This window comes from Dipodomys spectabilis, unplaced genomic scaffold, assembly GCF_019054845.1.
Source record: "Dipodomys spectabilis isolate Male_0828 unplaced genomic scaffold, ASM1905484v1 ptg000009l, whole genome shotgun sequence".
Classification (NCBI taxonomy): domain Eukaryota; kingdom Metazoa; phylum Chordata; class Mammalia; order Rodentia; family Heteromyidae; genus Dipodomys; species Dipodomys spectabilis.
In genome coordinates, this window is record NW_024870686.1 from 17337409 (window position 1) to 17624527 (window position 287119).

The 287119-nt window shown below is 40.6% G+C and overlaps 1 protein-coding gene across 4 annotated transcripts; it reads right to left on the bottom strand.

Annotated features, from left to right (window-relative positions):
- Window positions 1-34031: 34031 nt before the first annotated feature.
- On the bottom strand, window positions 34032-235768 carry Stox2 (storkhead box 2). 4 transcript variants are annotated; one of them, XM_042701704.1, is made up of 5 exons: window positions 235358-235768; window positions 53531-53683; window positions 41800-44068; window positions 41586-41636; window positions 37116-37203 (listed from the first exon to the last, which is right to left on the bottom strand). In XM_042701704.1, the coding sequence occupies exons 1-4, from the start codon at window positions 235707-235709 to the stop codon at window positions 41630-41632; spliced, it is 2781 nt and encodes a 926-aa protein (XP_042557638.1). In that variant the 5' UTR covers window positions 235710-235768; the 3' UTR covers window positions 37116-37203; window positions 41586-41629. The 4 variants fall into 4 exon arrangements, with proteins under 4 accessions (XP_042557620.1, XP_042557629.1, XP_042557647.1 ...); XM_042701686.1 differs by lacking the exon at window positions 41586-41636 and having other exon boundaries at window positions 34032-37203; XM_042701695.1 differs by lacking the exons at window positions 41586-41636; window positions 235358-235768 and adding an exon at window positions 135864-136732 and having other exon boundaries at window positions 34032-37203.
- Between the last annotated feature and the right edge of the window lie 51351 nt (window positions 235769-287119).

Genomic DNA, 287119 nt, shown 5'->3' on the forward strand with positions numbered 1-287119 from the left:
GGTGCTCAGGAATTGAACCCAGAGCCTCAGGCATGCAAGGCAAGTACTCTACCACTGAGCCACCTTCCCAGCCCCTAGATGAATTTTTATAATAGTAACAGGAGGTTTAGGGTGCTTTCTCCTGTTAAAATTATAAATGTTATCATTTCTGTCAAGCTCTTGGATTTTATTTTAGCTGCTATTAGTTGAGTGAAATCTTCAAGTTTGGGGAACATTGCATTGGTCATTTTAAAACTAAAGATTATTTGTCAGTTGTCTTTCTGTCCCCGATCAGAAGCAGTGGAGTATACCTCTAGTTGTTTGGGTTTTTTTTTAACTGTATTTTTTTGTCTTTTCTTTTTTGGTACTGGGGATCGAACCCAGGACGTTGCACTTGCTAGGCAAGCGCTTTGCCACTGAGCTACATCCCAGCCCGAGTATACCTCTAGTTAAGTCCTGAGGGACTAGGACTGCATTCTCATGGGTGTCTGCCATGGTAGCCTCTGCTGTAGTAACAAATGAAGTCCAACATCTCAAATAATTTTTTTAAATACACAATTATTTTAAGATTTCATATTGCACATCCAAAATGTGTCCATAGAGGGCTGTAGTCCACATGGTGACTGGGTACCCAGACTGATGGTGATTTTACCACCTTGTAGCCATTTTCTGAAACTGCAGCTCTCAAAGACCCCTGAAGACACAATAAGACATGGAAAAGACTGAAGAACATAGAGCAGCTTTCATGGCTAGGCCTAGAAGCAACAGTTTTATGTGTATCCATATCCCTTGGGAAAGGACTTAGTTAGGCCCAGGCAAACAGTAAAGGGCTGGGAAATGGACATAGACTATTGTTAGCAATCACTAAATGTTCTTGCCATACTTGAACTACAGATAAATTGAACAGGTAGAGAAAGACAAGACTGAAAAGCGTTTTGATAGCCAAGTTAAAGGGTTAGCATCTTATCTTATAGGTGTCAAAGGGCATGAGGAAAGCACCAACGTTAAAATGTCCTAGTTCAGAAAAATTGAAGTATGAAGACCAAGTATGAAGGCTCTACAATGAGGGAGCCCAGGAAGAGATGGAAAAACAATCTCAGCATTTGGTAATAAGATCTGCATGTGTGTAACAGGAGGAGAGTGAGATGTCGGATGAACATTAAATTTGCAGTGGAAGATTAATTACATGGAAAGTCAGGATTGGAAATCCAGATTTGAGTGGTAACATTTGAAACCATGAAAACCTGCCAAGGGAGAGAGAAGAGAGATCCACCCAAAGTGGCAAATGCAACTGATTGAGAAAGAAACCAGCCAATCACTCAAGGGAGGCCCATGTTGGGGCGACATAATTTAGATTTTTGACATTCTGTTTTTCTGAAGATTTCCTGTGTAACTTTGGAGTGAAAAATTAAAAAAACCTCAAATCAGTCAGAATGTTATTTCTGGATAAATTTGGGACTTGCTATATTTGGAATCGATTTTCTAAATCTCTTAGGCCACCTATCTCTTGTCTTCTAGGTAGCCACTTATTAAAGGCCAGTTCTGCAAAATATGAGCTGCTGGGTGTGAGTCAGGAGTAACCTATTCAGAATATGGATGAATAAGAGTTCACCTACAACTGTTTTTTGAAAAACACTGAGAATGTATGCTAAAGAGACAGAACAAAGAACTTTTGCCTTGGTGTATGAAGGGTGACTTCTTATTAAAAGCACAAAGTGTTTGACTTTATATTTGACAGCCTTGATCTGTGGGTCACTGTAGTAATCTCCCATATCAACACTGTGATAAACATAAGTCATCAAAAAAAAAAAACCTGGAGTAGCAGAGCATGGTGTTGAAAGTAACTGGCTTTGCATTTCATCAGATTAAGTTGCAGAACATGGCACTACCACCCATAAGTAACTCTGGGCATGAGGCTGAGAGTCCAGTGCCTGTTTTCTGTCCTGTGCTATGTCAGTAATGATGTTCACCATGTATGGGTGCTACACTATTGAAAGAGATAAGCAGCAAAGTACTTGTACTCTGCTGCATCTTGTCCTCCACAGGTAAAGGGCTCCCCTCACGAAACCTTCTTATGGACAAAAAGCAGTGAAGCTCAAATGTTTCTACGTTGGGCCAGGGCTCAGCACAGTCAAAAACACCTTCACACTACCTTGACGCACTGAGGCTCCTGATGCATGGAGACAGGAACAGTGCTTTGAGTGGTCACACCACACATGCAGACATTTGTGATGAAGACAATGGGAAACCGAGACAGAAAGTCAGTAGTGACACAGCCAAGTTTCCTTGAGAAAGGTCAGAAAACAATTTTCTTCTACACATGTCACTGTTGGTGCCCTGCAATGAGGCTCACCATTGTTCCCTACACCAGATCTCTACCATTTGGGGATTTTACCATTCCAAGATGTCCATTAAATAATCATCTTTCCATACTGGTTCCACTTATTCAAAGACTCTATTTGCCTTTAGTCTCCTTGCATTGCCTCTGCTGTTCTTCATGCACTATTCAGAAAGGGTTGCAAGCATTGTACTTGAGGCAATTTAGTTATAAATAGGAAAAGGTTATTTAGTTCCTGGGTCTGGGGATTCTAGTCCAAGTTTGGATGGTTTGGATGGTTCTATCATTTGGGGCCTTTTGAGAGGGTAGCACATTATGACCAGAACATGTGGTACTGCAAACCACTTACATTATTAATTAGGAAGCAAAGAGAGAAGAAAGGAAGAGATAGGACCACATAATCCCTTTCAATGACAGCTCTTCAATAACCTAAGAACCTCCCATAAGACTCTATCTCCCCATAGTAACCCCAGGGAACTAGGCATCACCAAGTGGACACTCATCCAAACAATATTACCTTCTTATACGTGTGCAAAGCACAGTTATTGGCCAAGAATTGCAGTAATATGCCTCATTTTGGTGATGACAGTGTTGGGGCGATCAATTTTTTTCTGATGCTGTGGGATCTGAAAGAAAACCTGAACTATTTAGGTCTTCATATATTCCTCTACTTAAGAACATTACTTTGGAATCGGAAATTTTCTGAAGGTGGGAGTTTTTCTGTGCTATAAAAGAGTAGTAGTTATATCATTTCATGAAATGAGCAAAATCACCTTAGGATTTTGAAAACTGTTTTCTATTCTACCAGTGTCCATTGGGCTCTATTTTCTGTGATATAGGTCCAAAAGAGACTTTTTTTTTTTTCAGTGTCAAAATATGCTACTTAAATTTTCATTCAAATCTGAGCTTAAAAACCTCTCTATTTCAACCAAACTGATAGGAGTCAAGGACTAAGACATGATTTCAGAAAGGAATGTGGGGTCAATTGTGTGGTGCCTTGATTGGAGAGTCAATAGACCTCAGCCTTGACAGGCAAGTGTTCAAGAAACGTTTTTATAAGCATGGCATGGTAAATAGGCAAGCACAGAACGCAGAGCAAGAGATAAGAGCAGATAAGTAAGCAAGGACTGGTAATATTGAGAGCAACAGCTCATGTGGATGCAAGGTTGATAGAAACAAGGCTAGAGAGACACACAGGATGCTGTATCTAGGGACAAGTGATAATCACTCCTTCACCAAGATACAACATCCCCTAACCCAGTTATCTTCTCCATGCTCTGTCTTCTTTGCTGACCAAACAATCAATTGATTGCTTATTTAAATTTTCAGGTGAAATTCCAATTGGAAGAGGGGATGGAGCGTGAGTATATTGCTTCCTGAAAAGAGAATCAGTCTGTGGAAATCACTGCAAAAGGTTGACAGAGACATTTACAGAATCAGCACTCCCTAAATCTGGTATTTCTTCACAGTTTCTTTCCACATTGCATCCAGCATCCCTATTGACTTTAAACCAACTTGGAACCTTGGGAAACAATTTGAAGGAAGATAACAACCACCAAACCTGACTCTAAGCTTCAAACTGTTCTTTCAACATTTTGTACATCTGATTTCCTTCATAGCATAATCTTTCTTTCATTTTTCTTTTTCTTTTTGGTTATTGTTGTTGTCAATCATGGGGCTTGAACTCTGGACCTGGGTGCTGACTCTGAGTTCTTCAGCTCAAGGCTAGTGCTCTACCACTTGGGCCACAGTACCACTTCTGGTTTTCTGGTGATTAATTGGAGATAAGAGTCTCATGGAAAAGAAAAAGAGTCTCATGGACTTTCCTACCTGGGTTAGCTTTGAACTGCAATCCTCAGATCTCAGCGTCCTGAGTAGCTAGGATCACAGGTGTGAGCCACTAGCACCCAGCCATAGCATAATCTTTCTTATTTCAATTTAACATCTCTGTTGCTGTTCACTGTTCAAAAATCATATGAAATAAACATTCCAGTAGATACAGCAAGATATTTGCTTAGGCTACACTGACTCTTGGTAGAATTGTTTCGTTTCTCTCCAGCTTTCTAACCACTGTAGACTTTGTGGTGGGTACCACATTAGACAAAAGCACAAGCAGAATGCAAACATTATTGTCCATGAATGTGAAGGGTAATATTAAAAAACTCACTGATGTGGCCTGCAGTGAGACAGTCATATTAATTACCTTGCTGCTAGCATAGCAAAAGACCAAAATGGCCGACACAATGAGGATGTCAAACTGTCATTTTTAAACCTGACACCTGGGCTGGAAATGCTAGGAATCTCTGACACTTACAATTAAATGCCTAAGATTATGAAACACAAGTTCAGACAGAACTAATTTAGACATTATTGTCGAGACTCATGGAGGAACAGTCATAATTTGGGAAGGAAAAAAAAGGAACTTAAAATGGCAAAAAACCAAAAAACAAAACAAAAAACCCATTGAGGGGCCTTCCTCATTTAGAAACTGAGCTAAAAGTCAAACACATTTGGTTTATTTAAATTTTCTTAAAAGACACAGAGATGAAAAGTCATGTATGATTAAGAAGTGGTTTTGCAGTTTCCATAAAAGAGTTACTATTTCTACAGAGAAGGACAAAAAGTTCAATCCTCATTTCCTTTCCCCACTTAGGTTTTGGAGAAGAACAAAGAATTTGCCTCTCACTGAAGTCATCTGTTGGTTTTGTCTTATGCCCACGTTGTCATTTTTTTCCCACACAGAATAAAGTTGAGACAGAGAAGGATGAAAGTATAGGTAGATCATGAAATTTCCAGACTAGCAGGAAAGCAAGATCAATCTGAGGACACACTCAAGAAGCATTACCAGAGATTTCTTCATCTTCACTTAAAATAGTAAAACTAAGAGAAGGTAAAATTCAGACACTGACTCCACAATATCCTACTCAGCCAATACAAAGTTCTTACCCCATTTCCAATAGATTTTCAACTACTTGAAATACTAGATTTGAAATATTAATCTTCGGATAAGGAATAGCCTCAGTACTTTAAAACAAGACTGATGTAAACAAAAGCTAAGGGAAGGAGAAGGAAGATAACTATAAGAAGATGGCCTGTGAGCATAATGAAAAACTAATGGGGGGCCAAAATCTGATAAATTTTTCGTAAAAAATACACAGGCATTAAGTCATAAAGTTGAATTTTCAGTTCAGTAGCACAAGTTTGGACTATGGCAAGTTCAGGCCCGTTAAGAACATGGGTGTGACAAAACCAAACCAAGCCAAAACAAATGCTGATGGAGAGGAGAGCGGAGCACAGATTTGTTTGGCACCTTCACACCTGCTGACACCTTCATAAAGGCGAAGGGAAACAAACAAGTTGAAGGACAGAGGGAGAGGAGAGAGGCCAACCTTGCTTTGGAAAGTTTTACCCACAAACTCCCAACAAGGAAAGAAGAGAGTTTCCACATGCTCTCAGAGAGGGCACTTCCTTTCAGAAAAGAGGAAGCCTGATTCTGGAACCCAAGGACACATACAGGTGGGAATGTTGGTAGTGAGGCTGGCTATTTGCCCACCAAAAAAACCATTATAATTGAGTTGCTCCTTGTTTTCCAAATTTCTGTGACCACTTTAAAGACATGGATGCTGGGTTTCAGTCCTCAGATTACCAGCTCAAATCTAACTGCAGAAGATGCCAGGGGCAGAACTGTAAAGCAGGCAACCTCAGTTTCTTGGGTGGCCCCATTTTTCTCTGTGCGAGAGATTTTTTTTTTGGGGGGGGGTCTGTCTAGGGCTCAACCTGGGTGCTGACCCTGAGCTTTTCAGCTCTTGAGCCACAGTGCCACTTCCGGTTTTCTGGTGGAGAGATAAGAGTCTCATGGACTTAACTGCCTGGGCTGGCTTTGAACCGCCATTCTCAGATCTCAACCTCCTGAAGAGCTAGAATTACAGATGTGAGCCAGCGATGCCCAGCTAGTGTGAGATTTTTTTTTTTAAAGGATGTTTCTTTCTTCTACCTCTGAATTTGTTGCGGTCTGTAGGTGACACGTGGAATTGTGCTTGTGATTCTCCTGAGTGTAGGAGATGCACCTCTGACACACATGATGTATCCCTAGGTGTGGAGGATAGTTGTGTGTTCGTGCTGGGTTCAGAGCTCCTCTCTGAGGGATCATTGAAGAAAGTTATTTGTGGGAGGTCAGTTATAAGGGAAGGGAGCCTATCTTTCAAATGTAGACCTGGAATCTGGAGGGGGAAGAGTCTTAGAACGGACATTCTCTAGGCCTTAACCATGATGGCTGAGTATATCTGCTAAGGACAAGCCAATAGCTGGAATGCAAGAACCAAGACAAAGTATTAAAATAAAATTTGATTTAGATAACTATGATCCCTCTGTACATCACCTTTACAATAACAATAAAAAATTTAAAAGGGAAAGAAAAGGCTGAAGAAGCCAGTTGATATAAATGGAGGAATCTAAAATAAAAAGTAAACAATCCAAATGAACAATAACAAATAACCCATGAATGGGCAAATGAGTATTTAACTCATTTATCCAATGAGAAAGTAAAATGGCCAAGTACATCTCATTGTTCCAATGGGTCAACCTGAATGCCTATTTAAGCATTTTGTTTTTTCCCTTTCCCTCCCCAAATTAGAGAATTGTATACACAAGATGCAGGCACCGACATCAAATACAGTGAAAACAGGGGTTATACTGTGGGAGAGGAACAAAGAAACAAAAAAAAATCACATGGTACATTATAAATATGTTAGAAAAAGCAAGAAAGAAAAAAAACACTTGTGTCCATATCTTGGGGTTCTAATAAATATGTGAGAGAATGTCCAACATCCTTAACCATCAAGAAAAAGAAACTCCACCATACCCCAGTCAGAAGGGCCATCATCAAGAAAACTCCAGCAAGCTAGGTGCCAGTGGCTCATACCTGCAATCCTAGCTACTCAGGCTGAGATCTGAGGATTACAGCTGAGTGACAGCCTATGCAGGAAAGTACCCATGAAACTCTATCTCCAATCAACTACTCAAAAACCAGAAGTGGAGCTGTGACTCAAAGTGGTAGAGTGCTAGCCTTGAGCAAAAAAAGAGCTTAGGGACAGTGCTTACATCCTGAATTCAAGCCCCAATGACCAACAAAAAGAAAGAAAGAAAAGGGGGGGGGGGAGAAAACAGCAGAAAGTTCTGCTGAGGATGTGAGAATGTAAATTCCTATAAGTCCAGCCACTAGAGAAATCTATATGGAAATTCCACACACCAAAAAATTTTAAAATAGCCAGACACCAGTAGCTAATATCTGTAACCCTAGCTACTCAGGAGGCTGAGAACAGAAGATCACTAATTTGAAGCCAACCTAAGCAGACAAATACACAAGATTCTTACTTAAACAACCAGTAAAAATCTGGAATTGGAGGCATTGCTCAAGTGGTAGAGCAGCAGCAGAGTGTCATGAAGTAGAAGCCAGATGATGCTAGGACCTTGGTGAACAGAGCCTATTGGATCTTCTCAACACAGAAATTCTACTTCCTAACAAATTCTATTTCCTAACTTTGACTCTGGGTTTGGGGTTCTGGTTCTCGGCTCTGGAATCGGCTTACAGTCCAAGCTCTTTCCCCCTGCCTGTTTATAAAATCTGCTCCTGGGTTTAAAAAGTCCACACCTATTGATTTAGCAAACACGTGCTAAAGGTTGGCAGGATACCAGGCTCCAGGCATATTTTGGAACTATAGGATGGAGCCCCAGAGCTGGGAATGTGGTATAGTGGTAGAATGCTTACCTAACATGCATGAGGCCCTGGGTTCAATTCCTTGGTACCACATAAACAAACAAAAATACATAAATGAAAACTTATAAAAACATTTTTAAAAGATGGAACCTTATTTGAGTCTCTGTAGAACTAGACTCTTTAGTGGCAATGTTTCTCCTTCCTACTCCTGTTCTAAGCTTGATTTCTCTTGCTCTCTGGCTGTGAATGAAAATGTGTTTTTTTCGCTTCCATTGAAGACTATCTGGTGTCACCCAGCCAATAGCTGAGAGCCGGTTCTGTGCCCTTAGATCTTCATAAAGCCATTGTGAGGTGTGGTTCCCAGCTGACCACTTTGGCTGCTATGCTGATCAGATGATGGGTCAGGCACATCATCAAGCGACTACAGCTAATTACTTGTGAGTAATTAACAGGCATAAACTTGCTGCACCTAGTGGCCAGGCTCTTTGCTGCACTGGGTTAAATCTCCTGCCAGCTGGCTTAATAGTATCATGCCCAGCAACAAATTTTACACAGACAGTAGATTTACATAGACAGATACCAAGTATATTAAATTACAAGGAGTTCCCTAGCCTTTGTAAGATAAAGATGCTGAGAAAGCCTGCCTTTGAAAGGGGTCCTGTTAAAAAGTCATGTAGGCCAGTACTATCTCTGAAAAAGCAATACCCAGACAGGAAGAAGAAAAAAAGATGGAACATGAAAACACAAAAGTATCATCATTAAAGATATACATCAAAAGACAGGATACTTCATTGTTATGTGGGGAAAGTTTAAATGTCTGAGCCTTTTGTAAGCGTCTCTCTCTCTGTGCATATCAGTGCCCTTCTAATCCTTGGGATCCATGCCCACGACTTAGCACATTTCAGTGCTTACAAACTGCAGAGAAACTCTAAAAAGCACTAGCTGCCTTTAACATTCCAAAATAAACCACATGATCACAATAAATTTGTGTTTAGTAATTATTGATAATTGATAGGGCTATCATGTAAAATACCACAGACTGGGTGACATGAAAAACAGAAGTATATTTTTTCCTTTTCCACAGCTCTGCAAGGCCAGAACTTTGGAATGAGGGTGTAGGAAAGCTTGTTTCTTCAGGAGGCCTTTCTTCTTGGCTTGGAGATGGCTGTCTTCTCCCTGTGTCTTTCCACGCTCTTCCTTTCTCTGTGTCCCCATCTCCTCTTTTTATATGGACATTGGTCCTATTGGATTAGGGACCAAGAGAGGTAAAATGACCTCATCTTACTTTAATTTTTCACAGACACAATCTTCAACTATCATCACAAGTAACCATTACAGTTCTGCCCATAACTATAAGACATAAATAAAAATATATAAAATGTATTATATCAATATGACTGTTAAACTTAAAATTAACACATATTTTATTTATCTAAAAGGGTGTGTAGACTCCTTCTCACTTTCTAAGAATTCCTAGATGCTCTCAGTGACAACTAAAACAGTTTACTCAATTGAAATTGATTATTGGCAGACACCTCTTCACAGATACAATTTATATTTGTGGCCCATGTTTTTTTTTGGTTTTGTTTTGTTTATTTTTGGGGTCATCGGGCTTGAACTCTGGGCTTGGGTGCTGTCCCTCAGCAATTCAGCTCAAGGCTAGTCCTCTACCACTTGAGCCACAACACCACTTCCAGTTTGTGAGTGGTTTATTGGAGATAAGAGTCTCACGGACTTTCCTGCCCCAGCTGGCTTTGAACCATGATCCTCAGATCTCAGCCTCCTGAGTAGCTAGAATTACAAGTGTGAGCCACCAGCACCCTGTTGGCCCATGGTTTTCTTTTAAACTCTACACTTGTGTCATCTGACTGCTTGTTTAACCTTGACTGTGTAACTTCCCTTGAACTGCAGCAGGTACGCACTTCACTCTACCTGTAACTTTTCTTCTTTTCTGACCATGGCACTATCATTCACCCAGGATAAAAATTGTAGAGCCCAAGTCTGGATCCTGTTATCTCACAACAAAATCCAATAGGTGACAAACTCCTTTTGGCTCTGTCTTTGAAATGCAGTCAGATGTGGGCACCATCACTGCATCTAGGGTACTAGTCACTATTACTTCTTACATTCAAGTCACTATTATCTCTTGCCCATTACTGCTGCTTTCTTAAGAGTCTCTCTGTTCCTGTCCTTGTCCTTTGACAGTCTAGCATCAAAATAGCAAACAGAGCAGTCCTGTTGAACGTGAACTAGACCATGCCAAATCCCATAATACTTTTCCATTTCTCTCAGAATAAAAACCAAGGCCCCACTGTTGGTGGGAATGTAGACAAATACCGGGCTGGGAAGGTGGCTCAGTGGTAGAGAGCTTGCCTTGCAATGCATGAGGCCCTGGGTTCGATTTCTCAGCACCACATAAGCAAAAAGAAAAAAGTCGGAAGTGGCGCTGTGGCTCAAGTGGTAGAGTGCTAGCCTTGAGCTGAAGAGCTGAGGGACAGCGCCCAGGCCCAGAGTTCAGGCCCCACAACCGGACTCCCCTCCCCCTCCCCCCAAAAAAGACAAATACTGTACAACCATTCTGGATAGCAGTCTGGAGTTTCCTCAAGCATAGATCTTCCCTATGACCAATCCATACCAGTCCCAGACATCTACCCAAATGATCACAAACCAGAATACCATAAAGACACTTGTACATCCATGTGCATTGCTGCATTAATCACAATAGCCAAGTTGTGGAAATAGCCCATATGGCCTAGAATGATGAATGGATCAAAAAAATATGGTACTTATTCACAATGGAATGAATTTTATATAGCTATTAGAAAGAATAATATGTTATTTGCAGAGAAATGGATGGACCTAGAACAAATCTTGTTAAGTGAGGTAAGCCAAGCTCAGAGAGACAAATGTCACATGTTTTCTCTCATATGCAGAAGCTAGATCTAAATACACCAGGACATAATAAATTACACAGGACTCTAGACATTCACACACAGTTAGACCAAAGGAAGATACTCAGAGATACTCAGGAGAAGAATGGAAAGGCACAATGCCTATATGTACCTAATCATAGAAAGTAATATTTATACCAGCACAATCATAGCATTATTTACCATAGCTAAGATAGGGAACCAACCCAGATGCCCCTCAGTAGATGAATGGATCAAGAAAATGTGTGATACACACACACACACACACACAAAATGGAATTCTATGCCTCCATCAGAAAGAATGACATTGCCTCATTTGTTAGGAAATGGAAAGACTTGGAAAAAATTATATTAAGTGAAGTAAGCCAGGCCCAAAGACACATAGTCCCGTGGCTTCCCTTATTTGCAATAACTAGTATATGTCTAGGACAAACAGAAAAGGTCAAAAGCTATGTACATATGACCATATAAGATGATGTTAAGTGAAATGAACCCCAAGGCAGGGACACAAGTGGGTTTTTTTTTCTTGCTTGCTATTGTTTTTAATTATTGTTTTTAATGTTAAAATGTACTATGTAATTGTTTTGTTTCTCTTGTATGTCCTCCCCTACACCCCTGTTTTCACTGTATTTGAAGTCAATGCCCTGCATCTTGTATATACATTTTTCTAATTAGGGGAGGGGAAGGGAAATAACAAAATGCTGAAATAAGGATACAGGTTGACTCATTGTAACAATGAGATGTACAAGACACTATGTTGAAAATGAACTTTACAACCTGGGGCTGGGGTGGGGAGGGAGGAGTTGGGGAGGTGGGGAGGGAAGCGATGGTAGGGGAAAAAAAGGAGGAGGTAACAATGCTCAAGAGGAAATGCGCTCATTACCTTACTCATGTAACTGTAACCCCTCCCTACACTAGTTTTACAATAAAAAAGTATTAAAAATTAAAAAATAAAAAAGTAATATTTATCAAAATGAACTTTAGGAAATGGAAATAAAGTTTTTTTTCTTTTCTGCTATTTTTGTATAATTTTCTTTTTGTCTTATTGGTTCATTTATCTGTCTTCGGGAGTGTAAGAGGAGGCAAGAAATCATGAGACAAAGGGCGAACAAATGCAGAGGAGATACTCACTAGACACTGTACTGAAAATGAAGTATACAACTGGCAGGTGGGGATGGGAGGGAAAAACTGGGAGAGAGCAGAGGAAGTGGTAACATTGTCCAAAAAGAAATGTACTCTTTACCTGACTTAAGTAGCTATAACCCCTCTGTGTATCCTTTATACTAACAATAAAAAAATCTTTAAAAGCAAGGCCCCAAATTGAGCCTTCATTATCCTCCCCCTCAGACTCATCTCCTGCTCTCCCCTTTGCCAAATTATATGGGACTCCTTGCTGTGCATTATGTGTTTTTCTATTTGCCCAGCATGCTCTGGCTATAGGATTCTCTTTGCTGGAAGCCCCTTTTCCCTGGATTTCAGCAAGGTTAATTTTTTGCTCTCTTTCAGCTCTCAGCTCAAATCTAAACTTGCCAGGCTGATCCTGACTATCATGTTGGACGCTGTAGTTGGTCCCTTTCCTTTCTGTAGGCATTCTCAATCTCGCTTTCCCTGGTTGGTGTTTCTCTCCTTCACAGACCACTATTATAATGCTTTATAATTATGCTCACTCTTCCTGCTGCCCCCACCCACCCTTTCCAGGCTCAGGAGAACTATCCTGAGAAAGTCATGTTTTGTTCTGTAATATATTTGCAGAGAATTGGAAGGTTGATAGTGTTAGAAGTCAGAATGCACAGTTGCTGGATATTTTCTTCCTGTGGTTTCCTATACCTGGTTCTTCCTATAAAATTTGAACACCTCAAGTGGAAAAACGAACTTTACAACTTTGGTGAGGAGGGCGGAGGATCAGGTAGGAGGGGCAGGGAGGGGTATGGGAAGGGATGGGAAGGGGAAACAAAGGAGGAGGCTACAATGCTTGATAGGAAATGTACTCATTACCTTGCCCATGTAATTGTAACCCCTCTGTACAGTATTGTCACAATAAAAAACAAACTTGTACACCTCTTAATGAACTCTCTTGTCATGTCCTAATGTTCATGCTGAACATCCCCCTTCTTCCTGTTTCCTTATCTTAACTACAACAAAGTCTTTTTCCTAAGACAACATGTCTTTTGCCTAAGACCAGGTGTTTTCTGGGCAATTTTTATAAGAAAACAACTTTTTCACAAAATCTTCCAATGGGTGCCAGGCAGCTTTCCTCATCTGCACGGTGAAGTGCTAATAGTAACAATCTCTTAGGATTTCTTGAGAATTAAAAGATTTAACTTATGCAGATTCTTTAGAAGAGTGTCTGATACATAATAAAACTTTTCCAAATGTTGGCTAATTTTATTCTCAATCTTAGAATATTATGAGAAAATTTTGCTGAACTTCAACTTATACCATACTACTTTAATTTGGTTTTAACTGGTATTGACCAACATAACCAGAAATAAAAAAAATAAAGAAATAATGAAATATGTGGACAGGCTTCCACCAAATTTGGAATAATCTGACTTAAATATAGAATCAGGGGTATGACCAAGAATCACTTTGGTAAAATCCCAAAGGAAACTTCAAAATGATGGGCAGCTAACACCTATAATAGTGGAAGCCCAAAGACTCACCAATCCCCTCACAAAGTCTCATAGAACTGAAAATTAAGGAAAGCATGGTACAAATATTCACAGGCCCTGGGTGGAGAAAATGAATTATTTTAAACATGAACCCTGAGCTGCAAGTCCCAATGTTCTATATTCCTAATTGTGAGAACCACTTACTTTTCCCATGAAAGCTCTATCTGTACAGGTTGACTGTGGTCAACCCAATGAAAGAGAAAAGGGGTTTCCTATTTAGTATTTATGTTGCATTATTTAGTTTCTCCAAAGAAACTCGAGAGAACAACATAGCCAGTAAAAATAAATTGGTATCTTCAGAGAAAAAAAAGTTAAATGATTCACTCAGATAAAGTCTTATGAGACTTGCTGAAATTTTATTAAGCATGGTCTTTTATGATATAAGGTCAACTCAGGAGTGGGAAAGATTTATAACAGACTTTTAAAATTGTAAGTGGCCTTAGAAATGATCGTTTACAGTTGAGAAAAATTAATGTTGGGAGTTCAATTCACAGTTAAAAATAAAAACATAACAGAATTTCTCTCCTTTGAGATATCACTATACTGTAAGGATAATGAAAGATTCATAATATGTATTAACCTACTGTGTCATTGAGATACAGAGTAGCCACCTGCTGATGAGTAATTTCAACAATATTCTGTAAGGCACAAAGCCAGTGAGGAGGTGGAGGCTGAAATATAGAAGGTGGAAGAGGCAGTACAGAGATCAATAAGGGGAATGAGGAACAAAGGGACAGGTGACAGGTCCTACAAGGCGCCTCAGAACCTAGAGCTGGAGAGCCGTACTTTTGGTATGCCAAAAGTACAAGACTATAACTAAGTAGATTCTTCAAAGAGAAGTAAGCTAAGCAATTCTGGCCTGTCACATAAATGCTGTTATTTAAGATTTTCAAAGGATAACTCTGAGCTTCGTTTACTGAAAATTAGATATTCACCCTCTCTACAAAGACTCCACCTTCTGAGTATTGGTGGGTTTCTGACACAACCCCTGCCTGTCCAATAGACAAAAAAATAAAACCTGATCTAAGTATACAAAGCCCCTGGTATACTTTAAAACTTTTTACTCTTGGCAAATTATGGACGTTTTAAGATACACACTCTACAATTAATTGAAGGTATGTTAATGATAACAAAAACATAAACAAAATAAATCAGGGAACAGTAGAGATTCACTCAAGGTAGGCCAAGGGACCTTCCACTGAGCAATCAACCCAGCTTAGAGAGGGCGAATGACACTTGAAGCCAAGGGTTCCCAGAAAACAAAGGCATAATAGGCTACTTGGGGTATATAATAAATGAAGGCAATATGAAATGCTAAGAATAATTATAATAAAAATTGTAAACTCCAGGATAACTATAACAATCTATATACAAAAAGCAATGTCATAATATGCTTTTTAAGTTTTGTTAGTATTTTGTTGCAAATATTTACATCTCTATTCATAATGGATAGTAGTCTGTACTTCAGTCTTCTCTTGAAATTTTTAGTTGGCTTTGATATCAAGGAAATGTTGATCTGATATAATGAGCTAAGAAGTAGCCTCTCTTTATATATTTTGGACCATTTTTGAGGATATTAGTTTTTCTTTACATATTTGTAAAGAAAGTAAAGCCACTTAATTCCAAGTATTGCTTTTGCAGAGAATTCAATTCTTTGTTTTTGATCTGTTCAGCTTTTTTAAATTGTTTGATTTACTTTTTTGTGTGTTTTCGGACATATGCCTATCTCATTTACAGTATAGTATTGTTTTATAATTTTTTAAAATAATTGCTTTATCCAAGAGAAGTAGTGATTTTGTCATTTCTTTTCTGTTTTTCACTAGTTTGAACTTGTCTTTTTTCTATTCCTAGATTAAGCAAAGATCATTAATTTTGTCCATCTTTCTATTTAAAAAAACTTGGTTTTATGGATTCTATTTTCTGTTTCATATATTTCTACTCCCATAATTATTTCCTTCTTTCTGCTAGCTTCATGGTTAATTTTCTCTTCCTTTTAGAGTTCCTTAAGATAAAAAATTAGATTATTGATTTGAGAGCTCTCAGTTTTTAATGTAGATGTACAATATTTTTGCTACACAAATTTGTAAAGCTATACCTTTTATCTTTGATTCATTGTATATATTTGTTTAATTTCAATGTGTTTACAAATTTTTTAGTTTTTCTTTTTATAAAAATCTTATTTCTGGTTTTATTCCATTGTGGTATATTTCCATTCTTCTAATATTTATTGAGAGTTGTTTCATGTCCTACACTCTACCCTAGAGAATGTTCTTTATATACTTAAGAGGAAAATAGACGCTGGGAATGTGGCGTAGTGGTAGAGTGCTTGCCTAGGATGCATGAAGCACTGGGTTCCATTCTTCAGTACCACATAAAAACAGAAAAAGCTAGAAGTAGTGCTGTGGCTCAAGTGGTAGAGCACTAGCCTTGAGCACAGAGAGCCTCAGGGATAGAGCCCAGGCCCTAAGTTCAAGTCCCAGGACCAGCAGAAGAAGAAGAACAAAAAGGAGGAGGAGGAAGAAAAGGAGGAGGACAAAGAAGAGGAGGAGCAGGAAAAGAAGGAGGAGGAGGAGGAGGAGGAAGAAGAAGAAAATAGATGCTGGTGTTGTTGGGTGTAATGTAATCCACCTATTTATGGTTCCCACATAGCAAGGATGACCAGCATCCACCACCACAACCAGCTATTGATTGAGATAGGAACTCATGTTTGTGCTTAGTCTAGCTTCCAACCATAACTCTCAGAAGCTCCTAAGAAGTTAAGATTACAGGTGTGAGACACAGGCACCTGATTAGAAAAGCTGTTTTAAGTGTGCTAGACAGAGCTCAGAGAGTGCTGTGAACATGACTTTTCTGATGAATCTATTAGAGGTTGAGCTTAATTCAACCAAAACTTGCCAGGGACATGTCTGGTAAAAGGGTTGATGTCAGCATTTCAAAATTAATGTAGATGCAATGCTAAAATAAAATAAAGTCACAGGATAACGCATACACATGTTTTGGCAAAGTGAAAATAATCCAACTAAGAAAGTATGAAACATTTTTTAAAAAGAACTAGAGTAAGACTGTTGGCGAGATAGTAAATGAGAGTTTAGAGGTATCAGGAAAAGCTATCATGTCAGGGGGTAAGAAACGGTAGGAGGATTAAAGTCCCTAAACTTGTGTCAATTAAAGGTAACTACTAGAATGAACACCCAAACCCTCCTAAAAGTCCCTCAAGTGAATAAAGATCAGATGCAATATGGATAATATAAAATTACAAGATAAAGTGACAAAATTGAGATCAAGTATCAGATATATATTAATAACATGAATTCACTTACCTTATCTATTGAAAAAAAATTTCTAATTGCTTATAGACAAAACCCAACTCCTGTTTTTTTGTTTTTTGTTTTGCTTTGGCACCATGGCTTGAATTCAGGGGCCTCATGTTTACTAGTTTGCTTGGTTTGCTTTCTTATGGCTGGTACTTAACTACTATTTGAGCTAAGCTTACAGCTATGCTGGTTAATTAACCACACTGGTTAACTGAAGATGAAGTTTCACAAACTTCCCTGCCTAGGCTGGTTTTGAATTTGTATCCTCAGGTCTTAGCCTGCAAAATAGATAGGGTTACAGGTGTGAGTCACTAGCATCCAGCTGAAGCCCACATTTAAACATATAGTTCCAAAAAAGACTAAATGATGAGAACATTGTAAGAAGGGACACATGACAAACTGAGAGAAGAATTTGAGTTAAACATCACAGTTACATTGGGGGGGGGGGGGGAAAGCATATGGAAAAATGACCAAAAGAGACAAGATTCACACATGTTTTGGCATGTATCAAAACTTCTTTGGAAGATAGAAGGATATTCTGTTACATATAGCACATTTTACTTCTCAGTTCATTTAGTAATGAATTATTGGGCTGCTTCTGCATCTTAGCTATTGTGAGTAAATGTTCTATGAACATAGATGTTTTCAAATCTTTTGAAGTTAGTGCCATTTTATCTATGCGGACACAAACAGGTACGGGTAATGATTCCAAGAATGGATCCACTATTATAGAAAGATGATATATAGAGACTGATGCCTGACAGTTTCTGAGGCATAAATAACTCACAAGAGTAGAATACTCACAAGCCCAGGAGGCTTGCCTTACACACACACACACACACACACACACACACACACACACACACACACATGCACACACATACGCCTTCAATGGCTTTATGCCATCTTCTGGAACTAGCCCTAAAAGGACTGCCTCAGTCATTATGGCCTCGCTTTGGTGTGCCCTGAACGTGAGGAAAGAAATCCTCCCATGGGGCAACGTCCAACATGCAGGGAACTGTCTATAAGAAGAGATGGGCTGAACTAAGGTCCTGTATTCATCAGAATGGCTAACTGTTGCCATATGGTCAGAGATCATGTCGTAACTAATCTATACTATGTATAAAACAGTCTGATTTTACTTAAAACTCTGCACATGTTTATTGAGTTTATCCCATCTGTGTGGACACACATGCGTACAGGTAGAGATTTCAACCAGGAACCAAATCATTATAGAAAATCCTTGTGATATACACAAGACAATGCATAAATAAGTCACAAGAATAGAATGCTGTAAAATTATCAACTTGAAAAATTGAAACTGTGCACCCATAATAGGTATTTTCCTAGGTTTTACTTTCCAGTGATTGTATATTGTTTTGATAATCGAGGGGGGGGGATGTTAAAAAGAAACTTCCTTATGGCTTGGCATCATAGAAACATGTTCAGAATGAATCTTTGGCATTTCTATTGCCAGGACGTCTGTCTCCTGAAAGCAATGTTGTAGTTTGTGGACACATTCTATTATGATCCAAGTTTCATACCAAAGACAATGGAATCATGATCTCTATGCATTAGCTATGGCTAATTCAATGAAATGTAAAATAGAGGCTTTCTGCTGATCTAGAAGGACTTGGTCGTGTCACTAGGGATAATGGCTTTGGGTGACACTGGCTGTGAGCACTACTGTGCACTAGCCATGTGGCTGTGAGAAACAAATTCCTCCAAGTCCAAACATTTGAAAAGTTGAGATGCCATCTTCCTCATGCTGCCCTTGTGGTGTGATCAAAATGACTAAAAGTGGTAATGGAAGACAGCCATCTTCCTGCGCTGAGCTCATGGCAAGAATTCCACATGCATTCCCGGCTTCTAACTTCTGGAAAGCTGATCCCTTTCCTGGGGCAAAAGAAGGGAGTGAAAAGTGTCCATTTACTTTTTGCTCCACTATAAGCCGTCCTTGATTGGGTGACATGAGGTCATCGCATAAGGTGGCTAATTAAAAGAGAGGGTCATCAGTAGTCCTCAAAGCTCCACCTTTCTCCCTCAGAGTCCTAATTCCCCTGCATGACTACCACCAAATATGGGTGAAGATGAATCTCCAGTTATGTCTAAAATTCCTTGGATGGGATCCCACAGAATTGGAAAGCAGACTTCACTGTAAGATAAAGCAAGGTTTCAGTAGCCACAGGCACCCAGGAAGAGTTCTACAGGAGCAGTGCACCTTCTCCTCTCTTTCTCCCCACCTCCATCCTTCTCTCCTTCCCTCCCCCCTTCTCTCTTTTTGGTCTCTATCTCCTCCCCTCTCCACATTCACACCCATCCCTGCTCTTCTCCCATTCCACATCACGAGGTGTCTTGGATCTGGAGGCTACAGCCAGCATGGGCTGCAGTAGCATGCAGGGTTCGGTGATAAACTGTGGAGAGTAAGAAATCAGCCATACTTATTGACAACATGCTATGGCTCATGTGCAGTAGACTAAGACAAATTTGGATCTGCAGCCTGACCTCACTATCTTCCTCGCTTTGTACCTTAAGGGCCATATGCCCTAATCCCAGGAACCCTGTCTGTGAAGTTGGGATATGAATTCATCCTACAGGACATTATCGCTAATTGATGAAAGGTGCCTAGCACAGGAATGGAGAATTGAGGCAGGTTTTTATTATTGTTAGTCATCTTCCCTGACACAGCTGGAGATTCTGGAATTTTCCAGGGAGCTCAGTTAGCCTTCTCTATAATTAAGTCAAGGAAGCTCATAGAATTATAGGAGGATTCTAGGAGAATTATAGCCATGAGGAAGGCTGGGGGTGGGGGGGGGGGGAGAGTGGACCATTGTCCCAGAGTTCTTCTCAGTCCACAGGCTTCGGTACAATCCTGTGGATACCCAAGTTTCTCTATTTCCATACAAAGAAAGTCGTTCAATCCTCAGAGCCAGTGGTAGTTACTAAAATATGGAGTGAGTTCTTCCACAAAATGAGAAAAATCACAAAAATCAATCTTCCAAGCCTCTGAATCCTTTAGAAAAGAAAGGAGAGAGGAAGAATAAAGAAGGAGGAGGGGAGGGAGGGATGCGAGGGAGGGAAAGAGGGAGAGATAGAGCCAAGAGAAGAGTGCTTAATTCCTTCTTGTTGGTCTCTCTGATGTCATCTGTTATGTCTGGGAATGACAGCCCTGCAGAAACATCAGCGATCCATCATGTGCCTTCTGCTACACCACAGCAAGGATTTTTTTTTTTTGTATTAATCGAACATGGAGGCATTCTATAAGCCTACCAAAGGGAGGCTTTTCTACTTCATTCTGCTAGATGAGATTCCTGGGCAAATTTTCCATGCAGTGTCAAGATGGGTGTCCTAAGGACTTCCCTCAACCAGATAAGCACAAGTTCCTGCTGTTGTAGGGAGGACTCCAGAAACAGAAAACAAGCCCAGCCATTGTTTGAACATGCCCTCAAACAACTAACTAACATTCAAGACCTTTTACCAGCTTATTCAGCTACACGAAGAGGGATGGTAGCATTTTTTAGACTCAATCCACACCTGAGATTCTCTTGTATAGCTACTGATTGCTAATAGTTTGACAACCGTCAGGAATAGGGAAGACTGGCATAACATTTTAACTTCTGGCAAAAAGCAGTCAGTTTAAGTAGAAAGTCAGTCTAGAACTGACATTGAACTTACTACCACGGTTTGATTGTTTTGAACCCACCTAAGTCAGAGCAGGTGTTGGAGGAAGACCTCAAAATAATTTCTGTGAAGGCCAGGGAGCTTGCAAGTTCAGCGTGTCAGTGCCATGGATAAACAGATGATGAACAGGCCAAAGTGAACTCCACATAATTACTAACAACAGTAACATTGGTTCCCAGTGTATACAGAAAAAACGATGGGTTTGTTTCAAAAAGCAGCTGCAATAGATGATCTTTATTTTTCAATAGCTGAAGAAAAAGAAATATTTATAAGATTTCTTACAAAGCCACCATTTGTTTATTGCCAGGAAATTGATTCAACTGTTATTTTAAATTAAAAGGTCTGGGGGAGGGGAGATCTTTAGCTTTAATGTGTTAAAAAAGCATAACTATTTATTGGGGGGGGGAGAGACTCAAAACTCTCATTTGATTGAAGCTGATGACATATATTCAGTATTAACCTTTAATGGTGAAAGTAGAAGATTCCTCCTAAGTTCTAGAATTCAGTGGGAATCTATACATTTTCCCCTAATATTCTTTTATTACAGACACTTTTTGGTTCAGTCCAAGTGTACTGTACTACAAGGCAATATTCAAAACAGTGGAAAGAAATATTTTTAAGCTCTGTGAGATCCTATAGAGTTTTAATTTCTGCTGACTGTTCTAATCAAAACATAGGAGGTCTTACTGGAGGGGGAAGAGCTTCTTGTGGTCTAGAGCCTCTGGTCTTCACTATTTTCATTTGTTTTTTGATAACCACATTCTCACAAAGAGCTACCACTAATAAGCTGATGCACCCTAAACAAATGGCAGGCAAATGGTCACCTCAAAAGAAAGATGTCTGCTAATCAAACACTGGCGAAATCCTAGCTACTCAGGAGGCTTTTCATAGAAGTAGAAATAATTTTGAATTTGAATATGCTGTTTCTGGTTGCAGAGGCAAAAAAAAAAGTGTGTCAGTACCAGTTACTTTCTCAAAATATTTATTTAGAGGTGCAGAAGTCAAGAAATTCTTTATCATAATATGATCATTATTAATATTTAATTGATGCGTGATGCCCTACTTGATAACCTGTAGGTAGAATAATCTTGTAAATTGCCCAAAAGAGTGCAAATTGTAAATGAATAGATAGAATTCCAAAAGTACCCAAATGAACGCAAGTTTCAAGTGAATTAGAAAACATTAACAGTTAGCAAGGGTATACCTGGACACAATAAATTACAAAGGGTGATTTGGCTACATATTTTATCTTAAACACATGTAGCATGTGTGATTTAGCAATTCTAATTCCAAGACACATTTGGATTTATTCCAGGATGTTTGTTGCAGACTAAGAATTCAACATCAGGAAAATGTTTAAAGAAAAAAAACTTACAATGAGAAACAGAAGATAAATGACTCAGGGAAGGCACCACTATGCAGCCATCTAGAGTAATGTGGAAAGAGAAGGAGTATTTCAAGGCATGAGAAATGTTTGAAAAACTGGGGGAAGGGCTGACTTCAAAGTGTTTGAATAATATGTTCCCAGTTTATTTATATATATATATGTACACACATACATACATGCATTCATATGTACACATATACATATATAAGCATACACTTATAGTCAAAACAAATATAGTTTGCTGAAATATTAATTATAATCATCTTTGGTTGATATATTGATGATTCATTCTTGTTGGCCTCTTTATACCATCCTGTAGTTTTCAGATTTCCTATAATAAACTATTTCAAATTTTAAATAACAACGTTACTATCAGCCAAGTATAAGAAATAGATCACACATTATAAGAGTTAGTTTCTCTTACCTAATGTATGTAGTTTTCAAGGCTCTAGAGTTTTAGAAGGCAGATCCACTCATGTTTGGTAACCTCAGTGGTTCACTGGGTGATGTTGGCTGCCAACTCCCATAGTTGGTGAGCTGTTGGGATAGTTCTGGACCCCGAATCTGCAGGTGCACTTTCTCATGGCATGGAGCATTGTGTACCCTGTGGCATCTCTGCTTTTCCATGCATCTCTGCTTTTCCATGCATCTCTGCTTTTCTTTTTCTTTTCTTTTTTTTTTTTTGGGTCCGGTCGTGGGGCCTGAACTCTGGGCCTGGGCGCTGTCCCTCAGCTCTTCAGCTCAAGGCTAGCGCTCTACCACTTGAGCCACAGCGCCACTTCTGGCTTTTTTTCTTTTTGCTTATATGGTGCTGAGAAATCGAACCCAGGGCCTCATGCATGCAAGGCAAGCGCTCTACCACTGAGCCACCTTCCCAGCCCCGCATCTCTGCTTTTCTATGCATGGGTTGACCTTCCCTTCTGAATCCCTGAGAAAACAATGGTCATATCTCCAATTGTGTGCCCTAGAACCTAAATAACATTGAGCAGCCAGGAGGAAAGTGCTGAACATCTGTTACTTAAAATATCCATGGTAAATTTGGGTGCTGATGGCTCATGCCAAGTAATCCCAGCTACTTAGGAGGCTGAGATCTGAGGATCACAGTTCAAAGCCAGCCTGGGCAGGAAAATCCATGAGACTCTTATCTCCTATTAACCACCAAAAAGCCAGAAGTAAAGCTGTGGTAGAGCACTAGCCTTCAGCAATAAAGCTCAGGAGCAGCACTCAGGTCCTGAGTTCAAGTCAAAGAACCAGGTTATGCACACAAAAAATATCCATTGTAATAAAATTTATATCTGCATATTACAATATGTGGAGGCATACTCATGCCTTTTCTGTAGATTTGATGGCCTTCCTCAAACAGTCATTATTAATTTCTGAATTTATTACTCAGTGCACAGGTTGAACATACCTATTCTGAAAATCCAAATTACTTGACACTTCTGATCTTAAGCATTTAGAAAAATGGATACTCAACTTGTATGCTGCATTTAAACCTCATTTCTTTAATTTTGCTAAACCTAGTCTTCTACAACAATGCTTTAAACTTTTTAAAATGTATCTCCCACAATAGGGTACCTTTTGGAGATGTTATTTTTAAAGTCTGTGATTTTGATATATTAAACAATGGTTAAGAATAAGCAGCTGGGCACTGGTGTCTCACACCTGTCATCCTAGCTACTGAGGTAGCTGAGGTCTTAGGATCATAGTTCAAAGCCAACCTAAGCAGGAAAGTCCATGACTCTTTTATCTCCAATAAATCATCAGAAAACCAGAAGTGGTACTGTGGCTCAAAGTGGCAGAGGAATAGCCTTAAGCAAAAGAGCTCAGGGACAGTGCCCAGGCCCTATGAACAACAACAACAACAAAACAACAACAACAACATAATAATAAGTATAGCTTTAACAAGCACTCACTAGATTTCTGAGTAGGCAGGAATTGTTTAAGAATCCCTTGGCTTCAGAGGGAAAATGAGTTGTGAAAATCATTTGGCAATAAATGTTTAAGTACTAAAGTAGAAAAAGAACAAGCTAGGTACCGTGTGGCATACACATGTTTTTCCACTTACTTGGGAGGCTGGGGCAGGAAGATCACTAAGCCAAAAGGCCAGCTTGGACAACATAGGGAAGCCATATATCAGAAAGAAAAAAAAAAGTCCTCAAACAGGACATGAGGTTTTACATAGGTTAGAACTGATTCATATATCTTCCTTGTACAATACATTTAACTCTGGTGCCTCAATGAAGAAATGACATTTTCTATCAGTCCTAGCTTTTTCCCTTTCTACTCTAACTCATGTTAAGAAATGCTTTCTTGTACTTTAGGAAGACCGAGAGAAGAGTTTGTTCAGGATAACAGGAAGCATATCAATATGCAACTCAGACAAATCAATAGAGCTTTCTCTATACAAGAAAGAAAAATCTGTCTGCCTTCCTTAGAGGGGAAATAATCAAGACTAATGTGGAGAAAGGAAGGAGTTAGCCAACCAGAAGTCCGTGTCACTTAAGAACAAAGAAAGATACACGTAAGCCACCATTTGTGGCTATCCTTTTATTTACTGTTTTTTTTTTTGTTTCTTAAATATTTTACTTGTCTCTAAGTGGTTTTCTGACTTTAAAATAAATGGCTTATTGCAGAAAAATTGGAGTCTACAGACAATAAAATCAAGAGGTGTGTTTTCATGGGGACACAATGTTTAAGAGGTGTAGATTTTAAAGTTCTTCATTTTTCCCATAAAGCCTCACTCCATGTGGGAATCTGACATCATAATCATTTAGTTCATTCTGATCTGCACACGAACCTCAGTGCAGTAACTACTGTCTCAATCAAATCTGGGCTACTGAGAGAAACTTCATATTAACAATCCCAAGCCCAGAATTTCAGGTAAATGGGAGCACTAACAGATTTCTCTTATGGCAGCAAGAGGCAAGTATAGGCAGAGAGGTGGCCTTTTAATTTTCTTAAGAAAACAAACCTGAGAATTTAGGGGTAATAGCAAGTAATTTATAGCTGAACGCTCTGGCAAAACTCTAAAAATAGTCTTGTGAGGACTAACAATAGTTGGAAAAACTGTCATATAAAGGCATGGGGAAAAATGGTTATCAAGAAATCAATTTCAAGGACTTGTTTGAAAAGTGTATAATGAAAGGAGAGAAATGAGAACACTAAAGTGAAAAATTAGCTGGAGGCAAAAATCTTACTGATGCAAAAAGAGAGAGAGAAAGAGCAAGAGGTTGGGGGAAGAAAGGACAAGAAACAGAAAGAAAAATGTGGCTAAGATAAGAAGAGAAACACTTAAGAGAGAAAAAATGATTTTTTGTTATACTTTTATGGTAAGTTTCATAAACATTAGTCAGCTGTCTCTAGATTTAAGATATGGTTAAAAGGAAACACATTGTGACTGTGGTCATAAGAACTCCAACTACTCTATAGAATTCCCCCACCCCCACCCACTCCCAGCTACAGTCCTGCAGAGCTCACAGACTCAGTTTCCCCACAAATGATCTACACATTCCACTGAGTAAGGCTTCAGCCTTCAGTGCCCTGCTGGTTAGGTGGGAACTTTCCCCTTCATCTCTTAATATTTGTTGTAGCATTTCAAAAACTATTGCTTCATCCCGAGTATTCTTGGTTGGTAAGAAAGACATGTAGCACATATAGCCACATGGTAGCTCACGCCTGTAATACTAGTTACTCAGGAGGCTGAGGTCTGAGGATCGAGGTTCAAAGCTGGCCTAGTCAGAGAAATTTGTGTGACTTAAAGACTCTTATCTTCAATTAACCAGCAAAAAAGCCAGAAGCGGAGATGTGGCTCAAGTGGTAAGAGTAAAATATATACTTGGTCAATAACATACCAGTACTGGTTCATTAATAGTGAATAATATGCCATCACATATCAAAAGAAACTAGGTATAAGTCACATAACAACTTTCAGTGTTGTCTTTACAATTCTATATGTCTACTACTCTAACAAAATAAAAGGTTTATTTTAAAAACTCAGTGAAAGCATTCACTCTTGAAAACTGAAAACTGCGCATGGCTGAAATCCTTAAACATATCTCTTTAAAGTACTGGTAGTTCTATCAATTGACTAGACAAGTCAATTGCAAAAGGTGTGTGAGTGTGTGTGTGTGTGTGTGTGTGTGTGTGTGTGTGTGTGTACTTGGTGCTGGTTCTTGTCCTGAACTCAGGGCTTTGGCACTCTCCTTGTGCTTTTTTGCTCACTACCAGTGTTCTACTACTGTTTGAGCCACAGCTCCATTTCTATTTGTGATTAATTGGAGATTAATCTCATGGACTTCCTCATTTGGGCTGGCTTTCAATTGTGATCTCAGCCGTGTGATTAGCTAGATTACAGGTGCAAACTACCAGCACCCAGGTATCTTTTATGAAATCATTATGTCTATTTGACCCACTTCTTATAGGGGTTTTTACATGTCCCCAAATACCCACTAAATTCCTTTGTAAAGACAGAGGGAGACACAGAAGGGCCATGGCTATGGAAGGGGTACCTTCTGTTTCCATTTCCCAGAGAACCTCAAAGCTTGCCTAGTCTCATATTGATTCGTGGCCATTCAACAAAGACATCGTCACATGAACTGTCTTCAAATCACACATGAAGAGTAAAAGAGGGAAAAGGAAAAAATACTGGTCTTCTTCAACACATGGAAGATTGGTTATTTGTTATTTATTTCACTTGTCAACCAAATGACATGAAGTTGTGTTGTGTAGAGCAAACCTACAGATGGCTTAATGTAAGGACCACTGAGCTGTTATTTAACCTTAAAGGTTAAATATATTGAGTAAAGACTGGGAGGTGCTGCATTAAAGCATGTTTAAAAGGCTGAAATAATTTCCTAAGATATATTCTCAACAGCCAGGCCTCAGTAGCTCATGCCTAGAATCCCAGCTACTCAGGAGATGAGCTCAGAGGATTGTGGTTCAAAGCCTGCCCTGGTAGACAAATCTGAGAGACTGTTATCTCCAATCAACCATCAAAAAGCTGGAGTGGAGGAATGGTACAACTGGTAGAGCATTATCCTTGAGCAAAAGTTCCTGAGTTCAAGTACTGACAAAAAGAAAAGAAAAATATATTTTCAACATATCTTTAAAGGTAGTCACAGAGAACTCAAAGAATACCCTTATGCGTGCCATCTTTTGTTCCACTCCCACTTGATGACTAAGAATGCAGAGACAAGCTTGGTTGGGAGCGGGGCGGGGGGCTCACACCTGTAATCCTACTCAGGAGGCTGAGATCTGAGTATCATCGTTCAAAGCCAGCCTGGGCAGGAAAGTCCGTGAGACTTCCATCTCCAATCAGAAAACCAGAAGTGGCGCTGTGGCTCAAGTGGTAGAGCGCTAAGTAGAGCGCTAGCCTTGAGCTGAAGAGCTGAGGGACAGCACCCAGGCCCAGAGTTCAAGCCCCACGACCGACAAAAAAATAAGAATAAAAAATGCAGGGACACAAATATGGATGAATGGGTGAAAAACAATTCCCTACTCTTGGAGAGTTAAAATGCAAATCATGTCTTGAGCAATTTCACAAAACGTGAAATGTATCTTCATTTAAAAAAAATCTTTGTTCTACTGTAATTATCCATGTATTATACCTATCTATCCATCCATCTAACTGTCTATCATGCATACCTGCAAGTTTCCTGTTATTTATCAAGTCTTTGATGACTTATAGACGTGTTGGAGACCAAAAGGCCTTTAATACAAAGGTATGTGGAAATAGGATCAGGGGAAGGTAATGATCTATGGACCCTGAGGGGTATAAGTCAATACAAAGATTTAAATACTAGTGATGGTGGGGGGGAGGTTGTGGGGAGATGGAGGAGAAAATGAGGAGGTGACACTTAAAAAAGAAATGCACACTAGCTATTGCAAATAAGGGAAACCATGGGACCTATGTTTCTTTGGGTCTGGCTTACTTCACAGTGTAATTTTTTCCAAGTCTTTCCATTTCCTAACCAAACAAGTAGAAAAGGCCAAAAGCTATCCACTTATGACCATATAAGATGGTACTAAGTGAAATGAACCCCAAGATACACCAGAGAGTTTATCTTTGTTGCTGTTGTTTTTAATGTACTTATGATGTACTATGTAATTTCTTTTGTTTCTTTTATGTGTTCTTCCCCTATGGTATAACCCCTGTTTTCACTGTAATTGATTCTGGAACCCTGAATCTTGTATATACATTTTTTCTAATTTGGGGAGGGGAAGGGAAATAACAAAATGCTGAAACAAGGATACAGGCTGACCCACTGTAACAATGAGATGTACAAGACACTATGTTAAAAAAGAACTCTAGAACTTGGTGGGGTGGGAGTTGGGGAGGAGAGGAGGGGGAAAATAAAGGAGGGGGTAACAAGGCTCAAGAGGAAATGGACTCATTACCTTACTCATGTAACTGTAACCTCTCTGTACAGTATCTTTACAATAAAAAATTTAAAAAATGTACTCATTACCTTACTTATGTAACTGTAACCCCTCTGTATAGCACCCTTATAATAAAATTTAAATTAAAAAATACTAGTAATCAATAATTGTGACCATGAATGAGTTCAAATATAGTACTAGTAAAGTAAAACAAAGCCAAGGAAAAGAGAAAAAAAATGTCTGGAACTTTACGTTAGAGAGAAGTAACCCAGGCTCAATTGTGCATGTTTGTAATCCTGGCTACTCAGGAGATGGAGGCAGAAAGATCTTGAATTGGAGGCCAGCCAGGGAAAAGTGAGTCAGATCTTTTCTCCAAAAGACATAATTCAAGTGGTAGAGTGCTGGCCTAGCATGTGCTATGTGCTGTGTTCAATCCCCTAAAAATAAAATAAAATAAGCGACCAGGGAGGAACTTACTTGATAAAATTTGGAGTGTTTAAGTAATCTATATAAATGGTCATCCAGGCAAGCCCATGTGGGTTGAGATATAGGATTTCCATCCCATTCTAACAGTAGACAACACTCCCAAGGCTGTAAATCTGATCAAAAAGGAAAGAATTTGTTCTGTATCCAATATCAGCAGCTCAGCTTTGCCCTTTGGATTTCAAACTAAGTTTTCTTTGGCCTTACTTTTCTTATTTGACCTACTGTCCCACTCACGCCTAATGGTCTCACTTCTATTCTTTGGAGAAGACTGATCATAAAACGCTACCCAGCTGAGCCTGAGCACAGGTGGCCTGATTTTCCTTAAGGTTTCCATGTGGGGCAAATGTGCTGTTTGCACCACACACTTCTTCCATGTGTTCAAGATGACCTGTGTCTGCAGCCATCAAGCCCCAAAACAGAACTGTCAGTAAATCCAAGTACTCTCACAGCAGGGCTAAGATCTTACAATTAAATAACGTATGGAAGTCAGGTGAATAACTCTTTTTATTATTCAGCAGTTCTCCATTTCACAGCTGCAAACAGAGTAGAAGGTAAATATTGAGTACTTTGCTAGGATTTTCTTTAGGAAGGGGGAAAAAATTCCACCACTCTAAACACTTAAAAATAAGTTAAAACCATACCATTTCCTTTGGAAAGAAAAGATTTTTATGAACTGTGACCATTCTCTCAAAGGAGTCAGAAACCTGCTTTCCATCCTCTGTTAAGTCACCACATTTCCTCTGGGCGTCAAGTTCACTGGATCATTCTGAAAAGAACACACAATGCCCTTCCTTTTACTGTAACAGCTGTGGTTCTACAGTAAAACTCACAATGTATTTCTTCAGACATGAAAATGGGAGCATATATCCTGATAGTTTAAAATAGGTAGACAGACTTATGCAAACAAATAAGACTTGTTCTTCAAAGGACAAGATCACTGTTTAAAATGATTTTTGGAAGTCTGTTTTGGAAATTAATTCTATAAGAAAATAAAGTTCAACTGTATAGTCCTATCGTGTGTTAAAATAAAAACTGTGGTTTCTTAAGTCTAATCAAACAGTTGACAGCAAATCACTTTGAGTTTGAAAAGACAAAGGAAGAGGATCAAGAGTGTCCAGTTGTCTCTTGGTACTTCCAAGGAATTGGTTTCACAGATACCAAAGCTTGGAGATGCTAAAATCCTTAATGTAAAACCATGTAATATTTGCATACAACTTATTCATATCTCAAGATGATACAGGTCAAATCAGCTCTAAGATTATTTATGCCAACAGCAATGTAAATGCCTGAAAATAATTATTAGACTGTTTTGTGGAGAATAAATGACAAGGAAAAATGTATACATGTTCAATGCACACTCTTTAGAAGATATTTTCAATCCACAGTTTGCTGGAGGAATTAGGGACCTGTGAGCGGAGAGGGCTGACTGTATAATAGATTCTGAAGCAGATTAAACATGGAGGTGTTCCAAATTTAGGCAAGTGTTTCACCAGAATGTGTGAGCCATCTCTGTGTTTGCCTGTAAACACACACATTCAGCTAGGGATAAAAGTTGTGATTATTACTATTTAGCCAAACTAACCATGCTACTTTATGATTTCATATAGAAAACCCAATTATATGCCTCTTGAACTCTGGTCCTGTTTCAAGTACAGTTTAAAAAATATGACTCAACATTCCTGGTATTTCAATGGTTTTGACCTGAAATTTCAATTTTTAATAGTGCTAACTCCAAAGCTCAAATAATAAAAGAATGTACAACAGAGATTTATTATGGAATCACATGAATTAAGGGAATTAACTGATCGCACGTGAAATAGTCTCAAGTAACAAAAAAAAATCCACTTAGACATATAACCAAATGTTATTTAATATCTTAAAAAGTAACACAATCCAAAATGGATATTTCACACAACACTACATAAACAACATGAACACAATATTACCATATGGAGGGACTTTCAAATATAGACTTACAAAAATCCCTGTCCTTTTTTTTTCTTTTAAGTTATTATACTAAGCATGACAAGTAATCTTCATTTACAATATGGTACACTGACACGATAAAAACCATGTTACAAATGTGCTGTTATAAATCAGTAACATTAGGGAAGACATTTCATGAACTGTAATTATTTCATATGAAATACTATACAATATAAACAGAACATCCATCTTGGATGACCTTTACAGCAACCAGAGACCAAGTAATTTATTTATTTATTTTTTCAGTGCAAACACATTTTATTCAAGGCAGTCTTGGCTGCAAAACTCCTTTCTAACATACAGTAAACCCCACTTGCACTTCTTAATTCATTTACCCTAATGCAATAGTCACATTCAGTCACTCAGAGAAAGATACCTGCAGAATTATGATCCTTTTAAACTGGACGTTTCAATTTAATTCTCTTCCAAAAAAGTATCTATGTCACTGCTCTAAGGACTTTAATTCGTAGTTATTGATACTTACATGAAAGTGATCCTAGGACAGCTCTGTTCCTAACCAGCACTGCAGAGTATTCTGCCCTTGCCATGTGGAAACTGTGGTCTAGGGATCTCATTGGGTGATGGGAAGGAAGCAGGGAGGGTGGCCTTCTGATGATAGGAAGGGGTGGGGTTGTTGAGTGCACACTAGATGATTAACTTGCTGCAAGTGCAAAGGATTGGTATCAATGGAAAGCTCAGGTCTCAGATTTGGCACCTCTTTTTGGCGGGAGCCAGGAAACAGTACCAAAATCAGCCTTTGGACTAGAAGGTAGGGAGCTGCACACAGGGCTAGCCAAACATCTACCTTCCGGGCCCATGGCTGTCTCACTTGGAAGTATTCCATTGTTGGCATGGTGTATGTGTGTTCACATATGAAGCCAGCAATTAGCTATTAAAGCCCTATAACAGATCACATACAATTGTAAGAAGGTTTAATGCCCCCTTGAGCTTTGCAGAATTCTGAATCTTGTAAATTGTCAACTGTAAGTCATAGAACAACTCTAAAAACACAGGATTGTGTGTTAGAGGAGTGGTCACTGGGGAATCTCTCTTAGGGATAGTGCTGCAAAAACAAACAAAAAAAAGAGCAAAGATTAACTCAGTCAGGGAGATTCTAATGTCTGCATGAATATTTGACAATAAAATATTTCATGTATGTTATGAAATGCTCCTAAATAAAAGTCTTGTGAGAAGACACTGAATATATCCTTAATACTCTAAAACCTTCTGTAAAAGGGATAGGGTGACAGTTTATCCTTATTTTACTTGGCAAAGTTTAGATGGATAGTAATCTCCTTCCTGCCCCTAGTTTACTAATGCAAAAAAAAAAAAAAAGACAACCACAAAACAATGTCTCCCATGGCTTTAATTTTTCCCCACGTTCTAGATTCCCAAGCTCTAGATCTATGCAGAAGAGTCTCTCACTAATGCAAGATACCAAAGACTTTGACAATGGGAAAGGTAGTGCTGGGAGATGGGAAGGGGTGAGAACCACTTGCGTTTGGCTCACTGTGCTTGGACAGAATACGCTGCTGATTGGATTTAGGCCTGACCTGTGGGAACTGATAAGATCCATGTGGAGAATCATACAGTTCCTAACTGGATCAGCTCCCTTGGAAACGTAGATCCCATAAGGTAGGGTTCAATATCGTATACGGGATTTCTATTGTGCAATGGAGCACTACTAGTGAAGAATACTTGATAAAAGTTTTGAAATTTTCTGTTTCAGCACCTTCCACTGCCTGGAGCGGTCATGTTGCTAAAGATGGGAATGTTTTATCATGGGAATTAGAGAAACCCAATATAAAGCTGTAAACAAGGGCAAATGTCTGGATTGGCCTCAGACTCCAACAGCACTGAGGTGAACTGGCTTGTCTTTCTCTTTGTAATTCAATTCTCGTAAGGTGTGCTGAGGTGCGAGTTTCCAACATACTCTGAACTTTTTGAATGAGAATGGATAAGGATGCAAAGTGGTATTTGTGTTGACTGGATTAGCACACATCAGAAAAATAGCATTGTATTTAGTGATTTCTAATGATGGTCTATCAAAGAGATAGAGAACAGGTCATTGGTAGCTGCCATTGTGTTTGGGGGTAATCTAAAAGTCACTCCTTTTGTGTTCTCCTTTCAAGTATGGGGATTACAAATATGACCTGCTGCGTTAATGGTTTGCGAATCTAGTGCTTTGAAAGCATTATTGGTTGTCAATGTCTTTTAAATCCAGATCTACCCATGTTATAAATAGTGAGGCTTTTCCAAAAGTGACCCCTATTGTATTATGAGAACTATGCCTATCATTTATATTAAAAACTTTAGTTTCAAGTACACTTTGTGGTAACAAGTGGTTTATCCTGGGTAGAATTTTGCAAAGCTGTGCTGACCTAAAAAAGGACCCATGCTTCCTTTTCTATGCAACAGGTTTCTTCTCTTGATGCTGAATGCAACCGAATTTAAATTGGCATTTTTGACATGCTGGCTGGGTTATGAAAAAGAGAGAGTTGAGAACAGCTGGTGTTCAGATCATTGTTACTCCAGATTGACTTTCAATTTATGCTTCCTGAACCTGAGCTTCCCAACATCAGAGAAGCAGGAATTTGTTATTTTTATCCAGCTAGTCCCCTTTCAGCTCCTCTATTTATTTTTTCTATTGGGTACACCCTCTTTTCATATGCTCATTAAGGTCCCCTGAGATGTGCAAAATATATCAAATGGAATCCAAATTATTTAATAGAAGTCGTGAAATGCACAGCACAGCTCTTTTCATGAAAGTGAAGTCTGGGCTTCACGGGGTAGCATGTAAGAAAGGCCAAGAGGCCCAAAGTGCTTCAGAATGAGCAGTCCAGATTTCTGGTGTGTCTTCTGTTACTGAAATACTAGCAATCCAATCAGATCTCTACAGGGGCAAATAGTTGGCCAAATTATATTCACCAATTGGCTCTCTGCCAGAGGGAACTTTGAGCAGGAATGGAGATGGGGGAAGACCAAGAATTCTTAAACTTCTGTTCATCTGTGACAAAATCAAGTGCACTTTCATGGGGAAGAGAAAAGAAGACTGAATTACAGCTCAGAGCCAAAGACAGCCATGGAAGGAAACCATAGAGGTGAAAAACTCATGAGTCCACATTGGGAGTCACTCACTCACACACACACACACACACACACACACACACACACACACACACACACACACACACACACACACACACACAGAACGCCATGGCCGAATGTTGGAGTGTGAAGTGTTGCTCTTCTGAACACACTGCTGACATCTCATCAAATTCATGGAGGTAGTTATATGTAAAAATAAAAATTACCATAAAGTAATATGCTGTATCATAATAATACATAAGTGTGCAAAATGCTGACAGATGTGTTGACCCTTTAAAGTTGAATGCCTCACAGAGATTCAACCCGATTCATTTTTGTAAACCTTACAGTGGAGAAACTCTTAAACTAGACAAGCAGTCGTGTAATACAAAGTTAGGGTTCCACTGGAGGAGAAGACAACTGGCAAAGCGAGGAGATGGCCCCACGGCTGGGGGTCCTGAGTCTCCCTATCTTGCTGTAACTCTCTTGTACATGTGCATCTCTTTCCACATGTCACATCTGTGAATGAGTAGCCTCCTGCCACCAGCTCTTCCATTGAAGAAGCCAGATTGGATTCAGATGAGAGCATTTCTACATGGAACATGTGTTTACATGGTAGAGCATCTTTAAAGCCTATCATTTCTATGCTAATGGCTGCTGCTGGTCTACAGAAGTTTTGCTTTTTTTTCTTTTAAGCCATGTATTCCACCAGCAAATTAGCATACACATTTCATTTGAATAATATATTCTGTAAACCTATTTCTTTGTGAAACATCGATAAATTCATATTTTAAAGCTTCTCTTAAAGGTAATGATGTCCTTTCCTGCTCATACAGCATTGATTGTTTCCATGGAGACTTTCAGAGGGTCAACCAGAGGCTGATGCATTGTTTTAATGGTTATATTATTTATGAACTGAGTATGATAAGAACTTGAGAGCAGGTTTTTTTGGGAAAAAATGAATTTTAGACAGAAAAAAATTTAGCAACTGTACGGTATATAGCTCCCCAAGGAAACAGAGTATGTAGTCTATTAGTCATTTCTTCTCAAATACTTAAGCAATGAGCTAAGCAATTCATTTCTGGGCAATTGAGGCACACCTTGGAGGAAATAAGGCATGCAAATGAAAGACAATTGATTTAAATCTTTAAATAATGTGACAGTTTACTAAAAATATGTGCTTAAGTTTCAATGTAATAATCACACAAAAGAAAATTTCCAATTTTGAGGAGTCTAGTTGGACCAATGTAGTATCCAAATAGCTGATAAAGCATGAGGGGGTATTCATGTTTCAAGAATATGAATATAAATATGTATATATCCATATATATATGACTGCCTCACTTAAACAGATTGCAAGTAGTTAGGCCTGATATGGAAACCCAAGTGTCTCACAAATTTTAGGTGAAAATATTTTAGAGTTTTAGATATATATGTATCTATACATATAATTTATAGCATATGGCTCCAAACAGCACATGCCACTAAACTAAATAAAAGTTTGTGTCAGATCATTTACTAGCTATTGAAGTAACTCTTTTGCAAATAGTTTCCCATTACCTACAGATGTATTCCATTATTCTGAGAGAAAAAAAAGGGAACTTTGAAATGTCTCTTTCCTGTAAGACTGACGCTTAATTGTTTTGTAATCCCTTTGCAGCTGAGCCTTCTTCCAATTCAACATGACATTGTAAACCAAAGCACGATGCGAACAAACCATTCTGAAATAACTTGGGCTAATGACTACATTAAACACCTCCTGAAATTGGTTACAAAGTATCTGTAAACATTACTCTGGCATAGTTCATGAATGCATACTTGTTATTCTGGTAAATTTTAGGGGAGTACAAATCATGGGTATACCACACTAGCAGAATGAGCACATTCTGTTATTTCATGGGCACATGTATATTTGTAATCAAAAAGTACTTTAAAAGTTTTCTCTATAGATATCTTCCCAGGAATAAAAGGCCTTAAGTTCAACTCTCCCTAAATTTGCTCTTTCCTATAACCACTAAAAATTATCTCCCTCAGCCTAATTTAGGCATTCTATTTAAAACTACATAAAATAGATTTATGTCCTTCCATTAGAAAGAATAACATCCTCAGGCCATACTCTTCATTTGTATCACAAAGAACATTTTGCTTTTAAACAAACTAATTATTGTATCTATTATAGTAAGATAGGATCATCATAAGTATCACAAGGAGGAAATGATCTTCCTTTCAATATTTGACTGATCGCTTTTAACAGACAATAGTACCTCTTCCATCACTTAGTACTGTGCCCGGCCAAATTGGGAATTTTCTCCCTTTTCCCACAACAGATTCAAAGGCCTATATTCCTGTTTGTGATTATGGAAGGTTACAAATCAAGACAAGCATCTGATATACTGGAAAACAAAATCCCCCAAACACTCCCAGTTTTTCCATCATGACCCCTTCTGACACACTTCCATGGGCGCCTGTAAAAACAGTGTCATGAAACTCACAGTGAAGAATGACTAGTGCATAAAGAAGATTTCGCACACAAAGGGGCTGGTGTGTGTGTGTGTGGGGGGGGTGTCCCTCTGGTCAGTTTGGCATTAATTTCCCTCAAGGTGAACACCTTGAACTTGGTATTTTGTAGTGGCTTTTCTTTTTTTTTTTGAAGTGGTAAGGATCAGTTCTGTGGCCCCATTTAACCACAGACTGGTAGCAACACGTATCTGTGGCATTTAAAAATGAAACTGGCAACTGCATGACATTGAAAATGCATATTCCACTTACAGTGTCTAGACTTTCCTATGTGTGCTCAGCTACAATTAGTGAAGCAAAAGTATACATATCACCCCTACTGCTATTCGGTTGCTACAGAGCCATAAATGTGAAAAGAGCAATACTCTGAAATAAAGATTTTTTTTTTTGCCCTAGCCTACTTAGCAGCACAGTTGAAGTAAACCTCCAAACTGCACTGGAGATGCTTGTCTTTCCAAAGATGTAAACATCAGCCCCAGTGTCGTAAACTTTGCTGTATTGAATGAGACAGATGATCTGAGGCAGAAGGACTATCACACACTAGTAACAGAAGCTTGCAAGCAGTTGGAAGGTTTCTGTAATTTCTCAGCTTCATTGGTTGGGGGATCTGTACTTGCACGGAAGTTGAAGGCTGGGCCAGCTCCACCATGGGCTGGGCTCAGAGCAGGATTCTGACGGCGGTTACTTTCAACGATGCTTGATGTGTTGGAAGCCAGGCTCTCCCGAGTACTAAAAGAGTAAAGAGGGTTGATTTTGTTTTGCTTTGAACATAAATAATTATATGTTGAGCCCTGGAGGAAGAGCTAATGGATTTCCTCTGTTGGTTCACCATGTCATATCAATATACATCTCCACTGATTATTTGCATATGCTCTTCCAGCTGGGGCTCCAGGTTCTTAGATGAGACATGTTACAATCCTCAATGTACTGGAAAAATAAAAGCTTTGAAACCCCCAAATGTACTTTGAAATGGTTTCCCTCCTCTTTCATGTTTAAGAAACTACTTAAAAATTTGATGTGATGGATACCTATCACACATTTCAAAATGTCTAATGATCTTATCACAAGCTAGAAATTTATGGGCATTCCTGTTTTTGAATAAACTCACTTATTTTCACCTTAATGAATGCATTTTTGTCTTTGATTACAAGATGTCTTTCCTTCCTTCCTTCCTTCTTTTTTTTTTATTTTAACTTTGGTGGGCTTGAAGCATATACCATTTGTTAATCTGCTCCCTTGATGGGAATCAAATTCTTATAAATACTTGTTTCAAATTTTAACACCTCAGCTAACATACAATTATATTTTCAGATTAAGGACCTTAGATATTTTTTCCATAGATTTACAAAGTTTACATTCATTTCTGCCTCCCCTTGGTAAAAATTCTTAAATATTTGAATGCATTTTTTTCCCTTTAAGATTAGGACCTTTGGCATTTTAAATATGTAGTAGAGCAATAGCAGAAATAAAATGCCTGAGCCTGATTGAGGGGTAAATAAATAATTCAAGTTTCATGATCAAACTCCTAAGAGTGGCTATAAGAAACTTACCAATTTACACAGACAGTGAAGAAACGAAAGTCATTCTCAAAATATCTACCCCATTGGATAGATGCAGAGTTCATAAACTATTAGGAAAGTTACAGTCTCTGTAACTGATTGAAACTAGCTAAAGGTAATCAACAGGTCAAACTACTACAATGGAAACAAGTTGTCCTTCTCGTTCATCCCCTCCCTAAGTCATAGGACTCCTGTCTAAATGCCTTGGCAGTTCTTTCCAACAAGTAATTTAATCCTGATCCCTTGGGGCCTGGATCTACTTCTTACCAAGAGGCCAGGAGTGAACTGTTTAAGAAGCAATATGTTCATTGACTACCAGGACCACTTTACTTTTCTTGAATATAGAGCATAGTTGATTTTCTCATATTTATCATGGGGACAATTCTGATGTTGATTTACTTACTCTCAGAGTGAATATGAAGAAGAAAGAAGCATCTATGAAGAATTTGTACATTAAAAGCTAAGAAATAACTTATTTCTGTTGTACATCTAGCATACAATGAATTACATAGTTTCTGTGGGTTGGGATGAGAATCTGTACATCACCAATGATGTCTTTACTATAGGAAAATGCATCTTAAAATCCAAAGGATCTGCTTTCAATCTAGTTTAATGTTTATTCAGTTACCTGCTCTCTGCAGCCAGTATAGCAATTAGAGGAAACAAAAATTATAATATATCATTGAAGTTGGGAGAAACTCTGTAGTAAAGATGTCCTTAAACATTTTTGACTGTAGCCAATATATTAATATGAATAAATTATCCTACTTTCCACAAAGAACATCTTTCATTACTGTGGTAATAATGAGTACAGCTTGTGACATTCATATTGAGGACTCTAGATACGCTGAGGAAAAAGCTAATAGAGATGGATATTTGGACAGTAAACATACTTCTTGAATTACTATTTTAAGAAAAGAGCACTAATGCAGTACAGCTATACAAATAAGATCTGGGGACTTCACAGGCAGGAGAATGAAGCAAGCAGCATCTCTGCCCATCCTTGGGTCTGGGTGTGTCCCCGGGCCCTGGATTTCTGCAGCCCATGGTCATTTCCACATTAGGCCCACCTGTTCCTGCCAGTCTTTGGCCTCTGTTGTTTTCATACTGTTGTTGCTCGACCAGTTTTTGGCCTCAATTTCTGAACAGCCATCTTTTTATGTCAAGATTTTAAACCTCTGAAATAGATCTCCTAATGCACTTTTCGTAATCTTCTCATTTCTACTCTTTCTCTCTTTTCCTATTTTAGTTCCAAAAAGAACTAAGGAATGTTGGAAATGTGGCTGATAGGAATGCCAGCCCAGTGTAGAGAAAAAAAATTACCTTTTCTATGTCATTTTGGTTGTTTAGTGAATTACTGAAAGACTGGAATAAATGGCCCACTTAAAATTTTCATGGCTTGCAGCAATGAAAAGGTTATCAGTATGCTAATGTTATTTAGCTAAAATGCTACTCAAACTAAAACTCCTAAGTTGAAACAAGTTTATCTAGCTTCTAACCAAAGGATGTAAAATATGAGAGAGGTAACATTAGGAACTGTTCCATAGATTCCCTAACTGCCTAAAATTAATTCTGTACGTATTAATTCTCTACAGATTGCTGTAGAGACAACCATTCCCCATGTTAGTGGACAGGTATGCGGCTCAGAGAGAGACCATTTCCTTACCACTTTACCTCCTACTATGACAAAGCACGCCATTCTTAAAGTTCATTATTTTAAAAATGAAAATAAACTTACTTGTATACATAATAAATTCCAGTCATAAATCCTATATCCTGCCCCTCAGGATTTGAGGTAATAAATTCTGCGAAGATTCTGGTTCAACTATCACATGAATATTTCTGTTTTACCCCTAAGCAAACAAAACTTCCCATATTATGCATTAATAGTATTTTGAGTTAGAACCCATGGAACTACTCTCAATATCTCCTTTGCAACAATCTCTGGAGTACTGGGCTCTTTATCAGTGGAAGTCCAGGAGCTGAAGAGGCAGTCAAGGATTTGAAACTATTGTATGAAAAGCATTAGGCAGTAGAGCTTATATTAATGAGAAAACCAGAATTTAAAGACACAGGCAGCAAATAAACCATCTGTCCCATAAGCAAAGGCTCTCTCTTTCAATTATACTTATCTGGTATCTTCTAGTGTTTCAGAGGAATAAAAAAAGAGAGCAGAACTGAAACAGTAAGTAGAAAAGGACAGAGAAAAATAAGCTGGGAAATAACTTAAAATTTGATTTGTAACTAAAAAATTAGCATAAAGAATTCTTTTATCTTTTTCTTTTTGGTACTAGTATTCATGTGGCTTCAACTCAGGTTCTTGTGCTCTCGCTCAGCCACACCACCATCTGACTTTTTGCTGGTTAATTGGAGCAACTGTCTGGCCATATTGTCTGCCACTGCTGGCTTTGAACTGTGATTCTCAGATCTCAATCTCCTGAATATCTAGGATTACAGGTATGAGCCGTCAGGGCCTGGCCCAAAACAATTTCTTAGGAAAATCACTAATGAGGTCAGTGGTTTTCAGATTGGGTGATATAGCTCTCTGAAGTCTCTTAGGGATCTGGAAGGGGAAGACGTGACCTGAAACTCTAATCTCCCAGCCCCTTTAACTGGAATGCCAGCTCTGAGGTTGGCTGGACATTAGAATGTCCACACCTATGCTAACTTTCAAACAAGGCTTTGTGATTACAGTAACACTGATAATTAAGAACTCGACCTTGAAGAAATTTAGAAAAAGCCTGATATGGGACAAACTGGTGAATGATTCCCAATTCTGACTTTGGGATGTTCTGTCCCCACAGTATCCAGAAATCAATTTTAATTCTTCATGATTAACATACATATATGAAGTACATTATCCTACTGGATAAGTATTAGAAGAGCTTGGAAATCTTGGCAGATGAGGACTGTCACTCAGTAGTATTTCTGCATCTTAGAGTCACCAATCTGGAATAGAACTGAGGAGATTTAGGACCCAAGTTGTTCTTAAAAGAAAGGAAAGAACTTAAGAGGAGGAAAAAAAGGAAATGTAGAGGCAGATGGCTTGCTTCTATAACTCTGAAACAAATTCCATGCTTTGCCATTGGCCATCAGGCTGTACACTCTTAATTTTCAACTCTGCAGTGGTACCAAATGTGTGAAATTAAAGAGGGTATAATGACAGTGTCTAAATGGGCTGTGTCAATTCTGCAGGAGAAGAAACAGAAATGATGATCTCACAGAGCAGAAGCTACTAACTAGCTTCCATTTCTGTATAGAGACATGAGTGAAAAGAGCAAGGTGTTAGAACAAATAGGCAGGCCAACCCAAAGTAGGAATAATAAGGGTAGCAACCTTCCAGAGTCTCTGAAGAGATTTTAAGATCTGCTATCACATTCCCAGTAGAAGGATTCTTGGCTTCACATCCATTTATTTACCCTCTAACCTTATTCTTCTAAAAAAAAGTTGCATCCTAGTGGCAATATATGTTTATAAATAAAAAGGTACTGGGAGGTGGTGATCTTAGTTAGACTGGGCAGAGGCAAGTTTGAGGGACAGGCGCCAACCCACCAGTCCAGATTGGTGATCTCTACAGCTGCAGAAACATTTTTTTTTCAATTCCTGAAAAAGAAGTCAGAAACAAGCTGTTAACAATATAACTCACACAACTCTTAACCCTCCTTCACAGAACCCAGACTGTGAAGCCAGAAACTCTACAAGCTATGTGCATAAAGCCCCAGGCCCTGGTAGGTGTATGCATGTGCAGAGAGACATCTCTCCCTACCGTGGGGAGTTGAATCCACTGTCTACAGTGATGCTGCTGCTGTCCATGCTGTCAAGCCTGGCGGAATGGGTGGCTCTCTGGTTGCTGCTACTGTCTGTTTCTTTTGGAGTGAGGAGGGTAAGGTTCTTCTCAAATTTCCTCTGCAAGTCTCGCTCCTTTTCTCTCTCCAGGAGCCACTGCATAGTGCCCACATCATCTCTATTTTTCTCCTCCTCTGGGTTTTTGTTGGCCCCTTCCTCAGAGTCGTCATCATCGGAGACATTGTAATAGTCAAAAGAGGCTTCCTGGTTCCCTCCAGACTCCTGCTGGCGCTGGGAAGTGGGCATGGCTTGTGCTGCCGACGTCCCAAGGGAAGGGTCCAGTTTGTCGCATCGGCCTGGCAGTGTGTCAGCAGGTGTTTTGGGGTGAGATTTGAGGAGGGACAGACTGGATTTGTGATAGCTGTTTACAGACAAGGTGCTGTGAAGAGGTTTGAACAGGGTGTCCTTGCTGAATATCTCTTTCCTCTTGTCTAGGCTGCTGGGCTCAGCGCTGTGGTGTTGGATGAGGCGTCCGTTGGCAATTCCTTCAGCCACTCCACCTGAAGCAGCAGGGCCTCCACCGGGCCCTTTGGGTGACTCTTCCTTGTTGTGCCCGGGAGGCTCCCTGGAGGAGTGAGGGACTTGCCTCTCAGATGGAGACAGCTTTTTCACCCCTTCTGTCAAGGTTAGTGTGTCATGGTCCTCCTGATTCTTCCCCAAAGGCGAGGGTGCCGTGAGCACCGTCTCACTGGAGGTGTTACACTGGAAATAGTCGTCGGTAGCTGTTTTTGTTGGACAAGAGTTGAGTTCACCATAGGAAGGCAAACTCTCAGGGGGTTTGCCTGGCTCCAAAAGGCTACATGCGCTAGAAGGTTCCTTGCTGCTACTGACTATTTCTGGAATGCACACTTCTTTATAGCTCGTAGATGAGATGTGAGCCCTTTGATGACCAATAGTCTGGGTAGGCCTTAAAGTACTGTCGTCGATGTAGGATTGGCTGGGGGTCTGGTCATCTTGGCTACACCCTTCAGCCAGGTCATCAGGCGTCCCGAGAGAAGAAGCACCCAGGGGACCTTTGGAGTTATCCATGGATCTGGACCTCTCCTTGGCTTTGTTGGATCTCTCATTCCTGGACCTTCGGTCCTGGGTATGGCTGTGGCTTCGGTGCACTTTTGAGTGGGAGCTTCCCCTGGAAGGTTCAGGAAAAGGCATCTCAGTTCTCCTTTTGGCCAATTCACCAGATACATCCCATTCTGGTGTCATGGGGAAGTGGGATTCGATCACGTTTGTGTTGCTGTGCATAATGAAGTTGTCTCCTTTGTGTTCGATGATGAAGCAGCCCTCCCTTGGGGCCCTGGTTAGGGGATCACAAAAGTCATACTCTCTTTCTCCAGGGATATCCAGATGGGAGCCATCCGAAGGGTCTCCTTTAGACACCCGTGTCTTACTATGGGACCGAGACTTCCCATGAGACTTTCGGTGAGTCCTACTCTTTTTACTCCTCCCACTGTGGTGGGCCGAAGATCCCGCTTTGCTCCTGTGAGCTTTTTCTTCTTCAAGTTTCTTCATTAGTGCAGTGTGTCTCATGACATTTTCCACGGTCAAGTCCGGGTTAATCCGCCGAATGATTTCCATCTCTACTTCCCGAGGGATAGTGGTTGGCGTGTCTTCATCACGCAGGGGCCATTCTTCAGGAGGGAATTGGGCGGAAAAATTGGCCAACTGTTTAGTCTTATCTTTCTTAAAACTTAGCCGGAATAACTTGAGCCCGAATTTTTTGGACTGCTTTTCACTATCTTTCGGTTTGGAGAGAGTTTCTGTCTTGTAGGAAAAATTGACAGTACTTTTGCTTTTTTCAGTGGGTGGCACCTGGCAGAGCGAAGGCGGGCAGTAGGGGTCTTTGCAGTCCTTGGTGGCTTTCCTCTGCAGAGTGGAGGCGTGCATGCTATGCATGTCTTCCCGGCAGCAGTGGCAAGAGTCGCAGTGGTTTCTGGGCAATGTCCTTTCCCTGACACAGCCTGAGGCAGAGGGCGTTATGGTTCCAGGTTGTGGAGAGGTACACTGAGACCGGTCAGGTATCCTCTCATCCAAATGGTACCATTTACTATTAGTTCTTATGAGGGACGGGGTTATGAAATAGGTCTGTGGGGTCACAATGAAGTAACCATCTGGAGTTGGGTAGATTTTCCTCTCCCGTACCAGTGTGTTCAGGGTATGCCGCAGAATTTCTTGGCTTGGGGTTGGTACACCTACAACAAACAGAGGAGACACCATGAAAGCCAGGCAGGCATATGCTATTCCCAATTTGCAAAATCCTATCAATGGCTGGGTGAGTCTAAAGGTTGAGGTTCAAAGCCAGCTAGGTCAGGAAAATCCATGAGACTCATTATTAAGTACCAAAAAGCCAAAAGTGGAGCTGCATGTGATTCAAGTGGTTGAGTACCAGCCTTAAGAAAAATATCTAAGGAATAGTGGCCGGACCCTGAGTTCAAGTCCAGGACTGGTGTGTACACACACACACACACACACACACACACACACACACACACACACACACACACACACACACACACACACACACACACACACCCTACTAATATGACTAAGCTTCACCTCATGGCATGTAAGCAAGACCCAGATAAAGGTTTTCGTTAACTTTCCTCTGAATCATATATTCTGATGACACCACCCACAGAATAAAAAAACAGACAAGCAGGCAGAGGGTGGGCTACAGAGCTCATGGGAAGGCACTTGCCTAGCACGTGTGAGGTTTTTCCCCCAGCACCAAAAGGGAATAAGCTGGAAGAGAGAAATAGGAGTTACATAGAGCTGATGAATTAATTCACAAAGCAGAGTAAAGTTAAATCATGAAAAATGAAATCAGGAACAGTGAGAAAAATTTCAAGTTTTATATAATATGATATTAATTTAGAGAAAAGTCTTCAATAAAAATAAGAGAAGCAAGGCTGAATAATAATAAATACATGCTAATATTAGTATTCAATAAAAATAACTAGAGAAGTGATTTTCCATATTGAATAAAGTGTCCAGTATATGTAGAGATTGCCTTATTATAGCTACTCTATGGACTTTTTTAAGTACTGGTATTCAGAACTCAGGACTTCACACTTAACTTGCTTGCTTGTTTGGCTGATGATCTACCGCTTGAGCCACACCTCCAGCTCTGCTTGTTGTTGGTTATTTTGGGGATGAATCTAGTGAACTTTTCTGCCTGGGCTGGCTTCAAACCTTCATCCTTTTAAGAACTCAGCCTCCTGAGTAGGTAGGGTTGATTACAGGTGTGACCCAATGGCAGCCAGCTCTGTGCTAATATTTTTTGTTGGTTGTGGGGCTTGAACTAGGGACCCAGGGGCTGTCCCTGAGCTCTTTTGCTTAAGGCTAGCATTCTATTACTTAAAAGCCACAACACCACTTCCAGTTTCCTGGTCATTAATTGAAGACAAAGAGGCTCATGGACTTTTCTGCCCTGGTTTGTTTTGATCAGTGATTATCAGATCTCAGTATCCTACTGAGTAACTATGACTACAGGCATGAGCCACCAGTGCCTGGCCACTTTTTTTCCTTAAGATGAAGTTTACTTAAATTTACAAGTTATGTAAAAGAGCAACTAGACTTGGCCTTTATTTATGTCATACTCTCTTATTTTGAGCTCATCCTCACTTTCAATTTTCAATCTATGTCACTGGTAAAAATCAGGTAAGGACATTTTCCTTTTCAGCATAAGTCAGCAGGAGAGGTGGTTTGACTGTTGTCTAACCACTGAGCCCTAATAAACATACTAGCAAGAAGCTTAAACAATCTGTATTGGTTTGATCACTAAGTCTAAAACACCTACACTTGCTAGAATAGAAATGCCAGGACAGATTAATAGATGCTTCTTCACACAATGACTTACATTGTTTTCAATAGGGCTTGTGGGAGGGTTTATGTCTTTACCTTAACAGCAGAATAGGATATAAATTTCTTAACAGAGTACAATTCTCCAGGTATAGTATATTTGCTTTATTTTGGGGTAATCTGCATTCCTCAGTGCTGAAAAGTGCACACACTTGTCCGATGATATCATTTGGGAATAATTCAGGTTGAATCATACATATTACCAATACACAACTATGACCCACAGAGAGGGCAACTTCACATGACTCATCCCAGTACAGTTAAAGCAGTGTCATGTAGAGATGGAAAACTTGGGCTCTGGACTATTAAGATTGGAATTCCAGCTCTGTGAACTGGTGTCACTGGTTGAATTATGTACTACCTCCATTATAATTTGGGCCTGGAATGCCCCTCAAAGACCTATGTATTAAAAGTTTGATCCCTAGGTTGGTACTTGGGAGTAGTTACTGAGACCTTGATGAGGTGGAGCCTACGGAGAGGCTTTTAGGTCACTGGGAACGTGTCCTTAAAGGGTATTCTCTTCCCTCAGGCTCTTCCCTCCCTTTTTGCTTTCTGGCCACGAGGTAAGGAAGTTTGGTCAATTCTATGTTCTTATCATTATGGGATACCTCATCACAAGCCTCATCATGAGTGGAAACCTCGAAAATGATGAACTAAAATTAACCTTTACGCTTTCTGATGTTTTATGTATTTATTTATTTTGGGGAGTACGAGAGTTTGAACTCAAGGTTTTGTGCTTGTTAGACAGGAGCTCTACCTCTTAAGCCATACCTCAGACCTTTATACCTTACTTATTTTTTTAGCCCAGGTGTTCCTCTTTTATCTAGGGTCAGTCCTACACTTGATCCTCCTAACTTCTGCCTCTGGTGTGTCTGGATTTCAGGCATGACCTCCCAGGCCTAGCTTGATTTCATTAGCCTTAAACCACGATCCTCCTGCCTCTGCTTCCTAATTGTCTGGAATTATAGACATGAGCCTCCATGTGTGGTGACTTTTTCCATTTATAAGTTGAACTATCTCAGGTATTTGTTACAGTAGCAGGAAGTTAATACCTCCTGGCTATATTCAGGCTCCCCCAACCTAGCAAAGACAACAGAAATGGCCTGGAATGCTCAAGGAAAGAAAGTCTGTGACTATAATATAGCATAATACCCTTCACCATCTCTACAAAGCATCCCAAGAGATGTAGAAAAGGTTTATAGATACTGTCTTTTTTTAAGAGCTAATACTGGGTTTGAATTCAGAGGCAAAGAGCTCTCCATTAGCTTTTTCACTCAAGGTTCGTTCTCTATGACTTGAGCCACTCTTTTTTTTTTTTTTGCTGATTAATAGTCTCACAGATTTTTGCATCCAGGTTGGCTTTGTACCACATTCTTTATATCTCAGCCTCCTGAGTAGCTAAGGTTATAGGTGTGAGCCACTGGCAACTGGAAATAGTGTCTTAATTAATGTACTTAATTTTTGAGTTTCACAGTGGCCTGTTAATCTAATGCTCTGCTGTTAGTAGGTGAACATTAGTTTTTTTGTATAAGTGATTTTAAGACTGGCATAATAAAATTGGTTTTTAATTTTGTGATAGTTTCCTACAAGACAAATGTACTTAATGGAATTAGTGGTCTAACCCAAACTAGACACATACCGTCCTTGAACACTATCATAAAACAAAAAGTGGTTACACATAAGATAAACAACTTATAAGAGCTGCTATGCTCTAGTACAATCAGGGCTTTTTGCTAAAGGACAGAAGATACCATTCACAAAGAAGAGAACAGAATCCAAGACAATACACTATCTGCTTTATAGTACACGATGATCCACTTGTTGGCACAGCAAACAAGATAACAAACCCATATTTATCACTGACTATATTTAAAATGGTAAGGTGGGTTTACAAGAACTCATAATTTATCATGGTTTCTAGATAAGAATAGTCATTACTTTCAAACGAAAATTGAATTGTATTATAGAATTGTATTATAGAACTGTAGGCCTACCTACCAATGATTTCACAACTCAAGGATCTATAAAAAAAAAAAAAACCATGACTACAATGGAATACTCTTTCTTTTCTGCTAAGAATGACTTCTCTGCTTGTTCCCAATGAAGAGACAGGAAAGAATTTCTGTAGAGAATTTACACCAAAGCTTCCTCCCCTCCCCCTCCAATAATAAGGACTTGAACTCATGGTAACAAGCTATCACTTGGCTTATTTGCTCACAGCTGGTGCTCTACCACTTGAGCCATGCCTCCAGCCTAGCTTTTTCTGGTTAATTGGAGATGAGTCTTTTGGACTTTTTTTGCCTGGGCTAGCTTTAAATGGAGATCTCCAGGTCTCAGCCTCCTGAGTTGCTAAGATTATAGAGATGAGCTACCAGTACCTGGCCTGCACTCAGGATTTTTAGATATTCAGGTATATCAATCAAATAAAGTTTAATTTGAGAGAAAAACACATAGACGCATTGTTTTAGTATATTTTTTGGAGGTGTGTGAACTCAAGGCTTTGCACTGGCTAAACAGATGCTCTATCCTTTAAGACATCCTTTAACCTTTATGCTTTAGTCATTTTCTGAATAGGGACTTGTATTATTCCTGGTTGGCCTAGATCATGATATCCCTAATTACACTTCCCATATAGCTGGGACTACAGATGTGCCTCACCACGCCAACCAGCTTTTTATTGGCTGAGACTGGGGTCCTGTTAACTTTTCTATTCAGGCTAGTCACAAGTCACAATTCTTGATTTCCACCTGATCTCCTCCTTCCAAACAGCTAGGATTGTGACCCAAAAACTGTGACCCAAAGCATCTTAAACAACAGAGACATGTTCTACATTTTAACAGGGAAGAGACCTGATCTCTCTCTTTTCTACACTTTTAATGCCTGGCTGGAAATAATCTTTACTTTCTGTCCAATGTACTTTTCACACTTCTACCTGTGAATTTTTGGAAATTTATCTGAAAGTTGTTGATTATTTATTATAATTAGTCTGAACAACTGATATTTTCTATTGTCTCTAAACTACAGGGTACCTTCAGAAATCTGTAGGGTTCACTTGAGGAAGAGAGGTTTGTATATTCTGTTTCTATGTGTCAGATGTGTGTATATTCTGGCACTTCCAAATCTTCCTCCTGAAGCTCATCATGAATAACATTGTGACCCAAACATGTTAAATGACAGGATATACTTCATATTCTAATAAGGCAGAGACCTGGCCTCTCTCCCTTTCCACACCTTTACATCTTGTAAAACAAAACTAGACATTTAAAATCACAGCAGGACAATGTGCTCTTATTTAAACCCACATACTGCTTTAATCCTGCAAATCTGCCAAGTGTCGGAACAGAGAACACATGTACATATTCTAAATGTTAAAACATTTTAGATGAAACAGTTTTGTTTTGGTTTTTAGGCAGTTTCACTATACTTCCCAGACATGTCTGGAATTCGTGGGCTCAAACAATTCCCCTATCTCAGCCTCCTGAGTGGTATAGACATATGCTACCATACTTGGCTTTGTATCAAAAATGTTTGGTGGATTTCTTGTGTGTGTGTGTGTGTGTGTGTGTGTGTGAACAGTAGCTGAAGGAGAATTCAATAAGATGAATGGGGTACAGTAGAGTGTAGATATACTAATACTTCGCAGAAAACTAAAGCCAACTTCAACCCCATATCTAGCCTCACAGGTTTAACTCAAGTCTTCTGAATGTTAGTCAGTCTTCCTCCAGAGAAGATCCAATCCTAACATCTTAACCAGTACTAGCCTGATTTAAACGGTCATTCATTTATCGTTGCATTCATGATTATCCATTCCCTCTAGTGGAACGGGTGAGTAGTTGTTCCAGAAGTATAAGATGCAAACATTACATTCTTTCTAAACTTTAGAACAATTCTTGATTCTATGATGAAGCTGATAAATACAATGAATGGATTCACTTTCAAAAATTCAACCTGTATAAACGGTGATTGTTTCAATGATTTTTCCAAAAACTATCTTTAAAAAACTCTTTAAATATGGATGTCCAAAAAGAGAAACAGAAGTCAAATTCTAGTTAATTAATTAATTATGCTGTGCTAATCCTGGTACTTGAACTCAGGGCCTGGGTACTGTCCCTAAGCTTTTGCACTCAAGACTAGCAATCTACCACTATAGTCATAGTGCCACATCAAGCTTTTTGGTAGTTAATTGAAGATAAGAGTCTCAAAGACTTTTCTGCCTGGCCTAGCTCCAACTACAATCCTCAGCTCTCAGCCCCCTGAATAGTTTAGGATTACAGATAGGAACCATCAATGCCCAGATTATTATATACAATAAATATATAATATATAATAAATTTATATACAAATATAAAATTATATATACAATATAAAATTATATATAAATTAAAATTATACATAAATTTTTTTTTTTGGGTCCGGTCGTGGGGCCTGAACTCTGGGCCTGGGCACTGTCCCTCAGCTCTTCAGCTCAAGGCTAGCACTCTACCACTTGAGCCACAGCGTCACTTCCGGCTTTTTTTTTCTTTTTGCTTATGTGGTGCTGAGGAATCGAACCCAGGGCCTCAGGCATGCAAGGCAAGCGGTTTACCACTGAGCCAACTTCCCAGCCCCCTATACATAAATTTTTTTTAGTTACTTATTTTTATTTACTTATTTTGATGCTGGTCCTGGGGCTTGAACTCAGATTCTGAGAACCCTCCCTTTTTTGCTCAAGGCTAGCACTCTGCCACTTTTGCCACAGTTCTACTTCCAGCACTTTTTTTTTTTTTTTTTTTTAGCAAGGGTACTTTTTCCTTTTTTATGTGTGTGCTTTGGTGCTTAATGGATATATGAGTCTTACAGACTGTCCTGCTTGGGCTGGCTTTGAACTGTGATCCTCATATCTCAGCCTGTTCAGTAGTTTAGGCTTATAGATGAGAGCTAACAGTGCCCAGCCTATTCTTTTTATTTAATTTTAAAAATTATCTTCAAATAGTTGTACAAAGTGATTTTTACCTCCTCAATCAATGATCCTTTTTATTGATAAGAATGGGCATTAAGTATGAGTATCTAAACACTTTTATAACACTTAATTTTAGTAAGATATACAAGAAGTAAAATCTCTTACCTTTTAAATAGTTACCACCATGCCCTAGTCGTGGGGGTGGCAAACTTTTTCTGTGAAGGGTCAAACAGTAAATATTTTAGTCTCTGTGAGTCATATGATTTCAACTGGAACTCTACCATTTGACAACTACAGCTTAAGGAGCTGAAAATAACACATATACCAACAGGCCTGGTTATGTTCTCATAAGACTTTTTGACAACAACAGGTGGTAGGCCATATCAAGCCTGTAGGCCACAGTTACAAAGCACTGTCTCCACTCCAGTTTGGGCAGAGTTTGCAAACTTCTGGGGCTGGCCAATAAATCACCATGTCATACAGATGAACCAGGTTTAGTTAGCTCCTCCCAGTCCCTCTGAAGATCAAGGCCTTGGGATTAAAGTTCATTTACCCTGAAAGTAAGTTAAACAGTTATTCTTTTAAGTAGGAATATTTGTTTCTCTAAAATTATTCCAATCTAGTGATACCATTACTGGCTTCTTGGCAAGGACATAAACTGCTCCTTCTTACACACAGCTTTGTGTTCTTTACATTTTTTTTTTTTTCATTTTCTACACCAGCAATGGGAGGCATGTAACCAATTCTGAAAAAGCTGTGCAATCTCTCATGAGCCTATATAAAAATATAAGGCTTTTAAAAGCTGCTGGATTGTTCGATGTCAGCAGCAGCTACTCAGCTATAAGGCAGGAAGGGTTGTGTTTCACCAGATTACAGTGTCTTCCAAGAGTGTCTGCGCCCCGCACCCCCTTACCCAGCTCTCCCAGGGTTCTGCTTATCTGATAAATAGTGAAGAATATGCAGAGATAAAATGTTACAAAACTTAAGATAATTTGTAAGTTTCAAAGGTGGGTTCATGGTGGAACATATTGACTAAAAAAAAGAAAAAGAAGACAAAATCACTGAAAGAGAAAAATAAAGTTTCTTTGGGACAAAAAGAAAGGCTGGAGATGCAAGAAGGTGAATGAATTAAATTATGACTTAGCTTCAAGTTGGTTCTTCTGTCCTTTCCCTGTACGTGGGGTATGCCTCCCTACACCTGACCTTGGGTTTGGACATGTTTGCTTTGCCCAATGCAATGTATATAGAGGGGATCTGACTGAGATGTTGAAAAGCTCTTGTGCCATGAGCCTTATTCCCGAACTTCTGCCATCGCCTGGAGCAGGGGTCTCCACCTGCTCCCTTATCCAAAGAGGATGGGATACAGGTGTTCTTCTAGGCCCTGATTATATCAGCTGACTTCTAGGGAACTCAACACAGGACCTAAATAAATGCTTGCTGTTGATGCTCCTCCCGGTCTGTGGTTGTTTCTTACCCAGCATTTTTTGTAGCAAAAGCTGATATAGCTAACAGCTTCTACTAATTAAGATCACTGCTAAGCTGAGTGAACAGTACATCAAGCATTCATTTTTATATGTTTTTATATATTAATTCAATCTAGAAAGACGTTCAGTCCTTACCAAGCTGGTAGCCTCATATTGTATCATATTTGATTAGCTGACCTGCAGGGGTTGCTGGTATATACAGGATAAAATGTGCATGCGTGTGCATGTGTGCACGCACACGCACACACAATTGTCAGTATTTAAAGAAATTTAGAGATTGCACATAAAACTGAATTTCTACATTCTCTTGAATTTTTTTCCTGCAACTCTAAAAGGAAATGACATTTTGGTAGGAAGAGGGTGTGACAAGACATTGGAACTGAGGGTTGGGGTCCTTCTCTTGAAATAGGGTTTGCATTGTTTAGTTTATCAGCACTCCTGACATCTTCTAGCACTGGACTTGTCAAATGTCATTCATAGAGTAGCTGGGCTATTGTCTTTGTTTTACAGTACTTAAGAGAAAAGTAATGCATTTACCTTTTATTTTCAAATGAAATCTTCAAACAACATTCCTTTTTTTCCCTATTTCTTGGGGGGAGGGGGAAACATTGTGGTTTGGACTCAAAGCCTCCGACTTGTTTGGCAAATGCTCTATTACTTCAGCCATGTCCTCAAGCCCCTTCTGCTTTAGTTATTTTTTTTAAATAAGTGTTACTTTTTGTCCAGGCTGGTCTGAAGGCACAGTCCTCTCATTTATGCTTCCTGAGTAACTGGGATATCAGCCATGCAACCACTATGCCCAGCCTTTTATTGAATGAGAAAGAGTCACCAGAATTTCTTGCTCCAGCTGGTCTCAAATTATAATCCTCCTGATCTCAGCCTTTCATGGTGCCTAGGATTACAGATTTGAGCCATCAAACCTAGAACAAATAATGTTTTCTTAAAGCTCACCACGCCAGAACACAAACATGGAAGATAAACTTAATTTTGACATGACTCTTGCTGCCATTAAACTCTTACGATGAAACATTTCCATGAACACTATTTCTGTGTTCATGTATTTAGGGAAGATTAGATTGCAAAGGCTGAATGGAATTCTGGTCATTTTTGCTAGAGTTTCTATCGATTCTTTTGCTCAGTACCAAATAAAAGAATATTAAACCTGGAGCAATAGAATTTTTTTTAAATGTAACATGGGTGCTTTGATTTTTTTTTTTTTTTTTTACTTACAGAAGAAAGACAAGTTTCTGGTCTCTTTGAGTGAAGACTTTTTCTGTTATGTTTAAACTTGGGAAGAACAGTCCATTTGAAGTCCTAGAGCCACCAGAGTGCACATCCATTTGAAAAGTGCTCCTTTCTTTTCTCATTACCTGGGAAACACGTGGTCAGGTGTTCCATCAGTGCTTCTTGGGTGACAGGTTTTCTCGCTGAGTTCATTGCTGAGATGGCCAAGCAAAGGATTTCCCCGAGTGGAATAAACTGAGACTGACTGATGGGAGACATACTGATTGGTGATACATCACCTGCAGAAAGACAATTTTCAAGTGAGTGGTTCATTAGGACACCTGGTCATTTGTCACCCACACACACCTTCACACATCCACACCTCTCCCAACTCTCCCCTATCCTCTGGATTATGGATTCAATCAACTCTGAACACTGAAATTGGTTCTGGCCGTGGCCAGTACCACACAGGCAGAAAGAGGCCGACACACAGGGGAATGCTTTTGTGGTCTCAACAAATACAACGTTCCTTTAAAACCCGAGGCCTCATTTGAATAGGAAGAGTACAAGCCTTGCAACCATGAAGCTTTGAACGATAATTCTGATTTTATTAACGGGGAGCTGATTTATTTAACAACTGCCATTCACAAGTCAACAAAAGCATTTGTGGTAAGGATGAGTCATTCTTTGAAATGTTGAGTGCCTTTACGTGTTGGGCACCTATGGGTGGTGGTGGGGGGGGGGGGTGAGCTATAGACAGAAAGTGAGTCAGCTCCCTCCAGCAAATATCTCAGTCCTCAAAGCATTTTTATTGGAGTAGAGGAGTCAGACAAACAAGGTCATTGTGTCATGTGACAGGTGCAAAGAAGATTAGGCAAGCTCAGAACAGAGCAAACAGGGTCATATATCCTACCTGGGGTCTACAAAGGCTGGAAGCTGTAGGGTTTTCCCAGGCTTTGCAATCCGAATCTGGTGCTAAGGACTGGGAGGTACCTGGTGGCTAGGAGGTAAGCTTGGTATCAGGAGTCAGAGGACCTTCAAGTAGGTAGTACAGGGGCACTGCTAAGTATGGACAGCCATGGGAAGTGTTAGATGTCCAAGGCCTTCATCCCATGGAGAACAGTGAGCCATGGAGGGAATTTCAAGACTGACAATGACAGATAAGAGAGGTTTAGGCAGGTAACATGGTGGCTACATGTGCGATGGCCTGCAAAGAGTCAGAGAGGACAGACAGACTACAGTACACCTAGGAGACTGCGACCTCTTTCACATGCTTGCCCATTAGAAGGGAAAATGGAAGCAGAGGAAACTGAACACCTGGCATTTAAGGGGTAATAGATGTTGACTCCTGAAAAGGTGCCAAGGTATAATGAAAATAGTTCTCTACTTCTGAAATCCTAGTTGTACTGGAAGAATCTCTAGAATTCCCTGGAGATTTCTGTGGCGTCTGACCCCACCGAAGAAAGAGCCACTGAGAGCAGGGAAAGTCTGTTCCTAATACTCAAGTCCCCCCTGTTTTGTACTCCTGTGATTCTGTAAGACTGTGCTTAAAAAGACATGACACTACTGGCAGAGTAACTGGAGCTCTCAATCCTATTTCTTGCATGCACTTGTCTAGTCTCTTCGCTTTTGCTCCTTAAGCATGATTGCTCATGTGATAAGCTACCATGGCTGGCTGGAGCTGAGACATGGCACTGATCAACACTTTCTCCCGAAGATGTCTGCATGCTCATGGGTGGACCAGCCTCATCCCTGTCAGAGTACTTAAAGCTGAGCCCAGCCACAATTCTAAACTTTGCAGACTACAAAGTTCTTTGGCAAAGAACTTGAACCCCTGCTTTGAAGGACTAGAAGAGAAATGCTGTGTAGATGAAACCAGGCAACAGGACTAGAAATCACCATACGTGGGGATAGGGCTAGAAGATGCATCCAACAGTGACAGGACTCCAGTGGTCAAGGCTAAGGTCTGGTCTCCATTCCTAGCCCAGCTCAGCAGAGGGCTCCCCTCTCTCTACACCTCAGAGGGCTCCACCAGTCCTCTTGTAACCCTGCTCTGCAAGATAGAGATAGGAGTCAGCCATTGTCCTCATGGCCAGAGGGAGCAGGAAGTATCAAACCCAGGAAAGGAGAAGGACCAAGGAGATTAACAAAAAATCAGTAGACCTCAGGAACTCATCTAGCCTAGAACCCATAAACTTCTGGAGCCCCTGGAGATAGAAGTAAGAGGAGCCCTCTGAAAAAAAAATTACACACAATATTTGGTGGGGTAGCAGCAGGTAGAACTTCAACACATGAAATTTGGGAGAATGAGTGGGGAAAGTGAATTTTGTTCATTAACTAGAGAAACTCAATTCTTATTGAAGATTCAAGAATGGTAGAATTATCTGGGCTGGGGCTATCTGACTAGAAAAGGTAGCTACTGCCCAGCTAACTTATATTTACACTTTTAAAAAGAACTAGTGCATTCCTCATTCATACAAAATCTTGCTTGAAAGCCAGGTGTATAACAAATGACCTAGTGCCAGTTGGTGGGCTGCAGCAGAGATGGGGGCTGGGGGGGCTATACCTGTTCAATCCTCTCTTCCCATAAGAGCCCTGAACCCAGCCAAAGACTCCATCTGTCATAACTAAGAACTTCACAGAAGACTAAGACACAAAATACTAAATACGGTCCTAAAAATCAAGTCAAAGGATTTCCTGATTTTTGTATAGGCTATGAGAGGAAATGTCTCGATGAAAAAGAAAATGACACTTCACAAAATCAACTATTTTAGGTCACGCTTGTCTTTTGTGCTTTTAGCTGAAATGATTTGTTCAGTTTCATTGCTATCTGCTTAGTTAATTTCTTTTCATTCATTCACTGCAGCAACTGTCAGAGGCAGCATGCTTTCAGTGTGTATGAGCCGCATGTGCTTTGAAAAGGCTGAAGTTTCACTACCGTAATGAACATGTGCAGTGACTTAACCCAAGATAAAGAGTACAAATGGAATTTGGATGCTCTAAATAACGAATCCCATGCTATTTCATTTTTATGCTGTGCTAAGAGAAATTATTTCCCACTCTCTTCCATCCCCAATTCCACCATCAATCTTGTTTACATCCAAATGCTTCCTGCATCCATTCCCTCAACTCTATCTGCAGTATCCTACTCACAACCCCACTGCACACTGCCAGCATCTCTCACCTGGCCCATTATAATGGCCTACTAATGCCTTTCTTCCTTTCCTTTATCTCTCTCTCCCTTCTTCTCTCCCTCCCTCTCTTCCTTTTTCCCCCTCTCTTCTCCACAGAGAAACCAAGGCACTCTTAAGAAAACATAAGCACTTGATGTGGCAGAAAGCCTGTCTAATAAGTGAAAAACCATGAGTTCAAACCCAAGTTTTGCCAAAAGAAGGAAGAAAAGGAAACATAAAACATGCATAAAGTTCTATGGCAATGTCTACTGCACTTAGAGGGAAATCTGACTCCTTTCTTGGTCTGCAGGTTTTGCACCTACCCACTCACCTCCGAGACCAATCCTGTCTATCTGCTACCCCGGCTTCTATTCCATGCTCACAACCTCCTCTATTCTTTGAACATGTCAGGCTTTGTCTGAACTCAGGCAGGTTTTTGTGTTTCTGTTCTGCCCTTGGCATGGATGTTCCTGGGGTGGACCTTTTTAGGACTGACTCCTTCTCATCCTTTAAGTCACAAGTGAAACAATGTGTGCACATGTGCTGTGTTTCCTAGTTTACTGTCTGTCACACCCTCTATATGCACTAAATACAAGCTCCATGACCGAGGGAATGCAAACACCACAATCCCAGTCTCTACACGCAGTGCTCACACCAGCTGCCTAATATCTGTCTGTTGAATGACTATCCATGCATAACATTATAATCCAAGGAGTTTTGTAGGGTATTTTAAAGGTATTTTTATTCATATGTTTTGCTAAACAAATGCAAAATGATCAAAAGAAAATATTCTTAGCCACATAATTTAAAAAATTCCCTCTGACTAATTTCATGAGCAATACTCCCTCTAAATATACTAGTTACCATAGAAACATTAATACTACATTAAGTGAGGTTTAGACGGTTTACTTCAGACCTCGTAAAGGAATCATAGATGCCTTTCAACACCACATTATTCTGGTTTATCAAGATTTTCCTTTCAACACCACATTATTCTGGTTTATCAAGATTTTCTATAGATTTTATATCAACCTGCTTAATGAGCCAACCAGCCATTCTTTACATATGCTACTAGAAAATTCTTCAACCAACTATACTAAAGAAGAAAATGAGAAAATGTAAACATTGCTAAGATACTGAGGGGTTACTATTCACCTATACCACTTACAGATACTACCACATTTTGCATAAATTATAAATCATAACCTATTGTGTATAATTGACGGGATGAAATTTTCTACATCAGAATGAGTTCTACACACATCTATAAAGGTAACTCTTCTATAACCTCAAAGCTATTTTCTGAACTTATGAGTTCTTAGTTGTCGTTCTTTCCTATTGCAAGAAAAAAGGACTAACTAGGTTTCATTTCAGTTTTTTTTTTTTAAACAAACACCCATGTAAGTTCAGTGCTCACAGGATTCTGGTCAAATTTAGGAGAATTCAGATAATAACAACCACAATGACTTGGACAAGGTAAGGATTCAATAAATTTCTCCTAAATGAATTTAAATGTGAAGACATGCAAATCTCTTCATAGTTAATTATAGTAAGCCAGTTTTAAGAGTATTTAACATTTAAAGCAGGTCAGTGACTGTCTCGATGTTGTTTTCATATAAAGCACTTTTCTTGTCAGCATGAGGAGAAAGATAAATGAACAGGATCAATGAGGCAAGTAGTCAAAGATGGACCCCCACAGCAGGAGAGAGAGCTGGTGTAGAACATCAAGCAGCATCCCTAGTCTGGGTAAGCATAGGCCTGGGCTCAGCTGAAGCAGGCTCAGGTAAAATGGAAAGAAGAGCTGAGTCCCGGTCGTGGTAGACCAGGAGGCTTAAATCTTATTCTCAATGATCAGGGGACACTGCCCCATGTTTTTATACCTCATCTCATGATGTATTTGTGTTAGAGAAATCATTATACAGTCATCCCATGATGTATTTGTGTTAGAGAAATCACTTGTTAGAACTATGGAGAATGAGCTGGTGACAATGACAATGGTTCACATGACAAGGAAAGCCTGATGCTGCAGGTGGAAATCCTGCAGAGGTAAACTTGCTGGGTCTCACAGTCTTAGCTTCTTCTCACAGTCCCTAACTTCTCTCTCTGGAGCTGTCATTATTATGCACATACATTTTTACTATTTAAGCCAGTTACTTCAGTTGGAATTATTTCCAAAAGCATTCTCTCTCATATAACTCATCCTTCCAAAATAAAGGAAAAGAAAAACATCTAAATAGCTATTTCGTGTCAAACACCCTTTTAGGAACTCAAGTTCAAAAGCTGTTCCTATCCTAGTCCCCTTTTTGAGACATTTTCATTATTTCCTGTACTTTAGGTAGGACAAGAGAACTTATAAGAGGTGACTTTATAACTTACAATCATACCCTCCAAGATGATAACTATAGCTTTCTAACAGCTAGTACCAAAAAGGCAAACACAGGCTTACTTCAGTTCATCTTACAGCACCTCTCCCTATACAACTGTGAAAGAAAAGGAAATCCATAATTTCCCAAGTGAATCCATCCTAATAAATGGCAACCTTAAAAGTATCCCGATATTCATTTTCTATAAGCCTCCATTAAAACCTGTTCCCACCTGAAAGCTTGCATTCAGTATTAATTCTCTTGTTTTCCCATTTACTTTTAAGCACTAGTTTGTTTGATTTTTTTCCCCCACTGTCTACGTTAACTTAAAATTTAAAAAAGTGATCTTTGACCTTTCGTGAAGTTCATTTAACAAAAAAAGCCTGGTTACAAAGGCAATTCTGAAACGATCCTATTTTATAGGTGGGAAGTTCCCACTGTAAGGAAGCTTTCAAGAGATATGTTAATGAAAATACAGTCTCTTAAGAAAAAAAAAATACAATTACCTGCTGTGTGCCTGTTTCCCCATCTGTAAAATGAGGATTTGGGTGAAATTATTTCAAGGATTCCTCCAGGCTCCTGTGTTCCGTGATACTCTATGATTGCAGCAGAATGTTGGCAGAAAATCCTAACACAGGTATTCAGCTCTATTTCCATGTGACAGGAAAACTATGTTAATGGCTCATCAGATCTGAAGGAGTTGGCTTAAATTTTTAAAATAATGACTAAGTATATTGGCTATTAAATATTTCCCACACAATAAAGGCTTTATAATTTACAATTTTTCTTGCAAAGTCTACTCAGCTTTGTTCCTTGGGACTAATGTGTACCTCTCTTTTGGTCTGTGCACTGCCAAAATTAACACTCAACTTAAAATTATGAATGCCAATAAAATTACCACATGGAGCAGAGACTGTGACTCCTCATAAAAATAGTGAATGAAATATGTCTGTAAAATGCTCAGTGGCTACAGGGACAATGCAACTGTTTTCCTTCCAACCAACTATCCAGCCAATGCCTCACTTGCCAAGATTTATCTCAGATGCCCTTGGGTTTGGGAAAATAAGCAGCTCTCCGAAGTTATAGTTAAATCAACTACTTCTCTGATGCACCGCATCACACAAATCTTGGGTTTTACAATTTAATTCAATTTATTAACCCCAATTTTAGGTATAAATGCTGTTTGCTTCTTTTAACAAAAGGTCTACTACAATATTTTAAAGAAATACTATGATAGAAAAGCACATACTCTTTTCTTATATGCTTTTTTGAAGACCACAACCCCCTTAGGTGCAGGACTGAGCATATGGCTCCCATTAGCTCCCATGCTGCTGAGTTTCCTTTGAAACCAGATTACTGTACTTGACTTTCAAATGTTTGTATTTGAAATCTGAAAGAAAACCCGACATTGGAGAAGGCACTTTCACCAGTTTACTGTATGTTTGTTTTAAATGCCACTGATTTTGAAACATTAAGGCTGGTCTCTTATTGCAATAGGCAATGGAAGGAAACATCATTTATTTATTCTCTTTTACAAAAAAGGACTTTTTAGAATATTGAGAAATTCTAGGTAGGCTTTTCTAAGGTTCCTTAATGCTTTTACTTCTACACTTGATAGTTCTCTTATGTAAAGTCCAACTCCTAAGCTCTTGTTTCAGTGGCTTCAGTAAGTTGTTTTTTTGGGGGGGAATCTGGTCGGGGGTGGGGGAGGGTCTGTCCTAGGGCTTGAACTCACAACCTGGATACTGTCCCTGAGCTTCTGTGGCTCAAAGCTACTGCTCAACCACTTGAGCCACAAAGCCACGTCTGGCCTTTTCTGAGTAGTTTATTGAAGAGTCTCAAGGACTTTCCTGCCCCAGCTGGCTTCAAACCTCAATCCTCAGATCTCAGCCTCCTGAATAGCTAGGATTACAGGTACGAGCCATCAGCACCGGGCTAGTAAGTTATTTTAATTCCAAAGAAAACATGAACAGGAGGTTTCTATTAAGAATACTGAAGTTAATAGTATCCATTGGCCATGACTTGCTAAGAAACTTTAATGAGAGCTAAGAGTAATCATGGTAGCTTTTGGCACACACAGCCAAGTAAATCAATGTCTCCAGTATCACCTGAATCTTTCTGCTTATCAGTCTGTGGAGTTACAACTAAGATGAAAGGACAAGTCAACCAGAACATTGGTTTATAGTAGAAACCCACCATCTTCTCAGTCCAGGAGCTTTTCTAGTCATACTGGCCATCACTGTGGTACAGATTTGACTATTGATGAGAACTTACCATAGAATAAGAGGGAGACAAGTCAGAAAGGGTAAAGAAGCAGGCAAAGAAAAACCACCAATACAGAGATGGAGGGAATTTCCTAGAGAGGGATTTTGCGCTCAACACCACCAGGTATGCTACTGACATCTCTCTGATCGTAACATTGAATACTTTTGAATCAGTTGGCTATCTGCAGTAGATCGGCAGCTGAAGAGTTAGGAAACAGGAGCCATCAGACCCATTATATGCTTCCGTAACTTCAAATGTGTGCTAAGGCACCACATACTAACCCAACAACCAGTACAAGGGTGGTGTTGGTGAGGCATTATGGAATAAAACCTAGCCAAGTGTGATTTGCATAGCAGGCACTCAAATGTGGGATTGCATAAAAAGGTCTTACACAGAAAGACAAGATGAGGGGAAGCCCTGCTGTCTGCCAAGATGTTTTGAACACCAGCTGCTACCTGGCTTGCTAGTCCCTCCAATCACAATTAAGTCAAAGCCCCTTAGCACCTGGGATAGAAGTCATGATAAAATACCAATGCTAGCTGACAACCATTAGTAAGATCTCTCAGATATCACGCAATTCCATAAGGCACCTTGCTAACAAGAATTCCCATAGAAGATGTAGTCTTCTTTTTCTTGATAGTAAATGCCTCAAGGAGAACAGAATCTAAACTTCTATTTTAAACCATCACGCTCTTCTTTTCCATCTTCATAACAGAGCAGAACCCAGCCTAACACTGATGCTCCAATTGCCACTGACAATGTTTCTCAACTATAATTTAATAGAGCAGTCCAACATCTCCAGGGCCATTGCTTTCCCCTTATTCAGTGTCAGAATTCCCATAGCTGTTTCTGTTTTCTCAGACTTTGTATTCTTGCTTCATCTGTTTAGATATCACGACTGAACTGTGACTGATTTCTGTGAATTACAATTGCAATTGGATAACAAGGCCTAATTAAATACATTTCAAATACGTACAGATGGGCAGTCCTCAAATTACAATGAAGTTCTACTGAATGACTGCTATATCCTCCAGTATCTGAATACCCACACCCCTTCCAACTGGTACGGAGGTTGTTATTAAACAGTTATAAAATTTGAAGGAATGAAATAAAGCTGGTCAGACTAGACACACAGAGAAAAATTTCAATTCATGATGACAAACTATTTAGCAAGCTGATTTGTGTCTATTCTCTTTAAAAATGAACTTAGTCTAACTTTTAAATTGATGAGTAATATTAATATATACTTATGGGATATGTTATAATAACCTAATACAAATATTCACAGTGTATAATGCTCAAGCCAAGGTGATCAACAGTTCTGTCTCCCCAAACTAAGTGTTGTAAAATCTTGGACTCGTTATTTTTAACAATAGCATTGACTACAGACTATAGCTACTCAACTGTGCTATAGGATTCCAGAATTAATTTTCCCCATATGAACTGTGTTTTGGTGCCCACTGTCTAAACTCTCTCCATTCTTCTTTCCCTCTCCCCTTTACAGTCTCTGAGGGGAACACTACTCTACCTTCTTCTATGAAACAGAGGATTTTTTTTGTTTTTTGTTTTTAAAGCTGACAAATAAGTGAAAACACACACTATCTATCTTTTGGTAATTGGCTTATTTCACTTAACAAGGTGTCCACTAGGTCATTCTATACCTCTGCGACAAATTAATGTTTTTCCACTGCCTTCCTTCCTAATCAGCTATTTTTCTGAAACATTTCTACACATGATGTACCAGTAAGAGAAGTAAACAGAAGCAAAAGGCATAAATTTAAACTCCTACTTTCAATGAGCTTATGACTTAGATAAGGAAATGAGACAGAAATACCTGAAAGTGTAAGCAATTAAAAATATTCACATTAGTGGTCAAAACATCCTTTGAAAAAAGTACACAAAGAAAATACAGGAATGGCAAGCCAATTGATTCTATAATGGAACCTCAAAGACAAAAAAATTACCTTCTGTTTAGGGGTAATTTCTCTTATTGGGAGAATTTATGTAGGAGAAAGATTTTTTAATAGGGTCTTTAAGTCTTTAATGAGTAGAAGTAAAGTGTGTGGAGCTAGAACAGTCATATTCTCAACACACAAGGCCTGAATTTCTCCTAACCAAATATCCTCTAAACATTCCACATCCTCAACTTTGCTCATCCTCAACTTTTCTTTAAAAATAACAAAGACAGTGAAGAAACATAATTGCTTTTCTTCCATGGAAGATGAGTTATGGGATGAAAGTGAGTACAAAGAGGAGATATTGAAGAGGCCTAGAGTTTGCATTATTTTTAAATATTCCAATTATTCTTACAAATTACACAAAGGATGTAATACCCTGCAATATCTTGAGTATAGTGCTGAAACTATACATTTGAGGAGGTGGTAAAGCCATTTTCAATATGGCATGTTTCCCTTGGGCAATATGGCATGGAATTTACTGTGTGTGAGTGTGTGTGCACATGCATGAAATGTACTGTGTGTGTGTGTGCACACAAGTGTGTGTACACTGGTACTAGGGCTGGAATTCAGAGCTTTTTGATCTTTTTTTTTTTTTTTTGTCAGTCATGGGGCCTGAACTGTGGGTCTGGGTGCTGTTCCTCAGCTCTTCATCTCAAGGTTAGTGCTCTACCACTGAGCCACCGCACCACTTCCAGCTTTTTCTGCTTATGTAGTGAAGAGGAATCGAACCCAGGGCCTCATGCATGCAAGGAAAGCTCGCTACCACTGAGCCACCTTCCCAGCCTGGCCTTTTGATCCTGACTTTTTGCTCAAGGCTAATACTCTACCATTTGAACTATACCTCCACTTTCAGCAGGTTAACTGGTAATACAGTCTTAGGGATTTGCCTAACCAGGCTATTTTGAACCAAGATCCTCAGATCTCAGTCTCCTGAGTAGGTGTAAGCCACCAGAACCTAGCTTCAAATGTATTTTTGAGGGCTAACATGTATATCTTATCCTAAAAGAAGGAGGAAAAAGAGGAGAAGAAAGAGGAGGAGGAGGAGGAGGAAAAGGAGGAGAAGCAATAACTTGTGTGTGAAAATCCCATGGATGCTGTAAGAAAATCACTCTCTCATAATCAGAATCCTAAAGCAGACTCTAATGAAATATGCTCACTTCCTTAGGAGTCCACAGCAGACTCAATATGATGTTAGTCTTGGAAATGGTTCCTGAACTTATAAATCAGACTTTCCTGGATTTTTGGTGTATTACATGTAGGATCACAGGCCAAATAACACATGAAATTTCAGGGACTATATATTAATTGAGAAGAAAAAAGTTGCAATAATATTTGCTGAAAGCCTGCCTCCCTTGGAGGAGTGAGATACACAGCTGGTAGAAACAGGATGCACTTGAAATATTTCCCACAGCTGTTGACAGTGTCTCATGCTGGCAGAGTCCCATGTGGTGGGGCAGCCTCCACGGAGGACTGAACAGTGAGACCACTTTTCAGGGGCCCGGTGATCCTCACCACAGGTGTGGCAGACATTCCCATATTTCTTTGCACACAACAACTCTTGAAATAAAAGCAGGGGAAACCTACCTGGTCCTTTCTGGACTGGCTCCATTCCCCACATAGCTTTGATGCTAAAGCCTGGTACATGCTAGGGGGTTGCATCCAAGCATAAGAAGGAGCCAGTAACAGAAACGGACATCTTACAATCTGCACTAAGAAGAGTAAGGTTTCCAGTAACAGTATCCTAAATGAGCACCAGGCATCTAGTATTTTACCTTGATGAATCTACTTTTTTGTGTGTTTCTGGGCACTGTCTGAGTTTTTCCATTCAAGGCTGGCACTGTACCAGCTGAGCCACACTTCCAGTTTCAGCTTTTTGGTGGCTAATTGGAGATAAGAGTCTCACAATCCTGCCCAGGCAGGCTTAGATCTCAGCCTCCTGAGTAGCTAGGATTACAGGCAGGAGCCACGGTGCCTAGCCTCCATCTACTTTAAAAAAAAAGTCTTTGGAACTCACAGCTCTTCTTGTAATTCAGGGCTTGAGATACTAGCACGAATTCAGTTCAAAACCTAACAAAGCAGCCCCTTAAAAGGCTTTGTGAATATACTCTGCTGGTAATGATATCAGGAAGAAAAAAAATACCAAACACACAAGGAATCCTCCTTTAGCTTTCATCCTATTTGCATGGAACAGCTAGAATCCTGATCCATGCCTAGCTCATCTATCAAAGCCAGCATCCACTGCAATGCCTCGGGAATCTGCAGTGTCACTCCTCTTCCGCTTATTCTCTGCAAAGTGAAGTCACAGGGAAGGATCAGCCAACCTGACTTCTCACTACCCTGCCCAGAATCCTTTGTGAGCTGAAATGAGTCATCGCTCCAAGAAAAGCTACAGCCTGTGCGTGGCTCTGCGGCTCCTTTGTCTAGGCAGTGCGGAGACTTGGAGAGACTCAGGGTCTGGACAGAGCTCAGGGTCTGGGTTGTAAGAGGCACATGCTCCTCTCTGAGGGGGGGGGGGGAAGGGGGGGCTTCAGACACACGCACATGTCTTCACCCTAATTCATGGCTGTGTTTTTTTTTCAAAACAGTAACAAGGACACATTCCTCGAGATGTTTGAAGAAAGAAATACACACACATTAAAAGTGACCTGACAGCACATATACTTACCAGTCCATCATTTTCCTGTGTGTGTGTGTGTGTGTTTGTGTGTGTGTGTGTGTGTGTGTGTGTGTGTGTGTGTGTGTGTGTGTGTGTATGTTTGCAGCCAGCAGGCAACCAGTGCAGTTGCCAATAAAGGCAGCATTGGGAATGAGGTCACTATCCGGAGCTGGCTCTTAGCTTAAGGTTCTTCTGAGCTTACAAGTAGTAGTAGTCATAGAATATTTTTTTATGTTGCTGTTCCATCTGTCTAAGAATATCTTTAGATCAGTAAGGCAATAAATAAATAAATAAAAATAAATCAAGCATATAGAGGTATAAAAATATCCTTTTCAATTCACTGTCTGTATCATGCTCATTATAAATCTACACTGAACACATCATGCACATACATGTGTGTGAGACCATGTCCCCTCACCCCCACAGAAACACAGATGGCAACACACGACCAGATGGCTGCATACGTACAGAGAAAACATCCCACCTTTTGTTTATACTAGAAGAAGTAACACAGATATTTCAAGTGGGAAAAGGAGTGGCAGGAGTATCAACATCTCATAAAAGTCAGAGAAAAATGGAGTCAGGGAGGAAAAGAATAATTAAGAGAGAAGTGAATTCTACGGTATTTATAATGTTCAAATGCTTCCAAATTAAAAAATCATTAAAAGAGGCCTCTTACTATGTCACCTTGGGAGGTGAATACACACCCATCAATTATCCCAAACTCAGCAGCTAGAGGGGTCTGGGCAATAGCTGATGTTTGTACAGCAAAGTCGACAACATCCTCATGCAAACAGCGGCATGGCTATCATGAGCACAAAAGGGGAGGGACAACTAAAGCCGGAAGTGTGCAAGTACAAACACGTACTGAAACTCTCGCCATAAGGCTCTTCCAAATCTCCCAGCTAGAGGTCCCCAACGGGGCCCCCAAGCTCAAATCCCATCAGGTTCCCACCCTTTCATAGCCTCTCATGATTCCCACAACTCAGCCTGTTCTCCAGCACCTCCAACCATGGAGCTCAGGCCCAGTGCATCGCAGGCTCACCCTCAGTGAGTCCCAACTGACCTCTCGCCTCATCCCTTAGGATCTCATTCTGCCCTCAGGAAACTGCAAAAATCTTTACTCCTCTTCTCACTGTTGATGCATCTGACAGACACAAACAATAACATGGTCTCCAAACTGTGTGTTGTCTCTCCTCTGGCTGCCTATGGTTTGGCATGCCTAGTACACATGCAGAATATATTCATTTACTGCTAGGTTGGAACATTTGATTGGAATATTAGGAAACTAAAGCTCTTTAGCACTTTCTACCCTCTGATACTTTTCAAATCCTCTGCTAGCTCCCTCCTTTCTTGATCTGAGTGATCAAGTTCTATCTTGCTACATGTGGACTGCAGCTGGACTTTCCCTGTCAGCCTTGTTCTGGATTCCCCTTCATGCACCTGAGAAAACCCTCATCACCTGAACCTCTTATGCTTTCTCACAAATGATTTGGACATGATGTTTCCATTGCAGTGTATTATTTTCTCTGACCATGGGATATGTTACACTTTTGTCCTCTGAGCCTGTGGCCCAGCACCTGGCCTCAGTTCAAAGTTCATCAACTCTCCTTGAGTTTGGCTGGGTTCTTAATTATAAATACAACCTAAATCTACTGAAATCAGTCCACTCTTGTCAGGTATAGTCTGAGCAGTGTAAGGTCAGAAAATGTTACCTAACAAGCATCTCAAGAATGTAGTGATATAACTGTATAATAAAGGTATTAAAATAAAAATCTAAAGAGGACTAGATCTAATACCTAGTCCTGGCAATTTAAGGTCCTCTGGGTTAGCTCTGGGTCATGGAACTCCCTCTCCACAGTTAAAGACTCAAATTTCTTCTGTGGCATATGAAAGGTTAAACAAGGTGGACTAAGAAAAAAGAGACCAGTGGGGGGCCTGGTGGTGCACACCTGTAATTCTAGTTACTTCCAACATGAGATCTGAGGATCACAGTTTGAAATCAGCCTGAGCAGCTAAGTCCTTGAGACTCTTATCTCCAATTAACCAGCAAAAAAGCCAGAAGTGAAGGTATGGCTTAAATGGTAGAACACTAGCCTTGAGCAAAAAAAAAAAAAATGCCATATGAGAGTGTGAGATCCTGAGTTTAAGCCCTGCATTGGCCTCTCTCTCCATGCCCCCCAAAAGTGAAAGATAAAAGAAGAAACTGAATACTCAAAGAAAAAGGGAGGTATATTACAAATACAAATGTATTCAAATTAATCTTCAACATGTCTTTTCATCTGTATATGGACCTAAAATTTAGCTCACAGGTAGAAACATTTAGTTTCAAAACGATCCTGGAAGGTAAGTATTGCTATGACTGCTCTTTTTTCAAAAAGTGATTAATTACCCTCCTCAAGGCTCCAATGCTGGTAAGTGTGAAGCATGGTAGGTAAGTTAAGGATGGGTAAGGTGGGATGGGTAAGTAAAAGTAGAAAAAGAGAAAACAGAGATGTCTTTCCAGGAAGTGAAGCAAAATGAATAGACAGCAATGTAACTGAAAATGCTTTGGGAATGGCTGGTGCTCTACCTAGCTTGGATTGGATGAAAGAGATTGGCAAAGATAAAGCCTAAGAGCTAGGTCAGGATATGCTTTCAGAGAACATTAAATAGGTAGCGTAGATGTTACAAATTTTCACAGAGTGATGATACTGATTCTGAATGTTTAGGTTTTTCTGGCAACAGAATATAGCATGCCTAAGCTGAGTGCTGGTGGCTCATACCTATAATCTGAACTCAGGAGACAGATCTGAAGATCACAGGCTTGAAGCCCATGTAGAGAAATTCCAACACTCTTACTACCGATTAACCGGCATAAAACAAAAAGGAGGGGTGTGGCTTAGGGGTAGAGCACCAACTGTGAACAAAAACGCTGAGCTAGAGTACAAATCCCTGAGTTCAAGCAGGAACCAGCAAAAAGAAAAAACAGAAGATGGGATGTCCCTAAAGAGAGAAAATAATTAAGACAAGGTAAAAACCTATTGTGAAAAACAATATAAGATGTACAATGCTTAATTAAATCAGAGAAGAGAGAAGCAGAGGGATGTGAGAGAAAATTTTCACAAGAGCATTATCCCAAATGCTCAGCATAAAATATTAGAGGACCAACCAAAATACATTCCTAGCTGGGATGGAAACCTAGTGGAAGGGCACTACTGCCTAGCATGCCTGAGACCCTGGGTTAAATGCCCAAACTTAGGGAAAAGGGAAAAAGGAAGGAAAGCAAATCAAAGGAAAGGAAGAGAGAAATAAAGGAGGAGGAGAGAGGAGAGAGGACAAGGGGAAAAAGGGAAGGAGAGGGAAGAGAAGGGGGAAAGTCGGGGTGAGGGGCGGGAGAAGGTAAGGAAGAATATCCTTGCCCAGAATCCATCCAATAGACCATGCTGTAAACGTTGCCTGATATTTGCCATAGTAGTGCCCAGGGAAGAATATTTGTTCAAACTGAGGAATTTTCAAAAAGAGCGGACATCCTCTAAACAGAAGTTCCCGAGCACCAGCAACAGATCAGATTTTCCTGATTGCACAAAATCTGACAAATAGACACAAATTAAAAATTCAACAAAAGCAGTTTCAAGAACAATTCTGAAGTTTCCAGGGCCATTCGCTATAGCTCAGGGTTTACTGAATTAAGTGCATTTGGGTAATAGGAGAAGAAACAATGACAGTTAAAGGTGGATTAGAAACAACACAGTGCAGCCAATGAAATCAAATATTTAAAGAGCATCCTTGCAAGTATCAGGGAACATCGGTATGAACAAAGAATCTCACAGTTCTGCTTCCTAAAATCTCCAAGAGTCCTTTGACTCTGTCAGTTCATAGGAGAGACTGAGAAGATGAATGATAAAATTTTAGAGCTCAGGGAGATACCAAAGTCATCTCATTTACTGGCATTTCATAGTAGATAATGGAGAGCTCAGATGGGGAAGTTGAGTAGCCCAAAGGGATGAGTTTGTAACAAAGCCAGAATTAACACTCAAATCTCTTTATTCTCATTATGGACACCTTCCTGTCACTCTACAGCACCTGGTAAAATATATCCAAAGAAAGCTGTTTCAGGGTTTCTCCAGAAGTACTTTAGATAACAAATTACAAATGCAGTCACTCAGTTTTCCAAACTGCAATATGGTGTACATTTTTCTCTGTCTTGACTGCCTTTAATCAAAGTCCAAAGAAGACAAGGAAGAAAAAGATGACAGTAAACTAAGAAAAACTGAGAACCTGTAGACTTTCCAGTTAAAAGGAGCACATTCTTGATTTGCTTTTATGCTAAACGTTTTTTTTTAAGTCCTATGGGAAACCTGAGAAACATCCCTCTTTTCCACTGTAATTTTACTACACTAATATTGGGATTTGTGGATGATTTCTTTCCAATTTTCTGAAGTCTGGGTGCCAGTGGCTCATGCCTGAAATCCTAGCTACTCAAGAGGCACAGATTGAAAAGAGTCTTGGTACAGAGCCAGCCTGATCAAAAAGTTACTGAGATCTCATCTCAATCAACAGCTGGACATGGCAGAGCATGCCTGTTATCCCAGCTATGGTGGGAAGCATTAACAGGAGGATCACCTTTCAGACTGTTCCAGGCCAAAAGCAAGATGCTATCACAAAAATAACAAGAACAAAGAGACTGGAAATGTGGCTCCAATGGTATCATACTGACCTACCAATCATAAAACTGTGAGTTCAAACTTCAGTCCACAAACACACACATGACAACAACAATACCCTGAATATATCTCAGATATTTCTACACAGTATTTCTAGTGGCAAAGGAAAGTGATGCCATGCCTGAGATGCCTGGAATGGCAGGAGAAAAATAAAATCCCACTCAAAAGACTATCTCTGAAAGTCAGATAAAATATACATTCTAATCTGCAGTAATTTGCTGATTGTTAGAATAGGAAAAAAAGAGCTAAATTAACTTACATTCAACACAATTCAACATTACTTCCCCAAGTTACAGATGAATTGACCCCTTGGGGACATTGTCCAGGATATTTATATTGAGGCCACATAATAAAGTAACCTGTGCATGGTTCCAATCCCTTGGGGCAAGTATGCCCCCAATTTGAGAAGCAACAACTATACCTGAATATGTTATTTTCTAATTAGTTTTCAAAACCATCACCAGCATATCAGTTCCTTTCAAGATATACCATTATTGAGTCATAGAGCTCTTTTAGCTGAAATTACTTACCAGGTCAAAGGGCTAAGAAACTGAATTACTTTATCATTGGCTTATTTAATTATGGCCAAGTTATTCTCTCTTATGGGCTGCATTCCTCCTGGGTAAGATGAAATCTGGGGGGAATCTGAAGACTGCAATGGCTGGCATGTGTGTGTGTGTGTGTGTGTGTGTGTGTGTGTGTGTGTGTGTGTGTGTGTGTGTGTGTGTGTGTGTGTGTGTGTGTGTGTGTATAAGACTTAGCTATGTAACTAATCTCTGTCCCCAAGGTGCTTCCAATTAACTGAGGAATGAAAAGTAAACACCCATATAAAGACGGTACCATAACACTTCCCAAAACAGCTATGAATAAGAGAGGGGAAATTACTGCAAAGTAAGTCCAGACTGTGTGATCATTTTCACAATAAACTTGAACTTCGCATGCCCTGGCTGAACTTGAACTATGTGTAGCTCTAAACAGAACCTTCAGACAGAGGAAGCTACAATCAGACACATGCTTTGGGAGGTGCCATCAGCATGCTGCTTTGCTCATATCTTAACACAGCCTGCACATGGGATCTCATGTCTATGTTATCTTTCTTCCTACAAGCTAGAATGAGAGCAAGTTCAGACTGCTGCGTTCCACTGCTGTATTTTCAGCAACCAAACCAGTGGCTCCTCTCTTTATCCACAAGTTCATTTTCAGAGGTTTTAGTTATCACAATTTCAAAATATCAGCCGCCATCTCAAAAGATTAAATGGAAATTCCAGAAACCAACAATATATGTGTTTTGCATTGCATAGTTTTGGACCTGACATGATGATATATTCAATCTTACTCCATTCTACCTGGGATATGAATTCTGTGCAGTATATCCACAGTTTACACTCCCTAGTCACTAATTTCATATCTGTGTCTATTTTGATATCCTGTGTTCAAGTAGCCCTAGTTTCACTTGATGATGGCTCCAAAAACAAGAGTTGTGAGGCTGACAGTGGAGATTCCTCAAAGACAAGCTCTAAGTGCTTCTTGTAAGCGGAAAAGCCAAAGTACAGTAAGATTTTTTGTTTGCTCATTTGTCATTAGCACAGGTGGGCTATACAAGGTGGGGGTTTCATTGTGACATTTCCATGCACGTGTACAATGTACTCTGGACAATCACCACCATCTGTCATTCTCCTTATTCCCCTTTTACCTTCCTAAACAATTTCAAGAAGTCTCATTGGTCTCTTTCCATCCTTGACAACAATCTATTTTGGCCATACGCATCATTTCAATAAGGTCTTTTTACCTTAACTTACCATAACTTACTTGTTACCATAACTTTTGCCGCAGCATGTTGTTATAATTTATTATTAGCTTTTATTCATAACCTATTACTGGGTCAAACTCAGAAGTGAAACCTTATCAGAGTATAGGAAAAAGTACAGTCCATAGTTGGTTTGTTCTGACACCCACCAGGGGTCCCCCAAAGATAAAGAAGGTCTACTGCATTTGTTGAATTAAAAATACTTATTGGGCTGCTAACCCATCTACTTGTCAAATATGTGTAATTTACATTAGGTTACTTTTCTATGTTGCCCTCATATATCAACCATGGAAGTTAGAACACATCTTTAATAATGAAGTGTTTACAAAACTAGAAAAGGTCTATTGAATATGTAAACCTAATAGAATTTCAGGTTAGGAATATAGCTCAATGGTATAGTGACTTGACTAGCACATACAAGACTCTGGATCTGATTCCCAGTACAGTAAATGAATAGAAATAATAATAATGATGATGGGGAAAAAAAAGGTAGGTATAGTGCTGTACACCTGTAATTCAAGCACTCACTCCTGAGACTATGTGGTCTTGCAGGTTGAAGTCCAGTTTAGACTATCCAGCAAGATTCTGTCTCAAATTAAAAAAAAAAAAAAAATGAAAGTTTTCTTCTACTCCTAGATTGTTTAGAAGTTTTTACCAAGACTATATGCTAAAAAAAAGAATATATGCTAATCTTGTCAATTGCTTTTTCTGAATCAATTGTTCTGTGATTTTTTTTCTTAAGTCTAATAATGTGATAGATTACACTGATTGATTTCCAAATGCTGAATTAGCCTCCATCCTAAGGCTTTGCACATTTGGTTAGGATTTAACATTCTTTTTAGAAACTGCAGGATAAAACTTGCTAATGTTTAAAGAGGATGTTTCATGCCTGTGTTCATGAAGAACACTGACTGTAGAGTTCTATGGTACTTTGCTCTGAGTATGAGATATGCCGACTTCATAAAATGGGTTGAAAAGTGTTGCTCGCTCTTCTATTTTTGAAAGTAATGATGCAGAATTCCCATTATTTCTTCTACAAATGTTTGGTAGAATTCTCCAGTGAAATCATCTGAACCTAGAATACTTTGATTTTTGAACTTTTTGGAAAGTATAAGCTAAATTTATTGAAAAGACATTGTATTATTTGGGTGATATATTTCTTTTAGGGCATAAATAAAAATTTATTTTAGAAAGCAAGGAACAGTAGTAAGGACAAATAACTTCTTGTGACAAACAGTTATAATTTCAGAAATAGGAAGAGTAGTGTTGTATCATATTTTAACAGATTTCTCTAATATGTGAATTTATTGAAAACACATTGATCTTTTCCTTCTTGATGAGGTGGGGATTTTTTAAATTGTTTTTTTTAATTTTTGTGCCAGACTTGGGATTTGAACTCAGGGCCTAAGGCTACTGACTCTACCATTTGAGCCACAGCTCTATTTTCAGCTATTTTTTGGTGGTTAATTGGATGTTTAAAAGCCCAATTATGGCTTTGAACCATAACCCTCAGTCTCAGGCCTCTGAGTAACTAGGATTACAGGCAGTGGCTTCTTGATGAGTTTTCATAGTTTCTTTTTTCTAGGGTTTAACCCATAATGTTGAGTTTATGTGAAGAAAGCTATTTGTAGTATTTACTTAATACACTTTTAATGTCTGTGGGGACTATAGTATTTTATCTTCTTCTATTCTGTACCTTGGTAATTTCCTATCAATCTGGCTAGAGCTTTAGTAATCTGAATGATAATTTTAAAGAGTTAGCTTTTCAGTTTCACTGGTTTCCTATATTATTTTTGTTTTTTCTAATTTGTTGATTTGGATGGTTATCTTACTATCTACTTTGGATTTATTTTCTACAACTTCCTCCCTTGTACTGCTTCTTTTAGGTAAAAGCTTAGATTGCTCATTGTATGTCTTTTCGTGTTCTTTTCCAGTGTGTGCACTCAAATTCAATGTTTCCCTCCAGCCTTACTTTAGCTGTTTCATATGAACAATGACATACTTTCATTTTTGTTCAAAGTAGTTAAAAAACATTTAGTTTCCCTGGTATTTCTTCTTTGCTCCATGGATTACTTAAAAGAAGTAGACTCTTGGCTATTTACCAGCTATCAGTTATTGAGCTCTAGATAAATTCCATTATGGTAAAAGAATCACTTTGGATCATTATAATTCTTTCAATTGTTTTTAGATTCCAGTCTCAAGCCATCTTCAGGTGCTATGTTACCTTGATGAATGAACATTCTCTGAGAATGTGAAGGACTGTGCATTCTGGTATGTGGAGAAGGAATGTTTTAGAAAAAAATCATTAAGATCAAGTTGCTTGATAGCAATGTCAATTTTTCTGTGTTCTTACTGGTTTTCTAGATACTTGTTTTCAAAATTACTGAGGTGATTATGTTAAACAACTCAAATATATGTATTTTTCCTTTATTTTGTATGTACTTGGAAAATCTGTTTTTAGAAACATATGCTTCATGCTTCCTATACCATCTTAGTAAATTTAAATATTTTTTTCCTTATATAATGCCCATCTTATTCTTGGCAATATATTTTACCAGAATTTTTTTTTTTTTTTTGGTTGGTCATGGGGTTTGAATTCTGGGCCTGAGCGCTGTTCCTCAGCTCTTCAGCTCAAGGTGAGCGCTCTACCACTTGAGCTACAGCGCCACTTCCGGTATCCTGGTGGTTTATTGGACATAAGAATTTCACAGACTTTCCTGTGGGCTGGCTTTGAACCGGGATCCTCAGATCTCAGCCTGAGTAGCTAGGATTACAGGCATGAGCCACCGGCGCCCGGCTCTTTACCAGAAGTCTTTTACTGACATTTACTCTAGCTTCCATTGCATATTGCTTTTAAAATATTTCCCTTTCTGAAGAAAGGGGTGACATGGTCAAAAAACAATGTACTCATTCCATGACTTACAAAATGATAACCCCTCTATACAACATCTTAATAATAACAATAAAACTATATCAAAATACTTTGCTTTTAGCCTACTCTTGAGTTATTTAAAAACCTATCTTCATAATTTCTGTTATTTGCTATGTTTAGACCCTATGTAATCATTTATGTGTTGGTGCTCAGGCATCATTTATTAATGTTTCTTCTCTGATTTTGTTCCTGTTTTTACTTTCCCTACTTTCATTTTAATTATTTTAATATTAGTCCTATTTACATTTATCTATTAAGCTCTTACTGTACTTTTGTGTAATATTTTAGTTCCTGTACTAGATTCTTCAAGACGTATACATAATTTTTCATAGCACACAGGATACTTTACTATTTTGAGTAATAAATTTTACCACCAAACTTGTCACTTGTCCTTCTTTTATGTAAGAATGCTATGTATTACATCTATATGCATGGAAAACTTCATCAATGCAACAATAATTTGCTTTCCATCATTAGTCACATTTAAAAGAATTTAAGAATAATTAACTATATTTGCGACGAAATTTTGCTTCAGTACTTTCCCTTTATTATTGATGGTCCAAGTTTTCCAGTGCTATAATTATCTCCCTTTTCTTTTAGAGTAAGACTGCAGCAGTCAACTATTTGTTTTTTTTTAATTGGAGAATATAGTGAATTCACTTTACTATCTGGAGGATATATTCATTGGATATTTCAAAAACATTGTTCTACTGTCTTTCTGGTCATGACAAGGTTGCTTGTATTTGTTTGTTTTGTTTTTGGCAATATGAGGGTGTTCAATTCAGAGCTTCATATTCTAACAAATACTATAGTATAGTACTTGGGTCATATCCTTAGCCATTTTTGTTTAGTTAGAATAAAAATTGAACACTGTTTCGAGGAATTGGTCTTATGCCCTGATCCTCTAACCACAACCCCTAGGGTAACTAGAATTACAGACAGACACCATCAAGCCCAGCTTGTTTGTTGAGATGGGAGTCTTTTTTTCCCCCCCTCAAACTAGCTTAGAACTGCCCCTTCCCATTCTCCATCTCTCAGGTAAGCTGGAATTACAGATACATGTCACCCTGTCTGTAGTGGCTTTGGTGGCTTCTAGTGATAAATGTGCAGCCACTCAATGTGTTATCAAGTTGTAATTAGATACTGCATATCGTTTTTCTTTAGTTATTAGATTTTTCTTTTTTTATTTTCAGCAGTTTATGATGGTTCTAATCTGGAATTTCCTTGAGTTTATTCTGTTGAGAGTCAGTCATCTTTATGTTTTATTTATCTTGAATACCAAATTTAGTTTCTGGCCATTGTTTCTTTAAGGAACTTTGGTGACACAATGTGAAACACTTTTGTTAACCGTTCCACCCATCTCTGATAATGCATTTATGTATCTTGCCAATCTTCTTTTTTTTTTTCTTTCTGTTGGTTCTGAAGCTTTAACTCAAGGCCTGTGCACTGTCTTTTAGGGTATTTTTTTTTTTCTACAAAGCAGGCACTCTACTGCTTGAGCTACATACAGCTCCACTTCTGGTTTTTGGATGGTTAGTTGAAGAGAAGAATCTCAGGGATTTCCTTCCTGGGTTGGCTTCAAACCAGGATCCTGAGATCTCAGGTTTACAGACATGAACTGCTGGTGCCCGAGCCATTCCAGTCTTCGTATCTCTGTTCACACTGGATGGTTTCTATTGATCTGCCTTCACATTCACCAATTCTCCTGTTGCCTCCACTCAGTCATTGAGGCCCTTCATAAATTTTTAATTTTGGTTATTACATATTTCAGTTCTGAAATCTTCATTTGGTCCTGAAACGTATGTTCTATTCCCATCTTCTGGGATTTCTGGGACCTCTGGGACCATGATTGTAATGGTTCCTTTACAGTCATGGCTGAAAATTCCATCATCTGTGACATCTCAGTATTCATAATTGCTAACTCCTTTTTACAGAACTTGAAATGAATTTAATTTTTCATACACTGAGAAATTTTGAGTAATGTTACTGAATTATGAGACTGAGTCTTGGGATCCTAAGGACAATGTTGAACATTAATTTAATTTATTCATGTGTGTGTGTGAAGATCCTGGGCCTTGAACTCAGGGCCTGGACACTGTCCTTGAGCTTTTTGTGCTCAAGGCTTCCACTCTGCCACTGGAGCCACAACTCTACTTCCAACTGTGTTGTGTGTGTGTGTGTGTGCAAGTCTTGGGGCTTGAATTCAGGGTCTAGACATTATCCCTGAGTTTTTGTGGGCGACAGTGCTCTTCCACTTAAGCACAGCTCCACTTCTGTTTTTTGGGTGATTGGTTGGAGAAAAGAGTCTCATAGACTTTCCAGTTCCACTCCCAGATTTTTGCTGGTTAACTGGAGATAAAAGTGTCATAGGCTTTGCTGCCTGTGCTAGCTTTGAACTATGATTTAAGCCTCTTGAGTAGCAAGGATTACAGGTATGAACCACTGATGCCTGGCTAAGTATATATTTTTTATAAGCAGGTGACCAACAGTTAGGTTCAGGCTGCAGATTCAAAGCAGTTGCACCAGGCTGAGTATCATGGCAGGTCTCTGCTCAGAGCCTTCATGCCGCTGCCCACATGTATGGCACAGTGGTCAGCCGGGGTTCTGTGCTGGGCTAGCTCTGCTTTCAGCTCTCCAGGTGCTTGGAATGCTGCTTATGATCTGATCCAATCATATACAGCTCCTGAGAAGTTAGCCCAGGCATTCAGACAATATGTTATGCAATATTCTTAACCCCTCTGTATATCAACTCTACAATAAATAAATATAATTGAAACAATAAAAAAGTAAGTAAATATTTTTAAAGAAAAAAAAACACACGATTCTTTCTGCGATCTCCCTGACACTTTTGAGTTCCAGGCCCCTTTTCATGGTCTTTCTCCCAGGAGGCTGGGACTTCAGTCACCTTGCTCAGCTACCACATTATATTCCCGGCAACTGAGTCTCAGTCTGATGCAATGGCAATGTGTTTCCCATTGGGACTACTGTTCCCAATGAACTCCTAATCAGGATGATGGCTTGCTCCCTTTCACAGTTTTAGGTGCCTACCCTCTCCACTCTGCTGCTGGACTCCACAGGACAGATAGAGAAGGAGAGAACAAAAGATGAAAATAGCTGAGTTCCGGCGGCTCAAGCCTATAATCCTAGCTACTCAGGAGCCTGAGATCTGAGGATCACAGTTCAAAGCCAGCCCGGGCTGGAATGTCTGTGGGACTCTTATCTCCAATTACCCAGCCCACACTGCAAGTGGAGCTGTGGCTTAAAGTGGTAGAGCACTAACCTTGAGCAAAAATGCTCAGGGACAGGCCCTGAGTTCATGACTACCATGACTACAGGCCATGACTACCACCACCACCACCACCACCACCTCTCCCCACCCCCTAAAATAAAGAAGAAAAGAAAAGAAAGTGACTTGAGTTTCCTTTCCTGAAAATGATGGTTTCTCTTGAAGGTTTTTCTGACCACCCCGGGATGCCAACTGGGCTTGGGATGGCCTTTAAGCTTATTCCAGGTGGACAAACAGGTATGCAAAAACCTGTATTTTGGTTGGGGATCTCCTTTCCCATGTTCCTGCACCATGTGTTTTCAGAGTCCTCCATAGCTACAGCCAGCATCCAGGTTTGGGGCTGAGTAGGAAAGGGATGCTTGCCTGCTCCATCATGGAAGAAGCAAGATGGAGTGTAATTTGTATTTTATTGTTTTAAACAGCATGATTCATAGGAGCAGCAAGTTATGTTCATTTTGGTCTCTGTTTCCCTTTTATGAAGACAACTTTTATTTTAGGACTGTTGAAGCTACGTTTCTTTCATTGTTGTTGTTTATATTTTACTTCTGCCTCAAAAAAGATTCCATCTCAATGCCCACACGTCCCACATCTCCCACGTGCCAGACATTTCTTTCCCATCTCTGTGAGGGTGGTGGATGGATGGGGGTATATGAAAGTTACCTCCTTGATTGTGATTTTGCCCTCTTTGGCACAATATGTTCTTTCAAGTTACTAATGAGTAGCTAAAGCGATTGACAGTAGTGCCGACCTCTTTTCCCTGAGTCCACCCTCTGGCACAAACACTAATGAGCTTTGTCATCAGTGTTCGATGGATCAGGAGAACTGAGGCACCCACGCTAGCCACAAACCAGATCATTAGCGTCACATGTAATTATGGATTTCATTGCTTCCCTTTTTGACCCTCTCTCTTTTATCTATAGCACCGAGAGGAGTGATGAGGCTCTCACAGAATCCCTCCTGGCCCAGCCCGTTACAACTTGTAGGAGAATAAGAAATGGCCTAGACTTTCCCCTAAGAATGTTCAGTCCTCCTTTCTCTTGTACTTCAAGTTGCTATTTGTAATCCAGAAGAATGTCTTCATCCATGTACACTCAGTATATGAGTCTGACTGGATGCTACACTACATGTACCAACTGAAAATATTCCATCCAAACCATTCATCTCAACCATGGAAAGGCTATGCATAAATAACCTAAACCCCAAGTTCTAATGTTTTTTAAACTGGGGCATAGAACCAGGTAGCTATCTTTAAAGATCTTCATGAAGACAATGTGATAATGTTGATTACATATGCTGGAGAAGGCTGTTCATAGTTTAACAGGGAAATGTCTGTTAAGAGAAATCTTTTGTGGGGCAGTAGTTAAAATTCTACTCTATCTAGAAATACAGTGAGGAGAAAGAGAGAGGAGAGAGACAGAGAGAGAGACAGAGAGAGAGAGAGAGAGACTGAAAATTATACACTCAGCAGGAGTGGATTTGCGTTCTAGGCTTATGTATAATAGATGAATTTTCCTAATCAAGCCAAATGAGCATTTTCATTCTGGTTACTGGTACCAACACTTTGCGGAGACAGCAAAGTGTTGTGAGACAGTGGAAAGACAGTGTAGGGCAAAGAAAGGTGGCCTCCCAGCTCTAGCCACTCCACACAGATGCTTCTGCTATCTGCCTGTCCCCACGCTATTGTGCACGGGTGGTAACCACCTTTCCTTCAAAGTGGTTCCCTATGACACATGAGGGGCCACTTACACATGGGTCTCATGAGGAGAGTTAGGTGTGGCCTGGGGGAGGAAACAGGGTTCCTCGGAGCTCTTCAGTAGTGGCAATCTGTATGTGGTTCATCCAACGCAAAGGTGAGAGCTGAGGAGCACCCCTCCCCAAGTGAGCACAGTGTTCACTGACTGCCTCGTGGCTCAGGAACCATTTCAACTGAATTATCTACCAGTGAGTCTGTCACTGATACGTATTCAGAGAACAATGGTTATTGATGGGATCTGACAGATCATACTTACCATTGTTCAAGAAAAACATGGGAAATCAGAAAATAAGCCAAAGCCAGGCACAGGTCACTCATACCTATAATTCTAGCTACTCAGGAAACTGAGATCTGAGGACTGCAGTTCAAAACCAGCAGATAAATCTATGAGACTCTTTTCTCTAATTAACTATCAAAAATCTAGAAGTGGAGGTGTGGCTCAAGTGGTAGAGCTCTAGCCTTGAGTGAAAAACCCAAGGGAGAGCCTGAGTCCTTGAATTCAAGCTCTAGTATGCCACAAAAAAACAAAACAACAACAACAACAACCAAGCAAAAGAACATTTCCAACTCCAACTCAACTCAGGTGAACACATGCACACACAAACAGATATACACATACAGATTTCAGTCAGTTATAGACTGAAATTGAGGACTGACAACAAAGTAATAGGAAGTATTTTCTCATCTCTGGACCAAGAAATTGTTAACAATTTATTTCAAGAGGTTGAGTGATTGATCAGCTCTTTCATACTTTAACTTGACCAAAATTGTGGTCTTAGATCAATAGTTTCTCCAATACCAGATACACATTTGACATCTAAGACCTACAAACAGTGTAAATTTTAAGACTAGAGTTTATATATTGAGTACAAAAACAGCTTATTTTTAAAGCAAATGATTCTGAAGATTAGGCCATTCTAAACTTTCTTAAAATAAATCATGATGCATTTTCCTCTCTTACATTTCCCCTTTTATATCTTTTCTTAGTCAGTCACTGTAATTCCAAGGTTGTAATTTTTTTTTCGCGTTGATGGAGGTGATTACACACTCAGTGATCTGTTCAGATTGGTAAACTTTTCTGTTACCTTTCCCGAGTCAGTGTGTCTGCCACGTTCCTATTTTTCTAATACCAGAGTCAGTTCTCATGAGAATAGCACAACTGGCCCTTTTAAAGTTCCACACCTCATAAAAAAGGGCTTAAGAACAAATGGCTGATGAAGAAAGATACTATCCCCAGCATGTTGCTGGATCCTATTACTGCATGTTAGAATTGAAAACATTCCAGCTTGCATAGCTTCAAGTTCTACGCACTTTAAAATTTTACTTTGTGTTACACTATTTACCTTTTATCCTTACTACCACCCCCACTCCATCCTTCCCCCCTCCCCCCTGCAACTCAACCACCTCTCTAAAAAAGAAGGAGGAAAAAAAATCTCCTGGCCACAAAGATCCTTTTGACAAATTGGCTTGGGATCTGAAAGGAGGATTGGAGTTTTTTTTTTTTCTTTTCTTTTTGTACGTTTTTTATTGTCAAAAATCTGTACAGAGGAGTTACAGTTACATGAGCGTGGTAATGAGTACATTTCCTATTCAGCATTGTTGCCTCCTCCTTTGTTTTCCCCCTACCATCCCTTCCTCCCCCACCTCCTCAACTAACCCTGCCCCTGCCCGCCGAAGATGTAAAGTTCATTTTCAACATAGTGTTTTGTACATCTCATTGTTACGATGGGTCAACCTGTATCCTTATTCAAGCATTTTGTTTTTTCCCTTCCCCACCCCAGATTAGAGAAGTGTATATACAAGATGCAGGACACCGATATCAAATACAGTGAAAACAGGGGCTATTCTGTGGGGAGGAACATACAAATAAACAAAAAAAATCACATGGTACATGATAAATACATTAGAAACAATAGCAAGAAAGAAAAAAGATATTTGTGTCCCTAACTTGGGGTTCATTTCACTTAACATCATCTTATATGGTCATATGTACATAGTTTTTGGCCTTTTCTGCTTGTCCTACACATGTACTAGTTATTGCAAATAAGGGAAACCATGGGACCCATGTTTCTTTGCGCCTGGCTTACTTCACTTAATATGATTTTTCCAAGTCTTTCCATTTCCTAACAAATGGGGCAATGTCAATCTTTTTGAAGGAGGCATAGAATTCCATTGTATGTATATACCACATTTTCTTAATCTATTCATCTACTGAAGGGCATCTGGGTTGGTTCCATATCTTAGCTATGGTAAATAATGCTGCGATAAAACATAGTTAAGCTGGTAGCCTTAGTGTGGTCTTGTTTGTGATCATTTGGGTAAACATCAAAAGGGGGATTGCTGGGTCATAGGGGAGCTCTATGTAGAGTCTTTTGAGGAACCTCCATACTTCTTTCCAAAGTGATTGAACAAGTTTACACTCCCACCAACAATGCAGTAGGGTTCCCTTCTGTCCACATCCCCTCCAGCATCTGTTGTTATTAGTGTTCTTGATTATAGCCATTCTAACTGTTGTGAGGTGAAATCTCAATGTTATTTTGATTTGCATTTCTTTTTCTTTTTTTTTTGGGTCCGGTCGTGAGGCCTGAACTCTGGGCCTGGGCGCTGTCCCTCAGCTCTTCAGCTCAAGGCTAGCGCTCCACCACTTGAGCCACAGCACCACTTCCAGCTTTTTTCCTTTTGCTTTTGTGGTGCTGAGGAATCGAACCCAGGGCCTCAGGCATGCAAGGCAAGCGCTTCTACCACTGAGCCAACTTCCCAGCCCCTTGCATTTCTTTTATGGCTAGAGAGACTGAGTATTTCTTCATGTGTCTATTGGCCATTCTTATGTCCACTTCAGAGAAGTTTCTATTTGTCTTTAGCCCATATTTATTGGGCAGTTGTTTCTTTGAGGATTTGTTGTTGGGGGATTTAGTGTTTTTAGTTCCAAGTATATTTTAGATATGAGAACCTTATCCGTTATATGGCTAGTGAATATCTTCTCCCAATCCGTGGGCTTTCTATTGATCTTGAACACACCAAATGAAAGAAAGGTTGGACAAATGGGATTGCATGAAGCTGCAGAGCTTCTGCATGGCAAAGGATTGGAGTTTTCAATGCTGACTTGGTAATCATGAAGGCAGTAGGATTTCTGTCTCCAGAGCTGTCCTGAGCTGGTCACGTTAGCACATAGCAGCACTTTCCAAATTCGAGTGGGTAGGTCTACATTTGTGTGTCTAATGATTACACTGATCTACATAAAAAGAAGAAAAAAAGAATAACTCAAGTCTTCATAAAAAGTAACTCACTTTGGTTTCAAAATGGGATTTCAATGTGTGAGAGAGAAATGTTTTGTCGTTTAAAGCAAAAATGGTGCTAATAGATGACAAGTTTTTAAGTCTTTCATTTCAGGAACTAAAAGATGGCAAATTTACATTGAATAACACAAATCCATTATTGAAGCTCTCTTGGTGTATGAAGTTCAAGTCTGAGAACTCTTGGATAAGATTTCAGACAAGAGAGGAAAGGTTCTTTTTAGTTAGTTAATTCTTTAAGATCTAATTCATATTCTCACTCCATTTATCATGTCCAGAGTTTTGAAGTTCAAGTGTTACACTTTTAATATCTTTTGATTAACAAAAGCATTAACACTTGCTCCCCTATTCATGTCAGTTTTCAGCTATTTTAATGTATATCAGTTGATTATTTTTCAAATAAATCTCCCATTATTCTTTGCATCCCTTTTATCTTTTCCTGCATTAAAAATGCATGATTCATCTTCCAAACTTAGCATTACTACATCATCAATTTTTGTTTTTAATTTTCAACATTTTAGCACTATACTTTTTATCATCTAAAAACTAATTATCTTTCAAGTCCAGTTTTTTACTACTTTCATTTTTAGTATCACCATTTTTACTATATTCTGTAATCATAACTATTTCTGAGTTCACAAAGCTAAAATTAAGCAAAGAAGACAATTGGAACATCTGGCACTGAACAAATGATCTAAGTTAGACATATCTTGGGCCCTACATAACCAACTACCAGGTGTAAACACCACCCTTAATGACCAGTATATGTTCCAGTGTCTGCATGCCCAACCTTGCTTTACAAACATTATCACATTATCTTGCTGTCTTTGTGGGGAGAGGAGCTGGGGCTTGAACTCAGGCACTGAGCTCGGTCTCTTAGTTTTTCACTCAAGGCTGGCACTCTTATTACTTGAGCCACTGTTCACTTCCAGCTTTTTGTGGTTAACTGTAGATAAGAGTCTCATGGACTACCTGGACTCGCTTCAAACTGCAGTTCTCAAATCGCAGCCTTCTGAGGAGCTAGGATTACAGGCATGAGCTACCAGTACCCAGCCATCCCTCCCTATCTCAAAACCCTATCCTCTACCTCTAATGCCTAGCTAGGGACCCACTGTATCTCTCCCTTCCTCTTATGACTAATAATCCTGTTCTCTATTCAGTGTCCTTGTAAACTATGTATTTTCCAAGGAGCATCACAAACACTGGGCTATTTATTTCTCAAAATCTTATGAAATGGTTACTATCATATCTATGGTGCAGATGAAATCTAGGTAAGTTAGGTAACTTGCCCAAGGTGATAGTAATTAAAGGTTTCATGGAAGGTAACCATAATAGTTATGACACTGATGGTTGAATCAAGTGAAAGAAAATTTTGAAGCAAAATCTGACAAAGAGAAGAATAATCGGCTTGTATTAATAGTTCTCAAAAAGAATGTGGAATGCCAGCAGTTGGTGACTTGAGCCTGTAATCCTAGCTACTCAGGAGGTTGAGATCTTAGGATGGCATTTGGGAAGCTAGCCAGGGCAGGAAAGACTGAGATTCTCGTCTCCAATTGATCACCAGAAAGCTAGAAGTGGAGCTGTGGATCAAATGGTAGAGCACTAGCCTTGAGCAAAAAGCTCAGGGACAGCATTCCGGCCTCAGCACTTCAAGTCCGAGAATCAGCATGCACATACATGCACATGCATACACACACACACACACACACACACAGAGGAACATGGAAGACAAGTCACAGTTTCTATGTGTCCTAGGTCATGTTTTATCTAATTATATTAAACATGGTGTGGAAGAATAAAAACTATCTTTAGCTCCAAGTTTCTGAATGTTCAGAGTATCTACTTCCCACAGGCATCTGCACTGCTTGGAACTGATATAGGGTTGGAGTACTTGTTCTCTGGTGTTTGTGTGGGTTCACACCATGAGAAGGATGTTTGGAGAATCTGCTGCTGGGGGAGGTGAGGGGAATAGACTGCCATGGAGAAGCTTTGGGGAACTCAGGAGATCAAGCAGCCTGCCAATCAAATGGAAAAGAAGCAAGGTGGTTCTTCCCAGTTTCAGCTTTTCGGGTTCCAAATAGCTGACTTACTCATTTCTTTGGAGAAATTCATCATGTATAATTTATTAGAAGGAAATCTAGATTCTAAATTCACATCTTGGGTCTCTGTAACTTTCCTTGGCTGGTTCTACTCAACATGTCCCAAATCAACTTTCTCTTTGCCATGAATCTTACTTCCTCTTGCACATCCTAGTTTTCACCTTTGGACTACTACACACTTAAGGTGATCACTGGATTCCTGTCTCATGTTCCTCCTATGCCTTCCCACCCCAGCATCAGTACAGATGGTCTACTGGTTATCAGGTGTCTCTTTCTGCTTTACTATCAGCCAGACCAGTAGCTACCCCTTAGGTTTCTCCCTGGTCTCTATGTTAGTCTCCTCCATGCACCCCAAATGTAATTGCCAGAATGATTTTCCCATCAAGGCTCAGTTCTCTGCTGGCTTTCTACTATCAAACTTTTAATGCTATAATGATGTGGATAGCACTTGCATCTATGTTGTTTTACAATGATAAAAACCAAAGATATTACAAAGGTGTAGCTGATAAAATTGTATCAGAAAGACAGAAAAACTTACCAGACTTGAAAAAAAAATACTGTTTCTCCTGTCATCTGGGAAGGTATGCCATTACAGTTGAAAATACTTGGACATTTTATCAATTAAATGCAGACAGATATTAAGTTTATTAAGCAACTACTATACATATTATATGCAGCCATTTAAGTTAGAATAGCCCTAGAATATGGGGTTACTCTCTATTTAAAGTATTTACTCTGCAACAATCAGAGTCTAGCAAGAAGATTTTGAGGACAGCCTGGGCCACACAGAGATATTCTAGTGCTGCAAGCCTGGGCTACACAGCAAAACCCTGTCTAAATAGATACAAGGAAGATTCAGATTCATTTGCTCTGTATTTCTGCAACTAAATGACACATCCAGGATCTAAATGAGGTTCTGCTTAATATACTTAATGGGTGCTTTGTCACCATTCCATACCCCTTCTTACCCCAAACATGCTGGACGTAGTTAAAAGGTTAAAAGGGTCATATATAGTGTACAAATGCTTTGATTTAAATCTGACCAAAACAATGCCTTTTCTATTTAAACTTCAAGACTACAAATTTTTATGTCAATCAAAAGAGAGGCTGGGTAAAGAGAACACTATTCAGTGATAAGAAAATTAAAGGTAAGGCTGGGGCATGGCTCAAGTGGCATTTGGGTAGCAGGCATTAACTCCTGGAGTTCAAATCCCCATAGTAATAACCATTAATAATAATAGTAATGGAAAGAAATAGAAAAAGAGATAAAGAGAAAAGTCAACAGAAAACATGTCTAAGGTTTCAATTTCCTCTGAGATCAGAAATAATTTTCCATAACTTTTCTACATAAAAACCAAGGAAAATTATATAATGAAATAAGAATCTATTTTGATTATTTATCTATTTATTTTAGTATTGGTTTATATTCAACTGCACAGTGGGAAGGAGTTGTCATTGTTATATTTCCACACATTTACACTGGATTCTGATCCATTTCATCCCTTCTGTCATATTTGCTGCACCCTTTTCCAAGCATCTATTTTGCACTTAAAACTGTGCTTGGTATTTCAGGACAAAAGAAAAGAGGAACACAATACTGTCTACCTGTAAATAACAAATTTCCAATTTGGGAAACCCAAGTAGAGAAGCATAACTTATACAGACCACATCTGCCCTACCAGTACCGTATTTCCCACACTATACAACTTTACCAAGTCTCTAACCTAAATAATACTAGCTGGGGCCAAGCAGAGACAGGCACATGAATGAAAGAAGAAAGAGGGGAGAATGAAGTCAAGAATTCTTTGTATATATCACAAAATTAAGAAAAGTAATGGAGGGGTGGGTAGAAGAGGGGTGACACTGATCAAGGCATATTGTGCTCATAAGCTGTCTTGTTAAATGGCACCTCCTTTGTACACCTGCTTAGAGATAATAAAAAAAATAAAAAACCAATAATACCAGCTCCAACTATGAAAGGATACATTTAAAGGATATGAATAAATAAAGTATGCCATATTAATGGCTCAGTGGCAGAGCACTTGCCTTGCAATGCATGAGGCCATGGGTTCAATTCCCCAGCACCACATAAGCAAAAAGAAAAAAGCCGGAAGTGGCGCTGTGGCTCAAGTGGTAGAGTGCTAGCCTTGAGCTGAAGAGCTGAGGGACAGCGCCCAGGCCCAGAGTTCAGGCCCCACAACTGGACCCAAAAAAAAAAAAAAATTCTAGGGCTGGGATGTAGCTCAGTGGCAAAGTGCTCGCCTAGCAGGTGCAACACTCCAGGTCTGGTCCCCAGTACCAGAAAACAAACAAAAAGAAAAATAAAGAAGAAAAGAATTCTAAGTCACAAAGATGTGAAAATCAAAACTGAGCACCGGTGGCTCGCACCTGTAATCCTAGCTGCTCAGGAGGCTGAGCTCTGAGGATCTCAGTTCAAAGTCAGCCTGAGTAGGAAAGTCTGTGAGACTCATCTCCAATTAACCATCAGAAAACCGGAAATGGTGCTGTGGTTCAAGTGGTAGACCACTTGCCTTCAGCTGAAGAGCTCCAGCACCTAGACCCAGAGTTCAAGCCCCACGACTGACAGAAAAAAAAGAAAAAATAAAGAAAAGAAGAGATATAAATGTCAGTCGTATCCAAATATAGCATTTGAATATTTAGCTACCCATCTGAAGAGCCACGGTGACTTGCCATGTATATTCTCTCCAGCAGATCCTCATGCTCATGTGCTTTCTAGTGCCATTACTTCAATGGAAAATCCTTCCTATGTGGAACAAAGATACATTTCACAGTAGCCCATTTTCAATAAATACAATACTGAATTAGCACCCTAGAAAGTTTTGTTTTATCCTAGTAGAAACAGTCTAACATTCTGTTAGAGTAATGGTCCACAATGGCAATCCCAGTTGAAAAGCCAAGTAGGAGGATCTCAAGTTCAAGGCCAGCCCATACAAAGATTAACTCTAGATCCTATCTCAAAAACAACGTCCAAACTGAAGTCTTAGAGGCATGGCTTAAGTGGTAGCTCATATGGATGTTCAAACCCCTGTATTGGGTGGGGGGGAGGGTGAAAAAAAGAATATAACATTTTAATATGGAATTAATCCATATTAGCATTGACTTTCCACTTCCACAACAGTTTTTGAGACAGGGTCTTCCTAGGTAGCCCAGACCAGCCTTAAACTCAGGATTTCCCTGCCTTTGCCTCTCAAGAGCTAGGATTACAGCTATGCGACCAGGCCTAGTGTGAGAGTCTTTTTCATTTTTTTAAAAAATTATCTTTAAGTAGTTGTATAAGGGGATGACTTTTAACAAAACAGTTTATGAATACAATGCATCTTGATCAGTGATGAGTTTCTTACTATAATAATTAGTGTTGCTTAAAAATTATTTCAGCCAAGTATGGTGGTACATGTCTGTAAGAGTACTCAAGGGGTGGAGGCAGCAGGATTCTGAATCCAAGGCCAGACTCAGCTACCTACTGAGACTCTATCTCAAAAAAAAAAAAAACCCACACACAAAGAAACAAAACAAAAAATAAATTCTTCAGTGGCATTTTGTGAATGAAGCTGAGTGAGTGTTTTTGATAGCATAAGAAAAGTCCACTTTATAGAGCCCATGATCTCCTTAGTGGGATCATATTTTTTCTGTTCATCTGAAGGAATTTTCTCAGTTTATAAGTGTGGTGTGAACATCCATCCACTCCTCTCCTCCATACCTCAGATAGTGACCAGCAGATGTGGGGAAAGTATCCACTTAAAAAGAATTAAGTCCACAGTATCACCCTTGTTTTTGCTGTATTTGTTGTTGATATAATTTGGAGAGGGGAAGGGAAAAAACAAATTGTTTAATTAGGGATACAGGTGGACCCATTGCAACAATGAGATGTATAAGATGTTATGTTGAAAAATGAACAAGGGGCAGGAGGATGGGGGGAACAGGGGGAGGGGGGTGAGGGGAAGATGGGAAGGGATGGGAAGGAAAAACAAAGGAGGAGGCAACAATGCTTGATAAGAAATATACTCATTACCTTGCTCATGTAATTGTAACCCCTCTATACAGTATTTTCACAATTAAAAAAAAAGAATTAAGTGATCAAAATTACACTAAAGAATTACAGAACAATTAAGATTCATCTCACGCAAAGCCTTAAAACTCTTGATATTCTGCCTTTCAGAATCTCTACATTTCTGTTTTGCTTTCTCTTTTAAGGTTCAGCTTTCCCCACACAAATTCTTTATACTCTTACTGCCCAATAAACTGTCCTTGCAAACATAGAAGGCAGGAAGATGTACATTTCTTTAATTTTTAAATTTCTTGAACTACTAGAATTATCTCCAAGTAGAGGGTTTTTCCTCTAGATTTCCCTGCAGGGTCACATTTCTGGAAACTTTACAGACCAGCAGGATTACCAAGCACACTTTACCTCTAGACACAGCCCTTTGCTAAGCTACTGCACTATTTATTTGATACCATTAGTGATGAAAGAGGCACACTACAGTACTCCATTTGCGATTTATCTGTGGACTTCAGGCTTTGCATCGATCACAAGTCATTTATTGTGGAACCTGCCACAGGACATAATGACTCACACCAGTTTGGAACTTGCAATTGCTTTTTGAGAGGGTTTTTGAAATAGCTCAAAGCTTGTAAAACTCAGTCTATCAAACAGAACTTTTCTTTACCTATCATTTATCTTAATCTTGAACATGTCAATTTTGCATGTGTTAAATACTCTCAGAGGGCTAGATAATGAAGATTTCATCACGTCAAATCTGATCCAATGAGACATGCTAAACCACATGACCATACAAGATTAGAATTTTGCTGCCTGATTAAGGAAAACATCTTAGTATACAAGACAGAAAACACAGACACATGGGTATGGTGCTAAGTAAAGATGAATTCAAGTTAAAGCAAGGAAACCTGTATAGTCTGTGAGGTAATCTAAGAAACTAATTTTGCCTATAATAACTGGACTGTCTTAGACAGAATCCAATCTTATGTAAACTCCGAATCATTAATGAACCTAAAAATTGTTTAAATTAGCAAAGCTTGCTTGAGATTTGAAATGACACAATTATTCTCTCCCCAGAGAAAGGAAGAGGACATTACAAAGTGCCTGTCTTATCAACAGGTGGATTTTTCTTCATGAGGTCACTGCATCCTGTTGTATGTTAGACAAAGGACTGCAGTCCGCCTACTTCGAGGGCTTCTCCACTTGAGGTCTAAGTATAGGTGGTTAGACATTAGTGCCATAGACAGAATCAACATGTTGGTGAATGTTCCAATGCAAGAGCCTATTCTTGCTGCTTAACTACTTAAAACCTAGATATACTTTCCTACTGATTTATCTTTGGTAAAGTCTTTCATTACAAAGGTATATAAACAAAAGCCATACAGATGACTATAAATCTTACACTCTTTAAATGAGTAAAGAAAGTGTGGTACTCAGCTACCAGCTCCTGACTGCCACAGAGCTTGAACTTCATAAATGGTGACTGATGGTCAAGCTAGATAATCAACCAGATTCAAGGTTGTGCCTATGGCCTGACCTCATAGCAGGCAAGGCAGCTGGCAGAGTTCACTGTATCCTGCCCCAGTAGCAGAAGCCATTCCTTGTTGTCAGAGGTGTCTTTTGTTCTTTGGTTTAAACATTTAAAAGCTTTTTTTTTTTTTTTACAAACTGTTTGTGAGGTAAATACAGCAGGATGGCAAGATATGACGGCTCCATGAACTCAGTCCAAACTCATGTTCACATGCTTCCAATCTGTGGCTGGATGCATATGACCAGCCAATACAGTTTCCCTACCAGTTATGCATACCACAGATGCAGATAAAACCCTCACCTTTCCAGGGCACTAGGTTACTATTGATGAATGTCATAAAATACTCTCTAACCACCCGAAAAATCCTGGAGGGGATCCAAGTCACTATGTGTGTCACAGAGAACCAGCCTTACAGTTTAGGGGCTTGGTTCATTGTCCCTGTAACATCAGCACCTTGATATATTTGTTTCACCAGCCGCTCATCAACATGTCCAGTTCTCTATATTTATAAACATAGCTTCCTTTCACAAGGCATTATTCACCAGATAACTTTGAAGCAATCAGATTCTGTTCAAAGGATCATAAATGAGCTAAACCTACTGACCAAGCCAAGAGGACCCTTTTTACAACCCCCCTTTTTTATGTCTATTATAAACACTAATCACATAAAAGATTTAAGAAAGTAATCCGTGCCAAAATATTCTCTAGAAAGGAATGAGTTTGCTTACCCAACACAACTGCACTTTAACATAACATTTATCCATCAAGAGGCATTGTCACTGATGCCAGAAATCAAATGAAATGTTGGCTCTCTGCAGAATGACTAATATGGAGGGTTATCTCTCTCTTTTTTTAAGAATACGCCTGAGATCCACGCACACACGTGTTACCTATAATACACACATGCACACAGACAAGAATGAATAAAGGCAGCTGTAAAACTTCCTCAGATGTTCGAGCCAGTAATTAACCCAAATAGGAATGAAAACACTCTAGACTGCAGTCTTTTGGAGGCAGGAGCTCATAATCCCCAAAGATTCAGAAGCATTACCTCATTGCAGCCTTGAGACAAGCTGAGCATTCACTCTAGGTCTTACCCAGCATCCACCGGTTCACACAAAGACAACAGAGGCGTGACCAATCACATTGTGGCTAGCAGGCACTGTTTCAAAGCCCTCTCCCAATATTACCCATTGACATGCTCGCTGGCAGCCTGCTGAACTTGTCGTCATGGCAACACATCCCAGCTGCTCACCCAGGCTTGTTATATCACTTTTCCTTTTCACCACTCACTTAGCTAATTAAAAATTTAGAACTATGTTTTGCATGTTGGATGCAAATTGAAACAATGCAGGGTCCTTTTTTTTTTTTTCCCTTCTCTTCTGGCTCTCCCTCTCTCTCTTCAATGAGCTTTAAAAAATGCTGGGAAAAGCGATTTGAAGGACACTCCCCTGAAGTCCCAATATAACCAATCAATAGAGAGACTGCATGTAGCTGTAGCCAGATGGAATTTGTCGCTAAACCTAATCTGCAGCAAAGCAAAAAAAAAAAAAAAAAGCCAGAAACATCTCTAAAGATGCTCTTCCTGTTTTGAAATCTCTAAGCCAATTCAGCCTAGATTATTTACATGGCAAGATTTGCATTATTCTTGGTCAAATGTTCTTTTTAAATCATTTTATTTACCATGGTTCTGATTTAAAGCAGCTTTACCCATAATTCCACAGTGCAAGCAGAGTAAATAAATAAATAAAGCACAGAAAGAAGCTTCAATATAGCAAGTGCTTAAAGAGATTTTGGGGTTAAAAAAAAAAAAAAGCGTGTCTGTGAACCTGCTATATGTTTTAGATTTGACCATCCAAAATGTACCTGAGCCAGAGACAGAAACAACAGCCTTGTCGTTGGAGATACTATGGAAAGAAGATGCCAGCTTTTGTTTACTGAAGCACAGAGAAAGAAATTAAAACATTTAAATGAATGATGGCTACTGGCTACCTAATCTGTTGTTAGTTACTGCTATCCCTCAGTGATTCCACCTTTTGGTATCTTAAAATTAAAAGGTAAAATTTCCCATTATTTCATCTTCTTACTTAATATATTTAATAGAGGGAAAAAGAAAACTATAACCTGAAACTATGTTCATTACTAATAACCAAAGATAACACACATCCATGATTTGAAAGCCAATGGGAAAAGTCTGCACTAATTTCAATTTAGTGAGAAAAGCAAGATTATCAGAAACAGGCTCTGTGTGTGTGTGTGTGTGTGTGTGTGTGTGTGTGTGTAGTGGTTTTTCTATTAATTTTGTCTACTAATTTTTCTTGGGGTGAAATAATCTAGAGCTGCCTGATTGTAGTATTCACTCTTCAAGCACAAAATAAAAACATAATGAAACAGGCTGATTATATTCTCTCCAGTGAAACCCACATCCCTGCATTTTCAGGTCTACTTCCAAATACAACTGAAAAGAAGTCCCAGCCACTGAGTTTGTTAGCTTCTTTTTTTTTTTTTTTCTTATGTGGTGCTGAGGAATCGAACCCAGGGCCTCAGGCATGCAAGGCAAGCGCTCTACCACTGAGCCACCTTCCCAGCCCCCACTGAGTTTGTTAGAAACAGAAACTTCAAGGGCACTATCTGGGGCTCTTCATTGTCTGTGAAGGCCACGGGAGGGATGCAGGCTAGGGGAAATGAAGAGGAGATGATGGGCAGTTACCTGGCATCAGTTACTCAAATAACCAACACATGGAACATCCTCATGAGTTCCCATGAGGAACTACAGCATGCAAACAGTACCTACAAACTCCTACTAAAATGACAGTAAGGGGAAAGAAAATGGGAGGGAAGATGGAAACAGAGGAAATTATCAAATAATTCTGTAAGTCAGAAAGGCAGATGGATGAGAAGTAGCTGAAATAAGAATGAAGGAAGTTTAAAGATACATACAAGATGAATCACCAACCATGGATGGTGCTATAGCAATTCTAAAATAATTTTGTATGCATAGCAAGATGGATACAGTTAGTAAATACTCTGTAGGAGAAGGAGAATAGAAATACAGATTAGAAGTCTGGCATTTATACAGCTAAAATCTGTAGTCACAGCTACTCAGGAGGCTGATCTCTGAGGAACACAGTTTGAGGTCAGCCAAAGCAAGAAAAGTCCGAATGACACTTATTCCAATTAACCACAAAGAAAAGCAAAAAAAAAAAAAAAAAATGGAAATAGAGCTGTGGCTCAAGTGGTAGAGTGCTAGCTTTGAGCACAAAAGCTCAAGGACAGCATCCAGGTCCTGAGTTCAAGCCAAACGAATGGCATTAAAAAAGGAAGAGGAAGACCATATGAAATCTAGATTTAAGTACAAATATATATTCTAGGGGAGAGAGAAAGAGAGAGGGGGGAAAGGAGAGAGAGAGAGAAAGAGAGAGAGAGAGAGAGAGAGAGAGAGAAAGAGAGAGAGAGAGAATATGTATGCATGCATATGTATTGCCAGCTCTGTCTACTGAGTTCTAAAAACCAATACTACCCCCATAGTAAGAAGTATACAACATTCATGATCTTATGAACCAAATACCATTCCTCAATAAAAGAAACAGCAGTTTGAGGAGTAATTGCTTCTCAGTGATACACAGGTATAAGGCAGGAAAAAGTGTAACTGAACCTAGAATTTTTGTGTGTAAGAAAGCAAAAAAGCTCAGAATCTGATAGCACGCTTCAAAAGACATAAGGTGCAGATTGAAAGAGTTTCTGGCAAAACTGGGAATGATGTTGAACATAAAACAGCATGTCCACAGAAGACAAAAGCTACTGAAATTAAAGAACCCATGAATCTACTGTGATGTAAAACTAAATAAAAAGTACTGGATGTGCAGGTGCAAAGCACATAAATAACGATCCATGCTTTTAGATAAAACTGTAAATTAGAATATTGTATGGCTTTAACCACCATTACAATAAATGATTAAAGCTGGGATTACTGATTCACGATGAAAGTATAAGGTAAAAGGTTAGAGAACACACTATTCATAAGGCTCATAACATCAAGAAACAGAATAGTTTTTAATTTCAAAAGGATAAAAACAAGGGAGATACCTAGACAATAGCACCATCATCAAAAGATCAAACTTAGGTCTTCACCAATGAAACAAAGAGCCACACCCATGCCTCCTAGCACTGGATTCTGAAATAAATACAACCCAGTCTATTTAGTATTCTTATAGAAGTCTTATAGAATAGAATGCTGTATGCTTGGATTTAGTAAGTATTATTGCAGAAAGCTTAGTCTAGGCCAAAACATAAAGAAATAACCATACAAGTTCAAGTTAAAGAATAGACTGCAGAAATTCTGCCATCCAACAATTTTCACAAAGGTCATTGTCTCTAAAGTGAAAAGGGGCTAAAACAGTTCAACTTTAAAAGAAAGTATAAAAATAACATTTAATTCACACATCTTGAAGTTACGAAATAAGAATGATAAAACTCAGAGTTTACTATTGGGATAACAGGAAAAATCTAAAGATGAACTGTACCTAGGATCATAATATAGATCAATGTTCACTTTCTGAATCTGATCATCCTAATTTCACTGTGTAAGATAATGACCCTGTTACTTCTAAATGTACCAGTCAAACAATTAATGGTGAATTATCATGATACTTACCACTACAGTACCATCAAATTATTAGATAATTGACAGACAACAGATAGACAGACTGACAGACAGATATATAGCTAGATATAGACAGAGCCAATCAATTTGACAAAATGTTGACAATAAATTGAAGCATATTCTCATGTTCTATTTACCTTTGTTCTGTAACTTTTGTGTTGCAAGAAATATAAACAAAAGGAAGGAAAGAATGCTGGTATCTAGAATTCAGGTTTTATTAAACATAGAGGATGGAGAGGACTGATCATTTCAGGATCATTGCCTGAAAATCTTTACAGGAAGTATTTAAACCCCCAGCGCTCTTTCTCCCACACAACTACTTCTCAACCTGGGTAAATGACAGACATCTTACATTCTCAAAGACGGCCAGTTAGGTTAACTTAGGGATGGCAAGCATATCTGAAGAGGAAGTCAGGCACTCTGTAAAATGGAATTATGTGGAAAGAGACTGAGTTGCTGGAATGATGGCAGCCAGTCTGGAAACTGGGAGACTTTTCTGGGGGAAATGATTGACCCAAGAGAAATAATTTAATTATAAACCTTAAAGTTCACCCTACCTAACAGGAGACAAGTTCTGCTTCCCACAGACCTTCCAATAGCACTTTAATATCTTTAGAGATCAAAACAAGACACAAACTAGAAAACAACTTTGAGGGGAAAAAAATAAAGACAAGATGCACAGCAGAACTCTCCCAAACTCCTGAAATTAATTATAATTTTTAATTATAATAATTAAAAACAATTATCCTAGGAAACTACTAGAGATATAACCCAGAAAAATAAGTAAACCAAATACAGAAGACCCCACAATAAGAAAACTGGCTTTAACTAAGTTATGGTACAAAGAAAACACCTATGTAATAGTGGTGAGCCAGCCAAGAAAGCAATTGACCCAAGTCAAAGGAGGAGGAAAAATCCTGCAAGAAAAAAGAGAAGATACTAGAGTATTGGAAGGAATTAGATATTTAAAACATATGTAATTTAGAAAGAAAGGCAGCCATTAACTCTAGGCAAAACAAATAGTTAAAGAAGTAACTAAAATGTATTCATAGTACAATAACTGCTCATTTAAAAAATAAAAGTGACAGAGGCCATATAATATAAACATTGTTTAATGATTTAACTTTAAGTATTTATATAGCCATATTGAGAAGATGAGGGGAAGAAAGTATATTAGAAGTCTACATTTCAGTCAGGCACCCATGGCTCATACCTAAAATTCTAGCTACTCAGGAAGCTAAGATCTGAGGATCATGGTTCAAAGCCAGCCTGGGCAGAAAAGTCTGTAGACTGATATCTCCAATTAACAAACAAAAAGCTGGAAGTGAAGGTGCGACTCAAATGGAAGAGTGCCAGAAATGAGTGACAAAGCTAAAGAAGACATACTTTCACAGCCTCTGCTTTTCTTTTTTGAAGTAAGCTCTTACTCTGACCTGAACTGTGATCCTCCTATTTATGCTTTCAACATAGCTGAGATGAAAAGAGTGAATCACCACACCCAGTTTGGTTTTTTCTGTTATGAGATCTCATGGACCTTTTGCCTGGGCTGCAATAAACCCAAAATCCTCCAGATCTCAGCTTCCTGAGCACCTAGGATTACAGTTGTGGGCCACTGTGCATTGCTCTATTACATGACTTCTTACACTATGTACATAATCATTTTGTTAAAAAAATTATTAAAAGCCAAACTAATGAATAAGGCTCTAGATACCAATCCACTAGTCAGACTATCATTGATTCCTTCCCTCAGGTATGCACTCTGAGAAGCAGCACTTCTTAGTGCTGTGGTGGACATTCTTTCTTCTACCACATCCTTCTGAGTTCCTATTTCTTCATGTTATTAAAAAAAGTAATTATAAAAGTGATTTTCCCATCAAGAACCACTGAAATGTTTACTTTAATGGTGATGAATTAGATATTTGTCATTATGAAACTACTTTCAAAGACCTCTCAGGAAAATAAAGAGATCCGGAGTTCTAGTTGTATAAGAGTCTAACAAACTTCAGTCATTCATTTGGCAAACATTTATTGAGAACTACTCTTCTAGCTACCTCATTACCAGGCTGTGTGACTTTAGGCAACTTTCAATCTGATAGTGGCTTCAAGTTTTCTCATTGGCAAAATGAGAATGAGAATGACATGCTTCATAAATAACATGGAGCGCAGAGAAAATGCTCCATCGAGTTGACCCTTACTGATATTATGATGGATGGAACCATGTGCTTGCCACGGAGGTACAACATACACAAGAGGCAGTTCTTGCTCTCCAGGGCTTCTGGTGGAGGTTGGGGGCAAAAACAATACAAAGGCATAAAGGAGAAATGTTCTCAATAGCTCACCTCTCCTCCCCTTATCCTTGCCTGAAAGATTAGCATTTCTAAAGTAAACCCAACAAAACATTAGTCAAGAAACACAGTAAAGCAAACGGCTTAATTTGATTTAATCCAACATTTCCCAAACCAATGTGACCATGGATACACACACACACACACACACACACACACACACACACACACACACACACATTTTTTTCATTCAAGAGGCCTAAGTATCACAAAGTCTGGGAGCACTGACATGGGTTTTTAATAGTGTGAAGATGGAGACATTTTACTGCTTACACTTCATAATATTTTAAGTTCCTTTTTGTCTTACTCTTATTATTTTGAATGGTTTTTTTTAATCTTCAATTTTTCTTTTCGTGCTACTGGGGTTTGAAATCAAGACCTCACTCTGGTACTCTACCATTTGAGCCATACCTCTGGCCCTTTTGCTTTCATTATTTTTCTAATAGGATCTCACTTTTAACCTAACCTAACCTACCCTAACTTCCAAGGTAGGTATGGATTGTCATCCAGAATGAGTCATCCACGTCATCCATGAAGGAGTCTGAAGACTTTTTTGCCTGGGCTGGCCTTGAACTGTAATCCTCCTTATCTCAGGCAGCTGGATTAGAGTCATTAATTTAGTTCCCATCTTCATAAGACCTCCAAAGTTTTCCAATGAAAGCAGCAACTGATCAAAACCTTCATCAACTAAATTATTTTGGTGAAAAGAAACCTACCATACATCAATGAGATCTATACACAACTTGGAAAATGATCATAGTTGGTTCAGAAAACAAAAGTTTAAAAGCTCTAAAGATTTTTCAGAACAAATGCAACATCACTAACAGACTCTCCACTTTTATTCAAAAAATATTGTGAACAAATCCTCAAAGAAACAACTGCCCAATAAATAAGTGGGCGAAAGACTTAAAGAGAAACTTCTCTGAAGAAGAAAGAAGGATGGCTAATAGACACATGAAGAAATGTTCAACATCCCTAGCCATAAAAGAAATGCAAATCAAAACAACATTGAGATATCACCTCACTCCAGTTAGAACAGCAAAAATCAAGAACTCTAACAACAACAGATGCTGGAGGGGATATGGACAGAAAGGAGCCTTACTTCATTGTTGGTGGGAATGTAAACGTGTTCAACCACTTTGGAAAGCAGTATGGAGGTTCCTCAAAAGACTTCACATAGAGCTCCCCTATGACCCAGCAATCCCACTTTTGGGCATTTACCCAAATGTTTACAAACAAGACCACACTAAAGCTACCAGCACAACTATGTTTATTGCAGCATTATTTACCATAGCTAAGATATGGAACCAACCCAGATGCCCCTCAGTAGATGAATGGATCAAGAAAATGTGGTATATATACACAATGGAATTCTATGCCTCCATCAGAAAGAATGACATTGCCCCATTTGTTAGGAAATGGAAAAACTTGGAAAAAATTATATTAAGTGAAGTAAGCCAGGCCCAAAGAAACGTAGGTCCCATGGTTTCCCTTATTTGTAATATCTAGTATATGTATGAGTCAAGCGGAAAAGGTCAGATAAGGTGATGTCAGGAAAATGAACCCTTAGATGTGTATTTTAATGTTTTTTTCTTTCATGCATGTGTTTCTAACACATTTATAAGATTATCTCTTTGTTGCTTTGTATGTCCCTCCCCCACAGTATAACCCCTGCTTTCACTATATTTGATGTCAGTATAACTTGTGGAGGAGATGGGGAAAAACCAGTTGTTTAAGGATACAGGTGGACCTGTTGCAACAATGAGAAGTACAAGTTGTCATGTCCAAAACGAGCTTTACAACGTTGGTGGGGGGGGGGGGGCTGGGGGGGGGGGAGGAAGGAGAAGGATTGGGATTAGGGGGGGAGGGGGGAGGCTGGGAAGGGAGGTGAAGGGTAAACAAAGGAGGAGGCTGCAATGCTTGGTAAGAAATGTATGCATTATCCTGCCCATGTAACTGTAACTCCTCTGTACAGTATGTTCACAAATAAAATTAAATTAAATTTTAAAAAAAAATGAACTCTACAACTTGTGGGGGGAGGAGTTGGGGAGGTGAGGAGGGAAGGGATGGCTGGGGAAAAACAAAGGAGCCAGTAACAATGCTCAATAGGAAATGTACTCATTCCCTTACTCATGTAACTGTAACCCCTCTGTACAGTATCTTTACACTAAATATAAATAAATATCTTCTATTCTTCAGAAAAAAAAATATTGTGAATCATGGATAACTGGTACAATACACTTTATATTAAAAAAAACTCTCTATTAGAACATCTTTTTTGTTGTTGTTGTTGGTTGTAGGGCTTGAACTCTGGGCCTGGGCACTGTCCCTCAGCTCTTCAGCTCAAGGCTGGCGCTCTACCACTGGAGCCATAGCATCACTTGCGGCTTTTTCTATTTATGTGGTGTTGAGGAATCAAACCCAGGGTCTCATGCATGTGAGGCAAGCACTCTATCACTGAGCCACATTCCCAGCCCCTGTTAGAACATCTTTTCAAAACCAGTAGCATGTAGGTTTTATAGTATTTGTCCTGTTTTGAAATATGCATAGATTATTTCACATTCACTTGCCTTTTGAGAAAACTCCTAAGTACATCCTTTCTATACTAGAGTTTCTCAAAGTCTGGAAGCCCAGTGTTGTTTATCTCACAAAAAACCAAACTCCTTTAATGTGTGAAAACTAAAAAGAGCTCTAGGAAAGCACTGAATGGTGAAGACAGTTGCTCACCTACTTTTAAAACATTGAAAAAGAGACAGTTCTTCCTCCAAATCATAACTATGATTATCTACAAGGAGGTAACAATGGCAGCTCCCTTTTTCTGGCCTGTTCCTCTTCCTTCGAAGTCACCACAATTCTTGGCCTGCCCTGCACGTAACATGAGTTTCTAATGGTGTGCTTTCAGCTACACTATTCTGCCTTTTGGGAAACCAATACCTTGCAACATGGGTTGGAGGACTTTGTGCAATGACCCAGCTACCATTTTCCAAGTGCATGGCTGCCAGCCCTTCCTACACTCTGCCCCAAAGAGCTCTGACCCCAGTCCTGAACTTGCTACAGGCTGCACTCTGCTGAAGCATTAAGGATGGCCTATGTGTTGTTGGGGTCCCCAGCACACCTAGTTTCTGAGGTACCAAATCTCATGTCCAACCGTTTAGCTGCATGCCATCCCACATCACTATACAGTGATGTACACCCACTCAGCCTACTCACGTCACCTGCCATATTAGGATTTTTACAGATCTCCTGTGGCACTAAAGAGTAGACTTGTTCCACAACTCCCCAGAACCCAGACCCACTCTGCCACTCTTGTCTAGCCTAGGTCACACACTCTTCTGAATTTGGTATCAATCTGTTGCATTTCCTTCATGCTTGAATTGGTCCCTCCTCTCCTACTCACTCAGCGTCATGAAGAAAGTCACCATTTCAACCTTGCTACTAGAAGGAATCTTCAAGTAACCTCAACAATCAAACCACAACAGTCTTGAAATTAAAGACAACGGGGAAGAGAAAAGAACAAAACCTTTCATTTCAATGTCTAAAGAATTAAAATTATAACTGATCTAAAATCTGCCTGTGTGTTTGTTTTGTGACTTGGTTCTTAGTTTTTGTGACTTGAGCTCATTTTGGAGGGAGGAGAGGGGAGAAGGGAAAGCTATGTATTAGACTAAGGATGAATAATGAATGTTTGACCTCAAAATATTCTATTGACTTCTCCTTTTCTAAAAGACTCCATATATTGCCACACATCTCTCACTATTTACTCTTGAATGAGTTTGTTACAATGGAACCGTGTTGTAGTACAGCCAAGAATCTAGTCCAAAGCCATATGATGGTAATACCATAGGCCAACTGCAATAATATTTCTATGTGCAAACTGTACTGGAACAGAGTGGGGAATATTATACTCAGCTCAAAAAAATGGAAACAGAGCAGAGAAGGTGATGAGGAAAAAGGCCTCAAGAAGGAGTAAGGGGAATGGGGGAGGCTTTACAAAGAAATCAGCAGAAACATACACACACACACATACACACACACACACACACACACACACACACACACATCCCAAATATTTACTAGGTATTAAACAACAATAACAGCTGTTATTTTATTTAATACTCACAATCCTTCTATTGATAAGAAATAGGAACATAAATCAAATAATGCATACAGCTAGTAAAAATGTAAAGTTCTATGCAGCACCAGTGAGCCTAATCAGGGCCTGTCTGGGGTTGAGGGTTATATGAGAGGCAAAAATCAGACCTTGCTGGGTACCAATGGCTCACGCCTGTAATCCTAGTTACTCAGAAGGCTGAGATCTGAGGATAGTAATTCAAAGCTAGTCCGGGCATGAAAGTCCACAAGTCTCTTATCTCCAATTATCCACCAAAAAGCTAGAAATGGAACTATAGCTTTGAGTGGGAAAAAGTCAAAGGACAGTGTTGTAGCCCTGTGTTCAAGCCCTAATACTGGTACAAAAAAGGAAAAGATAAAGAAAGGGAGAAGGGGAGGGGGAGAGAGAAGAGGAGGGTGAGAGGGAGGGAGGGAGAGAAAGTCAGGCCTTGTTTCCTAACTACACAATTCATGTAGCAGTAAATACCATGGCCGACAATAAGTATTACTTATTATTGAATTCTTCCATGTGTTTGGCATTCTTCATATTCATCATCTCATTCGATATTCTCCTCACTTTAAAAATAATCCCAGATAGAGTTATTATTACAATAACCATTTACAAACCCAGAAATCAAGGCTAAGTAAAGACATGAGGTCACACAGTAAATAAATGCTGCATTCAGAACCTGAAATCAAGTCAGTCTAGAATTTTACCTACCATGCTATAGTGCCATTTTATTAAATATTGAGAAGTCATCTGGGAATATTAGAAAGTGTTTGTTATCTTGTATCCTACTCATCTTGGATTTACTTGTTTTAGAATAAGGCCAGTTATACCTATAAAATAGTACAGTATTCATTCCAAAATCATTTACCTTAACACTCATTTACATAGAAAATATTTTAAACTGTACCATTATAAAAAAAACAAAACCTGTGGTCCTAAGGGAGCTATGCAGCTATATTCAAAATGGTTTTATTCAGATTGAGAACATTAAGAATTTCATGATGGGGTTTTTTTAAACAGCTTAAAGAAATCTATTCTTGGGGAAGATAGGAAGACTGCAGTTCTTAGCAAGGAGAAAGGAAACAATTTGTCCTACCAAAGCAAACTAAACAGGGACAGCCAACACTTTCAAACCTAAATTACAAGTGCTGCTTAGTGTCATTAAAATGGTATGCTTTGATTTCAGGGATGTAAAACAACTTTACTATGTACTAAGTTAAATGGATTTCTTCAACCTGGTGCCACATTCATAATATCCCAAGAAAACAGAATCCTCTTTGCTTCCCCAAGAACTTTTTCTCCAGAAAAACTTTACAGCTTGTATTTTCTAATGCAGCACATAGGCCTTCATAGAAAGTTGGATCCAGCAACCTCAACCTGAGCACCTACCAAATGTTGCTCCAGTATAGAAAGCAATGTGGGGAGGGGATGGTAGGGGGAAAACAATGGAGGGGGTAACAATGTTCAAGAGGAAGTGTACTCATTACCTCACTCATGTAACTGTAACCCTCTGTATAGTAGCTTTACAATAAAAAAATAAAAATAAAAAAAAAAGAAAGCAATGTGAAAATGACCTAAGAATCTAAAGGACTTATTTATTGGTATAAAACCAACTAAACAAACTATTTCTAATTGCCAAACAATCACTATGTCTCTTTTCTTTCTCACCAGTGGATGGATATGTCACCCTATCTCCCTCCTTAGCATGACCCCCTACTAAAATAACAAATGTCTGTGTCTCCTCTACTTCCACCAACCCAGATTCTACAACTGGGAAACTCATTTTTTTCACCATCACTTTCACTGTTGTTTTTGGATTTTGGTGAAGAATTTCTTTAAATATTAAAGAATTACATATAAGCACACAACATTGCAATCTTGTATACATACATGTAACAAATGTCTGCCCATCTATCATCCCAAAGTAATGCTTGAAAGTTTTCTATAATCTTCTCCATAGAAGAAATGAAACTTTTTTGGGGGGGGTGGGGGGGAAGATGATAGATTCATCATTCTATATCCAGAGGCAATCACTCTCCTGAACTTGACCTCAATCCTTCCAATACTTTAAAAAACATTCTGACATGTGTAAATGTATATACAAACAATGCTTGGTATTTTAGGTGTATAATCTTAGTCTCAAATAAATGGCATTTTATTATATATCATTCTGTAACTGTGTCTGCACTCTGTGTTCATGTGGTATTGAGTATAAGTCCTGGACATGGTAGATATTAAGATAAATATTTGTTGAATGAATAAAAGATAGGTTTATAATAGGGAAGTTCTATAATTTGCTGAATAAATATATTCTTCCAAATATTCTTTACTATTTGGCATCCTGAGGTACTCAAATGCAAATAGAGAATCTCTACCTAAATGACTTTTTCATCTGTGTGTTTTAAATGTGTACTCAATAAATACCCAATGACTAATGATATACTCTTAAAGTAGTATTTCAGTATATTACTCACTAGAGTTGAGAGGACTCAAAGAGCAATAGTTGCTGGGTACCAGTGGTTCACACCTGTCATCCTAGCTTCTTAGGAGGTCTGAGATGTAGGGATCCTGATTTGAAGCCAGTCTGAGCAGACAAATAGAGACACTCTTATCTCCAATTAACCAGCAAAAAGCCAGAAGTGGAGGTGGGGCTCAAGAGATAGAGCACCAGCCTTGAGCAGAAAAAGCCAAGTGAAAGCTCAAGATTCTAAGTCAAAGCCCCAGTTCTGACACAAAACAGAACAGAAGAAATATCAGTAGCCCATGAACTAGTCCAGATAAGCAGTGGTATTCAAAGAAAGGTATGTTTTTCCAGGACATGGAAAGGCCATTCTGCACAACTTGGTCAAGATACTGGCTTAACAGTAAGACAAATCACTACAATGAATAACTACAACTGTACCCTGACTTAGTGCTGTCAACCATTCTGTGAAATATTCCCCAACTTCTTAGATTTAGTTCTTACTTCTTTCCATATTGACTCAAGAGGAATATTCATGAAACAGTAATGCCTATTTTTTAACTTACATGTTAATCTTCTGTGTATCAACCCATGGATTTCTCAAGAAGGACTGATTTTTTTTAGACACTTGGGAATCTATAGCACCATCTCTGGAAAGGCTTCCCCTGGACAGATGTTTTTAAAATCGTAAATCTCAAGGATGATTCTGAACTTCAATTCTCATCATATGTCTGAAATTCTTCATCTCTTTGTTCTTTTTTATACTTAAAAAAACATTTGAACATGGGACATTTCAAACACATTCAAAAGCTGGCAGAATCATATCATTGACCCTAAGATGCTTATCGTGCTTCAATAATTAATTCACCATAAACCCTCCTTATAGAAACTAAACTAGAAATCATAGTTGATACTTAGCAGATTTGACTTATTCCAGAAAAATTATACAAACATATTCCAAAGACAATCCTTGGCTCTACATCAAAAAGCTGGTTTCTGTTAAGATGAAATACCTGAAATACTTCTAAAAAAATATTCCTTGCCTTAGTTAAGTTTATCAACTGAACAACTCACTTGTGGTCCTGTTCATGAAGAAGTTTGTAATTGTCATATAGCAATCTATACTAACAATTAATGCTAGCCAAATAGATAAATACATTTACTAATGAAACATCAGTGCTCTTTCAGCATCAGCTTTCTCTGGATTAATAAACCTTAGTAAATTTGGAATCTCATGATTTTTATCAATCTAAAACTTGACTGCATCAAACTTGAAGTCATTGAACTTGACTGTTCAAACTCACTGCTGCTACAACTGGGAATTCAAGGACCCATTAAATTGATCAACTAACAAATAGCACTTAGCATGGCAATGCAAAGCACATACGCCTATTTCTTTATGAAATGAAAATATTTGGCTAGGAAAGTAAGAAAGATTTATTACTTTAGGTCCATAAAAATTGATTTCAAACTATTAAGAAAGATATTTTAAACATGATAAAGAAATCTTTGCATGTAGGCTCTCATTTCTCTTTTCTGTGAAAACTGGTCATGTAGTTCTACAAAGGTCTTGGCTGTCATTTGTTTCCTCAAACTGAAACAGAAGTCTGGCCCAAATTCACAACTAATACTATATAATCTCATTTTAGAGTGTCAAAAGTCATTGTACAAATGTAAATCATATAATATGGAATGACTGTTTCTTTTGAAAAGAAGGGAGCTTGAGGATTAGAGACTTCTTGTCTATAGGTTATTAAGATGGAAAGAAAAAAAATACTTCTTAGTGATTCTTTGGTACCACAAGAAATTCAAGATCTGATCATCAGAGGTCGGCTCTGACAGGGTAAATCATGAGAGTTAAATTAAAAAGAAATAGTCATTGTTTTTCAAAACAAGAAACTCTGCACAAGTGTATAGTACACATGTAAGATAAATGTTTCACAAGTGTCTAAACCAAAAGGAAATTAGCTGGTTCATCCATCAATAGTAAATTAGATTGGGCCTTTGTTGACATGTCTGCGCTTGGTGTCAAAGTTTATTTGACTCTTGGCTGCTGATCTCAAAGCTGTTAACATTAAAATTACATTGATTGAGCCAAAATCAAAGACCCCTGTGCTGCTTACACACTAGGCAGGAAGGCTAATTACTTACTAATCCTTGAGGGTATTAAACACATTTGATGCACTAAATACCCCTAAGGACCAGACATAGTTTTAATGGGTTGAGGACAGACCCTTCAACACATGTGAAGTCTAATAGCTGAAGAGTCAGAATAGGTTGGCAGGCACGATGATTTGACAAATGTCAACAGAATAGTCACTTGTCATAAAGAAATCTCACTTCCCTCCTCTAGTCAAAGTATACAGTAAAAAAAAAAATCACAATCTTTTGTTTAAAATTTCACCTATGGAGCTGGGCACAAGTGGCTCACACCTGTAATCCTAGCTACTCAGAAGGCTGAGATGTGACAATCATGGTTCAAAGCCAGCTGGAGCAGGAAAGTCCATGAGACTCTTATCTCCAATAAACCACTAGAAAACTAGGAGTGTCACTGTGGCTCAAGTGGTAGAGCACTACCTTGAGTTGAAGAGCTGAGGGACAGCACCCAGGCCCAGAGTTCAAGCCCTGCAACCAACAAAAATAAAATAAAATAAAATAAAAAATTCACCTGTTTTCCTTCTGGTAGAGCATTTGGCATACAGTACAGGTACCTAGTAATATTCATACTAATTTCACCTACCATGTGCTGTTGACTTAACACATGCCAGGCACCATACTAAGTGCTTTAAGGTCATATGCAAGTATGCTTACCATACTTCAGTTATCACCATACACCCAATGTATTTAGTGCAAAGCTTGTACAAATACACTGAGGTGTCTGAGAATTTTTTTTTTTTTTTTTTTTTTGTCGGTCATGGGCCTGAACTCTGGGCCTGGGCACTGCCCCTCAGCTCTTCAGCTCAAGGCTAGTAGTGCTCTACCACTTGAGCCACAGTGCCACTTCTGGCTTTTTCTGTTTATGTGGTGCTGAGGAATGGAACCCAGTGCCTCATGCTTGCAAGGCAAATTCTCTACCTCTGAGCCACCTTCCCAGCCCTGAGAAATGCTTTTGAATAAATGACAAAGCTTCAGATTAGAAAGAAAACCAGAAGAAAAGTAAAATTGACTATTATAACATGTTTATTGCCTACAGACTCCATCAGCACTTGGAATTTATAATTCCATCTCATCTTCTAATAGCAAATTACTTGTTTCATAAAGAGATGAATTAAAGAATGAATTTTTTAACTCATCTTTCTTTACTTTGGTCCATGTAAAAGATACTAAATTGCCAGGTGCCGGTGGCTCACGCCTGTAATCCTAGCTACTCAGGAGGCTGAGATCTGAAGATTGTAGTTCAAAGCTAGCCCAGGCAGGAAAGTCTGTGAGACTCTTATCTCCAATTAATCACAAAAAAAGCCAGAAGTGGGGCTGTGGCTCAAGTGGTAGAATGCTATCCTTGAGCAAAAGATAGCACCCAGGCCCAGAGTTCAAGCCTCAGGATCAGCAGTTTAAAAAAAAAGAAAAAGAAGGATATTAAATTAAGTTTGTTTCATACAAGCAGCTGGTTAGCCATAACAAACCTGAATAAAACAAAACAGGACAAAAAATATATATACACAAAATAACAACAAAACAGAAAAGACACATAGCAAGTTTTTGTCTCCTGAGTATATCATCTCTGTACCAAATTGAGTAAAATGTGGATGGCTTGCTAGTATTTCCATTAAAAAGTACTTATTGGAAAATTATATATGGATTATAAAATAACATTTTTAAATATTCAAATAAATGGAATTGGCAAGTGTAGAGATAGCAGTAGACTTCAAATAAAAACTAACATGCAAAATATTCACTCTAATGAGGACCTGGAAATTTATTAAGAAAAAGGAAATAAGACTTTCCAACATCACTGGGAAGTAAATTCAGTAGGACCAAATTAGAAAGAAATGATACTTGACATTTTTTGGACATCATGGAAACAGTCATCTTTGATTATCTTAGCATTCCAAATTAGACCATGCTATATTTCTTTGGATGACAACATGTTGGTGAAGCTGGCTTTTGGTTACTGTGATAAAAATCTATACTATGAAAAAATCAGTATGCAATGGGAATAAGGAGGGATATGTCCTATATCAGGTTTAGAAGTATTACAATGCTCAGGGTAGGCACAGTCCCTCAGCAAGTAACTAGATGTATGTAACAATAAAATAAAAGACTTGCCAAGTGCCCATGGTGCAAGCCTATAATCCTAGCTACTCAGGAGGCTGAGATTTGAGGATCACAGTTTGAAGCCAGCAGGACAGAAAAGTCCCCATGAGACTCTTTATCTCTAATTAACCCCCAGAAAGCCAGAAATGGATCTGTGGCTCAAAGTGGTAGTCCACCAGCCTCAAGCAAAAAAGCTCAGGACACTATCCAGGTCCTGCTTTCAAGCTTCATGACTGAAAAAGAGAAAATAATAAAAGACTTTTCAAATTGACTCTGAGCTAGTAGTTCTTCTATACTGACTTGCCCAGTCAGGTATCTCTGGTGAGTTAACAGAACAGGTAATTATTTCTCTTGCCATGTCAATGCCTTGACAAAGTTACGAAGGCACAGAAGACTACCATGAATCCATGAAGTAAGAGAACCAGGGGTAGATTTTGATGTGAAGCTTCACTTCAAATGTGGTAGAACATGAATGGTATGGCATTCTGTAACTATGGCCCCTTCTGCTGATTAATCACCACTGTTTAGAATTCTTGGGAATACTACATCTCCTTACCATGTCATTTGGCACATGAACAAACTGAAATGCAAAGAAGTTAAGAAACACTTCCAGGTCACAGAACACTTGAGTCCACCCCAAGTGCACCCTACAAGCAAGCTAAATGAAAGCACAAGGCCCTGAGTTCAAAGCAGGGTACCAACACTCTCTCTCTCTCTCTCTCTCTCTCTCTCTCTCTCTCTCTCTCTCTCTCTCTCTCTCTCTCTCTCTTTCTCTCCCCCTCTCTCTCTTTCTCTCTCTAAATAATAAATAGTCTTCCAAATACATGATATTATCATTTTAACTACAACATTCAAAATTGAAATCATATTACTGTACTTGGTTTGGGCACTACTTTATATCATATAACTTCCATGGTGTTTTATATACATTTTATTTTTGTGCAGACACTTGCAAAAGATTTAGGCATGCTTAAAAATAGCCATTCTCAATAAATTCTTTGGCTAAGCCTTAATCAGAATCATTTAAGACATATTGGGATAGGTACGACATTCGTATCTGTCTACAAACTCAAATAAATATTGGATGTAAACCAGGCAATCTGCTTCAAAAATTTTCCATGAGCTTAGAAGAAAGTTTTCTATTGATGTACATTAAAATGTAAGCATGAGGCTAATAGAAACATTAATCTATAAAACAGAAAGCGGTGTCACATTCCTATATTTATTTCCCATTGTCATTTAGAATGCAAATCTACCTCTAGCCAACTTCTTATGTATTATTCTAAGGATATGTGGGAAAATAGAACTACTAAGAATAAGTGGGCTATAAACACAAGGTATTTTGAAGTGCTAGTCCGTGAGAAGCTATAAATGCGGGTCAGATGAGGAACCTTGTGTAGGATGCTTCTTGGGTCCCGAAGCAGTGGATGCTCGCCATTGCTTCTTTGGCTCTGATAAGTAGCTGGGAAACTCTGTTGCTGTGGAAGTGGAATTCACTCTGTCACCTGGATTTAAGCTGCTTCAAGAAGAGCAGTCACACTACTTTTCACCAAGCTCAAAACAGTAACCAATTATTCAAGACTAACATGAGCTCTTCAGTGAATCATGGCAAATCTATGTGCTCAAGATCTTTATAAGGATTAAAAACCACAAGCAACAATGTTGGGATGTGTAGGCAGCTTTTCAGATTAACACACAAAGGAAAAAAGTCCATCCGGTATCTCTACCTTAGGATATGCACAAGTACCTCCAACTCAGCATATCCATGGATATTCTGTACCCCAAATGGGTCCTGTGCCCCAAACTGCTCCTACTCAGACACCTCAGTAAATTCACGTCTCTCATTTACTCACCTCTGACCCCCCACTTCCTGTCCACCTGCCATATCCTGTCACTCGCCATCCTCTGTCAGCTGGTTCTCGGAAGTATGTCTCCATCCTGACCTCCGCTAGCACTATCTGCCCTCCATGAGTACCAAGTGCTCCAGACTGTCATCTTTTCATACCTGTATCCCCAAGCACCCCTTATGTGATTTCCAAGAGTCCTCTCTTGTTCTCCCAATCCATCTCTGTCTTCTACAATGCCATTCTTTATTGCATCACTCTGTAGCTTTAGTGCCTTCTATGGTTTCTTGCTTGTCATCTTTTGAACAAGATGCCAAGTCCTTACATCTGCAGGTAGAGCCACCATGGGTCTTACCCAGTCTGGGACATGCTCCAGATTGTGCTTTCTCTTCTGTTGCTGCTATACAGTGACTGCATTTACCCGTCTAGGTGTTCTCGTTTACAAGGTCACCTATCTACAAGGCCTCCTGACTCACCTTCCTCTCCAGTCTCAGCTCCAGTTCCTCCTTGCCAAGCACTCCTTGCAGGCACCACAAATTCCTTTTCATCACTTATTTCCCTCTATTGTGTCTATACCCTGTAAAATCAGGGAACTTAAGTCTGTCCCTGTCCTGAATGTCTGCTTGTAGACACAAGAACAGCATTGAAGCAATCAATGGAAGGGAATATCAAAAATGTAGCTAGCTGGGTGCCAGTGGCTCACTCCTATAATCCTAGCTACTCAGGAGGCTGAGATCTGAGGATCCAGGTTCAAAGCCAGCCCAGGCAGGAAAGTCCATGAGACTCATCTCCAATTAGCCACCAGAAAACCAGAAGTGGGGCTGTGGCTCAAGTGGTAGAGTGCTAGTCTTGAGCTGAAGAGCTCAGAGGCAGCACCCAGGCCTAGAGTTCAAGCCCCACAACCAACAAAAAAATAATAAAAAGTAAATATTGTAACTCCATTACAAATCCCTTATAGTGGATGGTAAGCAATGATGTTTTGAGAAATTAAAAGAAAATCTACAATCACTCTACCAAAAACTCTATAGTTCCTAGATGAGTATTTCTGTAAAGGCATATTCTGATATTAACAAAGCCACTTTTATTATCCTCCCCCATAGAAATTCCTATTCTTACTGTCATGACTTACATTCAGTCTCTTTGATTTGAGGGTATTAACAGAAGTTGCATATGGTTCTGGGGATACCATAAAAGAAAACACTGTACATCTGAGCAGTGTTGGAACGAGATATTCAAAAGTCCTTCCCAGTAGCTGGGTACTGGTGGCTCATGCCTGTAATCTTAGCTATTCAGGAGACTGAGATCTGAGAATCATGGTTCAAAGCCAGACCAGGGAGGAAAGTCAGTATGATGCTTATTTCCAATAAACTACCCCACCCCCAAAGAAAAACAGAAATGGAGCTGTGGATCAAGTGGTAGAGCACTAGCCTTGAGGAAATGAAGCTCAGGGACAGTGCCCAGGCCCTGAGTTTATGTCCCAGGACAGGCTAAATAAACAAATAAGTACTTCCTAGAAGGTGTGAAATAGAGGCAGGAGAATTGTGAGTTTGATGCCAGCCAAGGCTACATAGCCAGAAAAATGGAAGAGGTGACGTTGATCAAGATGCGTTGTGCTCATAATCTGACTTGTAGAGACGAAACACCTTTGTGTTTCATCAACACAGACTTTTTGAATCCAAAAAAAATATGACTTCCTCCCCCCACAAGAGGGAAACACAGCATCATATTGTTCTCGGAAGCTTTAAAACTCAATATTGAAGACTCATTTTCTTTTCTTCTTCTTTTTCTGTGCTGGAGTTTGAACTCAGGGCTTTGCACTTTCCAGGCAGGTACTGGATCACTCAACCTACACTTTTTTTTTGTCTGAGCTGGGACTCAAACTCAGTGTCTGACACTTACTTTCACTTATTGACTGGTCTCTGTGATCTGAGCTATGCCTCCACCTCATACACCTTTTTTTTAAAGTTATTTTTCAGACAGGGTTTCATGTTTATGCCTGGGCTGGCTTGAACCAATATTCTCCTACTTAGGCCTCCCATAAAGCTGGGTTGATGGGTATATACCTCCATGCCCAACTATCAATGGTTGAGATGGCATCTTGCTAACATTTTTCCCAGAATGGTCTCAAACCATGATTCTGGCTTCATTGACTTCTTTAAAACAAGTTATATAGGATAACTTGGATAAATAGTTGCAACATTTCCTAACTGTGCAAAAAAAAATCAGAGAACAGTGAACATAATACCAGAAAAATGCTGAGCCTCAGACTCGTTTAAGGGAAAGGCCCACCATGCTGTAGTGTTGTGGCCTTTGCTGAATAAAGCTGCTATCTGATCTTCTGTTGGCTCTTGTATGGATGAGAGTTAGGAATCCTTACTAAGAACCTCCTTGCACATCAGGTTTTAATGTTTACAAAAGTATCAGGAGAACTTGGTGAGAACTTTGGCTAGAGATTCAATTTATCTTTGTCTCACTTAAAATTCTTGAATTATACCCAACAATTAATTGGTTCTTGATAAACATGATCCGTCCCAGTACATCTACGTATGGCAATCTCCTTACTACACTTCTGTAGTATTAAGAGAAAATGCCTACTTCTTCCAAAATCACCAGACCAAGACTATTTTTTTACCCTGAATTTCCAAAACATTCATCTAGTTCTGCATAGGCTTACTCAAGGGAAAGCAAATACCATCACAAAAACAACAAAGAATGTATAATATATCTGATTGAATTACAGTTCTGAACTTGATGTGCAGGGCACAGCCCTGAGCTCTCTTTCAGCTGGTATGTTGCACAAAGGAAAGTAGTTATTTAAAACACAGAGGTTCCAAGATCTGCTAAACATCCAGACTTTTTGAATATGACTATATCCTATGCACTTTTCTCACAACTAAAAAGTTACCTCTAGGGCTGGGAAGGTGGCTCAGTGGTAGAGTGCTTGCCTTGCCGGCATGAGGCCCTGGGTTCAATTCCTCAGCATCACATAAGCAGAAAAAGACAGAGGTGGTGCTGTGGCTCATGTGGTAGAGCACTAGCCTTGAGCTGAAGAGCTGAGAGACAGTGCCCAGGCCTAGAGTTCAGGCCCTACAACCGACCAAAAAAAAAAAAGCTACCTCTACATACTGAGTTATATATCTGAAATTTAGGATGGTAAATAAATGTACTGATGTTAAAAAACAAACAACAACAAAAAAAAGAGTTACCTTTTCCTGGTAATCCAAACCACAGCCAAATTTTGATTCACCTACTTTATCCAATGCTTCTTTCTTCTGGATAAGAAATATGACTTTCTCAGAATTCTTCACAGTCTCTCAGCCTCTACCACCAGGTGCAACGGTCAGTATCTTCTTTCAAGACCAAGTCAAGTTTTTCAAATCCTCCTGTCTCCAAAACTTCTGAGAACAGGCCCACAGAGCCACACAGGGTTGGGCACTGAGAGGCTGTGAGTCACTGGAGCTCACGGTGACAGGACAGAGGATTATACTGTTTGTATTTTAGCTAAACTGCAAGTGCATCCTAGACCTCTTTCCCCATCACCCATGTACAAATGAAGTCTCATAAATCTCTGAATAGCCCCAGTATTCTCCAACTGGAAGATGGATTTCTCAAGACTCTCAAGGGGACCAAATCCCACCTCCTGCAGACACAGAAGCAACCTTAGGTGTATGAGCTGGTTGTGTTTGGTTTTAAATACCTGGGTCCAGGTATCTTCTGGACCACTCTAAGAAGATGCAGAAATGAACAGGAGGACCACATCAGATACAAAAGAATGTATCACCAATAGAGCAGTTCCTTTTCCTAACAAGTGCACTAAAGACAGGTGACCTGAACTGAAAACCAATCTAGGGACTAGGGGTGGGGTGGGGGAGGTTCCACAAAGCCAATAAGCCCTTTGGAAAGCAGAATGCCCTGGGAGGGCAACATGGCACTGCTATCCAACTGGAAACTCACAAGATCTGCAAGACAATCTGCAAGGAGAGTTACTGAACCAAGTTCATTTCCAGGCAACTTAGTGGGAAAATCCAGGCCTTGCTGAGGGGGTTTGCTCACTTACCTGCAAATAGAAAATAGGATATTTCCTAAGGAGAAAGAGAGAGCAGACTGATAGTAGTTCCTCACAGATATGGAACCCTGGGTTAAGTCCCAGAAAGGACAAAACAGGCAATAATTAAGATGTTACATCAGCACACATGTACACTCCTACCTATCCAAAAAAAAAAATCAGTTGGCAACCTCATGACTATTAGTCTTAATTGCTACTTCTAGATCAGAAACACGTGCATCAAAAGAGTCCTACATCTATCCTGTAAAGCCAATCTATTTTAAACTTACTCTTTCAAATCGCTCCTATAGGTCAGGGGGGCCACTGTAATTACAGGCAGTTAAATCTCTCTACCTCCTCATGAAAGGAAAAAATTCTCACAAACTAGTGACCCCTTTTTAGAGACTTGAAGCTGCTTATTGCCAACCCCAGACTGCGGGTGTATGAATAATAATAATTGCATGCCAGTTACTATCTTTAAGATTTTACAGTGAATCTTCAGAACAATCTCATGAAATATGGGTGCTGCTGTGGTCCCTTGTACATAGGTGGTTGTGGGCAGAACCTGCACCCCAACTTAAGCAGCCTTCTTCCACAACCATCTTAAACCACTATCCAGTAATTGGCTGCACTTTCAAAAAACTAATGGAAAGGCCAGCAAAGAATCAGAAAGGCAAGCTGAGCCAATGAATAACACTCTACTGGGATGTGCTGCCTGGTCCCCAGGGAACGCTGATGTTTCTGCTCTATCTCCATTCCTGTCTTTTTGTTTATTTCTGGTTGATTCTTAGAGGCCCACTCTCTATCTTTGAGTTCTCTTACTGATCGGTTTCACTGTTAGTTCTGAGGGTCAGCCTAAGAAAAGGGTTAGCCTAAGAAAATTTGACAGGTCTGGATTCTGGTCCTACCTCTGCCATTTATTAGCTGTGATTAATATTCAATCAGGGAGTCTTAACCAGCAAATTGATATAAACACAGTCACAACTGTATGAAACTGGCTGTATTAAATGAAAGAAGTAACTATAGTCCTAGCAAGTAAGGAGGCTGAGATCTCAGAAGCAGATAAATAAATCCAATTAACTAGAACTGAAGGTGAGACTCAAGTGGTACAGCACCAGTCATAAGCAAATAAAAAAACAAATGAACGCACAAGTCTCAGTACCAGCACCAAAAATAAATAAATAAATAAATAAATAAAGGGAAAAACAAGGAGGGTGGAAAAAGGAAGGTTATAGCTGGCAACTAATAGATACTCAGCAAAACAGGCTTATTATTTGTTATTATCGATTCTTGGAGGCAGAGTCTCACTAACTTTTGGCACACATCTCAAACTTATCTTTACCTCCTGAGTACTTGAAATTAAAGGTGTGTACCACTATGCCCAGCTACTTATTTATCTTCAATATTTGTAGATGAATTCATCTTGAATTTTTAAAAGATCATCTGTTCACATGCAGATGTATGGCTTCTTATGTCCAACATGTACATTTTCCTCCCATGTAACAACATTTCATTTTAATTTCAAATCTTCCCATTTAGAGTTGAAGAATTTTGAGACATGGCCAGGTTTAAAGTCACTTTTACTTTATTCACTACAGGTAAGTTGTATGAATAACATTTCACGGTACTATGTCAATTGCTGAAGATTAAAAATATAACCTGTTTTTAAATACCAGAGGAGCAAACTCTTATAAGGCAACAACTGATATGATAATTATAAATAATTTATCCATTCATTAGATTGCCCAAGGACATGAAAGTAATAAAGCTCTATTTCATTAAGCATTGTATAAGATTTAAATCTTCTACTTAGGTCTTTCTCCCAATTATCACAAATTAGAGCAATTCTAGTCCTGCTTATATTTATTACATTGTCTTCTGGAACATTTTATATATAGTAAGTCACATCTGACAAAAACTGAGATGGTCAATTTTTCTTCACCATAGCTTAGGAAAAAACACCCATTGTCCGTCCTTAAGAAATAACTCTTAATGATGATATAGACAGATTTGAATTATTCTTAAAGCAACTTGAAAAGTGATTTCTGTATGACTTAGTCATTCAAAATTCATATGACAAATTTTTACCTACTGCATTTCCTTCTCATGTACAGCCCCATTGAATTATCCAGAAAAGAATGTGGAATCAATAGATCACTTCCTTATCCACCTGCACCTTGATATTCTGTATTCTTCCATCAAGAGCAAGACCCAAAGTAGACATCCCACCAGCTCTGGCTTCCTGAGAAGACCACATCATGCGGAGAGAAACAAGCCTTAGCTTCCTTATGGTTCTCAGTCCTTCTGCTTGTCAAAGCATCGACCCTAGAAAAATGCAAACATCTAGTTTTTCTCACCTTTGTGTTTAGATCACAAAACATTATTTAGGAAAATGACTCAAGCACAAGAATTGGGTGCCACCAAAAATTCATGGTATCCTCTTCAGCTGGGCTTGAGGCTGCTCCTTAATCTGTTTATGCATCCCTCTTGATGGATATTTGGACTCCTATTTTGCCACCTTACTCATCCTCTGTTCCATGTTTCCTAGGAAACATGCTCCAAGAAGGAGAAAGACACCATTGGGTTTAGAATTCCCCCAACAGTTTGGTCCCTGTTACTCTCACAAGCATATCTATATCCACTTTCTACCTATCCACCTCTTCATCTAAGCAACTCAATCTATTTTCCAATCTGAGCCAGGGTAAGTTCTCTAATGCACATTCTTATTTAAAAATACTTCGGGGTGGAATGGGAAGGTGGCAGAGTGCTTACCTTGCAAGCATGAGGCCCTGGTTTCGATTCCTCAGCACCACCTAAGCAGAAAAGGCCAGAAGTGGTGCTGTGGCTCAAGTGGTAGAGCGCTAGCCTTGAGCTGAAGAGCTGAGGGACAGTGCCCAGGCCCAGAGTTCAGGCCCCAAGACCATCAAAAAACAAAATTCTTGGAGGTGGCACTGTCCAAAAAGAAATGTATTCTTTACATGACTTGGGTAACCATAAACCCTCTGAACATCACCTATATAATGACAATGAAAGAATATTTCCAAAAGGGTTACTCTGATACTCAGAATAAAATTACTGCTCCTCAGCTTGAAATATAATGTCTTTCTAGATCCTGGCTTCTCCTCTCTTGTGTCTTTCTCTCTCAAAATATCTATCTGGCCTCCAAAGGGACAGAACTGTCCATGTTACACTCCCACTTGCAGCCTCTTTTCCTCAACCTTATGTCCTTCTCCAAGGCTTATTCCCACTGAAACTTTAAGGGTGACTCCAGGCACTCTGCACCCCTCCTTTCACCTCAGTTTCTGTTGAGTACTCTCGCTCTGTGGTGTCCTTGAACTTCCTATTCAGATCCAGTGTTACTGTCATCCCATTGCCTGGCAATAGTTTGCCTGGGGATCATACCTTCAGCCAGAACAGCCCTTAACTCTCTAAAATAATCATGTCAACACCCTCACATGGGCTCTCTCTCCATACTGATTTTTTGGATGTGTGAAGAAGAGAATGCAAATGAATCAATGAATGGAGAAGCTCACTGTCCTAGACAATGACAAACAAGTGGCTAGTAACCCTGACTGTACATCAAAATCACCTAGAGTGTTTTTGAAAACTTAAAAGTACTGGGCCTCATCCCAAGTCTGCAAAAACTTGGGGAATGAAGCCAAGATGTGAGGTTGCTTAACAGCTCCCTAGATGATTCTGACAAAGGATCCGACTCAATGCTGGGCCACAGATGGTGTCTAGGAGCTCCAGTCTCCACAGAATATTCCTGTCTTGCCTACCTCCTGCACAGTGTATCTAGAATGGAAGGACAGGAAAAACTCAATGCTGATCCTGTCAACAATTTCATGTTGCCCCTACCATACAGTCCCTGAGTCAGGACTTGTGACTTTGTACAAACACAACACTTGCCCCTCTGCTGCTCAGCTCCAAAAATAGTCTACACTCTTAGCTATGTCTTAAGTGATTTGAGCCCTTGGGTCTAAGGGCTCCTGACGGTACATCCTACAGCACGACCTCATGGGAGGTATGCAAAACAAGGATAAAATTTGAGTAATTAGAAGTTGATTTTGTTCATATTTCTATGTTTTCTCATTTGGAAAAAAATGATGTGACGAAAACTATTCAAAAAAAGTACAAGAAACTAGGAACCCATTTGTGGTGTGTTCACCCATGACCTTGCACTGTGGGTATCACCTGGTAAGTATAGCCAGACTTCTAAGAAAAGTCTCCAAGTTTTCTTTATGTGGGATGTTTCTCTATGTGGGAAACAACAGGATATGGCAAGGAATATCTGCTCTCCTGATGGTTTCATCTTCTTTAAGAGTCAGCATTGTCAAAAAAAAAAAAAAAAAATCCAGACAACAGTGTTGTCAGGTACATATAAGGAAATATACAAATGTTCAATTGTACAGAATTACCCAAGAAGCCATTTCTAGAAACACACCCAAGAGCCTCAGAACCAATAACTCAACAGATTATCTGTTCACTCATGTGCATGTAAGTATTAATTACAAGACACAAAAGATAAGAACCCAAATGTCTACTGACAGATAAATGAAATGTATATTTACACTGGAATATTATGTGGCCCTAAGAAAAAAAGAAAACTCTGACATGTTGTAACAGATGAATCTTGATAATGATAACATCATTGAGAATAAGTTAAGTGGAACAAGCAAGTCACATATACAAGGAATCTACATTAGTCAAATTCACTGAGACAAAATGGTAGTTGCTAATGCCTAGGAGCAAGGAAAAATGGAAATCATTGTTAAAAAGAAAAAAATAAGAGTAGGTCTACAGAATTAAACACACTTGTAACTAAGAAATGAACATTTTCTCAAAGGACTAAGGGATAATAAATTTATGAAAGTCTTCTATGCTAAGATGAATATAATTTCTATACATTTAATTTACTATAGGTGGTTCAACTTTTTTCTTTAAAAAAGAAATTTACTAATCAAAACTGTACCTCCAAATTATTAAAGAAGCAAACAGGAAGCTTGAACTATAGAGATGCAGATAATTTAAATTTTTAACCTCAGAATTTGAGCCTTTACATTTTGTGAGCTTACCTATTTTGGTTTCTTGATTCTAAAGTTAAGAATGCAGAAAAACTATATCACCTTCTTTTTTTGATGCTGTCCTGGGCTTGAACTCAGGACGTTGACACTATCCCTGAGCTTCATTTGCTCAAGGCTAGCTCTCTAACATTTGAGCAGCAGCTTTACCTCTACCTCTGCCTTTCTTTCCTTTCTTTCTTTCCTTCTTTCCTTTCTTTCTTTCCTTCCTTCTTTCTCTCTCTCTCTCTTTCTTTCTTTCTTTCTTTTTTTCTTTCTTTCTTTCTTTCTTTCTTTCTTTCTTTCATTCTTTTGCAATAAGAGTCTCACAGACTTTCCTGCTAGGGCTGGCTTCAAACTGTGATCCTCAGATCTCAACTTCCTCTGTGTAGTTAGGATTACAGGCATGAGCAACCAGCACCCAATTTATGTCACTTTTTTTATAGTTAGGAATTGTTAATTTCATGTTATATCTCAAGTATTTTTGCTCTCACATACACAGAATTTAAAAGTGAGCCACATAACAGGGCAGGGTTAATAAGAAACAATCTTTAACTATTAAATATTATTTAAAAGCAATTTGGGGTTTGGGGAAAATATACTACATACCATAAAGCTTTATGACTTCCTATATGTTCGAATGAGCAGGTGTTTGCTGTATTTGTATAGCCTGACCCCTTAACTGCAGGGATTATGGAGGTGCTAGACTTTGAAAGAGTGACTAGCAGAACTAAATGAAGATTATGCTTTCAAATTATTCCCACAATGGCTACTCAACTTACCCTTCCTGACCACCAGAAGGCTGGAGGGAACCATGGAGGATTTGCTCAAATGAAGTGACCCTCCCATGGGAGTCACAGGGACCACTTTCCTTCCCACATGTATTTACTGTAATGCATTCTAGCCCATTTAGCTGATTCTTATTAAAGACATCATTAATTTATCCATTTTAGCCACCTCTACTTTTCACTATCACATTCATCAGAACTCCCAGTTTATTCATTTCCTGCTGACTTTGAATTTAACTTAATCTTACTCCGAGTTCCATATAACTCTTTCTCCCCTCTCAACTCCTACAATGCTATTTTTTTGTTGTTATTACAATAGTGATTACAGAGGGGTTACCATTTTATAAGTCAAGTAATGAGTACCACAATGCCATTTTTAAGTGATCACACTAGGTCTGGTTACTTGTACAATTATTTGGATCCTGGCCTATCGTCTTGTTTGGAAAATAAATGCTTTTTTGGTGGTGGTGTTGGTGGTGGTGGTGATCATAGGGCTTGAACTCAGGACCTGGGTGTTGTTCCTGAGCTTTTTTGCTCAAGGCTAGCACTCTATCACTTTGAGACACAGCACCAGTTTCAGTTTCTGAGTGGTTAACTGGAGATAAGAGTCTTACAGGGACTTTTCTGCCCATGCTGATTTCAAACAGCAATCCTTAGATGTCAGCCTCCTGAGTAGCTAGGATTATAGCATGAGCCACTGTCACCCTGATAGAAAAGAAATTCTAACATCCTCAATTCTAACAATAGCAGACTGCGTGAAACCAAATATTTCTTCAGCAATTATTCCATAACCAAAAAAAGTCAAGATGAACACAAGAAGAAAAGAATCGTTGGCAAATGAATGAAACTGTGTGTTTTTAGGTGGGACCTCTTTCTGTTTGAAGTGTACACTTTGCCAGACACCTTGGTAGTAACAAGTTAAGACCTAGAACTTGCACAGTGGCCAACTATCATCTCCTCCAAGATTCAGGGATGTTCCTGCATGACTGATAGCTTATGAAAATGTCAGGCCAATTAAGAATGCAGAGAAGCCCATCAAAATAAACACTAGGAAATGGGCACTCAAAATGGGAGGGTGGACTCATGGGAAGGCGGGGAGGTGAATGAAGAGAGGAAAGAGGGGAGAACACAGTCATAAAATTCAATACATATTCTAAAAAAATTAAGAAAATTGAGGGAGAGGGTGGAGTTGAGAGGAATGGGGAGGCTGAAGAAAGAGATGACATATAATATATATTATAGATATATAGAATTATATAAAATATATAACATATTAAATATATAAAATACAATAGATCAAGCTACATTGTATTTATAAACTGCTTTATTGAATGACAACTACTTAAAGGTTACATATATATATATATATAAAACCAAACAATTATATCTACAAATTTTCACTACCAAAAAAAAAATATGCAGAGAAGCTCAGCAGACCAGAAGACACCTAGCCTCCAGTGACAAGAAGAAGGACAAGATAAAGCCTTAGGGAACACTGTAGTGATTCCCACCCCCAACCTTGTTCTTTGGGGAAAACCAAGTAATCCTTAGAAGAACTTCAACTGCCTGAGATTATTTCTAAATAACATCACACATATTTAAGGTGAGACTCTTTAGGAATATGCAGAGGAAGTTTGAAATCTCCCGTGTTTCAACCCAAGCTTCTCAAGTAGGGTTCCCCTGGCTCAAGATAAGGCAGAAATATCACCGGGAGAATGAATGAAAACAGTCAATATTTTACTTAAAAAAAGTTAATTTTTACTAATCTTTAACAGTCAAGCACGTAGTGACTGTAAGTATGTGCGGGAGACTCTGTGTGTCTGCATGTGCACGTGTGCATACAAAATCTCAGTTCTTGTCATTTATGCTGCTTAAAATATGAATTATTGGCTGCTTTGAGGGGTTTAACATGTGCAAGACAAGATCTGAATCCCCCAGAAATTCTGTTTTCGCTGACATAAGCTGAGACTGGGGTGCCATATGTATAGTTGGCCTGGAAGTTTAAATCATTGGCACTAAACCCAGGAAGTATATTACTTATACCTCTTAGGTTTTCCTTCATCATTTTCCCCTTGATTTGGGGTGGAACAACATGTTGAAAATGTCTAAGCAAAAGGAAAACTCGAATGGTTTCAGTTCAGTGGCTCTGAGCTCCCAAACCTTGGCTGGATCGGGATTATGTGAGTTGGCAAGTATGAATCCTCCTCAGCTCAGCTGTCAGCTCAGAGCCTAACTTGGGTACCACCATCTATCACCAGGAAAGTAACTGAAATATTAAACCCTATGACAAGTGGACCATAAACTGAAGCATACAAGGCTTAAGTCTTACACAGCTCTGAGGTTCCACTGTACTAGGTACTATGTCCTGGTACTAGGGCTAGAACTCAGGGCCTTGTACTCTCACTTGGCTTTTTCATTGAAGGCTAGTGCTCTACCACATGAGCCACAGCTCCACTCTGGCTTTTTGCTAGTTAAATGGGGACAAAAGTTTCTTGGATTAATTATCCCAGGGTTGGCTTTGAACATCTTCAGATTTCAGCCTCCTGAGTAGATAGGATTACAAGCATGAGTCACTGGTGCCCAACTTTCTCTACTGTTTCAGTCCCATCAGAGAAGAAGAAATGTTCTTGGTTTAGAGAAGAGATTCCACTATGTTTTACTTTGAAAACTGGCACTGAACGACACAGCTTAATTTCACGTCTTTCTTTTCTTACATGGAGTTTTGTAAGATCCATCTTTCATGCATGCGCAAACATATACACACAGCCAACTCCCTATTCTGAAGAAAAACTTTGTCCTTCCCTTTACCTTCAACTGAAAAATCAAAATAAGCATCTCAAATGGATCTGTGTCTGGTTACATGGGGCACAATTCCCCTATTTTAAAGTGAAGCCAAACTGTCTTAAGATTTATATTTCATAGGAATATTGAATGCACAAAGATTCTCTACCATTTTCCTAAGTTGGAAACTCAACCCAAGGTGAGCCCACTTAGATAAATGAATTATAATTCTGTAGGTTTTCGTAGAAGATCACACACCAAAATCAATAAGAAATGGAATATTTGATTTCTGATTGAATGAGTATCAAGTATGAGACCAACCAGAATCCAACTTAGAGTTTCTTTTAACTCAATCTGATCCTCCTTGGAAGGTTGCCTGTGGTCACCCTCCTTTTGTATCTATGGTTGTAAACTACCTAAGAATGCCCAATCCTGCATTGTAATATAATAATAATGATAAGAATACCAATCTAGCAAAGAAATAATAACATAATAGTAAAGATGTATTAAGTTCTTACCACATGCAATCATTGTGCTAGTTATTTCACATACATTTAGTCATTAATTTCACATGAAGACCATAATTTAGATACAGAGGACAGATTGATAAAACTGCCAGTTGTATCATGGCTAGCAAGAGGACACCAACATATGACTGTCCAAGGCCTAAGTCACAGGACCTTCACTACTACAAATGTGGACAAATCTTTCTAACATCATTACTACCTTCATTATTCTGCTCCTCTGGGCTTGTTTACTCTCTGGCAGACTATAAACATTTTTAAATGTTTATCAACATAGGCCTTTGTCTACATTATTTACAACCAGTTAAGAAATGTAAATATATATCTATAAACACACGTATATTTATATACATATACATTATATGTGTATATATGCATGTATATTTATATGTATGTATATATAATACTTCTCTCAATTACTTGACAACCAATAGAAATAAAAAAATCAAATGTATCCACTAGGAAACTCCATTGTAACTACAAGTACTAGCATTGAATCTAGAAGTATGTTTAATTTTAGACAGTTCAAAAGAGTCAAATAGTTGTACAATTTTTCCAAGGATCCATGCTGGAATTCTTTAAATGCCTAAGATAGAAGCACAGATCTATACAACCCAAAAGATACCCAAACTACCCTAGTTCACCAGCTTGCTCCTCCACTCAGATTGAGTTCAGCTAGATTACTAATTCCCCACAATTAGCCAGCAGCCTCTACACAACATTCCAGGACACCAACTATACTAATGGTTAAAGAAGAAAGTGAAATCCAGAGACCCCAATGTAATGACTGGGAGTGTCCAAAGGACCCTGTGTTCCCACAGGCATACAGTTAGTCTCTTGACCATCTGCTAGACAAGGAGAACACAAAGCTAAAGCAGACATGAGTTTCTGGTCTTAGAGGAGAGTCAGACAAGATGATGACAGACATGTCATTCATCTTAGAGATGCGCAAAGGATAGTTTGGGAACACAGAGAAGGAACAACTCAAATGCACTCAACCAGGCTTCCTGGTGTTTTTAACCCTATTTGGAACTAGAATGCAAAGTAGAGGGGAGCAGGAGATTACTGAACAAGTCTGGGTGGGGGAAGAAGCACTGGAACCTCTCTTAAGAATGAAGGCAACATAGTTGCAAACCAAAACTGAGCTAGACCTGTTGGTAAAGTTTATTTCAATTCATTCTTTGTGGCAATGCTTTAAAGTAACAACTGTTGAGATCCTGTTGCCAATCTATGTCTGCTGGGATTCTCAGTCAACAGAAACTAATTCTGGCTAAAACTGGCTATTTAAATAACACTGATAACAAATAATACTGATATAATACCTCCAATGTACCCAGCTTAGCTTTAAATGCTTTATGCAAATTAATTGACACAACTCATCCAATCCCTAAAGGGGTAGTAGATACCTTAGGTATTATTCCTGTTTTATGGGTCTAAAACATGGGGTCTTGGGAAAATGGGTAAAGTATATAGTTTATCCAGCTAAGGATGGAAAGGCTAGGTTAGAGAAACTAGGCCATCAGGTATGTCTCTTGGTTCTAATTCACTATGTTACAATATTAATGAGTAACTCGCAAGAGTCTAGAAAGGGTGGAGACCCAGACTAGGAACTGTGCTGCTAGAGCTGCTTCGAGGAAGACCCCTTGAGAGCCACAGGTGGGCCTAAACCTGCAGCTGGCACCACTGGCACTGCTACTTAGGGCATCACCTGTTGCTGCCATTACTGCCTGCACACTGCCATCTTGTTGCACCACTTCCATCTCCAGGAACTGTGTCTCACTACTTCACCAGACTCAGCAAGGTCGAAGTCAGGAAGTATGTAATCATCAAAACCAGGTCACTGGCTGCTGCTTCCACAAAAGAAATCTAGGCCAGGCGCTGGTGGCTCACACCTGTAATCCTAGCTACTCAGGAGGATCTCGGTTCAAAGCCAGCCCAGGCAGGAAAGGATGTGAAACTCTTATCTCCGATAAAAACACCAGAAAACCCGAAGTGACACTGTGGCTCAAGTGGTAGAGTGCTTGCCTTGAGAGAGCTCAGGGGCAGCGCCAATGCCCAGATTCCAAGCCCCCCAACAGACAAAAAAAAAAAAGGTCTGGAAAAGTAATCATGCAGCAAATTTGAATGTCCACATGAAAAAGTTCGGGATCTGCCTCTCACAAGGTCCCGAAAATAGATCTATTTAGGTCCTACAGGTGCTGTAACAAGTAACACCAAGTGAGTGGCTCAATCTCCAGTACTGCAGGTTGAACTCAGAGCCTCAGGCCAGTCAAGAACTCTGCCACATGAGCTACACACACAGTCCTAGTTTTGTTTTTCAGATAGGGTCTCTCGCTTTTGCTCTACACTAGCTGGCCTGGAACAAAGATTTCCCATCTCCACTCCCCACTTCTGGAGGCCAAAAGCGGGAAGTGTCAGAGTCTGCAGAACTTGTTCGTTCTGAGGTATCCATGGGAAAAATGTATTCTATGCCCCTCTCTAGCTTCTGGCCTTTCTCTGCCTCTCTGGTCACACAGCGCTTTTCTTGTATCTTCGTTTCTTTTCTTCTAGCTTAAAGAACATGAACCCTATAACATTTAAGAGCAACCCTATCTTTGTATATTTGCACCATATAGTTATATCAGCAAAGACCTTATTTCCAAATAAGGTCATATTCATAGGTACCAAGCATTGGAGTTTGAATGGATCTTTTGGGGGTAAAACTACACCAACAAAAAAAGTTTCACATTCCAGGAACCTTAAAAAAGAAGAAGAAAAAAAAGACAAATATCTAATGTGTCTCATATCGCTATGGGGGCCTTCACTTTAATAATGAAATTATTTCACAGCAAAAGAGGGATATGCCTAAAAGCCATAAAAAGTCTATTAGCTCTCATAGGGGGACCAACCAGACAGGAATTTGCAGTAGGGGTGAGGTGGGGGTGTTAATTGCAAAGCTAGATGGTCCCTCCCTCAAAAAACGTGTGGCCATCAGAAGCCTAAGCCCAGGCATACATCCTGCTACCCTTAATGCCATGGGCATCTGCCAAATTTCTCTCTTTTATCTTCAAAAAGAGAAAACTTGGCCTGGAGGGGCCATCATGGATTAAAGTGGGAAGATAAATGAAGATTTTAACTGTGAGCATGAATTACCTAAGCCATAATTTTCTCACTGAATAGGTATATGACAGATGTTTGAAATATACATTACTTACATAGCTAGCTGGTCTCGTCTTTTGTGCAATTTCTTGCATAGCTCTAACTCTTTTCAAGCCTGACTGCAGTTACCAAAAGCATATTCCTGTTACCAACAAAACAACGTAACATCTTTGAAACCAATGCAAACATGAATAAAACAAATCTAAAAAAATTAAGCCACACTTTGTTCTTAGGAAGAGAAGAGCAATCTCTAAGCAATCGTAACTGCTGTTCTCTGGGTATTTCAAAACCTAAGAACTCAGAGTCAGTGGAATGCAATTGACCCTCCATCTGCTGGAAATAAAAATAACCTAAGTCATCTGTTCTCCTCTAAGTAGTGGAACATAGAGTACAAAAAGCAAAGCTATTCTCATGTTCTTAACAGGCAAGCGTGCATGGATGAGTGACCTTTAACCTAAACCTCTAACCTTTACCATGCATGTATGCCTAATAGTCTCCCTACCTCCCTGCTCAGACAACATATCTGTTAATCCAAAATAGAACTCATCATCAGCTCTACTTTCCCCAGTTTCCTGGTCATTTATTTTGTTTTTCTAACATCTTCTCTTTCCCCTGCATGTGTGTACAGTGTGTCTGTGTATGTATACGCGCACACACAAACATGTGCTTGAGCAGTACTAAGGATTGAGAACAGACAACTAGACAACTGCTCTACCTCTTAGTGCCATGTTTCCAAGTCCTTTTGCTGTTAGTTTTTCATATTGGGTCTCTCAATTTTGCTTTGGGCTGGCTGGTCTGGGACCAACATCTTCCTGTTCCATCTTCCAAGCTCCTGAGATTATAGGCATGATCCACCAGGTCCAGGCCTCTTTCACCTCTTAAATCCAATTAATGACCAAAAACAAAACAAAACAAAAAAAACAAACCTACAACTTCCTTCTTTTATTCCTCCTTCCCATCACACCCTCCTTGTCCTCCACTATGTGGTTCCACTCAGCTCCAAGGATTCATTTTAGGAGGTTAACTGGTTATGTATCTGTAACTGAGTTTTATGTTAATTTTAGTGGGGATTAGGGAAAAAAATCAATTTTATCAAGTGAAACCCACAATTTCACAAAAAAGGAATTCTCCCCCCTCCCCCTTTTTTTTTCTTGCCAGTCCTGGAGCTTGATCTCAGGGTCTGGGCACTGTCCCTGGGCCTCTTTGTACTCAAGGAAAACCCTCTACCACTTGAGCCACAGTACCACTTCTGGCTTTTTCTGAGTAGTTTATTGGAGATACGAGTCTCATAGACTTTTTTCCTCTGGCTGGCTTCGAATTGGATCCTCCTGAGTAGTTAGGATTATAGGCAAGAGCTACCTGCACCCAGAGAGAATTTCCTTTTTAATTCATTTAAATAAGGAAGTAGGTCAAACGTTAAGGAAATAACAGTACAGGTGCACAGGAGTACAGATACTATAGTTTGGGTGAGGTTTGTTCTCCAAAGGTTCATGTACTAGATGGAAGCTTGGTCCCCCATCACAGTACTTAAAGACAGTGGATCTTTAAGAGATGATTCGATCATGAGGTGACTGCTCCTGGAAAGGGATTAATGCCCATCTAGTGGGAGTGGGTTAGGTTTTACGAGACTGGTTGCTAAAAAGAAAGGCCATCCTTTGTGCCTGTTTCCTTCTGCACTCAGCCAGTTCCTTTTAGGCATGTTGTAAGACAGTGTGGCAGGAAAAAAGTAGGTAGGGTTGGTGACCCCAGGACATGCACCACGCTGTTCAAATCTTCCTGACACAAGAATCCTGAGCCAGGGCCAAGAATGTGGCTTAGTGGTAGAGTGCTTGCATAGCATGCATGAAGACCTGAGTTCTGTTCCTTAGTACCACATAAACAGAAAAAGCAGGAAGTGGTGCTGTGGCTCAAATGGTACAATGCTAGCCTTGAGCAAAAGCAGCTCAGGGACAGCGCCCAGGCCCGGAGTTCAAGCCCCACAAATGACAAAAAGAAAAAGAAAAAAAGAAAAGAATCCTGAGCCAAATAAACTATTTTGCAAATTACTCAGCCCAGATATTTTGTTATAGCAGCACAAAACAGTCTAAGACAAGGAGGTATGTAGGGATGGTTTAAAAATAATCTCTTGGGTATCGTGTTAATGCCTAATACTGTTGAGAAACTTAGTTCTATAATGGTCTTTCATCAATACCCAGGATGGCTCCTACCCTGTACGCCACAGCTCCCTTCCCTTTCATCGTGTCAATCCCAAAGTCTCACAAATCTGTTACTCCCTCATAATTCCTGATTACACCCAAATTCCAAGATCCCGCCACATGTAGATATACATTATTTCTGGTTACATCTCCAAGTTGCAGTGTAAGGACTTTCACATACACATATTTATTTCTAGCTTCATGCCTTAGGTCATACTACTTCCATAGTCCTCTTCTAATTCTTTTTTCCATCTCTCCAAATCCTACCCACTCTTTCACAGCCTTAGAAATCCTCCTCCAAGTCACCTCTCCTAAGTGGCATCCTTGTCTTCTCTGAGCTTTATTCCACTTACACCAACTCTATCCAGCTCCCTTCTTGACTCATGACTTATTCCTGTTAGTTCTTGCTTTCCCAGACAGGCAGTCCAATCTACCAATCACAGAATGAGATCCTCCAAGGGAAGGATTTTAAGAGAGAGATCTATTAACTTCCACAGTTATAAAAAAGATGACTCACATTAAGACTTCAAGACATCTCTGCATCCAAGTTTTTTAAAGAGAAGTCATTCATCAAATAAACATTTATTGAGTCTTTATACATGCCAACTTTTGTGGTTGCTGGCAAAATGGACCAGTGACTACAACAGGTACTGTTAAGGAAGAGCCCTCTGTCCATGCAGGAGGTGTACAGGTAAACTGGTAATGCAATACAATGTGACTGTGTTGCTATAACATCCATACAAAACAAGTCTTATAGGAGTGATTCACTCAGAAAGGACCTGAAGGAAGGCTAAAAGGGTAAGCTGGGCCTGGTGGTACACACCTGTAATCCCAGTTGCTAGGGAGGCTGAGACAGAAGAATGACAAAGTCAAAGGTGGCTGGAGAAACACAGCAAGACCCCAAGGAGAGAGAGAGAGAGACAGACAGACACACACACACACACACACACACACACACACACACACACAGATAGAAAGACAGAGACAGAGAGAGTTATCCGTTGTCTGAAATGCTTAATGGGATGCTTTAAGACTTGGAGATGTGGGAAACATTCCAAGTAATGGCACATAAAATGACAAGTGCAACAGACAGAGCCAAAGGTACAGAGCTCCCAGAGCCTGGTACACAGGGGGTTAAGGGACAGGACACCAGCAGAGGAAGAACCAATGGGCAAGTGATACCTCAAAGACTTTCATGGTCAACAATCTATGTAGGACTTCATTTGTGTCCATGAGAAACATTTTAAAAGGAAGCAACACATCCAATGTTGCTTTAGAACCACACAAAATCTCTGGGGCCAAGAGGGTTGGGCGGGGACACCTAGAAGATGGATGAGGCTGGAGTAGTGATTCCTTTGGAAGAACAGAAGACTCAAACTGCTGGGATGAAGAGATGTTTAGATGGTAGAAATCAATAGGATTTTCTGGCCAACTGGTACACATTCCAATGTCAAATAAAAATAGTCTAGGGATTTACTACTTAAGGGAAAGTTTATTACCTACTTTAAAAATCATCCATGTCATTGAGTTCATGTGGTATGTAGCTAGAGTTAATTTACAGTTGACTACAATCTGTATTCTCACATGCCATAAGACACTCAACTGTATACCCTAAAGAATAGCTATTTCACAGTCTCTATGATTGATCTACAGAAGTTTTATTAAGTTCAGAAGTCGGTTATCTCACTGGCAAGCATCTAACCAGATTTTGCTCCTTGGTTACATGAACATTCCATTATCTGAATTGTTCCAAGCCTGTGGGGTGAGGGAAGTTAAGGCCAAAATCACTTGGAGGGTGTTAAAAACTCTTAGGTTCTCATGCAGTATGTTCATATTACTTTTATCCCTCACTTCCAAATAAAAACATTCACAAAGTGTGTAACAGATCTTGAAATACCAAGAGAGGTGACCTTTACTAAACACCTTCCAGTTCTCTTGGGAAATAAATGAAGAAGAAAGTTATTCACCACCAAGGGTAATATTCCTCTTTTCCATTTTGCCTGAAAGAAGTCAACAAAGGTAGTTTCAAATTAAAACTCAGTTGGAGCAGCTAAGCTGAAAATGGATCTCTGGGAAGAGGGCAAAGGAGGGGACAGGATGTTGTTCATGAAAACTGGCATTTAATTTTAACCTGTAAGACCTTAATCTATCATTTTCCCCCTCATTGCTCCGGTTACCAGGGCAAACCCTGAGATGCAAACTCATAATGTACGATTTGAGGATGACAGAAAACAGGATTTCACTGCACCGAGCACTATTCCTACACACAGAAGCCTGTGACTCCAGTAAGTTTGAAAAGGGAAAAGGGCTTTTCAAGCAATTTATATACTAGCATTCAGAAGTCACTACACAGCCACCATGGAGCCCAAATGTAGATCCACCTCCAGGGAGATGGCAGGTTTGTGGAAGGCCCACATTAGAAGCTTGTGTTCATCTTCCACACCCAGAAAAACTCTTAAATCTCCTTAAAATAAGAGAACATGGGGAACACAGTCAAATGTGGCCCCAGATTTGTTTCTATGAAATGAAAACTAATAAGCCAATCAAGTGGTATTCTGGTCATCTCTCTCCACTGATAATCTTCATTAAAGCCGCAGACAAAACTGATCTTTAAAAAGAAAAACTGACATTCTTAAGTCAGAGACTTTTGTTTTTTCTTTTCAAATTCTTTAAAGCCACAGTACTTTTTTTAAAAAAAATCTGCTTTATTCCTTAAAAAGACACTATTGAAAATGACATGTACCAAACTCAAACTGCTGGGGACTTTGCTTGCTGGTTCATAAGCAAAGCCTTTTAGAAACATGTTCTATAAAACCTGCAGACTGGAAAAAATAACTTTCAATCTTGATCAATAAGAAGGCCCCTATGACTCTAGTGGTATTATACATGAAAAACAGCCCCGGTTCTGCTGGAGGAACTATGAAGGAAGAAGTTAGCATCGTTTGAATGAATGATTGTTCGCACAGTACCAGAGCAAGTTCTAATGGCTTCATCCACTTGAGGCCTTGGAAATCATGTCACAGAGGTATACCAGTAGGCTGGCATCTACAAAGTACTAAGCATTAACACAGCTTTCCTTTTTACTTTTTCCAGTTTTACTTTAGTCTCCCATTAATATCTCTTTTGTTTTTCTGGTTTAAAAAAATGTGGAAGAATAACCCTATATACACTGGATCCAATCCTTTTTTCTTCTTCAGATAATGCCATGCATGGATTTATTATTCATCTTAATTTAGACAAAAGGCAAGATTTCCCTCCCCACCTCCCCCAACCTTCTGCCCAGAAACTACCATTGGGAAATTAATATGCCAGAGGAACAATGGACTCCTCTCCTGCTCTTTACACCTCCTGGTTGCTAGGAGGCTGGTGGACTCTTAGGATTACTTTAGATTTGGTAGCATGGATAGGGAGTAAAAAGCGGACACAGAAATCGTGGGCCTGCAGATGGAAACTTTCCTAATTTTCCATCTACCCATCCTTTTGCAAGACCTCATCAGTCTTCTTGTTGTCTGATCCAACATCTTGAGCTTAAGGCCAAAGGTCAAACCCACAGCTATAAATCACATTTCACACTGGCAATTACTTATTACTAGGTAGAAATGGTGTTGTTTCATTATCAAGCTATCACACATGCTTACAATCCTGCTTAAGGCACCTACTGTGTGTTACATAGGTATACCAAGTCTAAGGGTGTCTTTTTCTAAAAGTTCCTTGTAATTTCTCATTTACCAGGCCTTTTTTTTAATGCTTATTCTTCTTAATGATCAGGGATATTTGCTATGGGAATTCTAGAAATAACTTTAGCTGAAGTTTCTTTAGGCTCAGTTGAAGTTTCTTCAGATTTTGGCTTATCTTGTTTTATGAACACAAATACATTTACCCACAGCAAAAGAAAGATGATAACATGAGTAATCACTAAACCAAATGACTGGACAAAGAGAAAGGAAAAAATATTAAAAGTTGCTTCTTTTCTATTTTATATGCCAAAGGTTCTGCTCGTACCCATAGTGACTAATTTGATACATTTTAATCTCCTAAGGGGAAGAGAACTTATAAATGATCTCCAACTGTTTCAATACAGCATTGACTTCTATTAACTCTCCTATGTTGAAAAGATCCTTATTTGAAAAGAAAATAGATTAGATACTCATCCTGCCATGCTACATTTCCCCAAAACTTGCATATAAGAAAGATTCCATCTACTCTTTTCAATGTTGATCGTTGGTGTTTGTCTTCATATTTACTGTTTCTTTCCATTAACACCAACACCTGCTTTTTATTCCATGTACTAGCTGACATCTAACATAAAGGAAAAATAATATCTCTCCCTCCCTATATAAAACTCATATATTCTATCCAATCCAGTGACCCCATAAGGATGTAGAACAAAGTGCTTTACCCTGAGTGGGCACCTCATAAAATGCTGAATGAATGACACAGCTCTTCAGGGGTTCTTGTATTCTCAGCAGTAACCTAACATGGAATCTGCATGAACAGCCACCCACCTGAAACAGGTTAACTTTCAGGATCACCAAAAGACCAACTCACCACACACAGATCTAGAGCTGAAACCAGAGAATCATATAAAATTAAAAGCATCTTCCTTAAGCCCTGGAAAAATGTCTTGCAACACCAGAAACAGCAGAGAGTTCTTCTACAAAGATGGAAAATGTAATCATAATGAAGCAATGTCAAGAGAGATAAAAATAGGCTCCATGGGAATGTGCCTGAAATTATTAGAGTCTTGCAGGTTTGTTGAAGAAATGGTGGGCACTGCCCCCCAATTGCTTTATGCTTACTTTTGGCACTGTTTATTTAAGAGGGACAGAAAAGGGGGGGGCAAAATGGAATGAAGACATTCAACCCCTAAGCATGTGAAGCCTGGATTCACTCAGTACAGACATGGATCTATGTACATATGTATTTTGTGGTTAGATTTGGATCTAGGTATATTTTAGAATTTACTGACACAAGTCTGAAGAATACAGTAACCACAGCAGGGTCTTAAATTACTGAAGTATAAACTGCAGTTGTCACTTCCTTTACAAATTTGGCTTTTCATGAAAGAGAAAAATCAAGGAAGCCTTATTGCCAAAATAGTAGAACATCCTTCTGTCGCCTGATTTTGCAATTTTTAAAAAAGAAAGATAAGTTATTATACTTAGGCTTTGTATGCATGGAAATGTGGTCACAAGACATTGTTAAAGCATGAGATAGTGACCCCAGTTTAAAAGGACTTGCTGCTTTAGGAGGAAGACAGTAAAGCTTGCCTGTAAGAACCAATCACCAGCTTAAAACCATCTTTTCCAGTTAAGACAGGACTTAGAATGATTTGGTATGTGATTTAAAATAAAAACCTTGTTTCTTCCATTACACTGGATCTTAGAAGCAAACCAATGATTTTCACAATGAAAAACAAATAATAAAAAAAAACAACCCTGATGTCTTCCATATCATTACAGACAAGTGGTAAGCAAGAAGGAAGGGCTGGGAAAGCAATAAAAGATTTCTGGGATTTTCCTCCTCCAGCATCTCTGGGTTCCCCCATCGCAAACCAAAGCCACTCTGTCGTTATTTCCACAGGGAACGGGGCCCATTCAGAAAGGCTTTTCAGGGCACACTGCATTTTTAAGACGAAATCTATGTTGAGGCCTCCACTTCCACTGACCGTTTTGTTTGTCCTTCCTGTCTGACATGCAGATTCACGACACAGCCTCCATTCTTTTCCAAGCAACCGAATCCAAAGCCACATAGGTTCAATCCACGCACAATCAGGCGGAGTCTTCAATCCACACCATTAACCCCACAGAATGCCTTCCATGAGCTCCAGCCTAGTTCCTTGCGTGCAAACCGGACGAGCCTGAGATATCTGCGTGCACCCCTCTTCCCCTGACTCGAACCCAGAAGGGCGCGTGGAACCTGCTCCCATTTTTTTTTATTTTTTTAAAGGCCGATGAGAGGATTGTGTAAATGACCACTAAGGTGGACCTGGCCACACTGCAGGAGCCTGGGAGCCGGGTGCTGCGGGAGACCCCGAACTCGGGCTCTCGCACAAAGCTCAAGGAGGCTGCTGCGTTGGGGGGGCTTGCGGTCATTGATCCCCCTGCAGCCCCCAAACGCCTGGCTCGTCTCCCCCTCCCCCACCGCCTCCACCCGCCCGCAACCCCCGATTTCACCTAACTAATAGCACTCCAACCTCATAGGAAGAGGGCCTGCTGTGGATCTTGCAGAGGTACAAAATGGTGGATGTGAGCTAATTTTTCCCCTGCTTTCCCTATAACTTAGCGCATCCATCACCGCGGGTCCTCGGCTCCAAGCAACCCCCCCTCCCGCTTCCCCCCCCCTCCCCGCCGCCCAGCCGCCGCCGCGCACCGAGCACGCCCCGCAGACCCGGCCCCGAGGCACCGCCGCCGTGACCAACCTGATGTCATGTAGCCCCGCGAAGCCTGGGGCGCGAAGGCCGCGGGGAAGCGCTTGTGCAGACGGTAGTCCTTCTCGCTGCGGGACCTCATGCGGTCCGAGGCCCGGTCTGAGAAATCCGAGCTAGGCCAGGCTCGCCGCAAGGTTGTGCTCCGGGTCTTCTTCATGGTGTGGAGGGCGACCTGCTGCCCCCGATCGTGGGGCCTCAGCGCCGGGGCGCAGCGCGCTGCTTCATCCGTCTACGGCGGGCACGACCCGGGCGGACTCTGCGCACATTTTCCCAGCCCCTCCTCGTCGTCGTCGGCGTCTACACCGCCAGCAGCGGGTCCGGCCCTCCCCACGCCCCCCCACACCCCCACGGCGAAGGCTCCGATTTTACACACGTCCCACAATGCATTACACTTCATTTGCAATCCGCTCGGCTTATAGCTTCCAGATTCCTGGGGGGGAGGCGAAAGGCACGTTTTGGAGGCTCCGCGGCCAGGAGGAGGCGGGGAGGGGGCGGGCGGGGTGGGGGCGCCGAGACTTACAGCGTGAAAGCAATGGGAGCGCAGACAATGGCCCGATTCAGCGGCCGGAGTGCTTAGCCAACTGTGTGAGCCACGGCACAAAAGACCCAAACAAATGAGGAAACCGAGGCCTCCGGGGCTGACCCGGGATCCGACACCCGGGAAGCCGGAGGGGCGGCGGCGGCGGCGGCAGCCCCACTGCGCCAGGAGGCTTTCAGCGCCCGGGCGTGGGGATGACAGTGTCCAAGCCGTGTCCCTCCGGGCCTAGCAGCCGCGCGGCCCGCAGCACGCCCGGGCGTCCACCGGCTCTGCCCTCCCCTGCAGTCCCAAGGCGGCCGATCTTCCTTTCCCGAGGCTCGGATGGGGCGGAGGGGTGGGGTGGGGAGCGCAGGGAAGCTCGGGGATCCGGCCCGGCTCCGCAGACGGCAGCTGCAGCCAGGCGAGGCGAGGCTCCCGGCGGAATCCAGGAAGAGCCCGAGTCGTGCAGGCGACTGCTGTGGCCCGTCAATCTCCTTGCTCCCGAGGCTCGGGGCGGTGCGCGCGGGGGAGTGGGTGGCGGGCTGCGCCCACACGCACGTGCGCCCCCCTCCACCTCCACAGGCACGCTCCTACTTACTGACCCCGGCGGCGACGGGAGCCATGGCCGCCGACCGCCCCCCGCGCGGCAGCCCCGCGCACCGCTCCGCGCCGAGAGCGCCCCAGAAGCGCTGCGGAAGGGCTTCAGGAAGCAGGAGGGCCGCCCCGGCTCCGGCTCATCACCCCTCCGCCGGCCGCGGCAGCACCGATCCGGTCAGGCTTCTCATTTGCATGGAAAACACCCTGCAGCCGGCGAGGACCCCGGGACCCGGGCTGGCGCCCCAGCTTGGAGAGAGCGCTTGGGTAATTTACATATTTTAGGGTGGCCCCTCCCTCTCGCGGAGAAAGCGAGTCTCCGTGGGAACGGGCAGACCGGCCGCGTCCAGCCCGGCCCACCTGCCACGACCCCGCGGGGAGCCGCGGGCCGAGGGCGGGGCTCCTCCGACCCGACCGCCCCGTTCGGGGGGCGCCCGCGGCACCCCCGCCTGGAACGCGCCTCCGCGGTTCCCCCTCGGTCCCCACGAGCGATCGCCACTGCCAGCGGGCCAGGCGGCGTGCAGGTCCCAGTTCCTGAGCCCCGCTCCGCTCCGCACAGCTGTCTCTGGTCCCGCAACCAATCGCCAGAAGACAACACTGCTGCGCGCGCCGGGCGCGATGGAGGGGGCGAGCGGGGCGCCCGCCGCCCCGGCCAGGCGCTGGGCCCGGGGCGCCGAGGTCACGCCGAGTTAAAGGCGCCGGGCCACACGGCTGTGAACCCCAACCAAGCTCCGCCACTGCTATTCCGCCCCTCCCCGCCCCCCTTCCTGCCTCCCCCCTTTCCAACTGCTTATCTCTTCCATTGGGGTTTCCAAAAATGCTTGCGAGCTAGAAACAAGGAAAGAGACATCTGATTTCCTTTTTCGATGCTGTATTTTATTTCACCTTGGAGCATCTTCTCCACACACACCCCCCCTTCACCACCCCCTCGGAGAGGGAGGGGATCTGTGACAACGCAAGCTTCACACTCATTTTTATACTGTTTCCTACAGACGGATTCCGAGATGCAGAGACAGGGGTATTAAGCCTTGGTAGAGACATATCTTTAGGCAGAGATCGTTTATGAATTTTAAAAGCCAGAGGATTCTAAATGGTTAAGATTCGGAAGGATTTAGTACAATCTGATGCTATTCTAAGGACTGAATTAGGGGAGAAGGGCAAAGAGGTTCCCTGGGGGACCTCGGAGAGGGGTGGGGCATAGAATCTAGAACTAGAACTTGGTCATTTAGTTTCTCAGTCTCCCCTCTGTAACCTGCAGTCAGAATATTCTTATCGCTAAAGATACTGGGGTAAATTAATACATAGCCACTCAGTCTCACAGAAAACTTTTAGTTACACCAATCAATATGGATTAGTAATTGTAAAGCAATTGACTAATGTTCAATACTGTTTTTCTAAAGTTAGAATAGTTCCCCCAAAAGGCACATTTTGTGCACATAGCTCCTTTAAGAGAAATGCCAAGAACAGAAAAAGTACAGTTTGAGAACTATACTAGAGCAAATTTGGAAAGAACCTTAAAGGTGATTTTTTTTTAAAAATTGTATTAATGAGGGCAGAGGATATTGACATTTAGATAGCTCCAACAATTACTCAGAACTTCCCGTCAGAACTTCACATGCGCCGCAGTGGTTATACCACGGATAATAGTTATGCTGCTACAGCTACTGGTGATAGGTGTAGCAACTGTGATATTCATTTGGCAGGTAATTATCAATACCCAGCAAACAGAACACCATAACTAGCCCTCTGCGGCTAATGATCTGTGGAGATGGGACAGAGTAAGCAACTAAGTGCAGAGACTATGCTAAATTCAATGAAGAAAACGCACTATGGGAAATAGACGGGCAGAGTAAGGAGGTCTACCCAAGCAAAGATTGGGGAGATGGGATTCCAGTACATGGGACTAGCCTGTACAAAGGACTGAGATTAGAAAGAGTTTGGCTTCTTCAGAAGAAAGGGGGGGGCGGGGAGGGAAGGGCCAGTGTAGCTGGAATAAGAGTAAGGTCCATGATGAGGTCACAGAGAAAAGAGAGAGCCAAATCATGCAAGGACTTGCAGGCCAAGCTAAAGGCTTTATATTCCATTCCAAGTGCAGTGTGCGTGGTATGAATCACTACATCATTAGAAGCAAAGAAAAAGTGATAGTTTTAGAATTTCTATTCAGAAGGGGGCTTAGAGACATGAGTCTGTCCGAACGGAAGGGTCAACTGGGAAAATCCTAGGAAATATGTTTGAATCTGTGTGTGTGTGTGTGTGTGTGTGTGTGTGTGTGTGTGTATTGGGGCTTGAACTCGGGGCTTCAGGCTCTCACATAGCTTTTTTACTCAAGGCTGGCACTCTACCACTTGAGCTATACCTCCTCTTCATGCTTTTTACAGACTAATTGGACATAAGAATCTCGGACTTGTCTGCCTGTCAAACTAGGATCCTTAGATCTCAGCCTCTTGAACACCTTGCATTACAAGTCTGAGGCCCTGTATCCATATGTTTGGATCACTCTTGACTTAAAATTGAGAAAAAACAAAACAAAACAATTGTTTTGGACACTTTAGAGAGGACAACTACAGCCGTGCTCAGCCAATTCTGAAAATAGACCTTACAGAAGAATTGGATCAAAAAAAGTAACTAAAATGAATTCGCTGAATCAGAGCAGATGATAAAGATGATAAAATAAAGCAGGAGAGGTAGGGACAGTCAAGAAATGTATTCATCCAAATCGGTAACAGTGCTGTATGTGGTTATGAAGGGTGACATCTAGCAGACAGCATATTGTGAAGCCAGTGCTATTGGAATCCAGTGGATGGGAACCGGACCTGACTCAGAGTATCCACCTTTGGCATGAAAATATTCACTGCAGTCCAAGGAAATGAAACCTTGTCCCTACTCCTCATTTGAGGCCTCACAGGGAACCTGAGACTATCATATGTATCAAATGCAGGTCATAAACTATCCATCAGGTAATCTCAGTCTTGGACTCTAGTATCCAATACTGGGAAAGCTTACTTACTATCGAAGAAATCAGTGTTTTACTATTAATGTTTTTAAATCAGGGTTAAGAACACTTCACATATGTAAAATTTATGTATCAGATTAAAGGTGCTATTGAGGCAGATTTACTTTGAAAATCGAATTCAATTGTGTAACTGAGTTAAGATTTGTGATCTTCAATTGGAAGGTATAAGAAATTTGTCTTTGAATCGCCCCATTTGTTAGGAAACGGAAAGACTTGGAAAAAATTATATTAAGTGAAGTAGCCAGGCCCAAAAACACATAGGTCCTATGATTTCCCTTATTTGCAATAACTAGTATATATCTGGGACAAGGAGAAAAGTCAAAAGCTATGACCAGATAAGACGATGTTAAGTGAAATGAACCCCAAGATAGGGGCACAAGTGGTTTTTTCTTTCTTGCTATTGTTTCTAATGTATTCTAATGTTTCTAATGTAATGTTTCTAATGTATCACAATGTACCATGTGATTTTTTTTTTGTTGCTTTGTATGTTCCTCCCCCATGGTATAACCCCTGTTCACTGTATTTGATGTCAGCATAATTTGGGGAGGGGAAGGGAAAAAACAAAATCTTTAAACAGGGATACAGGTTGACCCATTATATCAATGAGATATACAAGACACTATTTAGGCCGGGAGTAGGGGGTGGGGTGTACTTGAGGAAGTGGGGGGGAAGGGATGTAGGGAAAAAAGCAAAGAAGGAGGCAACAATGCTTGATAAGAAATGTACTCACTACTTTGCTCATATAACTGTAGTCCCTCTGTACAGTATTTTTACAATAAAAAACTTATTTTAAAAAAGAAATTTGTCTTTGAAACTCTCTTCATTTAAGACTTTATAGGAGTTTTAGTGATTAAATGAGTTTGTTACAAAAACATGAATATCACAGGGCGAGGGACACTTTGTCCTATTTATGGTTGCTCATTGTCCTTACAGTTGTCACAGCTACAACTTCATTTTTTTGGGGGGGGTCCGGTCGTGGGGCCTGAACTCTGGGCCTGGGCGCTGTCCCTCAGCTCTTCAGCTCAAGGCTAGCACTCTACCACTTGAGCCACAGTGCCACTTCTGGCTTTTTTCTTTTTGCTTATGTGGTGCTGAGGAATGGAACCCAGGGCTTCATGCATGCAAGGCAAGCGCTCTACCACTGAGCCACCTTCCCAGCCCACAGCTACAACTTCTTTAAAGATGATATACAAATGGCCAACAAGCACATGAGAATCTCCAGTATTACTACACACCAAGGTGACCATTACTAAAAAGAAAAGAATATAGCAAGTGTTAGTAGTAACTGCACTGTTGGGCAGGAATGCACAATGGAATACTATCCAGTCTTCAGTAGGAAAGATCTGATTGCAACAAGAGACATAAACCTTGTGCTTTAGCACAAAAAGATACTGTGTGACCCCATTTACATGCAATTATCAAGAACAGTCAAAATCATAGAGACCAAGTATGGTGGTTGCCTAGGGCTGGTGTGGGAAAAGGAGAGACATTGTTTAATTGGTAAAGAGATTGATTATTACCAGATAAAGATGGACCTTAATGCATGCTCTTCTGAATGTATTCCATTTCAATGAACCATAAGCTATTCTGAATGCATTCAATTTCAATGAACCATAAGCCTAAAAATTGTTAAGACTGGAAAATTTCTTCTATATATCTACTTTAAGAAAAAAAATTAAATTAAATACATCAGATTTACAAGTACAATTGAAGTGCTTAAAAGAATACATTTAACCATATATCTAAATAGGTATAATGGTTGAGTCAAGAGAATTTAGTCTTCAGTTTGAGTTATTCAAATGCTTTGCAAAGACCTCCCAAGAGTTATGGTTCTTATTTTTCATTTAAAAAATATCAACCTTACAACTAGAATAAGCTGAGTATAAAAAGCTAAGGAAACTGGTATCTTTTCCCAATACAGTTGGATTGGCAGTATGTGTTAAAGGTTTGGTGTGCAACTTAGCTCTTGGGGAGCAATGGAAAATTCAAGAAGTCTCTTCAGCATCCTCCTTTTAAATTCCAATGCAGTATTATGTACTATGTACTTAATTCAGTTTAGAAGCAAAAATAAATTGACATATTTATTATTAAAATTTAATCGATTTGAAAGACCTAAATCAAATTTTCCTCCCCATTTGGTCAAACACCATTTATGTGTTTGCAGATAGGGCCATGTGTCATTTGTGCTAATCTAATCTACTACCTGCAACATTTCCAGATGGATAAAGGTAACTGTAGGAACGTCCTGCTCTATGCTCTGTGTCCTATGACCTGCTCAGCCTAGAGTCTTCCATGTGTTCAAAGCTTAACTCCTGGTGCAGGCACCGCAGAGTAGAAGTATGCTGTCAAATGGGACAAGTCTCTAAATCTCTGTGTAAGGGTAAGGAAGTCTCTCACCTTATCTGCAGAGGTGACACTCATTTCCCTATACCAGGACGTGGTATAGAAAAGTACACAGGGGTACAGTGAGGGCAGCAGTATCTGTGATACTTCACAAAATGTTTATTCCTTTCTGGATGGAAATGGAATTGAGGCTGCCTTGGGATTCTTATCTCTTTTTTGTTGTTGACGATCTAGTGAGCAATATTCTTTGTTTTTTCTTGCTGCTGCTGCTGCTTTCTTCCTCCATCTTCCCTCTCCTTCTTCTTCCTTCTTCCTCTTCCTCCTCTTTCTCCTCCTTTTCTTCTCCTTCAATTAACTTCAATTCCTTGTACAAAGATGTTTCAGTTTAACATGTGCATTTGTGGATACAATGTATCTCAATCCAGTTACCTCTTCCATCCTTTCCTCCTGCCTCCTTTCCCTCTTGCCAGTCCAATTGACTTTCCTTGTTCCATCTGCACACCCTTCCCCCTGTGTTTGCCTACCCCTGACCACTAGTACCCACAACCAGGGATTCATGCAACCAGAGATTCATGTGTGCTAATGGGATATCTTCTCCCAACTGCCCTCTGGGATCTCACTTGGTAACATAGGATGTTCAGCAGGCCACAGTCTGTCCTCTGACCTATGTCCTCCTCACTATCAGGAGGTAAGAATTATTTTGTTTTGTTTGCTTTTGGTTGTTTTTTTTTAAATGTTTTTGTTGTTGGTATTGTTTTTTATAACCAAACTAGCCTTTTTATCTCTTAATGGCTTCTAAATCATTGAGTCACTGTTTTACCACATTATTCTTTCTCAGGTGGAAGTCACTGGTTGGGACCCCCAATTCAGAAGCAAACAGGGCAGACGGAATACTACACACAGAAGAGATATAACTGGACATGCATTCAAAAATTTCATCCAGTGGGAGCCAGCAACACACAGGCACAATGAAACCTTCTAAAACCGAACTGGACTGAGAGATGCACAATTGTAGAAATGTATTGAAACAGATCAAACTGTGATGGATGAATAGATGAATTTCATGGTGTTAACATTATAGTTATGATTCAACAGGAGTGTTTGAGAAAAAAAAATTACCAAGCCACAATGGAGAAGATCACCTAGGGAGCAAGATGGTGATACAGGCCTGAATGTGAATTCCAGCCAAAAGAATGGAGACAAGGGGACCAAAAGCATTGGTAGGTTAGAACCTGGAGACCTCTGACATCATCCTACCTGGGGCCAGAGGAGGGTGGATAAAAGACACACACACACACAGACACACACACACGCACACACACACACACACACACACGAGACAGCCCATCTTATGGACAGGTGATTCCATATACACAGAAGAAATTGAGAAGCCAATTAAATTTTGGTCCCTCCTTATCTTGAACTTTGTAATAGCTATTATTTATGCTACTTACTTAAGGCCCTGGTTTTACATACTATTTTTCAGTATTAAGAAATCCCTTTTTGTATTGCTTGCTAGGTCTTTTTTTAATATTAAGTAAATACAACTGAAAAATGCCAAGGAAGTAAGGAAAAATTACTGCTAATAAAAAAAAATCAAGCATCTAGAAAAAAAACAAGAAATCCTTAATTACACAGTTTTTTTTTTCCTTCTAGCTAATGAAAATGACAATCTCTCCACTGCTGTATCCATTCAGGATTTCTATCCTCATGTGATTTCTTGCTTGATACTGAAGCAACTTGCTCTCTCCTCTTAAAATGTTTCCTGCCCCCCCAACCCCCCAGTACTAGGATTTGAACTCTGAGCCTTAAGCTTGCTATACAGGCACTCTGCCATTTAAGGTATGCTTCCAGACATTCTTATTAATTTTTTTAGTTACTGTTTGCATTCTTCACTGTAATATAATAATGTAATATAATAATATACTAATTTTCACTCTTTAGAGTAAATTCGTTTTATTATATTCATGGTTATGGATTTAAAACATTCTGTTAATCTCTGTTCTTTAATTCATTTAGTTTAGTCCATTTACACTTAAAATAATGATAATAAAGGATGCTGTTTTCTTCTTGGAAGAAAACAGTTTCTCAATTCTCAGTACTATCCCTTTTTATATTTATTTGACTTTTGTAGTATACATCTCTCTTCCTTTTTCTGTATATTTTTCAGTGTTTCTTATTGATTTCTTATAGACTTACATTAAAGATATCATACTAATAACCAGCTATTTTGAATTTATTTTAAAACAACAGTAAAAGAAAAAAAAAAAAAACAAGTTCTATTACTCTATTACTAGGCAACAGTAGATCGCGTCTGTAATCCTAGCTACTTAGGAGGCTGAAATCTAAGGATTGCGGTTCAAAGCCAGTGAGTCTTCTTTCCAATTAACTAAGAAAGGATGGACTCAAGCAGTGGCCTTGAGCAGAAAAGTTCAGGGACAGCACCTAGGCTCTGAGTTCAAGCCCCAGAACTGACACACAAAAAAAAAAAAGGGAAAAAAATATGTCTCCCTTCTCCATTCCTTACGTTGTTAATGTCAAAGATCATACTTTCACATATTGTGCCAGCTAATACAGATTCACTATTATTTGTGCATTTTTGCTGAAAATACGTTAGGGGTAAAGAGTAGGACTACAACTGAAAGAACAGTGACACAGATTCCTATACTTATCTACTCAGTTAACTTGTGTTAGTGGTTTTTATCTTTCCTATAACTTTCAGTTAATGTGTAGTGTTCTTTCATTTTTTTTTTCCCTGAAGGATTCCCTTAAGCCCTCCAGCCATTCTTGCTCTGGTTATTTTGAAAATAGAATCTTACTCTTTGCCTGGCCTAACCTGGAAGTAAACACTGAAATGTTTTCTTTCTGTGTCCTATTTAATGCATATGTATTTAATCATATCTATATCTTCTTCCTTGAGAAAATATCCATAAGCCCCTTTTTACTAAACTTCCAAGTCTCTCTCCAAATGATTAAAATGTTTTCTGTTACATCAGAAAAGTTTATCATCAGGCTGTTAATGCAAGTCAAAGAAAACAATCCACTTTGACCTGTGTGTGTAGCTCAAGTGTCCAGCAGTGAATCATCTTCCCAGTCTGTTTCGTTCTGAAATATTCTCCTTGCAAATAACGCATGCTCTAGCTATACCTGTTCATTTACAGAACCTAAAGTTACCTTCGCCAGCTTCAAGTATATCTGATCATTTACAATGCCAGGATGAACCAAAGACTAACACAGAACACAGGCTTCCTCTAGAAGGATCCAGTGTTCATCTGAAATGCAAGTAGACAGATAACAGACTTCCTCTCTTGAAATCCAATATGCCTATTCAAATGAAACAAAATCTGACAGGTAATCAAACTTCTTCACAAGTGTTGGGGTAAAGGAGGAATTTGGATGCCTGATTTACATGCTGGACAATTTTAAGGATTAAAGTTTTTTAAAAAAAAAATATGTACATTTTAGGGTTACATTGTGGAAAAGAAGGTGATCACCATCTACTGCCAAGCTTCAGGAGGTGGAAGAAGACTTCCACCAAACTATTTTCCTGATGTTTCTTCCTGAGCTGCTTCACTTAACTCACTCAATTAACCCCCCAAAACGAGCCATCGCCAAAATATTGTTTTCTCAGATGACTGTAACTAGAAGTAGTCAGAAAAGGTGAACAAAAATGTAACTCTCATTCTTTTATAGGAAAAACACATTCTTTAGCTTAACATTGAACAAGTCATTAAATATTTAACTAAAACACAACCAGTGGACTTTTTGTACAGCAGAAAACACTTTACAGTTACTTCCTCTCTCACCGCAAAATCAAGAGGATCATGGGAGCTTTGAGTCTACTTAATGACCACAGATAAACCCCAAGCAGTGCAGGGTCACACAGAAGTGGCCACCACCAGGAGGTACTCCTACATATACATATAGAATAGAACATACTGCCACTAAACCCACCCAGCCAGCATGGGTCCTGGTGTTAACTTTTAAGACTTCATTTCTTCTAGACATTGAAAAGAGCACTAAAAATATAGGTACCCCCAATACATTGCAGGTATTTCTATATACACAGGTTCCCCAATAAGTCACAATGGGTACTTTGTTGTCATGTTTACAAGGAACAGAAATATGGTCATCCCCAATAGTGTCATTTCCCATCTCAAGCTTTCTGGAGAGCTGCCAGGTTTTCTTAGGCTATCTATAGCATCCTTGGCTCCCTGGAGAACTCCCATGAATCCTCTAAGACTCTAGTGATGCTCAGTTCTCTGAGAGACCTCACATCTCACATTGGCCCTCCATCTCCCTATAGTTACAAGCCAGTCTTCTGTTTCTATACTAATAGAAGCTCTGTTATAGCTCTCATCTGATTGTCAGACAAGGCAATGCCTAACAAAAATGTCTGCTTGCTTTCCTAGTTGGGTGTTCCTTCAACAACTGTTTGCTGAACAAACATTCACTGGGTACTTGTTATGCACTAATAATGGTTATAGGTACCAGGATACAAAGTTTTTAAAAGAAAACAAGAGAACAACCACAGTAACAAAATCTTCTGTTAGAAAGAATCTCTGTCCTAATAGGAGAGGACAATACTAAGCAATAATAAACACACAACTTAGCAAATTATATGGAACATGAAAGAGACAGATGTAATGGGAAAAAAAATCAATGCCCTCTTGTGAGACTGAAAATAATGACTTTTTGGAAACAGGAGGTTTGCAATTAAAACGTTGTCAAGGAGGCCTGGTGTATTGGTTCCAGCCTCTAATCCCCATTACTTGGGAGGCAGAAATAGGAGGATTGTGGTTTGAGGCCAGTCTGAGCAAAAATGGTAAGACTCTACATGAAAAAGAACCAAAAATAGAAAGGGCTAAAGGGCTAAAGGGCTAAAGTGATAGACCCTAATCTAGCAAGTCGAGAGCTCTGAGTTCAAAACCTAGTACTACTAAAACAAACAACTAAAAAGGGGGCAAGTAGTCAGGGAAGGTTTCACTTTCAATTATGCCTATTGTCTTCCAAAAAGTAGACCTTCAATAAACATACTTCAATGTGTTAATGTTAAGCCTTCTTTACTATTGTATTCCCAGCAGAGGTACACCAAATACCCTTGGACTTCAGATGATGAAGGAACAAATATGTCTATTTCATTTTTCTCACAGCCTGCAATCTTAAGGGAAAAAATTCTTGTGCTTGCATAGGGTATTCTAGAGCTTAGATCTGAAATGTCCCCTAAAAGTCTACATTGTAGAGGTTTGTCTCCAGGGAGGTGTTTTTGAGAGGTGATGAAACTTTTAATATGTGGGGCCTGGTAGGAGGTTTTCAGGCCTGAGACCCAAAGGGGATTGTGGGACCCTGACCTTTTCCTTTCTCCCTCTGCTTCCAGGAGGCAGATGTTTTGCCCATGGGCCCCTGCCATGATGTGTGCCTCACTACAGGCCCAAAACAGGGCCAGGCAATTATGAACTGGCACTTCCAAACAATGAGCCAAAAGATATCTGTCATCTTTATAACCTCGTTAGCTCAGGCATTTGTCATAGTGGCTGAGAGCTGATAATACAAGATTCTGTAATTTACTAAGCCTGAGCAAAGGCAGGGGTTGTTACCATAATCAAAGATGAAGAAACTGAAGCTCAGAGACAGCAAGCCATTTGTCCCGTTACAGAGAGAGTGAAGAACTAGAATTCCATTCTTAGGATTCCTAATACGGATTTTTTTTTCTTGTCCTATCTCAACCACTTTTTTGATGTCTGATATGAGTAGTCAGATCTCAGGCTCTTCATGCTCATCATCATTTGTTTAAGATGAAGTTCTTTGTATTGCTGGAATATTCTCCGAATGTTTGCTGCCTTATTAGTAAGTTAGTACCCTATAAGATATACTTATTCAGATGATGGATATGATTTCCTCTGCTCTTTTACCTAGATGGTACATGCCATTTGGAGAGTTAAATCCACACGTTTCCCTCAAACTAGTCAGTCTTGAAAGTTTTCTTTTCTGCACTCTCTTTGCAGGTCACCACTGTACTGTTTCCCAAGCCCTGAGAAATCATACTACAACACAGATGGATTTTAAATGATGCCTCTTTTATCCAACATGCAGCTTCCTGCAACCTAGGGAAATGTTATATAAGAACAATTAAAGACACATTATCATAAAAGAAGCAAAGAACAAATATTTCCTGTCTTATTAAATTATAATCATTGTTTAAAAAAGCTGCAAGTATTTAGCACAGAGGTACTATTATTTAATAACTTCTGCTAAGGCCATTTAAAAATTTTGTTTCACTATTTAGCAGTTTAAGTAATTAGCCTTATGGGTAACAACCTTAAATCTTCCTATTATTAATCATATGATATATGAAAGGTACAGCTGAAATTCTATTTCTGTTCTAATACAGAAGGCTAGTTCACAGGAGCTTTTATTACAATTGCTCTATTACATATTATATATATTCAACTAGGATGCTTTTTTAAAAATATGATGTTCATGACTAGAACAAAATGCTTAAGACAGTATCTTCCTGGGCAAACCAAAACTTACTATCACCCTACTTAAAATAAGAAAAAGCCAGTTTGAAAATCTGTTTTGTTTATAAGTAAAACAAGTCAAGAAAGAGAATGAAGAACAAAGAAAGAAAGAAAGAAAGAAAGAAAGAAAGAAAGAAAGAAAGAAAGAAAGAAAGAAAGAAAGAAAGAAAGAAAGAAAGAAAGAAAGAAAGAAAGAAAGAGAGAGAGAGAGAGAGAGAAAGGAAGGGAGGGAGGGAGGGAGGGAGGGAGGGAGGGAGGGAGGGAGGGAAGGAAGGAAGGAATGAAGGGAAGGAAGGAAGGAAGGAAGGGAAGGAAGGAAAGAAAGGAAGGAAAGGAAGGAAGGAAAGGAAGGAAGGAAGGAAGATCAATCCAAGTAGGGAAACAAGGGTAATTCCAAGTTAGATTTTTTTTTTAATTTTATTTTATTTTATTTGAGAACATACTGTACAGAGGGGTTACAATTACATGGGCAGGATAATGCATACATTTCTTACCAAGCATTGCAGCCTCCTCCTTTGTTTACCCTTCACCTCCCTTCCCAGCCTCCCCCTTCCCCCCCACCCAATCATACCCCCCCTCCCCCCCCACACCGACATTGTAAAGCTCATTTTTGACATGACATTTTGTACTCCTCATTGTTGCAACAGGTAGATATGATGTTTTTAATTTGTAAGATTAGTTGTTTAGGAGTGACTCCATCTGCTCTTCTCTTGCCCAAGTAGAAAGAACAGAATTTCAAAGATCTACAGCAACTGGTTAATTGTAGGTACCACAGTACTACTTATGTTTTTGGTGTAAGGGAATCTATCCATGGTTAGTCTACCAAGGAAGTAAAGTTCCAAGAGGACCACTAACTTCCTTCAGGCCACCAAGGTGCAGCCCCCAGAAGCAGAGGAAATGGGCAAGAGTTCAGTCTTCTCATATAAACATTCTTTCCAACACATTCTAGATGAGCTCTTCAGCTCATCCTAGTCTCAGCCCAAGAATGAGTTTCCTCCAGGAGGATGACACAGAACTAGAAGGAGTCAGGGAAAACATACAACAGCGGGACCCATCAGCTGCACTGGACATTGATCAAAATGAACTAAGCAACTCAATGGCAGCAATGGGAGGGAGGGAACAAGTGGCAAAGAGGAAACAGCTGATGCTATGCAAAACAAAAGAAATGTACGTATCACCCATTGTGGAAGAAATAACTGTATTGCAAAGCTCATAGAACTTTATAGACCATGATAGACAATTTGCCCGTGAAAGTTAGAATGTGTTTGTGACTTTGAGCCATCACTATCCCACAATACTGTGAAATTTGGGAAATTATGTAACCACTTAATCACAATAAAGAATTTGAAAAAAAAAAAAAAAAAAAGCATGGGTTTCCATGAAAGCCCTCTTCTGCACCAGCAAGGAAACTATCTGTGCTTCTGTTTAGAATGGAAGGAGAATGGCCTATAAGTCGGATAAGGCCTAGTTCAAATTTGAGCCTATGACAAAGAGACACAAGGCAATAACAAACGGAGAAAGGTGAGCCTGGAGATTCAATAGGGCACAGTTTTGTCTCAGAATCTCAGATAGTTATTTTCAGAAAATTTCTGTTCTGGCTTCCTGGCTCCTCAGACTCTGTTCACACATTTCCAGTTCACTGGAGCAAGTTTCCCAAAGATTTTTCAAGTCATCATGCAATCATAGACTATTTAAGTGTTAGGTGTAAAGGAATCTATCCATGGTTGGTTTTGACAAACTAATATATTCATGGAGTCACCATATATATGCTGGTGAGGAGGCCATAATTATATGTGTAGTATCACAAAGTTAGATCCCTCAACAAGGGAAAGACAATGGCCTTGGAGGGTAAGTATCTCCTACGTATGAAAAGAAATCCAAAACACTTTAATGTGTTATTACAGTATACTGTTCCACATAGCCACCTCCTCAGTGACTAAAATGTGGAAGTTTACCCCAAAAAATAAACCCTCAAAGAAACAACTGCCCAATAAATAATGGCTAAAGACAAAGAGAAACTTCTCTGAAGAGGAAATAAGAATGGCCAATAGACACATGAAGAAATGCTCAACTTCTCTAGCCACAAAAGAAATATAAATCAAAACAACATTGAGATTCCATCTCGCCCCATTGGAATGGCCATTAACCAAGAAAACTAACAATAACAAATGCTGGAGGGAAGTGGCCAAAAGGGAATGCTACTACACTGTTGGTACAAGTATAAACTTGTTCGACCACCGTGGAAAGCAGTATGGAGATTTCTCAAAAGACACGTAGAGTTTCCCTATGACCCAGCAATTCCACTCCTTGGCATTTATCCAATAGAACACAAAAAAAGCTACCAGCACAACCATGCTCATTGCAGCATTGTTTCCTATAGACAAGATATGGAATCAGCCCAGATGCCCCTCCATGGACAAACTGATCAAGAACATGAGGTATATATATACACAATGGAATTATACACTTCCTTAAGAAGTGTACCATTTGTAAGGAAATGGAAAGACTTGGAAAAAATTGTAAGTGAAGTTACCCATACCCAAATAAGCATAGGTTGCATGGTTTATCTCATGTGTGGTAACTAGCATGTGCCTATGAATCTACAAGTAAACACACTGGATGATAAAAACAAAAAAAATACAGTTGGACATGAGAAATTATAAGGACTTTAGACATTCACACAGTGGGCCTAAAAGAGGATATGCTTAGGAAAGAATCACAAAGACTCCATAGCTATGTGATCATATAAAATGATGTTTATTGATGTGAACTCTAAGAAATGGAAAGAAGGTTCTTTCATTATTAGGGTTTTTAATTTCTCCTTTGTCACAGTTGTTTCTTCTGTACCCTTTGTCATGCATGTACATGAATCTGTTTGGAGGAGGGCAAGGGAGGAGCACAGAAATGGTGAGGCAAAGGGTGAACAAATGTAGCAGTGAACTATACAACTTGTGGGAGGGAAGGGGTTGTGAGGGAAAAATGGGGAGAAAGAAAGGGAAGGGGTGACACTCTTCAAAAAGAAATGCACTCATTACCTGACTTATGTAACTGTAACCCCTCTGTCTAATACCTTTACAATAACAATAAAAACAAAATAACATAAATTGTGGAAGTTTAACTTCACATGTACATGCATTGGAGTTCTCATTCTACACTGTTCTTCACTGTTCTCAGGAAGGAGAACAGTGGATCCTGTGAGGTCACGAGGGCCCAGCTCTGATGCTGTATAGTGCACCCAGTTCCTAATGCTCACAGAGGAGAGGGAATGGCAGCCTTGACAACTCCTTCAGAATTTTCTTTCCTAAGGCAAGGATTTCCCTGCAAGATTTTGCTAAAGTATTATAGCTTTGAGGCTAAAGAGAATGTTCTGGAATATCCCTGTTGGCTTCTGTACCTCAATATCTCTGCCACTCAGCTAGGTGACCTTGGGCACATCCTGTTCCCCTTTCCCTCCCCCTTCCCTCCCTCCCTCACTCCTTCCTCTACAGCAGACAGAAGAAAGAAGCATCCCCACCCTCTGATTAGTCTCAGGATTAAGTGAGATACTCACTTATAAAGAGCTTACAGTAGGTGATTGGTAATTAGTTAATACTCTACATATGCTAAATTGTTTTCAAGTTAAAATACTATGTCTGATCCAGGGCTGGGCGCACACCTTCTGACTTTCAGGTCAGGTGGTTAACCAACAGAAAGCTTCAATTGTTTAGTCATATTGAGTAATTTAAGCACTCACTCTCTCTCTCTCACTCTCTCTCTCTCTCCTTATTTTTTTCAATGACTGTCTTATAAGCATTCATAACCTTATAAAAACTAATTAATCACCATCGCTACCATCATTCAAGCAATACAAAAACTTTGGAATGATTCAACTCTACACACACACACACACACACACACACACACACACACACACACACACAGATTGAAGCTGCCAGGACTTTATTTCCCTCCCTTCTCTTCTATCTCCTCTGATTTTTCTTCCCTTTCCTATCATTCTCCTTTTCCTCCCTCCCTCCCTCTCTTCCTTCCAGTGCTGCTTTATGTATATGTATGTATGTAGGTATATATCCCCCACCCTCTTGTGGTACTGGGGTTTGAACTGAGGTCTCATATTTGTTAGGCAAATTATCTACCACTTGAGTCATATCCTCAGTCCTTTTCACTTTAGTTATTTTCAGATAGGATATCACAATATTTTTTCCCTAGGGATGACCTTAAACTTCAGTTCTACCTATGCCTTCTATGTAGCCAAAAGTGACAGTACCATGACACCATATCTAGCTTGTTTGTTGAAATGGAGCCTTGCTAATTTTTGCCTTGGTTAGCTCCAAACCCTGATCTCCTTGAGTAACTGAGATGTTCTGTCTCCTGGGTAGCTGAGATTACAGGTGTCAGCCACAGCACTCTTTAATCTAACATTTATTTACATTTACTGAAGTTTACAAGTTCCTTTGTTCAGCATAAACAGGCCAGTTCCCTTGGGTCTAAGTCACCAGATTTATGGTATTGAAAGGCAGACAAACCTGTATTTGTATGCTGTGATACAGAAGAACCCAAAAATGCCACCATTTAATGTTTCACTGGGAAGTCATCTAGTGTTTTTATTTATTTTTTTAATCTGGGGAAAACAGAAGCAGATAGGCTACCTTTTCTTTTATGTTCTGTAGGAATATTCCCATAATTATTATAAAAAACCATTTTTTCATATACACAAAAAATTATCTTCACATGGCGTAATACTTTGTTGCTTACTTGTGTCCAAGTGGCCCCTTTTAAAAGGGCATCAGTCTTATAAGATCAGGACCACCATACTCCAGTATGACTCAACTAATTAGACCTGCAATGATCCTAATTCCACATAAGGTCAGACTCAGAACCGCCTGTGTTCAGGACTTGAATTTGTGAAGCATCTAGTTCAAACCATGGCATCAATGTAGAATATCCTTCAGCTTTTCCAGACTCCTATATAAAAGCTAGATTCATTAGGAAAATAAACTAAAACAAGCCAAAAACAGCCCAATAATGTACCAACTATTTATTTCCCAAGTTTATAAGAGTAAAACTTCCCTTTTAGTAAAGCTACACTTACATGGAAGAAACCAACTTGATTTCGGTGCTGAGGGAAAAGAAAGAATTTGCCCTCTTTCCTTACACAAAGCCAAGCAAATCCAAAGGACCAAGCGGTAGAGCAGCTCTGCCTATGGCCACCAACATCTCAGTGTGGTCTGAACTCTGTCCAAAAAGATAGAGCGGGGAAGGGTGGGGAAGAGCAGCCCTCGAGACGTTTAACGCTCATTAACAGGAGCAAGAGTCTGTCTCATTCCTGTGCAGCCATGTGAACCTCCCGCTCTTACTTGCCAAGCCCCAGGGCCCAGAAACAAGCAAGTCAGAATAAGAAGTAACCACGGGATTGGCAAGGAACACGTAAGAGAATGCATTCCGACCCCAATTAAGCTTCCCTGAATCAGTGCTGCCAGGCAGAACTCACCAGGCCCCTTCCTCGGGGCTCCTTCCAGGCCTGAAGACAGTGCACAATAGCACGTATGGAGCGCATAGTGGGGGAATACAGGCAGTGTCAGGAAGGTAGTGGGGGAAGAATTGGGACCTAGCCTGCCAGGTCAGCTGTATTGGGCCACTAAGTAGATCTGAGATCATCCCTGGGACTCAATTTCCTCCAATATGACATGGAGGTAACAGTAGAGGTCGAAGGGATGCTAGGAAAGCTCAAGTACGCAAGTTATCGTGTGTGAACTGCTTAACACTGAGAAAAGATAAAACGCTATAAACGTGAGCTATTCCAAAGGGCTATCCCTAACTTGAAAGTCAAAAATGTTCCAAAATCCACATCTTCCTGAGGGCCAGCAAAGCCTCCAGAAATAGAAAACTCCACACTATGAAACGTGCCTCGTTCATACTTGCCTAGCTCCCTCCCGGATCTCCTTCATTCTACACCTTGGACAAGTCATAGTAATGCCAAGAGCCACACACATACCTACTCTAACAAAGGCCCACGGTAAAAGTCTAGTCACGCAGGCTGGATTTATTGTCAAAATCCAAGTCATTCCCCCAAAAGAAACATTTAATTTACAAAGCAGGTAAAAGATCCATCCCCAAGGATACTGCCCATCCCTTCTGTTTTGCAAGAACAGCCTTGCTGTGCCTTCTCTTGTGTCTCTCCCCACCATCTAAATCATTTCAAAGCCTCCCATGGGGTCTCTCACCTCCTCATCCACCCTCCCAGTGCATCCTGCTCCTTAGTCCCTGTTCCCAGCGGATTCTATCCCTGGGACACATGGATTGGAGCTAGGAAGATTCCCTCCTTCTGGCCAGCATTTCAGAGGACTCTTAGAGACACTTGTTGAGCTGTAACCCTGAAAGCATTTTTCCTGTAAACACAATTGAAGGGGGCCCTTGTGAAGGGTCTCCAATGGTTTTAGGCATTTGCCCACTGGCCCACTATAATGAATTTAAAACACAAAGATAGTTTAAAGGAGTTTCTGTGACTCTCATAGTCAGAGCACCGGCCTAACAGCAGCAGAGGTATAGAGCAGATACGAGGATAAATGAACTCTCAGCAAAGGGAGATACAGAAATCAGTCTCATCCATCAGGCTGAATGTCCACATTGTTTAGCTTCCAGAAGCTCAGTCATTTCCTCTCCCTTCCCCAGCACCTCTGACAAAGCAAATGTGCACAGCTTGCCCCATAGCAGCCCTTGGAGGCAAGAGCTTCATTTGTCTCCCTACCAGGAGCCTGTATCTCCATAACTCAACATGGCAAAGGGCCACAAAATGCAGGCCAGCCTGCCATGTGTGGGCTCCGTCCTAGTCACAAAACTGCTAGACCAGCTGTGTGTTAGATTTATTGGCCATGCCATTTTCTTCCTCTCCCTTCCGCTCCCCTTTCTTCTCCACTCTTCTCGTTCTCTTCTGTTTCTTGTTCTCAAGGACCTAACTTTTATCTATGGAAGAACATTCCTGGTGAACATTTCTGATCTTAAACAGTTTGACAAAATATGTAGTTTTCACATTAAGTAGACCAGTGATGAATAAGGTTATTATTTGTTTTGGGGTTTTTTCTTTTACTGTCTTCTTAATCTTTCAGTACCAATTTTTTTATTGTAAAAATACCATACAGAGGGGTTACAATTACATGGACAAGGTAATGAGTACATTTCTTATCAAGCATTGTTGCCTCCTCCTTTGTTTCCCCTTCCCATCCCTTCCCATCTCCCCCTGCCAAAATTGTAAAGTTCGTTTTTTGACATAACGTCTTGTACATCTCATTGTTGCAATGGGTCCACCTGTATCCCTATCTAAACGATTTGTTTTTTCCCTTCCCCTCCACAAATTATACCAACATCAAATACAGTGAAAGCAGGGGTTATTATTTGTTTCTTTTCTTTTTTCTTTTCTTTTTTTTGGTAGTACTAGGGCTCTGAACTCAGGGCCTCACACTTGCTAGGCATGGGCTTGCTCTACCACTTGAGCCATGCCTCTATTTTTGCTTGAGTTTATTTTTCAGTAGGGTCTTGCTCTTTTGCCAGGGTTAAGTCTTGAACTGTAATCCTCCTATGTCTACCTCCTGTGTAGTTTGGGTTACTGTTGTATGCCAGGACAGCCTCAGGAGGTACTGTGCTGCTCCCTCTATAGTCAGAAACACAAAACTCCATACTTGCAATTACTAATGACATGTGATACTCATTTGCATCTACTCTTGGCTTATAAGAAGAAACTAAAAGGAAGCTAAAGTAATAAGAAACACATGGGAGCCATGTCCCCTCACAAAGATCAGTCTCCCTTACAATGCTTCTAGGAATATAGTTTGTACATGAATGAACATGGCTCTAAACTTAAAGTACATTATCTATCATGCAAAGCACAAGGAAGGTATCCACATCACACATCAGCTCATTGCAAGGACAAGTCAGTTAAGGACCTGCCACTAGAAGTAAGCCTGACTTTCCCCTTTTCTGGGGTGAGTTTAACAACTCAAAGAAAAGCAAGACAAGTAACTACAGTATCTAAGCCAAATATCAATATTAAAAGTTACTAGTTTAGGGAGAAATAATTACAACACTCCAAAAAGTTTATATGCAACAAATTCCTTGACAATTTTTAAAGTCATGATTCATTCTATTAGTGATATTGATGAGCTTTTACAGAGCCTGCCTCTTTCCATTGACCTAAAATATTCACTATTCTTAACAGAGTTTGACTTTCCTTTGAGAGGAAAAACATATTTTAAAATAGAGTGGCTACAAAATATTCATAATAGATCAAACAGAATAACTTTAAGTTGCTTAATAGCATAATGAACTTGCTACTAATTTATTTGGGTTATTAGGTTAACCATACTGTAGTTATTTTTAGGTGTCTGTTTTTTGGAGATGCATACTAAAATATTTAGGAATCAAATAATATGATATCTGGGTTCACTTGAAAATAATTGAGGGAAGTGGGGAGTAGATGGAAATACAGATGAAATCAGATGGGCCATAAATTGAAAATAGTTGAAGTTGGCTATTGGGTTTGTTTTTCTATTCTCTCTACTTTTATGTATGTTAGAAATTGAACATAATCAAAAGAAAAAAGTCATAGCAAGACAACAAAATGATCCAAATGTTAAATTTCTAATAATAACATGTACGGCTTAGAAATTTTTCCACTAAAAATATGAACAGAGGTAAAAGACATCAACCAGATCCTATTTAGAAATAATTTCCTCAAACTCCTAAAGCAGAAGTTAGAAAGCGGAGGTTCTTGGCCCAGCTTTGCCATGTATTAGCATGTCTCTTAACTTTTGTGGGTTTCATTGCTTCATTCATATAAAATGAGTTGTCCCAGATCTCTTCCAGTGATAAGATTCAATGAAATATGAAGCCTGCTTGAAAATAAACAGCAGAATAGGTCAGACAAGCAGTTTAAAGTGCAATTCAGACACAGTAAATCCTAACAGCTGCAAAAACTCTATGGTGCATTTGTTCAACTACAAAAACTAAACTTTACACCTAAATATTGGAGGAACAATTGTATCTGACATTGACCAAATTCTCATCTTTCTTTCTCTTTATGTAGTCATAACTATACTCCAGAATCAAAGCAGAATGAGGTCATAGGATTTAACTGCATTAGGTGTCACTGAATTCTTAACAGTATCCCCAAGATGAACTGATTCACTGGGAAATGAGAGACTGTTTTATGTCTGGAAAGTGCTCTGTTTTCTCTTTTATATCTGCTTCAGAAAGTGGGATCCCAACACTCAGGAACCCATAAAGATCAATAGGTATTCTAAGTCAGAGTTGAATTAATAGAAAGTCCACAAATAGGAAAATAGGAGGAAAGGGGCTAACTAATTAGATCACGGTATGGCATTTCGTTTCAAGGATTCAGATTCCCAAATTCTATTTGGGTAACTCTCATTTAAAAACAAAAACAAAAACAAAAACAACCAAGCGAAAATGTGTTGTAGGAAAAAACATTTCCACTGTCAATTTTCAGCACAGTTTGTAGTATGGCACAGTTATACACATTAGACCTAAAGAATTAATGGCTGTCACCCAAACTCCTCACACCGCCCCATTGGCCATGAAACATATTACAGAATGATACTTTAGATGAGACCCTCATTACATGTAATAATTCAGTTCTAGGTCAGTTCAAGTGCAAAGTAGTCAAAATAGGTTATTTTTCAAGTTGTCAGGTCAAATTAAGAATCAGTCCTAGAATAATGCTCAACTATGTCTTGATCTATAATAATTCTTTGCATTTTCTCTTGGTGTCCTGTAGCCGCCACAGAGATGATGGATCAAATGCCACAAGAATGATTCAATCAGATGAGATATTTAAACTCATGGTATGAAGCAGGCTGGAATGAGGGTGAGAATCACATAACTGAACATAAGAACGCCATTGTTCCTGGGCACGTCTGTCTAACATCTTTTTTCTTTTTCCAGTACTGGACTTGAACTCAAGTCTTCATTCATGCTTTTGCTTAGCTTTTTATATTCAAGGCTGGTGCGATATCACTTGAGTCTCTCTTCCATTTCAGTCTTTTTGCTGGTTAATTGAAGATAAGAGTCTCACTAACTTTTCTGCCCAGGCTGGTTTCAAATCACAATCCTCAGATCTCAGCCTCCTGAGCATGTAGTATTACAAGCATGAGACACCAGAACCCAGCTGAAACACCATCTAAAATTTTTGACATTTTTACAAAGTTTTCAATGTTCCCTTGGTAGTAACCATGCTGAATTCTATCTTTCACATTTAAAATAACCCATTTAATCATTTAGCAAGTACTTAAGAGCCTAAGCTGTGTCATAGAATTCCCTTTCTATTCACTGCCCAAGCTTCTTCCTGTTCTCTATGATTAGGCCTAAGATTTTCTCAGCATCCTCATGTTGAATTTGTACTTCTCTCCTGGACAATCTTAGAGTTTAGGGGGAGTTTCATCAGCCCCAGGAGCTCAGAAAAGACAATTCCCTTTAGTTTCGTTGAAGGCAGAAAAGGATCTTGTGGTGATGTGGACCACATCTTGTTTGTTGTACTTGGAAAATGTTTCCAGCTTTATCCGTTCACTTGATGACCAAAATACGAATAGCCCAACCAAGGAGACACAGTTAACAGCTGCACACAAAGATCTATATTTTAAATCTCCAATCATAATATGTATTCCTTGTGGGCAGTAGGGGGAAACCTCCTTTTCAAGGTTTATACACAGGTAGAAAAAAAATCCACTAAACCCTATTCAAAAGTTAACTGTCAGTCAAAACTATTACCCTCGTGATGTTCTTACTCTAGCTAAAGTTCTCTGCTCTGTCTCATGCTACAATTTAACATACTGGTGGTTCAGATTTCAGAGCTTTTTTCAAAACTTAATTTTAAAAAAGACTAACAGAAATACTATCCCATCTTTCTGCTTTTTCACAATATTTTTAATCCACCGTTCTCTTTAATCCATGTCTTATTTCCATACATTTCTAATGTATGTCCCACCAAATATTCAGTGCTAAATTAATTCTAATCTACACATTTCAGTCCTATCTTTTCCATTTTCTGGCAACTGAAAACATTGACCCAAATGAACCGTTCTTTCTCGGGTATCCTGTCACAGGGATGAAGAAATGACTAACGCAATTACCACTGTTTACATTTATATTGCATTAGGTAATATTAGTGACATGGAAATAACCTAAAGTGTAACAAGAGAATGTGATTCGCAAATACTATGCCATTTTTGACACAAGAGAGTCTTCAGACTTCGGTGTCTGCAGGGGTGGTGGAACCCCTTTGCTGTAGATAGCAAGGGACACCTGGACTAACTACATGGCAATCCAATAGCAATCTGAACTCCTGCCGGATGTCCAAGTAGTTGCAAAGCCACCCACTGAGAGATTTCTGCAGGTTCCTCCACAGTAATGAGAGAGTACAGAGACATTAGAGGCCACTAGGGAGTGCCTGTTCTGTGGGACATGGCAGGAAATCATGCACATGGGATGCATTTGGCTGAGAAGAGGCAGCTAGCTGCATGAGAGGTTGTATGTAGGATCCACGGAGGTGGGGAAGGATGAAGTGGTAAGAAAGAATAAAAAATGACTATTCCAGAAAGATTATTTGGCAAAGCAAGGACAGCCTGAGGTGGCCTGAGGTCATTTCAGCCAACTTATACCAACCCCTAAAACCCCTGGAATATTTCTAGACTTAAATATTAAAATAGACACATCACACGAGAGCTATGTGCTCTTTATCTTTTATGGAAACAGTCTGTGAGTGCATGAAGTTGAGCTATAAGTCTGTATCTTCTACAGCTACTTCTTTTTAAATGACAAGACACCATTGTGCAGATTTCATCTCAAAATTAAAAAAAAAATCTATCAATAAGTAAAGAACAAATCCAGCAAGAAAAGCTTTCATTGAAAGAAAAACAAAACAAAACAGGGAGAAAAAAAATGAAGCCTTCAGCTTACCCCTTGTGGCTGTCCTTTATGCTCCTAATCTCAATACAAAGGTTAGGATTAAAAGCATTGGCATTAAAATAACCCACAGTTTCTGCTTTGAAGTCTAATGATGACAATAACTAAAATCTGGAGTGGCTTTTGAGAAAGCAGAGTCCTTCAAAATCCTTTGAAATGTTAAATACTAAAGTGAAGAGGTCCCTACAGAGGACTATTTTTCCTAAAAAGTGCACAATGAGCATGCTTTTTAAATTCACACTCATTCAGTTTCCTTTCAACACTGAGACTGCGTTGCATGTATGTTCCCAATTTGCTATCCACTGAAATGCTAATTCAAAATCAAAATCAGAAACCAACTTTCTGGATTAAATGCAGGAAACAACTACTAAAATAGAATAATTGGTCCTTATGAAGTAACAAATATTTCCGATTTTATAGTTGCTCTCACTTTATATTCGATAAATCCACTACTGAAGACATAAGAAAAGGCTCTTCCAAAAACTAACCAAAAGAATAAAACAAAATGAACAAACTTAGAGGAGCAGTATAAGGCCTGTAGATTAGTTTTCTCATTCTTGAAAATTCTACAAATGGCATTTTTTCCTGGCAGATTCAAATAAACCTACAAATGTTCCCTCAGCAAAGCCTTATCAGAGCAGCATTTAGCAAATGCAGCATGAACTGGACAGTTCTGAGATTTCTCTCTCTTAGAGGGAAAAAAAAAATCAGTCTTTTCCTCCTAGCAAGTGGCCTTGGATGGTTATTGAACTTTTCTATAAATCAGTTTCCTCATCCAAAAAAAGAAAATCAGCTGAAAATTCTTCCAACAGCCTATGGCTGCCAGAATTTGAGATAAATTACATGAAAATGTGCTGTTGGGTAGGTGCTTAAAATTATTAGTAAGGTTAATGACTTTCAACTACAAGCTCAAAGATTGTTGGCCACCTACTCTGCCATGAAGAGAATGTAAACAACATTGCAATCAAGCCTAAGACCTGATTATCTTCGTCAAAATTAATCTTCACACTCAGGGCACTGCTGTCTTATGCATTATAATCCTAGCTACTCAGGAGGCTGAGACCTAAGGATTATGGTTTGAAACCAGCCCAGGCAGGAAAGTTCATGAAAGTCTTATCTCCAATTAACCACCAGAAAATCAGAAGTAGAGCTGTGGCACAAGGTCTTAAGTTCAAGTGCTCAGGTCTTAAGTTTAAGCTCCAGGACTGTCCAAAAATAATCCTCATATATTCTTTTTTTTTTTTTTTGCCTGTCATGGGACTTGAACTCTGGGCCGGGGTGCTGTCCCTCAGCTCTTCAGATAAAGGCTAGCACTCTACCACTTGAGCCACAGCACCACTTCTGGCTTTTTCTGCTAGTGTGGTGCTGAGGAATCGAACCCAGGGCCACATGACTGCAAGGCAAGCTCTCTACCACTGAGCCACCTTCCCAGCCCAATCTTCATATATTCTAACCTGTTCATTCTTTTGGTCAGCGAATTAAACTGAAGATTGGATACATGCTAATATGCCAATGGTTCCCCAAATTCAGAACATTCTAGCAGGATCTTTCCTGAAATGTGTAGGATTCATGTTAAAATGAAGAGGAAGTTGGGGTGGGATCTAAAGATTCTTTATTTCTCTCAGGGTTGCAGGAGATGCTGAGTTGGCGGGCCACAGACCACACTTGGAGTGGATATCCTAGTTCAGGAGGTTACAGGAAGCAGAAACTTCCTAAACTTTAAACAAAATTGCCAAGATGATTTTGATCCCCAAGACAGAAAATTGGTCAAATTCTGGTCATATATAAGTTTTTAATATTTGCTCTTCATAGTATGTCTACAAGTTGGGAAGTTTGGGGCTGGGAAGGTGGCTCAGTAGTAGAGTGTTTGCCTTGAAGGCATGAGGCCCTGGATTTGATTCCTCAGCACCACATAGCAGAAAAAGCTGGAAGTGGCACTGTGGCTCAAGTGGTAGAGCGCTAGCCTTGAGCTGAAGTGCTGAGAGACAGCGCCCAGCCCCAGAATTCAAGCCCCAGGATGGAACCAAAAGAAAAAAAAAAGTTGGGAAGTTTTTACACATACAATGACATGGGAGCTGTTTTTCCCCTGAATGGCCAGTGGAGGATGATGTTAGGTAGTGGCTTTACAGAGGGACTACACATTCTCCAACACCCTTTTGTCTCAGTTAGCATTTTGGTCACTGTGACAGAAAATCTGATAGGAATAACTTAAAAGGAGAAAAGATTTAGAGTATTCAGTCCTAATAGGGGAGCAGAGATGTTAGTATCACTATGGCCAGGAAGGAGAGAGAGAGAGAGAGATAGGATACTGCTAAGACAAGTTATAGCTCTAAGGACACACCTCCCCAACTACTTGTTCCAGCTATGCCCCACCCCCAATGGCTTCTAGAACTTTCCCCAAATAATGTTACCAACTAGGTGGGGGTCAAGGCTTCAACACATCAGCTGACATTGCATCAACCCCCAACTCTCCCCCACACAAAAGCTATGTGGAGGTGGCCATGTATCAAAATTTTATGCTGCTGCAAACTTTTTTTCACCCTAGAAATACACTCCCCAGTTCCCATGTCACCATGGTACTCATCGGGCCACACTAACAGCAGAAAAACAGCCTACCTAGGCAAAAAGAACAAAGCTCCCCTCCCGTGATGTAGAAGTTCTACATCTTTCACTAGGGCCTTACACAGTCCTATAGTCAGGTCCCTAGACAGCACATCACCAGGGCCTTGAGCAGTCACACATCTGGTCCCCTAAGCATCACATCAAGACTTATTGTTCCCAGAAGACTTACACATAAACGGCAGACTGACTGTGTGCAAGAAAAGGCACCTCATCAGAAGGGCTAAACAATGTATGAAGAGGTTAGGCAAGTTCCTATGGAGCTTCTGATTGGGTCTTGTGACTGCTGGGGCCCACAAGTGATCTTGAGGGTCCCATGGCTCTCTCCTAAAGATTATTATTAAAACCCTGTGCACAACTGCACCCTGGCTGGTGTCCTCTCTTGGAACCCCTCCCCCCTAGCAGGAGGCTCTCCTTCTCTTTTTCTTTAATACATCTTTGTTGTTGTACTTCTCCCTCTGTGGCTATGGACTCATTCTTCAGGACCATAGAGAGATAAAGGCCCTGACCCAGGAGCGGTAGTTTTTCAGTCTCAACATGTTTCAAGAAACTAGTAGAAAGGAATGTCCTCGGGACCCACTTCACCAGTTTAAATTACCTGTCGGCCAATCCCTGCTCTGCCCTCCTCGTTCAGTAGGCACATGGAGGCACAGCGGTGAAGCGTCATGGCTCAGGCCAGAGCAGAGCACAGGGAAGGCTCAGGGCCACAACCATCACACACAGCTCAGACTTGGCAATTTCTCTCAGCTTAACGTGACCACTTTCACTCAAAAAAAAAAATATCTCTCTAGTGGAGTTCCATTTCTGGTCATTAATACTATAAACAAGAAATAGCAAGAAGCCTATTAGTCATCTACTTACCAGTCTAAGCCAACCAGGATGCTAGGCCAGAGATGGCATTTACCCCAAAGGAAACGAGGCCCAGACTTCCCAAGCCCGCTGTACACATAGCTCTCAGGCTGGTTTGGGAGGTTGCCAAGAGCTTGTAGCTGCCACAAAATGGGGGAGGGGGTGGTGCACCCACCTGCTTGGTAGGCTTCCCTTCAAGTTCAAATGACAGACAACACTCTATCAAAAACAATCTATGCCAGAGGCTGGGTCCAGCCAGAAATAGAACTTGGGTATCAAGAGATCTGCACCTCTTGGGAAACTCGTGGAGTTTAAGGTTAGCATCAGCAAAATGCTCTGACATCTTTGCTGATGTCAGGACTCTGAGCAAGAGGATTGAAAGTATTCCAGTAAGAATAAAATAAGCAAAACCCCAGCCTTCTCAAAAGCCTAGCTTTAAGTTCATCCAACAATTCAACACCCACCCCACCCACCCCCGCCCCCCCCCCAGCTTGTTTTTTCTGGAAAGACAGTGTAGGGCTAGATTTATCAGAGTGCTTTGCAAATAAGGAATCAACCACCCTATTGCAAAGAGGATGGGGGAAAGCACTCCAGAGGCCAGAGGCTGGCTTCACAAGGCCTGCGCCTCCCAGACAGGTGATAGAGAGCCCTCTAGGTGCCAGAGCTGCCTATGGCAAGCTCTGCTCTTCAAAGGCAGACTTGTCCTGGGACAAATGCAGAGGTACCCTAGCAAAACCATGCAGCCTCTGGGAAAGTGGACAAGAAAGAAGAGGAAACAGAACTATAATGGCCTCTTTCCTTCTGCCCTAGCCTCTGAAACCTTGTGCGTGTATTCACCACTATCTAATGCTAAATTCTAGAGAAGAAAGTAAGGGAAGGAGGGAAGGAGAGAGGAAGGAAGGACTATGCATGTTTTTGTTTTATTTTTCCATGTTTGTTTTTAAAGGAGGGTAAGAAGAATTGGAGCTCAGTTTCCCCACAATCCTTATCCTCTCCAGCCCCTACCATTTGACTTTGCTGGTGACTGAGGCACAATGTTGGCTAGGAAAAGAGACAGTAGAGATCCACTAAGTCTCAGGCCAGTGAAGAATAGGCATTCTTCAAAACTACAGCAGAGGGGCCCATCAGTTGCACTGGACACTGATAAAAGTAAGCTAAGCAACTCAAGGGCAGTGATGGGAGGGAGGGAATGAGAGGGAAAGAGGGAACAGCTGACGCTAAGCAAAAGGAAAGAAATGAACATATCACCCAATTTGGAGAAAGTACTTGTTTTGTCAAAGTTTGTAGAGTTTATAAGCTTTATAGACCATGATAATGACAATTCACCCTGTGAAGGTAAAAATGTGTTTGTGGGTTTAGCTAATTTTCACTATCCCACAATACTATGAAATTTATGTAATCATTTAATCTCTATAAAGAAATTTAAAAAAGAATAGGCATTCTTCAAAAGCGTGTGCTCTGTTCTTGAGAAAGCACAGAAACCAAAGGCATCCCATAACATACAAACTGAATTTCTTACAGTAAAATTGCAGGACAAACCTAGAGAAAGACATATATACAGTGTCTGCACAAAGATGGTCACAGTTCTACAAATCATGAAAAAAAAAAAGTTATTGGAAAGAGTTCTATACAACTGCTTAGAATAATGCATACATTGTAAAATAGTTACCAAAGTGACAAAAGCTCATTCATTATCTTTAGTCCTCTGGAGATTCTCTAAGCTTCCAGGAGACAACTGATTGCAGCTGCTTAGAGAGAATTCTATAAATCCAAACTCTGGCCACATGCCTGTCTGCCCTCTCTGAGACACAGTAAACACGAAAAGACGTTTTAATTCAGTTTTGACTGCAGGGAGGCTGGGGTTGAAGAAAATTGTACAACACTGCGGTACAGACAAAGAAAAATGACTCACAAAGGGGTCATGTTTAAAGGGAGATGAAGACTTTCCCATAATGTCACTAGAAGAAAATGTCACAACTAGGTCCAACATAGGTTGGGCAACTTGTCTTAGTGTATCTTTTTGCTGCTATAACAAAATACATTTCTACGGTTGTGGTTACCTGGAGGCAAACATTTTTCTAAATGAAGAAACTTCAGAAATGAAAAAGTTATGCAGGCAATGAAATTATGCAGCATTCTGAGAGGTGTGATGGAATCTCATACTTTCCACTCCATCCTGCCTGAGATCCGAATCATCCCTTTGTATCTACATTATATATGCTATGCACCCATTAGTCACTAACAGCCAACTAGGTTATCAGATCAACTGTTGCAGTACCACAGTGCTTGTGTTCAAGTTAGAGGTCGACAGTAATACTATTCACATTATTTATGTCATTTGCCTCGCATCATCTCCTCATGTAGGCATGGCATCATGTCACATTATCAGAAGGAAGGTGAATCTGGTATGAATAAGGTATTGAAAGAGAAAAAGAGAGACACACAGACAGGAAGATACAGAGAGAGAGACAGAGAGACAGAGAGACAGGCAGATAGATGATAGACAGGACATTCACATAACTTTATATTATAAGAATTATTCTTTTTATCATTAGTATTGTTAATTTCTACTATGCTTAGTTTATAAAGTAAGTGATATTATGGGTGTATATGTACAGGAAGTTGCATAGCATATAGGGTTTTGTGCAATTTGTAATTTCAAGGGTTGACTAGTTCTTGGAATATCCCATTGGAAAAGAGGATTTTGTGAACCTGTCAACACATAGCATTGGTACATGATCAAGGCCTTCATGTAATAGTATCCCAGAGTAGAAGGCAGGACAGACAGAGAGACCAAAGAGAGAGAGAGAGACAGAGAAACAAATAGACAGAGCTAAAATTCCCTTTTAGAACAGCCCATATAGACACTAGTGTACTCATGAAGGTGAAGGCTGAATGGCTTAGTCACCTCCTCACAGCCCTGTTTCTTCATCCCTTCACAATGGCAATGAAATTGCATGAGTTCTAGAAGTGCCACTCAGACCACAGCACATATCCATGTCGATTTTCATCCTCCAAGTCTCTGTGATCTGTTTGTTGTTGTTGTTGTTGCCATCTGCTGGGATAGTGGCACAACCATGTCTGGGTCAAAATCCCTTTCTCTTATTAAGATAGAATGACCATCCATCTATTTAGCTTTTACTTTATGGTGACCATCACACTACCTTCTCACATATGCCAAACTCCCATAAGGCATAGATAGATGACCCCTTCTAAAATTCAGGTCCAAGTACATGGGCAAAGGGACAGCAGGTCTGGACAAAAGTCCACCATGCTCTCCCACTTGAGGAGATGTCACTGAAAACCTATGACAGAGCACTAGAGTGTCACTTCTGGGAAAACAATAGTTGGCATGTCAAGCGGCCCAGGAAACCTTACATGTGTACAAGTACAACATGGCCTCATGGTGGAGCCTCCCTAAGCAATTTGCAGAAGCGCAAATAATAGTGGTGATGTAACTAACCAATCACATGCCTCCTTCTAAAGAATACCAGGATGCTCACATACACCATCTTGCTTTTCCCTTCAGCATATGCAAGACACTGAGGGGTGGCACCACTAATACATAGTATCTGCGCCACAGTCCCTGGGCCAGGGATGCAGTTCAGCAGGGGAGCACTTGCCTAGAGTTTGATCCTCAACACTGCAAAACTCAACAATAAAATAAAATCCCCAAGTATCAATCTTCCAGGAGAAAGGATGCATGTTGCATACATTACCAGCACAGCCACCATTTAAAAGCTGTCAAGGCCATCTTCATCATCCTTCAAAACCCTGAAACAGAATGCTCATAAATCAACCAAGGGGGAGGGGGGGTGCTGGGAAGGTGGCTCAGTGGTAGGTAGAGCACTTGCCCTGCATGCCTGAGGCCCTGGGTTCGATTCCTCAGCACCACATAAGCAAAAAAGAAAAAAGCCAGAAGTGACGCTGTGGCTCAAGTGGTAGAGCGCTAGCCTTGAGCTGAAGAGCTGAGGGACAGTGCCTAGGCCCAGAGTTCAGGCCCTACAACTGGACCCCCCCACACAAAAAAAAAATCAACCAACCTCCTACATTCATCTATAGGCATGATACAAAAAAAAGTAAGAAAGAAAGAAAAAAAAAACCTCTCAGGCAGATCTAAACAGTCTTAACAGGATGTAACATTCAGGATAAAGACATAAAACTAACTCTATATTAAAATAAAGAGATCACTTCTGGAAAAAATAAATAACACTTTAAAAATCTGAGAAGTAATGTTCACAGCTTACACACAAGTCACAGAACGTGACTTTCAGGGAAGTGTGCTGACTTATCACTGATTCCATGGTTTTTGTGGTTTTTTTCCAACCTTCACTGAAAAGCAAATCACAGAGCCACAAAGACAACTGACTAATCTCATTATAGCAGACCTGAATTCCAAAGTGTCAGATACATAAGATACCATGGGGTGAGAAAACTTGAGATTGAAAAAAAAAAATCACAGAAAGCAGATGGTCAGTGAGTTACAAGCACCCAAGCCATGCATTTACGTGGGTTTCTCTTGTTTACTCGGTTATTGGCATAGACCAGCACTTACCCTAGCAACAGCTATCTCATATGCTTCTTGGGTTGCAACATACCCAGTTTCTAATTTTAAAAGCCACCACTTCACAATCTGCAAGAAGCTATGGAGGTTATCAGTGTTAAATAGGCTATTTCAAGTCTTTGATACTGAGTCTTTTTAATTCTCTCTTATACTTGAATTTTCAAAGACAATTGTACATGCACAAAGTCTGCACAATTCTAAGATCTGACTGTAATTTCCTTTAGAGTTTATGTGAGAGTCAATCCTGAATGCAAAGTATTTCTAACATATAAGGCAACTTGAAAAAAGTCCTTTCAAGTGGCTTTGAGATGGTATGCTATCTTGGGACAAGTTAGTCTGTCTGTTCTGAGAGGTTTGGTTAGTTGGTTGGTTTTCAAACTACTATACCTCATCCGAGATTATTACTTTAGCATAGAAGGCACAAATTTTCATCCTTACAAAAAGGAATTACTAGGATACCTAAGATCCAGTATTTCTCTCTATTATAAACACTTATTTCTGTAGTGAATTATAGCTGTACTTTTTGTTTATCATATTGAATATTTCATAAGAAGAGCTCATGGTCTGAGAAAATTTCCAAGCTATAACTTATTACATAAGGAATTCATTTTTCTCCTAAAAAAGAACTGGGCCTGAGGTGGTAGTTACAAGGCAGAATAATCACATGCAGATGTAAAAATACTCATACCAAGTAGAAAGAAATAATAATAAAATAAACCTTGTATGTTTTTCTTTAAAAAAAAAATGTCAGATACAGCCAGCAGTAACTTGGCCCCTGACTGTCACTAATTGCCATTATTATGAGCTGCTGATGGCTCCTAATGGCACTATTTTTTCTGAGCAATGGTTTTATATTATTTTTCTGGCACAAAAGCTCATTCAGAAATACCACAATGTTCTCATACCAAAACTAAAGTGACTAAGAGATTAAAAGCAATTAGTATAATTTTACTCATTGGCATTAATATTGAAAGCAGATCAGGATATTACATGTTCCAAAGTTCAAAAAAATTTTTTTAAGTTTTGTAAGGTTTGAAAACAGAACAGAAAATGCCTATCCAAGGCAAGAAGACATGTCTTCTGAAGAGTGGCCAAGTGGAGCATAAAATCAGCTGATGACAAAATCCTGGAGCAACAGTTACAACCCCAAGCAATATAGACTGTGGGTCCCCTACAAGATGACCATGCTTCTTAAGCACACCCCGACCCACCAAAACAGAGGAGGGAATTCAAGAAATACAAAGGTCATCAATAACTTCAGGCAACATATAACTAAGATCTACATGATTTTTTCGGATAGATTCACAGACGATTTCATGCAAGAACATTTTTTTAAGATACAGTACCTCCATGAAACGTAGATTCACCAAACTGAGGAGCAGGGGGAAAAAACAACATCCTCTTTGAAAGTACACTCGTGTGCTTTTAGGAACACAGTTCTATCAACAGAGTTCTATTAATGAGCACTTCATATTCAATGGGGTAATAATTGGATTCTTATCACCTGGGGCAGCGTGACACCTGAAATTTGGAGCTGTGACTTGAACCATACAAAGATGGAAATGCTATGAGAATCATCTGAAGATAGCTTTAAATAAGAAGTGTTTTTTAGTACTAACATATTTTCTTCTCATTTTTTTATTAACGTTTGGATGAGTATCCTTTAGCAGCCCATGAGTTATATAGCCTTGGTCACCAGATTTCTGGCACGGTTGGCAGGTAGTGGAAGTCTAGGGGGATGAAGTTAGAGGACGCAAGGAGGATGCTCTTGAAAGAAATATGGGGAATCTAGCCACTTCCCCCCTCTCTTTTTAAATATATTTTTTATTGTAAAGATACTGGACAGAGGGGTTCCAGTTACATAATCAAGGTAATGAGTCCATTTCCTATCGAGCATTATTACCCCTTCCTTTGTTTTTTCCCCTATTCCTCCCCATCTCCCCAATTCCTCCCTCCTCCTCCCTCCCCCTACCCTCCAACCCCCGCAAAGTTGTAAAGTTCATTTTCCACATAGTGTCTTGTATAGCTCATTGTTATAATGGGTCATCCTGTATCCTCTCTCTCTCTCTCTGTCTCTCTTGTCTCTCTGTCTCTGTCTCTGTCTTCTCTCTCTCTCTCTGTGTCTCTCTTTGCTTCCTGGCCACCATGAGCAGATCCTACCCACCACACTACCCACCACAACACCAAGTGTCAACACAGGCCCAAGGCAGGGGCCAAACTAGCATGAAGGAAACCTTACCAAAATAAATCTTTCCTCCCTTAACATGGATTTTCCCAGGTTGTCACAAGGAGGAAAATCCAACCAACTCAATTTTATCCTTTAAATAGGTACAGAGGATCCCTTAGAATTAAAATGTATAAACCGCAACCATTTAAAGAATACATGGTCCCAGGAAAGGATTATTACAAGTGGCAATTTGTGTCATAGTCCAGAATACAAAAAGCCAACAAAATCCTTGATGCAGGTGGAATTACTAAAATGGCAAGGGTATTAATAGCATGTAAAATGGTGTAAACTATAGTTGATGACTAGAAGTAAATGGCCTTAGAGTTCAATAATGCTTTTAGATACTCTAACAGTTATTTATTCACAGATGACCTCTTAGAATACAATTAGTTTGTAATCATAATAGACTGACATGAAGAGTTAAAGTTATCATGCAAATGGTAGAGCCTGCCCACCAAAGCCACAGTCATCACTCTATGACTACAGTATGTTAGCACAAGTAGACAGTACAATACACTCTACTTTGGTAATGTTAGCATCACAGCTGTATGAAGAATAAAATAAATTTTGTAGTTTAGTCTAAATTATTACTCATTGTTTAACACTGATATTTTTACCCTATGATATAATGAATTCTGAGAAGAAACAAATCTTGGGGGAACCCACATATTACATTAAAACAACTGATTATCAGAACACCATCCCGCATCCTGACATCATAAAGCTTGCATAAAGTCTGACGCCTGTAATCCTAGCTACTCAGAAGGCTGAGATCTGAGGATCATGGTTCAAAGCCAGCCCAGGCAGCAAAGTCTGTGAGACTCTTATCTCCAAGAAACCACTAGAAAACCAGAAGTGGCACTGTGGCTCAAGCAGTAGAGCACTTGCTTTGAGCTGAAGAGCTGAGGGACAGCAGCCCAAGCCCAGAGTTCAAGCCCCAAGACCGGAAAAAAAAAAAAAAGTTCCCAAAAGCAACAGCCAAAAGCAAGCTATCTCTAGGATTCTACATCTTGGCTGAAAAAAACAATGATTTTTTAAAATAGCTTATCAGTATTTTCAAGTATATGGGAACTTCCAAAGAAAATTCCCTTATATACCTTTAAATAGTTACTGATTGTATTTATACAATCTAATGAGTCTTTCAATAATTTCCCAAAGTAAACCTAGTTCAACTTCTATCTAGGTAATCTCAAAATTTACATTGAGGCCAAGATTAATAAAGGTAAATTCTTACTTGACAAGCTAATCATGTGATAAATGACTATTCAAAGTCTTCTGACAGGAGTAATTTCACCTTTATTGATTTAATCCAAGGAATGAAAACAGTTTCTCATGTTCCAGGCTGTGTAATCATGGGTCTATAGATACAGTAATACAAATAACTTCCACTGATGGAAACATAGTTTAGCAAGTTACAAAGGTGATATATTATAACCTTTTATGGGGTTCCTACAATTACAGACAAAAGGGGCAGAGAAATATCATAGAACAGCCTCCAATAGCCATCATTTCCCAGTGGAGCCTTGAAAAAGAGATGGATTCTGAATAACTTTCAGTGATAGTCCATTGCTAACTCCATTGCAACTCTCCGTGGCCTTATTAAGTAGTGGCTTATATTTCCTTTCTCATCTATTTCCTTTCTTTTTGGTGGCAAAATTTTGTTCTGAAATAGCACGAGTTGTTTTCTTGTGTTTGTCATCATGTGTAACAAAAACAGCCTATATCCTACAGTTCTGGGAAGCTTTAATTTCACTAACCAGAACCTTCACACGGCATAAATATATAATCCATGTTTATTTTGTTGTTTAAAGTTACAGAAAATAATCTGCATCTCCTTGAGCTATGCTGTCAAACATTTTACCATGAGAATTAACACAAAGTCGAATGAACCTGGGGAAATACTCAAAACAACAAATAAACCACGAATTCAAGGGTATATTTGCTGCAACATATTAAAGACATATTTTCATGAACAAGAGCAGGGAAAAGGGAAGAGGGTGTCTTACTCCTTTTCTTTTTCAGAGAAAGAGTTTTGTGTTAGCCAAAAAAAATTATTTACTTTTAATGCATGAAAAATTCAATTAATTCAGTGGAATTAATCCACTTATTTGGAGTTTTGCTGTGAGCACTGCTACATTCAGGAGAAATACTGAGCCTCAAAGTCTCTCTCAGCAATCAGAGTCACAGTGCTAGGCATCAGGTTTCTCTCTAGATAAACTAGTAGTTCCTCATTCCCCTGGGTTTTCCAACTGATCTAAGCAACTGTCACCTAAACCAAGATCATCTTTTTCTATTTATTTATTTACTTTTCTGATGCCAGCTTCTACCACTTGAGCCATACCTCTAATTCTGTCTTTTTGGTATTTAACTGGACATCAAAGTCTCAAGGATGTTCCTGCCTCCGCTGGCTGCTAACCAAGATCCTTGGATCTCAGCCTCCTGACTAGCTAGGATTACAAACTAGGATTACCCATGATCATCTTGGAAGGAGATTCTGTCTGCCACCTTATTGGCCTGTCCAGTGCCTAAATAGGAACTAAGTCACTTCTATTACCCCAATCTTTGGTTTATTAACAAATCAAAGATAGGAACTACCATTCTAGTGTTCTCTAAAAGAGTGATGGTATTTATTAGCAAAATACTCTGTGACTTCTTGACCTGATGTCTAAATGTTTTCCAGACATTTTCCTCCAGATACCACTGAAAAGCCTCAGCTTTCAGAGCAATTACCCGAATCCAGATCTAGAAAACATTGCCATATTTGGAGGGCTCAGGTTGACAGAGTATATAATACATTGTTTCCTCATCATGTATAAACTGGAGTGCTAACCCTCTCAAGCACATAGCTCCTATGTGTCCCAGTTCCCAGTGAAAACTACACTAACACCTGGCACTTTGTGCTTTGTCCCCATCTGCTTTCCCCATAAAGCTAGATCTTCGGAGCTGTTTTTGGAGAAGAAGCTATGCTTCTTTGTGTCTCCTGAGCCCACACAGAGCCTGGACCACAAATGGTCCAGTAAGACTGTTTACAAACTTTATAACAGTGATTGCACAAGTCAAGAGCTAAGAGTACGAGAGAAAAGCTGGTATGGGAAATGAATGCTGAGTTACTAAAAGGACCACAGAATATAAAAGAACTAATGCATGTTTCTGGTCCCAAGTCGTACCACAGAGCAAGATCTTGGTTGGGGATGTGAGCACTGCTATGCTATGAGAGACTATAACATTTTTATATGTTTTTAATAAATGAAGTAGCAAAGAAAAAGTGAAATTTTGTATGCACTGAAAGTTCCTCTGGCTCTATTCCCATCAGTAGTCCTGTCCAGGAAGCCTCCTTGGGCTCCTGGCTTTATAAATTAATATCCTTTCAGCTTTCTGTGTCATATTTTTTTTTGTTTCATCCCTTAGTTAACAGTAAGTTTAACATTAATCTGGAAAGTTCAAGGTCAATGAGATTTTAGGGAAATTGCCTGGTGTTGTCAGCAAAGGCAAGTAAAGATCTGTAGGGAAAAAAAGTTTCCTAAACTTTCACAGCACATGAACATGTGAAAATGCACTGATGCTGAACACATACCCAGCCTGATCTAAATCTATAAACGTGTTTAACGGCAGTCCTAGCTGAAACACAGTGAGGAAAAGTCTATCCACTAATCCTTTGACAGGGCAAAAAGAAAAAGCTATAAACAAAGATAGTCCTTTTCTTCTAATGTGCCCCAGAGAATCAAGTATAAGGGCAAAACTCTTTTAGTCATGTCGATTTACAAAATAAAATACACTGTTCATTTCACATACTAAGGCCAATGCTTTGCTTACTTCATCTCTTCCATGTTCTAATATCTAATCGACAATAGAAAAGAGGTTTAATTTACAACTGTAAAACGGAAATAAATTTGGCCTAACGCTGTCTCTGTACCTGGGTAACAAAGTTTGGCCCAATACAACCTCCCTACATAGGAAACTGCAACCTAGCTGGATATGGAAACAAATTGTAACCTATCTTAAGAGTAGACTCTTGTAACCAAGCAACTGAGTTTCAGCCAATCACAGCAAGGAAATTTCTCCCAATCACCAGCTATCAACTAATCATACCATGCTACCAGGAGCCAATTAGGTTGTTTCTTTATGTTATTTCCTTTTTCTCTGGCTATAAATATAACCTGTATATGTGTGTGGGTCGGGGAAAGAAGGGTAGGAGGGCAAAGAACTCTGAGCCATCTTTGGTCTGGAATGGAGCCAGGTCCTAGAGCCTATTTCATGCTTCAGGAAATTTTGTTAAATTTAACTGGCCTCCATGTTTCTTTTAACACAACCGAATTGGCAGTCTATACCTGTCAAAAAATAAAAACACATTTCAAAGCTTTCTACTACTGGCAAACAAGGCCCAGGTGATTAAATGTTTTAGACATGCCTAAAATGTACCCTATTCCTAGACTTTTAAAAGAATATTAAAGAAAAGTTAATGTGACACTTGACAGTATGACATTTTCAAAGAAGATACAGAATGCTATACAATAGAACATGCATCTTTGCCATGAAAATGATGGACCAGATTCCCACTTCCTTTCAGTAGTGTGCTAGATTAGCAAAGACAAAAGAGAAATATTACAGACTAGATGCAACATTAAGAGAGTAACTACTGATTTAAATACCATTAGCATAAAACTAATAAGGTCGTGTGAAGGAGCGAGACTTAAGTTCAATCTGATTTATTCACTCAAAAAAAAAAAAACTGAAAAAAAAGAGATGAAGACAATGCAAACTCCATAACCTTTGTTCCCCTGACTGCGATGATTATGCTTGTGCCAACAAGAAAACAGTGACAAAATTCCAGATGACAGTAATTTATAATCTGGGAGAGAAAAGGAACTCACATAATTCTATGTAAATAACATGTCCAAAGCAAGCTTCCCCCCCCCCCCTCCCCAAAGAAAAACACAGCAGTGAATCTTTTCAAGCTGAAAGAGATGTTTCTTTGGAGCCTCTTCAGCCCTGCTCCTTCGCTCCATCCACACCTTCCAGCAAACTTGTGTAGCTCCGAATTCTACATCTCTCCTACACTCAATGCAAACCCTTTCTTTCCACTGTTATATGTTCCAGGGTCAAGGGACTTTAAAGCTGATATTGTTTTATGTCTGAGGAATAGATTCAGAAAACCTAAGTAACTAGTAGGAAGCCACAAAGATTGCCCAAGTCCCTGCAAATACTGAAACTTGTTGGGAATGGCTGGGTACACCTAGAATGCCAGTGACTCGGGAGGCTGAGACAAGATGATCTTGATTTCAAAACCAGCCCAGGTAAAATTAGGTAGACCCTATCTCAAAATCAACACAACAATAAAAAGGACGAGAAGCATAACTCAAGTGGCAGAGCACTTGCCTAGCATGCACAGGACACTGGCTGAATTCCAAGTATTAAAAATATAGAGATTAATTTTTTCTGTCAGAAAAAAAACACTGACCTTGACAATATCTTTTTTGCCCTGAAGCAAACGTCAGTTGTATCAGAAGAAAGGCAATGTGATGGAATGTTTTGTGCACAGATTGGGAACAGAGACAGCCTGGGTTCAAACAGCAGGTGTGCCATTCCTTGTATCATTACAAGACAAGCATCCCTCATCTGAAAATTCAAAATGCTCCAAATTCCAAAAGTTTCTGAGTGCTGATGCTATATCACAAGTGGAATCGTCCTCTTCTGACCTCATGCGGGGAATAAAAGCAAAAAATAAAAGAACATAGACACGCTAAAAATACTTCACCAAATCACCTTCAGCCTAGGGATAGATGGTGTGAAGTAGAAATGAATTTCATGTTAGGCTTGGGCCCTGTCCCCAACATGTCTCATTTGTAAATGCAAATACTGCAAAATCTGAAGTTGGGAACACTTCCAATACCAAGTATTTTAGGCCCTTTTCTCTACTGAAGCTTCCTAACCTATATTAGGGTGGTAATAACAAGACCTACGCCAGTGGCTTACAGGAAGGGTTCATTTTTCATATGTCTGAGATGTAGAACAATTCCTGGAACATACTAAGTACTACAAAGCTGTGAACAATTTTTATCAGGTAGAGAAGTGGTACGTGCAGAAAGAGTGTAAGGCTGGGTGCAGTGGCTCACAACTATAATACCAGCAGAGAGAGGAGGATTAGAGAAGACACCCTCTCAAAAGACAAACTGGGCATGGGGTGCAAGCCTGTAATCCCAGCTAATGGGGGAACCTTGCATAGGAGAACCCCACACGCAGGCCAGTCTTCACAAAAGGGGCACGACCTGAAAAATAACTAAAGCAAAAGGATGGAGGGTCTGGCTCAAACTGTAAAGCATTTGCCTAGCAAATGCAAGGCCTGGATCAAGATCAAAGCCCAGTACTGGAGAAAAATATATATAAGCAAAAGATCCACCAATTTCCATGTTTAAAAAAAAAGTTTTGGAAGTTCCAAAAATAAAAATGGTTAACGCTTTAAAAACACTAATGAGGGGCTTCAGCTTGGAAACTTTAAGCTGAAAAGCAATGAAAGGAAAACAACAATAACATCAACTAATACAAACATGTCAGGGCCCGGGCCTCGGGCACTTGTGCACTCATTCTCTCTAATTAGGAGACTCCAGTACAGTTTCTACCCACCCTCCCCACCATTTTCCTCTTCTTCATAAATCAGTAAAAGGCCTGATGAAAACAGATGGCTCTGAAATCAGATACCCTGAAGCTCAGCAGACTGATAGCCCCTCCTCACAACGCCAGGGAAACAGGATCTTCAGGGTGTCAAGACAGGTTCTCATTGGAAAACATTCTTTCCTCATTCTTTCTAATAGACTGCCTTGAGGCACCTCTAGGACAGACAGCCCACAACCAACTTTGTAGAGCCCAACCACAAGCCAGCTCAGGTGAGTTGATCTTGCTCAGCATGTTACCTGAAGGTAGGGCAAGTTGTGGTCACTTGGAGAGGAGACCACAAGAGCTTAAGACACCCACATTTCTGCTTCACCCCATGAACAGCCACTTGGAAAGAGAGAGGTCACCACCTGTGCATCTGAATTGCTTCAATCTTCCTTCCTGAAGCCTACAGAACCTTCAATTAACCAGGCTTGTCTCTGTCATGGCCTTTATTATACTGAATTATAATATTTATCTCCGCAAACCTACGAGGTGCTCATTGAGGGAAAGTAAAAACACTTCGCATTCACAGCCCACATCCTGTACATGAGTAACATGCTTGCTTGTTGCAATTTCTACAAGTAACTGCTCTTTTGGTCTGGATGACTTCTGTCTAGCTCGTGGACTGGCCATTAGGAAAAGCCACGAGCTTGCCCACCCCAGTCACTTGTCAAATCTAGCATCCAGGAAGAGAGAGAATTTTAAAAAAATCATCACTCTTCAACCTCGAATACAAACTGTTCTTTTCACTCAGTAGAGTTTCTGTCCTGTGCAAAGCTCAACTAAGGATTAAATACACACACGTGCATGCTTTGGAACCAAGGAACAGAGACAGCATAGATGTGATAGAGCAAAAGGTGGCTAATGCTCAAAATCCTAGCTAAGTTTTGGTGCAGGTACCAGCCCTGCTATTTTCCTGTGTTTCGGTGCTCAGGAAGGTCTGCCTGGTGGGCTGGAATCTGAAGAACTGTGATTTTTGCATGCAATAACACAGGAAAGACAAGCATTCTAAGTCTGCTAGGAAAGGTAGAAGAAGAGGGGGCTGGGGCTGTGGTCCAAGTGGTTGGTAGAGTTCAAACCACTCTGGTCCTGCCCAAAAAGAAGGAAGGAAAGAAGGAAAGGAAGAAGGAAGGGGGGAGGGAGGAAGAGAGGGAGGGAGGGAGGAAAGAAGGGAGGGAGAAGGGAGAAAGAGGGAGGGAAGAAGGGGGAAGGGAGGAAGGGAGAGAGGGGGAAGGAAAGGAAAGAAGGAGGGAGAGAAGAAGAGGGAAGGGAAGGGAAGGGAAGGGAAGAACTGAGTATATTTGGAAGAGATGAAAGTTAGGGAAAGGCCAAGTATCTTAGAAGGATTATAAACCAAGTCATTTTTCTGGGATAGTCTAGAAGGTGATGAGATATATTACATCTTACATAGAGGAGTAAAGACATTCAGATAGATAGGCTTGGGTCAGATCTTACAACAGCATTATCCAACGAGAGATATGCTTGACAGCCTTCCTGCACCTTGTGTGGGGACTGGTAAACATTAAGAGATAACCATACTGGGTGATTGTGGCTCATGACTGTGGAGGTGGAGATCTGAGAATGGAACTTCTAAGTCAGCCAGGGCAGGAAAGTCCATGAGACTCTTATCTCCAATTAACCATCAAAAACCCAGAGGTGGAGCTGTAGCTCATGTAGTAGAGTGTCAACCTTCAGCAATAAAGCTAAGAAAGAACACTCAGTCCCTGAGTTCAAGTCCCAGCGCTCCCCACCCCACCCCTGAAAAAGTAACTATACATATTAGAATAATAAAGGCCCCAATAAGTCATGCAGTAATGAACATTTACTTCTGCTTCTTTACATTCCAAACCTTGTTGTTTACATTCCAAAACTTGTTTTGAAAAATTGGCAAAATATGAAACATGCAAAGCTCCAACAATAGAGAATATTAAAATAAAGTAATATTCACATCTTAGCATCATATCATTAGCTTCTCAGACATCTCAGATCTGAGGATCCAGGTTCAAAGCCAGCCTGAGCAGAAAAAAGTCCATGAAACTCTTATCTCCAGTAAACTACCAAAAAAATCTTGAAGTGGCGCTGTGCCTCAAGTATTAGAATGCTAGTCTTGAGCAGAAAAGCTCAGGGACAGCACCTAAGCCTTAGGAGTGGCACACACACACACACACACACAAACACACCATGAAGCCTAGGGTTAATGAAATGAAGAAAGTATCTGACACACACACACACACACACACACACACACACACACACACACCATAAAGCCCAGGGTTAATGAAATGAAGAAACTATCCGAGATGGAGCTAGGGCTTGGAACTGGAAAAAGATAAAAGGGAAACAAGAGGGGAAAATTGGTAAAGAAATGAGAAAGTGGAAGTTCGAAGTGGAACTTGCAATTTGTACAAGCTTATCCAGTTCAGTGGGGTTTCTACAAACAACGTTTCCTGCAAGTTCAGATCTAGTTGTGTAAATCCCTCAATAAAAAGTAAGGGAAAAAAATGTTTAAGAGCAATCTGCATGGAAACAGTTTCAGGGATTATATGAAAATCTATATTAAAAAAATCTCTTTTCTATGTAAATTCAAATCCTGGTAGAAAATACTCCCAAATCAAAGCCATATAAGATTTAGAAAATATAGCTTCTAAATGTGCTCATTATCTTGCCCATGTAATTATAACCCTTCTGTACAGTATTTTCACAATAAAAAAAAAAAGAAAATATAGCTTCTAAAACTAGGTAAGATCGGTTCTGGCTTTGAGATCCTAAAATCCAGAAGTGTAAATTAAACACTGCGAAATACTAATGGGAAGGGCAAAGTAATTCACATAAGTGTTCAAAACAGGAGGGGCTTTATGACTTTCAACACTTGGAATCTGCATTCATCCAGATTCTCCATTCTATTCTAAACATGTGGAAGCACTTTACCAATGCTGTTTCTAATCCGTTCACACACAGGAGAGTTTCAGACTCAAAAGAAAAAAAGAAAAACCTCCAACTCTTCCAAAAGACCATTTAGTAAACACAATATAGTGGTCCGCTGAGCTGTGGGGTCCCAAAACCCATTTCCAGAACTTGCCTTCCTGAAAAGGTTACTAAAAGTAACAAGTAGACAAGTGGGTTCTATAACTTGGTGTCAGAAATAACAGGGTTGATCTGTTTCTTCCCTGCATGGCTTCTCAGCATTTTACATTGAAATTCTGCAGAACGAGGAGATGTACATACTTGTATTCAACGAATCTGACTGACTGCATTAGTCCATTTTTTTTTAAATTTTATTTTATTTTATTTGAGTCCATTTTTTTTTTTTTATTGCTACAACAAAATACCCAACGCTGGGAAGTTTACATAGGAAAGAGGTTTATTTAGCTGACACTTCGGGAGGCTAAAAGTCTAAATCTCATGTCACCAACTCTAGCAAGGGTCTCCTGGCTATCTCACACCATGGTCCATGGTATTATGTAAGGAACACATGGTATTCACATGATGAGAAGAAAGCCAGAGTCCAGAGAGGAGCCAGTCCTGCTCTTCGGATCTAACTCGTCCCTTCAGAAGGGACCACTCCCAGTGACCCAAAGCCCTGCCTCTTAAGGATTCCAACCAATTAATGAGGATCAGAGTTCCAATCCATGAATCTTTAGTGGACCAACCACATCCCTGATATTCTATTGTATGGTTTGATCTGAGCTGTTCCCCAAAAGCTCATATGTTGCAGGCCTGGCACCCAGTGCAGCAGTGTTCCCAGAGGAGGTCTTTAAAAGAGGCAATTGGCTCCTCAGAGGGTTAATCCACTGGAGATTAGGGTCTCCAAGACTTTTTTCTTTCTAGGCTGGCTCCAAACCCTAATTCTCTAAATCTCAACCTCCTAAATAGCTAGGATTATAGGCATGAGCCACCAGTGCCTATTTCGCATGGATTTTCCATGTCTGCTTTCAGAATATAAACTCTGGAGGGAGAAAATCCCATTGTCTTGTCTTCTGCAGTGTGAGGTGTGGAGCCTAGGAAACCTTTACTAAATAAAGCCTTTGGATGCTAGGAGCTGTTGAAATGGCTAACTTTCACAAGAAGGTTAGGTACTCCTGAGCATGGGAAGGGGAAAGGAAGATTCTGTGGTACTGGGAATGTTCTAGTTTTTACCTGGATAGGAACTATGTAAGAAGGTATACTTGATCATCATTTACAGTGCAGTAAGTTAACTTAAGCTTTCTTCAGGATTCTGATTCAAACTAAAATGATTTCTGGTAAATTCATATTCATATAGCCATAAAAAGAGAAATAACAAGGGCCGACAGTACCCTTCACTCTGCTAGGCACTTGAGATGAGGTATCACATGGCAACTTTGGAACATCCCAGCAAGGAGTCCCTGTTACCTATTTTACAGATGAAGAAAACTCAGGTCTGCAGGAAATGGTACCTCACTCTTCATTAGACACCTGGAAAGCAAAACGGGGATCCCAAGTCAGCTAAACCCACCAGTTCTACTATTCCCTATTAAAAACAAAACAAAACAAAAGAAACACTTCCAGCCAGGTGCTGGTGGCTCACACCTTTAGTACTCAAGAGTCTGAGATCTGAGGATCACAGTTCAAAGCCAGCCCAGGCAGGAAGGTCCATGAGAATCCAATTAACTATTCAGAAAAAGTCAGAAGTGACATTGTGGTTCAAATGGTAGTGCACTCACCTTGAGCAAAAGAAGCTCAGTGACAGCAACCAGGCCCTAAGTTCAAGCCCCCAGACTAAATAGATAACTAAATGCCACTTCCAAAGTCACAACTACTCCTTTTGCAGGGTCATCTCCCACCACACCCTTTTCTACCTAGTGGCTGACACAGGCTAAGTGTCCATCCTCAGCCAGGGTCTTCACACTATGGGCGCTATGAAATACTAATCTTCATCTGGGAGCAAAATATACCAGCACTGATGTAGCCTCCCACTAACAAGGACAGTGGGTGGACAGCAATGGCAGTATGTACCTCTATTACCTGAATTCTTCAGCTCTGATCTGGTGGTAGGTGGGGTAGGAAGTGGTCCCTGCTTGCTCCTGGATTTGAAATTTGACCCAGTTCTAGTGACTTTCCCCATGCCATTCAAAAATCTTTGGAAGAAAGAACACTACAAGTTGAGGGGGAAGGCATAAGGAGAGAGCCGTAGTAAGGAGAAAAAATTCTTTGATTTTCTTTCCCTTTCCCCCGCCCCTCAAATAACTGTGTGCAGGGTGTATTACTGCACCATAACAATTACAGGATTTGTTTCTCCAAACAGAAGGTCACCTTGGAGTGATTAGCATGGCTGCAAAAATAGGATCCTTTCGCCAAGGACTAATGGTGGCCAGACAAGTTTGCACAGGAAGAAGTTTGGCAGGCAGTAAGTTCTACAGGAAAGGCCTATGGAGGGAAACTTGGTGGAAATTGAACCATTTGCCTTTCTCTCCATGTGTCTGACAGATTCCCCAGTGTCTTTGGGGTTTATTATAAAGGTGTCAGACCCTATCAGAAATCTGATGGCAGCCGCACATTATCAAATAAATAAAGAGAACACTCTTTTGTCCTACCTTTGAAGTTTCCTCAAGTTACTCTGAATAGCATTTCCCTCTGCCAAGTTTTCTGGCTTCTCGAATAATGAGATACTTTCTAATTAGCATATCACAAATATTCCTGGTCTCTTTTTACAAATACAGCAACATTTTAAAGTGTTTCTTATACAATACAGCAGGATTTTTCACACTCTATAAAGAGATAGAAGAACTAAAGCCATGTGTCAACTCAAATCTTCCTTTTTTGCACTTTTTTTGTCTTTTTCTTGTTTTTGCTTTTATTTTCTGTTTGCTTCTTTCCTCCTTCCCGCCTCCCCCCTCCTCCCACTCTCTTGTCTCTTTTCCTTTCTTTCTTTCAAACAAGTAGGCTGCCAGATCTGAAAGCCAGAAGTCTCAGATTTGGGTTTTGGCTGAACTACTAATTAGCCATGTCATTTTAGGCAAATTGCTTCACCTTTTGAGGGTGTCTGCCTTGTTGCCTATATGATCACAAGTGTGGGCCAAATGGAAAGTCCCTCAAGGTTTCAAACTAAGATTCTATTTGTGAAGCTTGAGTAATTCCCTGTCTCCTTATTCAAAAACTAGAGCAAGTTATTGTCTTTAATTTTAAAATGCACAGTGAATGACATCCAAAATAACTACAGGCATCATTAGAAAGGAATATGACTTTAAATGGGCAAAAATATCTAACAGCAAAATTAAACATTACTTGTAAACATTAAAAAGAAGTAGAAGAAGGCTTTCCATAAGCACTGTTGCTCAGGCCTGAAAAAACTAGCTAGTCAGAAAGCTGAGATATGAGTATCACAGTTTGAAGCCAGCCAAGGCAGAAAAGTCTATGACACTGTTATCTCCAATTAACCAGCAAAAAGCTGGAGGTGAAGGTGTGGCTCAAACAGTAGAGCATCAAGCAAAAGAAAAAAAACTCTGAGTTCAAGCTCTAGTACTCGGACCAAGAAAGAAAGAAAGAAAGAAAGAGAGAGAGAGAGAGAGAGGGAGGGAGAGAAAGAGATAAAGAAAGAGAGGGAGAGGGAGGTAGGGAGGAAGGAAGGAAGGAAGGAAGGAAGGAAGGAAGGAAGGAAGGAAGGAAGGAAGGAAGGAAGGAAGGAAGGAAGGAAGGAAGGAAATTGCTTTGCTTTTATCATTATATATTAATATATTACATTTCACTTGAAAAGAAATTTTCTTTAAAAAAAAAGAATTTGAAACTATTCCCAGATAGATATATAATTTTGACTAACTTTAATACATTGATGCATATGTAAATGCACATGTGTGCTCACCTACAAACACACACATTCGAAATTGCTTAGGATAGTGAATACAACTAACATAAATTAATCCTAATAAAGGAATACATGCCAGAGGCTGGTGGCTCATGCTTGTAATCCTAAATCCTCAGACAGACTGAGATCTGAAAATCATGATTCAAACACACCTGGGGCTTTTGAAAGTCCATGACACTGATACCCAATTAACCATCAATACCCCCAAAACTGTAAGTCTAGCACACAAGCCCCAAGTTCAAGTACTGGTGCATATACGCATGTATACACACACACACACACACACACACACACACACACACACACACACACACACACACACACACACACACACACACACACACACACACACCAGTACACCAGTGTTACAAGGAAAATGAAGTCTATGCCTTTAGCACCTGCCATAGCTGAGAATGGAGGAGAAAGAGCTGGAAAAAAGTTTACTGATTGCAAGGCTGCCCACGTTCCAGAGGAGAAAAACTTCAGGAGAGTGGGAACAACAGCTTTATTGCTAAAAATAAAAGGTAAGAATATAAAGCAAAGTGAAATCATCTTTTAGATTGGTTGTAGAGTGAAGAGGTAAAATAGGGGAACTCAAGGAGAAGCTGAACCAGGATGTATATTATGTGGTTTCCATTGCTATGACAAAATACCTGAAACAACAGAAGAAAGCAAGCTCTATTTTGACTTAGCGTTTCAGAGGTTTCAATGCATAATTGGTTGGTGCATTGTTTGGGGACCTTTGGCAAGGCAGAACATCCCAACAGAATGAACACGTTGGAACAAAGCTGTTCACCTCATAAAGACCAGGCAGCAAAGAAAAAGAGATTAGAGGGAAGACTAGGATACCAATAACCCTTTTCAAGGTCAGGCCCTGAATGACCTAACTTACCTTCCACAAGGCTCCCCCTCTTAAAGGTTCTACCACAAACTGGTGACTGAACCTTTACAGCTTTAGGCAACATTCATTTAAGAGCCAAACCATAAGAGGGTAGGACTCCACGTTCAAGGAGGACCTGAACATCTTTTATTTCAGGAAGAGTCGAGGCTGCAGGGCCAGCTGGCCTATACCAAGCAACCAGTCACAGGAGGACAAGTAATACCCAGCAGGAAGGAGGGAGAGGCCTGTCTGATTTCTCCTTCTTAACCCCCAGAGGTGCTCTCAGCCTAACCACACAGTTTAGCTCTAATTACACCCTCATGCCATCCACGGATGTTTTATATGTCTGCTGTCCTCCCTCAAATGACACAGACCACATCTCAGGACTTTCTACAGTAGGTTCTGGATGAGCCTGGGTAGTGGACTGTTCAAATCAGTGCCACAGAGAATAATACTATGGACAGATGGCAACTTTGAAGTCCATACTACTACAAATAGAAACTTGGTGCTCTAAATAAGCATCTTGACGTCATCTTTCTCTTTTATTCTAACAGGATGCAAGCCAGTCAACTGAGAAGCCAGGCTCACCTGGCCCACCCTACTATTAGCCCAGAGTCAGCTAGGGCCCGGAGGCTGGGAGCGCTTCCAGACACCTACAGGCAGATATCTGGACCACTGTTCACTGGCAATGGAGACTAGTCTGCTGAAGACCTCAGGGTATGCCTTTAGGATGTTCCTGCAGCACAACTGCAGCCTGAAGCCTGTGAGAGATCCTCCAACAAGGACAGGAACAAACCCCTGGACAAGAGGTAGACTGAGATGAGACTTGTCAAGGCAGCCCACCTCAGCCAAGCTGCTCGGCTCCTGACACAACTGAGGATAGACTATTGCAGAATATAGGACAGTTTCTACCAAAGTAGGGCCACTTGGCAGCTACAAATGCCAATGTAACACTTCAATAAGAAGGCAAGATGGAAGTGAAGACCAGCATTTGTCCCTCATCCACTCACTTCCAGACAGATCGTTAACATTCCAGAACAACTCATTCCAACCATACTTCCTCTGAATGAAACCTCCATGCCTGCTTGTGTTTATTTTGTAATCAGGAAAATCAACCAGGCCCCACTCAGCACTTTTTTTCTTAGGCTTTAAGATAGTTGCATGTATGTTTTAAAGTATATATAACATATCTATAAACATATTCAAAGAAAGTTTGAAAGCACCCTCCCAGTCCAGCTAAGACATTTTCAGGATGATGTCAAACATATGGTCATTAATTTTCTTTCAATAATGAGCTTAGATTTCCAAGCTACTCGCTATAAGTGAACATGTGGAAATGGTATAAATAGTTTCAGGACACAGGGATCCATTTAATGTATGGAAGCAATAATTTATCCAACAGGACCCAAGTGTCCAGAAACCCTGGAACTCACTTGTACATGTATGTGTCTGTCTACATGCCTCCCTCAAGTACGAATTAATAGAATCTGCATCATCCATTAAAGAAATGGAAGGCAGTAGCAGTAGCGCCCCCTGTGGTAGAACAAACTCAAATACAGTACTTAATTGTTAAGTAGACATTTAGGATAAGTCATTTCAAAATCAACTGCTTAAATGAATATGTATAATCCGACTTACTTGCCAACCTAGTATCCCATGAACATGGGAATTGTGTTATTTTTACTGTTCCTCATTTTAATTTGGACATATCCCCTATATTGGATCAGACTGTGAAATCTGAGTTACAAAAAAAAACCATTTGGTAAGAAGACCTTCTTGAATTTTATTCTTGCTATTGGTGTTTTGTTTTGTGCTGGTCCTGAGTTTGAACTAAGTACTTGGGTGCTGTTTAAAGTGAGCGCTCTACCACTTGAACCACAGCTCTATTTCCAGCTCTCTATTTTTTTAGTTCATTGGAGATAACAGTCTCATGGACTTTCCTGCCCTGGCAGGCTTTTAGACACAATTCTCAGATCTCAACCTCCACAGAAGCTAGGATTACAGCATTAATCACTAGTACCCTGCTGACCTTTTTTAAACATTAACATCACAAGGCTGGGCATGCCTGTAATCCTAGCTACTCAGGAGGCTGAGATCTGAGGCTCGCAGCTCAAAGCCAGCCAGTTAATTGGAGACTCTTATCTCCAATTAACCACCAGAAAACCAGAAGTGGCACTGTGGCTCAAGTGGTAGAGTGCTAGCCTTGAGCTGAAGAGCGCAGGGATAGTCCCCTGGCCCAGAGTTCAAGCCCATGACCAAGAACAAAACAAAACAATAATAACAAAAAAATTAACATCACAGGACTTGGGACATTTCCTATCCAAAAGACCAACTAGTCCACGTACCAAAGATCTCAGATTTTAATGGTACCCAAGAACTGCCAAGTTTTATACTACATTCATATGCTTATCAAAAACACCACTTCCTGTTTATAAGCAACTTTCCATATGTGTTGGATAAGTGACAATTAATTGGCTGACTCATGCAATTTGCCACTGATTTGCTGTTTTTATGTTAAAGTGATTCCATTCAATCTTATTTTCAGAGTTCTATAACAAACTCCTATCTAAGAAAGTTATTTCCCACTGAGATATCAAAGAGTTTTCCTAATGGCTCCACTAACATAGGATTTTACTCTGTTTTCATATAAACATTTTTTATAAATGAGCCTCTCTTATTTACTATTTTTTTAAAAATGCATATTCATGTATTTAAAAAACTAATAAACTCATTGTCTTGCCCTACCCTCAATGTCTTCAACCGTAAATCTAGCTTTTCAAGAGCTATATAAATTCAGATGTAATATCTCTAAGCAAATATAAACACACACACACACATACACACACACACACAAGTTTTATGTTTAGTCTCTTTCTATGGTCTCAACCGTAGAAAATCTAATTATTGGTCCGAGTTATAATGTCAGATAAGCAAACATATGGCCAAAAAAAACCCCTGCACCTAATGATGTTTAAGGTGGGTTCATCCACTAGAACCTTCTCTTGAACAAGCAGAAAGTCTGAGCTAAGGGGTACATGGCATTGACACACCAATTCATTTTTCAGAACACTTAAACATGTTTTCATGATTTCCCTTGCCACAAGTTTCTGGAAAGAACACACAAACACACCATCTGAGGACAATCTAAATTTGGAGAACAAATTTCCAATTAATTCTACACTGACAGAGGAATCGTGGAAGTAGGAAAGCCCAGTTCATAAAAGTTTCTAACACTGATTTATCCCATCCGAGCCCCACAAATCACACCTCCCGATGTTCCACATTTTAGACAAATGAACTATAACTGCCATTGTCCCCAGGGTGGGAAGAATTGTCAGATTTTATGAAGTATTCTCTTTAAAACTGCAGACCAGTTTCTCCCATGTAACAACACACCCCAGAGCTCAATATACTCACGGCAGTCTGGGGCCTGGGTTTCTGGCTGTTGCATGTGGTCTGTAAATGTACAGCTGGTAATAATCTGTGGCTTACTTCAAATCCTGACGACTGTTGCTTTTATTCTCTTGATTTCCTTTGGTGCCAAACATGTCGTTGTATTCCAGAGTTACCGCATGTTGGGTAAAATCCTGTCAACATTTTATTACATTCAGCACGTCGTGCTTTCCTGATGGCTGACTCAAACATTAAGGAGAGCTGAGCTTGGTCTCATTTGCAATCCACTGTGTTCTTTTTCTCTCCAAGGAAAGGTGTGGGGCTCTCCTTAAGCAGTCGAGAGATTTCAAGTTGTACTTTTCCAGACTGAACTAAACTCAATCCAAATGTAATTCCCTTATCCATTCAGATACTTTGCCTCCTCCGGTTGCTTGAGTAGTGCTCATGTTCCCACACTCATATAATGGTGAGTGGCTTGTCTGGGCAAGTATGATAACACTCGGCCAGGAGATTAAAAAACCACATTGAAGTCATTAAAGACCTACAGGGCTGGGCCCTGAATCCACTTGGCCCACTTGCCATACACTGTCAACCCTGACCTGAAAAGCAACCGGAAAGGCCTAACAACGAAGGTAATCTCATTTGGCATTTCCAGAACCTGGAACCACCTGTATTTTATATAACAAAACTGTTTTTCTACTTAGTCACCAGATCAGGAGGCAATTCCTTACTTTCCCTTTATTTTATCTTGAACCCATGTGAACTGTGACTCACTATTGAGGATGAGAAGCCATGTGACAGAGGTGCTATTTTGTCCAGAAAAACTCTAGTGCTGCCTTTCCTTCTCAGTAGTGACCTGACGTCAATATGTTACTTCACTAGCTATTGCTTTCACCTAAGTTCTGGAAAGTTCTTTATACTTTCTACATGTATTTAAGAAAAATATATCTGACATGTGTACCCCCCAAACATCAGGTTCCAATAATGATTTAGCCATTCTGCCTGCCAAGAACCTACAGCCTCCTCCTATCTACCCATACCAATTTATAAATCATTCATTTTATTCTATAGGCTTTAATTAACTTCCTTGTCTTTGTTAATATAACATCTCACCTCTAAATACAGAAGAAGAAAAAGCAGGAGGGGGGAGGAGGGGAGTGGAGGAGGGGAAGAGGAGGAGAAGGAAGAAGAAGAGGAGGAGAAGGAAAATAAAAGAAGAATATACCATAGCTTAAAGGATTGTTCCATCCAATGAACATGGTGTGGTTGCATTAATCAACCTAGTGTAATTGTGATTGGATCTAAGATAGCATTTCTCTTTCTCCCCTTATTGAGTGATGAAAGGAAGAATGTTCTGCACAATACTGGTAGATGGGCTAGGGGCGTGGCTCAGCAGTGGAGCACTTGCCAAGCCTATGCAAAACTGTGTCAATCCTCGCACTTCCAAAAGAATAATAACAACAGTGGATTATCCAAGAGTAGCAATTACTATGAATGGAAATTATAAACAATAATAAGCACAAATTCTTGTCTTGACGATAGAGGATGGCACTCTTCCTTAAAAAAAAAAAAAAAAAAAAAAACCTTGAAGAATCTAAATAAGCCTTTGAAGCCCAAGAAAATGAAGATACTTCAGAGGAAATCACATCTCTCTGAAAAGCAGTAGGCACAATGATGCAAACAGAAAGCAGAGGCACCTGGAAAAACAATTCATGGGCAAATCACTTGGGTTGGAAACAAGTACAACCATTTGAAGAAATGCTTTCTCCTCTGGGGTGCATAAGCCAGTGCTGACCCCTCTCAGAGCCCTCTCCCTGCTCTTAGGAATACAGCCAGACTTTATTTCTAGCTGTCTTCTATTTCAAGTCCCTGTCTCATGGAACCAACAAATCACCAACACCTCCACCTAAGTGTTGGTGCACAACTCAAGAGACATTTTAGCTTCAAAAATTACAGTTGCTACAATATTCGTGGGCCTCTTTTTTTTTTTTTTTTTTTAGGATCACACTACATAGTTCAAGTTGGCCTCTAATTTATGATACTCCTACCTCGGCCTCCAGAGCACTGGGATTACACATTTTGTGCCACCATACCTCACTGATAGGCTATTTTTTTTTTGTTTTTTTTTTATAAGGCCTAACCACCTAGCCTTGAAAACCAACATTTTCTTCTTCTGCCAAGTCCTATAAAGGCTATCTCCAAAACATTTCTTCTTTCTATTCCTGGTGAAGTTGTATCTTCACCTCTACCTCCCCAAGTGGATCTTTTTCCTGCCTCCTGCCTCATCATCCTTCTAACTATCAATCTCATTCTTTTAAAGGAAGCCTTTAACCAGGCCAGCCACACCCTGGGGTCAGGCCACACTGGCTGTGAATCCGTCTTTACCTTTCCAACCTTAATCAAAGAGCTCCTAGTCCCCTAAGGCCAGTCTTCCGCCAACCTTCAAATAACAGGGCTTCACCTCTAAGCTGCGTTCCCCAGCTCCTGTTTTGGTAACTGCCCAGTAAGTCTGGCTCCTCTTGGGCCTGGGACTCTTGCCAATTTCCCAACTTGGAACTGAAAGGCTCTTCTAATGCCTGCAAGCTGCAAGCCCCTGCAACCCTGCAAACTAGTTGGACAACTAGGGCCTGGAGAAACCGCGCCTGCTTCAGGCAGCCGGCCAGCTCTAAGTGTAACTAACCTACACTCCCGCTCGGCAACAACCCGAGCCAAAAACCAGGCACTGGACTGTGCTGGACTGTGGCTCATACTTCAGCAACCAGCGCTGCACAGGCTTTGGCTGACTTTGGCTTCTAGTTGATGCTTCTGGTTTTACCCCAATTATATGACTGTTTGGACATTTTGTATTTTTGATCCCCATTCCTAATCCCCTACTTCCCCCAATAAAGATGCAGCTTGCTCCAATTTTGATATGGTTAGGACAAACCAGACAGCTGTTACCCATCCAAGCAGCTGCCCGCTCCCTTCTGATCAGCCATAAATGATGATTTCTGCCTATCGCCACCAATGTCCAGTCCCTGCCTATTCAGTTATCTCTATTCTTTCTTCCTGGCTTACACAATCCTGGTCTTTTGATCTTATGGAGAAAAAAAATTATAAACTTATCAGTAATCTCTTTTCTTTCAGGCGGTGATTGATAGAGGAGTGACAGGTGGCTTATTTATGGCTAATGAAAGATTAAAAAGTCTTCTGAGGGTACTGTATGCTCCAGCTTTTTTTTTTTTTTTTTTTTAAATCACCAAGAAAAGTTCTTTGGCAAATCCTCTGCCCTGAATTCAGAGCTGATACCAGGGACTCCAGCAGCCATTCTGAGATCAAGAAGCAACAACTTAGGGCTGTAGGAGGCAATAGTGTAATGATAGGGAATGAGACTGATAGGACCTGAGTTCTTGACACATATTCTGTCAAGAATGTTTCTCCAGCAACTATCTGTCATTCCCAGGTTTCTTGCTGTGTAACTCAAATAAACTTGTATTTTGTGTGAGCCAGAGTAAATCAAGGTTTCTGTTACATGCAGCCAAACACTGCCCCTCTCTAAGTAGAATAGATAACCAGAACTTTCTAGGAATATCTTTATGTTTTTATGCCTTGATGCTGGGTCGGTCAATAGCCATCTGCTTCCTATTCCCTTCTCATTCAATCTCTCTCCTCTCCAATCCAAAACAGTAGCATTTTGTATACAAGTCACACATACATTTTCTTTGATGTACACACAGTGTTTTTAAGTATTCGTTGTATGATGAAGTTTTGTTGCAATATTTCTACACACATATATATAATGTACTTTGATCATGTCACCCCCCCACCCCTGTCCCTACAAACACAGCCCTTTTAGAGACCATAAGCATCAAGGAACATAAGGGAAAATCACAGAGCAGGAAATTCCAATAAATAGTTGATCAATGAGCAAAATCTATCAGAATCAACTTCAATGAAACTCTAGAACTAGTCCCAGGTTACAACAACCAGACAAATACAAAAAAAAAGGAACCTAGAAGGGGTCTCAGAATAGAGATTTATGGATTTTAACCTGTGCCCACCCTCTGTGTTTCCCCATGCTCTACAGTGGTCTTGAAGATAGCATCCCACTTTCCTGCAAGAGTTCCAGATGCTGGAAGACACAGATTGCACCCTGTCCTCAAACAATTGTGATTACATGGTTTAATCCCTAAAGGTCTGGTGCAAAGAGCTTAGGTTTATTTAATCTAATTCAGAATTCACCCCGGATGGACAAGTGACTACCCATGAATCATTTGTCTGAGTATTGAAAAGCACCTAGTGAGCCAGCGAGAGTGACTCACACCTATAATCCTAGCCAACTGGGAGGCTGAGATCTGAGGATTGTGATTCAAAGTAAGCCCAGGCAGGAAAGTCCATGAGACTCAATCTCCAAATTAACCACCAAAAAGAAGTCGAGCTATGACTCAATGGGTAGAGTGCTCACCTTAAGCAAAAAAAAAAAAAAGCTCAGGGACAGCACCCATGCTGTGCATTCAAGCCCTCCTTGGGATGGAGCACAAAGGAAAAGCACATGGTGACAGGTTGGTGGTAAGGAGCACCACTGGGAGCACCCACAAGACCAAAAAGTTGGGTCTAAAGGCTGGAGCGTGAGAGAGATACTGCTCCTCCAAGTCAGGACTTTAACAGACTCTTTCACTTTCCTGGGAATAGAGAAGCCCAGTCACATACTAGAGGTAGGAAACACATTCAGAAGACTGGAGCTGGCCCAAAGTCCTCTCTTTGCGCTGCCTTGTATGCAGCACACAGCAGGAAGTGAAGGCCTAGGCAGAGCTGTAAACTAATGACTGTCTGCTGAAGGCATGGCTCCCTGATCGGTGACCTTTTCTCTCTCTCCCTCTTTTTCTATTCTTTTCTTCCTTCCTTCCTTCCATTCTCTTTCTTCCCTTCCTTCTTTTCTCTCTCCTTCCTTCTTTTGTCTGGTCTCAGATATTTAAGGAAATCTGCCATAGCAAAACTATACCTCTTTTAAAAAAAATTAACTACAGATCATCATGTAAGTGAGACCAGTTATTTTACAGTCAAATAAAGGAACTGCTTGTTTCTGTTCACCTATAATTGTCAAGAAACCTAAAAATGAAAATGAACTCACTGGTTTGCTTTTCTAGAAGATCAACTGTCATGTTCCTGAAGACTTTTCTTATTTCCAAAATATTCTACTGAACTACAGGAATTCTCTCACACAGTTTCAATAGTCAGAGAAAAGAAATACTGTTATTCTAATAACTACTCGTGATGGTGTGGCCCCTATCAGCAGTCATTTGTGTCCCAAAACAACAAACATAACTTTACCATATTGAACAATGACTTTATTTTCTAAAAAGGGGGATCAGACTATTTTTACATTGAGTAAAAGATACATTTACATTTTTACATTGAGTCAGAGTAAGAGAACACAGGTTACAGATAAGATTTCCTCACAGAATATTATTCCTATACAGTACAAAATATGATTATACATAAATAAGTTAACTCAGTAAAAGCAAAAGTACAGAGCTACAGGTTACTTGTAATTACAATTATTTTAAAAAAATGCTTGGCATGTGAAGAAAAAAATGAAATCAATGGATTATGGAACTGATGGTAAGACTTTTTTATTTTTGAAACATTCATTGTCTCTTTAATGATCTTTAGCATACCCAACACTCAAACTTTAAAAAACAAAAAAAACTAAAATTTTTTTTTGCCAAAGCAAGAAAAACACTATGAAGCACTTGAGCTAGTGAACACTATGAAGCACTTGAGCTAGCTAGGTTGCTAATCTGGGATACAAATAACTTGAGTCTATGTGTTGGGGACCTTTAGAAAAAATTATTTTTTCTTGCTCACATTATAAACAGCACCTACAGTTTATTTTCACTGGTTTTCTCTAAACTGTCTCTAAAATTTAAATTTAACAAGTGTGAAAAAACACTGACAAATCATGTCCTGTATTTTTCTAATTTGGAACAGGAAAAAAAATATTTTAGCACCAAGTTGGGAAACAACCAAGAATTCTTAGATTTGTACTAAAATGCCAAATAAAACATTGAGTAATTAATCTTGCCTTTGTCTTTTTTAATATTAGTACTTTTATATTTGAAAAAAATTATGAGGACATTTTCTTCTAAAATTAATCTAAAAAGTATTTTTTTATAAATGCAAGGGAAACTGTGTGCTAATTATTTTCTCATGTTTATTTAGTTTTCAGGCCAACAATCGCAATTAGATGCAGTATGCCCTTCCCTTATTTATCCCTCATTTGTTTTTCTTTTCCCTCACTGTCCTCCTTAAGTCCAGAAAAGTAGGATTATTTTCTCTGCCTGGCCACATGTTAAAGCCTGATAGTATATCTACACATCACTTGATTCTTAATACCTTCAGGTATTTCCTTATTCTAACAGCAAACAATAAAACAAATGGCAGAGTGTTCACAGATAACATGTTCTGAAACCTGAAAGTCATCCAGGACCCTACAGTCTGTTTTCTTCCACGAATTCACACAGGTGACATTTATATACTTTGACAAGTTGTATACTTGGCTTTGGCTGCTGGCTGCCAAATTCTATTATATTTTACATGAAACAAACCATTTAAAATATCTGCTAATGTTCTGAAAGAATCCTTGGATATTAAGACCGAGACAGTTCTACGGTGTTACTAAACAGTGGACATTGATGAGTTGAATTAGAATTACTTTGTTTTGGGTTTTTTGTTATTGTTTCGAGATACTTCCCTCCTCCTCCCTTGCTCAACCAGGACTCAAACGCAATATCTGATCCTTGTGCTCATTGGCTGGCACTCTGTCACTTGAGCCATACCTCCTCTCCCCAAGAATTCACTTAATAATTTTTAACTTCCCCAAATTGTGCTCTGAAAATCTACCTTTACTTCCATCAAATGAACTGCATGTACTGTCATATGCTGGTTCCTTTGTCGTTTGGGGTTTGTTTGTGTTGTTTGTTTCTACAATGCTGGGATTGACGTCAGGGCCTTTTGTATGGAAACAAACACTGTACCATGGAACCTTTCCCTGTGAGCTGTAGATAAAATATTGGTTACTGCACAAAGATGTAATTAATGGGGCAGAAACTTTTTCTTTTTCTTTTTTTGCCAGTCCTGGGTCTTGAACTCAGGGCCTGGGCTCCGTCTATATGCTCAAGCCTAGCACTCTACCACTTGAGCCACATGCATGAGAGCCACAGTGCTACTTCAGGTTTTTGGGTTTGTTTGTTTGTTTTTCTGAGTAGTTTATTAGAAATAAGAGTCTCATGGACTTGCTGGCCCAACTGGCTTTGAACAGGGATCCTCAGATCTCAGCCTCCTGGGTAGCTAGGATTACAGGCGTGAGCTGCTGGTGCCCTTATCTCCAGGTCACAGGTAGTTCCTGGTATACAGCTGGCAGTCAATAAATGTTTACCTTCTAGTCACTAATTTTGTAGATCTTAAGAGCTCCAACATAGTAATAATCATGAAGAGAAATTCTGCTGTCAGCCACAAGAAGAATCTGTGTGTGTGCACGCTGTGTGCAGAGGGCACACCCATGCTCACACCAGTCCTATGGCTGGATCTCAGGGCCTGAGCACCGTTTTTGAGCTTTATCACTCAAGGCTAGAGCTCTACGTGAGCCACACTTCCAGGTGTTTTTGTTGTTGTTGTTTGTTTGTTTGTTTGTTTGTTGTGGTTAAATGGAGATAAGAGTCTCACAGATTTCTTGTCTGAGCTGGCTACGAACCACAATCATCAGATCTCAGCCTCCTGAGTAGGAAGGATTACAGCCTCCAGTACCAAACACCATCCTTTTCCAGATTGCTTTCTTGATTACTTTTTTCTTGATTACTTTCTGAATTCAAATCTTTTTACTCTCTGGGACATTTTTCTAGAACCACGTGGAACATCATCTTACCCAGCGTAGGACAGCTCACCTTCCTGAAATATGAAAGATGTTTCCAAGTACAGTTCTAAGTAGTAGCCCTTTATTCAATTGTCACCATCCACTTACTGACAACCAACTCGCCTGTGGCTGTGGATGCCTCTCATACCCAGCCTCCTGAGTCTCTGCTTAGTCTAGCCTAGTCAAGGCAATCACCAACCTACACCAGAAACGTACCTCAGTGACTTGACACTCCACACCTTTTCTTCACAATGCTGTACCAGTTCATGAGAGCCAAGGGGACCCACATTTCACTGTCTCTCCACAGCAAACTGAGCTATCGGTAACCAACCACCAACCCAGGTGCACACTCCTCTATTCCAAGCCTGATGAAATTAACACACCAGCTGGAAGGAAACATCTCCACATACGTGATCCCCACACTCCCAACACCAGGAGAAGCTACAACCTGGAAATGCAACTTTATTTTATACCTATGAAGAGATTCTTGAAGTGCTTGAGAGAGAAGAAAATATGTGTTCTGAATTTTACTACCCTTAGCCAATGACTTCCTCTCTTCTTGCTTTCTTGTTTCTATTGTCAATTCGCTATTTTGCTTCTTACTCTCTTGCACAAGTTTCTGCCTCCAACAGCATTTGATTTTTTTTTTCTCCAGTCCTAGGGTTTAAACTCTGAGCCTGGGCACTGTCCCTAGGCTCCTTTTGCTCAAAGCTAGTGCTTCTACTGCTTGAGCCACAGCGCCACTTCTGGCTCTTTCTGTGATTAATTGGAGATAAGAATCTCATGAACTTTCCTGCCTGGGCTGGATTTGAGCCATGATCCACAGTTTTCAGCCTCCTGAGTAGCTAGGATTACAGGCGTGAGCCACTGGCACCTGTCTTCCAACAGCATTTGAAAAAGCAAAATAGACATTTTAGACATAGTTGGCCAAAGCATGGAAGAATTGGGGTGAATTTCCTAAGCTCTGACATCTCAGAGAATTTAGCCTAAAGTGATGGTGACAGAAAGGTGACAGTTCTCTAGAAAAGGGAACAGGAGTTTAGCCCCCCTCCTGCCTCACCCCCACCACTGTTTCCAAAACACTGACACTGAGACACAAAATAGTAAGAAGGTCAAATAATGTAAGGGCTGGCCCCGAGCAAGGAGCAGAAACAGGAAACGTGTTATCAAGCCTGGAAGCTAAGGTTTACCTAGGAGGTTTTCACCACCAAGGAGGCTGACCAGAAGTGTGAAATGACCCAGACCTTCAGCCTCAGGCCTGGCTCTCCAACTCCACACACTTCTGGTCTTGATCTCTTAAGTAGAGTCACCCCATAATGACAATGGTCTACTAACTTGCCAGAGTTGCTGCACAGAGCAAAAAATATAGCAGTCTCTCTCTCCCTCTCTCTCTCTCCCCCTTCCTCTCCCCCTCTCTCCTTGCTCTCTCTCTCTCTCTCTCTCTCACACACACACACACACACACACACACACACACACACACACACACACACATACAATGCAACTTCTAAAAGACGTTAGTTAGCATAGTGGGAACATAGCATGGTGCTAGAAGTGACCCAGTGACTGGAACATATGCCAGGTCATAAGACGCAGAATTCTGTATTCATATTTATGATCAGAGAAGTACATTTCAGGCTATCCATAGAATATCAATTACATATCAGTAGGTGAGTTCTCCTTAGTTAAAGGAGATATTTCTAAAATGTACATTGTGCTCTTCCATGTCTCCTCCTTTACAGTTCCCTTCCTCTGTTTACAACCTACAGCTCAGCAAGTAGAGCTGATCCCCACCTATAATCCTAGCACTTGGGAGGCTAAGGGTAGAGGATCTTGAGTTTGAAGCTAGCCTGGACTCCAGAGGCATATCAATTCAATTCTAACATTTTGCTGACAACAATAAGAGCAAATGCAGGAATCTCAAAACCCTGAGGATATTAATTTCAGTTTACTTTTCTTATGAGGATGAAAATTTTAAAAATTGGAAAGTGTTACTACTGATTATTTGTATATCCCAAAATTCACATGGGAGCCTTGACCCCCAACATGATGGCATAGGAGGTGAGGCTTTGGGAGATGACTGGGTTTAGGCGCAGTCATGAGGCTGAGATTCTCATAATGGGATTTGAGTTTCTATAAGAACCGGACAGAGCTCCTTTTCAACCTGAACCTAAAGACACAGGAAGCCAGGGCCGGGTGATAAGGAGCTTCCTGAAGCTCTGAATCAGCCAATGTCTCGATCTTGGACTTTCTATCCTCCAGGACTGCAAAAAGTAAACTTCTGTTGTTTAAGCCACAAAGTCTATGGCATTTTGTTACAGTGCCTTGAACAGGCTAAGAAGACAGAAATGATGCGGTATTACAATAGCAATGAGAATGGGTTTTCTTTTCTTTTCGTTGGTTGTGGGAGCTGTTCCTGAGCTCTTCAGCTCAAGGCTAGCGCTCTACCACTTGAGCCACAGCACCACTTCCGGTTTTCTGGTAGTTCATTGGAGATAAGAGTCTCACAGTCTTTCCTGCCTGGGATGGCTTTGAACCATGATCCTCAGATCTCAGCCTCCTGAGTAGCTAGGATTACAGGCATGAGCTACCACCACCCACCTGAGAATAGGTTTTCTTCATCTTTACAGCAGCTGCTGTGTCCAGGGAAAATGGAACAGATGAGTCGGCATGGCTGGGGTAGCTCCTGACACACTGTGACACTCACTGAGCATTTTGGGTCAGGCAGGAGAGGTCTCCTGTAGTCCCCAGAACTATTCCATGCAGCACTGTTCTTTTTCACACAGAACTGAGAAAGCAGTGAATTCCATGCAGTACTCCCTGGCACACCAAAGTCAAGGTCAAAGTCAGAAGTTCACCTCCACCTGGAGGATAAGGCAAGGCACTGGATGCCTGAGCAAGTTCTTACAATGGAGACGATTTCAGTAGGGGTTGTGTTTACCGCTTAGGCTCTCTCGTAAACTACGGAGCCTCTGCTTTACTACTTTTCTAACTGGTCTGCACTGTGTGTAAAATGAATGGGTAGGTGGGCAGAAAAAGCCACAGGGATCAAAGTCCCCCTCCCATTAGAAAATGGCCCCTTGAAAAGAAGCATAAGATACTGGGGAGAAATCAAATATTCAATCTCAAGTCACAGCTTTGTAATTTCATACACTAGTCTGGCCAAGGTCAATGCTTATCAGCCTAGGCTATATTTAACTTTTTCTTAGTGTTGTTTACTTAAGAGAACATTTGTTCCAGAATGTAGCCTCTGACACCCAAAGCAGACACATACAGCAATTCCGGACAAGCCTCAGGGAAGCAAAGAAATAGTCAGAGATTCTTTATAGACACATGAATTTGTGATTCCACAAACACATTTCTTTTTCCTTCTCTAGTGACTATAAGCGGGAATCAGCAAACCACAGCTCCCAGATCAAATTCAACCCATGAAGTAAGAATTGTCTGTTCATCTTTTAAATAGCTGTGAAAAAATCAAGGCGACAAATCATCAACTTTTGCTATCTATAAATAGTTTTATTGTGACACACTCATCTTTGTTCAGTCGGATTGATTGTCTGTGGTTCTTTCATTCCACAACGGCACCGCTAAGCGATTGGGAGTGAGATTTTCTGGACTACAAAGCTGAAATTCCTTCCTATCTGGTCCTATAGAAGGAAAGTTTGTTGACCCCTGACCTAAATTCAGTTCCCATGAAACTACACACGTTCCTGTATACAGATATGTCTAGACAAATATAAAAATAGAAATATGTAGCACATAAAAACAAAAATGAAAGCTGGACACTGGTGGCTCACACCTGTAATCCTAGCTACTCACCAGCTAAGATCTGAGGATCATGGTTCAAAGTCAACCCAGGCAGAAAAGTCCAATAGACTCTTAAACCAGAAACCAAGAAAAAGCTGGAAGGAAAGTGGTAGAATGCCAGGCTTAAAAGGGGAAGAAGGGGGAAGCAAAAGTTTGATCTTGAGTTCAAGCCCCAGTTCAACACACACACACACACACACACACACACAGAGTGTTTCAGTGTTTTCCATGCCGAGTTCTGTGGAGCCCATAGGTCAGGCTAGAGTTCATGTGAGAAGCAGCTAGAAGCATTTGACATTCCCACCCCCTTTCCCAGGAAGAACTGCTTTGCAGTAGGCATTGGTGCCTCACACCTGTAACTTTACCCACGTAGAGGCTGAAATCTGAGGATCCTGGTTCAAATCCAAAAGACTCAACTCTAGTTAACTAGCAAAATAAGCTGAGGCAGAAGTGTGGCTCAAGTGGTAGAATGCCAGCCTTGAGCAAAAAAGCCAAGCACACTTGGTTTTTATATTTATCGAATGGGATATCAAGTGGAATAGCACTTAAAAAGGAATTTTCTTGATTTAAAAAAAAAAGCTTCCAAACTCACAGTCACCTATTTTATCTTAAGCAAGTTGCAAAGAGCATCAATGAAAACAAACCATCAAGTCTATAATATAAAACAACATTAAGAACTAGTCAATCAGCCTTGCTGGCCAAGCATAAATGCACCACAGGACACAGACAGCCACAGAGTCTGCTAGGAGACATGATTTCTGTCCTAAAGCTGGGTCAGCCCAACCCTATTTGCACACAGTCCCACCGTGCCTTTATTAAAGGCATAAAATCACAAGCAATTGGCTTCACATTCCTTCATTATTGCCACACCTCCCTTTGCCTGATGGTAATCAAATCAAAAACTTTGGTGGGGGGAACTACCAACAGGGTTACAAGGTACCTCTAATTTATTTTTATAACTAATGAGTCATTAGCAGGTACTTTGGGAGGCAATTAAAGAGAAATTGATAGGAGTTGAGTGGAAAGCTTGAAGTTTTCATGTTTGCTTTTTTAGGAAAGCAATAGCTTGCTATACTCCACTCAGAGCATCTGAAAAATTAGTTCAGTCATGTTGTATGAGACTAGTAAACTGATACAGGCTGGGCTCCAACGAAAAGCAGCCGCTGTCATGAATGCGCACAAAGACTACGTTGCCTGGGGCAGCCAATAACCAGACTGGTTTCCTAAATACTCAAATCAATAAAGGTGGTAAGAACTGCCGGGGAAATGGGAATTACCTGCGTGTTATGTTTTAATGAGTCTAGGTTGTAATGAGCAATGAAAGGATCAAGTGGCTTCATTATCCATCTCTTTCTAACAGGGATTATACAAGGAAATTAATCACAGGAGCCAATACTGGCAAGAGCCAAGGCAGTATTGAGGATTCCGGTCCAACCTTTTCCCATGTACACAACTCAAAACTGCATGGCTTCATGGGAAAATCAAATCCGCAGCTCAGTATTTATCTTCCTCATGTTTTATCAGCATTTCAACTAATGCAAGAGTGGCTCCATTTGTTTTCATGGTCCATCCTGAACAACGTTTCTCTACTATCATCTGCTACATAGCTCAGAATGCCTTCACTAGTCCTTTCTTTTCTTTTTTATTTATTTCTTCTTTTCTTTTTTTTATTTCTTCATGTCAGCATTGGGGCTTGAACTCAGGACCTTGTGCTCCTACTCAGCTTTTTTGCTAAGGCTGGTGCTCTACACTTAAGCCACACCTCCACTTCCGTATGCCCTATTTTCCAACGCAGGCACCCTACAAAAATCCTAGGACATCACCTCCCAGCTATGAAGAGAATGCATGTAAGAAACATAAATAAATTTTGTGTTTAAAGTTGTGTCTTATCCACAGATAGACCATTATGTTTATGCAAATATTCCAAAATCTAAAACTGAAAACTTTTCATCCCACATGCATTTTGGGTAATGGACAGCCAACTCATATTTCAGTGACACCTCCTTCCTCCCCCCCCCCATATCTATGAAATACGAAGGCTCAAAACACACTAACCACACCGACACATGTATTCGCAGTCAGTCAGACTGACAGATTAGGACCAAATCTCCAATCTTTGAAGGGGGATCATGTTAAGTTCAAGTTCCAGGTCCACAAATTGGATCATTCCATACTATTTGTTTTTCCATTGAATCTGCTACTTGTGTTCTAATCATTTTTTATAGAATTTCTAAGCAGTTTTATGTAGTCAAAACACATCACACACACACACACACACACACACACACACACACACACACATACACATGAGTCACACACAAACACATCCACTCATGAAGTTTTCGTGTGTACAGTGTGTGAGGCTGTTTCCGCTTTTCTTTGCTTGCCCCCTGGTGGGGAGACTAAACCTCAGCCAAGCAGACAGGCTCTTTGGACACTGAGGGCCACATGTAAAATAAGAAGACTCAAAGAAAAGATTGTTCCAGACCAGATTAGAAATCTTTATTTTAAATCATCTACCCACTCTCAAAAGGTTCAGCCCTTCATGCACACTGACTATCTGCAACAATAAGGTATTCGAACATTCCAATTGAGATACAACAGACTTGATTTCCAAGGCAAAAGGATGATATTCTTTGCATCTTCCCTTCCCTGAAAACTACCCACCAACCAATGAACCAACTCACATACACACATACACATAACAGACACATACAAACACACTCCCAAACCACGAAAAAGAATATTTGCACCCTGAGTATTCATGTGTCATAAGCTCCCTTGTATAACCTGAGGATCATCTTACAAAAAGAAAACAAAACATTTAGAGTATTCACCAAAACTGCAGACACAATATCCACAAAATCTGGGCGTCCAGGGCTGGACTCTGAGGTTCACGCCTAAAATCCCATCTACATAGAAGGCAGAGATCAGAGAGGACCACTATCTAAGACTTGCTCAAGCAAAATCCCAAGAAAAAGACAACAAAAAAGTTGAGGTGTGTCTCAAGTGGCACAGCATCTGCCTAACAAGCATTATGGCCTGAGTTTAAACTCCAGTACCATCAAAATTATGATAACAACAACAACAATAATAATAATTGGGATATCCTGAAAGTTTAACATTTCATAACCTGTGTCTAACAGTTTTATGGATTCTTTACTTAAAATTTGCATAATATGTAACTATTACTTCAATCCTATGCAGTTTATAACTCTGAAACAACTCATCTATTTCTAATTATTTCTACTAAATTATTGAGATAAATTACCACCATTGCACCTAAAATGGAAAGAACATGAAATACAAAGTCAAAAGGACACAGGTCTAGCTCCAACCTCCCTGTCATTAATTTACTCTGTAACCTGGTGAAGATCTTTCACAAAGTGACAGTCTCAAATGTAGAATGAGGGGCTGGAATGGAGAAAGCCCCTCTCGTTTCTTCCCATCCCGTTGTTTTTATTGGCCACAGCTTCCATTTCCTATGTTTATAGTGTCCTCTAGTGGCTCCAAGAAAAATTACATTCTATGCAGAAGAACGAAGTCTTCACCTTTTCCATCAGGGTGATGGTATTTGTAATGTGTCAATGTGGCTAGGCGGCCATAGTACTCAGATATTTGATTGAACATTCACTTAGATGTTGTCTGTATGTTTTTGTTTTCTTGGAGTTTTCTGTTTTGTCTGATTTGGGGGAGGTATTTATTGCTATGGGATTTGAACTCAGAGCCCTGAATTTGTTCAGCTTGTCTGTTCTGCTGGCACTCTATGGCTGAGCCACACTTTTCATCTGGATTTTTGTGGGTTATTGGAGATAAGTCTTAGATGAATCTTGTGGATTTATTTTTCCACACTGGCCTCAAATTGTAATCTTCTAGCTTTTAGCCTCCTGAGTAGGTAGTATTACATATGTAAGCCACCTAATGCCAGTTTGCTTTGTTTTGCTTCTTTTTCCCCCCAGTATTGGGGTTTGAATTCAGGGCCTGGTGCTTTCCAGGTAAGCATTCTATCACTTCAGCCACATCCCTTGGCCTTTTTGCTCAGTTACTTGTCAGATAAGGACTTAAGCTTTTTGTCTGGGCCAGACGTAGACCATCGATCCTATGATCTCTGCCCCCACTACACCTAACCTCTATGGGTTTTAGATCACCTTCCCTCACTCAATCAACTGAAGGCATGAAGAGGGAAAACATTCTCCAAGGAAGAGACAATTCACTAGCAGATTGTATTCAGAACCCATCTACTATTCTAACCCATGCCAAGGTCTCCACTTTGGTGCCCTCTCTCTCTCTCTCTCTCTCTCCCTCTGTGTGTGTGTGTGTGTGTGTGTGTGTGTGTGTGTGTGTGTGTGTGTGTGTGTGTCCTATTGGTTCTGCTTCTCTGACTAAGAAAATCAGTGATTTTTAAGTCTGTCTCAGAAAATGCTCACAAAATGAAGACTGATAGGAAAGAGACAGGCTAAGAATGAGTAGGTGTGGCAGGCCTGAGGGAGGAGAGGCAGATGGAAGGGGCGGAGCCTACCCTGTACTCGCCATAGGCGGCCATTCATCCACCACAGGCTGTCCTGGGTGAAGGCAGTGGGACAAGAGACCTAGACGTCTGAAATGAGTGAGGCACCATTCAGCCGCAGCAGGGGAAACTTGAACAAAGCAGTCTGCCACTTGTGATCAGCACCTGCAAAACTCATACCTTGGATGCCATATGAATACATATCTCATTTATCAACAAAGATTTATATGCAATATAATTTGTAATGAGTCTTCAAAATTATCTAAAATAGCAATGATTCAGTAAATTAGATGCATTCTTAAGTTTATAACTATTAAAAATGTTTCAAATAATTCTAACGATCAAGAAACAACGTGAACAAAAGGGCACACATTCTCATGTTTTTTAATGTAACAATTGTCTATGAATGTAAAAAGTGGTTACCTCTTATTTTAAGTTTAATTTTCGGGATTCTATAATGAATATATGGTATCTCATGATGTAACATAAAATGGTCTTTTAGAAATGCAACCACTGGGGCTGGGAAGGTGGCTCAGTGGTAGAGCGCCTGCCTTGCATGCATGAGGCCATGGGTTCAATTCGTCAGCACCACATAAGCAAAAAGAAAAAAAGCCGGAAGTGATGCTGTGGCTCAAGTGGTAGAGCGCTAGCCTTGAGCTGAAGAGCTGAAGGACAGCAGAGTTCAAGCCCCATGACCAGACCAAAAAAAAAAAAAGAAAGAAATGCAACCACACACTAGTGGCTCCCATCTACAATCTTAGCTACTCAGGAGGCTGAGATCTGAAGATCATGGTTTAAAGCCAGCCCAAGGAGGAAAGTCCATGAGACTTTCCTCTCCAATTAACCACCAAAAAGCCAAAAGTAGAGCTGTAGTTCCAGTGGCAGAGCACTAGCTTTGAGCAAAAAAAATCTCAGAGACATCACCTAGGCCCTGAGTTCAAGCCCCAGAACCAATACACACACACACACACACACACACACACACACACACACACACACGCATGCACACACGCACGCACACAAAGAATGCACTCAGCCTTCCACATATTGTTTATATCCGAATTTTTGGCACTGGACAATTGGAGGAAACAACACAAGTAAGTGTCCGTCACCACATGACTGGATGACAAAATGAAGTAGAAGCACACTATGAGTGTGACCACACAATAGGGTGTGGTCACACAGCAGTTTAGCCACACAACAATGTGACAATGTAATATAGTAGCACTGCACATAGCCACACAACAAAGTATTTCTCCAGTCACAAAATGGAATGAACCACATGGACAGACTCTGAAAACATTACACACTTAGGGAAATCAGTCAGGCACCAAAGGACAAATACTGCACGATTCTACCTGCATAAGGGACAGAGAATAGATAAACCACAGAGATAGCAGAACAGAGGAGAGAAGGGTATGATGTTTTTATTGGGGATTTTTTTTTTCAGTTGTGGGGCTTGAACTCAGGGACTAGGCGCTGTCTCTGCACTCTTTTGCTCAAGGCTTGTGTTCTACCACTTTGAGCCATGGTGCCACTTCCAGTTTTCTGGTGGTTAACGGGAGGTAAGAGTCTCATAGTTGTTCCTGCCTGTACTAGCTTTGAACTGGTGTGGACCACCCATATCCGGTGGAGCTGAATTTTTTTTTTAAGTTCTGGTATAGACGGTGTGATGATTACATGAAGCTGTATTCACTGAGCTGTGCAATTACGGATGATCATAATGGTATTATGTATAGTTACCATGATCTAATAAAAGAAAGTGCCCTGACACGTTTTCCACTTTCCAACTGAAGCAACTGGGAGAGTCCCTGCCCTCTCCTCTCCAAGGCCTTTCTTCTTGCTGCTAAAGCACAAGCATGATTGCTAGTCTGTGCATTTGTCTCTTCTGTGTACTGTGAGTCATGACAGAGATGATTAATCCTGCATCCATCCCCAGAACCTAGTACATACTCCAAAAAAAAAAAGAGTCTTCTAGGATTGATCATCTAGAAAAGATAGAAAAGATATGGCCCAGTGCAGAGGTTCATGCTTGCAATCCCAACGACTTAGTAGACAGACATGGGCAGACTGTGGATCAAGGCAAGTCAGGCAAAAAGTGAAGCGTGGTCCTGTCTCCACAAGTCAGGCATAGTAGTGCATGCCTGTAAGCAGTCAGGAGACATTACAAGTTTGCAACTGGCTCGAGTTCTATAGCAAAACCCTCTCTAAAAAGCTAATAATAGAATACAATTTAAAAGGTGGATAATAACAAGTGCTGGAGAAACAGGCAGAATCAAAGTGCTTAAGCATTTACTTGTGAGATTGTAAAAAACAATGCAGCCACTTGCAAAATGGCCTGGCAGTTCTTCAACAGGTGAAAAACCCACACGACCCAGGAATTGCACTTTCGGGTACACACCCAAGAGAAATGAAGACACACGTCCACACAAAGACCTGTGTGTGGATGTGTGGGCCATTATTACTCACAGGCACACAACAGGTAGAAACAACCCATTTCAGATCTCAGCTCTCACGTAGCAACTCCCAGAGGTCTGTGAGTCACATGTCAGCATCACAGAGCTGGGACCACACATGAAGGATATTTCTGTGCTCTCTCTACTGCAATAATTGGCCTCCAGGAAGGATATGAAGAACGGTACAAGGAAAGGAGAACAGATGGACACTAATTAATTGATATATCTAAAAATCTATTAGTTGCCAAGCACTTTGCCATGATTTGGCCAGAGGGCCACTTGTATCTTCCTTATCCATTTTCAGTTTAAAAAATAAATAATTTGGGCCAGCCTCACATCTGTAAGCCCAGCTGTGAAGGAAGGGAACCTTAATGCCAGCCTGAGCAAAAGCACGATACCCATCTGAAAAATAAAGGGCTAGGGTAGTTAAAATGAAGCCATACCATTGTTAGAGAAGGTACTGGAATCCATACAGGTTTCCTTTCCTCATCTATATTCCCTCTTTAGTTTCATCCTTTAGTGTTTCATCTAACACGGAAGTTCATGCTGCTTTGCACCCCTGATGATCCACCCAAGCCCTAACATCAGAAGCTCTGTGCTTCACCTGCCAGCTCAAGAGGCTTCCTGTCTGCACCTCCAGTCTCTCTAACCCTGGATTATAGAAGCCATAGGTCTCTTTCACTATAAAGCTAAAATTTCCCAATAAGGACCTACTCCCCAGTGCCTGACACAGACTAAGTAATAACTATGGATTGTTGAATGAAAGAATGTATGAATATCTCAAACCAGAATCCAAAACAAGCAGTAAATACCTAAGAGACCTTGGGCTCCCTGGCTTTATATTAACACTGGATTATCCTGACCATGGAGGCAACGTAAGGAATTCTGCAGGCACTAGGCTTCACTCCTTTCCATGAGATGTAGATGTATGCTAACTCACCTGCCGGGACACAGTGTGGGAGGCAATGCCAGCCCCACTGGCCCTCTCGGCTCCTCACTGCCCACCTGTGGACCTGTCAACATCTCACCCCAAAGATGGCCAGGTCTCGGGCTGATGCAGGCCGCCCTAGCCCAGAGGTGGTAACCACACACAAGAGCTGCCTCACAGCTCTCCTGTAAGCAACCTGAGAGATCAAAACGGCCCCAGGAAACATCTTAAGTATTGGGAAGCCCACTAATCCAAAACACACTGATGACAATATTTCGTTAATCATATGAGGTGGTGACAGGAAACTAAACAAGGTTTGTCTCTATGAAGCACATGACACTGCTGTGTCTGTCTAAAGGAGGGAGAAGAGAGCTGAGATTTGAGACAATCCAATGGCTGCCCCAAGGAGGCTCAGATGATCCTCAGTCAGGGAAGAACCTTTGGGTCAGGATCCTGGGATAACATACTCTACCTTCTTTCTGTCTGCTTCGTTCAAATGAAAAAAAAATCATGCAGAAAAACAGCACCAAGCATGGTGGTGCATTCTGTAATCCCAGCTACATGGGAAGCAGTGATAGGAAGGCTAGGGTTCAAAGCCATCTCTCTGCAAAAAGGATTGTGGGTCAAGTGGAAGATGTCTGGCTAGCAAGCGTAGGGCCCTGAGTTTAAACTCTAGTACTGCTTACAAAAATCTTCATTAGCTCTAATTCCAGTGACTTTCTGTTGTGGCAAGCTGGAACAATTGTCTGGTGCATCTCTGTCTGCATGTGGCTTCTTTCTTTCGGGAAGAGAAGAATGACATCGCCCCATTTGTTAGGAAATGGAAAGACTTGGAAAAAAATTATATTAAGTGAGGTAAGCCAGGCCCAAAGAAACATAGGTCCCATGGTTTCCCTTATTTGCAATAACTAGTATAAGTCTAGGACAAGCAGAAAAGGTCAACAGCTACGTACCTATGACCATATAAGATAAGGTTAAGTGAAATGAACCCCAAGATAGGGACACAAGTGGATTTTTTTTGCTTGCTATTGTTTTTAATGTATTTAAAATGTACTATGTAATTTTTTTGTTTCTCTTGTATGCTCCTCCCCCATGGTATAACCCCTGTTTTTACTGTATTTGAAGTCAGTGCCCTGCATCTTGTATATACATTTTTCTAATTTGGGGAAGGGAAGGGAAATAACAAAATGCTGAAATAAGGATACAGGTTGAACCATTGTAACAATGAGATGCACAAGACACTATGTTGAAAACGAACTTTACACTGGGTGCCAGTGGCTCACTCCTGTAATCTTAGCTACTCAGGAGGTTGAGATCTGAGGATCCTGGTTCAAAGCCAGCCCAGGCAGGAAAGTCTGTGAAACTCTTATCTCTAATAAACACTCAAAAAACCAGAAGTGGCGCTGTAGCTCAAGTGGTAGAGTGCTAGCCTTGAGCTGAAGAGCTGATGGATAGTGCTCAGGCCCAGAGTTCAAGCCCCATAACTGACAAAAAAAGATAAGAAAAGAAAGAAAATGAACTTTACAGCCTGGGGGTTGGGGAGAAAGGAGTTGGGGAGGTGGGAGGGAAGGGATGGTAGGGGCAAAACAAAGGAGGAGGTAACAATGATGGGTAGGAAATGTACTCATTACCTTACTCATGTAACTATAACCCCTCTGTATAGTATTTTTACAATTAAAAAATATTTTAAAAATCGGGAAGAGGTTCTGGGCCTTTCAGATGGACTTGCCTTTATGTAGTACTGGGGATCAAACCAGAGTCTTGTGAGTGCTAAGCAAGCCCCTGATCATTGAGCTACATCCCTAGCTTCTGATTTTAGCATACAGGGTCTTTCTGGGTAAGCCAGGCCAGCCTGGAATTATCAGTCCTCCCATTTCTGTCTCCTGAGGATGGGGATTTCAGGTGCGTATACCAACACACACAGCTTGGACTAGACCTCTGGTAGACAGGCATTAGAACAGAAAAAATACACTGGGGCATGATGTATTATACAAGTCTCTAGACGGTCACACAACGAAACCAAAGAAGAACATTCATAGTAGCAGGTCACCAAGGCTCAAGAGCTATGTGCATATGATCATATAAAATAAAATGAACTCTACAAAATGGAAACAAGAGGGTTTCGTTGTTGCTGCTGTTTTTGTTGTCTTTTCCTTTTGTCTTGTTTGTTAGTTTACTTGTCTTTGGGAAGGTAAGGGGGAACACAGAGGTGGGACAAAGGATAAACAAATGTAACAGTGGTACTCACTAGACATTATGTGGAAAATGAACTATATACAGTTTGTGGGTGGGAACAGGAGGGAAAAATGGAGACAGCAAGGGAAGGGTGACATGGTTTGAAAAGAAATGTGCTCACTGGGCTGGGAAGGTGGCTCAGGGGTAGAGCGCTTGCCTTGCATGCCTGAGGCCCTGGGTTCGATTCCTCAGTACCACATAAGCAAAAAGAAAAAAGCCAGAAGTGGCGCTGTGGCTCAAGTGGTAGAGCGCTAGCCTTGAACTGAAGAGCTGAGGGACAGCGCCCAGGCCCAGAGTTCAGGCCCCACAACTGGACCCAAAAAAAAAAAAAGAAATGTGCTCATTACCTGAATTATATAACTGCAACCTCTCAGTACAACGACAATAAATTTTTAAAAAGATAGTAGCTAAATCTAGAAAGATGACTAAGAACTAAACTATCAGAATTTTTAAAATACTTTTTATAAAAAGAAACATACTGAGTCATTTTGTTTCGGGTAGAAATTTTAAGTCATCACCGTGGATAATTAAATTTAGCAAAATATTACCACACTATTCTTAATAGCCAACGGATCTTCTGGTGTCTTTTTTAAAAGACACAAAGCTGAGTGCTGGTGGTTTACATCTGTAATCCTAGTTACTCAGGAGGCTGAGATCTGAGGATCGCAGTTCAAAGCCAGCCTGGGCAGGAAAGTCCGTCAGACTCTTATCTCCAATAAAATACTAGAAAACTGGAAGTGATGCTGTGGCTTAAGAGGTACAGTGCTAGCCTTGAGTTTAAGAGCTGAAGGAAAGCTCCCAGGCCCAGAGTTCAAGCCCCATGATTGACAAAAAAAAAAAAAAGACACAGTGCCATCGCAGGGTTGTTTTGAGGGCTGGGGGGAGGGGCCTCTTTCTGCCAGTACCAGAGCTTGAACTTGGCGCCTTGTGCTCTCACTCAGCTTTTATGCTCATGGCTGGCACTCTATCACTTAAACCATGCCTCCACTTCCATTTTTTTTGCTGGTTAATTGGGGATAATAGTCTCACAGACTTGCCAAAATGATAAGGTTTCAAGGCCACCAGCTTCAAAACAAACCCAAATTAATGAACTTGGGAAGTGCAGGGGAAGATTCCAGAAGGAGACAGGAAAGTGAGGAAATTTTAGTCGGATTCCCATATTTCTACATTTTCCACCAGGGTTTTCAAAAACAAATTTGCACGATCCATACAAGTATTTGTTTCCTGACTGGAGGTGTAACCTGGCAACACTAGCCAGGAAAGAGTCCAAGTTCAAGGCAAAATTAGGATCAAAATGAAGAGACAAAAAAAAATCCAGCTTCTTTCCTGCCAAACTTTCCCACAATTTTGTGTGCATGCGATTTTTCACAGGATGATCTTTTTTAACCTTCAATATCCTACCTTTCAAATTCTTCCCTTTCCTCTGGTCCCCCAGCTGGCAACAAGTGCTGAAATTCCCAGAAAAGCCATTGCTCTCCCTCCAGCTTTTCCACCTGAAGTTCAGCCTCCTCCTTGAACTTCTCCACGGCAACCCAGAACATTCTCCCAAGGCTGTACTAGAAAGAATCCCAAACAGAAGGTCCAAGTTTGAAACTAAAAACTATGTAAACACATGCAACTAACAACAACAAAACTGCACAGGGCTCGTGCAACCTCGGCAAATACACATTCTGTGGTCTAGCGTGCAATATTCAGACAGCCCTATTACTGTGACCTTCTCAAAGGAATGAACTACTGGCGGATCAAATGACACAGAAACCATAACAAATTTCCTATTCTTACTAGGATTCTTTTTAGTTAAGGGCCAAGTGACTAATTTCTTTTCAAAGAGCCACTGGCCTGTGAGGAAAAATACATTTTCCACCCCAGCTACTTTCAACTAACAGACATACCCACTATGACCCCCAGCTCCCCGATTCTAACCTCTACACAAAGGCTAGTGGTCAGGCCAGGCCACACCAGCCCCACTCACATCAAGAGAAGCCAGGCCCTAATCAGGGCACCAAGACATTCAAATTCATGGCCCCAACTTTGGCCCTAAAACTGCATTGGACAAAGAAGGATACAAGGATAGCTACCTCTTATGGTCCTTGAGAATATGGCAAACAATAGCACCCAGATCATGATCTCTCCATGTGTCTGGAATGGAGCTTAAAAGCCCCATCTGCTTTTCTTTGACCAGTGAGAAGTATAAAAACTGATCATGCTACATGGAATCATTCTTGCCATACTCAATTACAGTAGAGCTAAGGGACTAAGGAGTAAACCACTCGGATCAGGAATCCTTGCTGCTAATAGGCTCTCCCAAGTCCAATCCATAACCACAATGGCATGCTATGACTTTAAGACAAGCTTTACTTTGTATGTGCTACCACTCTCCAGTCAGAAATCATCAGCTCCCATGAGACACTGCGGCACAATGGTCTTCCTTCAACACTATAAATTTCAGCCTGTCCCTTTATTCATCCGACACACTGGAAGCCACCCTGATCGCTATATGTGTGCTGAATTTCAATTTCAATTTTTTATGTTATTCCATAGAGTACAACCCTTTGCTTGGACATTCATCTCTATACACCTTTAATTGATGATGACTTTTAATTATAATTAGAAGATGACATCTTTTCGTTACAGTTTTAGAATGTAAGACCACACTGGTGGCTTCCTGAACTTGGACAGGTTTGCAAGCATTTGAAAAATGCAATCAAATAATAAACAAAACTTTACATAAAAAGGAAAGAAACTGAGTTCTCTTTTTTTCCTCTACTACTACTGAAATTCACAATGCCACCCCAGAATTCAATATAATGATGAATATTTCTAATTTTTCAAAAATAAGAACCTGGATTCTGAAGCTACATTTCAAAGTACAGCAGATTAAGTAAATATCTCACCAAAAAAAATCTAGGTGCTTCATGATCCAGTTTTGAAAATAACTTATAATTGAGCATGAAAGATAATGGAGACATAACCCTCTCTGTGTCAATATAATTTCTGTAACCAAAGGAAAAGATGGTAGATCAAGGAGAAGGGGGAATGAAATACTAGTGAAACATTTATTTCTTAAATCTCTTGTTTCTTAATGTTAGTTGGCAAGATAACTGTGGAGAAAATTAGTCAACCTTATAAAGGATCTTATAAAACAGCTGAATAAGCAAATTGCTAGTCTAATCCCTGGTTGGCACCAAAGTTAACAGGCACCATGCCTGTTAAAACCTCGTATGTGCTTGATGAAACACATATGTCTTTAGCAGCAGGTTTGGTTTCAGGGGCAGATTTTTCTAACCTCTCCATGATTCTCTGTCTTATTTTAAAGAGTGACCTTGGCTAAATAACAGCAAAGAATTCCAGCAAGCTCAAGGTAAATCACAATGCTTTACTTTGAAGTTAGCAAAGGTCCCCAAAAGAAAGAGATGCATAATTGCAAAGCAAACAAGAATATTTCACACAATTTTATCCTTCCACTTACTCTGCATGCTTGCTTATTTAACAAGATGGCTTGCAGTAGTATACAGAGCCAGACTAAAAAACAAATGCTTAGGTGTAAAAACTGAAACCTGTCACCAGGGGATTATGCTCTAAATGCATGGATCGCTCCAAATATGTTTGTTTACTTTACTCATAGACACTGCCATCTATCAAATTTCTATCTTTTTAAGAAAGGAGGAGGATATCAAGACTTTCTACATGCCATTGAAAGGAGAAATAAGTGGACAGGCCGAGAGACAGATGTGCATGACAGAAGATAAACAAGGATTCTAAACTCATATCCAAGACATACCCAGCAAGTCTTCCTTCCATCTTTCTCATTTAGAGCTCTAGTCTATGTCACTCATCCAAGCTCTCATAACTGTGGGGGCAAAATGAGCCAAAATAAGGTATTTTTCTGAGTCCAATCAGTCAGCATGACCGGTGACAGCTTCTTGAAAATACCTTTCACCGTCCTCTAGCTGCGTGCCTCTACAGACATAACTATTTGCCAAATGAAGTGTGACAGACAAACAAAACTTTCAAATGTTCTGCCTTCAAGTCATTACCAAAACCTAAACTGTTTCTTGAATCCCAATTTGATCAAATGAGCTGGGAAAAAAACGTTTATGCAAGCATCAGAAATATTTAGACACAAATGGATAGTTAATATTAAGAAAGGATTAACCCGAGATCGTTTTAAATGTGTCTAAAGAAAAAATAAAATAAACCAATGTCTTTTAGATATAGTTACAAAGCATTAACAACAAGATGACATGATACATGAAATTTGCTTCAAAGTAATCCAAAATGGTGGCAGAGGAAGTAGTTGTACAGGTGGAAAGATGAGCCTAGTGTTGACATCTAGAAGGCAACTAAATAACAGTTTTTACATCATTCCTTCTATTTCTGTACATGGCCTATACTTTTCATCACAGTAAAATATGCTTTTTCTTTTTGGGGTTATGAGTACAAAGACTGGACTCCTAGATCCCCCCCAGGAGTGGGATCTAGGAGTCTATTATCTTAACCAGCTCTAGGTCAGTCTGGGATGCACTGACGACACAGAACTTCTAGTTTAGACAAGCAGGAAGGAACAAGTGAAGTCCGATGGCCAAGGATTCAAGGATGGGCTGCTTCTGCCTTCATTGCCACTCACTGACATATTCCTTACCGGATGAATGTTCCAGAACATAGCTTTTGTCACACCCACCTCTGCTCAGGAGCCTAAGCTGCTTTTCAATTACTGCATCCAGTCTAACTCCCTTTCTGGTTGCTTTCATTCCAAACCACCACCTATTTCCCACCCTGTTGACCCTCTACTTGACTGAGGCCACTTACTACAACAAGAGTTCAGGACCTTACAGCAAACCCTGGAGAGAAAGGAAGAAGTGGAGGAAGCAAGTGGCAACCTGTACTATCAGAGCACAGACGTTCTTATATATACATGGATAGAATACAAGTAGCCACCTAGCATTAGCTCCCTGAGAGGCTGAGTCCAGACCTTCAGCCAAGTCCCTCTCCATTTGACCAAAGGCTGCCTGATGTCCAGTGTATGCGTATGTCACTGGTTTGGAATACTAGGCTATACAACGATCTCTCCACTGCCATTCCCAGCAGGAATGCAGCCCAACCAAGGAAAGGGCCAGCTCTTATCTGGCCCCAGATCTGCCACTTTTCTCCTGGATGCCTTAGTGACTTTATCCAAGCTGAAGCTCCTTCCTCAGGCCGCCTCCTTTCTTACTCTTTCACAGCCTCTCTACCTCCTCCATGAATAGAAAGTTTAAGAACATCAAATAAAGCCTGGTGTGTGAGCCAGGTGCCTTTGGCTCATGCCTGTAATCTAGGCACTCAGGAGGCTGAGTGATCTGAGGATCACGGTTCAGAGCCAGCCCAGGCAGAAAACACTGTGAGTCTCTTATCTATAATAAAACTACTCAAAAAATAATAAGCCAGAAGTAGCACTGTGGCCCAAGTGCTAGAGTACTTGCCTTGAGCAAAAGAAGCCCAGGAACAGCACCCAGGCCCAGTGTTAAAGCCCTGGGACTGGCAATTTTTTTAAAAAAGCCTGGTGTGGTAGAACATAGCTGTAATCCCTGCACTTGAGAGGTACAGTCTGGAGCATTGAGGGCTAGATGTCAGCTTGGGCTACACAGTAACACAGTGCCTCAAAAAAGAAAAAAAAAAATTCTCAAGTAAAAATGGCCCAACTGTGTCCAACTGTCCACTAATGGACCTGTTGATACTGTGGCGAGATTGTGACCCTCAGCGCTACCTTCTCCTCTTCTTAGCAAGTACCTTTGATGTGCAGCTTCTTTAGTTCCTAAAAGCCAAGGGTAATCTACCATGTTTCTTCTGTCTCCAAGCCCAAGGCCATGTGAACAGAGAGGAGACATGAAAACATCCTAGAGTTATAGATCAGGAAGACAGCCAATTTGTGTCCCACCCTGATTATCTAGCCTAGCTGTAGTGTTCTAGTGTTCCACATCCTTCCACATGGACTTTGTGTGATGCTATCGTTTGGATCTGGAGTCCCCCACAGACTCATGTGTAAAAGGGTTAGTCCCCAGCTGATCGTGCTATTGGAAAGTGGTAGAACCCGGAGGGGCAGGCCCTAATTGGAAGAAGTAGATCACTGGGGAGGTGCCTTTGAAGAGATACTGGGACCTTACCCCTTCCTCTTTCTTTACTTCCTGGCTGTGATGAGGTGAGCAGCTCTCCTCTACCCAATACTTTACCTCATGCTGGTCTGCCTCATCACAAGCCCAAAACATGGAAACTAAGTGAGCATAAACTAAAACCCCTCAAACTTCTGTGCCAGATCCTCCTCATTTTCCAGGCTGTGAAACTAAAGCAGGTAATGGCCTGGTGGGAAAAAAAAAGTTTTTTACTACATACAAGCTGCCATGGACAACCTACTTCCAGACAGCCATGGCCTCCAAACTATAGAATTTGTTTAAAAAAGAAGGAAGGCCTACACACTGTTGGCCGAAAATAAGTCTTTCCTACTTGTAAACTGTTCACTTCAGGTAATTTGCCACAGTAATGGGAAGCTAGCATCTCATTTTGGCACTTAGCCAACTTGCCACGGCATACTGTCTCTTGCGCATGCCAGTGAAGCCAACAGCCCCTGGGGGCTGAGGATAATATGCATAGTATCGTCTGTGTCTGTCTGCCTGGAATCTGGGCGTCATATAACATGCACTACAATGCTCAGCTAGCTCAAATACTTGTTGTTTACATAAAATGCTTTCCTATTTACATAAATTACACACTTCTCTCTTTGCTTCCCTGTGGAACTTATCTCATAAGGCCAATCAACATAAATTTTTGCGACCAGTTTGTCAAGAAGAAACATTTTCCCCCTACCATCTCACAATAATATTTTGGAGTTATTTATTTGAGATGTTCTTGAAAGTTTATCAATATGGGCAATTATTCTATTTTTACTTTCTGTATGCCTTTTTCAGATTACATGTAACTGAAACTTACCTATGGCACTTACCCAAGATCCATGGCTTAGTATAATAAAATAAGATTTAGAGGTTTAATGTAGGTAAAAAAAATAGTTTATGTTAAAATATGATGAGCACTGAGAGGTGGTAAGACTATTTTATTAGCTTTATGACCCAGAAAAAAAAAGAAATGTAAAGTTTATTAGGAGAGGATCTGTTTTTCTCCTGTTCTGTCCAGTCTGAATTTAGTAGCAGATTGTTTTAATCTCAAAATCCTCTTCCAATAGGTGACCATCTATAAAATGAAACCCAGCAAAACCATTACATAAACGTGCAATAACATAGCAAAATGTGTCTTGTAAAACCTTTCTCACGAAAGCTCTCCTGGGTTTTACAAGGTACATGGCCACACACGTCTACGTATCAGGAGAAAAGATCACCACCTGGGACTGCATTTGATGGGCAAGGTTGTACTCTTTTAATGTCAGTATCCACCACCACCCCATACTACTGTCACAACGTGCCAAAGGACCAAATCCTTGCCCTAGAGCACTTGCAGTCTCTAGGAGCAAATGATAGAGCCTCAGAAAAGCCTGAAAAGAAATCCTGGAAGTCACCACAATGGAAACTCTTGCTAATCAGAAGGATTTCACATCTGCTGCAGCTGTCTGCCAGATGCCCTCTTTGGGACTCTCTCCAGGACTGCCGTTGCCCCTCTGAGAACTCTAGACTCACACTTTGCTCTAACTTCAAGTAGCCAAACTTCTGGTGACTCAACAGAAGCACTGACTTGGCAAGAGAACAGAGTAGCAGAATTCCAGATCTCCTTGTTTTCCGGGTTGTGAGACTAAACCACGAGATGGACCAGTGGAAAGGAAGTCTTACACTGCACAATCTGCCTTAGATAGCCTACAGACAGTCTTCCAGACAGCCATGGCCTCTAGACTACGGAGTTTTAAAAAAACAGAGGGACCATTGTAAGACCCATTTGTCTTCAAAGGCAAAATCAACTGAATGAGTTTAAAGAGCAACTGATAGTTGTCAGGAAAGCCAGTGCAGGTGATGGGAACACAGGTCTGTCTGTGAGAAGACCTGGGCCAGGCTGAGGCCCTGTGGGGAAGGCTTAGGCTATGGAGCTGGCTGGATCTGGATGAGTCTCAGCTAGACCACTGTGTCCTCAGCTCACCTCAGAGTAGATACTTAACCTCTCTTAATTTCATCCTCTTATCAATTAAAAGAAAAAGAAAAGAAGACTCTCACAGAGTTTCTGCAAAGATTAACTACAAAACATAGAGGCATGCGTGGCTTATTAATAGAGCCACATTCTGAGAATGCACCACTAGCCAGCTTTGGTATTTAGCACGCATCACAGAGTGTATTTACACAAGCTATACACTAAACACCTACACTGTATGGGACAGTGATCCCATATAGTCAACCACTGAGTTCACTGGATTCAGAGACTCCATTATTTAGCACAGCACTCCAGAGAAACATGCTATCTCAATGCTGTGTGTGGTAGACATGTAGGAAATGAAGCCTAGCTTTTTTTTTTAATTGCAAAATCCTAGCTACTCAGGAGACTGTGTTCTGTAAGATCAAGGTTGGATGCCAGCCCAGGAAGAAAGTTTCACCAGACTCCATCTCCAAAATAATCAGCAAAAATATCCAAGACTGAGTTAGGCCTGAGAAGTAGTACAGGACCAGTCTAGAAAGCTATGCACACATGTATGTGTGTATATACATATATACATGTATGTATATCTAATGTATATGGAGAGAGAGAATAAGGAAGAATTAACAGGAGAAATGGGGAGGATTAAAAGAGTAATAGAAGGATAAATGATCAGAGTAGATTGTAATGCCTCATGATATTATCACAATGAAACCCCTCACATGGTACTATATGGACTGATAAAATACAGATAAATAAATAGTAAATTAAATGGGTCACTTCAGAAGTCAAGATACACAAGTATCCAGTAATTAGTAGCTTTTAAAAGCTTAGTCTTAAGCATCAGCGCAAACTGACACCTCTGAAGGGCACAGGGCTCCCTCCCAGGCCAGCAGTTTAAGGGGGTTTCACTCTCCTTGTCCTGCATTGGGAAAACACCATAGTCGCTGAAAAGCTGCCTCACACAGGGAAGAAAAGAAGTCTCTGGAGGGTAAGGCCCAGACTCCTGAGCTGCACTCAGTCAGCCTGGCTGGGAAAAGCCTCCTCAAGTCCTGTCCCAGTGAAGAACAGGGTGAGGTACTGAGCCTGAGGTCGACTCCCATTTTAGGAGTAAGCTCCTGGGCTAGAATCGATACGCTAGTCTTCCCATGCACTGACCTCCTGAAGCAATGGTCAGCATTTAGCCTGGCAAGAACCCAGATGGAGGCTTTGCTGAAGCAGAGGTGCAGACCGCCAAAAAGAACAGGGCACCTCCCTTTTCCTAGAGAGAGCACTCACTGAAGAGAAGGGACTGCCAGCCTCCCTATCCCAGCATCCCTAAGTGGCCCAGGCTCAACCCCTGGGACACTACCACACTTTTGTGTGGTGGAGTTGTGAGCTATGACCTTCATGGCAAGGTCAGGGCCAGGTGAAAACATCCAACAAGGAGTTGAAAGGGATTTTCTGGACAGTCTGGCCATGCTTTGGCATGAAGACCACCATGTAATACTTTCGCTTGGGCTTTATAAAAGATCTACTCATACAGGTTTCCACCCTATTAACCCAGGGAGGAAACTGAAGCCATTCGCTCTGCATTGTGCCAGGCGCCATATGGTTCCACGTGGGCATCCAGCCAAGGGAGGGTCCCAACCAGCCTCTGGGTACAATTAAAGAGCAAATACCGTCGTTACGCTATGCTGGATTAGCATTGGGAAACAAGGGCTAGGAATCAACAGAACCATGAGCAGAAAAAATGCAAGTGACCCTGTGTTTTTGCACTTTTGGCATCAGGATTATCTTGGGTGCTTAAACACCCACAAGTAAAATTTCCAAAGTAAGTAGGAAATGTCAGTCCTTCACAAAACACAAAAACTAGTCATTTATGATAAGAATGTGCTGCTCTGTATAAGTAAGCAGGCCAAAACAAACAAAACCCAAAGCATCCTGCTTTATATATTCAAGATCCATAGCTTTAAGAAGATAGTGAATACATGGCTCCTTTTGTAATTTTTAACTTAACCTTCCAAGTCTACAGAGCTAGTCAGGGGTGGACCAGGGATGAGAACAGAAGATCACATCTGGAGCTCCCAATTTCCCCCTGACAAACACACCAATGAAAGAGACGGCTGCAGGTGTCACAGAAACAAAGTGACTGCTGAGGACACCCAGAGCCTCTGCTCAAGGCCGACAGAGGTGCTTGGATAATCCACGGGGCCCATCTCCTCACTATCAGGAACTCTTGAAGGTGTTGGGAAATCGGCAATTTTTAATAAAAGAAATTATCCAAAAGTGTACGGGTATAGGTATACAAGCATAACTTCAAGCTGGCTTTCAGCCCTTGAACTGTGCATTTCTGTGTATTCTAAGTTTCAAATCATTCTACCACATACACAACGCTCCACTGAGATTTTTTTTTCCCAAGTTGCAAAGGAGTTGGTTTTTTTCTAGAGTTCCACAAGATCTACGCCTCCAATAGCTGTAATTACAGGCATGAGTTACCATGCCTGGCCATACATATTACCAAGATGCAATGTGTATCTTTTTTTTTCAGTGTACAGTATCACTAGAAATCCACTGAGGAATCAAACATATTTCACTGTTCCCTACACTAAATATCTTCCCCAATATTAAAATCATAATTTAAAAATTACTACGGGCAAGTGATTAATACTAATTAACTTACAAACCAACTGAGGCTACTTGGATAAATCCACATGACATAGAGAATTGTACTAGAAAACTTGAGCTAAAGTTTGTAGTCTTCATCTTCAAAGGAATTACAATCTAAAGAGAAAGACACATTCTAAATGGCCTGCTGATATAAGCAAGTAGAAGAGAGGTGCTAATTATGCTTCAGAATAGTTGATCATAGGAAATGGGAATCACTTACAACTTTTATGACTTGAGAAGGCAACATCATAATTGAAATGCCCAGATGATCTTTCTGCATCAGGGCAAAGTGGATCTCATCCCCTACCTCTCTGGGAAATGAAGTACATTCACAGTATGACAAAGGTCCCCCTTCATTCGTCGGAGTTCATATGTTCAGCACTTTGAGTGCAGAGTCAGAGGTTAGAGAAAACATTCACACTCTCGCCTTAAAAACAAAAGCATTTTTGAGTAGATCACACTCTTGACCTTCAGATTGTTGAGTACAGATTCACATTCTAACAGATGCCAGTGAGTTGCGTGAAGTCACTAATTCATATCCAACTCTTCCTGAGAAATCAGTTCTTCTACTAACAATTTTTCAAATTTTAATAACAAGAAAAAAATTATTTAAAATATAGTATTTGACCCAGAAAATGGAAACCCAGAAGGTTTTTTTTCTTTTTTTTTATTGTGAAAATACTGTACAGAGGGGTTACAATTACATGGGCAAGATAATGAGTACATTTCTTATCAAGTATTGTAGCCTCCTGCTTTGTTTCCCCTTCCCATCCCTTCCCATCCTCCCCTCTCCCCCCTACCCAATACTCCTCCCCCCACCAAAGTTGTAAAGTTCGTTTTCGACAAAATGCCTTGTACATCTCATTGTTGCAATGGGTCCACCTGTAACCCTATTTAAACGATTTGTTTTTTCCCTTCCCCTCCACAAATTATACCTACATCAAATACAGTGAAAGCAGGGGTTATACCATGGGGGAGGGACATACAAAGCAACAAAGAAATAATCTTATAAATGTGTTAGAAACAATCGCATGAAAGAAAAAACATTTGAATACATATCTTAGGGTTCATTTCCTTAATATCAACTTATCTGACCTTTTCTGCTTGACTCAGACATATACTAGTTATTGCAAATAAGGGAAACCATGGGACCTATGTTTCTTTGGGCCTGGCTTACTTCACTGAATATAATTTTTTCCAAGTCTTTCCATTTCCTAACAAATGGGGCAATGTCATTCTTTCTGATGGAGGCACAGAATTCCATTGTGTATATATACCACATTTTCTTAATCCATTCATCTACTGAGGGGCATATGGGTCGGTTCCATATCTTAGCTATGGTAAATAATGCTGCAGTAAACATAGTTGTGCTGGTAGCTTTAGTGTGGTCTTGTTTGTGAACATTTGGGTAAATGCTCAAAAGTGGGATTGCTGGGTCATAGGGGAGCTCTATGTGGAGTCTTTTGAGGAACCTCCATACTGCTTTCCAAAGTGGTTGAACAAGTTTACACTCCCACCAACAATGCAGTAAGGTTCCCTTCTGTCCACAACCCCTCCAGCATCTGTTGTTATTAGAGTTCTTGATTATAGCCATTCTAACTGGGGTGAGGTGGTATCTCAATGTTGTTTTGATTTGCATTTCTTCATGTGTCTATTGGCCACCAGAGGTTTTTTTCTTTGTTGCTGTTTTTATTTTCTTTTGGGAGGAGCACACAGAAATGGAGGGATAAAGGCTGAACATGCAGCAGTGGTACTCACTAGACACTATGCTGAAACATAAAAGTTGTGGGTGAGGATGAGAGGAAAACTGGAAGAGAGCTAGGGAAGGGATGAAATTGTCCAAAAAGAAAGGTTCTCTTTACCTGACTTACATAACTGTACTCCTTTGTATATCACCTTCATAATAACAATTTAATTTTTTTTTGTCTGTTATGGGGTTTGAACTCTGGGCCTGGGTGCTGTCCCTCAGCTCTTCAGCTCAAGGCTAGGGCTCTACCACTTGGGCCACAGCGCCACTTCCAGTTTTCTGGTGGTTTACTGATGATAAGCGTCTCACAGACTTTCCTGCCTAGGCTGGTTTTGAACTGTGATCCTCAGATCTCAGCCTCCTGAATAGCTAGGATTACAGGCGTGAGCCACTAGCACCCAACTACAATTTAAATTTTTTTAAAAAAAGAAGAAAGAGGAAAACAATTCATTGATTACAATCTTTTTAAAAGAACCACTTTTCTAGTTCAGCCTATATGGCTAAGTGAGCAATCTCAATTTCCATACAATTTTATCTGGGATTTCTTAAAAACAGAATTTGCCTATTACAAGCAACTTGTATTCTCTTCTCTATATTTTCTGACCCCCCCACCAATTTGGTGATACAGAGGTCTGAACTTAGAGCCTTGTACTTGCCAGGCAGACACTCTATCATTTTGAGACACGCCCCAGATGAGATGTGGTAGAGTGTCTGGCCATGCACTGTATGCTTTCTGCCAAGAGCTGGCCCTGCAAGTCCCTCCAACCCCATGGTGCCCGCTATAGATTCTAAGCACTGCTGCCTATCTGGCTTTACTTTGCCCAGTAGAAGTGGCATACAGTTTTAAAATGGTCCAAGTCAAATTGCTAGGTTGAAATACAGATTATTTGCTCATGCAAGGTTAGGTTTTGAACCCCAGTCTCTTCTTCCATAAAGAATATCTGAGACAATGTATATAAAGTGCTTAGAACAATCCCCCAACCAAAATAAACACGGATAACAGTGTATCCTTCCTCCTTTCCGTCTTCCTCCTCTCCCCTCCTGAAGCAGGGCTAGCAGATATCTAAGAAAATAAGGGAGCCTATGACATAAAGACTGTCAACTAGAGTGTTCCTTTTCAATACAAGAGGAAGTGCTGAAGATAAAATTAAAAATACAACAAGAATGAAGCATCTCTACCACTCCCTGGAAGCAGACATCGGTTCTTCTGTGTTAGCACTTCACAGGCTACTATCAAAGACTTTTTTCAAACAAACTTTAAAAAGAAAAACAACACAAATTAATAACCAGGCTCCAAGGAAAGGAAATCAACCTACACAAATTATTCTGGCCACAAAGTTTCCAGTAACAATAAAAGAATTCAGTGCCCTAAGGTTCTGTATTAACTGCAAAGTTGGCAGCTTTTCCAAGGCTAGCGAGGTCACCACAGAGTGGCTAAAACAGAATGAACCAGGGGAGAAATGACCCATCATGGGATCCCAGAGGGAAAGATGTTATTGCCTTGGATAGGAAAAGATTTGAAGATCTAGAGGAATGTTGGAGATAAAGATCTAGGACACTCACTGCCTGACTTACATAACTATAACCCCTTTGTACATCATCTTTATAGTAAAATATTTTTTAAAAATCTAGGACAGGTGTGATTGTAACCCATGATAAAAGAAATAAGGTCTTTCTGGCAGCATGGCAGTGGCCTGAACTGTATCACCCTTTCCTTCCAAAAGCAGAGTCACAAAATATCTGGGTTTGTTCAGAAGGCAACAGACATGAAAAGAAAAAAGCCAAAGTGAATGCTCCAGAATGGACATTCCCCCCTCCCTCTCCTCTTTCTTCCTTCCCTCTCTCCCTCTCTCCCCCTTTCCGTGTGTGTGTGTGTGTGTGTGTGTGTGTGTGTGTGTGTGTGTGTGTGTGTGCCACAGCCTTTTGCTGGTTATTTTCTGCCAAGCTGGTCCTTGGATCGCAGCCATCTGAGTAGCTAGGGCTCTAGGTATATACCTAGAGTCGCTGGTCACTGACACCCAGCTGAATGGGACAGCTCTTAACAACACGTTTATCATCCACAGTTCCACTCAACTTGGGGCTTTTCACAGGCTACAATACAGGGTAATAATTATATACAGAGCATGTGAATTGCATTATAGGTCACCTAGACATGATTTCAATTCTACGGAACAATGTGAGCAGAGTCTATGCGTTACACAATGAGCATGCTACACAATGGATCTGAACATCCGTGGACTGATCTCCGCAAGGGATCTGGGACCACATCTCACTTGGATCACTAAATCTCTCCCTCACCTTGGTAACATGGGGCTGAGAACTCTACATTCTCTCAGCAGAGTTCCCTGCCCCACCCTGTCAAACAGGTCGATAGAACTTGCAAGAAAGAGATCTGACTCAGGACAAGATTTCTCAACCAGAAGTCATCCTGCAACCTCACATAGCCACACAGCTCTCCAGGGCTGACATTCACCTCTGTTCCTTCCTCCTCCTCCTCTAATACCTCAGGCTTGCCATTTTTCAGCCCTCACTCCTGTTTTGTCCCCTCTCTCGCCCTGTGACCCTCTCTCTGCTCCAAAAGCATCTTGGATCTCCCCTGCCCACACACTTCCCCAAGCCCAGCCATGCCCAGCCCCACCCTCCCACCGAGGCCCGAGGAGCAAGCAGGAAGTACTGAGGAACTGCGTGGAAGCTGAGCAGGTCTGACTGCATAAAGCCTGACTGTCACCGCTGAACGGTGTCCAAGACCAAATCCAAACCAGGGCTAGGAGTGGAAGTGGCCTGACCCTCTGGGGCAGGCTTGCTGGCAGCGCTGGCTGGCAGAGGGCTGAAGAAATCTGCAGGTCCTTCCCAAGGGGACAAGGCATGCTAAAGAGGTAATAGCCCAGGGCTGGGCGATTGTTGTATCCAGGTGATTTTTCATTTTGAAAATGGCAGCAACGGCCCTGTCTTTCCTGGCAACACAGACACAAAGATGTCACAAAGCCATCTTGGATTCCTGAAGGCAACCTCCAGGCTACTTCTAAGCATGCTGAGGCAGCCAGAACTCTCTGAGGGTTATTTTCCTTTGAAGAGTGAGTGCAGGGACCTTTTGTCCTGGGAATGGACCCAGAAACAGACCTTCTGTTTCCATAAGGAAAGACTGTCAGGGGGGATGGGGTAAAAAAACAAAACAACAACAACTTGACTTGGAAGTAAAAAGAATAAACGGAGCATGGTGGCTCACACCTCTAATCCTAGCTGCTTGGGAGGCTGAGACTGGGAGGATTATGGTTGGAGGCTAGCTTAGGCAGAAAAGTTGAGTGCAGCGGCAGGCACTTGTCACCGCAAGCTACAGAGGAGGCTGAAACTAGATCTGGGTTTCAGGTGAGTCCAGGTAAGAAAGTCCCAAAGACTCCATGCCCATGGCCCAAAGCTGGATGCAATAGTGTGTGCCTGTGACCCCCATCCATCATGGCTCAGACATGTGCCTGGACAGGAAGGGAGACCCTAGATTAAAAATAACCAGCAAAAAAAAAAAAAACAGAGCTAGAAACATGGTTCATATGGTAGCTACAGCACCAGCCTAACAAGTACAAGGCCTTAAAATCAAGTCAAAGTCCTGCCAACACAATTTTTTTAAGTAGAAAAAAAAAATGTTGCACCACAGGTTTTCACCACCATTCCCAGCCCAATTCTGTTGCAATCACTTAAAATGACAAATTATTCAAACCCTAGACAGGGAGTGGACAAGAAAGCATCCTTGACCAGCACAGGAGGAAGCTAGCAGAGAGACTAAGCAAATGTTAACAGATAGCAAAATCCCTGGGGAATATTCAAACAGACTGGACACATTCATTGCCACGCCGCCAGATGGCATCTCTCAGCACTGGGTGGATCAGGAAGACTGGACTGTAGCAATCTTGGGTGATATGGAAAGTGGGGTACCTCCAGACAGGTCCCCCACCCCTCCATGATACCAGTAGGCCTTCAGCAGACCCCATGAAGCCCCAGACTCATGAGAAGAGGGTTACTTTGGTCTAACTACTCACCACCAACCAGCATCCAAGCCCTGCATACAGAAAAGGGGTACCAGGTACCCAGCACATCCGTGGACTCAGCAAGAGGGAGAATGCTGGCCACGGAGACCAGTCATTTCACAGGAACCGATGGATTCTCCTTTTAGATAATTCTATTACTGGGCCTTCACAATGAATTAAGAAAACTGGGGGATTTTATTGTGCTTTCCTTGTGTCTTGAGTAAAATCTCCAGCATGGAGGCCTATTGATAATATCAAGAGATCATCTTAAGCTGGAGGTCTGCTGGGCATGGTGTCTGCCGCCATCCTCTGGGCTTGCTCTCTAACTGGGTCTGCAGGTCTAGCAGGAATTGCTGTCATTTAGAACACCCCCAAGATACGGTGAATATTCTTTATCATTTATACCATTTATCAAATTCTTCAAAAATGGAACACTCAGTCTGACTCTCAATAGTTGTCAAAAGAGACTGACTGATATCTTCAAGCTCTTTTAAAATAGTTCCTCTGGTAACAGCGTGATTAAAGTTTAATTAAGAGCTCCTGGCTCTGCACAGTGTTACATGCCTGTAATCATGGCTATTTAGGAAGTGGAGATTGGGGAAGAGTGAGCTTTGTGGTAAGCCTGTGCGAAAGAAAGAAAGAGAGAAAGGAAGGAAAGGAAAGGAAAGGAAAGGGAAGGAAGGAAGGAAGGAAGGAAGGAAGGAAGGAAGGAAGGAAGGAAGGAAGGAAGGAAGGAAGGAAGGAAGGAAAAAGAAAAAAGTTCTAAAGATTCATCTCAATCAATAGCTGGATGTAGTGGTGCATCCTATCATATCAGCTATGCCTGAAGAGTAAATAGGAAGATCAAGGTCCAGACTATTTCCAGCAAAAAGAAAGATGCTATTCAAAAAGTAACTAAAACCATATAGTGGTACAGAACCTAAGTAGCAAGTACAAGGCCCCACTCCAGTATTGCAAAATTAATTAATTAATTAATTAATTAAAAGGTCTTAATATAAAACCCTCTTTAAAATACAGATATAGATATTATCATAGGATATTATCCATTAATAGACTAGATTCACAGTTTGTACCTTATCTACAGCTCTTTCATTCAGCACAATATACACAGACATCCTTTCCATTTTATGCACCCAACTAAAAGAACTTTGGGTTAGCCAGGAAATTTACTTCCTGATGCAATCTCTTCCCCAAATTCAAACAAAGTAAACCCATGCTCAAGACCATAATTAAGCTAGAAAGCAATGAAATTTATAACTCTTCTCAAAACCTCTCAGTTATTGTTAGGCAAAACCTACAGTCTCAGTAGTTCATTGTCAGGGCTTTATTATATTTAAACAGACACACCTTTGCTTAAAGTATCATTGAGCCAGGGTGAGGTAATTCATAAAAAATGTTTTTATGACTAGCTGGAGGTTCATAAAACCTTAAATTTATCGTTGCTCCCTATTTAGATTTAATCTCAAGATTTTCATATGAGAAGTTAACATTCTTAAGAATGAAGCCTATGCCTAAAAAGTTTCTGGATTTTCAGCAGGTCTCCCCCAACCCGGCATTCTACACTCATTAGATATTCGTTCTTTCTCACTGTAGAGTACAAGCATACAAGTCCCCACTGGATCTGGCCTTGGCCAGTCCCTCTGACTTTCTTTTCTATTCCTTCAGCCTTCCACATTGACTTTCATCTGCTATTCTGCCATTGTTGGCAGAATGAGCCTGGCTCATTCTTCAAATGATAGCATACCTTAGTTTTCAAAACAAGAGTTCTAGCCAGTAGCTGTCATTTACTACTTAGGTGTCCCTAGAGAAATACTTTCTTAATCCATTCCATTACTATAACAGAATACCTGAGACTGAGTAATTTACAAAGAAGCTTATCTGGCTTATGCTTTTGGTGACTGGAGAATCTCAAGAGCATAGCTATGGTATATAGGGGAGTTGTCATAACATAGCAGAAGATGGAAGGTTTAAGTGGAAGCAAAGGAAAGGGTGACATTTGACCTGCAGGCTCACTTGGTAACAAACATGCCTGGAGGTAACCAACAACAACATAGGAAGACTCATGAAAAAGGCATCATTCCCTTTTACTGATCTAGTAAGATTTCATCTCCTACACTGACAGCAGTGGCAGTCAAATGTCAATAAGTTTCAGAGGGACAAACCATCATCAAACCATAGATAGCACTTATCTTCCCGGTCTCCAATGGATAAAATAATTATACTTACATATTGCAAGTATCTTAAAGGTTAGCTAATAGAAGTAAAGCTCTTAAAATAGTGATCAATAATTGTTAGCTATTATATCATTTCTTTCTCTCTCTCCCTCCCCTGCTCTCGTTTTGAGCCAGTAACAGGGCTCAAACTCAGGGCCTTGAACTCTTGTTCAACTCTTGCTCATGGCTAGTATACCACTACTTGAGACACATCTCCAGTCTGTCATTTTTTGTCAGTTGTAGGGCTTGAACTCAGGGCCTGGACACCATCACTGAGCTCTTTTTGCTCAAAGCTAGTGGCTCTACCACTTTGAATGATAGTTCCACTTCTGATTTTCTGTGGTTAACTGGAGTCATATGAGAGTTTCATGGATTTTCCTGACTGGGTTGGCTTTGAACCACAATGCTCAGAACTCAGCCTCCTGAGTAGCTATGTTTACAGGCACGAGCCACCAACGCCCAGCCAGTCTGGCATTTAGCTGGGTAACTGGAGATAAAGTCTCATGGACTTTTCTGTCCAAGCTGGCTTCCAACTAAGATGCTCCAGATCTCCTGAGAAGCTAGGATTGCAGGAGTGAGCCACCAATGCCTAGCAATTTATTCTCATTGCTGTCTATTCTACTCCCTGCTGAATTTTCTTTTCTTTTTCTGGTTCTGGGGCTAGAACTCAGGGCGTGGGCACTATACCCAAGCCTCTTTGTACTAAAGGGTAGTGTTCTACCACTTGAGCCACAGTGCACTTCCTCACTGCTGAATTTTTATGACCCATAACTATCTCACTTCTTTCTTTAGTTTTCTTATGCATATTACCCAACTAAAATGGAACTTCCAAAAGGGCTGTGTCTTTCTCTCCACTTTAGTGCCTAGAAAATGTAAGTGTTCCAGTTGCAGAATGGATGCATATCTATAATTCAAAAAGCTTAAAGCAATCATTAAGTAATTCAAACCACTAATCTAAAAATACTGTTCAACTTTACGTTGAGGTAAACAAACTCTACCTTTTTAGCACACAAATGATTTTGGAATGCAGAATTATTTTAAATAAATATGTCTTGAAATTTCACTTCTTTGAAAACCACTTTGATAGAAAGCAATTCTTCAGTGGGGATGTGATTCAAGTGATAGAGCAACTGTCTAGTGTGTGAGTTCAAACCCCAAGCCCCTCCAAAAAAGAAAAAAAATGAAAGAGAGGAAAAGTTTGATGCCTAAATATTATCAACAATTTTCTGATATAAAATGCAAGTTCTAAGTTACAGTCCAAAAAGCATAGTTAAGTCTAAAAAATGCATTTGATCCTATTTGAATAGCCAAGAATCAAAGGGAAAGTATAAAGAGCCATTGGAGCAGGAGAGCAGAGACACCCACCCACAACTCCTAACAGGTGAAGATAGGGGAACCCATAGAGATGGACAGGTGGGAAAAAACACAGAATCCTGAGTGAGGAGAAGCATGTAGCTCCACACAGAGGCCTAAGAGTGTGGGGATGGGGTTGGAAGGTCCTCTGAACTCAATCAGATCATGGGCTCCTCCAAAGAGTAATAATGTAGAGAGTGTGTATGGTTTACTGTAAGGGACAATTCTAATGTAGGACTCAGTATTCCTGTTTCTATTGCCCTCCCCATCCCATCTTCCCCCTTCACTGGCCTTTGAAATCTCACTTCACAACTCAAATCACATCACTCCCCTCCCTGCCTAGGAGCCCCTATTGGCTTCTAAATCTTCACCTCTGGGCCACCATTTTCCCAAGCATGGCAGAAAGTCTCCAGTCCTTAGCAACCTCTCCATTTCCTGCTCTGAGTGATCCCTCGCCAACCTCTCACACCACACTCACAAGGACTTGCTCCTTTCATCCATGTGAAACCACACTTTCCCGCTCACAAGGTGGAAGTCATTCCTCCTTGCCCTCTCAAAACACAAAACAAAAGCCACCCAAACCCTCAGCATGCCAAAACCCTCCCAAAACTTCCAGGTGTTGGTGGCTCACACCTGCTACCAGAAGGCTGCGATCTCAAAATAGCTGAGCCTGCCTATGCAGAAAAGTCCATGAGACTTAATCTCCAATAAATCAGCAAAAAGCCAGAAGTAGAGGTATGGCTCAAGTGGTAGAGCAGCAGCCTTGGGTGAAAAAGCCAAGCAAGAGTGAAAGGCCTGAGTTCAAGCCCAAGCATCAGGATATTAATTAATTAGCTCCCTCCCCCAAAAAATTGCATGACTCACCAGACTTTGTACTCTCCGGGAATGACAAGAGACAAACACTGGTAGGCCCTCAATAAGCATGTATAGGATTTGATTTGCTAGGATGTACGCATCAAATGTACTGCATAACTGTATAACATCACTTGTTTTGTGTATATGCATATGCATCTCCTCTGAGGGAGTCTTAGAAATTGAAAGTGTCATCGTTTGTTCTATATGGCCACTGTAAGTTATTTCTAAGAAAGAACATGAATATACCAGCAGACAACTTCTATGCAATGGGTTTAAATATGCCAACTCAAAACTACTTCACTCTGAGTTGTGTAATTCCTTGTGTTTTGTAAATGGTATAATCACTACCTTGCTGTCCAACCCTTACCTGAAGTTTATGGTGGGTGAAGACCATACATTTTAGAATTACAGGCTTCCCGAATGCTAACATTTTCCAACATGGATATTTCAAGTTACCAAATAAAATACTGACTCATGAGCTCACCTCAACTGTATCATAAGGCAACTAGAAGCTATGTGCAGGCAGCTCATGCCTGTAATCCTAGCTACACAGGAGGTTGAGATTTGAGGGTAGCAATTTTTAAGATAGCCTGGATATTAATGTCTATGAGACTCTTATCTCCAATAAATTACCCCCCCCCCAAAAAAAAAAGCCAGAAGTGGAGCTATACTTCAAGTGACAGAGGGGTAACCTTGAGCAAAAGAAGCTCAGGGCCAGCACCTAGGCCCTGAGTTCAAGTCCCAAGACCAGCACCAAGAAGGGAAGAAGAGGGGAGGAGAGGAGAAGGAAGCAAGCAGCATTTTTTTTTCCTTTCTCTGATCTCCTAGGTAGTCTTCCTGCAGACACAGCCAGATACACAGATTCCACAGTGGAATCTGAGCCATTTTATAAATAATGGCTATATACCACAAGAATAACAAAACATGGGCCTGCACATGACCTGCAGTTATAAAGATGCCTCTTGGTAACTGCTGGGTCTAATTCGAGTTCAGCAAGTGGGAATGGTGTATTCTACATTGCTCGTTGGTGTGGCTGCTTGCTCTGGCTGATTCATATCCATCAACTAATAAGCTAAGATCACAGAATGACAAAAATATCTGATGATGTACTTAGTAAAGACTAGCAGATCCACGGAAAGAAATGGATTATTAACTATCAATGACAGTGATTGCCTCCTGCTTTTATATATAAAGTAGTTAAGATTCTAGGGCATTCTGACCACAATGTCGATGACTCTTTTCAGAAGAGAGTTTTAGCTAGGTTTCTCTTGGACATCCTTCTGTGGATTTTTTTTTTCTTTTTTGCCTTTGAACTTGTCATCACTAGCATTGTGGCTCAGAACTCAGAATACAAGTCTGAAAGCCTGTCATCAATGGATCTCAAGAGTTTGGTATTTCCAAGCCCAACAAAGGATCTGGCAGAAAAACAGGAGGAGACCCAGTGCAGACATTGAATAGATTCTGCAACAGAATTTTTTAGTTAAAATCTTGCAAACAATTCAGCATTGTACCTACATTAGTGAAGCAAAATTAGAATTCCAGCAGAGATTTTTTTCACCCCCTAAGGCAGTTCAAAAGAAAGTTATCACTTGGATATCAGCAGGAAAAGAGCAGGTTCACCCCTGCTCTTTCATCTGATGACTCCTCTTTAAGAGGAAGTCCCTTGGCTTCCTATAGTGACACTAAGCTAAGGGCTAAGCCCCTTGAAAAGGAACAGTAACCCTACCAGGCTCCAGTCAGGAACACTCAGCTTAAGGCAGCTTTGGCCACCAACCTAGGTCAGGGCAACAGTCAATCAACTGCAGCAGCTTGGAACCTTTAAAAATCACCAAAGTATTTCTCACTTGACAGTATGAATGACCACTAACCCCTCCCTATATGCTTATAAATTCTGCTGAAATGCAATATATGTGTGTGTTTGTGTGTCTCTCTGTGTGTATGTACAGTGCAATTGAAATTCTCTGCGATTTTGGAATAGCAGAGACAAGGGGTATAGGAGATGTGGGCCAAGACACTGAGAAATTTTGAAGTTATTACAATGAATTCAGTGCACTACTTTTACACTCTACTACTTTTCTCTGTCTGTGAAATTACCCAAGATTAAAAGCAAAAATTAAGCTTGAAGTCATGTTTCAAGAAGAACTATTAAAATACTGTAGAAAATCCATACAGTGAACACAGTTTTATGTATATGTGTGTGTGTGTGTGTGTGTGTGTGTGTGTGTGTGTGTGTATTTCCCTAACTTGCAAGTCCTGAAGAACAAAAGAAAATCAAGTCTCAGAGGCATTTAAAAAGGGCCTCTTTACTAAGACAGCTTAATTACAGGGACTCAATCGGAGAAGGCGGGAGCGGGGAGGGAAGGACGGGGAGAGGGAAGAAGGAAAGGGAGAGATGGAGATTCTTCCGAGATAAAACAGGTTACAAAATCAACCATTACTAGCTTTTTATCTACTCAAGAAAAACTTGGTTAAAAAAAAAATCTCTACTTGGCAAAATGGACAAAACACAACCAAATGTAAGAACCACCAATGTGACCACGCATAGAGCCATGTTAGCAGGGAAAAGCTAATCCTTCTTAGGATGCTTCATGGCACCAGCTATGCAGGGTAACGAAAAAGACAAAAAAAAAAAAAAAAAAAGACAGCTTTACAATCTTTCCAAGTCTGAACTTTTGACCTCCTCCCAAAATGTCAAGAAAGAATTTCTGAAACCCTGGAACTAGAAAAGCATGCTTTCTTCCTTGAAACCGTTTCACAAAGCATTTACTATTGACTATATTCGGCTTTTAGCCACCGGGCTCGACACCAAACAGCGTATTCTAAAAGCGATGCAAACTGGATTAAGACCCCCCCCCCCCAAAAAAAAACAATGTTAAGTAGTTCAATTTGAAGAAAGCAAGTCAAGGCAATCCTGGGAACGCGGCCGCGACGATCACCTCTCGGGCTCCCAGCCTCTTGATACTTTTTCTTTAACAACGGCAGATCAGACCCCCCCACCCCATCCCCGACCCCCCAATTCCTCTCGGTCGTCCATTCCTTCAACCATGCAAAGCGACTTTCATACGAAATCTACCGTTCCGGGGTACACGATGCGGAAATCTGGGACACCTGGGCCGGTCGACCCGTCCCCGACACCCGCCTCCCCCGTCCCCGAGGGCGCCATCCCGGGAGAGGACCACCAGGGAAGTTGGGAGGTGGGGGGTGTCTGCACCTGAACTGTCGGCGGCCGGGGCTCCCTGCATCTGCCTTCTCGGTCTCCGCAGAGATCGCGCGCACTCCAGAGGCCCGGGCGGGGGGAGGGCAGAAATGGTGAGACTCACTCCAGGACCAGGACCCCGGATTCCCGGACCCACGGACAGCGCCCCCCTTCCCTCCCCCGCCGCGGACCCGCCGCCGCTCTCCGCCGAGCTCCCGCGCCCCCGCCGCCGCCGCGCCGCCTACCTGGCCAGCCCCAGGCACCGCCCAGCCGGGGCGCGTCGCCCGCCCGGGAGCCTTCGCGGGCCGGCGGGGCCGGCGGGTGGGGAAAGGCGCAGCGCCCTCTTCTAGATGCCAGGAAGCGCCCCACTCCCGCGCTCGCGGAGGCCGCTCGCTCCTCCCGCGGCCCGGGCGCCCGCGCGGAGCCCGAGGCGGGGCGCCCCGGGGAGCCGGGTCTGCGCGCGGGTCCGGGGCCACCCGTCCCCATCGCGTGCCGGGAGCCAGCCGGCCGGCCGGCCGGTCGGGGACGGGCCGGGGACCGGCGCCGACGCGCGGCGTCCGCGCTCACTCACCCAGGCAGCGGATGTGGAAGCCCGAGGGGGGCCGCAGCGCCCGGCGCGTCCAGCCCTCGCGCAGCGCCTCCAGGTGCTCCTCCTTGCCCTGGATCAGCAGGACCTGCTCGTCGATCCAGCCCAGGAAGAAGGTCTCGGCCACCGCCGCCGTCACCTTCTTGTTCCAGAAGTGCTGCATGTTCTCCGCTTTGAAATCGGCGAAGATCTCGTAGCCGATGTGGTGTCGGGCGAGCTGCCGGGGCTGAGCCGGGGTCACCGGCTGGGCAGCCTGAGGTCTTTCCCTCTCCGAGCCGTCGGCCGGGCCCAGGACGATGGCCAGAGAGTGAGGCGCGATCTGCAGAAACTTCTCCATCTCTTCCCGGAGCCCGGACTCCGATCACCGCGCCCGGGGGACAGCCGCGGGAGCGTGGTGGCTGCGGGACAAACGGGGACCGTCAGTGCCCCCCCACCCCCGGATCCGGCAGGCCGCGCCCCCCCCTCCGCCCACTACGACCTCCCCCCCTCTCGGCTCCCCCGACGCCCCGCAGTCCCCGGGGCGCAGCCCGTGGGCGGGCGCGGCGAGCGCCGAGCGGGGCCGGGGTGGGGGTGCGGAGTCCGCCCCGGCACCCAAGTCTGGCACGCGTTACCTGCAGCTCCGGGCCACCCTGCGGCCACCGTTCATTTTCCAGCGGCGGCACCTCGCCTCCCCTGCCTGGCACCCGGCCGCCCCGGCGGGGGCGGAGACCGGGAGGAGGGTGCCCGCGGGGCGGGCCGTGCGCACCCAGCCCGCCCCGGGAATCCCCGCGGCTGGACCCAGGGATTCCAAGAGGTGGTAGCGGCGGCGGCGTGGAGGGGGCCAGCGCCGGTGGGTGTAGGCGGCGGGGCTCGGGGTGCAGCGGGGGACGTCGGGGGTCACGAAGGGGAGAGCGCAGCGACTCGGCCGAGGCACGGATTCCGAGCTGCGAGCGTCGCCCCGCCCCGCGCTCCTCCCCGGCCCCCCCCCCCCGCCCACCTCCTGCGGGAACAAGTGGATTCTCTGACTGGTCAAGGGACCCTTGGAAGTGGCTTTAAAACAAAGCAAAACAAAACAACAACCGAGTCAACCACGAAAAATCCTCATCAGCCCCTCCTCCCGAACGGTTGTGGAATTCTGTGTCTTCCGCAAGCGCCGTGGGCCTACTCATGAAGAAATGAGCGACAATTAATGAGCTGCACGCTCCTCGGTTTATAAACAGGTTACAGAGATTAACCAGGGAGGTAATGATTACACTTTGTTATGTTATTTTTTTAGAGCCCAGTGCCAGTGGCTCACGCCTGTAATCCTTAGCTACTCAGGGGACAGAGATCTGAGGATAGTGGTTCAAAGCCCATCCCGGGGAGGAAGGTCTGTGAAACTCATCTCAAATTAACCATCAAAAAGCAGGTAGGGCAACTGTGGTTCAAGTGGTAAAGCGCTAGGGTTGGGAGGGGGAATAAAAAGCTTCAGGGACAGCACGCACCCAGGCTCTGAGTTCAAGTCCTAGGACTGTTGTTTAAAAAACAAAAAACAAAAAACTTTTTTATGCTTGTTTCTATTTAAAGTTCTGGTTTGCAGTCGTATCTAAGTAGGTAATACTAGTTCTAATGAAGTTAAAGGCAAAGCTATATTTACATGAAGCAATGGCTCCCCAGCCTGTATGCATTAGAATCACCCGAATCACTTGTATCTGGGTCTCACAATTCAAGTACCTGTCTAAGGAGGTCTGGGAAGGAGCCTTAATTTTTATCTATCTATCTATCTATCTATCTATCTATCTATCTATCTATCTATCTATCTATCTATCTATCTATCTGTGTCTGTCTACTTATTATTTGTGTTCCAATCCTGGGGTTGGAACTCAGAGCCTGGGCACTGTCCTTGCCCTTTTTGCTGAACACTAACCCTAGACCACTTGAGTCACAACTCCATTTCTGGTTTGGGGGTGGTTGGTTGGAGATAAGCGTCTTATGGACTTTCCTGCCCAGGCTGGCTTTGAACTGAGATCCTCAGACCCCCTGCTTCCTAAGTAGCTAGGATTGCAGACATGAGCCACAGGCACCAGCTGACTATTTTTTTAATTTTTAACACATTCTTAGGTACTGCTCCCATTGGTCCTAGACCACCCTTTGAAACATTCTAAAGTGGAAAGAAATGTTGTCCCGCCTGTTCTCTGCAGGCTGAAAGGAATCACTGAATGGTTGCAACTTTAATATGAGAAAGTCAGTCAAGGGAGATCTTACAAGCCTAGCTTATAATCTTACTGGAGGGCTTGAGCCACAGCATCTCTATCTGTAAAAGAGAGTTATTCCATCCTGCTCTGCCCCTATTCCTAGGCTAGGGGAAGAATGAAGCAAGGATGTGCTCTGAAGTCACCTTCCATTGTTAAATTTGCATTCGTGTTGAAGCTGTTATTGCCAGTCATAGGCCTCAGAAAGGCCAGGTCTGGGCTTCACAAGAGGAAGGCAGCTTCTTAGCATTTCCCAGCCACCACTGTGTGGAGAGACCTGTTATTTTCTTGCCTGACTTTTCCCACTTTGCTCTAAGCCTCAATTTGGTATTTGTTGAAATGCCACATACTTCACCGCCTTTCTCTGTTCCTGAGCCTCAAGAAGAGAGAAGTGTTGGGGGGTGAAAAATGAAAGAAAGATATTATACGTGTGGCTTACTATCAAAGTAAGGAGGTCAGGTCTGGCCGGTGCCATACTGGCCACATGGTAGATGGTAGGATCTGGCATCTTGTCTTCATGCTGGGGGAAGGAAACACACCTGTCCATCACCTGCCTTCCAGGTGACCAGTGTGCCCAGATCCCTGGAGGCAGGGGAGAGCCCTCAGCTGATAGGTTACCGAATCTGTCAGTCCAGTGCCTTGGACTGGGAATTTCCTGAGAATCTGCCCCCTGCACGGACCTATGTAGGCCTGGACCAGCCTAGCTGCCAAGACCATGCCACTTATGTCTGTGTCTCGGTGATCGTGTCCTGTGTCCTGTCTCCTGGCTCATCTCCAGTCATCATGGCATCCCAGTTCAGCTCTCCATTAGAGCTGAATTGGCTTGTTGATATTGTTTTTGTTTTTTCTTTTCTCTTTATCATGTTTCCTAGCTGTATTTTGTGTATTTGTGTGCTGCAGGCCTTTGTAACCACTGGCAGCCTGCAGCCTGTTAACTGTATAATAAAGACTCCAATATTCTATATTTTAAAAATGTGGCTTCTTCTTCTTTTGAGAAATGTTGGCTCTATATAAATAGCATGCATTACTCCTCTCACTTTTCCCTGTTGGCTGTAGTGATCATTGATTCTAGCCTGATTTGATTATTGCAATGGTAGCTAAATTCTAATACTTGTACTTATTACTTGACATTCTACTGTGTAGAAGAGCATTCTATTCTCCATTTGCCATCTGTATCAAGAGAGAGAATACATTTCTACTTTGTTCAATGTATTATAATCCTTAACTATCATATATTTAAATGTTTATATGATCCCCAAATCAGCCAATAGAACCTTTAGAGATGGTTCTTTTTTTTCTCCTTTTGAACTCATTGTATCATTTGCTGAGTATTTTCTTACTCTCTCTTACTCTCTCTAACACTTCAAGATGTTCTAGGCTCATTTGTTCCAGCTCAGGAATCAGCCATTTTTCCAACAAATGGTATTTAGAAACCAACATCTAGGTACTAGCTGCGCTCATTGCAGTTGACTGACATTTGTTTTTGGTTAGTTTACTTATTTATGAACATCATCCCTCCCTCAGGATACTTAATGCCTGCCCCCTCCCCATTTAAAATATAAATGCCTTCAGACACCTTTTCTGTTAATATTAGACAACGTGGCATAATTTTAAAAAGTGGCTTCCAAACAGGACCAGTCTATGTAGACATAGACATGGTACCTCTGTGAATCTTGTTTCTCATCTCTGAAAAGGAGAATTGTTATGCGAAACAAAATAGTAAGTGTAAAGTGCCTAGCACCTGGCAGGCAGCTAATAAAATGAGTTCTTCCTTCCTAAGTCCTTCACCTGTGCTTTCATCTGTAGAAATGCATTCTCTCCTTAGTATGCACATGCACAGACACACATGTTCTGCTTCTCCTGCTCTAATTAGTGCTTTTCATTTTGCTATTTCTATTGCTTGCAGCAAAAAAAAATGTCCTATCTTGCTTTCTGGAAAAGCATATAATCATAAGAATGAAGGGACATTAAAGGTCACCTGGATAAATTGTGCTCTTGATAACTGAATCCCTTCTACCACACATAGGTGCACGCGCGCACGCACGCGCGCGCGCACACACACACGCACACACACACACACACAGGGCCTGTTAGCTTTTCCCCTCAAGACTGGACCTCTGCCATTTGAGCCACACTGCTACTTCTGGCTTTTTGGTGAGTAATTGAAGATAACAATCTCACAGACTTATTTGACTAGATTTACTTCAAACCTCAATCCTCAGATCTCAGCCTCCTAAGAAGCTAGGATTACAGGTGTGAGCTCCAGGTTCCCTGATTGGATCGCTTCTATTACGGTCCCTTATAATCCAGCCTTTTCCATGCCCACAAGAGTACTTCTAAACTCAGAAACTGCAGCCTCTCCTTCTCTTTGCTCATAAAGATCCTCAGCAGCTCCTCCCAATCTTCCCCAAACTCGGGTGCTAAAAGCAAAGTATGTTCGGTGATGTAGACCTTCCAAAAAGCAGTCTGCTGGCATCCAGAATGTCACCAACGAAACCTTCTTCCTTTCCCACCAATGATTCTTAAGAAGAAATTACCAAAAATACCACATGAACAAGCAACCATTTGCAAGTGTGACATACGTTTTTACCTAGGAAGATATGCACTGCTACCTTCAACCTATACCACCTCTGACATTCTCTCAAACAGATATTTTGAACCCTATCGCAAACATCCCCTGTCCAAATATGTGCTCTATTACACATTTGATAATGAAATAACCTGTCTGAATTATTTTCCCAAAATAAGGAACCCATCCCAGAATACTCAAAGGAAGATTTTTTTTGTGGGGGGGGAGTCCAGTTGTGGGGTCTAAACTCTGGGCCTGGGCGCTGTCCCTCAGCTCTTCAGCTCAAGGCTAACACTCTACCACCTGAGCCACAGCACCACTTCCGGCTTTTGTTTTTTTCTGCTCATGTGGTGCTGAGGAATCGAACCCAGGGCCTATGCATGCAAGGCAAACACTCTACCACTGAGCCACCTTCCCAGCCCCTGGAAGAGGATTTTTAAGTAGTTACTTCTTGAAATGTGGCTTGGAGCTGTGAAAAAAAATAGTTCTTTTGTACACCCTCTAACCTGGCTCAAAGAATCCTAAAGCCAACATTTAATCAAGCCTGAGGCTGGAAGTTTCCTTCTTTTATCCCTGGATCTGCAAAGAGCAAGCCTCGTTTCCAAAACACATGGCTTAGAGGCTCAGGTCCAAGATGTCTGGACAAGTTTTACCCACATAGTCTTTCCACAACCAGATCAAGGGGGCTACTCTGGTCCTTAGGCAGCAATTCTTCCTGATAGTAACAGTGGGATGAATTTCCTTCGACCCCTCTTGGAACAGCAGATATTATTACCATGTCCATTCTTGTATGGATTAAAAAAATGAACTAAGGCATCAGAATGAAAGTAACTTGTCTTGTATTCCCAACAATGAAATGTAGAACTAGAATCTCTATCTGGGCAGTTTGCTATAAAGCTCATCCTTCATGCATTAACCTAGACACATTTATCTCAAAAGGTATTTCAACAATTTCTCTTGAATAAGAACACTATATTCATTATCTCTTATATTAGTTATTACTTGCTGTGTAACAAATTACAGTAAAATTTTAGCAGCATAAGTTGTCTTGGGGTGTGTGTGTGTGTGTTGCTTGAACTCAGGACCTGGGCACTATTCCTGAGCTTTGTGCTTAAGGCTAGTACTCTACCACTTTGAGTCACAGCACCATTTCCATGAACAGCTTAAAACAACTGATATTTGTTCTGTTTCTTTGGTTAGAGGTCCAGTCCCAGTCCACTGGATGCCTGTAAGGGAAGGTCTCTCAGGAAGTTGTAATCAAGCCAGGGCTGTGATTTTTACCTGAGAGATCAACTGGATGTGAAGCTCTGTCTCCTGGGCCATTCACATGGTTGCCGGCAGGATTGTTGAACTGAGGTTCCTTACTGTCTCGATGTCCACTCTTTCTTGCGTCATAAACTTCTCCATAAGGTAGCTTTCAACGACCAGTTAGCTTCCCTCATATCGCCTAAGACAGAAAGAAATCAATCTAAACTTGAATCTAAACTTGGAAATGGCACTCTATCACTTCCACTGCAACAAAAGATTCCTCTATTCTAACTTATAATAACGTAACAAAAGAGCAACTTGTAGGAAAAATGTTCTCCGTATTATACATTGCAATACTTCACACACACGCACACGCAAACATGCGTGAACGTGTACGCACGTGCATGGGTGTCTTTCAAACAAAACAGAGGAAATACCATTAGAACTCAATGGAATTAATATTTAAAATCATCTCTTTAACATAGGTCACTTCCTAATTCTCAGGTATCTATCAAAGCATTCGTAAGCAGTAGCAAATATGGGCTCTGCTCTATATTTGATAACTAAATAACACGTTGGGATGATTTTCCCAACACAAAAGACACTGTTGGTTCACAGACTACTTCACTGGTTCTTTGTACTGTCATCATCTGCATTATTACAGACCTCATTAACATCACCATTGTGATTTAATGATCACTCATTATATGCCTGGTAATGTAAACTTTTTGTATGTACATTTATTTCTGTGGGGTTTATCAGAGGATAAATGTAACAGTGATCATATTTGAAGATAAGTAACCCCGTGTGTTTTCATGTCCAGTAATCCTCAGTTCCCAGTCATCGTGCAGAATTCTGAATGTATGCTCTCAATTATTCCTGCTCCGTGTCAGTTCATCAAAATTGGCTCCTGAATATAGATTCCTTTTTTTTCTGTCTTCTCTTGTTTTTGCCTACCCCAACATCTCCAGTCTGTCCTCTCTCAACTCACAACTCCAGCTGCTGAAATAGCAGGGAGCCAGGACAAAGATAAATTGAGCATTCCTTCAAATGCTGTTACAAAGACAAAATAAACACCAGTCAGGGGAAAAGGGCTTAGGGGAAGCAATAACTACAGAAACAACTTGAAGTATAATTACAGCATGTCACACAGGTGAAATGGAAAAACAGGGAGGCCTTACACTTCATAGAACAATGAGGGAAGCTTCCCAGAAGATGGGGGCATTTATTCCAGCCCAAGGTTAAAAAGGAGCCCAACTTAATCAAGATTTCACTGTTCACACTGTTGAGCTTACGAGATATACTGGGACTGTCCTCGTACCCCCTTAGAGGAGCATTTATATATATCATCACAAAGGAACAGGAAAATATTACTTGGCAAGGAATGATTTCCTCCCCTAGATTCAGTATCTAAGACCTTTCTATTGATCCTACTAGTGCTAAGATTTCCTGTTTTTTTTTTTCCAGTGGAAAATATTTGACACATATCAAATGCCTCATTCTTAGAAAATTTATATTCCCCATTAAAATAATTGGCTCTTTTCCTACCTCATATCAAATCCAATCTACATTTCCTGCTAGCTCATTTGCATTTGAATAACAATTCCATCACCCAAAACAAATTATTCAAGTGTTTTACAAGCTTTAATTCAGAGTGACCTGAACTTACAGAATCTTGTTCCCACTTATCAACAATTACTTATTAACAACTATTGCATTCTAAGCAATGTGCCAAGTATTAGGCACAGATAAACATGGTATGGCAGATTGGGGGTAAAGCTTACAGTTTGTAAAAGATGGACAAATAATATCCCCAAAATGAGATGATGGCTATTGCTGCAAAGATAGAAGCAAAAAAAAAAAAAAAAAAAAAGAGGGAAACTTGGCATAATGGTTTGCGCCTGTAATCCAGCTACATGGCAGAAACATGAGGATTTCAGGTTTAAAATCCAGCCCAGGCAAAGTTAACAAGTCCCTATCACAAACAAAAAGGCAGAATTCTTGCCTAGTCAAGTACAAAATACTAGGTTCAATCTGCAATACAAAAAATAAAATAAAAGGAGGAAGGAAGAAGAAAGGAAGGAAAGAAGGGAGGGAAGGAAGAAGGAAAGGAGAGAAAAAAGATAGGAAGAGAAAGATGGAAATAAAAGACAGCACTAGTTCATCCTATTATCTGTGATGTTAGGAATGTAATATTTGGTAATATTTCGGCTAACATTTTGAAGATAGGTATTTATTGTATGTCCTAAAAATAAGGCCTTATTGATGATGTTGATGTATTAGACACTGCTCTTTCCAACCTAAGGGTTTTGATTTATCATTAGAAAACATGTCATAAGAAAATGGATATTAAACTAAACCATCACTTGGGCATTGATTTCTTTTTAATAGGGTGGACTTGAAATACCTCCAGTAAAAATTTTACTCTCATTTCTTTACATATTGATAGATTTTCTTAGGTAAGAAAGAAAGGGTGACTGACAGCCACTTGGGCACAATTTGTACATTTCACAGGTGAGCCATAGTGCTATGCTCTTCATGTAAATGGCATCCTCTGTGAGAACTGTAATGGGGAAAGAAGTGAGCACCTACCACTGTAATAAACACATAGTACATAGTCATTATTTCCTGTGTAGATAGGCATGGATAATATGGGCTAATAATAATGGGCTAATGAGAGGGCAATAGTTAATATCAGAGCCACATGGCAAAATAAATGCAACTTTTATATAGTTTCTTCTACTCACTGCAATAGCAGCAGTTCATTATGTATTCCTTTCTTAAAAGTGTAATTGCCCAAGTGCTATCCTTGATTGTGACTTCTCACAAATAAGAAGTGAATAGTCAGTGTCTGAGGTCCCCAACAGGGGAAATTATAACCTGCCAGGACCTTGCCATCTTTCCTGAAGCACATATTCCCCAATAAACAAGAATTTGTTCCTCCGAGAGCACTACAGATGGCAGATTTCCAAAGAAAGGGGCCAGCTAAAAATAGAGTTTTAGGAAAATTCTGTGGTTAATCAGATAACTGTTATCTGAAACATACAGATAACAAAACATTTAAAAGGCAGAAACATTCTTATTCCTAAGAGAAAGTGTAATGGTCTAATTCATGTTGATTTACTACAAAGCACAACCTCAAGATCATTTGTATTCAACATTTAATAATAAAAGGCACTACAATCTTGTTTTATATTTAGTGACTTTAGATATGACTAACCAAAAAGTTTAGAAGAATATACAAAATTGGATTTTCCTGATGTTTGAAGATAAGTCATTAGCTTCCACACAATTTATTCTAAATAAGAAGTATATGTGCTCATTTAAAAATAGACATAGTTTTTGTTTTGTTGTTTTTTGCGGGGGGCGGGGGCAGTCCTAGGGCTTGAACTCAGGGCCTGGGTGCTGTCCCTGAGCTTTTATTGCTCAAGACTAGCATTCTACCACTTGAGCCACAGCTATACTTTCAGCTTTTTGGTAGTTAACTGGAGAGAAAAGTCTTTCCTGCCTGGCTGGCTTTGAACTGTGATCCTCAGAACTCAGCCTACTAGATGTAATTACTAGATGTAATTTTATTTGTAATTTTTTCATTATGGGCATTGCCTTTCTAATCAGAAGTGGAAAACAAATGGCACATGTAGGACTATGTACCACCTGTGGCTATACTAAACAGTTGTTATCCTAGAATTATTACCAGTGACAATAGTGAACTAAGTTTATATTCATCCAATCAAAACCATAGTGCTAATTTAATAATCATAATCTCTGTGTGAAAGGCTAAAACATGGTCCAGCCTAATTACAACTACCTGTGAATATGTTACATTATATGGAAAAAAGTCTTTGAAGGTATAATTAAGGTTATTAAACAGTTGACCTGCAAATAGATTACCTGAGTGGATTACCTGAGTGGATCCAATGTAATCACATAAGTCTTATATGGAGAGCCTTCTTCTAGAGGAAGTATGAAAGATTTCAAGAACGAGAAGGGTTTGATGCATCATTGCTAGCTCCAACATGTAAAGCCTATGTTCAAGATCAGAAAGGGAACGTTGGTGGTTCCAGCTGACAGGCAGCAAAGAAAAAGCATATTTATCCTGACTGAGAGCTGTGGCATCTGAATGTGTCCATGGGAGGCTTCAAACTCTATGAGCCTAGGAGAAGCTAGGAGTTGGAAAAGCAGGGAACATCAGGCTGAGAGTAATGAGTTGCCTTTCAATGTTCTCTGCCAAATTCTAAGCCAGAATTCCAAATTGCAATCTGAACTGCCAGGGTTTATAACAATATATTTGTCAAAATTAAAAGATAGGTCGTAGAAATCATGGTAGTGACTAACACAGAGACATGCCTACATCAATGGGGAATTGCAAGCCCAGATATGAGTGCCAATCCCTATGGCCAACTGATTTTTTTAAATTAAATGCCAACAAAATATAGTAAGAAAGAAGTAGTCTTTTCAACAAATAGTACTGGTACAGCTGGATATTTACAAGCAAAATTGCCTTACAGTGTGTACAAAGATGAATTCAAAATTGATCATAGACCCAAATATAAGAGCTAAAGTCTTTAAAAAAAAAAAAAACTTAGAAGAATTAACAGTAAATCTCCACAATCTTCAGTTAGGCAGTGGTTTCTTGGATACAGCCCAACAAACACCTACAGTCAGAGAACAACTGTTCAAAAAAACTGAAAATTTTAAAAAAAACTTTTAGCATGTCAAAAAACACATAAAGCCAAGCATGATATGTGCCTGTAATCCCAGCACTTAGGAGGCTGAGTGAGTGGGATCACAAATTCAAGGCTAGCCTGGTCCATATACCAAATCACATATACCTACATACTGAGTCTCCATCTCCAAAAAGAAGAAAAATGGAGACATCATCAAGAAGTAAAAATACCAAGAACAGATTGGAAAATATTATTTTTAATCATCTATCTGATGACACTTATATCCAACTTTTATCTTTAAAAACTCTCGAAAATCAATGGTTAAAAAAACAAGTAGTTTAATTGTAAAATTGGCACATGGCATTTCCCTGATATCACACATATCAATCACATACATGAAAAGATGTTCCACACCACACTCGGGGAAATGACCATCAAAATCACAATGAGGTACCTTCACATACCATAATACATCTATGAGAATGACTAAAACAAAAAGAAGTAAAGAGAGAAAATGTTGGCAAGGATGCAGAGGAACTAGATCACATCACATTGCTGGGAGAAATGCAAAATAGACAGCCACTCCAGTAAGAGTTTTGTATGTTTACATTTTATAAAACATGCTTTAGCAGTTTTGTTTAAAACTAAATTGAAAATACAAAAAGAAAATTGTATACTTTGGTGTTTATTTTGGAGAAATAAAACTCTCCTCACACATGGAAGCTTGTAAAAGTTGTTGTTTGTTTTTCCTGTCCTAGGGCTTGAACTCCAGGTCTGAATGCTGTCCCTGAGGTACTCTACCACTTGAGCAACAGCTTCACTTCTGATTTTGGTGGTTAATTGGAGGTCAGAGTCTCACAGACTTCCCTGCTTGGGCTGGGCTTTGAATTGTGATTCTCAGATCTCAGCCTCCTGAGTAGCTAGGGTTACCAGCATGAGCAACAAGCACCCAGGCTTAGACGTATTATTCACTCAGTCAAAACCTAGAAATAGCTCATATCTTACCAATTCAGTGGACCTTCAAAGAGTGAATGGTTATGAAGTAACATGAAATCCTACTACTTCCCAATAAAGGGAACTGAACTATTGATACATAAAACAACTTGGATAAATTTCAAAGTATTATGATGAGTGAAAAAGTCAGCTTCCAATTATTTCTTCCAATTCTTCTTATAATGATGTTCTTGAAATGATGAAGTCCTAGAAATGGAAAGCATAGTTGCCAGAGAGTATAAACAATGAGTATGGATGGAAAGAATGGGAGAGTGTAGATTTCCAATTAGAAAAGGCATCATGTAAGACAGAGAGATTCTTGTTTACCTACGGCTGAAGGAGGAAATAGGGAGTGATTGTTAATGGGTGAGAGGGTCAGGCTCTGAAGTTAGATTGAAGTGACAATTGTGCAATTCTGTAAATATAATTCTTTGAATTGTATGCTTTACAGAGGTAAATACTACACTATGTAAATTATAGCTGAATAAAAATGAAGACAAAATAGAGACTATATAGTATGTTTGCAGAACAGTTACTGGCATGGTTAAAACCTATTGATGATCTAGACATGTGCCATGTGGCTCTGTGTTTGCATTGTGACTAGAGAGACCATGGCATAGTACCATGCTCATGAAGGAGCTGAGCACAGAGAAGCAGTTGATTGGCTTGAGGGATAGACCAGAGAGCGTGGAGAAAATGCATCAGGGTTTTAACAGTTTTCATGATGCTGATGAGGCTTCTCTGCCTTGCTACTGCAAAATGGTCAGGGTTATCTATTCCTCAGGGTTAGGATAGTCATTACCCAACTCACAGTATCAACGCTAAAAGTTATAATATATTATAATTAATTTACTTCCACATTGTTCTAATTACTGTCTTGAATCCTCTTCAAAACCAGTTCTCCAAAATGCAGGTGTTGAAATATAATGGCCACTGGGATGATATTGGAGTTGGGACCTTTAAGAGATGAATGAGACCTGAGGCTCCTCCTTTGTGAATGAGATTGGATGTTCCAGTGGAAGAGCTCTTTAGAGAAGATTCATCCCTTTGCCCTTCCCTTCTTAGAGTTCCTCCTGTCCATCAGGGCACCATCTTGGAAGCAGGAATCAGACCTTCACCAGACAATGAAGTAGACAGTGACTTAGCATTTCGTTTCCACTCTCCAGAAGTGTAGCAAAGAAATTTCTGTTCTTTATGAATTACCCATGTTATGTTGTGATGTTTTCTTATGGCAAGATATCACAGTATGGGCAATTCAAAACACAGACTACTGTCCTCTGATTCCAATTTACCTTCTTCAAAGGATTGCAAAGCAATGTGTTACTATAGTTACAGCTAGAACTGATGTTTCCTATGAAAATTCATTTCCTCTGTTAGTGCAACAATTCCTAGAACTCAATCATAAAGATCGGTAGCTCATTTTGCAAATCATTGGTCCTGCAAGTCTATCCTAATTGGCAAATTAGGATTCCACTGGCAAAATTCAGGAATGGTGCATTAAAGATTTTAAACAAACAAACAAAGAACTCTCAAACTTAGTAGGTCATACTATTGGTATAGTTCAGCATGTATGACCAAAGAGTTTGGAATATAAGCAATTATAGTCAGAGGTTTCCAAATTCCTATACTAATGTTACAACATGGTACAAGTAGAGGAAGGAATTACAGCTGAAAAAATATGGTTAGAACAGTCTAAGCATTGTATTTCCAGAAAGGGAAAATGCCACTGGGTTTTTATCATGCATTAATTAAGAGCTGAGTCTTCTTTCATAAAACTCTGCTGTGTGGCTGCAGGATCGAAATGGTTACCACCTGGATTTGATGAGTCAGGCCCTAAATATTAAAAATGTCCCCAACAACACACATCAGTTGCTCAGACAAGCCATATTGGAACCATTTACACTGACTGCAAGCTTTTTTTAAGGGACAAAGGGATCTCTCTGCCCTAAGAAGAACGCTAGAGAAGACACAAACAGCATGAAATCTGGGGAGATGTGATCAGATACCAGAGTATCCAAAGCTGTGAGTAAGCTGCCTGGTTGGATTTCCTCCATTTCGCCTCTCAGCTTCCTTTTCCTGCTCCCCATCATGGTGAACTGCCATGGACTGCACAAATATTCTGCTTGCCCTATGACGTCTGGTTGTATCTGCCTGATGGGAGAACCTGACAAGATGGGAGATGAGGGAGGTGAGAAGGACAGAATAGAATAGAGCAGGATTGATTCTCCTAGCAATTTCTGGTCAGGTGCCCATTTTGGAGTAGTTGTGCTCCTCCACCTGAGATCATGGCCTGTTTAGGGCTTCTTAGAAGGCTGGCCTTGCTGGGCTGTTGACCCCTCCCTTCCTTGGCTCCTTCTGATTGAGAGAGCAATAAAGGAGTGGCTGCCTATCCCTCGAGATCATTACCCCTTGTGAGTTTCTCTTCACCCTGTCCACTCTTTAATAAATAAGTCACTTCATAAAACTTCCTTCTGTAGCCTGTTTTGTGCATGTAAGCTGTTGCCTGCCAAGACCTAAGTCCTGACCAGGAGTGACCATCAGTGGGTAACTGAGGAGCATTGTTAAAGGGCTTAACACATTGTTTTATTTTAATATTTGAAATTACTAGGTTATCCAACATAACTCACTCTCACGCTCCAAAAAACAAGTACTCTTAAAAAAGGAACAGAGTGCTTGCCCACCGTTCAGGCCCCAGAACTAACCCCACCCAAATGAATAAATTTTAAAAAAAAAAAAAAAAAAAACAAAGAAAATGAAAACAGTGGGGAGGGGACAGAAACTACTCTAAATTTGGAAAGTAATCAGGGCCAGGCTTCGTGACACTCTAGCTACACAGGTGGAAAAGGCAAAAGGCGGTGGATTTCAATCTAAGGCTTAATCTTGACAAAAGCAAGAAATTCTCCGGGAAACATAGAACTAGCATAGAAAGGGTTGAAGTGTCTGGCTCATGTGGTAGAGCACCTTCCTAGCAAGCACAAGGCTCTGAATTCAAACACCATTATTATGATGATGATGATGCTAATAATGATAATAATATTATAGTTGGCTGAACACATCTCCCCCAAACTCAACTAAAACTACAGTAAAAAAAGAATAAGTATTCCTTTATCAGTGAGTAGTTGTTATTGCTATTGTTCATTTTAACCGAGAGTCCTCCGTTATCACTCCCTAAACAAATGTTTAATAAGAGTCCAGCTGGTGTTCAGATAGGTAGGAAATGGTAGTGTACAGTGTAGGTGGAAGACAGGGGGAATAAAACAATAGACCTGAAACAAGAACAAAAATTAAAGGTGACAGGATGGCTTGCCTTAATTATGCAGAAGCTATGATTGGTTTTTCAGCAGGAAAGAGAGAGGGAGAGAGAGAAAGGACTGAAAGAAAGTTTCCATGGTGAAGAGAGGCACTTACTGGGCACTGTGGTCTGATGCTGGTGAGACCCAAACTTCAAACCTGGTCCCTAAGTGGATGGTATGAGGGGGAATGGCTTTCAGAAGGTGGTGTGGCCATGAAAGGAGAACCCGCACAAATGGAATTAGTGCCTTTATGGAACAAGGCCTCAGAGAGAAGCCTCACAGCTGAGGCCATTTGAGGACAGAGCTAGCAAACAGCTATCTACAAAGAAGGAAGAAGATGTCAGCAAACACAGAATCTACCCTGACTTGATCCTGGATCTCCAGCCAAGAACAGTGAAAAATAAAATCCTAGTGTTTACCAGCTACTCAGCCCATGGTATTTTGTTATAGAAGCTCATACAAATGAAGTCACTGAGTCCTAAGGGATAGGGGTCACAGGATGGAAAGGGGAGAGGTGTCTCTCATGAAGGAAATGCAGACAGTAGGAACATGGCTTATAGGTAAGTAGAGGAGATGAGCTCATAGTGTTGGGCAGCAGGTACCCCAGCATGCATCTTTATAGTCTGTGTAACCACCCACCAGCCTACCAACACCTGGCAATTTACAGGTCTTAGCTAATGTTCTCTGAATGAAACTCAAGCCAAGAATTACATATGGCGGTCTATGATAGAGGCGTTAGGCAGCCAGGTAGAAGAATCTGGAACTGATTTTAGAATCTGGAGCTAATTCATCCATGGGACTAAATGGTGTTTGGTATCAACAAAACAGTCTTTAGGATACAATATTTCCACAAGACAGAAAGGGACAGGTCCATGCCATTCTGAAAGGAACTTGTTCTCAGGAGATGTCTACTCAATTATGCACAAGCCCACTCTTGACTGTGGCTACCCAGGCTAAAACAAAAATTATCAAAACCATGTTTATCAAGACCATGTTTCTTACAAGAATGAGCAGAAACAACTTGCTGTTTGTGTCCAAGAAATTACCAACACATTCCCTTAATATGCATTTCCCTTTGCAAGAAGAGGCTGGTTATTTTTAAATTTTAAAGATCTTCATTTATTACAGAAATATTCTACTTTTTTATCATTCAGATGCAGAAATTATTGACTACAGCACCGGTGTTTGCTGTACTCGTCAGCTTTACATCACCAGAATGAAATAGTGAACACAGGCTATTTATGAAGTAAAGGAAGGTTTATTTTGGCTCACCATTCTCAAGATTCAAGACCAACATGTAGTGACTCTATTTCTTTAGGCCTCTGGCAAGAGTGACACACCAAGGCAGGCATGAGTTAGAGTGAATGTTTATATCTCAAGCCAGGAAAAAGAGGGAGAGAATAGCCAAGAACATACAGCTCAGATACAATTCTCATTCCAGGAACAGATTATCTAATTGATGGAGCAAAAAAATGTTCTGAGCATTTAAAATGTCTATTTCTTAGAAAAAAATTTCTTGCACACTAGCATGCATAAGAAAGGTCACTTTGCAGCCTGGCACTCCTAGCTACTCAGGAGACTGAGATCTGAAGTTCGAGGTTCAAAGCCAGCTCAGGCAGCAAAGTCTCCAATTAACCACTTAAAAAAACAGAAGCGGTTCTGTGGCTCAAATTGGGAGATAGCCTTGAGTAAAAGAGTTCAGGGATAGCACCCAGGCCCCAGGACCAACAAAAGAAAAAGAGAGAGAGAAAGAGAGGAAGGAAGGAAGGAAGGAAGGAAGGAAGGAAGGAAGGAAGGAAGGAAGGAAGGAAGGAAGGAAGGAAGGAAGGAAGGAAGGGAGAGATGTCAGGCTGTTTGTCCTTAACTTGCTTATTTTATATTTCTAGCCACCATGACACCAGAAGTATACCCCCCCCCCACCAGTGATCTAAGGACATCTCACTAGCTGTGACCTCTTAAAGATCCATGACAACTCCCAATGCTGCCACTCTTGGAGCCATGCCTTTAAGAGACAACACTCATACAACCACAGCATACACCAATTCACCTGCTCATACTGGAATCATTGTAACTGTGGAACATGAAATTTTAATCCAAATTCATTGTGTTTCTACCCCTCCCTGTCTTTTTTTTTTTAATTTAATTTTTTTATTTGAGAACATACTGTACAGAGGGGTTACAATTACATGGGCAGGATAATGCGTACATTTCTTACCAAGCATTGCAGCCTCCTCCTTTGTTTACCCTTCACCTCCCTTCCCAGCCTCCCCCCTCCTCCCCACCCAATCATACTCCCCCTCCCCCCCACCACACCGACATTGTAAAGCTGGTTTTTTTTTTTTTTTTTAATTTTATTTTATTTTATTTGAGAACATACTGTACAGAGGGGTTACAATTACATGGGCAGGATAATGCATACATTTCTTACAAAGCATTGCATCCTCCTCCTTTGTTTACCCTTCACCTCCCTTCCCAGCCTCCCCCCTCCCTCCCACCCAATCATACCCCCCCTCCCCCCCCCCCCACCGACATTGTAAAGCTGGTTTTGACATGACATTTTGTACTTCTCATTGTTGCAACAGGTCCACCTGAATCCTTAAACGACTTGTTTGTCCCCGTCTCCTCCACATGTTATACTGACATCAAATATAGTGAAAGCGGGGGTTACACTGTGGGGGAGGGACATACAAAACAACAAAGAAATAATCTTATAAATGCGTTAGAAACACATGCATGAAATAAACAAAAACATTAAAACACATATTTGAGGGTTCGTTTTCCTAACATCACATTATCTGACTTTTTCCGCTTGACTCATACCTATACTAGATATTGCAAATAAGGGAAACCATGGGACCTATGTTTCTTTGGGCCTGGCTTACTTCACTTAATATAATTTTTTCCAAGCCTTTCCATTTCCTAACAAATGGGGAAATGTCATTCTTTCTGATGGAGGCATAGAATTCCATTGTGTATATATACCACACTTTCTTGATTCATTCATCTCCTGAGAGGCATCTGGATTGGTTCCATATCTTAGCTATGGTAAATAATGCTGCAATAAACATAGTTGTGCTGGTAGCTTTAGTGTGGTCTTTTTTGTAAACATTAGGGTAAATGCCCAAAAGTGGGATTGCTGGGTCATAGGGGAGTTCTATGTGGTCTTTTGAGGAACCTCCATACTGCTTTCCAAAGTGGTTGAACAAGCTTACATTCCCACCAACAATGAAGTAAGGTTCCTTTCTGTCCACATCCCCTCCAGCATCTGTTGTTGTTAGAGTTCTTGATTTTTGCTGTTCTAACTGGAGTGAGGTGATATCTCAATGTTGTTTTGATTTGCATTTCTTTTATGGCTAGGGATGTTCAACATTTCTTCATGTGTCTATTGGCCATCCTTCTTTCTTCTTCAGAGAAGCTTCTCTTTAAGTCTTTCACCCACTTACTTATTGGGCAGTTGTTTCTTTGAGGATTTGTTGTTGGGGGGTTTAATTTTTTGAGTCCAAGTATATTTTAGATATGAGACCCTTGTCCGTTGTATGGCTAGTAAAGATCTTCTCCCAGTCCGTGGGCTTTCTATTGATCTTGCTAGCTATGTCATTTGCCCTGCAGAAGCTCTGCAACCTTATGCAATCCCATTTGTCCAACCTTTCTTTGATTTGTTGTGTTTCCGGGTCTCTATTCAGAAAATTTCGGCCTGAGCCAAGGAGACCCAGGGTTTCTCCTATTCCATCCTGTAATGTTTTCAGAGTGTCTGCTTTGAGTTCAAGGTCTTTGATCCATTTGGAGTTGATTCTGGTGCAGGGTGATATATAAGGATCTAGCTTTAGTTTTCTACATGTAGTTAACCAGTTTTGCCAGCACCATTTACTGAAGAGGCTGTCTGTCTTCCATTCTATTGTTTTAGCTCCCTTATCGAAGATTAGATGGCTATAGGTCTGTAGGTTCATTTCTGGGTTTTCAATTCTATTCCATTGGTCCTGAGGTCTGTTCTTATGCCAATACCAAGCTGTTTTGATTACTATGGCTTTATAGTAGAGTTTGAAATTTGGTATTGATATTCCTCCAGCAGTGTTCTTTCTGTTGAGGAGCGTTTTTGCTATTCGGGGTCTTTTATTGTTCCATATGAATTTTTGGATTGCCTCTTCTATTTCCTTGAAGAATGAGGGTGGAATTTTGATAGGTATTGCGTTGAATTTGTAGATAGCCTTAGGAAGTATTGCCATTTTCACGATGTTAATCTTTCCAATCCAGGAGCATCTCCCTGTCTATTTTTATACAGTTTCCACTGCAGAGAATATGCATCTAGAAAACTTCTTTTGTAATACATTCACCACTTGACACATTTGCTGAACCATCAGAATATGTTCTGAGTTAGTCAAAGGTGGAGTGAGACTATGAAAGTTGGTAGCACCTTTCCTTTCCAGATCCTACAAGTCCTCACCAGCATCTCTTTGCCCCCCAGGAGATTAGAATAAGAACCTCGAGGGTGCTCCTTCCCCATTATGCTTATTGCTCCGGCACCTGTCTGATACAAGGCTCCTTGTCAGTCAAAGACCTAATTACAAGTCCCCCTGACATAGCAATTTTACACAGTGCTCTTTTAAAACATGAGTGAACAAGTGGAGGATCTTGTGTATTGTAAATAGTTTCCCCCTAAAGCACACAGTCCTCACCCACTTAAGGGTTCCAAACATGGAAAATTGCTTTATGTCTTTATGTGTTCTTATTTAAAGCATGAAGAACATGCAATTCATGCATTAGCCAACAGCACAAGAATAAACCAACTTTCAGACCTTAGACTTCAGCTAAAAGCTGAACTTGAATCTATTGTTAAGTCTGTTGCTACTCCACTGGATCTGAAGACTTGTTTATGAAATATATTTAATTCTGCAAGGCTTAGACTCCTTCCATGTGCTTAGTTGTGGACAGTCTGGGCTGCTCTAATGGCCCAGTACACGTAAGCCAGACTGTTCCTTCATTCTACTTGCCCAAAGGGTGGCCATTCCATCTGCAATCTCCTCCAACCTTACCAGTATCTTCCTGTTTTCTCTACTTTTTCTTTATGTTCTACTCTCTGTGTTCAGTTCTTCCTTAATGAAAATACTCTTTGCCCAACTTCTGTGTAGAGATTAGACATACAGCTCCAAAATTAGACTGAAGAAGATATCGTGGATCAAATCTAGCATTAGAAATAGTGAATGTTTTTCCAAATCAAGTCAATCCTTCATGTGTCACAGCTATAACACACACACACAGACACACACACACCACCCATGTACAAAACAATGTAAAGCAGATACAATCCTCAAATCCTCATCCCGGGAACCTATGATTTCATTAAAGAGAGCAAACATAAAACGATCCAAGCATCGTCTATGGCTTAGTAAACGTTTTCTTGAACACTGGAATACCTAGGACACTTTGTTTTTCTTTAACTCATTTGTTTTTTGTTCTAGCCACCATGACACCATTGCCAATGCATCCGAGTGGTGCAAACAAAATCCCATTTGTGGAAATGGGAAGATGGACAAGCCAAAGTTTGCAAAAATAACCAAAAAGTCCCAGGCCTCCGCTGCCCTGTTCACACAGGCATCTCCTAAGCATGTGCCGACCTGCCTGCCCTTGGACTTCAGCACAGGGATCATTCTCTTGTAATTAACTTGCTCCTTCAAGTTTTGATGTGGCCACAATGTCCATGGGACAATGGAGGACCAGAATTTGTCACATTCATAAGCCTGGATTTGTTCCCTTGGCACAAAAGGAAAATGAATATACCTGATCAAGTTGGGTAACCCTTGCCCAATATTAAAAGGACATTGGTTAAAACTTCCAGAAACTTGAGACTAGGCGTGGCTTAGTGGTACAGCCTTTGCCTAACATGCAATGAGATTCTTGGTTAAATCCCTAGCATTACAGCTTTTCTAGAAACCTAAATCACTTCTTTGGTGTCCTGGAAGAAAACTTGCTCAGGCTATGATCAGTTTCTGCTTCCTGTTGCTTCCTGGGCAGTGCTGTGTCTAAGCCATATTCTTCTCTGGCCTCCAGTCTTTCCACTTCTTTTCTTTTCTTTTCTTTTCTTTTTGGGTCCAGTCGTGGGGCCTGAACTCTGGGCCTGGGCGCTGTCCCTCAGCTCTTCAGCTCAAGGCTAGTGATCTACCACTTGAGCCACAGTGCCACTTCCGGCTTTTTTCTTATGTGGTGCTGAGGAATTGAACCCAGGGCCTCAGGCATGCAAGGCAAGGGCTCTACCACTGAGCCACCTTCCTAGCCCCCCCTTTTTTTTCCTTCCCACCCCCCGCCCCACTTGTTTTCTTGTACCTTCCTTCCATGCTGACTAGGACACAAGGCTCAATCAATTCTGTTTGGAAAAGCCCTATAGTCTCTATCCCCAAGACTGGGTCATTACTTCTGCAAATAGTCCCTTGGGCTACCTTCCAACCTCCTTACAGCTTTGTCTTAACTGCACTGAAGTCTGTTTCCTCTCTGTCTCAATACTTGCCAGATCTCCCACTTGCCTCTCAATTTTGGAAAGCAAACATCAAAATGAAAATAAACAAGCCCTGCTCCGCTTTATTTCATGTGCATTTAAAACTTTACAAGTGAACATGCAAATCTTTTAAATGTATGCTTTCTTAACCAATATTATTCTTTGCGTATTTATGGTGGCAGGGACTGAGCTTAATTAGTGCTTAGACTATGAAAAGCTATTAGGACACATTTTGCTCACGGAAACGTCTGTGATCCAGGAGGGAAATGAATAAGCAAGCAGGAAATCAAAACCCAGAGTGGACAGGGTCACCTCAGAATGACTCCTAGAATGGGGAACAGAAACTGGAGGTACCCAACCCGGTTGGAAAGATGAGAAGAATATTCCAGAAACAGGGCAGTAGTATAGAAGCCTGGATCCTAGGGAGGTGGTGGGGGAAAGAAAGGGAAGCAGGTCAGTGTTTTCTAACCCTGCAGATGAGGAGCGAGAACAGGAAAAGTGGCTGCTGACAGCAATGTGTCACAGATTTCCAGGAAGTTCTGGGGCTCTTCCTGAGATGTCAAGTTCTGCATGAGGAAAACAAGCTCTTCAGCTCTCTGGAAACATTCTGCCTTCCAGTTGTCTCTCCTTCCCTGCTCTTGTTCTCCTCTTTCCTTAAGACTAGATGGAATGACAGTGAAATTGTATGACTGTGTCAAAGCACCTTAGACACGTTGGAAAATTGGATTGTTTTTGTTTAATGGTGGGGGCACAGCATCAGGGCTAATAAGATTTGCTGCCCCCAGTGAAAAGAACTGAGTCTAAGATCCCCGATGTCTTGGGGCTGTGATCTGTCACTCCCCACTTCTCAGGGCACCCTTCCAAGTCTCGGCAATTTCATGCCACTCCTTCCTCCAACATAGAAACTTGTTCAAAATGGATAGTTAAAGGATAAGGGGGAGGCACAGAATGGAGGGACAGAGGGAGAAGAAAGACAGCAGTGATACTCACTAGACACTATGTTGACAATGAGCTACACAGCTTGTAGGTGGGGCTGGGAGAGAAAAACTGAGAAAGTGAAGGAAGGAGTAGCATTGTCGACAAAGAAATGCACTCATTACTTGACTTACATAACTGTAACCTCCTGGTACATCACCTTTGTAGGAACAATTTAAAAAATTAAATTTAAAATTAAAAAAGGATAGTTACCAGTCATCACATATCTATGACTCCTTCTTACTTTCCTAAGAACCTTTTTTTTCTGGATGTGGGGCTTGAACTCAGGGCTTTAGAGCTGTTCCTAAGCTTTTCTGGTCAAGGACTAGTGCTCTGCCACTTTGAACCACAGCTCCAGTTCAGTTTTCTGGTGATGAATTGGAGATACAAGTCCCCTGAACTTTCCTGCCTGGGAAAGATCTGAGGATTGAATCATGATCCTCACATCTCAGCCTCCTGAGTAGCTAGGAGTTCAGGCATAAGCCACCAGCACCTAGCCCATTTGTTTTTGTTTTGATTTTCTAACTGTGGCATAAAGGTTTCCTAGAAATGAACTTCAAATGAGATAAAGGGACTAAGTAAGGAATATCTTTTTTTTTGGTCGGTCGTGGGGCTTGAACTCTGGGCCTGGGCGCTGTCCCTCAGCTCTTCAGCTCAAGGCGAGCGCTCTACCACTTGAGCTACAGCGCCACTTCCGGTTTTCTGGTGGTTTATTGGAGATAGGAGTCTCACGGTCTCTCCTGCCCGGGCTGGCTTTGAACCGCGATCCTCAGATCTCAGCCTCCTGAGTAGCTAGGATTACAGGCGTGAGCCACCAGGGCCCGGCAGGAATATCTTTTTTAAGCCTCTGAAAGAAAGACTATCAGAAAAGTGGTCTCCTCTGTCACTACTTACATTGGACAGTGGAGGGTCCTTTAAATCAAATGGGTTCTGCTTTACATTGGCTGCTGATAAGACTTCTATTACCTCTATAGTCCCATGACTGCTCATTTGTGTAATGAGGCACAGAGCATTCTGGGTACTGGACCAGGACACTGGGGCAGCATAGTAAGGCTGTAATTCTTGGATCTCATTTTTAATACCCAGATCAACAACATACGAAACAGGCTGGGTCCCCTCCAGGGTTTCTATTACTTTGAGTTCTAGGCCAGAGGCACAACTTCAGGAGTTCCACATGTCAGGTCCAGCCATGCAACCCAGTGTGCCATATAAAGAGACGTGTAGTGGTCAAGCCCGAGAAAAGAGGTCATGTGGCATAAGCATGCCATGGGAAATGGCTAAGTGAGCCCTTCAGCCCAGCTTCTGGGTATAGAAATGAGCTTCAGGTGTAAAAGAGGAATAATTGGGGCTATAATCATTAAAGAGTCCTTGTCACAGTTGTGGTCTGGTGGCCAGAAGTGGTCAGAAAAGTGTTCTGGCTGATCATAATCTCGGGATGGTCAGGCAGGGTCATTTATGATCAGAAAATCATAGTTGTTTGTAATCCTTTAATCATGCCTGTAATCCTAGCTATTCAGGAGGCTGAGATCTGAGGATTGCATTCCAAGCCAGCATAGGCAGAAAAAGTCCACCTCCAATTAACTAATTATAATGACAGGAAAAAAAACCTGGAGGCATGTCTTGAATAGTAGAGGGCCAGCCACGAACAATCAGGCAAACCAAGTGAGAGTTTAAGGCCCTGAGTTCAAACGCTGGATCTAGAGAAGAAGAAGGAGGGAAGGGGAGGAGGAGGGGGGAGGAGGAGAAGAAGAAGGAGATGAGGAGAAAAACATGGTTGTGACAAGATGTTATTGATCAGTTCTGTTCTATCTTGATCCAAGTAATCTATTGACCAGAACCTGAAGAGATTATAGAGAAAATGGCCCCACGCAAAACAGATATAGAATGGAAGTGGGGATGCCAGGATTTCCCCTGCTTTTAATTATCTTGGGATAGTTGCAGGCCTGAGTGAGGAGTCAGTGCTTTTCAGCAAAAGTAGTTTCTAAGTACTTGTTATACTCTCCTGGGCTGGGATACACCCTAAACTTATGACAAGTATGAAGTGCAGTCTCAGCCTCTTCTCCCTCTTACCTCAGCCTGACCTCACCCCCTCACCTCCTGGCCATCCCATAACCACTGTGTCTAACAAGCTGGACCCTATCATTTCCAAAGAGGCTGCTTTCCTGCGCTCTTCTGACAGGTGAATTTAAAAGAGTGGATCCAGAAGAAAGCAGTGTGGATGCAGATATTCTAAAATGCAGAAACAGTTTTTTGATTGGTTTGGTTTTGCTTTGGTTTTTGTTTTGCTTTGTGTGCTTCATTTTCTTTTGGCCTCTTTTAAAAGAAAACAAATTTGTTCATCTCTTTCTCATTACATCAAGATATATTTTATAAACGAAACCCCTTTAATAATGGTTTAAGATGTGTTTTCTGATGCTCAGATTGCTCTTTTTAAAAAATGTTATGGGCAGGGTTAGAGGGGTAGCTTTGTAAATGCATATTTCAGTCTAAAAATATAAATACTTTCCTTTAGGAAGTGACCGCTCCCTTTCCTTCACATATTTGAGGAAATACTGCAGATCTAACTGTAATGATGTGTTTTTTTTTAAGGTGGGAGGGTGAAGGGGGGTTCAACCAAGCACTCACAAAACAAACCTCGGAGGTGCTCATGGAAGTCTATAACAGCCAGCACCAAAGTGCTGTGAGGTGGGTGGGGGTCTTTCCCCTCCATCTCAGCTACTACCTTCCGTTTTCTGGGGATTGAATGCTAAATAAACCTAAAGGAAAGTCAACAAAGAACCTTTTCATTCTGGGCGCACAAAAAAGCACAGGATTTAGGCTTGAAGTTTCCAGCCCCCTTCTACCTTCCATTCAGGCTGAATGCACTCCAGGAATTTGCCTCATAATCCTGTGGAATGATCCTTCTTCAAAGCAAATCTAAACTTGAACAGCACCTGGCCAGCTTCAGAGATGACCCCTCTGTTTTCCAGAGCCCCCTTGCCCTGACTTGTCTGGACCTTGTGATTACCAAGAGATCAGCACATTAAGTGAATCCTTGAAGGGGCTCTGACTGGCTTTTCAAAAGTTGATCAAGGCATTTTAGAAAAAAAGAACTCTCTGACTTGGTGCTGCCTGGCTCCATAGATTGATGATGCTAGGATTTCTTGGCTATAGAACCAAGAGCAAACTACTGGACTGTCTTTGCCTTCATTGCTTCAGCTGTAACATGGGGAGAATGGAATTACTGATCTCAGAGGGCTGTTGTTAAAAAAAGAATACACAAAGACACATTTATTTATTTCCTTATGAGTACGTGTACTCTATGAAGACAAAAACAAAAAAACCAAAACCCACTGGTTGTTGCTATGGTGACTGTGGGCCATATCAACATGGCTAGGCTGGAAATGGCATGATTCTGGGTAAGAATTGACTGAAGTTCCTGAAGCGGTCTCTTTCAAGGTGGTCACCTGACATGGACCCGACATGAGCCTCCTCAGCATCAACCCTAGTGTCACCCCTATTTCTGACACTGACCCAGGAGGTTAGAATATGAATCAGATAGGCAGATTGTATTCATTTCTACCAATTGGGTCAGGAGAATACATATAGAATACCAATAGAGATGTTGGATCAGAGTGGGAGGGATACAATGGTGAGTTAGACTACACTTATTTATATATATATATATATATATATATATAATATTAATATAAAAATGTCATGGTCTACATTACAAAACATCACTGGAAGCAGAAATAGATGATTGTGTTAGATCTAATGACTGGAGAGGTTCTATCAATTTTTGGATTCAGTTGACTAACACCAGACCCAAGAGGGCTACACTAAAACTTGAAAGAAATAACAAAAAGAAAGCTTCTGATAGTCATCAGAAAATGGAAAAAGGCAATGCTGCTTTCGAAAAATTGGAGTCTTAAGAATGAATGAGCCAGGTGTCTGTGGCTCATGCCTGCAATCCTAGCTACTAGGTAGGCTGAGATCTGAGGATTGTAGTCAGGACAGACAATAAAGTCTGTGAGACTCTTATCTCCAATTAACACCAAAAAAAGCTGGCAGTGGAGCTGTGGCCCAAGTGGTAGAGGGTTAAGCCTTGAGCACAAAAGCTCAGGGACAGTGCTCAGGCCCTAGTTCAAGCCCCAGGACCTGCACCAAAATCTATCCATTAATAAAAAAGAAATAAGAATGAATGAATGAATGAAAAGGCATTGGTTAATTATTTTAGTTGGTCTTTGCAGTCCAAACCATCCCCCAGGGAACAGGATTAGGGTGTGGTTGGCAAAGTGACCCAGAGACAGAAGAAAAGGATGGAGGAATATAAGGTGTCCTGAATTCAGGACTGTCTTCCACCCACTCTAGTACTTCTAGCATGCTTTCTGCTCTTGCCCTTAGAGGTTTTCTTCATAGTGCTTATCCCCGGATTCTCCTTTCTTGAAATAGGAGGCGGGAAGTATAAATAACACAAAGGACTGTCCCTACATTCTGAGCTTGATTTTGGCACCTGCCCCCTTGGCTATTCCCAGGCAACCTCAGCCCAGACTCCTCAAAGAACTCAAGCTTTCTCAACAGGCACACCTGGTTGCTTGCTTCTTTGGTACTTAGCCATTTGGGTACTTAGCGACTCTTCAGAACAGTTTAAGTCCCAGGGTCCTGTCCGTTCCTGACAGTCATCCTACACATAGCCTAATAACCACAAACCTTAGCTGTCTTTGCCCCCAAGATTTTTCTATTAGGTGATGGAGAGAAAAGCTTTAAGACTTAGCAAACAATGTAGCCGGAGGGTCCCTCCTTCCCTTTTTCCCTCCCTTCTTTTTTTTTTTTTTTTTTAATTTTATTTTATTTTATTTGAGAACATACTGTACAGAGGGGTTACAATTACATGGGCAGGATAATGCATACATTTCTTACCAAGCATTGCAGCCTCCTCCTTTGTTTACCCTTCACCTCCCTTCCCAGCCTCCCCCCTCCCTCCCAACCAATCATACCCCCCCTCCCCCCCCACCGACATTGTAAAGCTGGTTTTGACATGACATTTTGTACTTCTCATTGTTGCAACAGGTCCACCTGAATCCTTAAACGACTTGTTTGTCCCCATCTCCTCCACATGTTATACTGACATCAAATATAGTGAAAGCGGGGGTTACACTGTGGGGGAGGGACATACAAAGCAACAAAGAAATAATCTTATAAATGCGTTAGAAACACATGCATGAAAGAAACAAAAACATTAAAATACATATTTGAGGTTTTGTTTTCCTAACATCACATTATCTGACTTTTTCCGCTTGACTCATACCTATACTAGATATTGCAAATAAGGGAAACCATGGGACCTATGTTTCTTTGGGCCTGGCTTACTTCACTTAATATAATTTTTTCCAAGCCTTTCCATTTCCTAACAAATGGGGAAATGTCATTCTTTCTGATGGAGGCATAGAATTCCATTGTGTATATATACCACATCTTCTTGATCCATTCATCTACTGAGGGGCATCTGGGTTGGTTCCATGTCTTAGCTATGGTAAATAATGCTGCAATAAACATAGTTGTGCTGGTAGCTTTAGTGTGGCCTTGTTTGTGATCATTTGGGTAAATGCCCAAAAGTGGGATTGCTGGGTCGTTGGGGAGCTCTATGTGGAGTCTTTTGAGGAACCTCCATACTGCTTTCCAAAGTGGTTGAACAAGTTTACATTCCCACCAACAATGAAGTAAGGTTCCTTTCTGTCCACATCCCCTCCAGCATCTGTTGTGGGTCTCCTTGGCTCAGGCCGAAATTTTCTGAATAGAGACCCGGAAACACAACAAATCAAAGAAAGGCTGGACAAATGGGATTGTATAAGGTTGCAGAGCTTCTGCAGGGCAAATGACATAGCTAGCAAGATCAATAGAAAGCCCACGGACTGGGAGAAGATCTTTACTAGCCATACAACGGACAAGGGTCTCATATCTAAAATATACTTGGAACTCAAAAAATTAAACCACCCAACAACAAATCCTCAAAGAAACAACTGCCCAATAAGTAAGTGGGCGAAAGACTTAAAGAGAAGCTTCTCTGAAGAAGAAAGAAGGATGGCCAATAGACACATGAAGAAATGTTCAACATCCCTAGCCATAAAAGAAATGCAAATCAAAACAACATTGAGATATCACCTCACCCCAGTTAGAACAGCAAAAATCAAGAATTCCCTCCCTTCTTATATTCCTCTTTTCCCTTACCCTTGCCCTACTTTCTTCCCATTTTTTTTTTTTTTTTGGTTTCCTTTCTGTGTTTGTATAATTTTATTTTTTGCCTTCCTCAGAATTCAAGGTTTGTACTTTCCTAGTTTGAATCAGAGAAATGACTTTGTTTCTGAGGAGTGCCCCAGAGACTGGAGCAGTTGGTCCCCACCCCTCCACCCCCAGCCAGCCCCCACCCGCGCTGCCCCGCCTTGCGTGACAGGCTGCTCCGTGCACGCCTGATCAGATCCAGGGCAGCGACGCTCACTCTCCACTTGTAAAATATGCATTTCCAACCTGATGTCGCTTTCAGCTTCAGCCTTCCTCCCAGCTGTGGCCGGCATCAAGAACTGCCCCAGAGGGCCTGGCCCTGGCACTTCTGTCTCCCACAGAGAAGGGAAGGCTGCTCTCACCCACACAACACGGGCTCAGCTGGCAGAGGGAATTTTTATCACATCAAATGAGAAACACAGAAAGCGCTCACCATGACTTTCCCACCAAGCCTCCAGGAAAAGTTTGCTTAGATCTAGTGATTAGTGAATGCGTGCAAGAGAGGCAGGGCTCCTTAACTTATTCCCAAACCTTGGTTTCTTCTTAGGATGCTTTATTTTTAGCAACCAGTCCTTAACTCCCCATGGTCCTGGGTCAGAGAGAGAGAGAGGGAGACAGAGAGAGAGAGACAGAGACAGACACAGACAGAGAGAGAGAGAGAGAGAGACAGAGAGGGAGACAGAGAGAGACAGAAACAGAGAGAGAGAGAGAAGGAGACAGAGAGAAAGAGAGAGAGAGAGACCACCTGCTTGTTTGCCTGTCTGAATTCTAAATAGAGATTTTTAAATAGTATGTAGGTAAATCTGAGCTACGAGAAGAGCTGTTCTTTTTGTGTGTGGAAGCAGTGTCTATGAGCCACATTTCTGTTGGACATGCTCAGGACAAAGAAGCCTAGAGAAGCCCCAAACTTCTTCACAAAGTCCCAGCCATCAGATCTCATGACCAACTTAAGGATAAAAGCACCGCACCATGTTCATAATTAAGCTATGCAAAACACAATGGGAAACAAGCCAGGTGGTGGTGGCTCACGCCTGTAATCATAGCTACTCAGGAGGTTGAGATCTGAGGATAGCAGTTTAAAGCCATCGTGGGAAGGAAAGTCAGTTTAATTCTTATTTCCAATGAACCACCAAGAAGCTGGAACTGGAGATGTGGCCCAAGTTGATGAAGAACCAGCCTTGAGCAAAGAAAGCAAGCTAGACTTGTGCAAGGCCCTGAGTTCAAGCTCCACTACTGGACAAAGAAAGAAAGAGGGAGAGAAAGAAAGGAAAGAAGGAAGAAAGAAAAGAAGGAAGGGAGGAAGGGAGGGAGGGAGGGAGTGGGGGATGGAGGGAGGGAAGGAGGGAAAAAGAATGAGAGAGAAAAAAAGAAACCCCTTTGCTGGAGTTCTGGTAGAGTGCTTGCCTAGGAAATGTGCAGCCCTGATTTTAAATCCCAATATATCTCCCCTCCAACCAAAAAAAGAAAAAGAAATTCCTTTAAAATGAGGAGCAAAACATTGAGACATCGAATGATTGAAGAGGTAAGGATATCTCAGTAACTTCCTAATATAGCTATCCCATACATATAATTATTCCAGTAATTTCTAAATATACTTCTTTCAAAATGTTTTTATGGGTCACAATTTATAGTTGTTTTGCAAAATGGTCCATTAATCTTAACATGCTAAATATTCTATAATATGTAAGATATTATCAACTGTTGCCTAAATTAAAAGTACTAAATTAAAAGTACTTGGAAGTGCACAAGATCCTAAGGACACTTCAAAATTAAATTGTTAACTAGAAATTTTAGATGCTAAGATTGTAAAGAGACTTTTGGCCTAAGAAATAAGCAGTGAACACACGTAGTAAAAAAAAATGCCTGAGAAAGATAATAGCTCACTAATTTCTCAGATTTGTTATCATGCTGTCTTAGGTTCAGCTCATTGGACCAAAGAGATAAAATACTTTCAACTGTTTATCATTTATTGAGCAGGTCTCAGAAGGAAGTAAAGTTTTCCTAGGAAGTAACTAGAGGGGACTTGTTCACGCACCTCTGTCCTGTATTATATACATACTGTATGTGTATGTGTGTGCAAGTGTATGTGCATCCATACTTATACCTATCACAATGCTTAAAAGCTGCTTTTGCTGGGCGGATTAACCAACTAGTAACACTTCAGCCTGCATTTTATATTAGTCTCTGCCCTAGGCCATTTTCTCCTAGTGCCACTTTCAATCACCCTGGGCTCCCGGAAAGACAGGATTTCTTAATCACCATATTGTACCATATTGTGGCAAAAGGAAAAACTACATAGCCAAAAAGCACAGGTGAGCTCATCTGTCAAGCAACAGTGACCAGTTCATGCACCCCATAAGTGATGAAGAGATTCACAAGAATCCCTTTTGGAAACAAATACAGTTAGCGGTCAGCCAAGCCACTCCTGTGATTGGGCTATTGACCATCACGCATACCTCTTTCCCTCAGACCCCAGTTCTTTATCTATAAAACCTAAAGCTTCTGTCTATACCCAAGTCAGGTGAAGATGGGATGAAATGCTGTCTCTCCATGGCATGTCTGGGCCACTTAATAATAAACCTCCTTTCTCTATTCTTTACCATCTTTTTATATGGCATCTAGGAGCACATGGATAGACCTGACACATGCAATTCTCAGAGTTTGGGCCTGGATCTAAAAACTCCAGTTTTCCTCTCCCTCTCTCCCTCTCTCCTTCTCCTTCTTCTCCTTCACCCTCTCCCTTCCTCTCTCTCTCTCTGTTCTGTCTCTCTCTTTTTCTCCCTCTCCCTCTCTTCCCCTCACCCTGTTTCTCTCCCTCTCTCCCCCCCAACATATCCTGCCCCTGTTCCTCATAAAAATCAATCCATATATTTTATCCATCGAGTTCTTTGTGTTTCAGAGTTCCAGGATTCTGTGTTGAGATTGTGAATGTCCAGCTCAGTTCTGAGTAAACAGAACCTAAGACACTGCTGATGCCTTATCAAAAGGAATGTTCCAGAGCTCAAGATGCTACCAGAAGGAGACAGCTCCAACAGGGGCCTGGGGCAGAAACAGTATGTCAGCTGGGAGGAGGGAACAAATGAGAAGAGGGAAGGCAGCAAGTCTAACGTTACCAGGGGTGGCTCCATACTCACAAAACCGAATCTGTGGTATTATCTAAAATCCACACAACGCAAACCGCACTGCACGTGCTGACCCTTTCATGGAAGAAATGGCTGCAGGGCACCAAAAGGTCAGAAGGCAGGCAAGGCTGGAAGAATCTGTGTTTACATAGTTGCTCCTCCTCTGCACTGAGACTTAAACTTTTGGCTTTTCCTTTGCTGAAGTCTGGCAGAAAAGGGGCCAGAGTTTAATGGATGTGAGAATGCAAGGCTCAGTAATATTAGAACTGTATGTGCCATTATCACTGGAGCGTCTACACATGAACAGACTGGGCAAATACAGTCACACCCCATTCAGCTGCAATTCAACTGCTCAGCAAGTACATGTGAAAACCAGGAAAGCAGAAAAAAAAAAGCTCTCATGATAAGGCACAACTTACAGGTATAGGACGTGGGCGAGAGAAAGAGACAGAGCGAGAGCTAGAGAGCAAGAGAGCAAGCGAGAGAGGAAACAGATTAATGGACAGAGCCACAGCACTAGTTGTGGATGACAAAGATAATTCACATGTTGTAATGTACATTGGAGGGAAGAAACATCTCCTAAAGAAATCAAATTAATAAAGCTGTTGCCCATCAAGACTTTGCTTTGAACAAGTTCAGGGAAATATGAACAGTGATGATAGCCTTAAAAGAAAAAAGACTGACTGCAAAAATGAAAAGCCAGGGACACAGAGATAAGGTGAAGAGGAAAAGCACTAAAGACCCTTAGCTTCTGGGATCCTTAGCCCCAGTGCTACCAGTGCTACCATGCAATCTGCGGATCCCTAAGTATAAAGAACAGGAAATCAGTATCAATACATACACCTGTTAAGACACTTGTTTAAATGAACTAGAATATTATCTCACTGAGTTCAAGTCTACTCCACAAACTCCAAGTTAGTAAAACTTCAGAACTCTGGCCTATTTCTGTGTGTGCAGCATGCAACATTTGCATTAAATATAAATCACCCCACTCCAGGGAAACCCTTCAGTCTGTCCTAAAAACTAAAACTAATCCTGCAGTTGCAGGAAACTTGGAGCTTGGGTTTCTACTGTCAGAAATTAGAAATGAGAGAGGGTCAACCCAAACATACAAGCTGTTCTCAGCAACTGACAGGTGATAACAAAAGGAGAAAGAAAACAAGACAACTCCAGAGAGAGTTTAGCAGCACAGAAAACTCATCACAGTCCCAAGACACATACCTGATGCCTAAGTCTCTAAAGCAAGTGTCATTAGAATCCGAATATTTGAATGTTTAAAAGTTAGAAAGTGGAGGTTGGAGATTGAGCTCCGATTGACAAATGCAAGACTCTGAGTTTGGTTTCAGCTCCAGATGTATGTTGGGGGGAGCTGGTGGAGGAGAGGTAGAACGTGAGTAAGGAAATTGGTGACTATTTTTGGTAAACAAAAATAACCTGTGCCTTCTAGAAAATCTCCTTTCTAGAGCAAGTTTGTTAAGGAATGTAAACAATTGAGATCAATAATGGTTAAAGATTCTCTCTTGCATCAAAAACAAAAATTATGTGCACTCAGAGCCTGTAAACATCACCTTCTTTGGAAACAGTCACTGCAGATGTGCTCAACTGTTGGTGGAGCTGTACTGAATTGGGTAGCCCTGACCAAATGACTGTCTTTATAAGAAGATAAGGCTGGGAGCATACTATGGTGCTGCCAAAGCCGCAGAGCACCAAGAACTGCCATCAACTATTTCAAGCCAGAACAAGGGAAGGAGGAGCATTCCAGAGGATCCCTTCCTAGAGTGTGCCAAGGGACGTAGCCCTGAGGATGACATCACAGACTTCTAGGCACCTGAATTACAACAGAATGATTTTCTGTGTTTAAAAACAACCCAATACTCATGTGAGAGGCCCTGGGTTCAACACTCAGTATTATGGAGGAGTGGAGAGAATGTGTAAAAACCACATTGACAGTCCCAAGACACTAATATGAGAGCCTATTTATTCTGCCTGGGTCATTCAATTGGTTCAGACAGTTGCTTTGGGGATAGATTTTGTTTGTTGAGTGATTATCATTTGCTAGGCACCATCCTGAGCATTTTTCATGGGTCAATTTACTTAATCCTTACAACAACCCTCTGAGGTAGATATTATCATCAGATGAGAAAACTTCTATGTGTTTTGAAGCTCTGTTGTAACAGATGAGAAATGAGGCAGAAAGAAATGAAGGAACTCACGCAAGTTCACTCAGCAAGTGAACCTGGGGATGAGCAGGATGAGCAGGATGTCTGGCTCCATAATCATGTTCTACTGCTTGTTGGACACACAGGGGACTCTTAGTCAAAATGATCCAGATTATTCACTTAGCTTCTTTGTAGATAATACAGGTCAAAGATTAACATAATAAAAATCTGGTGAATTTTATGGCTCCTTGATGATTCTCTGCCACCTATAGCAATGGGTTGCTTGCCATCCATTCACTGTTGTTCTATACTCTCTGATATACACTGGTACTTTGAAATAGTTATTTCTATTTCCTAGGAATTTTCTTTCTGGCATTGGCATTTTTGAAATTGTATCTTGTTTGCCTAAATGTATATATGACTGACAGCAGACTTCAAAACATAGGAAGAAAAACTAATAAAATGTCCAGGAGATTTGGCAATTTTGTAATTATGATTAGGGATTTTAACATTTGGATTTTAACATTACACCCAATGACAAAATACTCATTCTTTTCAATTTCATATGAAATGTTTATAATGCTAGACTATGTCCTGGATCAATGAATAATAAGCCTTTACAGTTTCAAACAACATACAAAATATGTTCTTGGACCACAATGGAACTAAACTAAAAGGCAAGCCAGGTTTAGTATCTCTTACTGAAATGCCCAGAGACCAGATTGTTTCAGATTTCATATTGTTTGGATGTTGAAATATTTTCATTATATATAATGCATGCATAATAAGATACCTTGGGGACAGGACCCAAATCAAAACACAAAATTTATTTATGTTTTATACATATTATACACATAACCTGAAAGAAGTTTGTTTTGTTTTGGATCATGGGGCTTGAACTCAGGGACTACACACTGTCCCCAAACTAGAGCTCTGCTACTTAGAGCCACAGAGTCACTTTGGTTTTCTGGTGGTTAATTGGAGTTAAGAATCACATGGACTTTCCTGCCTGGGTTGGCTTCTTCTAATGGCCAGCATCAGAGCTCAACCTCTTGAAAGGCTATAATTATACAGGCATGATCCACCAGTGCCAGGCTCTGAAAGTTTTATAAAAAATTTTTTTTATAGTTTTGTGCATCAAAATTTTTTTCATGGTATAAAATTTTCTACTTGTATCTTCATATCAGTGCTCAAAAAGGTTTTCAAAGATGGGGTTGAAGCTCAGTGGTAGAGTGCCTAGCATCAAAGAGGCCCTGGATTCAGTCTCCAGCATACATAGAAAAAACAACAAGTTTTGGAATTTAGAGCCTTTAGGATATCAAGTTTCAGATTCTCAATTTGTATTAGCAAGATATCTAAGATATCCCCAGGTGGTAGGAAATTAAATATTTCACTTCATCCCACAATAACCATACGAAGTGAATACTATTATCATCCTCATCCTAAAATAAGAAGGTGAGGCAGAGAAAACTTGAGGAACTTGTCCAAGTTCAATCAGGGAATGAGTGTTAGAGTTAGATGCACTTGGGTGCATTATCTCTGGTATCAGCAGTTGCCTAATGGAAGTTTTTTTGAAACTTACCCTGATTGCAAAAATGATGAGCTTCTTCAGTCTGCAATTTGACCAGGAAAGTTTTGTTTACTTTATTTTATTTTATTTTTGCCGGTCGTGGGGCTTGAACTCTGGGCGTGGGCGCCGTCCCTCAGCTCTTCAGCTCAAGGCGAGCGCTCTACCACTTGAGCCACAGCGCCACTTCCTGGTCTGCAATTTGAAATGCTTCTTTTCAAATACAGAAATTGGGGACCATTACTTTCTTCCAATAATTGATCCGCCATATTTTCTCTCACTTATTCTTCCTCAGAATTATTACATATCAAACATCATCCCACAACCACTGAGGCTCCATTCATTGAAAAAAATGTATTTTCACTCCATTTGTTTCAGCTTGAATAATTTCTATCCATTTATCATCAAATTCGCCTATCTTTCTGCTGTCAAGTTGGTCTAATACATTCCTAAGTTTTAGATATATATTCAATTCTAGATCCACTTTGGTTCTTAAAAAAGTCTCCTGGCAGATACTAAACAAGAACAGGGCATTTTATCCATTTTGTTAACATTATCCTCTTTCCTTAGAGCTGGTACCATATGTGTTCATGAGTAAATAAGTAATTTTCATTTTCCTGGCTGTAGCTACAGGATTAAAAAAAAAAAAAAAAAGACCCAGTAAAGGTCTGGGAACAAATGAGAAGCAAGCTCCTTTTTTTTCTCTTTGTCATTCATTCCATTGTCGGATGACCTCAAAATCTGGGAACCCTTCTCTTGAAAACCTGTACATTGGATGTTGTGTATCCTGTGTTTGGATGTCAGTGAAGTGGTACAAGAATCCAGAGAACAAGATTTAAGAGCAGGTAGTTTATATCAGAAAATATCCTCAGAAGTATCCACAGGTAAGTTGAGAACTGAGACATAGAATAGGCAGCCATTCAGAGGTGGTGTATCAAGAGCGTTACTAAGAAGACTACTGGAGCCTAATTCTACTAGGGAATTCTGGGAGGCAGTGTAGGGCTATCCTATGGAATGGAGCAAGGGAGCTTTGCTTTTCTACATCATTTCCACCGATCACTGGCTGATAGTTGATAGGGTCAAGGTGAGGGAATACATTCTCCCCTATATTAGTTCACTGTACTAGTATTGTTGAGGCAAGCAAACTTTAGAATCAAAGAAAGAACTCAAAAAGCCAAGTCCTGAGGAGTGTAGAACAATTTGTGGGTAAGGTTCACCGTGGGTAGGAGTACCACATCAGGTATGCCCCACTTTATCTTGAGAGTAAGTATCAAATACTTAATACAATCCTAATCCTCATAAACACTAGCCTAGCGCAGTAGATAAATCATTGATTTTGGAGTCAGTCCAACTTGGATTTACCTATAATCCCTCTATCTGTCTTGCAGCTTAAAAAAAAAAAAAAAAAAAAAGCCCACCAAACTTCTCTGAGCCTTGGTTCCTTCATTTATCCTAAAAATAAAAATTAAAAAAAAAATGCAAGCTGGGTGCCAGTGGCTCATGCCTATAATCCTAGCTACTCAGGAGGCTGAGATCTGAATATGGGGTTCAAAGCCAGCCTGAATAAGACTCATCTCCAGTAAACCACCAGGAAACCGAAGTGGCGCTGTGGCTCAAGTGGTAGAGCGCTAGCCTTGAGCTGAAGAGCTGAGGGACAGTGCCCAGGCCCAGAGTTCAAGCCCCACAACCAGAAAAAAAAAAAAAAAGTGCACGAATAAGACTAATGTAGAGTATAAACAAGATGTGCCTGGCACCTAGCACTAGAAAAATAAAAATGTACTTCACTTCCCTTTTCCTGGCTTGAAGCCAAAGAAATCAATTATGGAATTTCTACCATCAGTGGACTGGGAGGAATTTGTGTGGAAAGCAGAGGAAAACAGAACGTTGGGATTCCTGAATTACAGTGTGGGAGGAACACTCCTTTGGCCCTGCTTTCTGGTTTCAAGCTGCATAATCCACGTAAAGCAGCACCGGAGACAGAAGTTGTTCCACCCAGGAATTACTGGGTAATTATCAAGTACCTAGGTATTCTAGTCTAGAAGAAGAGGAAGATCTAAATATTGCCTTTGATTCTAACAACATAGTAGGGCAAATAAAACTTTTTTTAAAAAGATATACATTCACTGGAGTTGAGTTAGGAAACGAGTTCAAACCCTAACACTACTGTGTCTTAACTAGGACAAATCATTTGGCTTTGATAGGCCTTGATGTTTTCACCCACAAAACACAGTTCCCTGCTTCATCATGCAGGGACTAAGTGAAAATTATTTAATTATAAACTGCTGTCATTAAAAAAATAAAAAAGTTATTAGAAAGATGGAAGTGTTGCTATCGATAACATTAGAAAATATTTCTGAGGAATTTCAATCCTGGTTACCATTATAATGGTTGCATTATAAATCTCTCGAAATTCCCATAGCAATAGATTACATTTACACCACCCTCAGAAATAAAATTAGGTGAATATCCCCAAAATAATCACAAGTAGGACCAAATCACCACAATCAACAAAAACTGCCCCAGAATCTTTGTAGCAGATTAAGGATCTAGGTGAAGAATCTCAGGAAAAGGGCAAGGGAAAGGAAATTCTGCATTGTAGCTCACTCCTCATGATTTCTGACCATTTGAGGTCTTTCTTTGGCTCCAACACTTGCTCTCTTCAAGAATGCTTGTATGGCACAATAGCCATAGACTACAGGAAGAGAATGCTGTACAAAGAGCTAGTGCTCTGTTGATAAACTCACTCTCCAAGCAAACAAGATAAACCAACCTTGACTCCTTGTGTTTGCTGGGTTTTGTGGCATATTCTTGACATAGGCCAATGCTGCTAACTGCAGACGGGAGAAGCTGTGTGTGCATCACCAAGTTTTGCAAGCTAGAGTCAAGTGAGCGCTTTTAGAATCAGTCCTACAGTCCTTGCTGAGAGTCTTAAGTCATGGACCTCACTAATAAAATCTTACAAGAAAGAGCTCAACGATAATGACAGTGCTCAAGTAACTCTGAAATAATCAACAAAAACTCTTGGTAGAGAAAAGGTCCTTCCTGAATCAGGTTTCCTTCCTGAAACCCTACTACTGCCCAAAATTTAAAAAAAAAAAAGTCTAATCAAGGGCTGAGGATATAACTTCACAGCAGAGTACTTCCCAGGCATGTTCCAGGCCGTGGGCTTGATTCCCAGAAATGAAAATATATAAAAATATAACATAATGGATTGGAAGAAGATCTTCACTGGCCATACAATGGACAAGGGTTTCATAGCTAAAATACACTTGGAACTCAAAAAATTAAATCCCCCAGCAACAAATCCTCAAAGAAACAGCTGCCCAATTTACCCTAATGTTTACAAACAAGACCACACTAAAGCTACCAGCACAACTATGTTTATTGCAGCATTATTTACCATAGCTAAGATATGGAACCAACCCAGATGCCCCTCAGTAGATGAATGGATCAAGAAAATGTGGTATATATACACAATGGAATTCTATGCCTCCATCAGAAAGAATGACATTGCCCCATTTGTTAGGAAATGGAAAAACTTGGAAAAAATTATATTAAGTGAAGTTAGCCAGGCCCAAAGAAACGTAGGTCCCTTGGTTTCCCTTATTTGTAATATCTAGTATATGTATGAGTCAAGCGGAAAAGGTCAGATAATGTGATGTCAGGAAAATGAACCCTTAGATGTGTATTTTAATGTTTTTTTTCTTTCATGCATGTGTTTCTAACACATTTATAAGATTATCTCTTTGTTGCTTTGTATATCCCTCCCCCACAGTATAACCCCTGCTTTCACTATATTTGATGTCAGTATAACTTGTGGAGGAGATGGGGAAAAACCAGTTGTTTAAGGATACAGGTGGACCTGTTGCAACAATGAGAAGTACAAGTTGTCAGGTCCAAAACGAGCTTTACAATGTTAGTGCGGGGGGGGAGGGGGGGGGGGGGAAGGGGGGGAAAGGGGGAGAAGGAGAAGGATTGGGATTAGGGGGGGAGGGGGGAGGCTGGGAAGGGATGTGAAGGGTAAACAAAGGAGGAGGCTGCAATGCTTGGTAAGAAATGTATGCATTATCCTGCCCATGTAACTGTAACTCCTCTGTACAGTATGTTCACAAATAAAATAAAATTAAAAAAAAAAAAAAAGAAACAGCTGCTCAATAAATAAGTGGGCTAAGGACTTAAAGAGAAACTTCTCTCAAGCGGAAATAAGAATGGCCAATAGACACATGAAGAAATGCTTAACCTCTTTAGCCATAAAAGAAATGCAAATCAAAACAACACTGAGATTCCACCTCACCCCAGTTAGAATGGCTAGAATCAAGAACTCTAATAATAACAGATGCTGGAGGGGATGTGGCCAAAAGGGAACCCTATTGTATTGGTGGGAGTATAAACTTGTTCAACACTTTGGAAAGTAGTATGGAGGTTCCTCAAAAGACTCCACATAGAGCTCCCCTATGACCCAGCAATCCCACTTTTGGGCATTTACCCAAATGATCACAAACAAGACCACACTAAAGCTACCAGTACAACTATGTTTATTGCAGCATCATTTGCCATAACTAAGATATGGAACCAACCCAGATGCCCCTCAGTAGATGAATGAATCAAGAAAATGTGGTACATATACACAATGGAATTCTATGCCTCTATTAGGAAGAATGACATTGCCCTATTTATTAGGAAATGGAAAGATTTAGAAAAAATAATATTAAGTGAAGTAAGCCAAGCCCAAAGAAACATAGGTCCCATATTTTCCCGTATTTTCAATAACTAGTGTATGTCTGGGACAAGTAAAAAAGGTCAAAAGCTATGTACATATGACCAGATAAGATGAAGTTAAGCGAAATGAACCCCACAGTAGGGTCACAAGTGGTTTTATCTTTCTTGATATTGTTTCTAATGTATTTATAATGTACTATGTGATTTTTTTGTTGCTTTGTATGCCCTGCCCCCATGGTATAACCCTTGTTTTCACTGTATTAGATGTTGGTATAATTTGGGGAGGGGAAGGGAAAAAACAAAATGTTTAAATAGGGATACAGGTTGACCCATTGTAACAATGAGATGTACAAGACACTATGTTGAAAAAGGAACTTTACGATTTAGGCAGGGGAGGGGAGGAGTGTAGTTGTGGAGATGGGAGGGATGGGATGTAACTGTAACCCCTCTGTACAGCATTTTCACAATAAAAACTTATTTTCAAAAAAATATATGTAACATAAAAATTCTAGTAAGAAAAATGAACATCTTTAGCAGACATTTATTTCACTGAACAGGACTTATTTCATTTATACATATAACAAAGATGTTTTGCGCCAGTAACTCTGATGAGAATAAAAACTAAAATCACAAGGAAGCTGGGTGCTAAAGGCTCACACTTAAAATCCTAGCTGCTCAGGAGGCTGAGATCTGAGGATCATGGTTCAAAGCCAGCCCAGCCAGGAAAGTTGGTAAGACTCTTATCTCCAATTATTCATAGAGAAAGACAGAAGTGGTGTTGTAGTTCAAGTGGTAGGGTGCTAATCTTGAGCAAAAGGAGCTTAGGGCCAGTGCCCAGGCCCAGAGGTTAAGGCCAAGACCCAGAAAAAAATAAAACAAAAACAGTGAAAAGCAGAGCTGCTAGTATGGCTCAGAGGTAGAATCCCTACTTGCCTAGCAAGAGTGGGGCAGTGAGTCCAATCCCTAGTACCACACACACACACACACACACACACACACACACACACACACACACACAAACACACACACACAAGCTACAAGAAAACAAACAAAAACAGGATGAGAGATCTGAGATTTCACTATACATCTATCAGAAAGGCTAAAATTAATCGAAATAAACAAGTAGAGAAGTTAAATGCTAGCAGAAAGTCTTAATCACGCATACATTGCTGGTGGAAATGTAATAACACTCAAGTGTTTGGGGAAATATGTGGCAGTTTATTGTAAATCTAAGCATAGAATTACCATGTGAACCAGTGATTGCCTTCTTGGGAATTCATGCCAGCAAAAGGAAAACTATTTTCATACAAAAACCTGCAGACCAATGTCCTGTTTGTAATATTCAGAAACTGGACACACCCTGTCTAGGTGAGTGGGCGGTCAAATGGTCTCCCATCATGCCATAGTAGTCACTGATAGAGAAGACACACAACCACCAATAAAAATTGATACCTACAAAAACCTGGAGGAATCTCTGGGGATCTGCACTGCATGAAAAATGTCAGTCCCAAAAGTTATGCTTTGTATTGATATAGTTATAAAACAGGTTTGGAATGAGTAGGAAAACATATTGGTTCTTGGTGGAGATTAGGAACTCTCTAGGCATTTAGATGCAGTAATAAAAGAACAATAAGAGAAACCCTGGCCAGGGCAGATCTGTTCTATAGCTTAATTATAGTGCTAGGTACACAAAGCTGCCTAAAACTAGATATACACAGGACTGGCAAAATCTCAATAAGGTTGGAAGATCAGATTCCATACCAGTATCTTGTTGAGATCTTTCACTCTAGCTATAAGATGTTGTCATTAGAGAAAACTAGATGAAATTTACAAAAAAAATCTCTCTATCTTTGCCTCTCTCTGTCTCTCTCTGTCTCTCTCTGTCTCTCTCTGTCTCTCTCTGTGTAATATTTCTTACAAATACATTTGAATCCTTTATTATCTCAAAAGAAAAAAGTAATTTTAAGGATGGCACTTCTCTGGGCCAGTCAATGCTCTTAATGTTTTTTAATATATATATTTTTATTGTAAAGATACTATACAGAGAGATTACAGTTACATGAGTAAGGTAATGAGTACATTTCCTATCTAGAATTGTTACCCCCTCCTTTGTTTTTCCCCTACCATCCCAATGCTCTTAATCTCTAAAACAGAGAAAATTTTGCTGGTGAAGACTATGATGGTGATGATGGATGGCGATAATGATGCTAATTATTGCTTGTTGTGCATCACTCTGCCCTCAAAGAGAGATGAAGCCATGTCAATATTTCTTATTGTATACCAAAGATTCCATATTGGTTGGATAGCTGATGTTAAGCAAATGTTTAATGAACAAATATTCACAAAAATCTGTAACATTCCTATTATTAATCTCATGTGTCAGATGAGAAAACTGGACTTCTTAAGAGTTTAATATCCAAAGGTCAATCATGTCACAAATAGAAAAGCCAAGCTGGCCAATCATCAAATGTTGGTATTAAAAAATTATATCTTGGCCTCCCTAAACGCTAATGGAGCCTCCAATAGGCCAACAAGAATAGTCTTTCCTTTAGAAATAATCACTTTAACTGCCTTGCATCTCTCAAGGGAACCTCAAGACAGTTACTTCTTATTTATAGTACTGCTTCCTCAGCTCTCCTCCCATGCCTTGTTTTTCTCAGAACATCATTGTAAGAGATTATTATTAGTGCCACTGTTCACGAAGGGAAAAGGAGCAACAGTACTTTCTGTGTGTTCAGAAACTGTACCAACAATATATACACAATGGAATTCTACTCTTCCATCAGAATGATATTGTACTATTCGTAAGAAAATGGAGACTTGGAAAAATTATATTCAGTGAAGTAAGTCAGGCCCAAAGAAATATAGGTTGTGTGATTGCCGTCATCTGTGGCAATCAAAATGTGCCTATAAATCTATACGTAAACACACTGGATTACAAAAGACAACAGAAAATTCACTGGGACATGATAAATTGTACAGGTCTCTAGACATTTACACAGTGAAACCAAAGGAGGATATGGATATTCTTAGGAGAGACTCACAAGGGCTCAATAGCTATGTGCATCTGAACATATGCAATAATATTTTTTGAAATTAACTCCAAGAAGAGAAAACAAGAGGCGGGCTTTTTTTTTATTTGTTGCTGCATTTGTTTTCTTTACCTTTTGTCTTGTGTATTAGATTATCTGTCTTTGGAAGGGTAAGGGGGAGCACAGAAAGAGTGGGACCAAGGGCAAACAAATGCAGCAGTGGTCCCCACTAGACACTATGTTGAAAATGAACTATACAACTTGTGGGTGAGGATGGGAGGGAAAAACTGGGAGAGAGCGAGGGGAGGGGTGACACTGTTCAAAAAGAAATACTCTTTACCTGACTTACGCAACTGTAACCCCTCTGTACATCGCCTTTATAATAAAAAGAAAAAGGAAATGTACCAACAATTAAGGCAGTTTCATAAAAACCTGCAACTAACTCTACAGCCAACCATGAGACAAGGTTTGAAATAATAGGTCTGGCTGTTTGTGGAAAAGATTATTCAGGAACAATCTTGTTCTTGCTGCAAAGAATAAGAGCTGGGAGGTAATTCTCTAAAACTGTCCAAGGTCTTTACCACTTGGTTTTGGAATTATTGGTCACCTGGGTTGTTTAGGAGTCACAGCCTGCATTTCACGCAGGTTCTCAGTATGCATCAATAACAATGAACCCCCTTTGAGGGCTTCACTCAGATGCATGCTGAGAAGTCAGAAGTCTATGTGCTTATCAGCGCTGCATACCTGTGACAGACAGACTCAATCACAGCTTAATGCATTGTTTCCAAGTACAAAATTAAAGTTCATTCTATAGCGTGTGGCAGAGAAAATGAGAGAGAGAACATCGTCTCCCACAAATGGCTTTCTCTGAGATGCATAAATGGTATCCTGGCTAGCCAGAACACACATGGACACCACTCCCACCCACTGCTACCAGCCTGTGTCCACCCAGGACCTCTGCAGTGGGGCCACCAGTGTGACACAGTATGATGAGTGTGTGCTGGCTACATGCTGACCTTTCCTCAGACCAACAGAAAAGATTCAGACTCCAAAGACAGGAAATAGAATTTTCTCACCAACTGAGTTCTGGGGCCAGAGAGGAGGAAGAGGAGAAGAGGGGGGGGTGAGGAGGAGGGGGATGAGGGAGGAAGAAAGAAGAGGGGGAGAGGAGGAAGAGGGGGAGAAGGGGAAGTGGGAGGAGGGGGAGGAAGAGTGAGCTTCATTTGTGAAGACCACTGTCCAGCTTCTAGGACGACTGCCCTGATGCTTTAGGCTTTGGGCCTATGACTCAATTCAATTCCCAGGTTTGTGATTGAAGAAAATGCCACAGAGGTTCTTGAAGACTTTTCTAAAAAGCAGAATACCACCTATATTTACCCTACCTGATCTTATTTGAGGAGTGCTCCAAGTTCCTGTTTTCTGTTACCTGAATAAGAAGGGACAATCATTGTAGTCTTCTCTGGCACAGGACACAGAAACAGGGCTTGGTGGAAGACAGAAGGGTGGCTTAGGAGAAGAATGGGATTGATCTGCGTGTGGGATCTGAATTGTACAGCACAGATACTTCTGCCTAAGGTATCTGATAAAACTTCTCATTCTCCTTTTTGTTTTGGCAGAAATCATTGGTCCAATTAGGTCATGTTACCTATGTCACCATATACGTCAAATTTACACTGAGCTGGCAAGGAGGATGGTGGGTGCATGTGGAGTCTTGAGCTTTCAACTCTCAAATGCTTCAAGACTTAATTGCAGTGGTACTTAGAAGTTTGTATGGGTCTGTGGCTTATGCTTTCCTCATTTGGATGGGAAACTGAGAGCTGTTTCTCCACTTCAATTTGTCGCAGCAATGGAAGGAGTGTGGGAGTGTGGTCAAGGAGGTGGTTGGAAGAGAAAGAGGGTAGCAGGGCTAGTGCAAACCCTCAGACATCTTTGGGTGATCTGGAGATGCTGGAGCAAGTTCTCTTTCCAGACTGTTTTCTACTGGAAAAAAAGGACATGTATGAGACTTCTCTTCTCTATTAGCTTCCTGGAATTATGAGAAAATATCTTAGACAAGTTATAAGAAAGAAAAGTTCACTTTGTGTCAAAGGCTTTAGTCTGTGGTCAGTTGGTCCTATTACCTTTGGGACTGTGTAAGCCCATGGCAGATAAGCTGCTCACTATCACCTGATGGTATCCAGGAAGGGAGGAAGACCCTAGAAGAGACATGATTCTAATATCCTCTCTAAAGACAGCCCTGTCCACCAATGACCTAAGTTCCTCCCACCAGGACCAACCAACTAAAGGTTCTACCACTTCCCCAAAGTATCCCAGGATGAAGACTGAAACTTTGGGGGATCTTCCAGATCTAAACTACTGAAATCTTCTAGGACAGTTTCGCAAAACCTTTAGGACACATTCTGCATGGGCACTTCAGGAGTTCCAGGAGGCTGCTCTCCACTTGCAGCTGTAACCTATTTCCAAGAAGTTATTGCACCAACTTGAAGATAGAGATAAGCACCAACTGGGCCCCCAGTGCAGCTTTCCTAAGAAGGCTACAGGAGGAGATACAAAAAAACAAATCTGGGTGGGTAAAGCTATACCCTGATACTCTGCAGAACCCCTACACATACACAAGAGCGGAAGCCATGACTGATAACCCAGGACGCACAGCCACAGAGAACATGAACCTCAGGTGTGCACAGCGGGGCCTGAAAGCTAGTTTCTGCAGGTCTTTTAAAGCCATACAAGAAACCCTTTTCTGTTCCACAGCTGGGTCCCTATTTTAAAACATAAAAGCTTATTGTTCTGAAGCCACCCAGCTTGTCTGACCACTTTAGAAATCTCATTATGCTCCACTGGCTCTTGGAACCAGTCACATCTCCTGGGTAGTGAGACTCAGTATTTATTATTGGGGCATGGGAGCTTGACAATGTGAATTCTGCAAGAAGGCCACTGAAGTTAGACTTGCTCTGACTGAAAGGGAAGCACACTTGAAAACGTTCTTTCCTACCCACTGCCTCTGGCAAAGTTGACTTTAAGAAAGTAAATGATCTGCCACCAGATGGAGGAGGAAGAGCAATTCATCCAAAAAATAAAATACTGCAGGTAGAAGCATGGGCATTGTTAGTGCTGGTATGTGGTCAGGGTCAGTTAGTGATTAACATAAAACACACTTATTAAACATAAGCTCTCTTCCACAGCAAGCTCTTGTGCTGATTTCTCAAGATAATCATTGGGAATGGCTATAAAATAATATTGACTATAGGTGCATGGTTGGTAAATATTTGTTTTTGTGGGAATTGTCTTGTTGGTTTTATCCTTACAGCTGAAGAGTGCTTGCAAACTTTATTTTCCAAAAAGGGAGGGCATTGTTACAGAAGGTAACAGCTCCCATCTACCAGAAAGTGCCAGAAACCCCCTCACACTAAGCAGAAATTCCTATCGGACTTTCATACATACTACTTTTTTTTATTAAATACTTTTATTGGTATGGTCAACGTGATGTACAGAGGAGTTCCATTTCCTAAGTCAGGTAATGAATACATTTCTTTTTGGACAATGTCAGCCTTTCCTTCACTCTGCCAGTTTTCCCTCCCATCCTCACCCACAAGTTGTGTAGTTCATTTTCAGCTACTGAGTGCCATTGCTCATATTATTATTTAATAGAGATAAAAGGAAGAGGACAAATAAAACAACTAAAGCTCTTTTTATTAGTATATATTGATTGCACAAAGGGGTTCTTTGTGATATTTCTGTAACTGGGAGATCCAGGCCAGAGGTCCAGATCTTGAGGTTGTATATGTCAGGTCCTGTCTGGCCATTCACTCAGACAGAACAAATAAAGAGGTGAGCAGGGGTTTGGGACAGAGAAAGGAAGTGTGTTATGTGGCCCAAGTAGAGGCAAAGTAAACACTTCAGCTCAGCTTCCCAGTACAGACATGAGCTTTAAAGAGAGAAAGAATTGGGCAAGGGGTGAAAGTATGCATAATTATTTAGCAGTGTGGCCTGGTTGATTATTATCTCAGTTGTCGTGCTGCAAAGGGTTCCAAAAAGTTGTTATCACTGCCATCATTGGAGAGGAGCCATCTGGTCCCCGTGAGATGATCATTCCGGCTCCCAGTGCAGCAGCAGCAGCACAAGAAACTGTGCTAATTTGGAAAGCGATGAGACTACTGACCCTTTCCTTGGAAGTAGTTTTGGTCCCTTGTCATAAAGGTGATATGGATCAGTCTTGTCCTTCCTGGAACCCAAGATGATTGCAAGAGAAAGATTCAGAGCGTAAAGGAGACAGATGGAAGAGTAGGGACAGACATGCCAAGTTTTTCTTTTACTTTCAGTTTATTCATGGTTTTAAGTAAGAAGTTAGTTCTTCGCAAAGGCAGTTTCTAAATACCCATCACATTTCCATACATAGATACCTATGATCCTATTCTTCTCTATTGCTCATTCTTGGTCTCACTCCCATTTTACAAAGCAATTTTCATAGGTTTCATGATTCTGTTTCATGTGTGCATATAATGTACTTTCATCATATTCACACATACACAGAGCCTTGGAATAACATCAGAGATGGAGAGAGCAACACCAACTTCCTACTCTGAACAGTATAAAACAATTAATTATGAAAAATTCTCTTTTCAGGCTACGTGTTAGAGTAATTAAAACACACCTCACACATAAGAGAAAGAAATTCCAGTCAACAAAAGAACAATATCATTTTTCACTTGCGTTTTGCCTATTGTATTTAAATGAGTTCAGATCATTGTCATTGATGGCTACAAGCCAAATCTCACAATACAGAGAGTAGGCTGCCATTTTCTAAATCCTGGGTCAAGCTTAGCCAAACGAAATGGGATAATCAGAAGGCAAGAGAAAGGATGAAGGAAAAGAGAAATTTGAACTTAATCAAACTTTTTACTCTGTTTCCACTGCAAATAATTAATTATTACATATATTAATTAATTACATATATACTCCAAATACAAAATGTGGGATATACTAATTACATATACACTGCCAAATACAAAATGTGGGACACATCACATGACCCCATTTCTTCATGATAAGGTCTGGTGGTGAGGTCATGGGTAAAGTCAACCATTGAGATATGTAAAGGCAATTATTGCATTTATTTTATGTTAAATGCTATATAAGACATAGCTAAGCTGGGCTCCGGTGGCTGACACCTGTAATTCTAGCTACTCAGGAGGTTGAGATCTGAGGGCCATTTCAAAGCTAACCAGGGCAGTGAAGTTTGTGAGATTCTCTTTTTTTGTTTGTTTTTTTGGTCAGTCGTGGGGCTTGAACTCTGGGACTGGGCGCTGTCCCTCAGCTCTTCAGCTCAAGGCTAGGACTCTACCACTTGAGCCACAGCACCACTTCTGGCTTTTTCTGCTTATGTGGTGCTGAGGAATTGAACCCAGGGCCTCTTGCGTGCAAGGAAAGCGCTCTACCACTGAGCCATCTTCCCAGCCCCGTGAGACTCTTTATTTCCAATTAACCACCAAAAAGCCAGAGGTGGAGCTGTGGCTTAAGTTGTAGAGCACTAGCCTTGAACAAAAATGCCAAGGAACAGCACCCAGACCCTGAGTTCAAGCACCAATACACAGCTCTGGGAAGAAAAGTCTGGAAGACTCCTTCTCAATGGAGGGAAGCTGGATATGGGGTATGCACATGCCATCTCAGTAAGATGGGAAGCCTAAAGTGAATCCCGGTCCAGGTTGAAGGCTGGGCAGGAAGTGAGACCCCATCTTAAAATAACCAGTGAAGCAAGGTGCCATTGGCTCATGTCTGTAATCCTATCTACTCAGGAGGTTGAGATCTGAGCATCATGATTTGAAGCCAGCCCAGGCAGGAAAGTCTGTGAGACTCTTGCCTCCAATTAATCACAGAAAAAGGCAGAAATGGTCTGTAGCTCAAGTGGTAGAGTGCTAGCCTTGAGCAAAAGGAGCTTAGGGACAGTGCCAAGGCCCTGAGTTCAAGGGCCAGGACTGACCAAAAACAAATAATAATAATAATAAAATGAAGGGTAACACCAAATGTGACTCAAACATCTAATAAAATCATCAGCTGATTTTTTTTAAAAAAAGTTTTATCAGGGAGCTAGATCCTCCCATACTGTTCCTAAATTATTTAGTATCCCATCTTGAATACAGGCTGCTCTTTGTTGTGATAAAGGTTGTTAAATTACCACCCAAGATCAGATATTTTTCTAATCTTCAATTCTCCAGTCTAATGAAGATTACCAAAAAGATTAAAAACTTCACCTTTAGATGCTCAGATTCCTGGAGAAGTCCAGCTGTGAGAAGCAGTAGAGGAGACAGCAGCAAGCACTTTGAGTTTCTGGTAGTTTTCCTCTTTCCTAGCTGGCTATGTGATCAGGAAGTGTAAGTCTCCAGTGACAGAGACAACAGTAGCTTTACTCCACGGAGGACAAGTCTGTCTATGTTGAAATCATCGGCATGCCATCTCGCTGGGTGGAAGGATGCCAGGTCCTTTCATCACCTAGAAGCTTCCTCCTTGCTATGTTTATTTTACAAACTTTTATATATCCTCCCAAACTTGGCTTACACATTATCTGTTCATGGATGATGGAAATACATTTCCATACAAGAAAAACAGAATAATTTTATTATGAACACAAAGACAAAAACAACTTCTCTAATGTCACTCTTTGAAGCCCTACCTCCCTGCTGGCAACTTGCTCCCACTCTATAAAAAGAATCACTGCCTCTGGGCGTGTGTGTGTCTGTGTGTGTGTGTGTGTGTGTGTGTGTGTGTGTGTGTGTGTGTGTGTGTGTGTGTCTGTGTGTGTGTCTGTGTGTGTGTCTGTGTGTGTGTGTGTGTGGCACTGGGTTTGAACTCAGGGCTTCATGCTTCCTAGGCAAGTGCTTACCACTTGAGCCTGGACTGTGTGAATGCTCCTACCTAGTCTCTTCATGTTTAATCATACCCAGTTGAGTTAGTGAGTTGACATCTCATTAACTTTGCCTAGGCTGTCCTTGAACTGAGATCTTCCCAATATCTGCTTTCCAGGTTGTAGTCATACCTGGAATCACAGGTGTAAGCCACCATGCTCACCCAATCCCTTGTCTTTTGTTATTTTTGTTACAGAAAATTTAAAACACATTCAAAGGAGAGGGAATAACATAATTAGCCTCCAGGTACCCATGAAGAATCCTTAATATTATCAACATTTTCCAAATCTTCATTCATCCACCCTCCCTCCATCCCACCTTGTTTACAGCTCTTGTTTTTTGGAGTGTTTTAAAGTAAATCCCAGGCCTCCCATTAGTCCAACGGTCTTGCAGCCATACAATGCTATCATTTGGTTACATGGCAGCTTCTCCTACTAGACACTGGTCTTTGGGAATAGATTCCTTTTGGTATTAGCAACCAATACATAAGCTGGTCTACAAGAGACCCATATATACACTTGGAATCAACACAAAATTAAAGAAACATTTACTGCCATTAGCCTACAAACAGATCTTAGTTTGTAGAATGCCTTGTACCTCAACCAACAAGTATTTAACCAGTTTCTTGTTTAGCATGGGTACTGAAGCATTAGGAGTACTGTGCAGGAAGCACTCCATTCCATTAGCCTCACTCAGCATTCAGAATTTGCTGCCTGTCATTGGACATAGCAAAGGTGTATATACTATCTTCCCATGTCGAGGCTGAGGAGCTTACAGCTTGTTTTCCCAACTTGAACCTGAGTGGACTTGTGATCATATAGTGACATCCTGTGATAGTTGAGTAAAGGTCAAAAAAGCAAAGCAGCTTTCTCCTTGCAGATTCTGTTCTCACTGGAGCTCTATGCGGCCATGTAAACTATCCAACTACCCAGAGACTGCCATGCTGTGAGGAAGCCCAAGACTCACATGGAATTCTCGTAAGTTTAAGTGAAGTGGTGCTGGCTGGCCTAAGCTGCACCAGCCCAGAAGATTCTCACAATCCTAACTCCAGTTTCTGGTAGAGCTGGCTACAAGTGCACCCATAACGAAGCCCAAACTGCCCAGCTCCATCCTTCCCAGATGCTAGTCCTGAAACTCATGAGAGAGAATTGTTTTAAGTCTAATTATTAGATAATTTCTTTTGTGGCAATAAATAGGCATGGTATTCTTGTTTCCACATATTCCAAATAGGTGTGACTGCCTTATTCCTGGGGGTTTTTACAAGTATTAAATGAGCAAAAAAAAGTATGTGTCTTTGTACACTGCACCAGTCAATAAATGATAGCAATTATCATTTTGGAAAGATTGATTTAGAAATTTCAATCAACCTAACAAAGATAAGCTTAATTCCCACTTGCCATGCATGCTGGGATATTTTAAGTATGTGTTCTATAAACCAAAGGATCGAGTTTAAATTTGCTGCTTTGCATACATTCTTGCAATGGTTGGGAAGAAAGGAGAATAAAAAAACTGCTCAGGGTATAATTTGCATGGTACATAGACCCTG

Bases quoted from the DNA above. Each gene is read 5' to 3' on its own strand.
- Stox2 (XM_042701686.1), bottom strand. From the start codon at position 235,709: ATGGAGAAGTTTCTGCAGATCGCGCCTCACTCTCTGGCCATCGTCCTG. The intron at 53,684-235,357 runs GTGAGTGAGCGC...GTCTTTCTGCAG, and splicing joins CTTCCACATCCGCTGCCTGG to GTGATGTATCACCAATCAGT. The intron at 37,204-41,799 runs GTAGGGAGAGAT...TTACTCTTTTAG, and splicing joins AGTGGATTCAACTCCCCACG to TACTCGGGAGAGCCTGGCTT.